Genomic DNA, 288,358 nt, shown 5'->3' with positions numbered 1-288,358 from the left:
ATGGAGCATAGGGCCTCAGTAAAAACACGTCACTCTCCACAGTATCTTGCTAGTTTTTTAATGGCTTCCCAGGTCCTTTGCGGAGCTCTACTCTCGCCTCTGACTATGTTGTGTTTTGGCTATGGTTTCTTAACCATATTTGTTTCCATGGACATGTTGTTAGCCTATCGCACAACCCCTATGTCCCTGGGGAGGGGGATGCACCTTTTGTCTGGCCTCTTTCCTAACAGACCTGTCCGGCTTGGTAGTACCTGCCAGGAGTGATGAGCTCCCTCCGGTACAGCTCTGAGGGTCATTGAGGTACGCAAGCTGTCACATCTCGGCAAGGCATGTGCATCAGGTGACGGAGGGCCGGCCTTAGGCATAAGCAAACTAGGCAGCCGCCTATAGGCGGATTGGTGGGAAGCGTGGTCGAGAGGCCAAGTGCGCTTGGGCTTGGCTTGGCTACCTAGAAGGGAGCTGGAGGTTCGACACCCGACTCGGGCAGAGTTGTGTTTACTGAGGCAGCACGGAAAACCAACTCCTAGATACCCCTGCCCCCCCCCCCCCCCCACTGGTCCACAAATGAAATTGGACCAAAAGCGCTCTGAGCATGAAAGTATAAAAGCTACTATAATAATCAAATAATAATAATAATTGATGGGGGTCTCGCAAAGGACCAAAAAAAAAATCTTTAGAGAAAAAAACAGACAAAAAATGGATCAACTTTCAAACATAGTAAAGTTCTATTCATCAATGTCTGCCAGATTGGCTGTAGGTTTTTACCCTGACTAAAGTTTTATTAACGAAAGTATTTAGATTTACTCGTAAGACTACCAATGTTAGAAAAGGTTTAGCTGAAAATGTCGAGACGCTATTTCGAGTCAGGTGCATCTTAATGAAAACAAAAAGCGGATGGCTTTGGAAGAAGTGGTCAACGAATCGGCTAAAGTGGCAGGAAAAAAGTGAAGACCACGGTTACGGAATATGCAGGGTTAATTCAAGCGATGCAGAGGAGAATCAACATATCGGTTTATCAACGATCTAGGCATATGGTCATCTTAAATTAGCGATATCTAGGCTTATGGTCATCAGAAATTAGCGATATCTAGGCTTATGGTCATCTGAAATTAGCGATATCTAGATTTATGGTCATCTGAAATTAGCGATATCTAGGCCTATGGTCATCTGAAATTAGCGATATCTAGGCTTATGGTCATCTGAAATTAGCGATATCTAGGCTTATGGTCATCTGAAATTAGCGATATCTAGGCTTATGGTCATCTGAAATTAGCGATATCTAGGCTTATGGTCATCTTAAATTAGCGATATCTAGGCTTATGGTCATCTGAAATTAGCGATATCTAGGCTTATGGTCATCTGAAATTAGCGATATCTAGGCTTATGGTCATCTGAAATTAGCGATATCTAGGCTTATGGTCATCTGAAATTAGCGATATCTAGGCTTATGGTCATCTGAAATTAGCGATATCTAGGCTTATGGTCATCTGAAATTAGCGATATCTAGGCTTATGGTCATCTGAAATTAGCGATATCTAGCTTATGTTCATCTGAAATTAGCGATATCTAGGCTTATGGTCATCTGAAATTAGCGATATCTAGGCTTATGGTCATCTGAAATTAGCGATATCTAGGCTTATGGTCATCTGAAATTAGCGATAAAGAATGTGTCGAAAACATAGTGATTGATATCGATACAGATACGGATATGTTGGAATATATTGCAGGATAATATTTTTCATAGTTCATTTTAAATTTTCATTTGGGGACCACAAAATTTTATTTGCCAAGGGCCTCCAGTTACCCACGTCCGGCCCTGGCCCAATAACTCAAAAAGCGTAGGGTCTAAACAAGTCAAAATCCGGTCTTTTCGTAACAAGACAAACGTCGTGAAAAAGAATTGGGTAAGGTCCGACAATCGTTTTTGTTGTCTGCATTAGATTTACACGCTCTTACATTGAGAAAACGTGCACACAACAACACACGTGTGTTAATCTGTTTTAAAAATTCCTGAGCAATCTTTTCGCGACTGTGCGCATGGATGGGTGATTTCTTTGATTGCAGCATTGCATAGTTTAGAGAAGGCGCGAAGTAAATCTAAATATTAAATACAAAGATCAGTGAAGGATGAAGACAGTTCAAATGTAACCCAGTTTTTAACCAACTCGATCTTGCTTGGAAATTAAGTTATATACATGTCGACATGTCATATGTTTCATAGATAAAATGGAACGCTTCCGTAAGCGGTAAATGGGGTGGATCATGCAATGTTCTTAATTTGAGACTTCGCGGTCTACAAAGCAGACGATGTCAAGTTAACTTAAGTTTTTTATGAAGCTGGCGATATAAAGTTTACTTTAACATTTTATGAAGCTGGCAATATAAAGTTTACTTTTAACATTTTATGAAGCTGGCAATATAAAGTTTACTTTTAACATTTTATGAAGCTGGCAATATAAAGTTTACTTTAACATTTTATGAAGCTGGCAATATAAAGTTTACTTTTAACATTTTATGAAGCTGGCAATATAAAGTTTACTTTTAACATTTTATGAAGCTGGCAATATAAAGTTTACTTTAACATTTTATGAAGCTGGCAATATAAAGTTTACTTTAACATTTTATGAAGCTGGCAATATAAAGTTTACTTTTAACATTTTATGAAGCTGGCAATATAAAGTTTACTTTAACATTTTATGAAGCTGGCAATATAAAGTTTACTTTAACATTTTATGAAGCTGGCAATATAAAGTTTACTTTAACATTTTATGAAGCTGGCAATATAAAGTTTACTTTTAACATTTTATGAAGCTGGCAATAATAAGTTTACTTTTAACATTTTATGAAGCTGGCAATATAAAGTTTACTTTAACATTTATGAAGCTGGCAATATAAAGTTTACTTTAACATTTTATGAAGCTGGCAATATAAAGTTTACTTTAACATTTTATGAAGCTGGCAATATAAAGTTTACTTTTAACATTTTATGAAGCTGGCAATATAAAGTTTACTTTAACATTTTATGAAGCTGGCAATATAAAGTTTACTTTAACATTTTATGAAGCTGGCAATATAAAGTTTACTTTAACATTTTATGAAGCTGGCAATATAAAGTTTACTTTTAACATTTTATGAAGCTGGCAATATAAAGTTTACTTTAACATTTGACGAAACAGACGATATAAAGATACTGAAGCTGCTATTAAGTTTACTTTTTATGAAGCAGACTATGTAAAGAGTTGTATGGTGCAAACGTGGCGGAGTAACGTGGCCCTCAAGACACAGACACATAAGCAGCTTTCTCACAATCATAATCCAGCCCCCCCCCCCCATTAAAATCCCTTTGATTGCATAACCACAGGATGGCTTGGAGATACAGATATCAAGTCGACCTTTGGCTATAGCTACATCTTTTGTCTATAACCATTCCATATGGCATACAAACGAAACGAATTGAGCCAAAGCCACTGCTATAAAGACGGCCTTGTTTGAGCTAAACAGAGCAGGGCCGGCGTTAGGCATAGGCAAACCAGGCAGCTGCCTAGGGCCTACGATTGGCGAAAGACTCCCTCGCACAGGAGAAAGAATTGCGAAAACATGGATGAAATCTCAAACATAGCAGAACCCTTTGGCTCTATGTCTACTAGCCTCGTTCTAAGTCTCCACTACGATTCACGGTATATTCACAAGAAGACCATTGTTTTTATCTTTAGGTGAAATGTCTGGGGAGCATGAATTGTTCGTGAAGCACACTTGTGCTATCGGCGCTATATAAATGTAACTTATTTGTTGATTTATGTATGTAGATACAGGAAGGTTTTTAATTCATAGTGTATTTATCGTTCTTAATTTTTTGCTTTTCTATTTCATTTGGGGTCCCTAAACGACTCTTGTATGGCCAACTAAGCGAAGGAAAGCGCTCGCAAGGTGGTTAAAGAAAGCGCTTCAGGGACACCCTCAAAGCTTCTCTGAAGGCGTTCAGCATAGACCCAGGCACCTGGGAGACAGAGGCACGTGACAGAGCTTCATGGCGTCGCGCTGTGAAAACTGGCGCACAGGTTGCTGAGGAAAAAAGAACAACGCTGGTAGAAGAAAAACGCCAGAGAAGAAAAGCAAGGCAAACGACACTAGCTCCAGCTGGAATAACCTGCCCAGTGTGCATAAAACCCCAGTGCAAAGCCCTCAGCCCCCCTGGATGACAATATATATATATATATCATTTGGGGCCACCCTATTCACTTCGACAAGGGCTTCCAATTTTCTAAGGCCGGCCCTGTTAAAATAACAGCCAACGATTTAGAAAAATAAACAGCATAAAAACCCACGAAAAGAAATGCAAATATGGTAAGTATGGTTAGCCTGTGGCTCTGTATCGACCACATCAAGACACAAATTATGATAATCAGTTATTAATGATGCATAAAAAAAACTTTCGTAAAATTGAGCAAAGATGTCATATGATGGTCAATTCGCGACTTCCATTCAGAAAAATGACATTTCAGACTACTTCATCCTCCCTGCCCACATATCACTTCACAAACATCTATATCTATATAGGCCTAGTAACAGCAGAAGTAGCTATTTAACAGTAGCTATTTAAAATATATTAAACGAACAGAGGTTCTAACTAAGGCAAAAGACAGAGAGGAATGGAGAAAGACGGTCGACGAGTCTTGCATGGTGCCCCAACGGTTCAACAGACTAAGGGATAGGTAAAGGTAAAAAACGAACTGAATATTGTCTATTTTCATATAAGAAGGATAACTCTAAATACCAAGTATTTTTGGCGTATCCGGTGTTCAGAGTAAAGGAAGTGTTGATAACTTATGACTTTTTTTTTAAAGTTGTATGACAAGCCCATTGATTTATATAGTATATATAAGTCTATGGACAAGCCTTATTATTATTATTATGATAATTTTGTGCCATTTTTAGCACTGCAGAATCAAGTTTTATAAGCTTTTTCCGTTTGTGCCTTAATTTTTTTTAAAAATTTAGTTGGCAACATTGAAATTTGATTTAGCGTCCTTGACATTGTTTTTTTTTTTTTTTTTTAAATACCCAATACCTTTGAGGTAGTCTAACAAACAGCAACTAAAACTATGATCCTACTTTGAAATATAAACATACTGAACGCAATTCTTATTTCTTTTTTAAGATACACTAAAACTCATTAAATAAGTTTAATCTTTAAGCTAATCTACATCCGGCAGAAGGTTTTGAAATTATTACTTTCAATCTTTGTTGAAAATGTGTTTTGGCTACGTGTAGCTTTTTTAAAAAAATATATTTGTAAAAAATAGCATAGATTGCGACACTAACTCAATTTTTGTGTATGCCTAAATCGATTTATTCCTAAAATGTTGAAATTACCTGGCATACTTAGTCTTGTTCTTTAAATTTTATATAAAGCAGGCCTAATTGTCTACATTCTAATGTTGAAATCTGTATTGTTAACAATTGTATTGCTTGTACCGCGAATTATTTGTAAGAAAAATGTTAACGACAATCCTCTAACGTGTAAACATAACAAGTTTACGACTTACCGAGATCTAGATGAATCCAGTTCAGATCTGGCATCTCTTCCCGATACATGCAAGCCATTATCCTGGCTAATTTCATTGATTGGTTGAGACAAAGTTCCCATTTTATCTCCCTTTGCGTGTCAAATTTAATATTTTTTCGAATGCCTCTACAAAACTACTTCTAGTTGACACGTCCGAATGATGAAAACAACGTCTCTTTTTATAGTGTACATTTTTTTGGGAAGCCACCCGCTTCTCTTTGGCTGTTATTATTATTATTATTTCTAGTCGTCATTTCCTCCTCACTATCAGCGCGCGCGGACAACGCGCCAGTCGACATTTTACTGGCTATTGACAAATCGTTAAAAGCGCTTGCATTTGATGAATTTATCTAGGTCAGGTTAGCAGTAGGCCTACATTCAGAGCCGGCGTAAGTAAGAGTGGTTTCAGCAGTGGCGTAGCGGCCATTTTCTTTTCTTTTTTTTTTTTAGGGGGCTGGAAATCAATAATAATAATAAAAAGCATTGCTTTATCTAAAAACTCTCCGCATTTGTGACGGAGCCCAACGATGGCTGCCTGGTCGTGTGGTATGCGCCCTGGACTGTCATCTCGATAGTCTCGGGTTCAAATCGTCCTGTGGGAGGTTTGGTGTTGTTGCCGGTCACTGACTTGTAGCACCAAACTGCTGGTAGACAACTATACCGCTGTAGGCGTAATATCTCTTAACTAATGAAACTTCAAATAACTTGATTATAACTTCCTTGTGAACAATACTAATTATAACTTTTGTTATATAGACAAAATACAAGTTGATAATGCTTAAGACTTAATTATCTTATTTTTTTAAAGTAACGTCTGCAATATATAAGATATGAGATATAATAAATGTACTAGACTTAAGTAATAATATTTTTTAACAAAATCTAACTGACTACAATAACACAACCTTTCAGTCTCACGTTCTAGAGTCTAACAATCAAGGAAGAATGCAGTACTTCACTTGACTACGCTGACCCAGTAGAGACCTACATAATTTTTACCTATAACATGAGCATTTGTCAAACAGACTAGGTTTTTTTTTTGTGTTGTTTCTTTTAGTTTGAAGAAAAAAATTAAAAGAAAGATTTAAAGTACATTAAATGCACCGCATACCACATTATTTCAACCATTATTTCAATTTGTTATTTCAAACAAAGGTACGGGTAATGAGGTATTAATAATGCGAATGTTAAGGAGGACAAAGAAAGAAATCGATCCATCTTCTAGAATACTTGTAAGCAGTCTCGCGTTGTCTGCTGATTTGAAGTTGTAAGACACTTGAAAAGAGTACGCAAACTAAATAAACATCAAACACACACAAAAACCAGTCAACCATCATTCATTTTGAGTGTGCTGCATACACTGCATTGTTATTGATAGATATATCTGTGAGGATTTATTTGATAATCAGCGAATTGTGTAATAGAAGCTTGTTGTATTAGATTGCTTCCCTTTGTGAAACAGAAGACACCAATTAGCGAATATGGACTACATGCATAATTCTGACAAACATTGTTTAATTTCTATAAGCAAAATTATGTTTGCATAATAAACCAAGAAATAAACATGAACTTTTATACATAAGAATAATAAAAAAAATATTTGGATTATTGCATAATATACATTCTCTAGTATATATGTTTATATTCAGTGTAATCGCAAAAATAGGAATCCTTGGACCTTAGGCCTCTTTTTCTTTGCCTCTTTAGTTTTTTATTTTTTTATTTGTAAGTTCTCATAATTCACAAGTATTAAATCATAAACAATTGAAAAGTGATTAACCTAAAAATATAATAATAGTAATAGAAATATTATTTAATAGCAAAGACATACTACCTAACTATTGAAACCAACAGAGACAGAAAAATGATACAAGGATCCTCTACCCCAGAACAATAGCGCAAATTCTGAGGTTTCCTATTTAAAAAAAAAATCGCATAAATTCAGTGATGCCCAAGCTAGTTCGAGCTGCTGGCTAATTTGATTTCCGACACTCGTGTCGCGGGCCACGTGAACGAAAAGGTACAAAAACCAATTGAAATGGAGCTGAAACTATTTGGTTAGAAACCCGTGAATCCAGTACTACATTAATCAAAAGAATATATTGAAATTTAACTTTTTTTTTCATGCGTCAGAAAATGGCTGCTTTTCTCTACTTAAAATATGAGCTACACTGTATGTAGCTTTACAACTGACTCATTTTCTTGTCTATTTTTGCTAAACATTCCCATCAATCCTCCAATCTCTAGGCGTAGTTTAAAAATCTTTTATTCGCGGCTCTAACCAAGAATGCCGTCATATTTGTTTTATAATGCCCGTCTATATATTGTTCTTTTTTTAACAGCCACACTTAAATTAATTTGAATCAATCATGTGATTAATTAATAGATCTAGACTATCAATAATAAATGTATACGATTGGAAATATTTGTATTCATTAATTTTGTTTAGCACAACTCTCGCGCTTATAGCATGCTCAGTGCGCTATATCGTCCTCTTATAAATGACAGACGTTACTTCCACAGAGAAGATAATTGTCATGGTGGGTGTGTCACTGGCTTAACTAGGGGATGATTTAAATTCACCGGGTTACCCACCTCTGCAGGCTAAGCAAATTTTAAAGGACTAAACTAACGCAACAAGTATGTGTTACTAAACTAACTTTGAACATCAAACAAATGGTCAGAGCTCGTTAACAATTGAACATTTAATACGAAACATGGATTGGATGATGATTATTAAAAGGGAGCAATAATGTGTGCCAGATTTTTGGACTAGACAGACGAAAGACTTAATATTAGCTTTGTAAAAAGGAGAGAAAAGTCGATTTGAACATTTCTCTTTAAACACCCTTTAAGCTTCACCTTAACACTGACCCATAATCTTCAAATACAAAATAAAAATTTAATAAAATACTCAGAAAGACACAAGGATAAAGACACATTTCTCATCCCATATGCTAGGACAAATTTGTACAAATACTCCTTCTTCCCTAGTGCTATTAGAGCATGGAATGGGTTGCCTGAGCTAGCCAGGAAAACCAGAATTTAAGTCATTGGTTAATATACATGACTGAATGCATAACGCGTAGGACGTAATCATCTTCGTTTTTAAAGTAACGTCTGTATTATATAAGATAAGAAGATAACCTATCCCTTAGTCTGTTGGACAGTTGAGCACCACACATGATCCGTTGACCGTATTTCTCCATTCCTCTGACTTTCACCTTTAGTAGAGTTTTTGTCAATGATAGGCTCGTGCATTTTTAGATGTTGTCTTACCATCACTTTCTCTTTCTGCCTTTTTCTTCATTTCTGGCACTGTCGTCTGCATAAAGATCTTTGCAACCTCCTAGGACCTCGCGATTTGGCCATACAGTTTAAGTTTGAGTTTTCTTACTGTGGTCAGCAGGTCATCCTGGGGTCCGATTGCCCATGTGATCTTATTTCAAATTTCCTCATTTGTGATGCTGTCTTTGTAGGTTATTCTTAGGATCTTTCTATAGCATATCGATTTTATGGCTAGGATCTTTCTCCAAGATTCGCAAGCATACAAGAATGTGGCCAAGGAGCGCATCACTTGATTATAGTGTCGAGGGCTATGCCTCTATGTTTCCAGGGTGCTTTGAGCTTCGCATGACGCAAGTGCTGTTTTGGACTTTGCAATTCTAGCCAGTAGTTCAGGCTTAGTTCCATCGTCTAACACGATAGCTGTTGAACCGAATAGAGTATTACCCCTGTCGCTCTTTATTATCTAATCTTATGAAATACAGACGTTACTTCAAAAAAGAAGATGATTACGTCCTGCATCTAGTCATGCATGACGTCCTGCATCTAGTCATGCATTACGCCCTGCATTTAGTCATGCATTACGCCCTGCATCTAGTCATGCACTACGACTACGTCCTGCATTTAGTCATGCATTACGTCCTGCATTTAGTCATGCATTACGTCCTGCATCTAGTCATGCACTACGTCCTGCATCACGTCCTGCATTTAGTCATGCACTACGATTACGTCCTGCATCTAGTCATGCACCACGTCCTGCATTTAGTCATGCATTACGTCATGCATTTAGTCATGCATTACGTCATGCATCTAGTCATGCACTACGACTATGTCCTGCATCTTGTCATGCACTGCGTCCTGCATCTAGTCATGCACCACGTCCTGCATTTAGTCATGCATTACGTCATGCATTTAGTCATGCCTTACGTCATGCATCTAGTCATGCACTACGACTACGTCCTGCATCTTGTCATGCACTACGTCCTGCATCTAGTCATGCATTACGTCATGCATTACGTCCTGCATCTAGTCATGCATTACGTCCTGCATTTAGTCATGCATGACATCCTGCATCTGGTCATGCATGTTAACCACTGGACTGTATGACACAATTGGTAACTTTTTTGAAAAAAAATGTTGCCATCTATTTGAGATTAAAAGTTTGATTTAGTAACATTTTAAATATTTTATAGAACAATGTAAGTTGAGAGTTTAGCTGCATATACCGCACAGTTTTATTTTTGCCTTTTTATACTTTTGCTCAGTTTCACTAAAAATCAAATACAAGAATAAAGTTCATCAAATTTCTTTAAACAAAATTGATTGTCGTATTACAGTAAACTATTTTTTAATGCAATTAATCCCAGACCTGGAGATCTACGGGGGCAGACGATGTATAGCTCCTCTGTTTTTATGGCTGACTATTTAAGGAGCGCGTGATTTTAAAGTTTGGTGGATTGAAAAAAAACGAAGATCACATTCCTAGACTCACCAGGTCTTGAACTTGAGACCTATCGGTTCAGAAGTCAAGCGTTTTACCACTAAGCCACTACGTCTCCCAAAAACATAATTTGCAGGTTTCAAATCATGGTTAATTATCATTTTTCATAAGACATTGGCCCCAAATCACCCCAATAGAAAGAAAACTATATGGAGAGCTCCCTGATTTGGAAACCACTGCGCAGTTCATCTCATGTATTGGTCTAGTCATCTGAACACTCCAACATAACAATGAGAACGATGAATGGAGAAGAAGAATAAGACATTCCAGTGGAATGAGCAGCTGATATTGATCTACTGTAATGGCTAATTGATTGCTTTCTGTTTTAAGTCGTTATTTCGTTGTTGGCCCATACATTTTTAAAATTGGTTTTCAAACAAAACACATTTCTGATGTCATCTTTCTTTGTGTGATCTTATTGACTATTGCCAGTTGTTCCTCTTGAAGATGTCCATTACGGCTAATTATTTCGAGCTCTTGTTAATTGCTGATGGTTCAAGTATGTCGCCGGTATTTGAATGTTCGGCTAAGGGCTTGATTTTACAAGCCTGGCCATTGTTTCGGTGCTTAGTTTTGTATCTCTTGAGCAAGCCTGTCCCCGGTATTTGAATGTTCAGCTTAGGGCTTGAGTTTTAAGAGTGGCCATTGTTTCGGTGCTTAGTTTTGTATTTCTTGAGCAAGCCTATCCGGCAGCTCACTCTATGTGGCCAACTCTAAAATATCAGGCCTAATATAATAACACCTTCTCGTAGCAGATGGATCGGGGATGAAGTGCATAAGGATCTCTTTGATTGTGATTCTTGAGTAACAATCAGCATTAATCATTCAGTGGGCACTTACCATTCTCGTGGTGTTCTTTACCAATGTCAAGGTGAGCGTCACGCTTCCGTGTACTCAAGTTCACGGTCCGTTGCCCGAACCGACCATTTCCCGCCCAACAAATCAATAGATCTAATGAGTAAAAGATATACACTCTTAGAGTCAGTGTTGCAGGTACTCAGCCGATGAAAACACAACGTTTTGATGGAACAGACTCTGCAAAACACTTGAGGACACATCAAAGAACGAATTTCTTCTTCTCCTTCGTTCTCGTTTTGCATGTCGGAAGGTTCAGACCAGCAATCTTATATCTGAGATCAGGCAGTTTTTCGTATAGTTTTTGTTCTATAGTAGAGTTTTGGGGCCAGAGTCTTGTTCGGGCTTCTTGATATAGTATGCAGCTTTGAAGGACATGGTCAGCATTCTCTGGTGATGCTCCACAAGGACAGGTTTCGCTCGTCCCGACTTTAAGCTTCCAGAACATATGCTGTCTCATTCTGTTGTGTCCGGTTCTGAGTCGAAAAATTATAGGCTGGTCATGTCGAGATAACTTATAGCTTTTTTTTTTAAATTGAGATGTGAGCTGGTCCAATTGTCATTTATTCTACACTCTATTATTTTCATCATTCCTTCTGGGTAGAGAGGGATTTTCATTTGTTTGTTCATTCTTCCATCTTTGGCCAGTATGTCTGCTTTTTCATTGCCTTCTAATTCAATGTCTGCTGGAATCTATTGAAGAACATTTACCTTGCTGTTGATGTTAAGGTTTACAAGGGCTGTCCTGAGTTGCTCTTTATAGGAAGTATCCGAGTTTTTCAGGCTTTGAAGGACTGTTTTGGCATCGGTCAGTAAGACAATTTGGCTGTTTGGTGTACATGGGTAGTTTATTAGTGTGGTAGCTGCTAGTTCCAGGGCATGCCTTTCTGCTCTATGGCTGTCTGAGAGATCAAATGACAAATGAGTCGCAACGTTATTCTGGCTACTTCCTTTCATTCTTTTTAGTGACCTAAAGGGTCTAACCTACAATTCCTCTGACCGTAAATGATTAAACATTAAAGTCAAGCTAGATACATTCATTTCTTAAGCTTATTACTAGAAGTTTGCGTGTCCAGAGAAACAGCTGATATGACCAGCTAAGGCCCGCATTCTCTTAGAACTAGGCGAACTCAAAGAGACTTGCAGTCCAGGAATGTTTTCTCTAGGAATTAGTTAAACCTGACTTGAAGTACATGCCTGGTTTCTTTGGGAACTATTATATGCAATAGGCCTATCTCAGTTTGCCTAACTTGATAAAGACTATCGATAACAGTTTTAAGATTATCTGATCGATAATCTCATTAATGTTTGTAAAATGTTGTTTTACATTTTTCGGGTGTTCCTTCAGAGTTGAAGTGGCTGGATTCAAAGGCATCCTAAAAATTCAGATGGTCAAAATCACATTCTTCCCAAGATTGTTTGTAAAATGTTTTACATGTTTCGGATGTTCCTTCAGAGTTGAAGATAGTTTACTTCCTAGTCCAAACCTCCCGCAAGACGAAGGGGGGGGGGGTCAGCGGGCAGGGTTTGAACCCGGGACCATCGATAAATCCGGACGACAGTCCAGCGCGCAAACCGCACGACCATAGCTACAGGTATTAATTGGAATTAAATAGAACATAATGCATATTATCTATACGCGAGTAAAAAATAGACCAATGTTTCTAAGTTAGGTTGTTATCAAAGACCTATGAAAATAGACTTATAATCTATATTATATATATAATGAAAATAGACTTATAAGCTATATTATATATATATATGGCTCCTTTTGTCTCGAAAGGCAATGGATGCGCCCAAGTGAGTCACTGGTTTTGGCTTAATCTTGAGACGGGGCAGAATCTGGTGTGGCTAATCAAGCCGATTCTAGAATGGCAGACTTTGCCACAATTCGTACATTTGTAGGCCTCTGATTTAGGGCTAGCAGACAGGGCAGCTTTCTTTTTTTCCCTCTTGATTAAAGCCGCTTCATTTCTTTTGTTCTCAGCAAGGGTTGTCCCAGCACGCACAGTCTGTCTCCATGCACTCCGGTCTTTGGCTATGTTTTCCCACATACTTTCACTAATGCCTGAGGCTCTCATGTCTCGCTTGCAGACATCTCTATATGTTAGTCTTGGGCGGCCCTTGGGTCTGACTCCTTCCACAAGCTCAGCATATAAGATATCTTTCGGGATTCTACCATCTGGCATGCGGGTGACATGTCCGAGCCAGCGTAATCTCCTTTGTGTCAGGAGAGCATACATGCTGTTCATATTGGCCAGTCTCAAAACTTCCTGATTGGAGACATGGTCCCTCCAAGAGATGCCCATTATGCGTCTCAGGCAGCGCAAGTGGAAACTATTCAATCTGTGCTCTTGGTACATGTATGTTGACCAGCTTTCACTGCCATAAAGGAGAGTGCTCACAACACAGGCGTTGTAGACTAGGATTTTGGTCGCTGTGGTCAATTTACCAATTTAGAGCTTAGTTTAAAACGACAAGTAGGCTGGAAACTTGCACCAAGCAACAAAAGAAGAAAAATTAAACTGAAAAAGAAAATCCCTGTCATGCGACTGGCCACTTGGAATGTCAGGACAATGTGTCCTGGTCTCACTGATGATCTAAGGCAGATCGACGATGCAAGGAAGACGGCAGTTATAAACAACGAGCTAAAAAGGCTACATATTGACATTGCAGCCCTGCAAGAAACCCGACTGGCCGAAAACGGCATGCTCCGCGAGACTGACTACACTTTCTTTTGGAAAGGGAAAGCACAGGATGAGACTCGAATACATGGTGTGGGCTTTGCTGTCAAGAACAGTCTTCTTCCCATGATAGTCCCTCCAGTTGGTGGCTCGGAACGGCTACTAAGCATAAGTATGATGACAGCATCTGGAAAAGTCACTCTAATTAGTGCCTATGCCCCCACACTATGCTCGCCTCAGGAGGACAAAGACAAGTTCTATGAAGACCTCAAAGAAGCCATTGCAAACATTCCTCAAAAAGAACATATGATCCTTCTAGGTGACTTCAATGCCAGAGTAGGATCAGATCACACTACCTGGCCAGACTGTCTTGGGCTTTTTGGAATCGGAAAGATGAATGAGAACGGACAAAGACTGCTTGAATTCTGCACATACCATAAGCTCTGCATTACCAACACATACTTCAGAACAAAACCACAGCACTGTGTCTCATGGAGGCACCCTAGGTCTGGGCACTGGCACCAGCTGGATATGATACTGACACGAAAAAAGGACATTGGAAATATACTGCTGACACGTAGCTACCAAAGCGCGGATTGTGATACTGATCATACTTTAGTGTCATGCCGGACAAGACTGCTGCCAACTAAGATCCACACTTCACAGGGAAAAAGAAAATCACGCCTGAATACTACTAGCACAAAAAATCCTGATCTTTGCACAGAATTTGAGAACAAATTAGAGGAAGCTTTTAAAAACTTCTCTGTGACTGAGGTAGAAAAAAGCTGGACGTTTATGCGTGATACAATCTACCAAACATCATCACTGGTCTTTGGAAACAAAACCAAGAAAAGCGAAGACTGGTTTGAAGCTAGTCTACCAGAAATGGAAACTGCCACTACGAACAAGAGAGCAGCCATGCTAATCTACAAGAAGGATCCCACCCCAAGCAACTTAAAAAGGCTCAGAGCTGCACGTAACAATGCCCAAAGAGTAGCGAGACAATGTGCTAACAAATACTGGCAGGAGCTATGCGAAGATATTCAATCTTGTGCCGACTGTGGTAACATAAGAGGACTATATGAGGGCATGAGAAAAGCCTTTGGACCTCACACCAGCAAGTGTGCTCCGCTCAAGTCAAAAGATGGCTCAATCATCAGCGATCGTGCGCTGCAAATGGAACGATGGGTAGAACACTATGCAGAACTCTACCAGATTGAAAACGCCATCTCACCAAATGCTGTTTCCAACTTCCCATCACTTCCAGTTTTGACGGAATTAGACGAAACGCCCTCAGTAAAGGAGCTGAGCATTGCCATTGACATGCTTGCACATGGGAAAACACCCGGAGGAGATGGCATTCCTGCTGAAGTAATTCAGGCTGGAAAACATGCCCTAATCAAACCACTCCATGAACTGCTAAGCTTGTGCTGGGAACAAGGAATGGTCCCCCAGGAATTGAAAGACTCCAACATTGTTACAATTTATAAAAATAAAGGCGACCGCTCTGATTGTAACAATTACAGAGGCATCTCACTGCTTAGCATAGTCGGAAAGGCTTTTGCTAGAGTGTTACTAAAGCGATTACAGATCCTGGCAGATCGTGTTTATCCAGAGTCGCAGTGTGGCTTTAGGGCAGGAAGATCTACAACAGATATGATTTTCTCTCTGCGGCAGCTACAGGAGAAGAGCAGAGAACAAAAGCAGCCCCTCTTCATAGCTTTTATTGATTTGACCAAGGCCTTTGACCTTGTTAGCAGAAGCGGTCTGTTTGCTGTACTAGAGAGAATCGGCTGTCCAAATAAGTTAAGAAAACTAGTGTCAGCTTTTCACGAAAATATGCAGGGCACCGTTCAGTTTGAAAGTTCTTCCTCCAGGCCATTCTCCATTAAGAGCGGTGTAAAACAAGGATGTGTACTGGCCCCTACACTATTTGGCATCTTCTTCTCAGTCGTACTATCCAGTGCTTTTAAATCCCTGGAAGACGGAATATACATCCATAGCAGATCCGATGGAAGGCTCTTTAACCTGGCACGTCTTAAAGCCAAAACGAAAAGGCGTCGTATCTTGATAAGGGAGCTGCTGTTTGCCGATGACGCGGCACTCGTATCTCACTCACAAGGAGGTCTACAGAAGCTAGTGAACGCCTTAGCAGCTGCTTGTCAAGAGTTTAGCCTTACTATAAGTCTCTCCAAGACCGAAATCCTGGCACAAGACGTTGCAGAAATACCTATAATACAAATTGGGAACCACACCCTTTCAGTGGTGCAGGAATTTACCTACTTGGGTTCAACGATTGTCAGTAACCTAGACTTAGACATCGAGCTGACAAAAAGGATAGGAAAAGCTACCACAGCATTGGCAAAACTCTCCAAGCGCGTCTGGGAAAATGGTAAATTGACCACAGCGACCAAAATCCTATATTATATATAGACTTATATATGTATATTTTTCACTTATCTATCTAAAAATCGCGCATTTTTGTTTCACTTAGGAACGAGAAGCTGAAGAATTAGGCCTAACAGCGATGTTGAGACGTCAGACATATTATTACATAATTTCCAAGGAAGCCGTATAGACGTAGGCCCTATAGGCTTTGCCTCAGTTATCACAGTCGTGGATATGGAGGGGGGGGGGGGAACGCCGGGTTGAAAGATAGACAGTGCTTTTTTTTTTAATGATCCTTGTTTATGTATTTGTCACGAGTCGAGTCTGTGACCTATTTCGACCAGTTTCTAGAAGCGAGTTCAAACCAGTGCAAGTGTCCAGCATAATACATGTCAGCTTCTAGAAGGTCAAAGTTACTAAAATAATTATCTGAGAAGGTTCCATGATTCTGGAACGTACGATCAAAGAAAGTATAAATTAGGGGAAAGTCAGTTAGACGGGGTCCTCGCATAGTAGTAGTTCTTGTAGAGCGATGGTCCTCGCTTAGTCCTCGATTAGTAATGGTTATAAGTTTTGTGATATTAGCGGGTCCATTAATTAAAGTTTTATTAGTTGAAGTTGAAGTTATACTATGTGAAGTTTCATGTATCTTTAAGTTTTATTTAAGAAGTATGAAGCCAAGTTGTTATTAAATTGAGAAGTTAATTTTATGTGAAAGTTGAAGAAGTATTATTAAAGAAGTTTCAAGAAAATACAGAGAGAGGTTTCTTTCTTCATTTCATATGAATTCATCAACTTATTAATACAATCCTCGGCCTGTTCATCACAGTATTCTAGTGAATGGTGAAAGCAAATAGTGTCTGCTACAAATCATTGGGAGAAACGTTTATTACGGTATAGATTACATGTTCAGCCATGTATTTCTTTAATTAGTACTTTCCCAACAAGCGCAGACAACACATTCTCAAGAAATGACAAAGTTCGACCTTATCTGTACTCTTCAGAGTTAAGGACCCTGGCCTCCTGTATTGATTTTATTGAATGTCCTATTCTTGCCTCTATTCGATTTTAACTTGGGATTAAAATAATTCAATCTTGACCTCCCCTTCCTGATCTCTCCCCCCCCCCCACTTTCACTAATTTTTAAAATCTTTCGCTACTCGCCGCCCACGCCAAGAAACCCCACCGTCTATGAGCGCGAGCAGGTTCGTGATCGCTTTAATGTAAGATGTAATTAGAAGCCATTACACACCATCGTTCGACTTTAGACCTAACGAGCGGCTGTTCTTTTCTTTTACCAGGTTCTCTCGGCATCGCTTTGGACAATTCTGGAAACAGGTCCATTAGAACTTCTAAAAATAGATCAGATGTTTGCAAGTGAAGGTGTTTTTTTTTATTCTTTTGTTTTGTTTCGCAGACGACAACAAATCGATTAAAGATCATGAGTCCAGTTTTTTGCCTTTTCTTTTTTTTTTTCCTTTCCGCCCCTTTCCACACATTATTTGTTTCATTCATCCAATCATTCAATTTCGGTTGTACTTTTGAAGTTAGCTAATGTTGGTCTGTAAGTGTAACGTGTTCGTTTGGTGTTATGGAGTGTGTGTTCGGGTTTCTGGTGTAATCATGAGTAAAAGTATTGGGGAATATTTGTTTCCGTTAGCATATTTAGCTCAATAGATTCTGAATGTAATCAAGAGGAAGTCTGTCGTGATTATAAAAAGAGTAGTGAATGTTGAAAGTTGAAAAGAACATGCAGAGGACGAGCGACAGAAAGACGTGTACTTTTAGAGCAGCGATTCTCAATCTCTTTACGTCGGCGACTCCCTTTTACGACTTTTCGCTATGTGGCGACCACTCAACCGTTGAAATCCTAAGCTTAAGTAACTGTGCTTTTCATAATGTTATAACACAGTTCACTTTATGTAAATATTCGATATGCTTTGCCAAATTTTAGGTTTTGTCGCGAAACAATTGTCATTATAGTCGCGAAAGATATTTCTCATTATCATTAAATTATAAATAAATAAAATTGCATTATTTACTATTCTATTTCTTGTTCACCGTTTTTATGTTGCATACTTATGTGACTATTTAAAAAAAGAAAAGAAAAATGCGACGCTAACAGAATGACACTCTTTATATTGTTAATGGTCTTTTTTTTTTGTCTTTTTTTTTTTTCCATTGATGCACTGATTATATCTATTTGCTCCTTCACCAAAGAGGGCTTAATATAAAATGCTACATTAGGGTACTGATAGTGGTTAATACCTATTTTAACATAAAAATAAATTAGGAAATGGAAGTCAAATTTGAGTTTTGATTACTTGCATAAACATGACTAATGAATCGCAACAAAATTCACAATATCAAATTTTTTAGCCAGCCATGAGTTGATTTATAAATAATTGCTTTTTTTTTAATGTAACAATAGGCTACAATCAAGAGCTTTCAACTGCTATGTTGTTCCGGTGTATGCTTGGATGGCGCTGCAGAAAAAAAACAACATTCGATGGATTCTATCTATAAGTGACCTCATTTTAAGAATCTGTCATTGAATATCTAAAAATAGCAGACGGCAGCCTAACCGAATGCTAAATCTGGCTAAATGTCAAGCAGTGTATTGAAGAGTAACATTAAAGGGGGGAAACTTTTCTTTTTTTTTTTTTAAGCCATAACAGAAGCGACCACCAAAATCAATTCCATAGAAAGTATTTGATCTTTAAAGAGAATTCCATTATTTCGTTTACAATGATTGTGCGTTAAAAATAAAATATTGAATTCCAGATTTGTTCAACTAATAGTGACTAGTTCATGTTGGGTTGTCTTTCTTGATCGTCTGCCATGATGTTGGGACTGTCGCCATGATGACTACCTGGCCCCCGCGCTCCGTCATTTAGGTACTGCCCAATAAGTCGTTCAAACAAGCTTCGATGTTATCTTAACTCTTTCTCTCCGTAATTATTTACCACATTCTGGTGGAATCAACGCTGGTATCGTCAGTTAGGAGAGAAAGAGTTAAATAAAGATGGAACATTGTCCACTAATAGGTCAAACAAAAAATGTGAACATCGACATCCCTTGGGAAACTGATAGAGCGAGAGCAGTCGTCATAAATGGCATGAACACTGACCTGTGGGCAGTGGAGACCAATCGTTGCCACGTCAATGATCTGTACAACAGCGAGCTATTGGTTAAAACTGCCCACAGGTTTTGACGTAGCAGGTCAGTGTTCAGGCCTTAGGTAACGATTGGTCTTGGATAGAATCAAGCAATAATCAAGATTACTCCATTCCTCGTCCCATATGCTAGGACAAATGTGTACAAATACACCTTCTTCCCTAGTGCTATTAGAGCATGGAATGGGTTGCCTGAGCTAGCCAGGAAAACCAGTGACTTGGCAGAATTTAAGTCATTGGTTAATATGCATGACTAAATGCATGACGCGTAGGACGTAATCATCTTCTTTTTTGAAGTAACGTCTGTATTATATAAGATAAGATAAGAAACTGCCACTAGATGGCCGAACTTTATCCCAAACCACAGCCAAAGGGAATCAACTCATCAAACACCAATAGAGCAAGAAAATAAATGACGCCCATTGGGGCTGGATTGGGCGTACAATGCGAAAAACAGCAGAAAATATTGCAAAACAGGCTCTAGACTGGAAAAAACAGGGAAAGGGGGGGGGGAGAAAGGCTGGGGGACTAAATCCAACAGGGAGGAGATTCCTAGACAAGAAGGAAAGAAAGATGGCGTAGTATTGTTGCGGGGTCAAAACGATTTCGAATTCATTGAGAGAAGATTTCATTTTCCGCATTAATAGAGCTTAATCTATTCATTAGCTCCTATGGTCAATCCTTTGCCACTTTGGGTTTACAGAGGAGCTCGGCCATAGCGGCCTGACTCAAGTGTACATACAGAAGGTGGCATTTATCTACGGGTCAATTAGCCCTAAGACTACCTCTTCACTACCAAAAAAAAAAAGAATACCGACTCTGCAATCTTATACTGGAAAAGTTATATAGATGCAGTACTGGCCCGCTCTTCTAATAACAATGGTCACGCGTTCTAATTATAGAACGGCGTGTTGCGGGTCTAAATGCTGAGTTGCAGGTATGCACCAAATACCGCTATTGTGAAGCAATTTATTCTTTCTTTGTTATTGAGGAGGGGGGAGTATATGGGATGTTGTTTTTTTTTTCTAATGGGCTGAAGATAAACAGTAAATAAAGGAATACAATATATATGTCAGTGTGGAAATAGTGTCTGATAAAAAACTATGCCCACTCTTGTGCATTGGGAGATTGTTAACAATACAGCAGTGTAACCATAGTAACCGTGAACTATAATGAATGCTAATAACAACAGCAAACTGTAGCCTAGTCTATAGATCTATGCCTGTGGCATGTATAAAGTATAAATTATGATTGACAGCAATGGAGCAACGGGGCTTAATATGTCTATATAGATTTTGTTTAATAGCAATTAAGGTTTATAGAGTTGTATAGATTATGTTTAACAGCAGTGCGGTCTAATTCTAATATGTATATTTAATCATTGGCAGCAATAATACCACTGTGGTCTAATCTATATTTACAGGGCCGGCCTTAGGGCACTACAACCTATGCCGCCGCAGAGGGCCCCGCACTTTCATAGGCCCCGCGCTAACTCTAGTTGTAAATTATTAAATTAAACCATTTTAACTTAACAGGGTTTCCGCTACCTCCTGATATAGGCCTATATATATATATATGCTAAGACTAAGTGATCTTTTTAAGAAACTGTCCACCTATCACAGATCTCTAGGTGAGGATAGAATTTTAGATCCAGAAAGTATTGAAGAGTTGTCTGCTAGATCCCAGCTGTTTCTCGGCCTACCCAGCTCGTCTCTTTGTTCCATGACACTATAAGGGTAGCCCATTGTTGGCTGTTATTGTGACGTGTGGGTGAAGCAGCCGGCGTCCTTCTAGTAATTCTCTCCAGATCAGCAACATTTCGAGCAACAATAAGTCTATCATAATATTTTCCATTTTGTGTCGGCTTTCACGAGAAAAAAACAGCTCAGTTGTTAGAATCTACTGACGTTAGCAAGACAGTTGCACGCATTCAAACAATCAACAAACAATGCAGGTCAGTGAGGTGATACTAGGCGTGTTCAACGTCTTTGTAGTGGTCCAACAAACACGCACTAGCCTGTATATTTTTTTAAAATGATAACGAAGCAAAAACAAAACAAAACAATAGACCAAAAATTGTTCATATAGGCTATTTATCAGTTAAAAATGGAATTTAAAAAAAAATGTTTATTTAGCAAATGTTCACGTTTTTGAGTAAATGGATACAGGGCCAACATGGAAAAGTCTGTGCGTGTGAATGAATTCAATACAGTGGTTCTTAACATCTCTGGAGTTGGGACACCATTAAAAAAATAATAATTTGCAAAACAATCTACGACTAGATAAACAAATAAATATGTGTAGGACTTAGGACGCAATTTTCTTTTTTTTTTTTTTTTGCTGGAAAACTCTTCTCCATAATGGAAAGCTGACACACTTGCCAATTTGGGGGAGAACGAATACACATCGAAAATCCCACTCTGTCTGGAAGAATTGAAGAAATGATAAGCAATGGACAAGCTGTCATCCATGTTACAAGCAGACGACGCCTATTACAAGCTATCCCGACACGATCAACGTATAATGTTTCGCCTCAGAACCGGACAAAATAGAATGAGACAACATATGTACCGGAAGCGGAAAATTGGGACTAGTAAAAAAATTGCCTGTTTGGAGTATCTCCAGAGAATGCCGAAATGTCCTTATAAACTTCAAATTCCATTAAGAGGCCCGAACAAGACATTGGCCCCAAAACACCCACAGAAACTATATGGAAAGCTGACTGGTTTGGAAATCACTGCGCAGTTTATCTCAGATATTGGTCTACTCATCTGAACCCACGAACAAAATAATGAGAACGAAGAAGAAAATTGAACTTGTGTAGAGCATGGAATGGGTTGCCTGAGCTAGCCAGAAAACCAATGACTTGGCAGAATTTAGGTCATTGGTTAACATGCATTGCTAGATGCATCATGCATGACGCGTAGGACGTAATAATCTTCTTTTTTATGTAACGTCTGTTTTTTTATAAAATAAGAGGTCTATAAGATAAGAATTAAAGAAGGCTGGTGAAAGTCGGCTTATCACATGGTCCCTCCTCTTATCTTATAAGTTACAGAAGCTCATTCACAAGATAAGATAATAATATCCTACGAGTTTCGATGTGTTAATACCTAGTCATTCATGTTAATTACAGACTTAAAACGAGGCCAAGTCTGAAACGTAGTGAGCATAACTGGCACCACTGAACGACACTTTATTTGCTTCCCCCCCCCCCCACACACACTTTTTCCCCCCAGAAACAATCCAGCCAAAGGCCTATGTTTGTAAACATCTTTTTGCTTCTACAATGTTTTACAAGTTTCTGATGTTCCTTCAGAGTTGAAGATAATCTACATCCTAGCCCGAAACTCCCGCAGCAACATCGCAGCGGTTAGGCTGTGAGACGACAGAAACGCGCGCATACCGCACGACCTCGCAGCCATCAATAGAATGAATATTAGTTTGTTTTTAATATAATAATAATAACAATATAAAAATGACAATGGAATGTATTATCTAACTTAAAATATCTACAGTATGGACAGAACCTAACTTCATACCTATAGTATGGACAGAACCTAAATTCATATCTACAGTATGGACAGTACCTAACTTCATATCTACAGTATGGACAGTATCTAACTTCATATCTACACTATGGACAGAACGTAACTTCATATCTACAGTATGGACAGTATCTAACTTCATATCTACACTATGGACAGAACCTAATTTCATATCTACACTATGGACAGAACCTAACTTCATATCTACACTACGGACAGAACCTAACTTCATACCTACAGTATGGACAGAACCTAATTCATATCTACAGTATGGACAGTACCTAACTTCATATCTACAGTATGGACAGAACCTAACTTCATATCTACAAAACTCTTTAGTTTTTGGCACAAAAAAAGAACTTGTGTGACTGTCCTATTTTGGTCAATTAGTCTACGTTAATTTCTTGTGTTCTGATGTCTATCATCATTCTGGTTCCCTTTTATCAGTTTTGCTGAGCCAGAAATGTATCCACGGTGAAAAATATCTAATTCAGAGGTTCTCAATCTGTGGGTCGAGACCCCTTTAGCGGTCGCTTAAGACCATAGAAAATATGGATTTTTTTTTCTCAATTCTAACATGTAAAGTTTGATAAGTAAAATGCTTTTTCCGTTGGATGGAAGATACTATTTTATTATTTCGAGGATAGATGTTGCACACGGCTGAATCAGAATTGATTTCAAACATTTTAATTGTTACAGCAAAAATATTAGTTCATTCAAATTAATGCATAACGTATCGTTACGCCCGGTCGTGTTGTATGCGCGCTCTAATATCAGTCTCTAATATCAGTATCATTGTCACTAATATAGTAAGATATTAGTGAAGATAAAGATCCGCCAGTTGGAAAATGACATTTGGTATTATTAAATCTGATAAACGCATTAAACTGTAATAAGTGAACTAAACTGTGTACGTTTAAAAAAAAGGTTGATGCGTTCATTAATAAATTCGAATTTTAATACGTAAACTTTGTTTAGAAATGCATAACGCATTGGACAACTCCTAATGGTAGCAGGGGAGGAAAGCATGGGCCTCCCATAGTGCTCTGGTAAGGCTTTGCAAAGGGCTCACATTTTTTTTAAGAGAAGAAATAGCGAAATTTGCTCTCAATGTTATTGTTGGAGTACACTAGTGTCGCAGCTAGTTAGTTTTGTAGTAAAATCTTCACAATCAAATAGCGTCGCTTTCTTCAATATGCGATGACGCCATTTGTGTTATTTTAATTTGTGCAGTATTTTTTTTTCACTCGGCACTTTGTCGAGATTCTGATGTGACGTCATTTTTTTCTTCTTGTACGTTTGGTGCATTCACGCCATCTTGCGCTACGGAGGCAACTGTATCTTTTGAGGTCCTGAATTTTCCATGTGCTTTACGATACTGGACAGCCTTAGCATTTGTCTTGGATATATTCTTAGAGGACTATTTGACCCTTGTTTAGGGTGAGTTTTATTTCACATTGTAGTTATTTTATTAGGGATTCATTCGTATTTGTAATTGTATAGTAGATTAGACGTTAGAATCTCTGTTATTTGTTTTCTATAGAGTTTCAGTGTTGGCGTTACATTGTGAGTTCTGGTACTACTCTGAACATTGTTAACTTCATCGTTGGAGATCATTCTTCTTGGTTGAAAGATCCTGGAATTATCCTGAACGTTGTTATAGAAAGTTGAACTGAACCTCTTACAGACTGGAGTTAGGAAATTGAAATATTGTTGGCGTCAATGTTATTCGACAACATACTATAAGGTGGCTTTTTTGGTTTTTAAATACTATTTAAGTATTAAATTGGACTGAACTTATGAATTATTAACTTCATGTTATGTCCTATGTATTTGTATGTACTTTTCATTCACATTAGTCATTTTGTCATGTCATTGTACAAATATCATTGAATTAAATTTATAGTTTAATTGTAGATCATCAGACACATCGTTTATTAATTTATGTACAACTGGCTGTGTATGGTGTTGTCTGTTAGGCTAAACTTTGGGACTGATAGAGTTATCAAGTAAAAAGAGATTATAATTAATTTTAACACACACGCGCATTGCAATCAAAATTACATTTTTAATATCTAGACAACTTAATACTTATTAATTCAAAAATCAAAGTTCTGACAACTAGATTTTTAATAATTTGTGTAATTTTAGTTTTTTCGCCAAGAGCCTACAATCATCTAAGGCCGGCCCTAAAGTGACACTTCTGTTGTCTCCCCGCAGCTCTCGAAAGACATGCTCTACTGTTTCCACCGCCTCCCCCATTAGTTTAAGCAGGAATTGACCCCCCCCCCCTGTATGTCATTCCTAACAAAGTTCTTATAACTGAATCTATGGATGTAACTGTAACGTCATTTTGATAGCAAACATCCGAGCTTTGCCATCATGGATACTTAGTACTTTAGAGGAATGGTTATGCATAAACATGTTAGCGATTTTAAGATGAGTTTTTCTTTAGCGATCCCCTAGAAACAACTACGACAGCACGTGGACGGACGGAAGTTTCTTCGTTTTTTGAAAACTACAAAATATCTTTGAAAACCATTAGCGGTGTCTGCGCAGATGGTGCTCCAAGCATGTTAATATGTTGGTCTGGATTGCAACATTTGGTACAGAATGAGTCACCAAAAATCATCGGAACTCAGTGTGTGTGATTCATCATCTAATGAAGACAAAGCTACCAAAATTACAAAAAGCAACAACAAAAAAAGTCATTGCAAAGATCAAATACAATTTTCTTCGAGTTTCAAAACATACAACCTTTCCAAATGAAACTTTAAAGTGACAACCAGAATTGGTGGAAGATAATATTTACATGTTGCCAATGTTCAAACCTTTTACCAGACAGACAGACAGAGTTGATATAAGCTTTTTAAAAGAAAAGTTCCACACACACACACACACGACAACTTAATATGAAGATGACAAAAATATCTTGATCCCAACAAATATCAACTTTTCTGATCTTTATCAAAGAATGAATGAAACAAACAAAAAAATATTTTATGATAATTAGACATTCTTCATATTCAAGAAAACAAAAACTAGACACACTTCATTCAAGAAAACAATCAAATAGCAGACAGACCTCATATCATCTGCAGACATTACAAATTTATTGTCAAAAAAATAAAACAAAAACTTTGAGCTTACAAGTAACAGAGAAAACATGCTGTACATCATGTTATGAAATTGTTGTCTATCATGTTATCAATTTGTTTATCATGTTATGTTTTATTATCGATTTTGTTATGTGTTATCTATTACGTTATGAATTTATTTTTTATCTTGTTATGTTTTGTTGTCCATCATGGTATGCCTTGATGTCTATCATGCTTTGACTTTGTCGTTTATCATGTTATGTTTAGTTGTTTATCATTTTTTTTATTTATTGAAGCAACAGTTCAATTATTCCATTATAACCAACAGCTTGCAACTTTACTTTAGACCTATATATGGACAATCAAATATAAACTGTAGATGCATTGTAGTCCAAAGAAATAAATTGATGGACATTATAAAGCAAACAAAAGAATATATAATAGATTATGATCCCATGTACACATCATAGATAGCAGCTTTCAGTCCAAGCACAGAAACTCTATCTCTCACTATATCCCTATCTCAACTTATCAAATTATAGCAAATGATATTGTAGGTAAGATTATTAGAAACCAACAAATTTTCATTTCTAATATAGAAATAGTTACAAATCAAAAAGCTTAGCATCCTTACTTGGACATAAAGTGTTTTTTTTTTGGTAAAAATCAAGGTGTTTTTTTCTCTTAGCCTTGAAAAACTCAAATTGATGTTGTATGATAGTAATACATTTAAACTGCATCATTTATCCATACAAAACCAGCTTTTAGAAACAAGCAATCTGAAATTAACATTGTACAAATAACAGACACCCCATTCATGTGTGCACAAAAACATCCTCTGCTACAACGTATACCAATATCAACTTTGACCTTTGCCTGCTGTAATAATTTCTTTGGCTGCTACTCTTGATACTAAAGTATCTAATAGACTAAATGTAGACAACTCATCATCTGTTAGTCTGTAGGTCTGAAATGTAAAAATGTTGAAATTTTAACTTTTATTTTATTTTTAATAAAACTCAAGCGAGGAAGGCAAACAAAAAGGGACAAAACCAAGAAAATTAATGTGGGAAACATCTTCTGCCTTGTAACTTTTACAATTGGTGGGAGAAAAGATTGATGTTTACCAAAAGGATAGGATTCCTTGCATTTCCTTATGAAACCCAGTGGCCTTTTAAAAAAAGATAATGCCTGGTTATGTGGTATTTGCTCTGAACTGTCATCTTGCTGGCCCTAGATTTAAGTCCTGATTGATGCCATATACTGCCTTCTTGCAGAGGGTTTGGGATAGGTCTTATAATCTTCATTTCTGAATGCATGTCAAAAATTTATAAGCAAAACTTATAAGTCAAAACCATAGCTACAAGTCCAACTTACAAGTAAAAGTCATTGCTACAAGTCCACAGTGGCTGAGTGGTTAAGAGCTTGGCTTTCTAATCTGGAGTCCTGGGTCTGACTCTCTGTGAAGACTGGGATTTTGAATTTTGGGATTTTAAGGGTGCCCTGAGTCCACCCAACTGTAGTGGGTACCTGACTTTAGTTGGGGAAAGTTGGTCAATGTGCTGGCCACATGACACCCTGCTCGTTAACCATTGGCCAAAGAAACAGTTGACCTTAACTTCATCTAACCTACCTTCATATACGCAAAGACTGAAAGGGAACTTTACTTTTTTAACAAGTCAACCTCATCTATATTTTTATTGATTTGAGATAAAGGGGAAGAATAAAGTTATTATTTACCTTAGCTATTAGTTTTTTATCAGATAAAGTTGACGTCAGGTCGAGTGAATCAGGTTCTCTGCCTAAAATGTTTGTGACCTTCTTGAGAGTTCTATCTTCTGCATCATTAACAATGGCAACGAAAACACTTGTTTCTCCATCAGCTGCTCCGAAGGATCGGAAAGATTCTGAAATCTTTTGAAACATTGAGTGAAAAGTAATCAGAAAGAGTAATTGTGATTTAAAAAAAAAGAGAAAAATTCACTTTCACTTTTTTTTAAGTTAAAAAAATGTTTAGTTAGTTTAGAAACATTGTGTTCTGATAGTGAAGGTGTAGTAGGTGAATTGTATTGAAGGATAGTAATCTCAATTATCTTACAGTCTTCAGTCAGACAAAGAAACTTACATTTTTACTTGGTGACAAGCAGTAGAGTATTTCCGAGTGAACATTTTTGGTCATCATAGACTTAGTATGGTACAGGTGGATTGCTTTATTTGCTGCAACCAAAACTTGAAAAGAATCTACAATCTGAAAAAAAAAACAACATTCTACTCATCAAATAAACAAAATAATATAAAGTATTGATAATAATACAATAATAAATTAGACATTTTAAGTATTTTTTGTTAACTACTTAGTATTTAGCTTACATTTTACATTTACATTTTACATTTATTATTAGAATCAAGTTCCTCTACATTTAGCCTGGTCTAAACATTTTTACTTAAAATCATGTTTCAACACATTTAACTTGTTTTGAACATTTTTAGTTAGAATCAAGTTCCTCTATATTTAACTTGGTCTGAACAAACCTTGAAAGTGCAATAGGCTGCTATTTCAAATTTTAAATTAATATGTTTCATCACTATGCTTCAATTAGTCATTGATTCGGATGTAGCCAGAGATTAAACATGTTAGACATGTGACTGACTAGAATTTCTTCTAATTAGAATGGATAGGTCCACCTAGTGGTCATCTATTTGGTAAGCAATGCAGGTAAAGAGACAAGTTTTCAATATTTCCAGCACAAATATCAGAAGCTATTAGGCATAAATTATCAACAAATACATATAAAATAATAATTTCCCATACTTAATAAAGCTTCCCTTTGGTTTTTACTAAATAGCAACTAGTTTTAAAAATGGAGTATTCTCATGCAAAAATTCGAGCATATATATTTCATTCTAAAAACAAAAATGTTTGCTTTCAAAAATAAAAAGTACCTGATGAACCAATACAGAAAGTATAAAAATTAGATTTTCATTTTGTTTTTTTTTCTAGGTTTTGAGACTGTCATAACACACAAAACAAATAGCACATTATACTTTTTTGAAGGCCAATAAAAAAAATGTCGACCTCAACACTCTTTATAAATCATCGCAACCTTTAAATAATTCTCTTAAAAAGAAATCATTTATAAATAAATCAAGGCATTAAATACATTGTGTTAAGGCCTCCATTATGCATAATGTAGCCTACTTTATTTTAATTTAGAATGAACCCTCCTAACCCCAAACTTTAATCACTTTTTTCTTAAATTTTAAAAATAAATGCACGAAACAAGAAAAATCCCCTAATTTTTTTCTCTCCCCTCTACGTTGCTCTAAGATTCGTACTACATCTAGTGGGCTTTCTGGTATTTTATATCACTATAATAACTAGTCTAGAGCTAACAGATTTTAGCCTTTTAACTTTTAGTTTTAGGAAAAAAAATTAGGAGCACAACCAACCCTGAGTGACTCAGTGAGTATGAGTGACTCCAGAGAAGACACTAATTTAGATTCTAGATCTATATCGTTTAAATAATATTATACCATAGCAGTCTTAAGCAGGGCAGCTTCTACAGTTCCTTCCATAACGCATTTTCTCAGATTTTTACACGATTCTACATTAGCAAATAGAGCTAGTGTTACAGAAGTATCAGGGTAAAGCATATGAGTTACTTTTTGGTAGGCCGCCATAGTGTTTACATGAGGATGATTCATTTAGTAACATAAAATAGAGTTCTACTGCGATTTATAAATCCAAATAATCAATAGCTAGATCTATATACTAATAATTCTAGACTTAAATGGCATTTTAGTGAAATATCAAAAAATTTATAATGACATTTCAAAGTATTTTTAAATTTTTAGATTCAATATCATAAATTAGAAATAAAAGTATTTTAATAGTTACTCCCTTCGTTAGTATCATTGTCTTTGTTCAATATGGTCAGCATTTATATGGTACAAGTTTAGATTACTTTTTCTTGCTCTGCCCCCCCCCCCCCTTTTTTTCTTTCTTTTCGAAATAATAATAATTTGAAATTAATTGTGAATTTGTGATTTTAAAAAAAAAGGTAATAAGTCTGTATATTTATAAAATATTTTTAAAAGGTATTAATATAAATTATTTTTTTCATGTATATTTATGTGTAAGAAAAACTATTTAGGCCTATAATTCCGTTAGTAGACCTTTTTTATGCTCGCAATTTCGAACTGTTTTTTTTTTTTCATTTGATTATTACTCATGGAAATAACTTCAATTCTGATATTACTCATCATCAATTACAGCTTATTCTAATCTTTTTTTTATAATTAAAGATTAAGTTTTTGAAACAGAAACAGATGATCTTTACATCATCTGCACTATAGATTGCATGGTCTGAATGGGGAAACTTAATTCAAAAATAGAAGCTCCACATAATTTCCGTAAAACTGAAGATCAGTCTTCCATTAGCTTTATAAATTATACCAGGTAGAGTTCATGGTCTTTTGTGTAGCTTGAAATCAAGGCCAGTAAATCTTGCATCTTTTTACAAAGCTTATATCAACTCTGCCTGTCTGTCTGGTAAAAAGTGTGTACACATTATTATTATTCTCAACTCAAGTTAAAACTTCACACAATTATTCAATGGCATCGACAAGACATGAATCAATAAAAAAAAAAGTAGCCAATTAGTCAATTAATTACTGATAATCAATTATCTTGTTTGATACCTACAAGGGAAACTAATTCTTCAGTATTGGCAGATTAGGCTAAATTTGTTGGGTTTAGTCCCCTTAAATAATTGTTTACGCCATTTCTCCCTTTCGCATGCTCCGCATTCTCCGATCAAGTTGATACAATTATTTATTGTACCTAACAAAACAAGAATCAATAAAAAAAAACAACAATTAGTCAATTAATTATTTGTCATTATTTTGTTTGATATTAAATAAGGGAAGAAGCTTGTATATTATTTATATAGTTTTATGTGTAGAGTTCTTCCCCTTTAGATAAGCTTTTTTATTTTTTAGGTATTTTTAAAATTTATTTTGCTTGTTACATTGGTATTGATAATGTCTTAAACATCTCATATGTGATCATGTTGATTCACTTGGTTTCTTATTCTTTGAGATGGGGTTCTCAAAAGATGGATCTTTTTCCTTTGCAAATAAAAGTAGAATAAACTAGTTCTAAAGACTTAAAAAAAAACACTTAAAATTTTGATCTATTACATGAATTTGTTCCTCAATTTATTCTAACATTGTGCTAAAAATAAAAAATAAATTAAAAAACTGGCTAAAATTTAAAATCAAAGGAAAACATCCATAGAAGTGAAAATAGAAAATGTCTACCGAGAGCACAGTCGGTATTATTTGTTTCAATTTTGTGCTACAAGTTTTTCTAGGTTTTAATTAATTCTTCATTCTAAGAGGTTTTAATTTTTGTTTTACCATTTATATTAGTGAACTGGTGAGTTTAGCTTCTGGGTTGGGTTTGAGTTTTAGTTAAATAGACAAAACATTTAGTCTGGTTCCTGTCAACAGGTCACACAACATTCAACATCTTGGCAGCGAAAATTCAAAGAATTAACACAAGTTTTGTCTTCTTTGCTCACGTTTTATTAGTGTCTATCTTTGACATCAACAATCATTACATCATTAACATCATACAAACAATCATTACATCATTAACATCATACAAACAACCATTACATCATTAACATCATACAAACAATTATTACATCATTAACATCATACAAACAACCATTACATCATTAACACCACACAAACAATTATTACATCATTAGCACCATACAAACAATTATTACATCATTAACATCATACAAACAATCATTACATCATTAACATCATACAAACAATTATTACATCATTAACACCACACAAACAATCATTACATCATTAACACCACATAAACAATCATTACATCATTAACACCACACAAACAATCATTACATCATTAACACCACACAAACAATTATTACATCATTAACATTATACAAACAATCATTACATCATTAACACCACAGAAACAATTATTACATCATTAACACCATACAAACAATCATTACATCATTAACACCATACAAATTATACAATTTAATTAATTAATAAAAAAAAACATGAAGCAATCACATCTTAAAATATATACAACAATTAGTAAAATCTGCATGTGCAAATATTGTAAAAAAAAATTTAAAGCAGAACATAAAGAGCTTCTTACAAACAGGTAACAATCTAATTGTAACTAATAACACAAAGTGTATCTACCCGTTGATCATTTTGGTTATTGTGGGGACTAGAAACATGAGAAGCACATAAATGTCAATGTCAAAAAGAGATGGATGTATATTGTCATAGAATATATACATAAGAGTAAGAGTAACGTAGGTGGTATTTTGGTATTTTGGCACATCGGCACAATTTAGGCCATGTCATGCCCATAATCCCTCAAGGGTTATTCTCCCTTCATATCACAAGAGCTAAATTTTATACAGTTAAGTCATTAAAAACAAGGTCTATTCAATGTTAAGATAGTAAAAATTTATTAATTTAATAAAAATCTGTTTTAAATAGTTTATGTTCACAATTTCTTTGCCCTATTGCAAATCAAACCTTCGATGACAACCCCACCTCCCGGACAAAGCCCATTACCTTCCCAGGGTCGACATTATCAAACAGTGTTTTTAAGTTATGTTCTCTAAAATATTTCCCCCAAATATCCTGGTATCTGAGGCAACGTAGGAAGCTTATTTTAAAGCAGAACATAAAGAGCTTCTTACAAACAGGTATCATTATCAGAATGTAATGGTAACTAATAACACATTCATCTACCCATTGATCATTTTCCCAGGGTCGACCTTGTTTATATGGGTCGACATTATCAAACAGTGTTTTTTATATAGGTCGACATTATGAAACAGTGTTTTTTATATGGGTCGACATTATGAAACAGTGTTTTTTTTATATGGGTCGACCTTATGAAACAGTGTTTTTTATATGGGTCGGCATTATCAAACAGTGTTTTTACATGCATCTACCCACTGATCATTTTCCCAGGGTCGACATTATCAAATAGTGTTTTTAAGTTGTGTGCTCTAAAGTATTTCCCCCTAATAACCTGGTAAATTAGAAAGTTAATTGAGGTTCAACTAGTTAGAGACATTCTTGTCATTGTATTATGATACGGGTGGGTGATCCTGAGATGCAAACAAGAACAATAGAACGGTTCTGTGTACTACTGAAGAATTTATCTGTTTACTATTGTCCCTTTTGTTAATTGAACAGGTGCATATGCAAATGTTCAGGCAAATCAAAAATGTATTTAAAGGCTTGATTTTGCTATATTTAGTTAGTGTTAGAATTTAAAGAGTGAGAAGATTTAGAATAGTTTTTGTAATTAACCAACATCAACAATTCAAGAACTCACATCATAACAGTTAAATTATTTTGTGGGGAAAAGTGATGATGCATTAAAAGAATTATTTAGCATGTGATTATAATCCTTAGAGATAGCTATCAACCATTATTCATCAAATCCAAGTTTACATCCATCATATGATGGATTCAACCTTTATTTCTAGCTATTTAACTAGACAATCTGTATCTTGTGTTGATTATCATGAACGAATAATAACAAGATTCTGGATATAAATTATAAGACATGAAATCAGCTGTTTAATCAAACGCCATCTTGGTTGACAACAACAGTTACAAGGGATGTTACTCCCAAACACCGATTGGTGCAACCTATATAAAACACACATCAACATCCTTCCCTTTCTATAGCTAACAAAATACATATCAGAAATATTTGCAATTAAAATAACAAACATTAATAACTCATCTTATTTTATAAATATTATAACAACTAAAAATAAAAATAAATTTCAATTGAGAGTGTGACACATATAGAATAAATATTTCAACATGCATATTAATATTGTCATAAAAATTCTTAGTACATATCATAATCCCTATGCCACACAGGTCTATTTGTTTCTCGAGTTTATGTGGAGAGATTTAGTTAGAACTTGGAGCTTGTGGAGAGAGTTAGTTGAAATGTGGAGAGATTTAGTTAGAACTTGGAGCTTTTGGAGAGAGTTAGAGAGGCTCGGGGTTATTCAGTTACGGTAGATATACTATAGTGAAGTTTTCATTGAAGATGGCAGAAGGTCTACTTAAACCACCAACAGAGTTAAATGTGACTGAAGGTAATGTCAGTGAAAACTTTCGTCAATGAAGAAAACAAGTAGAACTGTTTCTGTTAGCAATAGGAGCTGAAGAAAAACCTAAAATCAGACAAAAAGCAATAATACTACATTGTGCTGGACCTCAGGCCCAAGAGATTTGTGAGCAGTTGCAGTATGATGAGAATGAAGACGTAAATGACCCGCAAATATTACTAAAGAAATTACACGACTATTGCAACCCCAGAAAAAATGAAGTTCTGGAAAGTTTCAGATTTTGGAACATGGAAAAGGTGTCATCTTGTGACGTGTTCATTAAGCAGCTTAGAGCTCAGGCTGAAAAATGTAATTTCAAGGAAAAAGATAGAATGATTAGAGACAAAATCGTATTCTCCGTGGAGAAAAAACTGCAGGAGAGATTATTGAATCACGATGGTCTCACATTGAAGAAGTGTTTAGATATATGCCAAAAATATGAGCAAACTGCAAAAGGATTGGCAGAGATAAATAAGGAAACTTTTGTGAAGATAGATAAGATAGAACAAAAGAAAACTGACAAAACAAACATCTTGTATTTTAATTTGCTAATGTGGCAAATACGAAAACCTTTTTACTAAAGAGATTTGCCATTTCAGTTCAAGTTCAGCAGGTTCATACTTGTGTAGCCCCCGAACTGTCTTACAGTACTGGTAAGTCTGAAAGAGATAAAGCCCCCCCGTGTTAACTAGAAACGCTAAACTAAACCCAATAGCTCCTATTTCCGGTTCAAAAAACCCCCTTCAAAGTCCTAAGCAAGGAGTGATAACTCCGTATTTAAAAAATCCTAAAAAATATGTATTTTGCAAAAAATAATCAAATTGAAGATCTAATACAAATAAACAAACAAATAACTTTAAAAAATAGAACTATATGTCTAGTTTTAAAAAATATATACGTTTAATACCACTAGAATATAAAAAACTTCAAAAATAGTCATTTCCCCACGTGGGGGGCTTATACACTGGGGCTATGGGCCTGTTCGTTTGAAAAATTATTTAAAAAATAAAAACCTTTCCGATTTCATTAAAAATAGAATTGGTAATCTCCAAAATGATTTGTAATCACGCTTGCAACGAGACTAGAAGAAATCTTGTTTTTTAAAAGTTTAAATCAAGTATATTGAATAGGGGGTTTTAGAAACGTTCAACGGTTTAGGACAAAAACGGGAAAATGTTTCCAACTGCAGAAGGAGCTAATGGGTTAATAACCATAAACAAAGCCAACACTATAATGAGTGAATTTATTTACACACTTTGTTAACACACATGGCACATAACATTCCAATATTCACTCCCTTGGTCAAGGGGAATCATTCAAAATACTCATATAAACAATGTCAACACTCTGGACAAAAAAAAAAAGACTGTCAATATATACATTACATTCTACTTATAGTTTGAACATTCTGTTTACTTTAAACATCACACCAGACATATCCATTCACAAAATAGATCTGCTATTTAAGTTTAAGCACAGGTTGTGTAGACTTGTATATAGAATAAAGCCAAACAAGTTCTGCAGAAAAATGGGGATACAAAACCAAACAAAACCGAGTCTTTACCTTTCCATTGTAGTGAACTTTCAGTCATTAACCCAAAACTGAATCATTTTAAAATCTGAAATAGAATCTAGACTAGCTTTGCTTTCATCACAGAAAAAAAATAATTGTGAAAAGGATTTTCCCCTCTAATTATTATTTATAAGCTAACCAAAACTCCATCGGATTATCTGACTTACTAGATCTAGAAAATGTGGCTGGATTATCAGCCAAGTTATCTTTATTCAATAAATTTATTGTCTGCTACTACTGAGTTACCTATTCAATATTTTAAAGTTTATTGTTCTATTTAAGATACCAGATGCACACACAAGAACCCAAAGTGACATCCGGTAAATTGAGTAGTAATAGAGATGTTACAATGTGTCACAAAACACAGTACAGTAGGTGTGTGGGGAGACTAGAGACACAAGAGGACGTATGTGTCAATGTCTGAATGATGTTTGTTGATACAATACGGGTGGATGACTGTGCAATGTGAGGCAATAAAAGTGACTACGTGATGTGTTTGACCAGATACAAGTAAAAAAAGTATGGGTGGAGAAGAAAACATATTTCAGGCCTGATTTTTTTAATGTTAGAACTTGGAGCTTGTGGAGAGAGTTAGTTGGAATGTGGGGAGCTTATAGAACAAATAATAAAAAGTTTGTAGAAGTTGGAGTTGTACAGAGAATAGAGTTGAAGTTGTCAAGTTTTTGTATAATGAATATATATTGAAACTGCTACAACGTTCACTAGTCCTTGTGTAGAATCATAAACAGTTAAAAAGAACTTGCATCATAACAGTGTGTCTTATTACTAATTAGTCCATAAATCATAAGACAGAGACACAAAAAGCCCTTTGCAGAAATTTAAGAACAAATTTTTTTTCTGAATAACAGTGTTAAAAAAAATAAAAAATTCAAAGTATAGTTTTAACATTTATTCTATTTGAAACATTATACCAGACATCTTGATTTACAAAACAAGCTGATACAAGTTCAAGCACAGCATAAATTTATGTGTCCATATTATGGTCAAACAATATCTTTCAGCTTAAGTCACAGAAATAATAAAAATGGCGAAAAAAGGATTTTTTCCTCTTGCTAAAATTCCTTGACTGTATCTAAACACATCAGGCTGAGTATTTACTGGTAAAGTTTTAACTATGTATGAGTTTCATATCGAGAGACTTTTGGTGTTTACATGTCAAAGACTGTGTAAAAGATCTTATTAAAAGAAATACCAGGAAAGAAATCGTTGAGTTCTTACCATGCTGAGGATTGCTACTCTGATCTAACTGTTTAAGAAGATCAGTTTCTGGAAGAAAAAACAACATATTTTATGACGATGTTCTTAAATTTCCTCAAATCACCATTTGTAGTTTAAATTTCAAGTCAAAGTAAAAAAAAAACTTTGAAAAATCAGCAAAAGAAATGGAGAAGATGGTCAAGCATATTCACTTATCAAAAAACTAAGGCAGTCAAGCATATTTGAAAAACTAAGGCAGATAAGCATATTTAAAAAAAAAAACCTAATAAATCTGAGTAAATCTGGAATTTTTAAGTGAAGAATTGGCAGAAAGCACATCAATTATCCCCAGTTAATATGAATTTGGTTCATGTCTAAAAGTAGCAATCAAATGCTAAGCTTTATTTGTTTTTTTTGCCAATTGAAAATAATTCAATGAATTTGAGAGTGGTCTTAAATTTCCTGAAATGACAATTTGTGCTTTAAACATCTGGACCCAATCAAAGAACTTTAAAAAAATATGCAAAAAATAAAAGCTATGGAGATAACAGTGAAGCATTTTCACTGAACAGATTAATAAAAAGCTAAGGCAGTTTTAAAGCAGTTTTTTTTGTTCCCATTTAAAGCAAAAACATCAGGCACGTTTTTTTTCTGGTATAGTTTTAATTATGCAGAAGTTTAAAGTTGAGACACCAATTTGCATCCCTGATGAATGGTGAAGAACTCTAAGCTACTACATAACAATCTCTGACATTACTAGACTTTTCCACTTTATACGTACTAAGACCCAACCCTTTTGCGTGAAGACGTCTACAAAGCTGTTAATCAATGCAAAACTATTGACTTGCCATCTGCTGGTCAGTAGCCCAAGTGAGACCACCCTGTAAAACCTTAGTTACTATAGAGACGGCAAACTTGAAACATAAAGATAATTTCACATGTGGCGAGGGAGGCCAAACCTCGATGACGGTGTTAGACCAAACCCAACAGGACGTCCAATGACCAATACCAGTACATGGCAAGCCCTTCAATGCAAAAAAAACCTACCCTAATTGGTATATGGAACGTAAGAACCCTGAACCAATGTGGTAAACTGGCCCAACTTTTAAAAGAGTTTGACACCTACCTCTGGACTAAGCATTCACTACAGAGTTGACACTATACACATATTTGAATATCATTTAATATTTGTTGACACTATACACATATTTAAATCCTACTTAGTATTGATAACTATATCAATCAACAATGTTTAACTGCGACAAAGTTTTGGAGTTAGTAAAAGAAATGAGTCTCACATGTGATAGAAAGACTCAATTTATACAAATGGAATTAGAAAAAGCTGAACAAAAAGAGAAAGAGAACGAGATGAACAAGCTGCATCAAAAGGAGATGAAAGAAATAGAGAAAGAAATGAAGGCACAAGAAGACAAAATTGAATGCGCTAGACTTGAAGCTGCAAAAGTCAATCCCAACATACTCCTACCACAGACACAGCAAGCCAAGCCTTACATATCGAAATGCCACAAATTCATCGAGAAAAATGAAACTTTGGAAAACTTGATTGTATTTGATCTGTGAAAGCTATTTGAGCATTTAATGGATGTTGTTTCTATCCTGCCAACAGTACTAGAATTTGTCCAGAGCTGTGATCCTCTGAGTGGAAGGAGAATGTGCTCCATAATATCTACCAGTACAGTGCTGATAGCTGGAAGTTCATGAATATTATGTTGTCCTTGATTTGATGATTCTAAAAAAATACAATTTCTGAAGACTTGAGCATTATTTCTATAATTTAAAATCTTTTCAGGAAATTCTGGGATAATATAGCAGTAGACATTGTAGAACCAGTAAGGAAAAGTAGCAAAGGTAATAGATATATACTAGGAATTATTGATATATCCACTAGATGTGTCGAAGCATATCCATTGAAGGAAATCAAAGCAGAGGATATCTGCACTACTATCAGGACTCTGTTTCTCAAGTTTGGCTTTCCAAACAAGCTACTATCTGATATGCCTCTAACTTTACAATACACTTGAACAAAGCGTTCGCAAATATGACAAATATACACCTTGTACACAGCACAGCTTACAATGCCCAAGCAAACGGTGTAATAGAACGCTGGAACAAAACGATAAAAGAGACAATCTACAAGTAAGAAAAGGATTCTATGGACAGCTGGGACCAGACGCTAAGTTACATGTTCTTCGCTTATAATACCAGCCCACATGAAACAACACAGTTCTCACCATACAAACTCGTTTTTGGGAGGAAACCAAAAAGCAGACAACATGCTGGAACTAGAGAACTATGAGGGTTACCACCCTTGGATTACAGATACAAAACAACAGCTATGACAGGCAATACGCATTTCTCAAGATAACATTGAAAACAATCTGGAGAGGCACAGGGTCATCAAGAATAGAAATAGAAAACTAAGGGAGTTATTATTGGAGATCAAGTTTATGTAAAAATTGAAGATAAATTTAGCAGGAATAAAAATGAAAGTAAATGACAAAACAGGCAACAAAGTATTTAAGATAGACAAAACGGAAAAGAATGTTCTCTAAACATTGATGAATTACAAAAATTTGAAACTAAAGAAATACAATCATATAATGTGGCCGAAGTAAAAGTATTAGAAACAGACAACCTAGAGTCACATATTTCATGTGAGTACAATACAGTCAACACTATTACTATTAGATCTGAATATAATAGCTCCATGAAAGGTGAGAGAAATAGAATGCAGGACATAAAAACTAAGCATGCTGACATAATAACGGAAAAAAACCAAGCTGTACAGACATCATAAAACACAGACGAGAACTAAATAAAGATTTACAAGTGAGAAGTTAAGCCTACAATGTACCTTAGGGTTATGAGGATTTAGTTTGAGAAGAAATGAGAGAACTAATTAAAGAGGGTAGAAGAGAAAGATGTGAGAGTAGTCCTTATGTTCCATAAATGGTGATAGTTAACACAAAAAAAGACAAAGGAGTTTGAATGTGCTGTGGCTAAAGGGAAGTAAATGACTGCACAATAGTTGATGCTGAACCATTACCCAACACAGACAGTATTCTCAACATGCACAGTAAGGCCTCCATATTCACTATGGACCTGAATAGAGGTTTCTGGCAGATCAAATGGACTAATCTTCTAGAAAGTACACTGCTTTTAAATGCGCTCTGCCAGGACTGGAAGGAGTTTACATCTGGAATGACAAGCCATTTGGTTTAGTGCTAAAAATTTTCTTTGGAAATAACAACTCAAAAGCATGTTGGGAAGGATTTAAGAAAATAAAAGGGCTGCGCCACGAAACGAGAACAACTTTCAGTGGATCATGAGGAGAAATTGGCCAATGAACAAAATGATTTTTATTCTTGTTTCGACAAAGGAGATTTACAAAAGAAATTTTCAACATTCTGACCTATGGCAAACAAAAAACCCTACATCAACTTTGTAACCGAAGATGAGGTGACCTTATTATTTAGAAGAGTAAACGTAATCAAAGCTTCTGGGCCAGATAAAATTAGTGGCAAGCTGAAAAAGCTATGTGCGGAACAAATCTTGTTTATCTTCTCTCACATATTAAACCACTTGTTGCAAATGTGCGTGATTCCACACATCTGGAAAACTTCAGAGAATTTACCAGTACCAAAGAAACCAAAAAATAGATAGCTTAAATGATTTTAAGAAATATTTTCAAGAATCAATATTGTATATTGCTGTGAGTGTATTCCGAAGTTGGACTATTGTTCAATTGCGTACTACGCCTTTATGGTTGGACGACTTGCCAAGTTGTTTATTTTATTCAATAAACTCTTTCTCTGCTAACAAGCTCATCGCTCAGTGTATCTTAATACTTGTGATAATTGTTGACACGCATGCTCTACACAAGACCACGACGCTCACATTATCAGAACCCAAAGCTACATTGAAAAGAGAGAGTGTTTATTATTAGCATAAAGCCATTACAGTGCGGTAGACCTACTTTTGTCATGCTTTATAATTGTCTTGTGCTCATGCTTTTATTTATTTATTATTGTTGAGCAATAAAATTTGATATGTAATGTATTATATATTTGTCACTTTGAATTTCTTGAGAAAAAAGAAAAAAAAGGCATCCAAAATTAGACTGCTGGACGCTCAATCTTTTTACAACCACTGTGACATAATGGGGAGTTAATTATTTTTGAGCTATTGTAAAGACTAGATTGATTCCCCTTATGAAGTTTATATAAGGGCATGTAGACCGTGTTTAGTTGCCACTTGCTCCTGAGTTACCAGCTTGACCACTGGACCTGTGTTGTAAATTGTATTTTTTCTGTTAGTGGTCGTGTGTCTTGGGGTACTTGGGAGAAGTGCTCTGGAGATCTTTGGGCTAAGTATATCTTTAGTCATTGTAGTATTTTATATAATGTATTAATTAGTAGATATAGCCTCAAATGATTTCCAGGCAGTATGTTTAATCCTGATGTTCTGCATCCTGGGGTACTCCCAAATGTGACATTTTTATAGCCTTGTCTCTGAGGGATTCAACCTGTATTGAATCATCAGATAGGCTTTACCGAACAGATGTCTATAGGTGAGATTCTATGAAGCTTGTAGGCTCATAGGCTTCCCTGAAGCTTATAGTATAGCATGACCCTTTTGTTTTTTTTGGCTAAAAGTGGCTGTGTCAGCCTGAAGCCTGTAACCCCAGAGTGGCCAAAAGTGGTTGTGTACTGACCTGAGGCCTGTGACCTTCAGTTGGCTGTGTAAGCCTGAAGCCTGTAACCCCAGAGTGGCCAAAAGTGGTCGTGTACTGACCTGAGGCCTGTGACCTTCAGTTGGCTGTGTAAGCCTGAAGCCTGTAACCCCAGAGTGGCCAAAAGTGGTCGTGTACTGACCTGAGGCCTGTGACCTTCATTTTTCTACACTGATGTGTGATTACCAGACTATGACAATAGTGTATATATTATATGACTAGGGCGGTGTGCCATACTTTTTTTGGAAAGTGTAACTTTTATTTTGTTTTGAGAAGGACGGTGAGTTGATGGCCATTTATTTACATAGTTGTAACATATGACTAGGGCGGTGTGCCATACTTTTTTTGGAAAGTGTAACTTTTATTTTGTTTTGAGAAGGCCGGTGAGTTGATGGCCATTTATTTACATAGTTGTAACATATGACTAGGGCGGTGTGCCATACTTTTTTTGGAAAGTGTAACTTTTATTTTGTTTTGAGAAGGCCGGTGAGTTGATGGCCATTTATTTACATAGTTGTAACATATGACTCGGGCCGTTTGCCATACCATTTTTGACTGTAACTTTTGTTTATTTTCTGATAAGGCCGGTGAGTTAATGGCCTTTTATTTAAACATTTATTTGACTTTATTTTACTCATGTATAAACTTTGTATATATGTTTACTGTCGTGTGCGCGTGAAGTTTTCTTTGCATTTAATATTGGTGTTTTAGCGTATAGAAAGTAGTTTCTTTTAAGTGCGTTTTGTTGTCTAGAATATTTTGTGTGTGTGTGTGTGTTTACGTCACCCTTAGTTCCCGCAAGAGAGAGAGAGAGAGCTTCTTTTGTGAGCTAGGTAGCTAGTTTTGTTGGTTCTCCTTGTAAGGGGTGTTAGGCTTTGGGCTATGGGAAAGTGTGTCATCTTTCCGCTCTTGGAGTTGTGGAGTAACTATCGGTGTTGAGGTGTAGGGAGTTGAGGTTCTGTTGGGCGCCGAGATGGATTGTGAGCGTGAAGGTGTGTTACGGAAACTTGTTGGTGTGATACTAGACTAATTATTAATCAAATGCTAACTTCAATGATATTGATGCATATGTGAATATGTTTGAAAATTACAATTAAGTATAATTAAATATTGTTCCTGTTGACAACTGTTGTTATTCACTAAATGTTCAGTTGAATAACTGTTATTCAATGTTTGTATTTTACATGCTATTACCTTTAGGTTCTTGTGTTACTCTGTTCAGGCTGGGGATACGGGACCATCATATCATGCCCTACCTAAGCGACAAAACCCACCTGACAGAAATGGGGGCTCGTCCAAACAATATGTAAATGTCAACTTTGTGACCTCTGTGTCCTTGATTTGACCGTTGGGGCCAACATAAGATATATAACATATGTGTAATGTTTATGTATTAAATAAAATTAAATACATTTAAGCCGTTTGAGCGGTCTGATGCTTTATGTACAGCACACGATAGATTAGTTGGGCATCCCTTGTATTTTGCCTAATGTGAGTAGTTCCCATTTGTTTTAGTAAACTTAGAGTGTGTAGTTACTCTTTGAAACTATTGTAATCTGTTTTTTTATTTTATTGCCACCAACGCCTGAATCCTCTGACTCTGAGCGGCAACGTGTGAGAAAACAGAGAGAAAAAATTTATAACCGTAACATTTATGTGTCACAGATAGGCCTAAACTTGCAGTAACCTAGTTAAATTCTGTGAAAGCATTTAAGTGATGTCATAAACTACCTGATGAATCATTATGGCAAGTGTTATCTAGTAGACAAAAGAATGGATGGATTCAGTAACACCAGCAGTGAAGATCATTTGGAAATAACCAGTATTATAACATGTTATGGCAGGAAATATTAATTTGTAAATTTTAAGAGAGAAACATCAATTAAAGAAAATGTGTACATGAGATTCAGCTTTTAAATTTTTTTGAAGGTATAGTTAGCTTCTCCAGTAAAGATGAAATCACCTAAGACTTGCGTCTGTCACACATTTTGTTCTATAAGCTTCTTTAGTAGCCCTTTCAGCCATGACTTTCCGCCACTCACAAAATTCAGAGAACAGACAGTAACTACACTTCCAGCAGTCTTCAACCTCTACCCCTGCGGTACCTCTTTTGGCCAGCCACCATTCAATGTGTCTACTGTATTGCTCAGCTAATGACTGAAAGTCCAAACAGAAGTCTACAACAGAGATGACCTGTTTTGTTTCTTGATGGATATATTCCACTTTGGCAAAATGTACAGGAGGCATTGCTTGAACCTGAAATTGAAAAATTACATCAACTTTGAATTTCAGAACCAACTAGGTGCAACTTTATATGTATCCAATTGTGAAGTATTCAATCTAGCAGATTGTTTTCGTAGAGTTCAAAGACAAAGCTTATATTAAGTACTAGCTGGACATTACCTGCAGCCTGCGGGTCTAAGTTTGTGTTTACTAACCTAGTGGATTGGATTTAGACGTATGTTAAACTTAGCTAATGATCCTTTCAAGTTTTTTTCTCTTTCGCTACGAAAATAAAATTAGGCTTGCGAAAATGGGTTTACCGGAAGCCGATACATTCATATCTATTAAAAACGAAAAGAGCGATAGCTTTGTTAAATGAATGGGATTATAAAGTGAACAATTAAACAAAATAATTTGTAGTACGCGATTCATGAATGAATATAGATATAGGCCTATCTCAACTCGGCTTCGCAGCTTTAGTAAAAATGCTTTAGAAAACCAAATTTGAATGTTTATTTGATCAAAATATGAAATAATTGGACTATAATTAGTATGTTCATGTGTTAAAGTATAAAACTATCTGTGCGAAGAGAAGTTTTATCATCTTAGATTTGAATTAGAGTTTTAGATCTAGGGATGGGATTACAAAGTAAACAATTAAACGAATTAATTTTTAGTACCGGTACGCGATTCGGTATTGTCTAATGAAAGAATGTTCGCCAGGAAATCTGTAGTCACAGATATCAGGAACTAATTTATGTAAAAAATGCTTTTGAAACACAAAATTGAAGGTTAATTTTATTATATAATGAAATCAATGGATCTTCTTTTGTATTTTCATGTGTCAAAGTAAAAAACTATCTGCGCAAAGTGTATTTCTTAAAAATAGATCTAGGTCTAAATCCTTTCAATCTTTTCTCATGTCAACATTGTTAACCATGGCCTAGATCCATAAATACTATAGTTTTAATAGAGTCTGACAACTTTTGTTTTTTGAGGGTCTTAAGTTTGTTTTAGGGCTACAATACATATACTATGGTCTAAGTTAGTACCCAAGGAACATTCCTGCCTAGTTTTATCAAGATTGGTCAAGCGGTTTTGTTGTCTATAAGTCACATACATACATACACCTTACTTTCTACTTTATAGTATAGATAATTGTATGGATTAGTTTGGATCAGTCATGTAATTATATGTATCATTGGGACCATAATAAATCTGTGCGATTAGAATTATTTTTACCAATAGCTTTTGGCTTTCTCAATGCGCTATGATCCTATCACTTGTTTGGACCAACTGTGAAAGGAGAAGTGAAGAAGGGGGTATTTTGACAAATGTTTACATGATTGTTTTTTAAAAATGCATTAAAAAAATGTTCACTCAGGGCTCAAGAGTTCTCAGGGGAACTAATTCAACTTATGCCAATACATCTGTCAAGTACAATTTCTTTCCCTTGTTCAAGGACTAACAAAATAATTAATTACCAATAGTTAATTAACTAATTGGTAAATTTTGTTTATAGATTTTTGTGTTGACAGATAAAAGAAATAATTGGGCAAAATTCAGCTCGATCCAGTGTGAGAGAAATAATGTGTACAAACTTTTTACCAGACAGACAGACGGAGTGAGTTTATAAAATATAAATATTTTGTAAAAAAACAGATTCTATATTCTAGGTTACATAAGACAAGATAAGCTTAATAATATCTTTGCTAACCTGAGTTAATACTGCATCAATTAAGGCCCCAAGAGTATGAATCTTATTAGCTGAGTTGATTCTTGATTGGGTAATGTGTTTCATAACACTCTTACTGAACTGTGCATTGATGTTGAGCTGCAGTTTGGCAGCCATCAATTCTTTAGAAAATCTCCCCTCAACAAGGTCATTGAAGAGCTGAGCATATAGAGACACCTTCAGAAATAACAATAAGTGAAGAATATAAATATGTATTTTTACATTGGGAAACAATAACCAATATTCAGTAGGACATTTTGAAACATGTAGAATTATTAAATACCATTAAATATTTCATTGTGAAGGTAGCTGAACTGCAAAAATATGTGGTAGCTATAAATGTTTTAACCAATTAGTCAACATTCTATTTACAATTTATTAATAATAGAAATAAAATTCACATTTTAGACTTAATGAGGGTGTCGTGTAACCAGCACAACAGCTAGCTACCTTTACTTTCCCCGAATAATATTATGTAGTTGACAGAACTCAAACGGACATTCTAAGTATACCTAAATTCTAAATAAACAAATGGACTTATAAAATAATGAAGTTAAACTAAATAAGTGACATGGAATATATTATGAAAGGTAAAAACATATATAGCATAAAATTCTACCCGTACCTGATATTTGTCTTTTCTAATCTGACCCTGTTTCGGAGGAAATGAATTTCTTCTCGTCTTTAGTTCAGTTATAATGACAGTATATTCATTTAGATTATATTGTAATTCATCAATTATGCCGTAAACAAAGACATCCTTGTCAAACGGCACACCAAACACTGGAATCTCCCTAGCAAGTCTGTTGCCATTGTAAAATGATTGTACAGCAAATTGAAGATTGAGAAATTTCACACCCCAGTCATCTTCTTTGGTTTCAATGTTCACCTGTATTGGGACCTGAATCTCCAATTCTAGTAATAGAAAAAGAAAATAACAATTAGAGTACAACTCCCAATATTTGCCCTTTCTGCAGAACAAAACAAAATGTAATATATCAACATTTTTTAATGTTATTTTTTAGTAAGTTAGCCCAAATTTTATTCAATACTATTAAGTTACCAGTAACAAAAAATAGAAATACATTTTATTTTAGTTGTCAACAATTAAACGGATGTTTTTGACTTTGATTTTTATAGAAAAAAATACAAATTTGCATGTAACATTGATCGAGCTAACTAACCATTGTATTATGACACCCCAGACAGTTTGTGTCACTCAATCCCTTTCTTTCTGTATATAAATTCACTATATTACATTTTAATGATTTGTAAACTTTTTTTTTCTCTATTCCTCACTAAAGAACGTATGATTTTGATTCAAATTTAAAAAGGCAGTAGGTGATTTTTTTTTAGATTAAAGTAGTAATTAAAAATTTTTTTAAAAGTGATTTTCAGAGAGCAATGACTCCAGAACATAACAAATGTAATTGAAAAGTCTCCATCAATGTGATCTGACTGACAAGTAAACAGTAAAGAATGCCCAAGACAGTTCTTTATATACTGGTAATAAATAGGTTTATTCTTAACAAGAGCAAATCACTGCAGTATCATATTCACCTCCACTTCATTATCCACTGCCCTTAAAACTGTAGCCTCAACAGTTTCTGTCCAATACACAGCTAACTGGCGTATAGAATATCATCCTAAAAAATTAGCCTCTTTACAGTGTAACAGCCTCATTTGACTTATTGATTTAACTTAAAATTAAAAGACTATTATGTTATTAGATTGAAATCACAAGATCTAGACAATATATCCGAGATACATTATATAAAAAGAAAATATCAATTCATTATACTGCAGCACCCCCGCCCCCATTTCACTATAAAGAAACTGAACAAACTTAAATGATCTAGCTTCAAATGTGGCTCTATAAATTTTAGAAGGTGTAAACTATTGTCTTGTGTGAGACGGAGATGTGTGAGATGTGGTGGGCTGCAAGACTTGGGTGTTAGGGGCGGTAAGGCAAAGGTAAGTTGAGAATGACATTCAACTCAGTGCAAATGAGACGGGGAGAGGGAAAGTGGGGGGGGGGGGGGGGGGGGGAACCAGCTCTTGAGCAGGTAAAGAGGGAAGGGAAAGGACAAAATTTTGTGGATGAATGGTGGGGTGGGGCCTGGTATAAAATTGAATCTGCTCATAAAACCACATTGATTTTACATAAATAATGTTCTTTTGTAAGGGCTACTGTCTTTTTTTTTTCTTTCTACATGCGTACTGAATAATGGGAGGAAAGAAAAAAAAAGTAGGCTACATGCACACATTTTTTCCTAGGCCTTTTAAATTTTTTTTTTAAATATGGTTCTCAGACTTTTCTAACCAGAACAAAATATTTCTCAGTAATGCGAAAGCTGTCATTAAAGCTGGTGTAGATAACTTTCACACGATGCCATTTTTATTTATTTGCAAGAAATAAGGAAAACTATATTTTTTTTTAAATGATTGGAAGGAACTTTGAGGAGTCAATTCAAATTTGAGGAGAAATCTCTGCAATTTGTAGAAGAATTTAGGCAGTCTATTTTTTTTTAAAGAGATTTGAGGAGTGTTATAAACTCAAAAATCAATTAATTAATGAATTAATAATAGATATGAATCTTACATTTTTGGGTGACAATGCTTAAAATGTGTGGTATGAGTAAGTAAGCAATTAGCGATACCTCTTTGAAAGTGAATGTCTGATCCCTTTTTTTTAACAAGCTTTTGTTCAGGGGTTTCTTCAATGTCTACTACCATTCCTGGTGGAGCTCTAATTAAATATATTCCTGGATCCAGACTGTACACCAGCTGTTGTTCACACCTGGTACCCAAATGGAATAGAGATGTTTAACTTCAATCATTACACAGTCGAACCTTGTTAAAAAATTATTTTTTTTTGTATTGGAAATCACTTCTTAGTTTTTCATAATTTTCCGCTATATTAAACATCAAATAAATTGTGGCACCGTAAAAATCCAGAAATTCAAAATCCTAGTCTTCACTGGGACTAGAACATGAGGCCCCTCAGTTTGGAAGCTTTATCATATGACTTGAAGTAATTAGTTATTAAATAATATTTCAAATAATTTCTTTAAACAATTCTTTGTTACCCTTTAAGGTGTAGACAACTTCAATTAATATATATATAAATATGAAAAAGGTTGACATAAAAAAAAAATCTTTAAATAAAAAAACAAACTTGATTACCATTGTTGCTTGACCAAGTCTGATACTGTGAGATATTCAGGCCTGAAGCATATTTGTGGTGTTCCTTTAGTTCTGATAATGCTATCACATTCCAGTCTTTGTGCTGCACTTATATTTTCACAATTAACACAGTTCTCTGTCAAATAATATACTAGGAAAATAAAATGACTAAAAGAAAATCTTTCAAATCAATTCACATTAACATTGAAGTTGTGCTGATTTCCTCTTTTCACATGACCTAAGCACTTGTCATTCAATTCTTCAAATAGTTTTCTGTGCCTTATACTTTAAATAAATTGCTGCTGCAGTAAATTGTGATACTGTTGCATTCCTTTGGCATTAGTTGTTAGATCTAGATTGGTAGAGTTTGGATTGCAAGCTTATATCAGATTGTTTTTATTTAATGATTTGATTGCCAGGGGAACAATTATTGTGTCTGTTTGTCTTTGCTATCAGTGTCTTGTATCTAATTTGTGATGGTAAAAATCACAAAATCCTGATCCAAAGGGTGATTTTTTATTTCTAGAATCTTTTTAGCTTTTTTATGGATGTTTGTCTCAAACAGCTACCCAAATGGGGTTTGTTTGTGTCAATGAGTTTACCAGCAGCATTTAAGATTCTATGAAGTTTATTTTTATTTTTAATGTTAAGATTGCCATACCAGGCAGTGATATTAATTTTAGGCGATGTTTTGCCCTACATTTTTTCAAGAATTCTCTTCCTCTACTTAGTAAATACAAACAAGACATTAAAAGATATATAGATCTATATACACACAAAATGCATGTCAGGCACAATTTGACTCTAGCACATTTAGATGGGATAACTTTAAAATCCCCTTTAACAATCCGAGCATTCAGTAATAGATTAATACTTTAACTGGTCTATTGTGTCAACATCTATCTCAAACAATTATAAAGAAGTTGTTGACTTTTTCGTACACAGGTTCCTTTTATCTCCTCCGTGCTCACTAAGAAAGGTTTATGACAGATTCGCAACCTGACGACCCCCATTCATGAAAAAAACGCAAGCTCAATCAAACCTTTGTATTTTATTTTCTGTATTTCCCCAAAAGTCTGCAGTCTATATAGGAAGCATTTAATAAACAAATCACAAAAATTTCATATTTTCAAAGAATTTTTTTTTTGTTTCCTAAGTCTACTTATTTTTAATATGTCTTGCGCAATTTCCACTTCCTTTTAGACTCTGTCTAAATAAAAAAACAAAACCAATCCTAATAGCATTACTAAGATCTAGAGCTTTTTCTTTATTTTTTGATAGAAAGAGAAAAAAGGAGAGTAAGGAATAATACTTTGTAACACTGTAAAAAAAAACAACTAGATTCTAAATCCTTTATTCAAAAGCGGTTAAATAAACAATTACAATAAATCATACCAAAATGACATTTCTTTTTATTTAGAGAGACAAAATACCAAGATTAATGTACAAAGGGGAACAGGAATGTGTACAAAGGACATCGTAGGACAAACTTTTTGTTGTTGGCGAGGGAAGGAGGAAGTGGATAAGTAATTGTGCTGCTAAAATTAACGGTCCCAAAATATGACAGCGTGCATGTGTCAGGGGCGTATTTGAAGTGCATCTTTTCAAATTAAGTCAAAAGTCTATGTCACACTATGTGGGAGAAATTACGATGCACAAGACACAAGTAAGTCAGGTAAAAAAAAAATGGGGGTTACGGAGAGCAAAAGAAAGAGACAATCACAAAGGAAAGAGAGAGCAAGCCGTGAAATTTCATTGTTGATTCTAACAGATTTTAAACAGATACACTTATGCATGGGCTAACAAGAGTCTTTAAGTTAGGTTGATTGTTAAAAACTTTAAAAAGCGGTGTTTCGGCCATCTAAACAATAATTTATTAATTATATAATTATTATTACTGTATTATAAATTATGTATAGCCATAGGTGAGGTCGCCATAGCCGCTATAGCCCTAGCCCTAACTATAGGCCAGGATAGCCGATAGTCGCATAGGTGACAATAGGCTCAATTAGTCTACATTTACATACCAAGAACATCAATATTGGCTAATTCTTGATCGTCATCATTCCAAAAATCATTGAGCACATTCATAGTGATACTCAACTCAATGCACTAACAGTACTGACACTGCAGGGGTAGCTCTAGATCTAGAGCTAGAATGCTAGATCTAGCCATATCGCAGGCGAAGAAATCAAATTGACCGCTGTTTGATGCCAGGTAAGTTAGACTAGTTAGAGACTTTTTTCTGCCTACTTTTGTTATTCTACATAGTCTCTGTCAAAGAAAAAATAATTAAAAAAAAAATAAACTGTAAACAAAGCTAAAAGTAAACGTAATTTACATTTTAGAAGGTCTACACTAGAATCTATTCTAGATGTAGATCTAGATCTCAAATGCTTCTCCGGTTAGTTTTTTTTTTTTTTTTATAAAGAAGAATTAAAAAAATAAATAAATAATGAATTATTTTGCATTTGGATCTAGATCTAGATGAAATCATGAATGGAAGCTTATTAACCAATTATATAGATCTAGAAATCTAGATTATAGATATAATGATCTAGTCCAATTTATTTATTGTTTGTTCGTTGTTTTTTATACGAGTTATTTTAATGCAAGTTTGGCCAGATTGCCTTTTATTGAAAGCGATTACCGCCCCTTAGCATTTGCTTAGTTACGTTTGATTACTATGCTGAAAAAGACGACATCCTGCTTAAAACTACGTCCAAACACATTTAGATTCTTGATATTTGTAAGTTCTTTCAGAATTATAAATCTAGATAATATTTTTCAAAAGTAGATCCAAATCTATACAAATGGCCGAAATGCATTTGGTTGAATAGTGCACTTTATATATATATATATATATATAACTAATCGTAAACTATAAAACTATGCGTCTAAAAATAATCTAATAATAATAGATAGATCTAGATCTAGTACTATAATTATAATATACTTAAATTAAATATACTATTTTTACTAGTAAATAGGATTTTACTATTCAAAAATAATAATATTCATTAGTCTTATGTATTTAAAAAGAGAAAAAGTTGTGTTAATATTTTGATGTCTAGTCAACATCATTATACTATACTAATGTTTTCAAACAAAATCTAGAATGAAAGTTTTAGAAAATGACAAAATGGTAAAAAGATAATTAATTTTAATTAGATACTGTGCTGAATCTACTATAAGGCTAAGACTAAGGCACATTTTGAAGGAATAAACTGCTTTATGTTTATTGCAAGAGGCTCCATATCTCAAATAGCTTAGCGTCTTATCAAGTCTAAATCCAGTCCTGATTAGAAAGTTACATAGAGAATTTAGGTTTAGATGCTTAAAAACACAGTAAGTTCTATAAGCATTGAGGAAAGTAGTTGGCAGCAGATGGCCTCTGAAAGAGACAGCTGGAGAACTCTCATGGAGGCCGTGGGACAGAGTAGAAAAGAAAAGCCCTTGTAGAGGACAGGCGCAGAAGACTTAAATAGACCCCCACCCTGCCGAACAACAGCTTTGTCTGCATCATATGTGGGAAAATATGCAGGTCACAACTGGGTTTGCGTGCCCAATTTAGACAGTGTACTCATCCTTAATCTTCATAATCAATGCCATTGTAATTCATTCAGATCTATTATTTATGATACATGTTTGTTTGGAGATTGTGATTGAAAAGATATGATTGTGATTGGTAAAATATGGTTATTACCAACAACGACTCTACCAAGCACATTGAAATGGTTTTGCTGGTAAAGTTGAATGGGAGGAGTCGCTAATTAATTTAAGAGGATACAAATGAAAATAAAAATTAAGACTATGAAAGATGAAAGTGTGTCTTAACACTAGGAGGCGTGGTAGCTGAGCGGTAAAGCGCTTGGCTTCTGAACATAGGTCCTGGGTTTGAATCCTGGTGAAGATTGGGATTTTTAATTTCAGGAACATTAAGGTTCTAAGTCAACCCAGCTCCAATGGGTACCTGACATTAGTTGGGGAAAAGTAAAGGTGGTTTATCATTGTGTTGGCTACATGAACACCCTCGTTAACCATGGGCCTCAGAAACATATGACCGTTACATCATCTGCCCTATAGATCACAAGCTCTGAATGGGGAACTTTACTTAACACCACAAAACAATCTTTAACTTTCTTAGTGTCAGAATAACATAGAGGTGACAATAGGTATCTGATTAAAAGTGTGTTTCGTCAAAAAGTATTTAGAATTTGTTTTACTCTGATCTTAGAAGTACTTACAACAATGTCATGTAATATGTTCCTTTCAGTTTTAATAATTATGAACAGATTAGTAAAACATCTGTTGGTTTATTTAACTAGCAACTCACAAAAGGCAGACATTTATCTCATCACTATGAGGGCTTTAACAAAACAAAAAGAAAACATTAAGTTTTGTTGCCTCTGAGGTGTCTGCAAATATTGCTTTAAATGATGAACTTTTAAGAACATGGGTTACCAAATGTGGTGTATATCACTTAATCTAATTAACTAACATTGGCAACGCATAAACTCTGCTGACTAAACTAACATAAATTTTTGATAGTTATTTACAAAGTTTATATCAACTCACTCTGTCTGTCTGTATGGTAAAAAGTATGTGCACGTTATTTCTCCCACACCCAATCTGATATTAAGCTGAAATTCTGCACAATCATTTCTTTTACCTGACAACATAATAATCAATAACCAATTAGTTAATAAACAAACAAAAATAATTAACCAATTAGTTAACTTTTGGTAATTAATTATTTTGTTTGTATCTTAAACAAGGGAAAGAATTTGTATTTGACAGATGTGGTGGTATAAGTTGAATTAGACCCCTTGAAGATTTTTTTTTGCTTTTTTTTTTTTTCCACCAAGAGACTCCTTTTCCAACTGGTCCAGACAAGTCATAGGATCATAGCCTATTCAGAAAGCTAAAAGCTTAACAAAAACAATTGGTAAAAATATTTATAATTGCACAGATTTATTATGTCTATGTCAACTATGCATATCATTATAAGACTGATCCAAACTCATTGATACAATTACACTTAATATAAGCTTTTTTTTTTTTTAAACTATTTTTTATTCTTGTTCCATTGCATTCAAACTTAGTTATTTGTTATTTTTCATTTCAGAGTGACAGTAAAATGCATCAGTGATAGCAACGGAAATAAAAATATGATTTAAAAAAACATTACAGAGTTTGGTAACTGAGGAATGGCTGAATCTAAAGTTAAAAAGTCTAGAAAGAAAAAGAAAACCAAAAAGAGTTCCGACAAAAGAGATCCTACACTTAAAGTTAGTAGTGATGAAGATAGATTGGAAGTAGAAGGCATACAAGCATTGGAAACACTAGTTCAAGGTAATAAAGTTTTTGAATTCAGTCATGAAGTAAAACTTTCAATCTATAAATTGATTGGTGCTATTTTGTAAATGAAGCCTATAGTTTGATGATGGAACTATATTCTGTTCTCTTTTGTATTTTGAAAAAAAAAAAAAAAGGCTTTTGGTTTCTTGTCTTGATTTTAAAATATTCAACTGCAGGATAAAAAAAAAGAATAATAATTTTAATGCATCAAAGCAAATTTAAATAATCTAATATTTACCTCCCCACTAGTCAAGCTTAATTCACTTTTTTTTTTTTTTGTAGACAAGAAAAACATTGAGATTATTATTATTATTGATTTTTTGAAATGTATAAACATACCAGTCATGTAATCATTTTAACATTCAAGAAATATTCTATTGAAAAATCCAGCCCACATGACCCATGAATGGTGTATTTGTGTCACATACGTTAGGATTCCAATCCAAAACTATAATAAGAAAGGTCAAGGAATTTCAATTCATTGCACTAATGGGTCAAAGGTTGCATTTCTTTTCTGCTGCCTCACTATACTGTAAATCCTTATCAGACATAAATAAAAGTTATGCAGTTACATAAATACCAAAATGGGCTTTATAAGTCAGATTTTTTCAAAATTACAATAATATAAATATTAAACATTATATAAAATATTTATACTCTTAGGTGATGGAACTCTATTTCACAAGAACCTAACAAAGCTGCCTAATATACAAGCCAATCAAAATTCTCTATTTTATCATACCAAGGCTGACCCTGCAGAGAATTCACCAGAGATTCTATTGACAGATACTAAAACATCTTTCCATCAAGCAACACAAAAGTCTGCGTTGCCTAATGCAAAAAAAAAGCCTAAAATAAATAATGGGAAACATTTAAACAGCAAAACATCTCAGGGTAGCAAAGAAAAAACTGCGAAAGCTTCAGTTGAGAAACCAGAATTGGCTGACTTTTTACCCATTCAGAGCTTCAGCACCCTTAATTTGAGCACCAGATCATTAGAGAGCCTTAGATGGGATAACATACTAGAAGATACTGAGGAAGAAAAGGAAAGAATAAGACTATATAAACTAAACAGGAGGAAACGTTATCTGGCAGCTGCACAAGCCAAAGGTTTGGCCTGGGCTACAAATTATGCAATGAACTCCTCTTTTCAGCTTTCAGAGGATACAATTTTAGAAAAAATCTGGCCAGCACAAAACACAATCTCAGATTTCAGCCCTATGAGAAATTTGCAATCATCCCATGGACATAACATGTTGTCCGGCTTGATTGAATGTTGATTACTAAAATGTATGTAATCGTGACTTGATTCAGTGATATTTTATTGTATAATTCATTATTGTTAAAGATTATACATATATATATATAGTTTTATGTAAACCAAAGAAATGCATGTCAAATCAAACCTGTGATGTACATACACTGATAACAACTTTTTTTTTTAACTGATGAAATACACTTTGTAAACTTCAACAAATAATTAGATTTTTAAATTATAAATTGGTTACAATACTGGTTTTGATTTTAAAAATTTTTGTAAATATTTTTTCTATATTAAAAAATACTTTCAATCTATGCAAATTTCCTAAAACAGATTTTCATGTTTTGCTAATGTATTTCATTTATTAAGTAGGAATCCTTTGGAAATGTACATATAGCCTACTAAAGGCATATACAAATTTTGTTGCTTTTTTTGCTATATCCTTAAATAGTTTATTCTCTTTAAAATCTCCATGCAAGTATGGAAAGGGAAAAAAATGTACCATGCAAAATTTGAAAAAATGTGTTTGAACATAATTATTTGAACATATTTAGACACTGTGTCTGCTGACTTACCAGTAGTAACATTGGCCTTCCACTTCTAAAGGAAGCTTAATTCAAATTATCTTATAATAGTGTTTCCCAAACTTATTCTTAGCGGAATATCCTGAGCATTTAGCAGAACATTTCACTTATTTTTTTAGAGAGATTAATTCACGTTGTGGCCTTCTAGTTAATAATTCCAGTAGTTCTTGTAACACTTATTCAGACCTAGCGGAACACAGTTTGGGAAACACTGTTCTAACGGAATACCATACATTGTCAATATACCCACAGATCTCATCTTGCCAGTTTGTTTGTTTTTTCTTCTACATTATTTGTGAATAAGTATTATTTGTGGTTCCATTTGCTCCCAGGGTGTACATGACATATAAAGAAGGTTAAAAATAACTATGGCATCAGTATTGTTTTTATGTGTTCTCCTTTTCTCTCCAAGTTTGGAGATATATAAAAATACATTATTTATTAAGTTTACTTTTTATTTCGCTGTCGTAAAAATATATCACGTGAGAAGCAAATGTTTTTTAATTTTTATTTGTTTACTCTTGACAGGCACAGCGTCATAAGCAGATGTAGCAGTCAGTCTGTAACAAGGTGACAAAATGTTATTAAGGCCCTTATTGTTCTTCTTGCTTTCCCTCCATCATTTTATCTTTTTTTTTTTTTGGCCTACCTCTTGCCTGACATCCTGGCTATTACATCTGCTATCATGACTAATTGACTCATGGTTGATAATCTCACTCAGTACCAAACCAGATTATTTTATTTTTAACTTGGCTGCAAAAATTTTTTTCTTAAGCTTATGAGGAAATTGGTGAATTCTGATAACACAAACTCTATTTGTAATCTTGTTTTTTAAGCTTATTAGGGAATTTAGAGTAAGAGCTGTATAGTAGGACTTTATTCCCAATATAAGGCTGCTACTGCAAGTCAAGTCATCTAATGAAGAAATCAAAACAGTATAATCTGAAATTATACAAACAGGGTAATACAGCTATCACTGGATTCAGAACCCCACACTTTTATGCATAAGATGTCTCTTTTATATTGAATTTTAATTTTTCTACACACCTTTGGAGAAACTTGTATGTATTTTTTAAATGTTCTGCAGTTATATTATTGAATTGTATAAAATAAGTTTTCATTTTCTTTACAAGCTTAAATATATAAAGACTAGGAAAGCAAGTCTAAATAAATGCTTGTAAAAATGTAAATTTATACTCTTTATGAATTCTGCGACCCTTCTTGTTCTTTGAGCCAAAAAAAAAAAGCCTAATTTTTATTATTTTTTATTTGGTTTTCATCCTTATTAGTATTATTACAATTGCTTCAAATGGTAGGCAGTTACTACTGTTTCTTAATTTTCTAGATGCATTAGTACCGGGCATTCAGAAAACATTTCAAAACTAATGTTCTATTTTTCACCTTGCCTTATTCGTCACCACCAATATCTGTTAAGGGGTAATCTTTCAAAGCCATAGGACTTCAAAATTTAGTTATGCTATTTTTGTTCTAGTAGAAAGCAATTTCATTGTTTGAATTACGACTATCTCTTAGTGCTTTTCATTGTTTTGAAATATTTGCATATCAGTAAAAAAAAAAAATATACAGATGTCCTGGATGTTTTACAAGGAATAATTACAAAAGAATTAGCCTATTGGTCAAGCTAATGGGTTGATTTAATTATTTCACATTACAAATGCATTATATTACAATAATGGTAATGTCTTCAATTCCAAAGATTAAGGATGAGTGCAGTATTTCACATGACTATGCAAACCCAGTTTTGACCTGCATATTTTTCTGCAACTCTTGCAGACATAACAATTGTCCAACAGCTGTCTATTTTAGTTTACTTTGGTCTCCTGTGCTGTTTTCAATAAGGAATTTTCTTTGGGTCTCAATTAAAAGAAAAACAATTTCTTGAAAAATAATGAGTTAAAGTTAATTCATTATTTGCATGTAATCATTTATAGTTTTAATTTTAATGTTGCAATAAAGTTGAGTGATTAGCTTTGTTTCTTTTCATTTTATTAGATGAAAACTATTTTATTAGACTTTGCTAGTTTTAGAGTTAACTTACATTAGAAATAATAAATTGTGTTTGTAAATGAATGAAATTAATAAATAAAGAGTGACTAAATATGCTATTTGTTGTGGTTTTACTTCAAATTATGCAAAAACAACCCATCTTTTTTGTAAATCAAAATTTGTAAATCAAAATTAGACACCAACAAAACAAATTTTACTACATAAATAAAAAGTTGAATATTTTTATGACTCATATCTGTCATTCATAACAAACTAGAAAAACTTAGACCAAGTTTTAGCAACTTTTCTTTCAAATGTATTCTTTTTAAAACTGTAATAAAGTTAGAATCAGACATTAAAAATAAAGTGGATGCAATACAAATGTAAGTGAAATTGGAAATGAAATCTCAACTACAAAACTATACACCTGCTTTCAGGGAATATACCGTACAATGTTTTCAGGCTAATATAATATAAAGAGATTGAGCGGTGAATTAAGTGACTCTTCACCCTTGGTTAGAACGTTCTTTCGCTGACCTACATATTTACTAAAATTGTTCTACAAGGACATTCTAAAGTTTCGGTTTGGCCCACATTTTGATCATGGCTCTACACATACACAGCTTGACCTAACTTAATCAATACGATTAAGTAGAGGTAGCCGCTGTCGAGCACGAGAAACACTATTCCTCTCTTAATATAAAAGAATGTGTAATGAGTGTGCTGTTAATTAAGTCTAGATCAGTAAAGTAAACTATATGGAGAATGCCTGATCTGGAAATCACTGTTCGGTTCATCTCAGATACAGGGTTACTTATCTCGACCCTTCATGAAAATAAGAACAAAGAAAATGACCAGTAAAGTCAACATTTTCTTTTTAAAGCAAGACAAAAATAAATAAAAAAGATATTTTTGTAACCATGGAAAACAAAAAAATTTATTACAAAGTTTACAAATATTTCTAATTACAGTCAAATAATTCTACTCTGTGTTCATGATTGAAACTATTTGGCCTCTTGTGCTAACAAATCTCTAGCTATTTGGAAGGCAGCAATAAGTGAACTAAGCTGAATCTTTTCACTTGTTCCAGATGCAAGACGGTATCTGCACAAATTAAGAAAATAAAATGCCTTTAAATATAAAGCCCAAAAAAATGTAGTTCTATTATGCCACAAAAATTAACAAAATAAAATTAAAAGATAATATATACACAGAAAAGAATACTTACTCAATATCTGCCATTTTTTCTAGCAAGTGCATCCTGACGTGTAATGGCAAATCAACTATGCAAAATAAAAACAAAAATTTAAAAAAACATCATTTTTAAATTCATGTTTAGAAATTAGATAATGACAAAATGTGAACTAGCTTAGTAAAATTGTAAAGTCTTACTTCTGTGAACATAACTGTGCACTTCTGTCAGAACATCTTCTAGTGCTAAACCTTTTTGGGTTTTTAAAATCATAATATCTTTAGCAATATCAAGGCTAAATATATATATTTATAAAAGTTTGACAAATTTTATAGAAAAATTTAATTTAATGAAACATTATAATTATTATAACTTTTAAATATGTCCAGGTTATTTAAGAAAGAATGGCCTCTAAATATCCAGACCTGAGCTGCTAGCTAGATAGCCCTCATCACAGAAGCACTACGAAAACTTAGATTATCAAATAAATAGCCCTCAGTATAAAGTTTACATTAGTGTGCCTGTAAAGACTAGTTTTAAATGTTTCAGCTGAAAGATAAGATTTTTTTTGTTTAAATAAATAGTAATAGGCATCACCTTTAAAATTTTTCAAATACAAATAGCATATTTTGATTATTATGCTAAAAATCAGTTAAGAATGTAATTTTCTTTCTAAAAATCAGGGAATGAGAACAAAGCTCCACATCGAGGCCGCACTCACAGCAATACGCTGTGAAGGCCTAATTATGTGTTCTACAAGAAGATAGATGCACTTCGACACTTGCATAGCTGGTGTACAATGGCTGAATGGCTTTGACTCTTTACTTGAAGAGTTTTAACAGTGAAAAACTGAGTAAGATACAGCATTTATGGGGTTCAACTTTACCAAATACTGCATTGCTTTTACCCCCAAGAGTTCAACAGGAATTCATTTAGGCACCAGAAGGAAACTTAGAATTAGGTTAGGTTTCCAGTGACACAAGGCAGCATGTTCAAGTCAAAACAGTCTTGTCTCTTTTAATAAGAAATTCTGGTTAGGTGACCTTTGTCCTACTCACTATCTACATATATAGCAAAATTATAAGAACTATGTAAATTAAAAGACTGTTTCATAAATAAAGAAAGAGACTTCAAAACGAGTTTTGTGGAAATTCCAGAACAAAAGTTTCAAAAGTGACTAACTAGCAAAAAAAAAGCTACCCTACACTAATCACATTCTCAGGAATAAATACATGTACATTTTCATTTCTCCAAGGATACTTTGATATGCAGTAGTAAAATTTTCATTCAGCACCCAGTTGACTATGTTCTCAATGTCCTTTCGAAGGGGGTGCCCAACACAGATGTAGACATTATCCTCCGTTACTTCATCAAAGGCCATTGAAGTACTTTGCAAAATGTTTAGAGCCCTTCGCATGTCCCCATTGGCTAATGTCACCAATGCTTTCATTCCAGACTGCGATACATTGACACTAAATAGGTAAATAAAAAAAAATGGCTTAGAAAGATAACCTTGGCATACATTTTAATAAGTCATTCTAACATTGCATTTTTTTATAATTACTTTAAAAATACTTTACATTAATAATATAAAACTATTCTACAACTTTTAATGGAACAAAGTAAAAAAAATTTTAAGTTATTTTTTTATATTAATTTTTGTCAATTTTAGAATCGCCCTAAAAAGTTTTTAAAAAATCAATACATTTACATTCTAGCTTCATCTAAAGTCAACTATTGTTGTAAGGTATAAATACAATTTTCAATAAAGAAAAAAAAAGTATTTTTGAAGTCATTATTTTAAAAAAAGTAAATTCAGTACTATTTTGATGTAATATGTTTAAACAAGAAGCGAACTGAAATGGAAAAAAGATGCATCTACTATTTATCTATTTCTTTTGGTAAAGAGCTACTGCTGAAATGGGAAATAACTGTGAACAGAAATATAATAATAAGAGACAAGAATTGAAACAAAAGACTTCCAAGACTCAAGGCCTTCAACAGCAACAAAAACAGCAAAGAAGTAAAACACAGAGTTAGCTTATTGTTAAAACATTTCTTTCCAATGTTGTTTTTGGCTATAAAGAAGAAAATAAATTACCATAAGCTGGTAAAAAAGAGAACAGGAAATCAGAGGAGGCAGGATGTATGCCTGGGATGGATGGATGGAGTGAGCAGGTCCAAAAAAAAAAAAAGGAAGGGTGTATCCAGTTCAGTTTGTGTGTTAATTAATAATCAAATATCACTTGTATATTTCTAGAATGCTGTATGTATGTTGTTGTTGTTTTTTTTGTTATTATTTGTGCTATGAAAATTAGTGGGTTTTTTTTATTGTATTAAAAAACAACATAATATAGAGTTGCATTAAAATTGAATTCCCTTATATTTATTAAAGCACTCTTAAAAACGTGTTATAGACTTTTCTTCCAACAGGTTTAAAAAAAAACTTTAAATATTTGTATCAAATGGTAATAAAAGTTCTTATTAAAAAAAATGTACCATTGCAGCATGCAAATGATTTAGTTTTTTCAAAATACAGGTAGAAAAAAAAAAGAAAGAAAGAAAAAAAGAAAGAAAAAAGAAAGAAAAAAAGAAAGAAAAAAAGAAAGAAAAAAAGAAAGAAAGAAAAAAAGAAAGAAAGAAAGAAAGAAAGAAAAAAAGAAAAAAAGAAAGAAAAAAAGAAGAAAGAAAGAAAAAAAAGAAAGAAAGAAAGAAAGAAAAAAAGAAAGAAAGAAAGAAAAAAAGAAAGAAAAAAAAAAGAAAGAAAGAAAAAAGAAAGAAAAAAAGAAAGAAAAAAAAAAGAAAGAAAGAAAAAAGAAAGAAAAAAAGAAAGAAGAAAAAAAAAGAAAGAAAGAAGAAAAAAAAAAAGAAAGAAAAAAAGAAAGATAGAAAAAAAAAGAAAGAATTACTTTTCTTGTGAAATGACATATTCAAGACGGGGAACCATCTGTTCTTGTTTGAGTGGTCCAAAACGAAATCTTGTACACCGAGATTGTAGAGCAGGAATGATTTTTGATAAATAATTGCAGATAATACAGAATCTTGTGTTCTCTGTAAACTTCTCTATTACTGTTGAATGGTTAACACAATAACATTGTTTTTATTTCCTTTTCAAGTCAATAATGGTCACTTTAAGAAACACTACTAAAAAGGCTAAAAAATGTAAATATTACCTCTTCGAAGGGCATTTTGAGCATCTTTAGTCATTGCATCGGCTTCATCAAGTATAACTAGTTTGAATCCTTTTCTAAGTTGTGAAACCAACAAAACAAGTTAATAATACTATTCTAAACAGGAAATTAAATAAGGTGATTTGTAAACTGAAAAATATTAGGACAAACCTACAAGGTAGAAAAAAAAATGAACTTTACTCTTTTCTATGACTTATGGTTTTACAAGACAAGTAGAATAACTTAAAACTTTATTTTGGCCCAGAAACGAAACAAAAATGAAGACATTGTTTTGGATATCAGTTACCAAATATTTTGTCATAGCCAATGTCCCCTTAACCCTCCAAGAGTTGAATGATTCTAGTCACAATAAAAAAAAAATTAAAAAAAAGTAGTAACCTTAGTGTAAAATGTCTATTCTGGAGTAATTCAGGTTATGGAAATAGTTCAAAAGCATTCAATTAATTTGCAAGTTTTTTTTTATAGACGTGTTTTAAAATTGCATCTCATGCACGGATCTGATCCTTTCTCACTCACTTGACGTAAGGAAAGTATGTGCTTTATTTTTAATAACATCAAAGAACTCATGTATTGTAAAAAAAAAAATCCCTTACTTAAAAATGGTTCTTGTGCTAGCAAAACTGAGAATCTGGCCACGTACAATGCCAATACCACGATCGTCTGATGCATTGAGCTGAAAAATATTTAAATGCCAGTATTATAAAAATAAGTCTTTGTTAATAATGTAAGTAATTAAGTTCTGGATGTGTTTTTTTTAAGCTTTAAGCATCAATAAGACAAGTACATTTTGTTCTTATCTAATAACTTTAATATTTTTGAGTTAAAACTTTTTTTTTAAAGGACAATTTGTATAATCCATTTTTTCTATATATTTGCTAACCTCTAAGACCATTGAGTTGAACTCTTTAGGTGAGTAAATCTGTTTGGCAACTGCTAAAATAGTGCTAGTTTTGCCAGTGCCTGGTGGTCCATAAAATAATAGATGTGGGAGTCGTTCTTCTGATACAAACTTGCTGACTAAAAAAAATCAATATGATATTAAAAATCAAAGCATTTTTTAAATTAGTTTGTTATTATATTTCTAATTATATATATAATGAACAAGCTAATATTATAAAGACTGTATCTACTGCACTTACTAGTAGAAATAATGTCTTTGTGTGAGATCAGGTCATCCAATTGCTTGGGCCTGTATTTTTCAACCCTGTAGAATCACACAACAAAGTTGCTCAATTGAGAGTTTAAGTAAAAAAAATATAAGCTGAGCAAATAATGATAGTAAATTAATAAATATCTATTTGACAACAAGCAAGCAACATCAATTTCAAAAACATAATTTTATCAGTTTATGTAGAAATTTACTAAAAATTCATGTAATTATAGCTATCCAAGACTTTTCATATTGTTTAGTTCAAAACTTCTGGTTTTCCCTCATACCTAATAGATGATAGATCATGTAGATCTAATCTACTTATTGGGACATAAAATCTAAAAACAATAAACCTAGAACATTCTAGATTATATAGATCTATAACTATAATAATATGAGTTATATTTATAGAAATTTCTTTTAATAAACCCTTTAGAATGCTTTGATTTTTTGATAGTTTCATCAACCAGGGGATTCCATGACACTGATGACAGTTTTTCATTTATTAAAACACCTAGTAAAGGTATTTTGCATAAAATTTTTAGTGTTACTGGTTGACCATGAATAAGATAAGTGGAATTAATTTGTTTTAGTTTTTTTTTTGTTACTGTTAATAAGTGACATTTTTCTGGGTGGAAAGACATGCTCCAAATTGATTCCCATTTCTGTAATTCATCCCAAGCCAAACAGAGGATGCATTTTCTAACTCTAGAGTCTAGTAACTTTATTTCTTTACTAAACTGTCTAAACTTAAACTCTAATTCTAAACTCAACTTTAGTCTAAAGTCTAAAGTAAAAGTGACAGTCTAAACTACTAAAGTTTAACTTTAAATAACAAGCCTACCAAGGAAGATTGGGGGACTGTGTGGTATCCTTGCTCATTGTTATTAAACAATCAGCTGTATTTGATCTAGATCTATCTATAATTTTTTTTTTATCGAAAGATGGATCTACAAAATCTTCCAAGTTCAGGATCTATCCTGAGACTTCAATCTCAATGTTGACAAACTTTCCCGGGAATAATATTGATAATTTGTGCCTTTTCAGGATCGGAGTAAATGTCTATTCAGGAAAAAAACGTCTTCATACCCAGACTACTAGGTTAGGCAGTCATCATCTATCCCACATAACAATAATTTAAGTCATTACCGAGCGCTCATTTTAATTAAATATGAGTGAAAGGGAAAAAACAACAATTAATAAGTAATGTTTCATATTATACACGAGGAGTGCAAACTCAAACACAATACTGGAACAGAGCACAGAATTAAAGGGGAAAGTTTCGTTGTTGAGACTAAATATGAATGAGAGATTGGCCCTTTACAAAACAATCAATCAGATAATCATTCAAAGGCCAGATTCACATTTAACTATATCTTCATAACTATCAGCTCATTAAGCACATATGCATATTAACAATGTAATAATAATAGCATTAATAAATCTCCGTATTCTGTGGTATCAAGTCATTATAATAGTCAAACTAACAATACAACTGTATCGGAACAGTTGACGGAGATATCTATAGGGTTATAAGTTGTTAATAGTTTATATTTCATAGTTTCATAAGAAAAGGTTTCTACTAGTTTCGGTTAGCCATTAATTTATTTTAAAATATAAATCTACTGAAATTCAAACAAAATTATCTAAATTACCGTTATTGTATAAATTACGGACGCGTTCCTTCACAAGAGAAAATTAAGTAGGCCTGCGTCATTTAATTATCCATGTGCCCGTGTCAATCTAATATTTTTAGAGACTTGTAGGCCTAATATCATATGTCCTGGAGTTGAGTCGAAGACTCTTGGAACTGCACGTTTTTAATAAGACCAGTAGGCCTACGGAAGCTTAAATTGCTATAGGCCTATCTGCCAGTTCTATATATAGTTTTCTGTCTGGGATAAAAATCCTAACAGATAGATCTATAGGCTAAAATTTTTACATTCCTTTAAACTATGTATGGCTCATATCCAAAGTCTGTCAGGTTAGAGGCGAGGTCAAAGGCTGAGCAAACAAGGAGATTAAACTTCTTCTCTCTATTACATCAGCGGGTGTTTTTCCGCTATCAATTTAACCACTCGAGGAACGGTGAGTGGATATATAGTGACATGTTTGTTCTTTCTTCCATTCCTGCCAGTGCAATGAACTAGGTCCTTAGAAACACTAATAGGGGTTCTGTTTTGCTTCCCTATTGCCATAATCGTCTTCTTTAACGACTGTTTCCATCTGAGACTGAGAAGCATTGCCCGAGATTTAAAATCGTTCCGACCAAAGCAAATACCTAGCATATCATTTCATGAGATAATCCATTGTCGTTTATATCTATATAGACTTAGTATAGACTAGTCCCTAAATTTAACATTAATATTTCTTATCTTATATAATACAGACGTTACTTCAAAAAAGAAGATGATTACGTCCTACAGTTCGTTTGCTTAAAATCCTTCGGCTCTATTTCGGGCCTGTTCTAGTTTTTTTTTTCTTGAACAAGCCAATTCATTAGACTCTAGATTATGGCGCGTTATATTATCATTGTATTCTGTGACATTCTACGTCTCGTCGAGAGACGATCTTTTTTTCATTGCTAATTCTTGAGTGACTAAAAAGAGCTTAGGCCAACCCTTGATGCAAATAGTATATGCAATCATAGACATAGTTATTATTATTTGTATTTATTTTTCATTTGCAATGACATAAACCCAGATCCACGCTTGCTTCAATATTTCGCGCTATATCTTATATTATCTTATATTATACAATAAAAAAGATGATTAGGCCTACGTCCTACGCGCGTCATGCATTTAGTCATGCTATAGGCCTATATAATTATTTTTTTTTTTTACATTTTTTACATGTTCAAATTAGCCTAAACATTTTAAAAAAAAAGATTAAATCGATTGCACAAATCCTAAAAAAAAAATGATCATGAAAATGCTTTCCTTATTAATATAGTCCCCCCCCCCAAACCACTGGCGGATCCAAGGGGGGGGGCGGTAGGGGCGATCGCCCCCCCCACCCACTCGGCCACGACCCCCCCCCCCCCCCGAAGGGGGGGGCGGACGAATTATAGTATAGAAGTCACACAATTTGTATACGAATTTATTACTTATGTTAATAATATATACTAAATATTTATATTTCAAACTATTTTTAGATTATTCCCCCCCCTCTAGTATATATATATATATATATATATATGCTGTACGCACGTTTATGTATAGGGTTAGGGTTTACAGGGCGTTAGGGTTAGGGTTTGGAAAAAAATCGCCCCCCCCCACTCCAAAGTTCTGGATCCGCTAGTGCCCCCCCCCCCACACACACCTTTATTTTTAGGCTACAATTAATAGTCAGTAGTTGAAAAGTGTATTAGGCCTATAAATAGGCCTATTTAAGAAAATAAAACTGCTTGCATAGTTAAATTTAAAAATTAAACAGTTTGGTTTTTGAAAACAAAAAGTAGCCGTTACATCCATTAGCGGATCCAGAACTTTGGAAAAAGGGGGGGGGCGATTTTTTTCCAAACCCTAGCCCTAACGCCCAGTAAACCCTAACCCTAAACATGAGCGAGAGTACTAGCTCCGTCATGACCATCTCCTTTGTTTTTGTATGAAATAGTACTAGACATCGAAGATTGCGCCCTGCTAGCTCACAATGAACATGACTTCCAGAACGCGGTAAACGAATTTGCATACGCTGCCGCCTCTTTCAGTCTATAAACCTCGGGAAAACAGAAGTAATGTTTCAGAAGTCGCCCAATAAAACATACTCAGCCCCAAGGATCACCGTAAACGGACAGCCCCTTAATGTGGTAGACCACTTCACATATCTAGGTAGTATAGTGTCAAATGACACCTCACTTTCAAGGGAAGTTGATAACAGTCCGGGCAAGGCCAGTAGCGCTTTTGAACGCCTTCAGGCGAGAGTTTGGCGGAACAGATCGCTCGAGCCGCCTGCCTACAAAATTCTGTGTCTACCAGGCGGTGGTTCTCTCAACCCTTCTGTATGGACACTATAATAAGGACATGGACACTATACAGGAAACATCTAAGTCTTCTTGAGCGCTTCCACCAAAGATGCTTGCGTTCCATTATGGACATTATACGGTGACAAGACCGCACTACAAAAAGCGATGTCCTTTCGAACGCCGGTATGGACAGTATAGAAGGACTGCTTTTGGTCCGACAATTACGCTGGGTAGGGCACGTATCCCGTACGGGAGACGAACATAGGCCAAAGGCAGTCTTTTTTTTTTTGTGAGCTAAAAGGTGGTCGACGAAACAGAGGCGCCCCACGGAAACGCTTCAAAGACTAGCTTAGGCGTCAACTTTCCTTGGCTGACATAGAAGAGAGCACCTGGTTGCATGCGGCCTCAGAACGAGACAGCTGGAGGTCACTCACTTCTTATCTTATATAATACAGAGGTTACTTCAAAAAAGAAGATGATTACGTCCTACGCGTCATGCATTTAGTCATGCATATTAACCAATGACTTAAATTCTGCCAAGTCACTGGTTTTCCTGGCTATCTCAGGCAACCCATTCCATGCTCTAATAGCACTAGGGAAGAAAGAGTATTTATACAAATTTGTCCTAGCATATGGGACGAGGAATGTGCCACTCACGAAGGCCGCAGGATACACATTTGAGACCAAAAGAAAATCTGCTGCCGAGGACAAACGCAGACGGCGAAAAGATAATCTAAATCGACCACCTATCGCCCCTATCACCTGGTATATAAACCCTTTTTCAATTTTATATTTACTAATGATAAAATTTGAGATCAGATTCTGTGTGCGACATAATATACAAATGGGTTATAACATCAATGTACCTTATATTATATAGATATTCAACTAATTTTGTTCACAAACTGATTTCTCCATAAAAATAGGACCGCCGCCCCCCACACACACTCAGAGGGCTATAGGCCTATTATATAGAGTGGGGAGGGCAGTAATTGCAATTGCCCCCCCCCCCCCCATTCCTCGCCGAATAGGCAAAGATACCAGAAGTGTAGCGATATAATATAAAAAGTATATTTTAATTCAACTAATTTTGCTCACAAACTTTGATTTCTAAATAAAAGTAGGACCCCCCCCCCACACACACACTCAAAGGGTATATATATTAGCGGCTGCCATTCATGCATTAAATTACGAAATCAGTGTGGCATTCCATTTAAAGACGCTTCTGATTTTTTATTCAATATAGGGCTTCTTTTACAAATAGATCTAGATCTAGAATATAGTTTTCTAGATCTAGAATCTATAGTATAGTTTTCTAGATGTACATTAGGCCTATATTAGCATTATAGTTATAGGCATACAATGAGATATAGAATTTAGACTTTATTCAACTTATTGTCTATAAATGACTTATTGAATAGCCTATATGCGTTTCTTTATCGAGAATGATGAAAACAAATGCAGAACTAAATCTAGATCTTTTATTAAAAATAAAATATATTTTAATGTCGGTGAGTAATGTGTATAATAATTAATATCTAAATTCTAATATAGATTGGATTTATAATCAATATTTAGAATCTTGATCTAGAGACATAATCTAGATCTAAATTTTAAATGATTGAGAATGAAGATCACGCGTGAATGAGAGTTCCAGTGTGTTATCAACATGGCGGAAGACGGGAAGCTAGAATCACTGAATAACATAAACAGACATTATTTGGGCTTCCTTCTTGATTAATGTTTTGAAATTATATTATAAAAAGTAAAGGTATACACGAATGCTTGTAGCTGTAGGCTTCAGACGCCTTGAAAATGTCTTCAGATCCCAATGTAGAGAAGGCTATTCGCGAGGCAACAAATTCTTGCACAACCAACCAATCTATGATAGACTTCACTTCTCAGCATCTGCAAGAACTGAGAACGCAGTGTGCATCTACTGACAAAATAACACAGAAGGAAATCAAAGATGCTGAGGTGAGTGTTTCTCTTTATAATATATACTCTAATACTATATGTTTTGTTTTAAAGCTCTAGATTCTATTGCTAAGATAATATCTTTTATTCTTTAGTCTAACTGACTCTCACTCTAACTTTAACTTAGTCTAAGTCTAACTAACTCTAACTCTAGTCCACTCTAGACTCTAGTAAGTCTAGTACTCTAGTCTAGAAGTTCAGAACTCTAGTCAGTCTAGTCTGAGTCTCTAGATCTAGAATAGACCAGTTCACCAGTTGAATTGCCAATATCACAATAGATATTTTCATATTATAATTATTTAAATTATTATAATATATTTATCATTTTATCTTGTTTTGATTTAAAAACTTAAAAAGATCTTTCCTAGATTTTTAGAATTAGAATCTATTCTAGATCTAGATCTAATTAGACTAGAGTTGTTACTAGATCTATATTTAGATTACTGGAGTCTAGATTTAATCTAGAATCTAATACCCAAGAGTCAAATATTAAGATATCTAGAGTCTAGAGTAGAATACAATCTATTCAATCTAAATAAGATATATAATATATAGTTAATATAGTCAATATAAATTTGGAGATCTAGATCCAGAATCTAGAATAAAATCTAGACAATAAATAGAAGTCTAAATCTAAATTATCTAGTAGAGTACAGATTCTAGACTATATTGCTAGAGGCTAGGGCTTTAGCAGTCAGTAGGCAGTTTAGGAGTCTACATATGACATTTTGTATTTATTTTCTAAAGATTATATTAGGAGCTAGATCTACATATGATATATATAGATTATTATAGATCTAGATCTACTTTAAATGTTAATAGATTAATTGAATATTATTAATACTGCTTTTTCCTCAAAAATACATTTTCTGGTATTAATGAAGAAAACTGAAATCAATCCAGATTGTATAACCTATCTAAAGGTTAGCAGGCTAGAAAAAATGTTCTTTTGGGTTAAAAAAAAAAGTCAAGAAAATTAAATCTGATATAAATAAATTTATAGTGATAAAACTATTTTCATAAAGTAATAACTAGATTTTGTGTGAAGTTTTAATTTTAATTATTTTTTTTATCCACCTAATTTTTCATTCAGTCTACATTTTTCTTTTTTTTTTTCTTTCTCTTTACCAGCCGATGAGCTAGGGTGTGGCTTAAATATTACTGGTCTGGGAAAAATCTGGAAGTTATTTTCACAAAAGTTATTGAAACCCTGAATTTAGTAAAATAAATAGTTAGGCCTAGAAGTGGGGATATCATTGTCCATTGTTATATTAATTATATCCTTACAATATGGCATTGTTTCCTTGTATGCATTAATGTTTAGACAAAAATGAGTTTTCTTGAATTAATATTGATTCATTTACATATTATATAAGGTCATCACCTAGTATGGGGGGGGGGGGGACTTTTTCCATTAATGCCTGTCACAATTCAATCAATAGTATGAGTGAAAACATACACAATTGGCAGCATATGTTCATTAATAAAACAACATTGCCACTTCTTAGGTCTGTAGAAAAATTTGTAGTTTGCTAAATCTGATTTTTTATTATTTTTCCATATTTAGTAGACTGCGAACAAAGACTTGATTTGTTTTGTACATGCGCACATCCAATATCAGTCTATTTACATAGTTCTAATTTTAAACCATCTTGTTTTCTCTAGTCTCTATAGATTGGGGTCAAAATGTCTTGATCTAGTATTTCAGTGCCTTAAACATTCTAGATAGATCTAGAGGATGAGATGTCTGGATCTGGTAGTTATCAAATGTTCAGACTGCTATGAAAAGTAGAGTCTAGATGCCAAGGGCAAGAGAAGAAAGCTGTCATAGTTTTCTCATCTAAATGTACAAACTCTAGTGCCTTGAATACATTTTGTGTGTATGTTTGCAGTAAAGCTCATGTAGAGTAATTAATGTATAACATTATTTCAAGAAAATACTAAATAAAATTAATTTCTACTTAATCTAAAAAGAATTCCTCATCTTTTTATTTAGTTCACCTTGACATGGAGGTACACAAAAATGGGTGAAGACAATGTCTTTACATTTTTTAAAGTATGTTCCCATCACTGATTAGTACTGATTTTTTTTTTTTGTATTCTAATTAACCGTTCCCTGCTTTGTTTCAGAGTAAAATTATTCGGATGGTGGGAACACAGCTGGTGGCTAAAGAAAAGCTGAAACAGTTGAATGTTTCAACAGAAACTTTGAAAGAATATCCTAAGTTGGAATTATGGCTTAAAATTGTTGGAATCCCCAATGATGCTATCAAGGTTTTTTTTTTTTTTTTTCTGTTGTTGTGTGATGAATAAAAATGCAGTTACATTTATTAACTTAATAGATTTTACTAAAAAAAAAATAATCTTTTAATCTTTAATTAATTCTGGAACCTAACTTTTGGATGGAAGATTCTTTGGAATGTCTGTAATTTAAAAGAAAATTAAAAGATAGTGTATTTGTTACAAAATGTTACTCCTGAATTATGTAGATCTGATTTTTCAAAGACGGAATCTATTAGATTCTTTGTTCCAACACAAGGGTAATACAAATCTGAAAAGAATTACTGTCCCTGAATAGAAACTTAAACATTTTAATTAAATAAATTCAACAAGTACAGTAATGTATCTCTTTGCATTGCAATATTCAATCAATAGTTTCACTAAGATTTTGGTAAATCAAGTCAAAGCAGTGAACATACAAACTCTGACACTGTTCTCATCCTTCTTCATATATCTTCAACCACTTCCTTTGAGATATTTCTAGTAGCATCCAATCATCATCATATTACTCCATTAGAGGGCTTGAGAGGCTCAAATCCTCTCTTGCAAAAGCCCTGGACAGAAACCCTGCTGTCTTGCGTAGTGCATAAATGTCGCCATACAGGTCGAGAATTTCGGGTTTCCCAGACCTGTCGATACAGAGATCAGCAAGTCTGGGGCAGTCAAACAGAATATGAGGCACGGTTTCCAATGGAGTTTTCTAAGCCATTTCTTAGTAAAAACTAGATTTTCATCAAATACCAACCACACAAATCCAAACATGCTAGAAAAACACTATTATATGAAAGACTTGTAAAATTACTGTTAGTCTGGTGTGAATGTCTATTTTGGTTTTCTGTAGTATAATGTATTGTTTGGTGTCATGCACAATTTGTAAGACAAATTTCCTAATGGATAATAAAGATTATTATTATTATTACTATTGTGTATTTCCTTATTACTTGCAGGCCATCTTGGATGAAGGTCTTAGTTTCTGTGATCTTATGAATAAATCTGAGTCTGATTTAAGTGAACTCTTGAAAAAGTATGACTGCTCTGAACATGAGATCAAGACCTTGTTGACAGCTTACAGACATTTACAGAAATTTACAGGTAAAACAATTTTTATGAATAGCTTTTATAGCTGGATAGTTATAGAACATACCTTATGAACAGTTTATATTTGAAAAGTGATAGAAATGTACATAGATGTGACTTTATAAACAGCTTATAATTAAATAGTTATAAACAGATGCAGTGGCTTAGCGGTAAAGCATTTGGCTTCCAAACCAGGGTCTCAGGTTCAAATCCTGGTGAAGACTGGGATTTTTTAATTTCGGAATCCTGGGGGGCCTCCCTGAGTCCATTCAGCTTTAATGGGTACCTGACATTAGTTAGGGAAAAGTAAAAGCGGTTGGTTGTTGTGCTGGCCACGACACCCTCGTTAACCGTAGGCCACAGAAACAGATGACCTTTACATCATCTGCCCTATAGACCACAAGGTCTGAAAGGGGAACTTTACTTTACTTTACTAGTTATAAACAGTTTGTAATTAACACAGAAACAGATGACCTTTACATCATCTGCCTTATAGACCACAAGGTCTGAAAGGGGAACTTAACTTTACTAGTTATAAACAGCTTGTAATTGAATAGTATTTAACAGCTTATAATTGAATAGTATTTAACAGCTTATAATTGAATAGTATTTAACAGCTTATAATTGAATAGTGTTACAAATTTACAGGAGAGATTTTGTTAATGAACCACTTATAGTTGAATACTTATTTTAAATTGTTAATATTTCTCATCTTTAAACAACTATTGCTACAGAACTTCTCTCCAAGGGCAAACCAACCACTGACATAGAGTGGCACTTCACTGATCTGGCATATCTGCAAGCAGCGTCTGTGATGGTTACCTCTGCTTCTCGTTCAGCTACTAATAGCCCTGCAGCTGGAAACTCTCCCAAACATCAGCAGCGGACCACTGCTTCTACTCCCTCTACCTACTCTGTGTTTGACCCACATGGTGGAAGAAATGAACATGGGGTAGGCCGAAAGAGGCCCCCGCCTCTTACGGATATGCAACCCCCACGGAGCACCCCCTCCTCTCCCCTCCCCTCTCCTCAGAACTACAGTGCATCGCCGCCTCCTCATCGTTCCAAGTCAGTCAGTAGCAGTAGTCCTGCCGTGAAATACCCCAGCACCCCTCCCCCACAAAAAACTCATTATTTATACCCAGATTCCACGCTATATAATAATCCATTGTCGAAGAGTAAAAGTCATGAATCCCAGCTGGCTAATAAAGTTGTGGACATTGATCCTGTCAAGTAAGAGACACAGTTTCGTTTTTTTTTTTTTTTTAAAAGTTGGTGTAGAATGTATGTAGAGCCTAAGTGAAAAGGCCTAACCTAATAATATTTTGTCATATTAGAGTAATACAAAAGTTGACATGTGTCAGCTTATTTTTCAGTATTACTCCAGGTAACTGATAATGCACATTGGGTCTCTTCTGCTGACACTTGTATCATAACTCTAGAACCACTTGTCTGAAGCCTTACTAGGAGGCTCAAAGAATAGTCCGGATAAAATATTGATATCACACCACCCATATTTGACTGCCTCATTGTTTATGCTTATAACTTCTTTTAAGGGCCAATTAGTTATTTAATACTTAGGGGCATATGATGTAAAGCTCATCTGTTTGTCAACCAGATTGTTAACAAGGGTTTCTACTGGCCAGCACTAAGATCAACCCTCCTTGTTTTCCCCTGCTAGGTACCCTTTAAAGTTGGGTGGACTCAGAGTGAACCTAAAAGCTCAAATACCCAATCTTCACTGAGTTTTGAGTCCACTTAGTTCAGAAGCCAAGAGCTTTACCACTCAGTCACCATGTCCCACAATTTTAGCTCTTTGCGACTATTTTTATTTTATATTTTTCAATATTTCTGCTGTTTGTACACATTATTTTTTCCTCACCCAATCTCAGATTAAGATGAAATTTTGCACAATCATTTCTTTTACCTGACAACACAAGAATAAAAAAAATAAAATTAACCAATTAGTTAATTAACTATTGGTAATTAATTATTTCACTTGGTATCTTGAACAAAGGAAAGAAACTGTACTTGACAGATGTGGTATAAGTTGAATTAGTCCCCTTGAGGAATTTTGAGCCCTGAGTGAAATTTTTTTTTTATTCATTTAAAAAACGATCATGTAAACATTCGCCAAGATACCCTCTTCTTCCCTCCCCCTTTCACAACTGGTCCAGACAAGTGATAGGATCACAGCGCATTTAGAAAGCCAAAAGCTATTGGTGAAAATAATTCTACTCGCACAGATTTATTATGTCTAGGTCTATTCTACATATAATAACATGACTGATTTAAACTAATTGATACAATTACACTTAATATAAGCTTTGTCTTTCAACTCTTTCTCTCCTAATTGATGATACCATTGTTGATTTGAAATTAATGTTTGATTTTATAAACTTTACTTTGTCTTCTATAAAAGATCATGCATTCTCCTTTAATTCTTTACCAAATAAAACATTTTTTGATTACAAACGAAAATGTTATTAAAGCTTTATCTAAAAAGGGTAGTGAAATACTACTAAGCAAAATGAAGAATTCCTTCGGAACGTGGAAAATAATTAGGGAGAGAAAGAGTTTTAAAAAAAGTATTTTGTTATGTTTTTCATATTTCATTTTTTGTCAGTATAATAGACTTTTAGGGCTTCTTAAAAACATGTAGGCCTGACTATTGAAAATTTATTCAAAATATTGAAATATTTATTCATAAATTGACTACGATTTTTCAGGAACAAGAAGAACAAGCCTCATAACATCAAGTTAAGTGGGAGCCATGAAGCATTGTTTAGGAGACGTCTTTCTACAGATGGCTCAGAAGCAGGAAGCTACATGCCGTCAGGTCACACTTCACCCGTCAATTCATCCCCGATCCGCTCCCCACCCTACAAGCATGATCCAAGCTCTGTGATATCCGAAGATCAGACCAAGTACTCCAGTAAGCATGTACTGGTGTAGTGTTTTTTTTTTTTTTTTTTTTTTTTATTGCTGTCTGAGTGAAACAAATAGGGGTCTCCAATTTCTGATTCTATAATTTACACTATTGACTTGTAGTTTAGTCTGAGTCTTAGTGACTTGGTAGAGTGCTTTGGCTACAATTTGAATGTCCCTGGTTTGAGTCCTTCCTAGTATAGACTGAAATTAGCTTGTGTGAATATTTTCACATTGCTGGAAAGGTTACAAGGAAAATGTGAATTCTTGCTTTTATAAAGTGGGGAACATGAGTGCTACTATCTCTTAATTTTTGGGATCAACAGTTGACACCATCTGTTTGTTTTTTATTTATTATATAACAATATCTATTTTTGTTATTATATAACAAAAAGATATCTATAACACTTTTTTTTTTCTTTTTTTTTTTCCCCTTTCTGGATTTATCGTTTTCATATTTTAAATTTTTTTTACTAAACAAAAGTCCATCTTTACATTCTGTTCTCTTGTTTATTCCATCTACACATTCTGTATTCTTGTTTATAGTCCATCTACACATTCTGTTCTCTTGTTTATAGTCCATCTACACATTCTGTTCTCTTGTTTATAGTCCATCTACACATTCTGTTCTCTTGTTTATAGTCCATCTACACATTCTGTTCTCTTGTTTATAGTCCATCTACACATTCTGTAGTCTTGTTTATAGTCCATCTACACATTCTGTTCTCTGGTTTATAGTCCATCTACACATTCTGTTCTCTGGTTCATAGTCCATCTACACATTCTGTACTCTTGTTTATAGTCCATCTACACATTCTGTTCTCTTGTTTATAGTCCATCTACACATTCTGTAAGCTAATATTTAGGTCTTTATAATAAATGTGAACAGGGCATACCCATCTTATCCTGTTGATTTACCAGAGTTGCACCTGATTTTTTTGCTCTGGCTTTATATGTGATCTCTATCATCCTATTATAATAAACTTCAATAGAAATGCAACTTTATTATTTGTTTTGTTTCTGGTAAACTTAGTGAAAAGATACATTGATTGGGCATAATCCTTTTGCTAAGCCTTGTTTATCCAATTTGGTTAACTTCTACACTTGTTATATTTCAAAGTATGCAAGAGAACTTATATTGAGTATTAACAGAATATTGGATTTATTCATAACTTGCCTTTAATTAGCACTCAATGATTCATAACATTCATCTCAATCCAAATAATTTGATATCTGTAAAAACTATTCTTATTATGATTTTAAAAATGTATAGTCTTTCAATACTGAATTTGTTTAAATCATGAAAGTACAATCTTCATAAACACAAAATTACAATTTCTCTATATTATCACAACAAGAACTCTAGGCAAGCTACCTACATAAATATCTCTGTTGTCTGCCTAAAATTAACATGAGTTATGCCCCTTTTTATTATTTCTTGTAATTATATACTATTATATTATGGTAAAAATTAATTAAAAATGTCCCGTTTTCTACCAAAAATTAACTTGAGTGATATCCCCTTTTTAATAACTCCCAATAATGATTTACTATTTTAGTTTTGTCTAAGTGTTGGAAGGGAAGTAACTTTTAGTAATGTTAGCAAAGGTCAGTAACTTGTGATCCCTGCAAGACTGACCTATTGGTCTAATATTAGTCTTATGGTGTTTATTAAATAGCTATCTCATCTATGTAGAAGAGCTCACTACCGAACAAGATTATTTTCTGTTTTGAGGCATTTGATTATGTTTTGTTCTTTCTTAAAGATACTTTGGTTGTTCCCAAGTCACCCAAGACTCCAGCGAAAATCTATCATCAGATTACACACAGGTAAATAACAAACTTCCCAGCTACTGCGTTTACATGAGTTATGTCTGTAAGAACATCTATGCTAGATGGCCATGCAAAGAGCGGTTGAATTTTTTAATACATTTGTCATTGTAGTTACTGTAATGATAAGCTAAAATCTTTAAATACAAGAAACTAAGCAGAAACATACTTAAGTTATTCAAATATATATATGTATAAAGTACATTTTTCTTTTTATAATAATGTTATAGTTCATGTATATATATATTTTCCTTTTACAAATACACAGTGTCATTGCATAAATAGAAACCATATTGAATTTCTTGATCCTTAAACATAGATTGTTGATCTAGCTATTTAAACATTGATTGTTGATCTAGCTATTTAAACATTGATTGTTGATCCAGTTATTTAAACATTGATTGTTGATCCAGTTATTTAAACATTGATTGTTGATCCAGTTATTTGAATATTGAATGTTGACTCAGTTATTATACACCATATTAACATTGGCAAGTAATTGTAAATTTGATTCCATAAAATTATTTTGTAAAGTTAGAATCTGTTTTAAAGAAAAAGCTCTTCCTACACTTTACAATGGTAGAAAGGTGTACTTGTGTATAGATGTGGGTGTGTGCTTCGACTTGATAGTTACCTTTATTAATGCTAAGTTTGTCCATTGCTTGTCAAGGTTTGCAAACACATTTAAGATCACGACTTGTGACTACTGCCACAAGCAGATGATACTGGGCTACAAATGTAGAAGCTGCAAGTAAGGGAGAGCATCTGCCAGATCAAATGACACTTTTTTTTGTTGCCTTGTTTGACTTATTTCCCCTGTCTCCTGGCTTCTTCATCATTTATTTCTCTGTTGCCTGTCACCTCTTTGCCATTAATCCAATACTTAACTAATCTGTTGACAGCATGCCACTGGCTAGACTCAATGTATCCTAGCAATGTTTAGCACACTCTGTAAACCCCAAAAACTCTTTTGTGTTAGCTGCATTACTTTACAGACACTACTTGGTCTATGTAAAAAAACTAATAATGGGGTTAATTTAACTTAGCATTAAGAGCTTTAGTGCTTATTAATGTAGTTCTAATCGTGAAAGTCAAAAGCAACTAGTCTTAATTGAAGTTAGAGCTTATTGTCTGACATCAAAGTGATACATTAGTAAAGAAACACTTGATAGGATATTAAATTCAAAATATATAAGTCAAAGCACACTTAATATCATGCTTCCAATAAAATCCTCTAAATTTCTTATGTATATATTATAGAGAGAGATTTACAAAAGCTTATCTGAAGACAATAAATTAAAAAAGAATGTAATTGTAAAAGTTAATCAGAAATAATTAGCTTTTTAATTTCATTGACCTAGATAAATTGAGCAAAAATTGTCATTCGAGTGGACAACATTTGTTTGTTAGACATAGAGAGCTTTTGTGTTTCAAATATTTCACTAAAACCAACACAGAAGACTTGATGCTAAATATCACATAGCTTAACTGTTGTGGGACAATTTCTCCTTCAAATTGGTGGGAAGACTCGTCAGAAAAAAAAAAAAACTTTTTTTATTTTAAAAATACATCATATTCTATAGCAGAAATAATAATCCAATTTAATAAAGAACAGAAGGATTCAATGATTTATACACTAGCTCCATTATTTCAAAGTTACCTTTTTTGTTAGTAATAGGATGTCATCTTTTCAAAGAGTTGTTTTAATGTTAGCTCCTAGTCCTCCTCTGTGTTTGTGTTCATTGAAACTACCACTGAGTGTTAGTGCTCTGTTGACACTTATACGACGTTTGATGTACTTCTGGTGGTTCATTTTATTATGATGTTGTCAATGGCACTTTCCTTAGAGTCTGTAGTCAAATAAGAATACAATCTCTGTAAGGTTAGACTCCTAGCCAGAGTGTCTAGGATACTGGGACTTGTTGGTCGTTTTTATAGGTTAGGTTTTGCACTAGGTGGAAAAGGGTGGTTGACACCTGTTGGGGAAACAGCTTTTATAATCTTAAAACTCTGCCAAATGCTTTTACATAAGAAAAAAATACTAAGCTGTTTGTAACACTAAGTCTGCTCAGCACAAAATATGTAATGGACCTGCTCAGTACTATATATGTAATGGATCTGTTCAGTACTATATATGTAATGGACCTGCTCAATACTAAATATGTAATGGATCTGTTCAGTACTAAATATGTAATGGATCTGTTCAGTACTAAATATGTAATGGATCTGTTCAGTACTAAATATGTAATGGATCTGCTCAGTACTAAATATGTAATGGATCTGTTCAGTACTAAATATGTAATGGATCTGGTCAGCACTAAATACGTAATGGACCTGCTCAGTACTATATATGTAATGGACCTGCTCAATACTAAATATGTAATGGATCTGCTCAGTACTAAATATGTAATGGACCTGCTCAGTACTAAATATGTAATGGATCTGCTCAGTACTAAATATGTAATGGACCTGCTCAGTACTAAATATGTAATGGATCTGCTCAGTACTAAATATGTAATGGATCTGCTCAGTACTAAATATGTAATGGACCTGCTCAGTACTAAATATGTAATGGATCTGCTCAGTACTAAATATGTAATGGATCTGCTCAGTACTAAATATGTAATGGACCTGCTCAGTACTAAATATGTAATGGATCTGCTCAGTACTAAATATGTAATGGATTTGTTCAGTACTAAATATGTAATGGACCTGCTCAGTACTAAATATGTAATGGACCTGCTCAGTACTAAATATGTAATGGATCTGTTCAGTACTAAATATGTAATGGATCTGTTCAGTACTAAATATGTAATGGACCTGCTCAGTACTAAATATGTAATGGACCTGCTCAGTACTAAATATGTAATGGATCTGTTCAGTACTAAATATGTAATGGATCTGTTCAGTACTAAATATGTAATGGATCTGGTCAGTACTATATATGTAATGGATCTGTTCAGTACTAAATATGTAATGGACCTGCTCAGTACTAAATATGTAATGGACCTGCTCAGTACTAAATATGTAATGGACCTGCTCAGTACTAAATATGTAATGGACCTGCTCAGTACTAAATATGTAATGGATCTGTTCAGTACTAAATATGTAATGGATCTGTTCAGTACTAAATATGTAATGGACCTGCTCAGTACTAAATATGTAATGGACCTGCTCAGTACTAAATATGTAATGGACCTGCTCAGTACTAAATATGTAATGGACCTGCTCAGTACTAAATATGTAATGGATCTGTTCAGTACTAAATATGTAATGGATCTGTTCAGTACTAAATATGTAATGGACCTGCTCAGTACTAAATATGTAATGGACCTGCTCAGTACTAAATATGTAATGGACCTGCTCAGTACTAAATATGTAATGGACCTGCTCAGTACTAAATATGTAATGGACCTGCTCAGTACTAAATATGTAATGGATCTGTTCAGTACTAAATATGTAATGGATCTGTTCAGTACTAAATATGTTATGGACCTGCTCAGTACTAAATATGTAATGGATCTGTTCAGTACTAAATATGTAATGGATCTGTTCAGTACTAAATATGTAATGGATCTGTTCAGTACTAAATATGTAATGGACCTGCTCAGTACTAAATATGTAATGGATCTGTTCAGTACTAAATATGTAATGGATCTGTTCAGTACTAAATATGTAATGGATCTGTTCAGTACTAAATATGTAATGGATCTGCTCAGTACTAAATATGTAATGGATCTGTTCAGTACTAAATATGTAATGGATCTGTTCAGTACTAAATATGTAATGGATCTGTTCAGTACTAAATATGTAATGGATCTGCTCAGTACTAAATATGTAATGGACCTGCTCAGTACTAAATATGTAATGGATCTGTTCAGTACTAAATATGTAATGGATCTGTTCAGTACTAAATATGTAATGGATCTGCTCAGTACTAAATATGTAATGGATCTGTTCAGTACTAAATATGTAATGGATCTGTTCAGTACTAAATATGTAATGGATCTGCTCAGTACTAAATATGTAATGGATCTGTTCAGTACTAAATATGTAATGGATCTGTTCAGTACTAAATATGTAATGGACCTGCTCAGTACTAAATATGTAATAAAACTAAAGGACAAGCAAAAATGGTTTAAGTAAATTCAACAAATTTGTTCTTCTCTGTTGAATTCATGGACGTCTGGACAGCCTGAAAAGTCTGGGTGTACACTGAATAAAGTTGAACCATCAAACCCATTTTATTTCAATCTCTTGTGGAAATTTCTTTAGCCCAAATAGTTCTCAAGCTATTGTGATAATAAATTATGTACTGAATTTGAACAAGTCTGTTCCTCATCTCTCCAGTCTGACAGAATAAAAGTGGTACTCAGTAAAGTGGGATTTTACAATTATCTGAGCAATCATGAAATTCATTTATCTATTATACCAGTATCTTATTTTGTATTTTCAAGATATTGATATAATATAGCTTTAAAAATAGATATGCATTTACCAGTAGACCACTCTTGTTCTTACAGGCTGTACTGAAATCTTTGCATATTTACTCTCTGTGTGTGGTGTAGACAAGAAAATCTATACGATAGCTGGCACGCTTTTATGTTTTCTATTGTATGTCCATAATGTTGTGTCTCCCCCCTTCCATCACAATCACCTCCTTTAACTCATCTCTAGATGTATGTTTGTGATAGCCGTCTGTGATGTCTGTTCTAAGATTGCCATTCGTGGGAAAGCCTGTATAAACTGCAAGTAAGTAGCTCTCACACACTTGCTGTGTGACCTTCAGACATTCTTCTTCAATCAGAGTAATAGTAGAATTATCTTTGTGAGTACATTTAGCTGAAAACATTTTTTAAAAACATATTTCATTAAAATAAAAATTACATTAATTAAGTATGCTAGTATGTTAAATTATTAAATTGTCAACATACTTTTAGATCATTATGTCTGGAAGTGGCATGAACAAAACTTTTTTTTTTTCTTGGCTAATTGTTGAATAATGATAACTTCCTTATGCTGATATAATTATAGACATTATCATATACGTATTTGGATTAAATACTAAATATCTGATTCAATCTTTGAACAAGTCATTTCACTTGAATGTCTGCATTGTCCTGACCTCTTTGTGTTGACTCTTGATGTCATGCCACACTGAATGTGACCATAGAGTCAGTTTTGCTTAGGTTGATGATTTTAACTAACTTGAGTCATTGTGCATTGTGGTTATACCATTTTTTTTTTTGAAACACTATATATATATATAAACATTTAATCAAGGCATTAACTTTCCTATTGCTAGATATATTCTCTTTCTCTTAAACTGCTTGACATTATCAAACTAATTGCTTTGAATGAAATACAAAAGTCAAATCACTATATCATAGTTCCAATAATGGAATGTTGAAAAAAAGTCAAAATAAAGTCTGAATTTCACTAATTAAACAATAGTTGTGTAAATTACATTAAAACAATAATTTAATAATGTTTTATTATTCTAATCATAGTTACCTTAAGTACATATAGTTATTATGGTACTCAATGGTATATGATCTTGCAAAATAGTTACTTAAAAGTGATGTATTCATGCCCTGTTCCAAAAGTAGTTTACATTTTTGGAAATCTCCGTAGGAAAAAGTTCCACAAAGATTGTGCCCAGAGGGCTCCTGCTACCTGTGGTCTGTCTGACGCTGCTGTTGATGCACTGCTGGACTGGCAAGGTTTGTGTTGAATGTCCAAAGCTTCTTTAGATCTGTTGGTGGCTAGATAGGACTTAATCCCTTGCGTGTGGAAAGAATGGAGTCTTTTGGTAACACAGTCTTTGAGTGTAGAGTCGTGGATTTTAATAATTAATAATGAATTTCAAAATGTTTGGAAAGTATTGAAAAAAATGACTACATATCTTTAGTTTAATAGTCAAATTTTTTGGTAAATTAAATGTACATTATTTTTTTCCTAATTTTTTACATGTATATATCTACAATATAAAGCACAAAGTAAGGCGTGTGTATGTATGTATGCTCGGAATAAAAATCAAAATCTTTTGACCAATCTTGATAAAACTTGACGTTAATGTTCCCTAGATCATGGTGAAGACCATAGTGTATGTTTAATATCTTTACCACTACCGGAGGGCCCTAAAAATAGACAAAAAGTAAATAATTATATCTCTATTAAAGTACGAAACTTTTTAACAAATGGGGTAAACCTGTTTTCACAGTATTTTATATTCTAATATGAATATGTTGGCCAAACGGGTAAACCATTTTCAAACTGTACTTTTATTTTTGTGGCAAAATTTTAAAATGTGAATGGAACATTCTCTAATTAGACTTAAATACAATCCAGTAGATCAGTAATACCCAAACTAAGTCTCATAAACTGCGGGTCATATCCGCTAGTATATATATATATATATATATATATATATATATATATATATATATATATATATATATATATATATAAAACACCAATCAAAACTAAATATCACATTTTACTGAACTTTGTTGAAAATATTTTATGCAGTAAAAAAAAGTTCCATTACTAAGTTACATCTTTAGAAAATAAAAATCAACCCTTTAATATATCTGTGCATTATTTGATCAGGTTCCATAGTTTCATCATAAGTATAGATATCATAGAGAAAGTGAAGATATTGTTATGATACTTAACATTTTCATTGACAAATTTTGTATTCTTTTGCCAATGCAGACTCTCCAATGTCTCATCGCAATTTGTACAAGCCTAGTTTATATTCTAACCACTTGGCTGACTATGACACCCTGAAACCAGTGGCTTCAATGCCCAGCATACCTGGTGGGCCTCTGCCTGATTCTGGCTCCAACACGTCTTCATGTAACTCCTCGTCACCCTCATCCCCTGCCAACCACCAGACATCATCAGACACCATCACCTCGCCCTCCCCTGTCCCATCCTATAACCCTGTGCAGTTTAGTTTCCCAGGTAAGTCCTATTCACATTATTGACTTTCGTTTGTTGTCTGAGTGGTATTGAGAACATTTCTCAAGTCTGCATACAGATTAATCTCAAATACATTGAAGATATTCTTTGAGCTCTTAAATAATAATAATAGTAATAATAATCTTTATTGTCCATATGGACATTTGTCTTACAATTTGTGCATTACACCAAACAAAAAAACATTATAACTATAAGAAACCAAAGTGTACATTCACACCAGACTCACTCATAATTTACATGGGACAAAGTTTATACCAGATTGTTCTTATTTAATGATTTGATTGCCAGGGGAACAAAAGAGTGTTTGTGTCTGTTTGTCTTTGCTATCAGTGTCTTGTATCTCTTTTGTGATGGTAAAATCACAAAATCCTGACACAAAGGGTGATTCTTTATTTCGAAGATCTTGTTAGCTTTTTTATAGATGTTTGTATCAAACAACTGCCCAAATGGGGTTTGTTTTTTGCCAATGATTTTACCAGCTTTACTTAAAGACGATCTTCTGAGTTCTGTTGAAAAGAATGAGATAGATCTGTAAAAAAAAATGTTTATTCACTTAACCAGTTTTTGTCTGATCTTTCTACAAGTTTGGGGGCACTGTGGCTGAGTGGTTAAGTGCTTGGCTTCTGAACCTGTTGTCCTGGCTTTGAATGTCAGTGAAGAAGAATTTTGGATTTTTAGGGCGCCCCTGGGTCCACCCAACTAAAAATTGTTGGTTGTTGTGCTCGCCACATGACATGCTTGTTAACCGTTGAATAAGAAACAGATGACTATAACATCATCTGCCCAATAGATCGCAAGGTCTGAAAGGGGAAAAAAACTTCTACAAGTTGATTGTTTCATTTTGTTATTAATTGTAAGTATGTGGGACATAAGCTACAAAGAGTAATAGAAATTTAGTTTCTCGAGAAAACATTTTCATTCAATAAATTCTTGACCTTTTCTATTCACTTCAAATATTCTCTAAAGCAATAAATTTGTGTTCTAACTCTTCAATACACTTTAAAATGAATGTGCTTATTTTGTTTCTTCATGTTAGATGTAGCCTCGACATTACCAGCAGACTTTGGTCAGACAGTCAGCACAGACTCCCCTGAGAGGTAAGCTGGGCATTTAGAATCTGTTCATTTGTTGTTGTTTTTTTTAAACTTAAATACTACCCATCTTTGACCTAAGATTTCCTTCCTTAATATCTGAAACTTACAGGTCAAGTTGTTTTTTCTTAATAATTATATTCTTTAAAATCTTTCTTACACATTTTTCAGACATTAGGGTTATTGTTCTGTCAAAACTTATAAAATTATCCCGAAATCCTCTTAGTTGCTTAATTGAAAAAACAATGGGTAAAAATACTTATAAAATGAAATTTCTTTCAAAAAGATTAAACAATGCTTTTTAACCAAAAGCAAAATTAATATTGCTGACCTTTCTGTTCAGAATTCCTCAACTTAAGAAATGTAATCTGGCTAGAGAAGAAAAAAAAAAGAAGTCAGTAATGACTAGTTTATCATAATTTAATATTTACATTTATTTAGAGTAACACTATTGGTAAAGCACTATAAACACTATATAAAACACTATAAACACTATTTGTAAAACACTATAAATTTTTGTTACTCCATGACAAGAAAAAGAAATGTATAGTAGCAGTGACTGAGTGGTTAAACAATTGGCTTCCAAACCTAGGATCCTGGGTTTGAATCTCAGTGAAGACTGGGATTTTGAATTTTGGGATTTTTAGGGCAGCCTAAGTCCTCCCAACTCTAATGGGTACCTGACTTAAGTTGGGGAAAGTAAAGGTTGGTCATTGTGCTGGCCACATACATTACACCCTGCTCGTTAACCGTTGGCCATAGAAACAGATTATTATTATAGCTTTTATATAGCGCTACTTTCATGCTTATAGCATGCTCAGAGCGCTTTTGGTCCAATCTCATTTGTGGACCGGTGGGGGGGGGGAGGGGGTATCTAGGAGTTGGTTTTCCGTGCTGCCTTTAGGCGCTCAGTAAACACAACTCTGCCCGAGTCGGGTGTCGAACCTCGAGCCCCCTCTAGGTAGCCAAGCCAAGCCAAGTTCAAGCGCACTTGGCCTCTCAACCTTATCATCTGCCTCATAGATAGCAAGGTCTGAGAGGGAACTTTTTTTTTAAGACAAAAGAAAAAAGAAATGTATAGTAGCAGTAATATATAAAACTTTAAGCCATAGCTGTTCAAGTATGGAACAGGTAGCACTTTAAACCAGTCAGGAAAGCAATTGATTTATTAGTATCTAAATTGAGATTGATTTAGTAGTATCTAAATCTCTAAGCAATTGATTTTAGTAGTATCTAAATCTCTAAGTGATTGATTTTAGTATCTAAATCTCTAAGCGATTGATTTAGTAGTATCTAAATCTCTTAGCAATTGATTTAGTAGTATCTAAATCTCTTAGCAATTGATTTAGTAGCATCTAAATCTATAAGTGACTGATTTAGAATTATATAAATCTCTCTGTGATTGACTTAGTAGTATCTAAATCTCTAAGCATACTAGACGCTACTTAAGGAGCATGATTAACACATGAATAAATGGAGGTATAATAATGTTGCTTGAAGGAGCACTGTAATTTAAAGAATGTATTATTAGGTAGAAAATGAACTAACCTCATTTTGTCTGTTGTCCACAGAGATGTTGTGAGTAGCAATACCTCCAATGATAGTGATAAAACTTTAATAGATGTAAGTACCAGGTGTCAGTACATTTGTAAGTGCTCATGCTGAATGAATAGCATAAGTAAACCATCTTTCTTTATTATGTCTACGTTACAGAGTAATGCTTCAGAACGTACTCTGCCGGACAGAGTGGATTCTGTAGACAGCCAGGATGAAAATTTCAGTTGGAACCGCCAGAATAGTGTAAGTTTGAAATAGTGTATGTTTTAATACTTTGATGTTTAAGTTATTGTTTTTTTATTCATATTCTTTTTACCCAATAAAAAAAAAAAGCAATTTAGGTTTTATTGAAGTTTTATTGATTTGGATTCTTGGTTTATAAATTTAGCTGGCAGCCACAATGAAAGAATGGGATATCCCATACGAAGACCTGAAAATAGGTGATAGGATTGGTGAAGGCAGACTTGGAACTGTATTTAGGTGGGTTGTTGTTGTTTTTTTCAGTACTCATTTACAACTTATCATATCCTGTATGCTAACCTATCCTTACAATGTTTATTATCATATCCTGTATGCTAACCTATCTTTACAATGTTTATTATCATATCCTGTATGCTAACCTATCCTTACAATGTTTATTATCATATCCTGTATGCTAACATATCCTTACAATGTTTATGATCATATCCTGTATGCTAACCTATCCTTACAATGATTATTATCATATCCTGTATGCTAACTTATCCTTACAATGTTTATGATCATATCCTGTATGCTAACCTATCTTTACAATGTTTATTATCATATCCTGTATGCTAACATATCCTTACAATGTTTATTGTCATATCCTGTATGCTAACCTATCCTTACAATGTTTATTATCATATTCTGTATGCTAACATATCCTAACAGTGAAGATGTAAAAGTTTTTTTTTTTACTTCTGTGTTAGAAGTAGTTTATTCTTTGGTCAGTTATTATCTGAATCAATGTAGTGTTTTGTTCCTTAAAGTATTTTAACTATTGTAAGCTTGTAAAAAATAATATTTGAAAAACAAAACATTGAGAATCACAAAAAACATCACATATTTATCATGCAACTATAGTTCATTTCATAGATTTGCAATAAGATAAGCTCATTGGATCATGATTTGACATGTATTAAAGCATGAGCTTTGAGCCCAAAGAATAGTGCAGTATTTATTTCCCATCATCACTCTAACCCTTTAGAAAACTGCATATTTTGTCATATTGTGCTAGTGATTTTACATTTCTTCACTGCCAACTGAAACATTTTAAATATTGTTCACAGAGGTCTGTGGCATGGGGATGTAGCAATAAAGGTGTTGGACACTGGGAGCAGTACAGACAATGAAGCTCAGTTGGCGGCTTTCAGACTAGAGGTTTGTTCTTTTCATGCTGTAGTGATTGTCATTTTATCTTTTTTGGTTTCATCATGAGTATTGTCATGCTATTATTGAATGGCCTAGCACTAAATGGAACCAGTCTCTTGGTCCCACTGAATCTTATAAAAACAAAACAAAAAATCCTGTTACTTAGGGGTCAACTATTTGCTTGTTTGGACCGAAAAGTTCCATTGAAAGGAAATTGATAGAAAGTCTAAATGTTGATGAGCATGCTAGTAGATATAGCTATAATAGAGTGTTCACCATCAACAAAAACTTTAACTCTTTTGTCAGAATAAAACATACATTTTTGCTTTGCTTTCTCTCCGTAATTACTTACCACATTCTGGTGGAATCAACGTTGGTAATGTCAGTTAGGAGAGAAAGAGTTAAAACTTTAAGCACTATTTCTCCAAGCTTAAATGTTCATATAGTACGTACACTTATCTCTCAACAGTTGGCTGTTTTAAGAAAGACCCGCCATGAAAATTTAGTATTATTTATGGGTGCCTGCATGAAGCCACCCAAATTAGCCATTGTCACCAGGTATGTTACAGAATCATTTTGTTTGTTTTGTTTGTTAAGTTTTTATTTGATGGTGTTGACATGGCATTTGATATGACATTTGGTATGACATTTGGCATCTTGCTTTCAGCTTTTGTAAAGGTGAGACCTTGTATACCATGCTCCACTTGAACAAGAGCATATTTAAGATCAGTAAAGCTATCATCATAGCCTCACAGATTGCACAGGTTCGTAGAAGACTCTCTTGTTGTTTTTTTTTGCTTTTATGGTAGCAAGTCACAGAAGTGGAGGTGCGGTGGCTGAGCTGTAAGCGCTGGGTCCCGGGTTCAAAACCTGGTGAAGACTGGGATTTTTTTAATGTTGGGATCTTCAGGCACCCCTGAGTCCACCCAGCTCTAATGGGTACCTGACATTATTTGGGAAAAGTAAAGGTGGTTTGTTGTTGAGCTGACATGACACCCTTGTTAACAGAAACAGATGACATTTACATCACCTGTCCCATAGATCTCAAAAGTCTGAAAGGGAGTGGACAGAAAAATATAGAAGTGCAGATCTTAGAGACCGTGGAGAGTGGCATGTTTTTGTCGAGGCCCTATGTTCCATGAGGAACTCAAAGGAGTGATGATGATGATAATTGTATAGTGCACAGTAAAGTATTTGTTATACTTAGGATAATTATATCCTCATCATCATCATCTTTCATTTGCGTTCCTCATGGAAAACAGTAAAAACATGCCACTCTCCTCGGGTCTCTTGCTAGTTTTTTAATGGCTTCCCAGCTCTTTCCTGTCCTCTCTGCTTCGTCTAGTACACTGCGCTGCCACATTCTTTTTGGCCATCCTCTATGTCTTGTGGCCTGGGGGTTCCACTCTAATGCCTGCCTAGCTCTGTTGTTGGTATCTTTTTTAAGGGTGTGACCAAGCCATCTCCATTTCCTCTCTAAGATCTGCACCTCTATATTTCTCTGTCCACCCATCTCCCACTGTTTGGTGTTCTGTATTTACTATAATTACATCCCAGTATTCATATATATATTATGCAGTAAATTAATTCAATTTAGTATAATTAAATAATTTATCAGTAAAGTAATTAATTAACTAATGACCACTCATGATTATTTCAGGGCATGAGTTACCTGCATGCAAGGAGCATCATTCACAAAGATTTAAGGACAAAAAATATTTTCATGGATTGTGGGAAAGTTGTCATCACTGACTTTGGGTTATTTCATGTGACTAAACTATGTCGGGGTTCAAAGTGAGTGTTAATTGTACATCATTAGTTCTCTAAGCTGAACACAGTGGCCCCCTCCCCTCCAAAGATAACTATTGGCTTAACAATACTGGTAATGTCTTCAATTTCGAAGATTAAGGATGAGTACAGTGTTTCACATGGCTATGCTTACCCAGCTGCGACCTGCCTATGATGCAGACAAAACTGGCTTAGTGTTATGATTAAAGCTTTGTTAGTTTAACTTATAGGATACTGGCATAGTGTTATGAGGGTCATTGGATCAAACTCAATTTAGAACTGTAAAAAAGAAATATCAGTTTGTAAATTTTTTTTTGGTTCTATAACATTCACTTGGAACTGTAAGTTAGTTAGTATGTTGATGTGATAGTAAATTGATTGAAGTCTTTAGGAACATTTTAATAATCATTAAAGGTAATTCTAGAATGAAGAGATGTGTTTACTATTAAGGTTTTATAACTAGGTTCAGTTAAATGTTTTCTAAGATTTGAGCCTAGGCTTACAGAGGTGACCACAATTTGACCATTGACAACTTTGCAGTGAAGAGAAATGTGTGAGTCACTTGATGGCATTACAGGATTGAGTGGTCAAAACTTTGACCTACCAGAATTTCAAAATAAGACAAATGGCTAAATCTGGTTACTATCTGCAAATACTTGAAACTGCACACGTTTATTTAAAAAACTGGGGACTTTAGATATCCTATGAGATGGGATATTGAAATTGAGTATTTAAATGTTCCTTTTGGTGGCGGTATGCAACTTATATCATTTTTATAATATTTGTTACGATCATAATCTTTCTGGTGCTCTCTGTTTATTGCATAGCATTTATCTCTTCTTTTGCTTCCAGGAAAGATAACTGGCTAAGTGTCCCAAAAGGTTGGTTGTGCTACTTGGCCCCTGAGTTAATACGATCTCTCCGAGCTATGCAGCAGTCCCAGTCTGACTTGCCTTTTACAAAGATGTCAGACCTCTACGCTTTTGGGTAATTTATTCATCTCTTGTAATCTCAACTGGTATTCTGTGTGATTACAGTATCCTGTCACTTCTATGTCTCAACTGACTTTTCCATTCTCCTCATAGATTTTATTTTGAGATTCCATCATCTCTGTTTCAGGACTGTATGGTTTGAATTGCTATGCAATGATTGGCCCTTTCGTAGTCAACCTTGTGAGACTGTGATTTGGCAAGTGGGCAAGGGTATTAAGCAATCCCTCAGTTCTGTAACAGCCCCTAGAGAAGTCAAGGTAAACCCCAAAGTTTGTTACATTTGCCTTTCATCTTTTATATTATATATATTATAGCTTTTATATAGCGCTACTTTCATGCTTATAGCATGCTCAGAGCGCTTTTGGTCCGATCTCATTTGTGGACCAGTTGGGAGGGGGGTATCTAGGAGTTGGTTTTCTGTGCTGCCTTTAGGCGCTCAGTAAACACAACTCTGCGCGAGTCGGGTGTCGAACCTCAAGCCCCCTTCTAGGAAGCCAAGCCAAGTTCAAGCGCACTTGACCTCTCGACCACGGTTCCATCTTTTACACATTTCTGAATTTTAATGTGGTACAATGTTATTATAATTTTTAAAATTTATATTTTTACTAGTTAATGGCTTGTCATGGCGATTTCCCAACTTGGTATTATTTTTTTTTTCTTCTTTCTCTCTTGCCAGGAAATTCTCATGTCTTGCTGGACTTTCCGAGCAGAAGACAGGCCTGACTTTGCCCAGATAACTAAAGCTTTAGGACGCATCCCTCAGACACGGCTCATCAGAAGCCCTTCACATCCTTGTCAACTTAGTCGATCGACAGATGCCTTGGTCTACTCGTGACCATTACATCAAAATGTGTTAATTAGTAATCTGCAGTTAATTAGTAAGAGCCAGCTGAATCTGCAGTTAATTAGTAAGAGCCGCCTGAATCTGCAGCTTGCAATGAGTAAATTTGTTGTATAATAATTCAAGTGTGTACATCCTGTCTTTGATCAGAGTGCACAAGGATAAGAGGCTGAGATCTCCGATGAACAGTTTTGTGAAGCTAGCTAGTGACTTCTGTTTCCAGGATACAGACACTGGAGCACACAGAATGTGATGTTAGGATTTAGAATATTAACAGATTGGACTCTACTACTGTTTTTACAGCAAAAGGAAGTTAACCAAAAAAAAATATTCAGACGGATATCGGACAGTTTTCCATTCAAAACTGTTCACTTTGATCTTGTAATAGAAAGTGTTTTCTTTGAAATGAACATTGTGTTTTTCCCTTAAATGTACTTAGCTTATTGTTGTGCTAAACCTCCAATCGATATATATTATAGATATATTCTACATATTTATGGTTCTCCTGGTGACCTACACGCAGTGTGCAAGGCACCAGATACTGTGATAGTCGGTCCTATAGCATGTAGAAGTCCCCATTCAGTGTGCTTCTCCCTCCCCGAGCTCATTCCTCATTTGCCTCCCTTATTGCCTCCCTTTACTCCGCATATGGAACACATCGCAGTTCTGAATGATCCGAACAGTCTCTGATAGCTGCCAGACGTAGAGGTCACAGACTTAAGAGAAAACAAAACATCTTGTTGGACATGTTTAATTCATATAAGGTTCAGATGGCGTTTTTCTTTCAATGATGATTGCATTCTTCTTGTGATTATTGAAAACTTTTAAATTCTAAAAATTTTAAATTGTGTTTTTTTTTTGTTTTTTTTTTTTATCATTGACATTCTTGTGTTATGTTTTTAACCATCATTCGTTGGAACATCAGACATTAGATTCTGTCATTAGTTTTTTTTGTGCATTGTGCAAGAGTATAATAGAGTTAGGCAAACCCATTGGACTTTCACAAGATTTTGTTTTATATTATAAATATATATATAGTCTAGGTGTTTGTGGGATCTAAGTGTGTTTGTTTGGATAGAATTTCAAGTTTTATTTGCATGTCTCCTAAGGTTGTATGTCCCATGCCTTCATGGACTTCAGCATTTGTTCTATGTGCCTCTGTCACAATAGATAATTGAACAAAGCAGTAGAATGTCCATTTTTCTTTCTATTTAGTTTTTTGTATCTGATAAAAAACAAGTTTTTTTTTTCTATTTCTTTGTATCTGTTAAAACCAAGTTTTCTTTCTATCTTGTTCTTTGTATCTGATAAAAACCAGTTTTCTTTCTATCTGGTTCTTTGAATGTTAAAAAAAAATTCTTTCTATCTAGTTCTTTGTATCTGATAAAAAACAGTTTTCTTTCTATCTGGTTCTTTGAATGTTAAAAAAAATTCTTTCTATCTAGTTCTTTGTATCTGATAAAAACCAGTTTTCTTTCTATCTGGTTCTTTGAATGTTAAAAAAAATTCTTTCTATCTAGTTCTTTGTATCTGATAAAAACCAAGTTTTCTTCTAATGGGATTTCAGAAAGTAGGAAAATGTGAGCTTGCTGCCTCCAGAAATTCAAGTTTGTCTCCAGACACTACAGTCCTTAAATGGGCAAACAAATTCATTATGCTCACCACTTGCTATTAAGGTGATATGAGATTGTGGACTTCTGGTAATGCCTAAGAAATCTTTCATCACCAACTCCATCCTATTTGTCCCCGAGAAGTTGTTTTACTCTGCTGTTGTATAGAATGCACAAACTCTCATTTGAAATAGTCCATCACCAAATTATGCATATTTTGCCTGGCACAACCTTTCAAAGCAGTTACAAAAAGCCCAGACTCCCTTTACAGTGTTGACCAGATTGACATGCAGGTAGCATTCCTTATGAGGGAGCTACTCCAACAGAGAGATGCCTGTTGTTTTGTTTTGCACATTGTTTTGTATTTTCTTAAAAAAAAAAAAAAGAGGAACACCTCCATTCATGAAGGATGTTTTTGTCTATAATTAGCATTTTTAAGTGTACCACTACTAATTCTTTTTTTGACCTGACTAATTTAGACAGGTTTTTCTATGCACCTGAAAGAGCTAAAAGTCCATTGATTAGAAAACAAAAATGTTTTTGTGCTTCCATTAAGAAGGATAGATATTCTGAAAAGTTGTCATTGCAATGCATTGCAAACTGGGCTGCACATGAAACTTGTGTGTTATAGACCAAATTCTGTCAACACCTAACTAGCTACTCTTTTTTTTTTCTGATATGAGGGAGTTGCTTTTTGTGCATAATGTTCCTCCTTCTTTTTGAGCTTTTCAGCCCTTCCTCTACTGTAAAGGGGAGATCCTTGTAAACATGCCTCTTCCCTCTACTGTAAAGGGGAGATCCTTGTAAACATGCCTCTTCCCTCTACTGTAAAGGGGAGATCCTTGTAAACATGCCTCTTCCCTCTACTGTAAAGGGGAGATCCTTGTAAACATGCCTCTTCCCTCTACTGTAAAGGGGAGATCCTTGTAAACATGCCTCTTCCCTCAACTGTAAAGGGGAGATCCTTGAAAACATGCCTCTTCCCTCTACTGTAAAGGGGAGATCCTTGTAAACTTGCTCCTTTCTTCTACTCCTAAGGGAAATCCTTGCACACGTTGCCCATGAGTTAAACAAATTATTTATTAACCCTTTCAAGCCTTCTCCAACTTGAATGATTGTGTGTCAGTGTTGTCTGCATATATACTTTTCCTAAGCAGCCTTGGTTGTTGTACAAGACAGTAATCTTTGGATTGTTTTGCGTCACAGTTGAAACTCATAACCTTTACTTGCATAATCAGTTTGTCTTTGAAATTCATTCATTTGAAAAATTATTTTTTTTTTTCTTTAAAACAAAAGAAATTGTTGACTTTATTTCCTGTTGGTCAGCTTCTTTGTCAAGCTTTCTTGTGCCTGGATGGACCTTGTCCATAGCGCATCTGTGACTTCCACAAAAGCTGTGCATCTTAGCTGATATGTGTTCAACTGATTTGTGTGTAAATGTTTAGCTGGGCTTGCAGACTAATTGACAGAGGGACCTGGGTGCTTGCCATGGGATAAAAGATGTTTTCAAGTCAGTGAACTTAGTAGCATTATTTTATTCCTTGATTCCTTATGCATTTGTTGAATACAAAGTAGTTTTAGTGTTAAATAATGAGCTTTTTTCCCTTTGTGTAAATGGGCTTATTCCCACTGTCCCTTTGCTGTTCTGTATCATTGGGGCATACATGAAAAAAAAAATTCTTATGAATTTCACAATGCAGTTTAAAATTGTGCTTATCATTGCAAATATAAATTGTATATTTTCAGACAAACTTTGTTTGTTTGTTTTAGTACTTGATCTATTCATTCAAGTCAAATGTTGACCAAATTTGGTTGTAGTTCTGACCAGATACCTTGAAGGTGACATGTCAGTCATGATTGCTAGGTAATGAGCCACCTGGAAACTTGTAACTAATTGACTCATCTCAGAATAATTCAAATCACCATGCTGTATAAAACTTGTGTTCATTAGGTGGATGATTGCAAGGACTCAATAGACTGCTCGACCTGTTGTGAATGTGTATGGACATGCTGTATGTCAACCTGATTTTATTGTCCTTTAGGCTTATCTCTCTTAATGTTCTACAGCTGTGTTGGAAGTGTGCTACATCTTGTATTGTGCTGTACAGCTGTGTTGGAAATGTGCTACATCATGTCTTGTGTTATAAAGCTGTGTTGGAAGTGTGCTACATCATGTCTTGTGTGTACAGCTCTATTGGAAGTGTGCTACATCATGTCTTGTGTGTACAGCTCTATTGGAAGTGTGCTACATCATGTCTTGTGTGTACAGCTCTATTGGAAGTGTGCTACATCATGTCTTGCGTGTACAGCTCTATTGGAAGTGTGCTACATCATGTCTTGTGTGTACAGCTCTATTGGAAGTGTGCCACATCTTGTGTTGGAAGTGTGCTACATCATGTCTTGTGTGTACAGCTCTATTGGAAGTGTGCTACATCATGTCTTGTGTGTACAGCTCTATTGGAAGTGTGCCACATCTTGTGTTGGAAGTGTGCTACATCATGTCTTGTGTGTACAGCTCTATTGGAAGTGTGCCACATCTTGTGTTGGAAGTGTGCTACATCATGTCTTGTGTGTACAGCTCTATTGGAAGTGTGCCACATCTTGTCTTGGAAATGTGCTACATCATGTCTTGTGTGTACAGCTCTATTGGAAGTGTGCTACATCATGTCTTGTGTGTACAGCTCTATTGGAAGTGTGCTACATCGTGTCTTGTGTGTACAGCTCTATTGGAAGTGTGCTACATCATGTCTTGTGTGTACAGCTCTATTGGAAGTGTGCTACATCATGTCTTGTGTGTACAGCTCTATTAGAAGTGTGCTACATCATGTCTTGTGTGTACAGCTCTATTGGAAGTGTGCTACATCATGTCTTGTGTTGGAAGTGTGCTGCATCATGTCTTGTGCTGTAAAGCTGTGTTGGAAGTGTGCTACATCATGTCTTGTGTGTGCAGCTCTATTGGAAGTGTGCTACATCATGTCTTGTGTGTGCAGCTCTATTGGAAGTGTGCTACATCATGTCTTGTGCTGTAAAGCTGTGTTGGAAGTGTGCTACATCATGTCCTATGCTGTACAGCTGTGTTGGAAGTGTGCTACATCATGTCTTGTGTGTACAGCTCTATTGGAAGTGTGCTACATCATGTCTTGTGTGTACAGCTCTATTGGAAGTGTGCTACATCATGTCTTGTGTGTGCAGCTCTATTGGAAGTGTGCTACATCATGTCTTGTGCTGTAAAGCTGTGTTGGAAGTGTGCTACATCATGTCTTGTGTTTTCTTTAATTGTACAAATCTAAAGATGGTTGTAGCACAAGAGTCGAGAAATTATTTAAAAACAATTAAACTTGCATAAAATAATGGTGTACCCTGTTGTTGTTGTTTTTTGTCTGAGTCGGGCAAGTCTAAACTAAACTGAAACCTATTAATGTAACAGAATGAACCACTCAGGTATGTCTAAACCAGATGCCCAAAATACAGCCTGCGGGCCATGGTTCTATCCAGGCCGCCAAAAAGTCAGCAGAAAGTGTAGAAAATCCCTCTTTTATAAAAACAAAAATTGAAAAATGCATCTTTTTCTACATTAGGGCCCTCACTATTAACCATTAACATTTGTGTTTCTGAAATGGGACTGTAGAATCTTCCAGGAAAAGGGAACGGATCTTTACTTTTTTGTGGAACATGCTACTAAGCCAACATATTTGATTTGTAAAGAAAGAGTAGCTGTTTAAAAAACAAAACATAAATAATGGCATGAAACCCATCTGATGGCATTCTTAATTTGAGCCGCAAATAAAAGATTGTTAAACTACACTTAGAGATTGGATATTGATGAGAATTTTTACCAAAAAGAGGCAAGAAAATGAGTCGGTGGTAAAGCTAACTACAATGTGGCTCACATTTGAAGTAGAGAAATGAAGCCACTTTCTGACGAGTAAAAAAAAAAAGGATTAACTTCGTCTCATTAATTAATGTAAGTTTCTAATGAAATAGTTTCTGGTCAATACCATTTTATTTTTGTACCTTTTCGATCATGTGGCCTGCGACATGAGTGTTGGAAATTAAAATGGCCCGCAGGTAGAATTAGGGTGGGCATCACTTGTCTAAACTAAACTGAAACAACGTATGTAAATTGGCACTACTGAAATATGTCGACAGTGTCCTTCAGGATTTTTTTTAAAGTTCTATTTACACACTATCTAAACTTTCTAGCACAATAAATGGAAGAAATATAGATATATTTCAGAATATTTATACCATTCATGAATAGGGTCCTTTGAGCTACAGAGACAATGGTTCATTCTGAGATAGAGCCTAATGATAGTTTCCAGCAGTACATTTCAAACTACTAAACATAATCAACAAACAACACTGATTTTGCTAAGGTAAAAATGTATTATAAAATATACATATATATTTCAAATTTACAGCAAAATTTAATTTCAAGATATAAAAAATGGTTCAAAATAGTATGCAGATAAAACAATGTGTGACCTAAGAGTCTTTGTGCGTTTTGATAAGTAATGTTAGCTATCCTTCTCTTCTTGAAACTACAATATGTTGAGGTGAAAGTCAGAAGTGTACTTCACTTATACCTTCATTTACTGGCTATAAATAAACATTTTAATTTTCTATAGTTTTTTATTGTGAAGTATTGCTTTTAAAGGTCTAGCTAGTTGGCCTCCTTCAGTCGTAAAACGACTTCCTCATGTGGCTGTGGAGCCCTATTTTGGAGAGACACTCCCGTCCACAAATATCGCAGGTTAAGGTGGCTTTTGCTTTGGTGGTAGAGGAGCTAGCCATTTTTCGTATTGTACTTTTTTTTTCCTGAGCTGAGACGCATGTTCTTTCACTGTCCATAGGTTTCTTGGTTACTGTCTCTCTCCATCTGGTGCTGTCTTCCCAATGATCAGTATTGATGTTCACTGATTTGAGGTCCCGTTTTATTACATCTATGTAATGGAGGTGGGGGCGACCAGTTTTTCTTGAGCCAGACGCAAGTTGTCTGTAGAGGATGACTTTCGGGATGCGATTGTCCTTCATCCAGTGAACATGTCCAAGCCGGCGCAAGCGGCGTTGTCTGAGGGCTGTAAAGATGCTGGGAATACCTGTTCGCGCAAGGATCTCAGTATTGCACACTTTTTCTTTCCATGTGATTTTCAAGATCCTACGGAGACCACTCAGCCTCACTTCTGCCAAAGAGTTATGGCCCTCAAATGTCCATTCAAAAAAGGACAAGATACGGTAGACAAAAGTTGCAAAGTAACAATCTCAACAGTGTGTCAAGAAACTAATGCAAGATGATACAATTCAATTTAAGTTTAAGACTAACTTAACAATAACCAGCAATACGATTTTTCAAATATTTCACAATAGAAACAATCATTAAGAAATTTACTAATTACACAAGCTGCTGTAATATTTGAATCATTGATTACAAAATAAAAACTGTTTTATGCTTTATCAGAGAAAGAAAGGCTAGTTTATAAGGTCAGTAACCAAAGATATGAAGCTGGCCATGCTTACTTGGCCTTACAGAATCAAAACATTTTCACAAAGCAACACCATTCAACTCAAGCAGACTAGCTTCAAAGTAACAGGTACAATATTTTCTTAGAAAAAACACAGTGACAGCCAAATATACATCATATTTACTTTGTTCATTAATTTTATGCCATATCTTGAATTAGGCAGGGGGAGATTTACTGTGCATCCAAGTAGGAACTTTAGATCAAGTTTAACTAGTAAAGAATTAGGACCACTAAATAATCATCAAGGGCTAATTGTGTGTCTGCATTTTATATTGTAAGTATTTGCATAAATAATAAGGCTTGTCTTCGAGTCCGAAGATTAGTAAGGAATGCAGTATTTCCCGTGGCTGGGCAGCCCCAGCTGTGACTTACATATTTTGCCACACCCAGGGCAAGCTTAACCATTGACCGCAGGTGGTCGATTTAGATTTTCTTTTTGCCGTCTGCGTCTGTCCTTGGCAGCGGATTTTCTTTTGTTATTTGCATAAATATATTTACTGTTATAGCAGTAATGCTGAGATAGATAATTGTAGTCTGGCAAATTTGAATTTGTTTGGACCAATAAATGATCTTATCTTAAAATAAAAAAACAACATTTAATTATGGTAGATAATGCTTTGAATGGCAAGTGTTTTAAATAACTACAAGCAAGGCCAGGAATAAGTCTGCTTACAAAACAAGAGAAACAAGAGAAAATACAATGTCACAAATTCTCAACCCTACACACCTAATCTTAGTTTTACCTACCAGTATACACTTTCATTAATGTAATAATATGTACTGGCATTAAAAGTGTATCTAAAAAAAAAAATTATTTTTTTATGATTTAGACTGAAAAAAAAAAAATGCCATAAGATAAGATAAGGAGATAAAACTTTGGAATGACTAGGAAACTTCATGTCTGTCCTAGACTGTTTTTAAAATGTGAAGAAAAATGATCAAAGGTGCAGAGTTTGTTTTCATGTTTAATGTCAATGTTTTCTTGTACAAATATTTGTTCAGTCCAATGGTTTTGGAAAAGATCACAGGACTATAAGTAAAAATACAAATATTTACAAGTAACAACAAAACATTATTTCATTCAGTGAAACAACGTTCTGTTCATTCAAGAATACTTGACAGTGTCCAATAAATAAAAAAAAGAAGTAATTTCTCTTTTGAAACCTTACTGTTTCTCAAGCAAGAAAGTAGTTCACCTTTGTCTGTGTTTAATGGTCTAAAAAAAGTGTTGAATGGCAAGCATAATGACTTAATATCCTTTTAAGTCTTCCAACAAATTAGAGCTTCATCTTGTTGCACTAATCCTGAATACAAATTTACAACTTCTCAACGCGAAGCCTTTTTATAGTTGTAGATAACATTGACCACTTCCCAAACCAAGAGACTCTATATACCCCTATATATACATATAAAGTTTACAACCAAAATGCTGATTTCTTAAACAATAAATTATCACATAATTTCTTTTAAGAAGTCTACTTTGAAAGACCCTTAAATTACTGATATCTTGTTCTAGGACAGAGACTCCATTTCGTCGTCACACATACTTTAGTAAAAAAAAAACATTAACAGGTTTTGATTATAACATGCATCACTCTACAGTTCCGTCTGAAGAGTGATAGCTTGAGTGCTGTTGCTTAAATTCTGCTCGGCTGAGGACATGTTGGAGTTTTCTTCTTCTTGGGACTGTTGTCGCCGCTGAAAGTCTGCCTCCGTGAATGCCCCTAAACCTCTGTGTGTAACGAATGGGTTTGGATCAGGGGTTCTAATAGGCCCTGCCATACGGGAGGAGGAAGTCATAGCCTTGAGTTTCATTCTCTCTTGAATCTTCTGCCTGTCAATTTCCGCCTGCTTCAGCTTTTCTGCTGCATCCTAAATGAAATATGGAATGTCACATGTTACTAAACATAAAGTTTCCAAATAATATCTTTTCTAAATGTGTAAATATATGACTGAATGCATCAGTTACAGTAATTAGAATAATAGTGATTAATTAACTTGTGAGATATCACATTACAAATGTATAATACTTTTAGATTCTGAAAACATGTATGTATAACTAAAACCATTGTCTTAATAAATATAAGTGGTAAAATAATAGCATGTTTTTAATTTAATTATATAATTGTTGAAATCATTTGATTTTTTTTTTGAAAGGAGACAACATTTTTCTAACAGATTTAATAATTGTTAATTAGTTAATAGTTCATTAATTGAGTGACACTTATTTTTAAAGTGCTGGATTGCATTTGATCTATGTTTTCTATATATCAGTCAGATAATTAAATACATAATGTTTGATGCTTCAACTAACATTCTGTAAACTCTTACAAATTGACCATTTAAACATAAACAAATTCTAAAGCTAATGTACAGAGTAATTCCTATCTCAAGAGACATACTCATATTATTGAACAAGCATAAATAAAAATTGTGATCAATGAACAAGGCATGCTTGGCATGCTTAGATTCAGTTCTGCAAGTCTTGCAAGTAGGTCAACTAGTACAAATACAGAATTACATTCTATAGGACACAATTATTCTTTTTGAAAAGTGCAGAGGTGATTGCGTCGACAAGTAAAACATTTTGTACACAGTAATTATTCAAGCCATAATGATATAATTAGTCAAACTAATAAAAGTTGTAAGATTTTAAGAAGAATGATCAATAGTACTGGAACCAGCCACCCATGTAGCAGGGCACTGTATGGATGTGTTTATATTATTAAGATGTAGTATAGATATTTATATAGTTAGATCAAATAGATAATTATTAAATTTTCCAAAAAAAAAATGTATTATTTATTACTAGAAGAAACACAATTTATAAAGTTAATGTCAGAAATGCACATGCAAAACAAACAGTGACATGTAGTCCTATTCAAAACTGATGTTTTTCAACTTAATACTAGGACCAAAGTAAGTTTTTTAAAAATATGTATATGTCATAAGAAAAGAAACAAAAATAGGAAAGTGACATTTTTTTTTTGGGGGGGGGGGGGGGGGGGGGTGTCAAATAAAATAAAAATACAAAGAATGAGTAGAAATGGCAAGGGAAAGATTAGCTATAAAATTGGTAGTAGAAAAATATGTTGTTCTGTTTAAATTATTAAAAAAAAGGGAGAAAACTGTGACAATTAACAAGCGTTGAGAGACAAACACAAAGTTCCATTTAAATAATCTCATTCAGAAGGTCAAACATTTTTTTTATCCAGCACAATATACATCATACAAATTATAGAAACAATTTGTCAAGATCTATACTTATTCTTCTTTACCCTGTAGAAAATGTGTTGTTTTTTTTTCAGTAATTTTTTGTTTAATTAATAAGGTTTTTCAAATCTTGCTGCTTAGACAATAGCTGTTCAAGCAGAGACTGTTCAGAAAACAGCTGTTTAAATAGTCTAAGTGAAATCTAGGTATGAAATATTGTGCTGGGTAAAATGAACAACTTAGAAGGAACGAAAAAGCGTTATGCAAGGATCTGTTTAAATGACAACCTTTCCATCTCAAGCACTTTCAACTTGGCGTTGGCCTCCTGGAGAAAGTTGAGAATAAAAAAATAAAGGAAAAGAAATTTTATTAGCCTGTGACACAAATACCAGAAGAGTGCCAGCTATGTGATATGAGATACCTGCAAAGTACCAGCTATGTGATGTGAGATGCCAGCAGAATGACAGCAATGTGATGTGAGACACCAGCAGAATGCCAGCTATGTCATGTTAGATACCAGCAGAGTGCCAGTTATGTGATGTGAAACAGAAGCAGAGTGCCAGCTATATGATGAAAGGCACCAGAAAAGTACTAGTTATGTGATGTGAGATACCAATAGAGTGCCAGGTATGTGATGGAAACAGAGGTATCAGCAGTGTGACAAGTAGATCAGCCATACATGCCACATTGGGCTTATTCTGACATGTGAACCACCAACTGCTGGAGATGAGAGGTGAGCTGAAGGAAACACATTAAGATCAGTCAATTAATAATCTAGCTTGTTCTAGATATCCTACAAGCTATTATTTTCAAAAGCTAAGAAGACTATTTGGCATGTTTTTCTTTCAACTTTGCCTAACATGGAATTCCACTGATTTTTTTTTTTTTTTTTTTTTTTTTTACATTGATAAATACTTCTATCATTAAAGAAATCATGTGACAAATATATCAGCTGCTTAAATTAAAAAAGAACCATTAACAAATAACAAAAGTTCTTAAAGCAAGCTGACTTTATGATCAAGGGACATTAGTTTCTTTATCTGACACTTTATCACTCATCAGATATAAAAGTGCTTTTAAAGAGACTATATTAAATTTAAAACAATTAACTTCATCTTTATGATAAAAATATTGTAATATGTTGGGAGATTGTAAATACTTGTAGAAAAAAACAACTTTTTTTTAGTCTGCTAGCTTATATTTTAGACTACCATTGACATTTCTTTTAACATTATAAACTAGCATGAGAATAAGAAGGCACATATTTTATTGTAGTAGCATATTTGATTGTAATCACTGTAAAAATATTTTTGTTTACTGCACTATCATCACCATGTGTCATCTTCAGAATACAACCTCTAGCATTGTCAGAATAAAAACTTCTAAATTATTAAAATCAAATTTCTGAGTTGTAAGAATACAGCATTCAAACTCAAAAGAATAAGTGAGGTGAAAAGTAGTTTTGTTTTACAGAAATACTATTAAAAACCTGACTTTTCAAATTCATAAGATACAAATGTACTTTCTAATAAGAAAATTATTACTACCGCAGCACAAAAAGTCAGGGGGTGGGATGAGAAGATAAAACCTTAATGTTGCGTTTACAACTAATCAATTTAAAAAAAAAACATGGACTAGATATTTATTTGTACTTATAGATGTTGAAAATAAATTTCTAGAATGATTTTCTTTTTTCCTGAAGTTAAGAACACATGGTAATGTTTCTAATTTAAGAATGAAAGACATTTGTATCTTCTGGAAACTGGTTGAAGAAAAATGTAAACTGAGTTGTAATACACAATGTATTTGTGATCAAAGTGATAAAAGAAGATTATTTTATGCTGGTAAAGTGTTGCAGAAAAAAAAAGGATTTAATAAACATTTCTTAGAAATAAAAATATGACAATAAAATAAAATATAGTTTTTGTGCATACAAAATGTGTGGAATAGCTTAAAAAAATAAAAAGTAATAAGAAATAGAAGATTTCTTTTCTTCAAAGAATGTGAATATTACGTGATAAAGCAAGTTGGTTAAACTTGTATACACTTACCCTCAGCTGTTGATCAGCCATCTCTCTTTCACGAGTTAAGGCTTCCAGCTGTTCCTTAGCAAGTCTTAACGCTTCCTCTTTCAGCCTGTGAGCAGCCTCCAGCTCCTGTCTAGTTAACTGCTCTTCCATTAGCTTTTTGTTCTGCTCTGCTTGCAGACGCTCAAGCTCTTCACGTTTGGCATACTCTTCCTCAAGGATTCTATAAAAGTTTAAAATAAGACTATATAGTCAAAAAAAAAATGTAAACAAGTTTTTTTACAACTGAAAAAAAGACATTTGAGATATCCCCCCAAAAAAATAATGTTATCTAATAATATAATTTTTTTAATTTTTTTTCGATTTCATATAAATGAATGAGAAGAATTATTTTAAGAATTCAATAAATATATTGTAATGTTTCTCATTATCCAGGCTCTCTGCAAACTGCACCACACGACACAACCAATTCAACTAACTTGACAACTCAAGGCTCCAAAGAAACGTAACACTTTAATGTCCATTAAATCACTGCCAATTCTGTACAATTGGCAACAATGTAACACTGACAGTACAAAAACTTAGCCACAACTCTGTAACACTGTATCAGACTCCACTGAGTCTCCACCTCTTCCTGGACTTGTTCTCAATTCTCTGTTCCGGACTGACTTCACACTGTGCACACACACCACCCCTATCCCCACCACCACCAGAGTTATAACAATATTTATTTTTTTATTTTGATTTTTACATTTTAAAACACACTGTAGTTTAATCCACATAGATCAGGAAAAAGTTAAGAGACAATATTAATAGCCATGAAATAAATTTTTCATAAAAAAAAAAAAAGGGCGATTTTCCTTAATTTTTTCGATGCTCTTTTTTTTATGCACTATATGATGCCAGGAGAGTTCTTATTTAACTTACATTTTTTTCAAACCAAATTTTGAGTTGTAGTTATCAGAATATATTTGATTTTGGGATATGAGTTGCTAAAGAGTTTTACTACACTAGCAGATGTGACTACAATCAGGAAAGCAATGACAATAATAACATATTGATGAGAAATACATCTTTAATTTATGTAGGTCTATAATTGTAATCATAATCGACACAACTTTCTTTTTCACTAAAAATTAAGAGATGACACTAAAGTATAATCATAAATAAGCTTACTTTAGTTAGAAATATTTTTAGAGTTATCTAACCTGGCTTGTAAATTTCTCACAATTTCTTCATCTTTCTTTAATGCTCTCTCCATTTCAACCATTGCCTCAAGAGCTGCTTTGGCTTCCTCCAACTCTTTCAACCTCCTCCTTTCCTCTTCTAACTGAGCTTCCTCTTCTCGAAGTCTGGCCTCCACCAGGGCTCTTTGCTCTCTCTCAGCTTCCAGTTCCTCTTTACTCTGCTGCATCAGGGCTTCCCTTTCAGCTTGGAGCCGTGCTTCTGTGTCAGCGCATCTGGACAGGAATACATTTATGATCATTGCTACATTTCAAAACATTAGCACAGGAAAAAACAAAAACATCTTTTTACATCAATGTTCTGTAAAATGAAAACATCGGCATTAGCAAATACAGTAAAGCTTTTAAAAGTTATTCCTAACTCCTTCTTGATTCTTTTGTGTGTGGGTGGGTGTGGGGTTGTTGGGAGGATTAACTCTTTCTCTCCAAATTAACGATACCATCATTGATTTGATTATTAAATTACTAATTAATTTCTGGTTTTATGAACTTTGTGTTATATAAAAAAAAAGCATGCATTCTCCTATAAGTCTATACCAAAACTAACATTTTCTGATTACAAACAAAAAAGTTTAATCATAACAGGGTAGAATGTACAGATGTCAAAAATGAAGAATTCTGTCAGAACATGGAAAAATAATTATGGAGATAAAAAGTTAATGATGACTTATGCCATTGTCACATCTATGGTAATGAATCTTTAGCCACAACCAAGCTTTGCATTGGACATTGATTATTTCTAGAAGTTCGTAGCAAGGGAGGCTATTCCCAATATTAGAAAGTGGAGATGGATGGGTCACACCCTTAGAAAAGATACCAACAACAGAGCTAGACAGGCCTTAGAGTGGAACCCCCTAGGGCACATGATACAGAGGAAGACCAAAAAGAATATGGCGAAACAATTTACTAGATGAAGCCGAGAGGACAGATAAGAGCTGGGAAGTCATTAAAAAAACTAGCAAGCAACAGTGGAGAGTGGCGTGTTTTTACTGAGGCCCTATGTTCCATGAGGAAGGCAAATGAAAGAGGATGAGGTTATTCCATATGCTTCCTTTGTGCTATTAGAGCATGGAAGGGCTTGCCTGAATCATCCAGGAAAAGCAACAAGTTAGCAGAGTTTAAGTCACTGATTAACATGGATGATAAGATTGACACATGGATAAGTGTAGGACATATTATAATTATCTTCCCATTTGAGATGGAATTGTTCTTACCTTATAAAATGTATTTGTTCTTATCTTATAAAATGTATTTGTTTCCCTCTGCCTTTTTCTTTTGGAATGTTTTGTTCAAGTTTTGTTCAGTACATTTCATAATCATTTCTTAATCCTAGCTCACAACTCTTGCAAGATGGCAATGGATCACAGAATGCAGGGTTTAAGCTCAGGACTACCGGTACCCCCATTACAACAATTATGCTAAATAGCCAAAAAACCATCAATTAAGAGTAAGAATCTCTTCTCATTTTTTGTAATATTCTTTACAATTTTTTTCTATTATCAGCAGGACATACATATCATAAAATCCATCAAACTAGAGCTATTCACAAACTATTTCTGAGATACCAAACACAGCAATGAGTTTAATGATTTATTGTTTTCCCTATTCTTTTCTTAGAATTGTCTCCTAAAGTAAAACAAGACCACCATATGTTCCTAGTGGCTAGGAAGTTAATGTAATCACCTCTGACGCTCGGCATCTATTTCTTTTTTCTTTTCATCCAAGAGCTCATTGGTCTCCCTCCTTCTTCTTTCTTCTTCTTCTGCTCTCTTCTGTCTCTCCAAGGCGAGTAACCTTTCACGTTCTAGTATTTCTTCTTGTGCAAGCTGCCTTTGCTAATCAAATGATAAAAACAACAAGCAATTCTTATTAAAAAAGACTTTCCTACACATGCAAATTCACTTTTATTCCAAAATTTGAATTTAAACATTTCAGGTTATTTTATTATGATATTAAAAGTAAATTAGTTGCAGAGTAATTTTTTTTTTACCTTAAAAGTAACTATGTTAATTGTTAATAACTATTTGAACTTTTTGTTATTGTGAATGACAAGAGTTAAACAGAAAGGCTTCAACAGAGTTATTAAAACATAAACTCTTCTTATCTAATTGTTTTTAATTGTTGTTTTTGTAACTTCCTGCCATACACTAAATAGTAATGTCATTACTATTAGACCGGAGGCGCAGTGGCTGAGCGGTAAAGTGCTTGGCTTCCGAACCGGGGACCGGGGTTCGAATCCTGGTGAAAACTGGGATTTTTAATTTCGGGATCTTCAGGCGCCTCTGAGTCCACCCAGCTCTAATGGGTACCTGACATTAGTTAGGGAAAAGTAAAGGCGGTTGGTGGTTGTGCTGGCCACATGACACCCTAGTTAACCCTATGCCACAGAAACAGATGACCTTTACATCATCTGCCCACAAGGTCTGTGAGGGGAACTTTACTTACTTTATTACTATTAGACCAAAAAGAAGTAAATAAACATTACAGATAATTGTAAAAATTAATGATATTAAATGGTATCATAAATTCATTTGACATGTTATTGATTTACCAACATGTTTATTATGTAGGAAAAAATAAAAAGAAATTTATTATTTTGACATGTCATTGATTCTTTTGACATATAATGCTTTTAAAATACTCTTTTATTTAAACCTTCCTCTTGACATAAACAAAAGTTTTATTGGTCCTTTATGCATTTGTCTTCTTCTACTTTATGATCAAGTAAGCCGAATTAAAAAATGTTACATGATTTATAACTTTTCATAAAAATTAAGAATGATTACATGAATTTGAATGAAAAAAGTTTCAAAATAGTTTCTAGGTAAACCATAAGTTGGTGTTTTTTTTTTGTTCAAAAACACTTTCCATAGCAAAAGCATACGTTGGGTTTTTGTTCATTTAAATATGGGTTTACCCTTCTCTCCTCTTCCAACTGTCTTTCCCGCTCTAGAAGTTTTTCTCTTTCAGCACAACGGTTCAATTCTTCTTCTGCTGTTCTTCTTCTTCTCTCTTCCCTTTCTTTCTTTCGTTCTTTGAGTGCTGCCAGCTGCAAGCTGTCTTTAGATGGACCAGTACCAATGTGTGAGACAACAATTTTAATATCTGCAGAAAACACAAGTATGACAGACATTGTCTCACTTTAAAGATATGTGTCTGCAGTAAACACAAGTAATATTGAGGGAAATAATCTCACTATATACATATGTGTTAGCAGTAAAAACAAGTAATAGTGACTGACATAATCTCACTATATGGATATGTGTCTGCAGTGTGGGTGCCTGGTCGTGCGGTTTGCGCGCTGGACTGTCATTCGGATTTATCGGCAGTTGAGGGTTCAAACCCTGCCCGCTCCCATCCCCCGTTGTCCTGCAGGAGGTTTGGACTAGGAAGTAAACTATCTTCAACTCTGAAGGAACATCCGAAACATGTAAAACATTTTGCAAACATATTTTAGCCCTCTGTACTGCAATGATGTTAGGAATTAAAAACATAAAGTTGTCTCTTGTTATAATTACTAAGACTAAGACTAAGACTGCTTTATTGATCCTTTTGTTGTGATTACATGGACTCTTTTCTCATATAAAGACAACACAACAGAAAAATACACATAAATACAACAGACAACATAAAGAGTTCACTCAGCGACTACACACAGGTAACCTGGTTAATTTGAGTCATCCCCCTAGTTAAACTTGACTTTAACAAAGTTCTGCTTTGCTTTAACAAATGTTTTGTTAATGGTTTTAGGTTTAGCTTTACTTAAAATAATAATGTCTTGATAAACTTAAATTTAGCAAAAAAAAATAAATAAAATAAATGTTTGATAGAAATTCCAATGAATCACTGAATCTATACTTTGATCAAATCAGTTTGTAATTAGTACTGGGTTTTATGATGACAGGACATGTTGATTTATTGTTTCAAAGCTAGGAATGGCTAAAAATCTACCTGCCATCCATTCGTTTTTAGATTTTAAATCAGGAGCTGACAACTCATAGTGTTTTCCAGGGGTATGGAGTTTAAACCGATGATGCCTTCCTCCAGGCTTGTCAGGAAAACTCTGGAAAAAATCAAAATAAAAAACAATTTCTTTTATTTTCTTTTAGTTTTGATAATTAGGAAGGCAAACTAACAAGCAAAGTAAGACCTATATAAACACAAGCTTAAATGCTAATTGAGAGAACAAACAAATGATACAACAAAGTTAATGTTGATATATTATTTTGATATATTATTGTGATATAATATTATGCTATATTATTTTGATATATTATTTTGATATATTATTTTGATATATTATTACGCTATATTACTGTGATATATTATTTTGATATATTATTTTGATATATTATTTTGATATATTATTACGCTATATTAGTGTGATATATTATTTTGATATATTATTACGCTATATTATTTTGATATATTATTTTGATATATTATTACACTATATTACTGTGATATATTATTGTGATATATTATTTTGATATCCGAAACATGGAAAACATTTTACATTTTAGAGTCAACCTCAAGGAAAAATCAATGGGTCTGTCAACTAAGGTTGTTGGTTGGCCTCATTCAGTCGTAGAATGAGTATGGTTCATGAACTAAGGTATTTCCTCTAAAAGTCCTGAGGCCAAACCTAATGATCAGCATTTCCGTGGATCACATAGAATGGTCAAGAGGGGAACAATGATGCTTGAGCACCTCATGATCCCTATATCCAAGGACCAAGATTGTATTCTGGAAAGAAAACTCTGGTGCAGCAGGCCATCCCAGCAATTAATCCGAGCATGTTAGTATACGTGTGTATATATATATGTATTGTAATAGGTTTGTGTTGTATTGTAGTTGTAAATGTCTGTCTGTCACAAAAAAAAAAATGAACTAAGTCCAGACTGTTGAAAAGCTTGAAAGAAGTTTAATACATAAAGGCCACAGTAGAGAATCTGTCATTAATAAGTTGCTGTCACCTTGAAGTCCAAACACCAACTGAATAAAATTTACATCAACAAGCCAAACCCCACAATCTGTCATGTTCAAAGTCTGTTAACTATGGTGCGTCTCCATGCTAAGTGCCTAACAATATATATCAATAAATTTACATTTTAATTAAATTCTACTGGTTGTAAACATTTCTTGATATATAATACTTTAAAAACTATAAATATATGGATTTATATGAATGGTATGATGGTTAAGTACCTGAGTGAAACAAGCTTGGCATAAAGCTATTGAGCCTTTAAGATCTTTCTCTTCTGCATTTGTGTAATACTTAAGCTCTGAAGAGTTAAGAACAAACCATCTTTCTTTCCAGGCTGTCACTTTGTTGCCAAATTTGACCATGTAGCCCTGAAAGTGTGTAACACCAAAAAAATAAATAGCTGAATAGTTCTGTTTCAACATGATTCGATCAAAATGAGCAATATTTTTTGTTCTTCTCCTAACCACTTACATAGGTCCCATCGGAAATAAAGAGGTTAAAAACAGGATTAATACAGCAAATGGACCCCACATTGAGCTGATAACCACTATAAAAAAATGCAAACTTAACTTAATGGCCACACCACAAGGTCCTCAGGGCTCAAAAAGACCTTCCTTCAGGGAACAGTACCAGGAAAATGAAGAAAAGATAGAAAAAGAAAGTGATGGGAAGACAATATAAAAGGATGGCAAACTTGTCAGTGAATGAAATTCTATCCAAGGCAAAAGACAGAGAGGAATGGAGAAAGACGGTCAACAGATCTTATGTGGTTTCCCAATGATTTAACAGACTAAAGGATAGGTGAAGGTGAACCACTTTTGAGAATTCATTTTTTGCTACAGTTTTTTTAATCAATATGTTTTGTAAACCAAAAATATCCAGAATGATAGACAATTAGAAAGAAAAGTTTATATAAGCAATAATAAAATTTAGATAATAATAAAAAAAAAGTTGCTTTAGTGGAAATGAAAGAACTTTTTTGGGGGGGTTAGTCAGATTAGTGCAAATTTACACACACCTCTTCCTATCTCCTAATTCTTCTGATTAAGTCTAACTATTTCCCAAGCTGGTTGTGATATACTTGGGATTGTAAAAAGCAAGTTTCTAGATTTAAATAATGACCTATGTTATAAGTGGCTTGGCAAAAATTTATAGATAAAGGATGTAATACAAGTAAGGTTGTTGTTTTTTTGACGAAAAAAATTGTCAAGCAAAAAACTTGAATAGTGAATGTGTTGTGTTTTATTTTTATGCTTATCTTCAGTTACAGAACTTGCTTAACAGAAGAAGCTTATTACGTCTTATGCTCATCTATGCCAATCTAGTTATGTATGTTTTGAAACTCTACTACGTCATTGGTTTTCCTGGCTTAGGCTTGGACCTAACCTAACATACATGCACACATTATTTCCGAATTTCACAAGAGAATAAAAAAGATTGGCTGAATATGTTTTAAATAACATCAAGAACCAAAAAAACAATTGATGTGTACCGCTACATATTTTTTATTTATTTTTGTAAATTTTTTAAGATGTTCCTTGGATTTGAAGATGATTATATCCTAACCAAACCTTCCATAGAACAACAGGGAATGGTGGTGGGAAGATTTCTGACCTGGAACCATTTAGACCATCAAATGACAGTCCACAGTCCATACCACATGACCAGGCAGCCAAGAATAAGCCAACAAATCTGGACAGTTGATATGATGATATAAAAAATGCAAACATTATCTTCCTAAAAAAAAAAGCCACAATATTTTTTACCTTGCGTACAATGTCATACATAATTTGGTTGTATACTTCTGAGATTCCATGGCTGATTACACGGGTGTCGTTGTCTTTAGTGATTTTTTTCACAATGACTTTGACAAAGTCAGAAAAGTCAATCAGAAATGACTGAAGAAGAATGTCTGTGGAGCCTCTCCTCTGGTTGGGATTTACTTTAGGCAGTGGTAGACCCACAGTCTGACAAATTTCTGAGGCAATGCGTTCTGCCTCTTCAATATCAGTGAGAAGAGGAAACAAAAGACTTTTATCTTCAGCCCTTTCAACTAAAAAGTTGAAAATCTGGAAAAAAAAAGTTTTTCACAATTTAAATAATTAAAAATTCTTTTTAAAAATTTTAGAAGCTAAAAGAATATCAGCATTTTTCAAGTGTAACAAAATCACTTCTTTTATTTATATTATTCTATTTATGTATCAATAAACATATTTAACAATGAAGCCAATTTTAGCTTACAATAGATTAATTGTAGTATTGTAATATACTAAATGTTAGTTTATTTATTACAATAGATTAATTGGCTGCCTGGTCATGTGGTTTGCATGCTGGACTGTAGTTCAGACTTATCAATGGTCCCGTGTTTAAACCCTGCCTGCAGATTTGCTGATAATTACATCCTAGCCCAAATGTCCTGCAGGAGGATGGTGGGGAATGGCGGCAGGCAGGGCTCAAACCCGGGACCATGGTGACTATCAAACGACAGTCCAGAGTGCACACTACATTATCATGTTTAAAGATCCAAATATCATTTGTAGAAAAATCAAGAATGCTGTTATGACGCAAGCCAAGCCAGACTTGTTTTATTAGATGTAATAGACATATATATTTTTGAGTTAATACCTGTTACTATGATAGGCTTACCTTCCAAAGCTTGAAACAGTCACCACTGCAGAAAATTCTGGGAGGCTGCTTACTTCCTATAATATTTGTATAATCCCCATCCACATTTTTTTCCCCATTTACAGCCACATGATTTTCTCCATTCTCCAATGTATCATCTAAAATTCGCTGCCGGTACACATTCTCACACAGCATCCAACACAGATTGTCTATCTCAGAAATAAGGCCGACAAGCTTAGCTCCGGAATGTTTATCAAGGCCAACCAGCAAGTTTTTGTTCAAAACATCAATGAATTGATCGAAGTCAATATTGTCCTTTGGAACTTTGTCCCAAATGGTTTCAGCTTGCTCCACACTCAGCAAGTGGCCCAAATTATTGGTCAGTACCTGCAGATGTTAAGTTTTCACAGTAAAAAATGTTTTTTTTTTTTGTTTCAATAATTGTCTAAGACTTTTTATAGTTTTGTTCAATTCTTTAATTTATAAGTCTTCAAGCATCATGCACTGAAAGATCTTATAGAAAAACTTAACAATTTATTCACAGCAATATATATATATTTCATATTTTTTTTACTTAAGGAATTCTCTGAATTATTAAATTTGATATATATTATAGTTTTAATTTTAAAAAAGTTAAGAAAAATTCATGTTTACTAGAATTATGTTTTGTCTGTTGAAGTAATAGTAAGTTAAGTAATCATTTCAGACCATGTGATCTATATGTCAGATAATGAAAAGCTAATCTGTTTCAATGACTAATGGTTAACAAGCGTGACATGTGGCCAGCATAATGGCTAATTGCTTTTAATTTCCCCACCATATGTAAGGTACCCAATTCGAGTTGGGTGCACTCAAGGGCATCCTAAAATTTGAACCTGAGACCTATCAGTCCATAAGCCAGGCCCTTTACAACTCAACCGCCATGCCTCTGAAGAAATAGTAATGTTAACAAACTTAAACTTGGCACTTTTTATTTTACATAATTTTAAACATTCTTTTTTAATCTTTCAGTGTTTTAGCTAATTCAACATTAGGTGCATCGTTTTTATAAACTATAGGAGTTTTTATTTTCTTATGTTTCAAAGGACATTTACATGATATTTATATGCTACACAAGACATTCACAATGTTACATATGATATTCATTATGTTACATATGAAATTCACTGTATAATTCAAGACATTCACAATTAGAAAGGAAACAATTACCCTGAGCTTTGTCTTCGGGACCTGAGCTGTTCGTATTTTTTTCAAGTGTGACGTTGTGTCCAGAACATCAAAGGCATGCCACAAACTTTTTTTCACTTCTTCCCACTCCATCTTCTAGAATGAAAACAAGAAAACAAGTATAACTATTTGACCTATAACAATAATAACTACCATTTATTTTCAATGCATTGGAGATACTCGATAGTTTGACTTTTTAAAGTCACGTTCGTACACCACGGTCATGCGGTTTGCACGCTGGACTGTCGTTCAGATTTATCGATGGTCCAGGGTTCAAACCCTGCCTTCTCCCATCCCCCGTCGTCCTGCAGGAGGTTTGGACTAGTAAGTAAACTATCTTCAACTCTGAAGGAACATCCGAAACATGTAAAAACATTTTACAAACAAACGACAGCATGCTAAGTGTGCCCATCCTCCAGGCATTAGTATACATCAGTGTTTCCCAAACTGTGTTTAGCGGAACACTAGGCCTGAAAAGGTGTTCCACAAACTACTGAAATAATTAACTAGTAGGCCATCACAAGTATTACTCTCTCTAATAATAAATAAGCAAAGTTTTCTGATAAATACTCAGAATGTGCGATGTGTTCCTTTAAGGAGAAAAATTGGGAAACACTGGTGTATTATACATCAATAAGACAAGTGGGGATGGGGTTAACTGGGACAAGTGTCCAATTTCCCTTTTTAAACTTCAATTGAACAAACTCAGCACAAATTAAAATCACAAATGTTTAGATCCAGATTTAAAACTGAAACAGAACTAAAGGATTGGTTTGATTGCTGTTCTAAATTGAGGGCGTAAAAGTGTAAGAAAAATGATTTCTTTTCATCTCATCTGTTACCAACGTCAGCCATAACATGGAAGCCTAAAAGAGAAAAGTAAAAACAAGGCTGCCCACATATAACATAACATTGCACCTTCTTAGAAGACCTAAAATCCACGTGGAGGTCATCCATGACCTATCTCTATGGAGAGAGAGCTTGCCGTCCTAGTGCTGGGAGGGCCTAAGTAGTCTAGTATGATGCTACAAATATTTACATGATTTCAGTATCAGTAATATTACCCTCACTAAATATTTATATATATTTCACTTTAAATAAGTAAACACCCACTCTGATATGCAAATATCTTATTGGAAATAAAATGCAAAGTAAAGAAGTTAATTTCCCCTTTAAGTGGCATATGATGTAAAGCTATTGGTTCCTATAGCTAAAAATTAACATTAACAATTACCAACCAACTTTACCCTTAAAGTTAAGGGGCAATGTGGCTAGGGGAAAGCACTTGGACTGTGTACAGAAGAGTCTTGGGTTTGAATCTTGGGAAGAATGTGACTTTGACCATCTGAATTTTTAGGATGCCTTTGAATCCAGCCACTTCTAATGGATACCTAACATATGTTGGAGAAGTAAGATTGGTTGGTCATTGTGCTGCCCACAACAAAAAGACCAGCTTTATAACTTCTGCTTCCAATAGATCACAAGGTCTGAAAGGGATACCTTTATTTTTGCCCTAAGAGTAAGGTCGTCCCTAATTAAATCCAAGCACTTCACCACTACTGCCCATCCTTTCAAATGTAGTTAGGTGTTAAATGTTTGTAGAGGGAAGAGCAATAGTTCTTTTGGATTGAGAGGGTACATGTGTTCACTTTTAATGTATAGAAACGTTTATGCATTTTTGTCAAATAGTCTTAAATCAAGTTTATGTCCTTATGTTTGAAACAATTAGGCCTATTTTATTTTGTGATTTTTGGTTTCGTTAGGGTTAGCCGAAAATATGCTTTTCTTTAAACCAATGACTTTAATTCTGTCAACTTCTGCAAGTCTGCATTTCTACAGCCTTTTTATTTTAAGGGTGTTGCAATTACCAGTCTACAGCGAAACTGCATAGAAGCACTTTAAAAAAAAATAAATACATGATTATAATAGCCCGTCCTCGATTAGCCTCCCCACTACTTAATACCCCTCCATTTCACTGTATACAAACAATGACATCGCTGATACCCCTCCATCTCACTGTATGCAAACAATGACATCGCTGATACCCCTCCACTGTATACAAACAATGACATCGCTGATACCCCTCCATCTCACTGTATACAAACAATGACATCGCTGATACCCCTCCATCTCACTGTATACAAACAATGACATCGCTGATACCCCTCCACTGTATGCAAACAATGACATCGCTGATACCCCTCCACTGTATGCAAAAATGACATCGCTGATACCCCTCCACTGTATACAAACAATGACATCGCTGATACCCCTCCACTGTATACAAACAATGACATCGCTGATACCCCTCCACTGTATACAAACAATGACATCGCTGATACCCCTCCACTGTATGCAAACAATGACATCGCTGATACCCCTCCACTGTATACAAACAATGACATCGCTGATACCCCTCCACTGTATACAAACAATGACATCGCTGATACCCCTCCATCTCACTGTATATAAACAATGACATCGCTGATACCCCTCCACTGTATACAAACAATGACATCGCTGATACCCCTCCACTGTATACAAACAATGACATCGCTGATACCCCTCCACTGTATACAAACAATGACATCGCTGATACCCCTCCACTGTATACAAACAATGACATCGCTGATACCCCTCCACTGTATACAAACAATGACATCGCTGATACCCCTCCACTGTATACAAACAATGACATCGCTGATACCCCTCCACTGTATACAAACAATGACATCGCTGATACCCCTCCACTGTATACAAACAATGACATCGCTGATACCCCTCCACTGTATACAAACAATGACATCGCTGATACCCCTCCACTGTATACAAACAATGACATCGCTGATACCCCTCCACTGTATACAAACAATGACATCGCTGATACCCCTCCACTGTATACAAACAATGACATCGCTGATACCCCTCCACTGTATACAAACAATGACATCGCTGATACCCCTCCACTGTATACAAACAATGACATCGCTGATACCCCTCCACTGTATACAAACAATGACATCGCTGATACCCCTCCACTGTATACAAACAATGACATCGCTGATACCCTCCATCTCACTGTATACAAACAATGACATCGCTGATACCCTCCATCTCACTGTATACAAACAATGACATCGCTGATACCCCTCCATCTCACTGTATACAAACAATGACATCGCTGTTCTCCAGACATCACGCAGACGAGGAGATGAGCAAGAAAACAAAAAGAGTGTTCACATAATTTTAACCAAATTTAATTATAAAAATAATGCTGCGAATATATACAATCATGCGGGTTAAGGGCGAGTGCAGTACTTGACGTGACAGCATGCACAGATCTACAAGGACACACACGCATGAATAAGTGCAGCACTTAAGATTTAGATCAACCTCTCGATATCACTATTGTCAGTAAAATAGTGATGTCAGGAAGGCAGGAGCAGAACTCATTGAAACTTATAAACAACTAGACTAGTCGATTCCGGTGATTTTAAACTGGCTACCTTTTACAAATTCAAATTTCTACACCCGTAGATTTGTTCCTAGGCCATACATTGTTTCGTTTTGCCGGACTCCCGGTTCTTTTTTTTCTTTTGCACTTCCAATAAAACAGCCAGCCTAAAATCCATTTTCAGCCCGTGAGTTTTAGGATTGAAACGGCCTGTTTTCTTTCTCTGCTTCTCTCTCAACTCTCCCCCTTTTTTCTTGTACACCCTTGACTTGAATCGCAATGACCATTTTATAACTCCCACACAAACAAACTTTTATTCTACTATCTCCCACGTAACAAAAAAAAATTGTCCACACACTAACTCTGACTTTTCTTTGGGCTTCCCAGTGGACCTCATTCACCGATCGTAAACAAACAACATTTGGGTGGTCTCAAGGGCGCCCTAAAAATGCCGAAATTCAAAACCCCAGATTTGAGAACACAGGACCCCAGTTTCGGAAGCCAAGCGCTTAACCACTCAGCCACCGCGAGCATGACGTTGTTATGCTGGTATTATATTTCCGCGTTTGTTTTCCATATACCCAGCGCATATAGCTGCAGAGACACACTAGTGTATTTCTTCTCTTCTCTATATAAAATATATAAATGTAGGCTATATGTAAATCAACTGTATGTCTTTGTTGGTACATCGTTAGGTGACCCAAAAATAGCGCCACAATAATAGCGCGACATTCCCCGACAAAATAGCGCGGACTTGTATATGTTTATATGAGTAGCCGGATTTTAGTCAGTGAAGATCCTGAACAGCATTTTTTGTTGAGCTCTCAATCTTCTTCAATAGTAATAGGTCTAAGAGTAGGCTATGCCATTATTTGCAGAGAAAGAGAGTACTTTACAATTTCATCTCCCTTTTCGCCAATGTTTAAAATGCATAACTTGCTTAAAGAAATATGTCTTTGAAATGTGGTGACCCCGTTCGCGCTGTTTTGTCGGCGCTATTTTGTCGGCGCTATTTTGTCGGCCCCATTTTGTCGGCGCTATTTTGTCGGCGCTATTTTGTCGGGGAACCATACCGTTAGACTAAGTTGTTCGTCCTGCATGTATATTACAGTTTGAATAACACAAAGTATGGCCATACGCACAAAGGATATCTACGCGCACAAGCCAGTAATAGTCTACTCATATACCAACCCACTGTCACGCAACACCATAATACTGTCGTGACACCAACAATTTTTTTTTGTTTTGTTTTTCTTTTACACCATGTGGTGAATTTGTTATTTTAAAATTAGTTTTCATATAAATCTAGGTACAGTTGTTCTTATTATCTTATTCTACAGAATTTACATTTTATATTGCAGTTATTTTCTCCCTATATATAAACACGCAGACACAACAATGTTCTCGATGGGGAAAAAATGAAAATATCAATTTGGTTTTATTACTTAACTCTTTCTCTCCGTAATTATTTACCATATTATGGTGGAATCAACGCTGGTATCGTCAGTTAGGAGAGAAAGAGTTAAACTTTTTAATGTCTCCACAAAAAACGAGCTATGCACCAATGAATCATTGATTAATTTATAAACTATGTACAAACACATTCTCGTAGCGATTTCCTATTTTTTAGATACAGTGGAAAAAAAATCAATTTAGTGTTTTTTAAAACATTTGTATTTATGATTTATATAGTGACTGCGACTTATATCAAAACCGTTTCATAGCAAAAACTTAAAAAGAATGGCCAGTCAAAATAAAAATTCTATCGAAGGCAAAAGATGGAGAGGAATGGAGAAAGACCCTCGACAGATCGTATGTAGTGCCCCAACGGTTCATCAGGCTAAGAGATAGGTGAAGGTGAAAGAAGAGTCAAAAGGAACATGTATACAAAATTTCAAGCGAATCCGTTCGGCGGTTATACAGATCTTTTGATAGATTAGTCAGCTAGTCAGTGTTTTTTTTTTTAACTACGCCTATTACAGTGTGAGTCTAGTGTTACCAGATACATTAACACTCAAAGGAAGGCAAAAAACGAGGGCAACTACTTATAAAGGAGGACACAAACACACACAAATGCAAAAGTAAACCTTCTATTCGTAGAGACATGTAAATACATTAAAAGGCTGTAAAACTACTCTATTAAGTATCCTATTTCCCAGGCAGTGTCTTTTCACCATTCACGCCAACATGACCTACGTGTGGAGCTCCATGCACGACAAGTTCTTCAGACTGGACTTTGAAAATGTCTTTCATTCAAGAGTTTCCTTCTTTTTGTCCACTCCACCTTGATCGATGAACTGAGGGAATATTGGCACGACATGGCCTAAATTGTGCCGATGTGCCAAAAACCCAAAATATCAAATTGATCGATGAACTGAGGGAATATTGGCACGACATGGCCTAAATTGTGCCGATGTGCTAAAAACCCAAAATATCAAATTGATCGATGAACTGAGGGAATATTGGCACGACATGGCCTAAATTGTGCCGATGTGCCAAAAACCCAAAATATCAAATTGATCGATGAACTGAGGGAATATTGGCACGACATGGCCTAAATTGTGCCGATGTGCCAAAAACTCAAAATATCAAATTGATCGATGAACTGAGGGAGTATTGGCACGACATGGCCTAAATTGTGCCGATGTTCCTAAAACCCAAAATATCAATGACTGAAGGAATATTGGCACGACATGGCCTAAATTGTGCCGATGTGCCAAAAACTCAAAATATCAATGACTGAGGGAATATTGGCACGACATGGCCTAAATTGTGCCGATGTGACAAACAAAACAAAATATCAATGACTGAGGGAGTATTGGCACGACTTGGCCTAAATTGTGCCGATGTGCCAAAAACTCAAAATATCAATGACTGAGGGAATATTGGCACGACATGGCCTAAATTGTGCCGATGTGCCAAAAACTCAAAATATCAATGACTGAGGGAATATTGGCACGACATGGCCTAAATTGTGCCGATGTGCCAAAAACCCAAAATATCAAATTGATCGATGAACTGAGGGAATATTGGCACGACATGGCCTAAATTGTGCCGATGTGCCAAAAACTCAAAATATCAAATTGATCGATGAACTGAGGGAGTATTGGCACGACATGGCCTAAATTGTGCCGATGTTCCTAAAACCCAAAATATCAATGACTGAAGGAATATTGGCACGACATGGCCTAAATTGTGCCGATGTGCCAAAAACTCAAAATATCAATGACTGAGGGAATATTGGCACGACATGGCCTAAATTGTGCCGATGTGACAAACAAAACAAAATATCAATGACTGAGGGAGTATTGGCACGACTTGGCCTAAATTGTGCCGATGTGCCAAAAACTCAAAATATCAATGACTGAGGGAATATTGGCACGACATGGCCTAAATTGTGCCGATGTGCCAAAAACTCAAAATATCAATGACTGAGGGAATATTGGCACGACATGGCCTAAATTGTGCCGATGTGCCTAAAACCCAAAATATCAATGACTGAAGGAATATTGGCACGACATGGCCTAAATTGTGCCGATGTGCCAAAAACTCAAAATATCAATGACTGAGGGAATATTGGCACGACATGGCCTAAATTGTGCCGATGTGACAAAAAAAAACAAAATATCAATGACTGAGGGAGTATTGGCACGACTTGGCCTAAATTGTGCCGATGTGCCTAAAACCCAAAATATCAAATTGATCGATGAAAACGCCAGTGAACGTTAACACTGATGCAAGGAAAGCAAAAGGAGAAAATTGCCTTCTTTCTGCTATTTATTGACGAATTTTTGGTATTGAAACCAGAAGTAACGTCTGTATTTTATGAGATAAGATATAAAGTGTTGATTAACGTGAAAAATAATAACAAAACTCTAGGTATAAACAATAAGACACCAAATCAGCTGTCTAGTCTTACGCCATCTTGGTTGACAACAACAGTTACAAGGGATGTTACTCCCAAACACCGAGTGGTGCACACATCAACAAAAAGATTGAACCCAATTAATAGATAATATGTAATTACAGTAAACAACAAACGAAAGCCTGACATTAAGATAGCTTATAGTAGGCGTCCTTTTTCTTGTAATTGGGATGTGAGCTGGTCCGATTGTCATTTATTCTACACTCATTTTCAATCACTTTCATGATTTTTTCTGGGTAGAGAGGAATTTTCATTTGTTTGTTCATTCTTCTATCTTGGCCAGTATGTCTGAAACGTCCTTCCTGCGGAGTTAAAGACTTCCTGGTGGGTTGGAAGGGCAATTTTCCTGGGACAACCACAGAGCGACACAGGTCTGTGACTTTGTTGCAGAGGCGACACCAGTATTCTGTGGACAGTGAACTGAAGACCAAAACAAGCGTTTACATTGGCGTGTCCTACCATTTACTGTTTTCATTAGAGATAATATCCGTCATCTAACCTTACTCTATCGTTGAGCAGTCTTCCTTATAGTTATTACAATATGATCTAACATATGTGCAGGGGCGTCGTACCTACGACTTTTCTATACTTTGGGGGGCCCGTGGGGGCACCTGCATTTCGCTTAATATTTAATTTTTTAATGAAAAAACACTCATAAGGGGGACCCCTCAAGTGAGGGCCTGGGGGTATTATCAAATTCCCCCCCCCCACAGCTACGCCACTGGATATGTGACTATTTGATGCACTAAATTCAAAAGACTTGTAAAGAATTGTAGGGATACATCTTGAATTGGATGAAGGTACTTATGTACGAAAAATAACTGTAACACATTTGATGGAGACATTGAATCTTTTCGCACAATGTAAATTGCAATGGAACTCTTGTGTAATGCAGCCCTAGAAAGCAATAAAGCTGACAATGTTACTTTTATAGAGTGTGTGTGTGTGTTTCTATGGTAACGGTGAGAAACAGTTAGCAATTGGTTTATAGACTTATATACTATGTCTAGACTGGAAAACCAGTGAATTGACAGAATATAAGTCATTGGTTAATATGCATGACTAAATGCATGACGCGTAGGACGTAATCATCTTCTTTTTTGAAGTAACGTCTGTATTATATAAGATAAGATAAGACTGGACATGGAGACTTTTTATCACTACAAAAAATGTCGTGAAATTTTTTTTAGAAAGTTGGATCAAGGCGTTGTTTTGTAAAATAGTTAAAAGAAGTAAAGTTGTTTTTTTTTTCAACCATTACCTATGTAACATATAATTTAATTTTTAGATCTAGATAGATCTAGTAATTGAACATCAAAAATATCTCATAATTATTATTTTATAATTTTAGATACATAATCTAGAAAGATCTAGGTAATCAATCTATTTAAATGTACATAAGATGATTTAAATCAACATGAATTATTTCCATTTAGGATTTTTGAAACATCTCAATGGAAACAAACAGGAAATCTTATCTTATCTTATCTTATGGCTTTGTTTCATATCTTGGTGTGAATATCCGAGAAATGATTTTGCATTATTTCTAAACTTTGAAAATTAAAGATCATTTCTTTTCTAAGACAGAAAAGATTGATTGGGGCGACTCCCCCCTAGAGCCTGAAAAAAAAAGAGTTTACGTACATAAAAATCTATATATAGATTGGTCTGTGAATCGATCAGTCGCGGATAAGAATTTATTTCCGGTTTCCAGTCTAGATATAATATACAAGTCTATGGATTGGGTGTATAATGACACTATAGCAAGACGAGTAAAGTAATCGGGTATTTCCGCAGTGACGCGACACATCATTTAAAAAGTGAGAACGGAAATGGAAAGAATTAACGGACGAACCACGACGAAGGTTGCTTGGAGTAAAGAGACGACGTAGACAGTGCCCTTATTTTATAATAAACTGGGGTTCAAGTTAACATCTGGATTTCTTCAATCTATATTTTTACTTTGTTCTGTTCGAGGTTGTTTCTGAATTAAAGAACTCGCGTATAACATCTACACTCCACTACAATATCTATCAACCAACCACATCAATGCATCAAGTGATCGGATCAACCATCAACAGTTGGTAGCTATGCAGTGTGAATGATGCAAGATAAGCGGAACTGTCGTAAGATATCTTGGGTTCGCGAAACGACCAGAGAATGACAGAGTGTAAAGACGTGTTGTATTAATAATAATAATAATAATCATCATTATTGTCCGTGTGGAAATTTGTCTAACAATTTGTGCATTAGGCCTACACCAAACAAAAAAACATTATAACTAAAGAAACCATTCACACCAGACTCACTCATAATTTACATGTGACAAAGTTTATATCAGATTGTTCTTATTTAATGATTTGATTGCCAGGGGAACAAAAGAGTGTTTGTGTCTGTTTGTCTTTGCCATCGGTGTCTTGTATCTCTTTTGTGATGGTAAAATCACAAAATCCTGACACAAAGGGTTTTATTGTTATACTGGTATTTGTTTAAAATAGAATTTTATTTTATTTCATATCAAGTTAAATTCCTCTATATTGTAATAAAAGTTATATTTAGATTTGTTCATAAAAAAAAGTTATTCAAGTTATTCCAAGTTTTATAAATTAAAATGTAATACGCCTAAAACGGTTTAGTTGTCTACCAGCAGTTTGGTGCTACAAGTCAACGGCCGTCGACAACAGTTAACCCTACATAGAAAATATTTGCCCACCTCTGCGGTACACCCAAGTGTAAAACATAAGTTCTATAACTCGAAAGTGAATCATATATTTCTTGTATGGTTTTCAGTTGGAAAGGCAGTCATCGTTCTATGAAACAGAAACAATTATAGCTACAGACTCGGGCTATAAGTAATCTCAAAGCAAGACGTATTAGTTAAGTCTTCTTATGTTTCAAAAAATAGCGCCAGAGTCTATCTACATAACAATGGTAGCTTTTAATCACAGTAAGGTGTAGTACGCTGTGGTAAGTGGCGCATGCAATTTTGCCACAGTGTGTGTGTGTTAAATACTTGGGTACGAAAAATTCTTAGGAAAATCTATGGTGCTATACAAGATGAATCAGAGTGGAGGACACGCACTAACCATGAGATATAGATAGTGACAGAAATAAAAAAAAGAACAGACTATGTTGAGCAGGTCACCTTAAAAGAATGTCAGAGAACAGAGGAGCGAAAATTGTATACAGGCAAAAAAAAAAAAAAAAAAAAAGGCAGACCCCCGAATAAGATGGATTGATGTACAACAGCTTGCGGTTATGGCGTGGAGACGAAAGGTCCAAGAGAGATCTGAAAGGAGGGATGTGTTGAAGCAGGCCAGAGCCTTCCATGGGCTGTATCGCCACTGGGATGGATGGATTGGGGGGGGGGGGGGGCAGCACAAGAAAATATTTGTTCTAAGTCCATTCTTCCGACATCTACAAACCTACGCTGATAATAGATTAAGATAATGCAGGTCAACCTTAGGTCTAGTCACCCCATTAGCTTGCACTAGATTTACCCCCCTCATAAAACGTTGATCATATCTCTCTCTCTCTCTCTACTTCCCATGCACATTGTAAGATTTTATAAGGTTTACCATGGACTATGTGTTTACAAGTTACAAGCAAATAAATATTCATGTTGCCAGATTTCCCAAACATTTGGAGCCAAAATAAAAAGTTATTTTTATAACTATTGTCACTTCGCTATTTTTTTTTTTTTTTTAGAAAAATAAATCACTGACGTAAAAGCTCGTCTGCACAGTAGGCCTACCAGGTGACGCTTAACATAGCAGGAGACATAGCAGGAGACCTCTTAACACGCTACGAGACAAAGTAATAGACCAAAGTAAGAAAACAAGACATGTTCTTAATGTGCGTGATTTAGCCTTGACACAGGGCACGGCCTTATAACTGTATATTCTTTGATAGATCTACTTGTCGTCTGCCTTACGTTACATTTCCGCCCTAACAATGCACACAGTTTGATCTATTCTTATCGCTACAATGTGGAAGATTCACGTCGCGCTGTGCTTCAAAACAAAACATCGAGGCTAAGTCACCATTGCCTCCTTCTGTAGCCAGCAATTTTAAATATGCCAGATCTATATAGTCTATGACCTACATAATTGAACATTGTATTAATAAGGAAGAACACGCCCCTAGAGTTTAAACTTTGTAGATCTATGCAAATATTTAAAATCTGCTTTATAGTATAGATAGTATTCATTGAATGAACAAAGACAATTTTACTTGAAAACAAATGACAGGTCGAGCCTAGCTATCAACCAAAAACAATAAGTCACGTGATAGCTTACTAATTATGGACTGGGAATTCGACGATGGACACAGAAACAAAGGACAAGGTAATGAAAGAAAACAATAAAGTAGACAACAAAGAGAGTTTGTGTTAAATAAACTCATAGGCGTCCCCTGCGGATCTCTCATGGACCTACTCACCCATTATGTCTAACACAAAGATTAGACCTACACCAAAAATCGCGTTGACAACAAAAAATATGCACCACCATTCATTAACATATTTTGTTAGAGAAGAAATGAGGATCCTAGTCGACATACTTAAGGGGAGGTATCCCTAGAGAAAATCGAGTTTTGGGTCTAGAATATCGATTTTTAACTAATAACATAATTAAGTAGATCAATCATTTTTCATTACATTACAATCATTTTAATTGCTTAAATCTGTTTCTAAAACATGGTTTTTTAATGTTTTTGTAAGGGTTATGAGACAAAATCTTAATAAAATTTATACTTTAAACTCATTTTTCTCAAAATGTTAGTTTTTGCACATGTCATTATACCTTACTAGGAATTTCTCCTAAACTACTTGATAGATTTTGATGAAATTTGAAACACTTCTTAAGGACATCATTTACTTTACTCGTACAATGAGTTTTTTTCAATATTTTATTTACTTTTTTTTAAAAAAGTAATTTTAATTAATATTTATCCTGTTTTTAAGGTCTAAAAGATACTAAAAATTCAAAAATTTGTAAAAAATTTAACATACTTATATCTTTAATTCTGACGTTGTATCAATTTAGAGGATCCTTTTTTCTTATCTTTTAATTCAATTTCATCTATTTCTGATCAATAGTTTTTACAAAATTCTGAGTTTTAATTTGTATACAATAAACAAGATGGCCGCCGTTACCATGGCAACCATCATTCAAAAAAACTTTTTTTTAGTATTATTTATTTTAGAATATCATTATATATAACCATAACAAATTTCGAAGGCCTAGCTTAAGAAATAACAAAAATAAGATTTTCAGGGATACCTCCCCTTAATTTTAGCATACATATATATATATATATATATATATATATATATATATATATATATATATATATATATATATATATGTTTCATTGATAAATCATTACGTAGTACGTATATATATACGTAATGATTTATCAATGAAACTTTCTCTGACATCTTTCAGCTACAAAACTATGATGTATTTTTTTAATCCTCTCTCCGACTATCATACAATCAAATCGGTTTTATTATTTTATCCTCAAGGATGAGAAATTTAAAAAAATCGCAAAAATAAATACACACACTTCAGACAAAACTAAAAGTATCTTAGCTATATGAAATATATCTGAATATGTTCAATCTAGATGTTTGTAAAATGTTTTACATGTTTCGGATGTTCCTTCAGAGTTGAAGATAGTTTACTTCCTAGTCCAAACCTCCCGCAGGACGACGGGGGATGGGAGCGGGCAGGGTTTGAACCCTCGACGGTCGATAAATCCGAACGACAGTCCAGCGCGCAAACCGCTCGACCAGGCAGCCATCAGATTTATAATACTACTTCTTATACTAGCCTACTAATACCGGTCAATAAAAAATATGGAGATGACGGTGGATGCGGTTCGAACTGGGATCATCGAGAAGACGGTCCGATCACTCCGATGAGCATACACACACTATATAGATATAAGATATAACTAGATGGGTAGCCTGACAGATCAGATAGATAGATTAAGTTATATATATATATATAGATAGATAGATAGACCAGACAGATAGATAGATAGCTAGATAGATAGACACAGACAGACAGATTGATAAATATAAAGAAACTCCGGAGTACGCCATATATGGGTTTCTTGACAGTCCCAAGCCCGGAAAAAAGGACAATAGTTCGAGGGAGAGATGTGATTGCAGCTCTTGACTCCACTGGGGTTGCACAGAAATAAACTCAAATTAATATAACTAAAAAGATATTTTTTTTAAAGTGGATTACCTTTTTGAAAAAGAAATCGATAAAATCAATCCACAAGCAAACACAATTTAAACTCTAACACATGTAATGTAGATTTAGATCTGTCTAGGTCTACCTATGGAAGTTTGGCTACACAACACCAATGATAAAAAAACAAGTTAGATATCTATAGATCTAAATGTTGTCCAGAAAACGATTTTTAAAAAAAGATTTCAAAAGGATCAAGCCTCAAGCTAATATTTTAAAAAATCGAACACCCCCGTTTTATGTACATCTATATACTTAAGATCTAGATCTTTATATCTCTACATCTAGATTTTATATAGAATGATAATCTAATTCTACACATCAACAATAATCTCGTCTGCTAAATCCAACACAAAATACACGGAAGGGGAGAGAATCACTTTATCAAGCCGTTCCCTAGCTTGCACAATACACAAAAGCAGCACATTATCTCTAAGGTTGGCCAACAACACAGCACGCACAGAGATGTTACTTAACCCAAATCGCCATGACAAAGTGCTCCACTGTTACAAGTCCGACAAATGTCCTGTTGTGCTGGGGCGGGAAATAGGCGAACAATTTCGAATATATGCCTACATGGAGAGAGCTCGTTAAAAACAACAACACTACATTATCTCCCTTTTACAACTTCTGTGCCTAGCCAAAAACAGTATTTCTTTTTTTCATTGTGTTGTTCTTGCGTTAAGCCCCTCCCCCGTTCTACGTCACAAGCACCCCCCCCCCCCCAAAGCTTTACTTATTTCGCGCGGAATGTCCACACACTTCATCGTCGTCTGCTGATTGAGCAGGCTAGAGTTATGGGCTTTGATAGGCTTTGAAAGGTCAGCGAATGACGCATTGGTTAAAGCCAAGCGATGTGCAGGTGATACATGTCTCCAACTATCAAGAGACTTTTGTTCTAAGATAACTGACCACTCAAATGTAGGTCAAGAGGGCGGGTCCCGAACATTAACTGCTGTTACACATTGGTCGTTTCACTCAATTTAGTAATCAAGCGTATTTTAGTCGCAGTAACAAAATTGTTTCCTAACTCAAAATCCACACATTTTATTTTATCTATTTTAATTGCTGGTCAGAATTTCGACAGAATGACTAAAAAAGGAAGATATCGTTTTGTAGATTATTATATTTATAGGTAACTAGATTTAAATATTTTATGAGCTTGTCTTAAATCTTGATTTATAGATATAGGGCCGGCTTTAGGCCTCTGCAACCTATGCGGCCGCAGTGGGCCGCGCACTTTCATAGGCCCCTAGCTAATTGTAGGTGTAAATTATTGAATTAAACCATCATAACTTATATATAATAACAGGGTTTCCGCGGCCTCCTAATTTTCCAGGGCCTCCTGAAAAAATTTTAAAATTTACGAAAAAGTCCCGAAATCGCCTGAAATTATTAAAATCTCCTGAAAACTCATAAAAAATCTGAAAAATATAATACATATCGAATGCGAGATTTAAAAAAATGCTTTGTCAGCTTTTATTTAATCAAAATTTATTGCCCGTATAAGACATTGGCCCCAAATCACCCCAATAGAAAGAAAACTATATGGAGAGCTCCCTGATTTGGAAACCACTTCGCAGTTCATCTCATGTATTGGTCTAGCCATATGAACACTCCAACATAACAATGAGAACGATGAAGAAGAATGAAGAAGAAATTGCAAAGACGAATGTATTTTCTAGTAAAAAATCTTAATTTTGACATTATAACCGCAATTGTTAGGGCCGGCCCTGTATAGGTAAGTGCCAAGAAGTTAGTGAGGGTGGAGCCATAAAAAGGTTATCCAGCTATTTAAACTGCACAAGCGTGCACACACAAACTAGAACGAGCCTACCGAAAAAAAAAAATTCATGTGACCTTTAAACTCACGCGATAAAAAGCACGCGGCACGTGAATAATTCTAAGCACAACCATTGTCTAGGAGTTAGAGATTATGACCTGAAGCCATAATCACATTGTCACCAGTGTTAGGAGTCTCTAGAAGACAGTTCGCTGTCGATGCGGTGCCAGACTGGATGCAGAAACAAAAAGTAGGTAACTGCCAGGCAAATAATTAAATGCGGCCTGCATTTACCTCGACTTGTTAATGTCAGAGGTCATAACAATGAAATACATTTTTTTAAAAATACACAGCAGGCTAACGCAGCAATAGGCCAATATCGAGGTCATAGGCATAAATATGTCTTTTATCGAGACCTTATTGAGTATTTATCAATGCCCATGATAAAGTAGGCCTTCAATTATTTTTTTTTAAACCTAACATTAACTGCTTTAGTTTCTAATAAATTTACTAGATTTTTGTTTACTGATGTTATTACTAGGCAACTATGTTTTGTAAAATGTTTTACATGTTTCGGATGTTCCTTCAGAGTTGAAGATAGTTTACTTCCTAGTCCAAACCTCCCGCAGGACTACGGGGGATGGGAGCTGGCAGGGTTTGAACCCTCGACCGTCGATAAATCCGAACGACAGTCCAGCGCGCAAACCGCACGACCAGGCAGCCATCCATGTAGTCTAGCTAAGTGGTGTTTAATATTTTCCCGCCTTGGGTCAATATAAATTTCCGATATTTGTATTGTAAGACGCACGAGGGAAACAAATGCTACTGTCCAAATGGACTGAGATTCTGCGACTATACTATGTGCTGTGTGCACCGCGTCAAAGGCAGGATTTGACACGCAGGCCGTAGTTTGTACATCACTGATCCAGACCTGATAATATTATACTTTATACTTGCGTTCATGCTGTTTATTTTATCTATACATTAAAAATGCCAGATTTTTTTACAATTTTAAAGTAAAGAAATTAGTAGGCCTATTATCCATTTGTATTTTTCTACGTTATTTTGTTTGGTTGTTAATTTATTAATTTATTCTACTAACACTAAGTGTTCATATTCTTTTTTAAAAGTCATGTAAGAACTAAATAAACGATTATGCAATTAATTATTTTGAGAGTTTTTTCCAGGTTTGGTCTCTCAGTAAAAAAAAAAAATCACATGCGAAGTTAGATGCCCGAAGATGTTAGGCGGGTCTCACACAAAGACACAAGACATGACGATACATGAGAGTGGCTGGCACTATGGCTGTTAATAGCCATTTTCAATGTTTTAATCGCTTGCCAAGAATGTCTACTAAGCAACATTGCATGTTACCTATATTCTAGGTTAAGTGGAAAAACAAAAAAAAACAAAAAAAAGATGGATATAAGGCCTGAACGTAATAGATCTAATACTATCAAATGATCTCACACCTAACGACAGACCATCTGCTGCAACTCTCCGCGACACATCTCTTTTAAATCGGAAGTGACATCAAATTTACATCTCATCTTGCGCCAGACGAGTGAACCAAACCGGAACTACTGGCCCGAATTGCAGTCCAAAGCAGCACCTGCAAAACTCAAAACTCTATGGAAAGACAAAGGCAAAGTCACACTGATGCGCTCCCTGGCCATGGCCACATCATTATATGCTTGCGAGTCTTGGACGCTGACTGCAGAGCAAGAGAGGAAGAACCTCGCAATGGAATGGAGATGCTACAGTAGGATCCCAAGTATCACATTTGAAGACCGCATTAAAAAAAACGGAGAAATTAGAGACAGGGTTATTACAGCAATTGGACCCCTCGATGACCTGCTAACAATTGTAAACAAAAACGCAAACTTAAACTCTACGGCCATACTACAAGGTCTTCGGGGCTCGCAAAGACCTTCCTTCAGGGAACAGTACCAGAAAAAGAAGAGGCAGACAGAAAGTGATGGGAAGAGAACTTATAAAAGAATGGACGGGCCTGGCATTGAAAAAAGATTCTCTTCCCGTCAAAAGACAGGGAATGGAGAAGTACGGTTGACAAATCTTGTGTGGTGCCCCAACGGACAAACAGACTAAGAGATAGGTGAAGACGAAAGCTATATGCTTTTAATAAAAGTCTCTATTTTTTTTTTTGCAAGCTTAAGTCAAGTGTGTACCAGAAATCATATGTGAGTACTATTTGTGATTTTCGGATATAAAGAGGGTTTAACTTATACTTATAGCAGTACAGACCGGCTTCATCCATTGATTTGTTCCCATTCTTTATATTATTACTATGTACGTAACAGACCAGTGTTGAGGCTTACTATAACAAATTAATTGGTCTCTGTTGTAATCCTAACTTCCCTTGCAATAAAGGTGCAGCCCTATCACCGGCATTATAACAAATTGAATATAGCCTTCCCCTTTCATTAATGTTGGTGTCAGCGGTGAAGACTCTGTCACAGATGGTAATCTAATACACTTTCTCGTTAGTGATTAATTAGCAGCTGACGTTCTGTCAATGCAGGTCACCAAGTCTGCTGTCTTCCCTTTCTAACCACTGGGGATTTTCATTATTAAATTTTTATTTTATTTTATTTTAAGATACAGATTACATTTAAAGACATCCGTTTTAAGCAATAATATTATAAAATGCTGCACAAGAGAAAAAAAAAAGAAGAGAAAGTGATTTGGGCTAATATGGTGGCGATATAATCAGACCTAAAGAAATACGTAAGAAAAGGAAAATTTGGTGAGATTTTCAAACTAAATGGACAATCAAAACATTGAAAGATCAATGGTGCCAATTAAATACTAACAATTAGTTGGGCCTATTGCTATAAAGGGGAGGTGCGGTGACTAAGCGGTAAAGCACTTGGCTTCTGAACCGGGGGGTCCCGGGTTCGAATCCTGGGATTTTTTAATTATGGGATCTCTAGGCGACTCTGAGTCCACCCAGCTCTAATGGGTACCTGACATTAGTTGAGGAAAAGTTGTGCTGGCCACATAATAGGGAAACTTTACCTTTACTTTACCTTTACTTTACTTAAACTTTACTTTAACTTAACTTTACTGCTATAAAGGGGAGAGCTTAGAAATATAATTCTGTAGTGCTAAAAAGTGGCCATAAAGACATAATTTTACGCTGTACATAGCTTTACATGACTTCTGTATTGTGTACACCAGATGTACCAAAAAGTGAACTATTTATATTTGCGTGCATTTATGAAATTCCCCATGCCGTCTCATTTTCTTTACAAAAAAAAAAAAAGGTGTATGAATGTTTATTTTTATTTTTTTTTAAGTTTCAGCAAATTGAATTTACTAATAAACGTACCTTAACCCTTTAGACGCGTGTGGTCATTTAGCCTCTACACACTAGAATTGTAATTCCATTTTGTATGAACTCATTGTAAAAAAGCTCAGCACTTTAAGGGTTAAACCCTATATTCAATGAAAAAAAAAACACAGTTAAATTAATACCATGGTTTGATTATCAATGGCAAGAGAGCCGTACCGTAAGGTCAGAATTTCCCTCCGCGTCACTTCCGTTGTGCCAAATCGTAAACAATTTCAGCAGAGTCCATTTTCTTTGTGCGTTCATTTACGGAGATAGACAAGAAAAACTGATCTAGATATTCTGAATCATTGGGTGTAGATTAGTCCCACCAGAGAAAGAGTATATCCTACAACTAAAGATTTAGATCTATAATGATAGTTTTCAAAGCTAATGGCTGAGTTTTGGGAAGAGCTCTCTGTTGTTGAGAGGGAAAAAAAAAATAAACAGCGCCAACATCCGGGACAAAGTGACTTAGCAAGAGAAGTATTTTTGACTGTCCAAAGTTAACGCGCACTCTAAACTCTAAACAGATCTTATTTCTTGATTTCCCGCGTGACATCTATATTTTGTAAATAGGCTTACCACAAGAAGGACCGGTATGGATTTTCATGCCATTTTAAGACTGTTGTTTATTAAAGCACATTAGTCATCAAATGGGGCAGCACTTTCACTAGGTTCCTATAATTAATTGCAATAATTTGCATCAGAAGTATGGCCTAAAACATTTTGGCATAAAACCACTCGCATGCTGATGGAAGAATCCCAAAAGACATCCTATACGCTGAGCTTGCAGATGGAGTCAGACCCAGGGGCCGCCCAAGACTAACCAACAGTGATGTCTGCAAGCGAGACATGAGAACCACTGGCATCGACCAAAGTATGTGCAAAAGCTGCATCAGTCAAGAGAAAGAAAAAGAAAGCTGCCCTGTCGGCAAATAGATGCACGAACTGTGGCAAACTCTGCCGCTCCAGAATTGGCTTGATCAGTCACTCCAGATCCTGCCCCATCTCAAGACGTAACCAAAGCCAGTGACTCGTCTGGGCGCATCCATTGTCTTCCAAGACAGAAGGAGCCATATTATTATAAAACTACCCTCATGTAAAGGGCACATGAAAAGGACAATTGAAAATACAAGGAAAAGAATCGCTTTTTAATTTGACATTAATGCGTTGTGATATTTATCATGTATCTAAATAAATGCGAATCGTTCCAATATAATGAAATTTAAAATGCGAATGTTTAGTTTCATGTACCAATTCGTATATCTCAAAGTAAAACCCTTGCCGAGGTAAAGAAAAAATACCCTGAAAGACCCCTGGGGACAACGGCTTTATCTACATTAGATATGACAAATTATGCAGGTCGCGAAATAATAGGCTGGGTTTACGTAGTCGTGTAAAAAAAAAAAAACTGCAGTCATCCGTGATCATGTCCATTATCATTTGAAGTAGAAATTTGTACAACAACAAAAAAATTATATTGTTTCTTTGAAATATGGTGAAGATTCGCATTACTAGATCTACAAGAGACACACACAAACACACACACACACATAAGTCTTTTCTCCCTCTCTCTCTCTCTCCGTTTCATTTTTGTATCAAGGAATAGATCACGCAATCAGTAACAAAGTAATGTATTTAGCAAGAAGTAACTTTATCAGCCTTAATCGATAGTCTTCATATATTTAATTAAGTTTTATCTTTGAACCAAATAGTTTCTAAGTACCCACGGCGTTATCAGCGCGCCTTCTTTATCACACTCTTAGGTATCATACGATCAATCTGGTAAATATTGAGCAGCGAGTCTCAAGTCTGTATTTTGTGTCTAAGGAAACATATGTCATAAGTCTGCTTGACTGCTGATTTTTTTGTTTTTTTTTGTTTTATACATCTTAGAAGTTCATCCGGAATAAAGATTAGTACGGTATGTCCAAGACCAAATCTACTGCATGGCTGACAACGGGAAAGATTCGAACTCAGAACCAACATTTCGACAGTCCGAAGAACATAACACACTATAAGGCGGACACCTTAGGTGCGTTGTATTTGTCACGTGGTATGATTAACCGATTGAACGTGTTTGTGTTGCGAATCATTGAAAACATGGCTGTGGCAGTTTTGTCCCAGAGAACTACTGTAATAGGTAGAGAACTACTGTAATAGGCAGAAAACCGCCGTGATAGGTAGAAAACCACAGTGAAGGGGCCTATAAAAAAAAACCTATGAAAGAAAGAACTAGTTCAACATACAGGAAGCAAATGTTCGTGATGGCAGAAAGCGATCAGCAGTTGAGGCCCTTAATATTTATTTAATAAATGGAGGTTCTTCGATAGGTGTTGCCAACTTCAGAAAAAAGAAAGAGAAACCTAAAAATCAACGTAATTAGCAAATGGTTTAAGATGGAATAGAGAAATGGCATCCGATATAATTAATAAAGGCGACCTTAGGGAACCCAGGCCCCGCGGCTACGAGGGGCCCTGCAACAAAGAGAATCTTTTGCCACCGTCAGCCCATCGTACAAATAAATATTCAAGGCCCTGATATAACACTCGCCAGGGGCCCCACACACTGCTTAGGCCGCTTCTGATTAATGATAGCTAAGACTGGGGTTTTTAATTTCGAGATCCTTGGACGCCTCTGAGTCCACCAGCTCTAATGGGTTCCTGACATTAGTTGGGGAAAAGTAAAGGCGGCTGGTCGTTGTGCTGGCCACATAACACCCTCGTTAACCGTAGGCCAATGAATCAGATGACCTTTACATCATCTGCCATATAGACCACAAGGTCTGAAAGGGGAAAAAAAAGGTAACGGATAGAAGATAAAAAAAAATCTAACATTGTTTTGTAAAATGTTTGTTTTGTAAAATGTTTTATTACATTCATTAGTTATCCGACATTTTAGATTTAAGTAGACCCCTGACCTACATAGAATCTACCAAGAATGACATGCCACTGTTCCAATAGACGTTTTTACCGGTACAGCTAAATGTTTATGGGTACACAGGACATGAAGAGAGGAAGTATAATTCCTGGTTTGTAAAGAATGTTATGAGTCACAGAGTCACTCAGTGTTTTCTGCAAATAGGTAATAGGTAGACGAATATAAAAATACGTGTCAGGGGATTAGAGACTCTTTAGGATAAAAACTAAGAAGCAAAAATGTAGAAAGGTACTTTAAAAAAAAGGCTAGAACAAGAGAATATTTATAGCCATATATAGGGCCTATCAATACTGTAAGATTTATTTTCCATCATCAGTATCCCATTAAGTTAATTAAATAACAACTAATTTAACAATTCATTACCGAATTTTTTTTGGCTGATTCCTATTTGGTTAAGAACAATGAATAATTGTGCAAAGTTTCAACTCCAATCCGAGAATGGGAAGTGGGAGAAATAACGTGTGTACAAAACAGTTGTACTAGACAGAAAGACAGAGTGAGTTGATCTCTAAGCTTTGTCAAAAGACCGCATAACAAACGAATAGATTAGAGACATGATTAGTACAGTGTTAGGACCCCACGGTAACTTGCTAACTACGCGAACTAAAATTCTACAGCAATATCACAAGGTCCTCATTGCTCGCAAAAACCTTCCTTCAGGGAACAGTGCCAGGAAAATAAGAAGAGGCAGACAGAGAAAGCGATGGGAAGACAGCAAAGAATGGACGGGCCTGCCATTTAAAGAAATTCTATCCAAATCTGACCTTTCGTCGTACAGACCTGTGACGTGGCAATGAGTTATTGGTCCCCACTGCCCGCAGGTTGCGACGTTGCAGGCCTTCTATGACGATTGGCCTCGGTTGGAGTTAGAAAAACTTCAAATGAAGGAGAGCTTCTCGGCGGATCTACGAATTTCCTTTTTGCAATCGGTAAATAGCTCTGTATACATTCATAAATCCTAGACACCCTAAAATAAAGCAGATTCTTCTGATCGTTTTATTATAGATAGATAGTCATTCACTATTGAGACAATTTTAAATGACATCCAATTAGAGATTTTCCATGAAAACATCTTAACATGCCTATAACATAGGTACCCAACCAGCAGGAACAATATCGTTTTATTATAGATAGATAGTCATTCACTATTGAGACAATTTTAAATGACATCCAATTAGAGATTTTCCATGAAAACATCTTAACTAGCCTATAACATAGGTACCCAACCAACAGAAACAATATACAGCCAACCTCTACAATATCTCGCATATGCAGATGACATTGTCTTATTTGGTAAAGACACATCTGACATTGCTAAAGCTTTCACACAACTGGAAGAAGCATCTCGACCAGCAGGACTTGAAATAAATGATAAAACTAAGTATCATCGACATCACAGTGTACAGGTTAAAGAATAAATAAGAGTTATCACATGTACATATTTACACTTGTACACCTGCTGGCTGATACAAACTCAAGGCTTATATCGAACTTATCAAGTTCATTATATAAGGTTCAGAGGATTGAAGACAAGTGCAGTATTTCACGTGACCATAAAGACCCAGTTGCGACCTGCATATTTTGCAGCATCTAATGCAGGCAGAGCTATTGTCCACGATGGGGTGTACGCTTTCTTTTCCTCATCTGCGCTTTTCTTCGGGTCTCAATTGTGTGTCCCGCCACCTTGATGACAGCTTTCCGAGGCCATCTTCTGCCCGCTTGTCTCTTTCAGAGGCCATGTTTTGCCCGCTTGTCTCTTTCAGGGGCCATCTTCTGTCCCCTTATCTCTTTCAGAGGCCATCTTCTGTCCGCTTGTCTCTTTCAGAGGCCATCTTCTACACGGCTGTCTCTTTCAGAGGCCATCTACTTCCCGGCTGTCTGTTGATCAGATACTATACTCTCTATACTGTCCACACCAGCCTCTAGCAGAACATAGTTATCTAGGAGGTAGTCTTGCCAGCGAACGCCTAATATGGAGCGAATAATGTGCTATGACTATGTGGTAGCGACGGTAAAAGAGCGGTCAGGGGAAATTGTTTAAGAACAGACAACATTGGGGGGGGGGGGGAGATGTATATTGAGAGCTCTACTGGGGATGGGGGAGAGATCAGATTTTATTTATTTTATTCCTGTACATGTTCCTTTATCTTCAATGCACCAGAAACGGAAGAAGAAACAGCGAATAAACAAAAAAGATTTATTCAGAATAATGCAGACCTTTTTTGTTCTTGTGTTAACGAGTTTAAAATAGTGCTACACCTAGATTTTGCTAATAACCAGAACGACGGATATATCTATGCAATACACATATAAGGTAACTGGAAGTTTTCCTATGACTAATAAATATAACTACAAAGTTATTCAGCCCACCTACACCGACCCTTAACGTACTAATTGTTTTAATAAGGGGGAAAATAACAATCACTTTTGCTGTAACCGAAAATACAACTGGCAATGTCGTGATAGTAACACAACAGGACGTTTGTTTATAAGCCCTACTGTGAAAGTAAATAAAGTTGTAGATAAGCTCGTGCGAAACACAGACCAGCACGTTGGACTGAAAATAGTCTTCCTGGTAAAAGTATAATAAATTCATTCTCTCTCTCTCTCTGCCTCTCACTCCCTCCTTCTCTTCGCCGTATTCAGCCCGCAAGTTAAAATCACAACATAGCGTAAACAAGGGTCTACCCAAGTCGACTGTATAAATACTACGTTCTATAACTCTCGACATCGCCGATGTCTTCACGAAAGTTGGTGGAGTTATACTTCCTTGTTGACCAATCGGGAATAACTTGCACGGGCGTTGCTAAAAAAGACCTTGTGATCTATGGGCCCGGGCAGATGATGTAAAAGTCAACTGTTTCTATGCAACACCTTCGATATAGGTCACGGAGCTCACGTTCTATGGCCTACGGTTAACGAGGGTGTCATGTGGCCAGCACAACGACCAACCGCCTTTACCTTTCCCCCAACTAATGTCAGGTACCCATCAGCTTGCTACCCTGCCTCATAGTGGCGCCCGGGTGGAAACGGTCGTGAGAGGGGACGACTAGGCCAAAATGGGTAGCACAACAAGGCTCCCGCGGGAGTGCCTAAGAGAGTATGAGAGTATTCTCATTGCAATGTGCGGGGATGTCAAACAGCTCCCGCAGCGATCTGTCAACGTCCAGTCGCCGTCCCTCGAGGAACCGTTTCAAAAATGGCGTGTCCCGCACGGTTATCCTGGTATAGTATATGAATACGACGGGGGCCCCAGTGGTGCGGCCTTCGACCACGTATCTAGTCCACGAGCTCGGAGTGTCCGTGTCCACTAGAAGTGAACACAAAACAAACTCACCCCTCGTCGTACAGGGTGGGGGAAAGGGGGAATCCGCCGCAAATTTCATGCTGGTGAAAGGGAGCTTTGTTCGCTTTTGCTGGCCTTAGTGTTCCAAGTGCGACGCACAACACTACTAGACAATTTCAGATGGTACCCATCAGAGCTGGGTGGACTCAGAGGCGCCCCTAAAGATCCCGAAATCATAAATCTCAGTCCTCAGCAGGATTCGAACCCGTACCCGGGACCCCCGGTTCGGAAGACAAGCGCTTAACAATTCAACCACCTCGCCTGCCAGGGCATTGCACGCCAGGGAAAAGTAACGGTTGCCAGTGTACGCCATTCATGTTTCCTAACTTCTTCTCTCTGTAAATATTTTCCTGGTTCCGATAGAATTATTCCTTTCGCTCATTTGTATTTCACTATCCTGTTAGGATTAAACTTTAATCTTTTTTGTTTGTTACCAGAATATGTTATATTTGGCATCGAATTGTAGGGGAATGCGTACTCCTGTTACACATCACAAACTGAAGTTTATAGCTCCAAAAATCAATTTAGTTTAATGGGGTCAAATCAACGTTGGCATCGTCGATTAGGAGAGAAAGAGTTAGCATCTTCAACGTTGTTTTTTTCCAAGGGCCATTTTTTTGTGGTTAAAAAATATTTATAAGTTAAAAAAAAAAAAAGAGAAAGGGGAAAGTATTAAATAAATTTATAGATTTACAAAATCTGAGACATAGTGCAAGTCTTCAGTACTTCTAATATATAGTGGCTCCTTTTGTCTCGAAAGGCAATGGATGCGCCCAAATGAGTCACTGGTTTTGGCTTAATCTTGAGACGGGGCAGAATCTGGTGTGGCTAATATACAAACTGTGTAACAAGTAGACATGTACAAGTCATTTGTCTACATTGGTAATGGTGGGGGAGAGGACATAAGAGAGTTATTAGTTACGTAGCGATGTTCAGTTTACACATTTTCCTGCAGTTTGGGTGTTGATTATCATGAACGAATAATAACAAGACTCTGGATATGAAATCAGCTGTTTAATCTAACGCCATCTTGGTTGACAACAACAGTTACAAGGGATGTTACTCCCAAACACCGAGTGGTGCAGCCGATATAAAACACACATCAACATTGGGGACAAAACATGTTGAAGACTGAATACAATACAAATGTTAGGCGCAGCAGTCAAAAATGAAAATATGTAGGCCTACTATAATTATAGCTTTCAAGGCTGCATAATTTACAGAAAAATTATTTCTTAAAAATAGAAATAACGAGGAAAACAAAATTGTTTTAGATAGGAATGAACATGATCACGACGTTTTCTAACACAATAGAATTCAGCGGTTCTCAACCTTTTATGCTAGGCGACCCCTTTTTACAACTTCCGCGACCCCCACCCACCCACACTTACACAGCAATAGGAGAATTGACAAAAGCAATCCATTTATCGATGGTCTTAGGCGACCCCTGGCAAATCGTCAGTCGACCCCCAAGGGGGTCGCGAAGGTTGAGAACCTCTGCAATAGATCATCTACATGGGAAGTTTGGTACTCAGCGCAAGTAGTCCCCACTTGGCTAGATCCGGGAAAAAATGACTTTGTAGGGTACTTTTCAGTGAGAGTGTTACATTATGAATAAGTAAGCAGCAATTTGTTGAAAAAATTATATTATATAAGCAGTGATGCTCAAAATACGGCCCGCGGGCCAGATCCTGCCCGCGGCGTGGTCCCATCCGGCCCGCCGAAACGTCGGCACAAAGTGAAGAAAATCCCCCCTCCAAAAAAAAAAAGGTTGAAAAATGTATCTTCACCTACTTTAGGGCTCTCATATTTTTCTGAATGAATTGGTACCATGACCTTTAACATTTGTGCGTTTATAAACAGGGACTCTGAATGTAGAATCTACCAGGAAATGTTGGCGGATCTTTACTTTTTCTGAACATGACACTAAGCCAACATCTTTGTTTTATAAAGAAAGTGTGACTGTTTAAAAAAAAACAACAACATATACATCGACATTATAAAATAAATATGGCGACATCCTTGGCTTGAACTACGATTAAAAGATTGATTAACTACAAATAGAGATTGGAGGATTGATGGGAATGTTTCCCAAAAAGAAACAAGAAAATGTATCGGTTTTAAAGGTACCCACACTGTTGCTACCATTTTAAGAAGAGAAATGAAGCTATTTTCTGACGCTTAAAAAATTGTAATCGTCAAATATCACATGAATGTTTTACTAAATCTAGGGGGTTCTGGTAAAATAGTTTTAGAACAGTTCATTTAATTTTGTAACTTTTGTGGTCATGTGGCCCGCGAGACGAGTGTTGGAAAATTAAATGGCCCGCAGGTCGAATTGGGTTGGGCATCACTGATATAAGTAATAACTTCTCATCTTATCTTGTATAACGCGTACAGACGTTACTTCAACACACTGGACGGTCGATGACTTACAGCCCAAACTGCTGTAGGCGTTTTGTTGGAAACATTTCAGAGTGTAAAAAAAAAAAAATTTACAATAAAATATCTAGCCCTAGGAGGCGTGGTGGCTGAGCGGTAAAGCGCTTGGCTTCCGAACCGGGGACAGGGGTTCGAAACCTGGTGAAGACTGGGATTTTTAATTTCGGGATCTTCGGGCGCCTCTGAGTCCACCCAGCTCTAATGGGTACCTGAAATAAGTTGGGGAAAAGTAAAGGTGCTGGCCACATGACACCCTTGTTAACCGTAGGCCACAGAAACAGATGACCTTTACATCATCAGCCCTATAGACTACAAGGTCTGAAAGGGGAGCTTTACTTTACTTTTTATCTAGCCCTAAGACACGGAGAATAAATAAATAGTTAATAAATAAAATATTAAAAGACAACACCAAAAATTTAATTGAGAACTACATTGGATATTTAAGATGTATAGACGCAGATTAAGGGAGTACACATTCTTATATGCAGGCGAATCTTGGACGCTGAATGCAGAGCTAGAGAGGAGGATCCTAGCAATGCAATTGAGATGCTACAGAAAGATCCTAGGTATACAAAGACCGTATTACAAACGAAGAGATTGGAAACAGGATTAAGACAACGCTTAATGACGACCTGCTAACTACTGTAAAAAAAAAACGCAAACTAAAACTCTAGGGCAATATTACAATGTTCTCAGGACTCGCTAAAGACCTTCCTTCAGGGAACAGAACCACGAAAAGAAGAAGCAGACAGAGAAAGCGATGGGAAGACAACATAAAGGAATGGGTGGGCCTGCCATTGAAAGAGGTTGTATCCAAGGCAAAAGACACAGAGGAGTGGAGATGGTCAACAGATCTTGTGTAGTGCCCCAACTTTCCAACAAACTAAGCCAGTGTTTCCCAGACTCTGTTCCGAGGAAACCTAGTGTTTCGCGAGGCCTCAATAGTTGTTCCATGAACTACTGAAATGATTAACTAGTAGGTCACCACGTGAATTAACTCTTTCTCTCCGTAATTATTTACCACATTCTGGAAGAATCAACGCTGGTATCGTCAGTTAGGAGAGAAAGAGTTAATCTCTCTATAAAAAAAAATAAGCAAAGTGTTCCGCTAAATACTCAGAATGTGCGAAGTGTTCCGGGAAACAATAGCTAAGGGATATGTGAAGAAGAAACAGATTTTAATGGGGTAACTAATAAAGAGGAACATAGTGCCCCGGAAGTTGTTCTTTCTCTTTCACTTAATAACCAACTGTGTTGCTTAATTAAATTGTTTTAAAGTTCACTGAAATTTGACGTGCAGTAGCTTCCCTTGCCCTTCTGATTAGAACGTCAGGCTGCGTGAATCAAGGGGATTTGGGTTATGACAGAAGAAAGTCACCCACTTGACAGCCATCAAACTCTTGACACTAATGACACACTAATGAATTACCTGCACAGGACAAAGTGTTGGTGAGAAAGTGACGAGGAGTATTACACACTTGATAAGACGAAAGTAATCGAGCAATTCAAGCAATCACTTTGGGTTAGAGATTCTAATGAATAAATGATTAGCAAATGTTAACGTTCCAAACCATAGAGTAAAGACCTATATATATTTATATTTATAATATAAAGCAGAAAGTAAGAGGTATGTATATATGTATATTCCAAATAGAAATCAAAACCGTTTGACCAATCTTGATGAAACTTGGCATAAATGTTCCTTGGGAACTAACTGGAACCGTGACGTATGTAGGCCCTATAGTTATTCCAAAACAAACTTAAGACCCTTAAAAAAAAGTTGCCCAACTCTATGAAAGTATTGACATTTAGAACTAAAAGAGCACGAAAGAAACATTTAGAATTGGGAGTCTTTACCCGATACAAAATAAGTAAATATATTTCCTCAACAAATTATTCAAACGAGCGAGGCTCGGTCACCTGGTACTAAATACACACACGCACACACACACATATATATTTATATATATATATAATGTCTGGAACAGACGTGGTATCACCACAAACACAAAGCTAGGGGTCTATAGAGCCGTCATCCTCCCTACATTGCTCTATGCCTCAGAAACATGGACAGTGTACAGAAAACATGCAAAAAAACTGAACCACTTCCACATGACATGTCTGAGAAAAATGGCAAATGGCAAGACAAAATACCAGATACTGAAGTCCTTCGAAGAGCGTGTCTGCAAAGCATCCATATACAACCCTGATGCAGTCTCAGCTGCGATGGGCAGGTCACGTCTGCAGAATGGAAGACCACCGCATCCCTTAACGACTCTTGTATGGCCAACTAAGCGAAGGAAAGCGCTCGCAAGGTGGTTAAAGAAAGCGCTTCAGGGACACCCTCAAAGCTTCTCTGAAGGCGTTCAGCATAGACCCAGGCACCTGGGAGACAGAGGCACATGACAGAGCATCATGGCGTCGCGCTGTGAAAACTGGCGCACAGGTTGCTGAGGAAAAGAGAACAAGGCTGGCAGAAGAAAAACGCCAGAGAAGAAAAGCAAGGCCAATGACACTAGCTCCAGCTGGAATAACCTGCCCAGTGTGCAGCCGAACATTCCGAACCAGCCACACGAGGAGGCATAAAACCCCAGTGCAAAGCCCTCAGCCCCCTGGATGACAAAGTGGTCATCATCGAACCACGATGGACGAACTATATATATATATATATATATATATATATATATATATATATATATATATATATATATATATATATATATATATATATATATATATATATATATATATATATATACACACACACACACAAACAAGAATAGCTCGCTTAAGAGTGTAAGATTCTTTTAACAAACCTTATTATCAACTCTCTAATAAAATGTTTGTACGAGTTATTTCTCCCACACCCAATCTCGGATCAAGCTAAAATTTTTCACAATTATTATTAATAGATATGGCTTATATGTGGGTTTTGGTGCTTTTAGAAGATGATTGTACACGTTTTTTTTTCTCCACACCCATTCTCGCATCAAGTTGAAACATTTCACAATTATTTATGTACCTAACAAAACATGAATCAATGAAAAATTGTAGTCAATTAATTATTGATAATTAATTATTTTGTTTGATATCGAAAAAGGGAAATATCTTATACATTATTAAGATATAAATATGGAGCTGTTCCTTTTATATCATGCTTTCTTTTATCTGCGCTCTTTCTTCTAAAAGAAATAGTTTCCAGTATACGCCAAGAGAATGAATATCTGAAGCTCAGAATGCTGAAAAAAAAAAAAAAAGCTTGGCGCCGGAGAGCACGAAGGTCATTTTTTTTTAAATCTCAGGTGGCGTCACAAGTAAAAGACCACGCAGAGACCAATCATATTATAGATTGGTCTCGATTACACCCAGTGCCGTATTTAGACTTGAAAAGGCCCTTAAGCTATGTGAGATTTGGTGCCCTTTTAGGTCCAGATTCCAGATATATGCCAGTGCTAAATATTCCTTGAAGGCCCTACGCTATTTGTTGCCTATAGGGCCTACAGTTAAATCCGGCCCTGTTTTTAACCAATGTCTCACTTGGTATAAAAAAAAGTTTGCTAACAACAACTGAATTATGTGACTATAAGAAAGCTAAGCTCGAAAGACAGATCTTATTTAAATGAAATATTTAAGATCATAAACAAAACCACCAAACATAATTAAAACACAATTATGGTTTGTTGAGAAGTATAGGCCTAATTAACAACAATAACAACAACAACAACAAAATATATGTAACAAATGAAACACAAAACTGATTTTTTTTTAAAGTCCTACAATTTCCAATGTCTCCCCCCCCCTTTTCCCAATGATGCGCTAACACTACTAACACTAGACGTTGTTGTTTATTTTAATTTATCCCCAATTCTAAGGGTTAAAGGTAGCTCAATAAAAGTTGGTATTTAGAGGCTTCTGACATTTGTCATGGGTCAAGGACATAACCACAGAGGTAAAGTCTGTTATGATAATATGTAACTTTTTTTATTTTCGTAGAAACTTGTTCTGTTGTCAAGAAATAGAAATGAAAAAAAAAACAAACAAAACCAGCAATTTCACAATCTAATAGGCCGACATTTATTCATTCATCTTGTGAGTAAAGCGATTGGCTTCTGAATTGGGGGTCCTGGGTTCAAATCTCGTTGAAGACTGGGATTTTGACTTTTGTGATATTTAGGGTCTCTCTGAGTCTAACCAGCTTTAATGTGTACCTGACATTAGTTGGATAAAAAGTAAAGGCGGTTGGTCGTTGTGCTGGTCACAAGACACCCTCGTTAACCGTTGGTCACAGAAACAGAGGATCATTAATATCTACCCTATAGATCGCAATGTCTGAAAGTGGAACTTTTTTTTTTTTTACTTTGTTATCAATTAAAACACGTAGCACTTCATATATCTACGAGCCCGGTATGTATGTATGTATCCAATAAACCTGAATACACATTAAGTCATGATGCAGGGGCGTAGCTAGGAATTTTCCATCGTTTGGGGTCCGGGGGGGGGGGCTTGACCTCTTTGGGAACCTCTGCATTTTGCGTAATATTTAATTTTTAATGTAAAAAAACACTCATTTGGGCCCGAGGGGATTTTTAAAGTCTCCCCACCTTAGCTACGCCACTGCACTGTTGCCCAAAAGACTTCCACAAGCCCTTATTACCGGATAGATGTTTTTTGGTATAAAGGCCCCCAACGCAGCCAGCAAACAATTGCATTTTACAAAATGACTGAAATTTTTAACTTAGAAAATATTTCAACTTACATTTGATCTGCTAGTCCGTAATGAAGAGCGGTTTTTTAAAAAATAAAACTCAACTTATATACGGATGAATAGACTGTTTGCGTATAGTTCTAAGTTACACAGGCCTACCACAAATTAAGCTGTTATTATTTGAGATAATTACAATAACACGTAATGTAGGGCCTAGTATGTCTATCACAAATGCAAGAGGAGAGTCGAATCTGTTTCTAGCGGAAACTATGAAATCGCTATCCAAAAAATCTAATGATAGTTTGGATACGTAAACTATATATATATATCGAAACTCAGTTGTTGTCTATTTTTCTACATTTAAATCTAGTCTAGAACTCTGGACATAGTTCCATTTTTTTGCCGAAGTCAAGCTAGATTAACATCTTTTATTTCAAAATGTAGATCTAGGATATATATAGGCCTAGGACTAATTTCATACAGTTAAATAAAATATAGGCCTTCATATAGGCCGATAAGAACACGTCTGGTAGCGAATTTTTTTTTTTTGGTTTATATATCAAGACTAAGCCTAGGCCTGTGCTACGAATAATAATCAGGGTCGAAATAACTAGAGAAGGCTTACCCTGTCTTGCCTTAAGTAAATGTAGATAACATTTTACTATTTATTATGCAACACATAAAATTTAACACACACACACACCAAATGAGATTAGGCCATAGCAGGCTCTAATTTACTTCCTGGTTTCTCAGATGTGTCTCAAGAACACGGTGTCACGATGTCTTGTTTTTTTGTTGTTTTTTTTTTAATAAAAACATGTTTTCAAGTAATTCAACAGTAGCAGGCCTAGTGCGCCCCCCTTGGTAGAATATGCTACTGTTATCGGCATCCTTTTTTTTTCGGGGGGGGGGGGGGGGGGGGAGGATGCTGAGGATTCTAGGCCTATCTAGATCTTATATTTGTTTGTTTTTAAACTAATAGGCCTATAACATTCATGTCAATCATTTGAGACCCCCCAAAAAAGCCCTTGTTGACGACAGGCGCAGAAGACGAAATGAAAACATAGACGACCCCTTTCGGCGGACAACAGCTTTGTCTGAATCATTTGTAGAAAAATATTCAGGTCGCATGAGGTGCATAACATGGTGTGAAACACTGCACTTATCCTTATAATCTTCGGTATTGAATAACTAATTAATGTTGGCGCATTTTTGGACACTGTACTGCCCAAGTAGGTAAACTGACCATTCACATTGATTTCTGGACATGGGTTAAATGAGTTCCGTTTGGGGACTTCAGCGGCATATATTAATTTTTTTAGGTTGATGGACAGACCAATATTAAACGAGGCAGCAGCCTCTGCAAAAACATCAAAAATTCTAATAAGAACTTATGGTTAAATGTGTAATGATCCCAAATTTATCTATCCCATTTTTTTAAATTTTTTTTTGTAAAAAAAAAAATTAACTAAAAGTAATATGTAAATGTTAGAAAGACTATATACCCATTTGCTTCTTGACTATATATACCCACGTTACAGTAGTTCAGAGGTCACATGCATATGTGACACGATAATACTGTCTCATAAATCTACATGGTGTTGTGTTTTTTTTTTTTATGCCTGGCCTATCCCTATCCAGACTGGACCCCGCGCAGTCCATTTCGCATAGGGCCCCGCAATTGCTAGGGCCGGCCCTGACTGTCACTGTGTTAGTGTGTAGTGTGTGCTTCTGTGTGTGACTGTCTGTATTGATTTCTTAAAATTTGTAAACAAAGATGGCGGAAATTCTGACAAATGCTGTGAGTGTGTCTGGTCCGTTGTTTTCGTGATTCAAAAAATGAAATTTAGAGGAAAAATTGTGGATATAGTTTGCATACAACAGTTTACCAGTAAGTTGACTGTTTAAAAAAAAAAGAAAGTGTAAATTATTTTGATTTGGAGTCTTTCTTTCTAGATGTAGATCTAGAATCTCTCTCGAGTGACTCGAGTCAAAGTCAGTCAAGAGTTTAACTAGTTTAAGAAAAGTAGAAATAAATAAAAATGAAATAAAGATTTGACTAGATCTAGATTATTCTAAATCTAGATTCTAAAACTCTAGATCTAGTAATCTAGTATTACTATTCTAGATTTAGATTTATATGGACTTAATAGATCTAATATAGAGTATGATCTATCTAGAATTTCTAGACTAGTATTCTAGACTCTAGCTAGAAAGTAGAAATCTAGATTCTAGACTTTCTAGAGTCTAGATACTAGATAGATCTAGTAGACTCTAGTAGATTATTATTATTATACTAATATTATAATTATAAGTATCTATAATCGTAGTATAGAGTTAGTGGTACTAGTACTATTAGTTGTAAGTGTAGTGGTCTGTAGCAGTTGTAATAAGTTTAAATAAGGAAGGTGGAACTAGTGAAAGGTGTAAACTAGATTTCTAGTAGGCCTACACTGTAGTCTGTAGACCCTTACAGTTACTAGTATAATTACCAGTAATGAGTAATTCTAGAACTAAGACTAAGAATAGATCTACTAGATCATCTAGTGTATAGTGATCTATGATACAATTCTTTGGCTTAATTATAAGTAATCTAGACTCTAGATCTAAATTCATTCTATTCTATGAACTATGATGGAGAGTATGACTAGATATCTAGATCTAAGTCTTAGTAATAGTAGCCTACTCTTAGTCGACTTACAGAGTTTATAGAAAAATTAATAAAAATATACTCATATTGTAAATAATTATTATAATTAAATAGATTTAAATAGATCTAGTTCTAGAGATGTCTGTAGTCTAGTCCTAGATATATATTAGCCACATTTTAACATTTAGACTAGATCTAGATCTAATCTAATAGATTCTAGATCTAGATCAATTTTATAAAAAATATAACTTACAATTCAAAGAAAATATAAAATTTAATTAAAAATTAAAAGAAAACCAGATGTATATTTATTTTAATCAAATTATATCCATATCTCTGACAAGTACTCAGGACTAGCTTAAATAATTAGACAAGTCTTGGGTGATAGTGAGTAGCAACAAGATATTAATACAATAGATAGGAAATATTTAAAAGAAATATTTAAAAGTAAATACCTGTGATTTATCTTGCATATATAGATTTTACATCTGAGGCTTAACAGAGTACACTATATATTATTTAAACTCTGATATCTTTGACACTGTATCTAAGCATGCAATTCTTTTTGTTCACAGATATAGTTGGCACTATATCTAAACTTGTGAAAACATGCATCATGCGGATAACAGAGGACAAAGTGTTTTTCATTTTGTCTGAAAGAATCGGTGATGGCGGTGCACAGATGTGGTGTGAGTTGGATCAGGTCAGCCTTTCTTTTAAATCTACACTTGAGATATTTATTTAGTGGTGTTGTTGACATCACTGAAAACTTGGGATGGGTATTCTTTTTAAGAATGTACATACAGTGAGTTGTTTCCCTTTTTTTTTGTTGTTGTTGTTGTTACTTGACAACACATTTTTCTCTTCCTGAAACATGTCGGCTTTTAGAGGTTAATTTTAAATTTTATACATATACATATATATTTATATATATTGTGATGATCACACTTGCCGGGGATTATTATTTATATTATCAAACTTCTTAATTCAAATGAAATGAAGAAAGAAACATCTCTGTATTATCTCCAAAACTTCTTTAATAATACTTCTCCAACTTTCTTATACAAATAACTTCTCAATTCAAATCTTAAAGATACACAAAACTTCACTTATAATACTTCAACTACTGTCACTTCAATTAAGGTAACTTCAACTCATATCACTTCAACAAATATCACTTCAACTAATAAAACTCTAATTAATGGACCGCTAATATCACAAAACCTATAACTCAATCAAACCATTACTAAGCGAGGACCCCGTCTAACTGACTTTCCCCTAATTTATACCTTTCTTAATCGTACATTCCAGAATCATGGAAACTTCTCCCCTAATTATTTTAGTAACTTTGACCTTCTAGAAGCTGACGTGTGCTTTTTTTTTTCCCTTAACTTCTTTCTTTGATTGGATGCCTAAAATTAACTTGTTTACAATGGACAGCACTGGCTTGACCTCTAGCTTCTAGAAACTGGTTGAAATAGGTCACAGACTCGACTCGTGACATATATATATATAATATATATATATATATATATTACTACTAAGTTCCTGCTACATTATAGAAGATTAGCACAATCTCACTTTCTATGAATTCAGGGATAGTTGGGAAGTCTTTGTTTTGAAAAGTTGGTTTACCTGTACGTTTAGGGCACATGTGTTTTAGGCTTGTCTCTTCGCTTTACTGTTGGCGTTCCTCTTTCCTTTTAATCTGAAACAACAAAATGAATAGCTCTTCAGTATGAGTGTTTATCATGGGTTCGTTTTTCCTACTCATTGATATTGATTTCACATTCCTTGAGGGAAAGCTTGCCAGCTTCCTTGGTGGGAAGCGGGGTCGAGAGGCCAAGTGCGCTTGAACTTGGCTTGTCATGGCTACCTAGAAGTGGGCTCGAGGTTCGACACCCGACTTGGGCAGAGTTGTGTTTACTGAGCGCGGAAAACCAACTCCTAGATACCCTCTTTACCCCCCCCCCCCTTCCCACACTGGTCCACAAATGAGATTGGACCAAAGCGCTCTGAGCATGCTGTAAGCATGAAAGTAGCGCTATATAAAAGCTATAATATATATCTTGATATCTCTTTAAAATATCTTACAATGCATAGATTTCCATAAAATAGTCCTGTAGGATATTGGCATACATTACATATATATATTATAGATTATAAACACTATAGATATTTGGAGCTGGTGGCTGAGTGGTTAAGTGTTTGGCTCCCAAACCTGGGATCCTGGGTTCCAAACATGGTGAAGACTATTTTGAATTTCGGGATTTTCAGGGCACCCGTGAGATCACTCAACTCTAATGGGTACCTGACTTTAGTTGGAAAAGTTAAGGCAGTTGGTCTATGTGCTGGCCACATGACAACCTGATCATTAACCATTGGCCAAAGAAACTGATGACCTTAACATCATCTGCCCTATAGATTGGAAGTTATGTAAGGGGAGCTTTACTTTTTTTTGTACTAAAACCTAAAAATGATTAAGAAATATTTAGTAAAAATAAATTACTTGATATCTGTTGTTATTACAAATAATTAGAATATTCTTATCAAAATGCAGAGTCATTTTTTTGATGAGTATGCCATGGATGGAGTGTCAGCAGAAGCCAATGAAATTTACTTGGAGGTGATGCCAGATCTGATGCTTAAAGCTTTGAAAACTGCTCACTCGGCCAAATGGATTAAATTAAAACTCACGAAAAAGAACACACCATGTCTTACGATGGAAATTGATTTGGTAGGTAGTTAAATGTATACTAACAGTTGTTGACCCTGTTTGTTTCTTGGTAACTTGTTTCATCCCTTTTGTTTTGTGTGGTGCAGCCAACAGGTGGGCCCCACCAGAGGCAAGTGGTCCATGATATTCCTGTCAATGTGGTCCCAAGAAAACACTGGCCAGATTACACAGAACCAGAGATGCCAAAATTTGATGTAAGTTTTTTTTATCCTTTTTGTTTGGCCAACAGAATAAACTATTATACATTAATTCCCATATTATAAGTACATCTAATTAAAAGATTTTAAAAATAAAAACGGGACCTCAAAACAGTGAACATAGATAATGACCGTTGGGAAGACATAGCCCTAGACCGCACTAGATGGAGAGAGACAGTGACCAAGAAAACTATGGACATGTGAAGAAACATGAGCCTCAGCTCTGGAAAAGAAAGTTTGCCATATGAAAAATGGCCAGCTCCTCAACCACCAAAATGAAAGCCACTTTAACCTGCGATAGTTGTGGACGGGAGTGTCTCTCCGAAATAGGGCTCCATAGTCGCATGAAAAAGTGTTCGCTGGTGGAGGCCAACAAGAATTAAAATATTTGTTTCATTTATTTATATGAAAGTGGTGGCTGAGTGGTGAAGTCTTTTGGCTTTTGAATTTCAGTGAAGATTGGGATTTTAAATTTTGGGATTTTTTAGGACTCCCCTGAGTTCGCCGAACCTTACAGTTAGTTAGTCATTGTGCTGGCCCTTATGAACTGTTGAACATAGAAACAAATGACCTTCACATCACCTGCCCAATCAATTGCAAGATCTGAAAGGGTACTTTCACTTTTATGACTTATCTCTTGCTTTCTATTAGACATAACTCTGTGTCAGGTAGTTGCACCCTTTCAGACCTTTCGAATTATTTGACATTGACCTTATGTTTAGTTAATATCATTTTCTTTCGAAGGTCAGCATTACTATGCCGCAACTCAAACTGATGAAAAATGTCATCGACAAGATGAAAAATCTAAGCAACTATCTTGTAAGTTACATTCTTTGCATTCAATTTTAAGTTAAGCTGCTAAATTGATTGCATTCAATTTTAGGTTTAGCTGCTAAATTGTTCACATTTAATTTTAAATATAGCTGCTAAATTGTTTTAATTTGATTTTAAGTTTAGCTGCTAAATTGTTTTAATTTGATTTTAAGTTTAGCTGCTAAATTGTTTTACTTGATGATCATTAAATCAGCCCATGTAGTATCAGTAGAAGTGCTTGCTCAGTTAATGTCCATACACTATATGACAGTTATATTCTATTTGTTTCAACAACAGTCTCTGTCTGCTAACAGAAGTGGAGAGATGAAACTGTCAGTTGAAACAGACATGGTGGCAGTTAGCACACACTTTCAGAACCTCTTGAACCCAACATGGGGTAGGTTGGATCATCTTATAGCTTTCTTAGAATGATTTTTTTTTTAAACTCTTATATTCAGCTCACCACACAGGCTTGGGTACAGATGTCCTTAAATTTTGATGGACAAAGTAATCCATAAACTTTTTTCTGATTCACATATTTTCATTCCATTTGTAAACATTGTCCATCACAATACCTTAAACACTTTTACACTTTTTACCATCTTCTCATTTATTCCTGACTACCATACAAAGTTAAAAATATATATTCACACACCCTTTCACCATGACAGGTTTCATTCACTTTGTGATCAACCTGTTAGATACAATTTTTTTTTTACTGCCCAAAGCTATTACTGTAGTCTTTCCCCAAACTAAACCATAGTCTGACCATTATTTTGTTAGAATGAACATAGAGACATGATGGAATCTGCCTCTTTCTCTGGCAAAGTTGTGTGTCTGTTGACCTTTGACAATATAAGTCAAAATATTAAAACAATACTTGTCATTGAGTTTAAAGAGGAATGATGTAGTTCAACTGGTTATAATGACCCAGCTGTAACCCACATATGTTCTCATTCAAATACTTTTGCCTTCTTTTATATTGGGTTCTTGACTGTATGTTTTGTAGTCCCTATCACTAGCTACGACTGAAATTTAATGATCAATGGTAATAATTTACAATACCTTGACAGAAGTAGGTGTAGTCACATCCTCTGTAGAACAGATCATTGTCCACCTAGCATCTATGTCATCCCCACCACTTCCTACAAACTACCTTATCAGTACCTCACCACCCCAACAGTACCTCACCACTTTCCTATCTCAAAACCCAACCACAGCCTTCAGCTTCATTGGGTTGGCTGAATTCACTGGGGTCTATTGGTATTGGATATTAGTTTGTGAAGTGTCTTTGGTTTCTAATGGGGACCCATGATTCCCTCCCTTATACTAAGCTTTAGAACACACTTTATTTGTCACACAGAAAGTATTGGGCTACTTGAATATGATTGAATTTCAAAATTAACAACTTGCTTTGACAGGGAATCAGGATGGCTGTCAAATATTGCAGTCCTCACAAGGTCAAGAAGAATTTGCTACAGCCAGAATTGACATCAGAAAATTTGCCCAGTTTCTTAATGGGCAACAGGTCAATCCAAAGAGAGTCATATGCAGTATGTCCACTTTTTGTTTTTCATTTTTCTTTGCTAAACTTTTCAACTATGAGTAGTTGTAGGAAACTCTACAAACTCTCTACATATCTCAAGACTTACATTGCAATGAGCTGCCAACAAAAGTTCTCAGGTGCAACCTTCTTGTTAGAATCATTGTAGTCAAAGTCAATGTTTGCAAGACTTGTGGGTTATCTTTCAGGTGATATGCTGTCTCTATCATATACAAGTAGATATCCTTCAGAGACGCTGGAGATGGATAGGTCACACCCTTCGCAAGCCTGCATCCAACATAACAAAGCAAGCCTTAACCTGGAACCGCCAAGGAAAGAGGAAGAGGGGGCAGCCCAGGAATACCTGGCCCCGTGATTTGGAAGCAGATAGACAAGATATGGGGACAGTTGGAGAGACTCGCCCAGAACCGAGATGCCTGGAGGAAGCTGGTTGGTGTCCTGTTGCCCAGAAGTGACCACAGGCAGAGACGATGAGATGATGATCATATACAAGACATCACGTGGACGCACTGCACACTTTGCTTAGGCAGAAATGAAATTAAAATCAGGCTTACAAGGCAGAAATCAATCAGACATCAATTTTTCTATAGGCACTGCTGAGTAGCAAGATTGATAGGTTTTTTTATTTGTGAAGGTCAATGTAGCCAGGTCAGTATGTCTTTGGACAACTCAATTGTAATTTATATAGAGAGTTTAGACTAGCTAAGTATATAATCTTAGACTTGATTACATAGAGAGTTTAGACTAGCTAAGTATACAATCTTAGACTTGATTATTGGTAAAATGTTTTATGCTTCTTATGTTCCTTCAGAGTTGATAATTTACTTGTTGGGGGATGGGAGCAAGCAGGGTTTGAACCCGGATCCATCGATAAGTCTGAACGACAGTCCAGCGCACAAACCGCATGACCAGGCAGCCATTTTAGCCCTATTATAATTGTGCAGAAAAGGACAGGAGGCAAGGAGTCAATGCAAATAGTTGAGAAAAATTCACTTGCAAGACACAATTTGATGTTTTTTTTACCCAATATTGTTCTAAGGAAAACGTTCTGTTGTCCTTTGATATTTTGTTTTCTTCACCAGATATTGTTCATCATAGGATGGTCCACTTCTTTCTGATGCATGAAGATTTATCACTGCAATATTTCCTGCCAGTGATCTCAAGGTGACATATAACCTCTGAACATGGTTCAGAGTTCAAGTGTCAACAAGCTGTATTCATTGTGTATATAGATTTCACTATTTCAGTTCTTGATTGATTAAAACAAATGGTAAACAACATAGTCTTTGAAATGAGTTGTATTTATTGGTTTCAAATAAATTATTATAAATATTTAAGAAATGTTAGTAATTATTTTGTATTGAATTATATTATTGATAAAGCTTTTCTATTAAGTCTGAAAATTAATGAGGAGTACATTATTTCACATAGCTACGCAGTTCCAGCTGCAACCTACATATGTTTCCACATTCAGTGCAGACTAGATCCAGAAATTTAGTTAAAGACTACTGTCTGTTGTTATGCCTGGATCTGTATCACCAAAGTAGAACTCGTAGTATACATGTCTTAACCAGGAATATTTTTGAGGGGGGGGGGGTATATCATGAATTAGTTATTAAGAGTAGAATAATCTTTCTTACAAAAAGTTATCTGCTTCGTAACGGAGGAAATGTTTTTGTTTTTTTTGTTACTTGTTTAAAGTATTAATGTATATGATTTTAATAGATCACATAAAATAATTAGGGATAGAAACCTTTCATTTCTTCAATAAGAAAAATTACAGAAACTTCAAGGATATAAATGTCAATATTTTGAACCAAAGTTAACTTTGTAGAGGGCAATCAATTTGAAGTTTTCTAAGAATTTAAATTGTTAATTTGAATCAGTTTTTATAAAGATAAAGTTAATTTGACTCAGTATCTTAAAGATAAGTTTCTATGACTCAATCTCAATCTGTTAAGTCAAAGTAAATATAGTAACAGAACACCAGCAACAAGAAATTAGTCTGAGTACACATGTCAATCTTTAGTACACATGTCAATCTTTGAAACAATGTGTCTGACTACACAAGTAAATCTTTGAAACAATGTGACTTGTAAGCTTGTCTGGTTACACATCTCAATCAATCTTTAAAACAATATGGATTGTAAGCTTGTCTGGAGAAGTAAAGTTTATGACTTTGTAGGAGCATATGACTGAGTGTGGTGGCAGAGTGGAAAATGCTTAATTTCTAAACTAAGGGTCACAAATTAAAATCCCTGTGAAGACAGATTTTGAACTTCAGGATTTCTAGAACATAATTTTGTTCACAGCAGCTCTAATGGGGAGACTGACAGTAATTGAAGCAAGTAAAATCAGTTGCTCATTGTACACAACATCTTTATGAACTTAATTATGGCTTTTATATAGCGCAACTTTCATGCTTATAGCATGCTCAGAGCGCTTTGGTCCAATCTCAGTTGTGAACCAGTGGGGGGTATCTGGGAGAAAGTTTTCTGTGCTGCCTTAGACGCTCAGTAAACACAACTATGCTCGAGTCGGGTATTGAACCTCGTGCCCCCTTCATAGGTAGCCAAGACAAACCAAGTTCAAGCGTACTTAGCCTCTCGACCACGCTTCCCACACTATCCATCATAGAAACATGATCTTTAACATCTGGCCTATAGACTAAGCCTGAAAGAGGAACTTTACTTCTTAATTATTACTTTTCTATGAAACTGAGCTTAGAATAAATTGTGTACATAGCTACTTCAAACAATCACTATATCTAGGTCATTCATACTAAACTAATCACAGAAGGATTGGGGCACTGAATACAAATGACCTTGAGTATGTTTATTGTGTAACACTAGTAACTGATTTAAAGAATTCAACACTGAATGTTAAGAAAGAATGTTTTTTAAATATTCGGATATCATATTCAACTCGTACATGACAAGTCTTCAAAAGCTGGGTTTTTTTTTTGCATAATAGACACCCCCAAAAGATTATCATATGTCCTTTGTACACTCAATTTCTAGGACATGCAGTTAATGTCTTGAAAAATAAATGCAAAGACTTTTTGTGTGTAAACAGTATATCAGAGAAGTGCTACTTAGATCATTTGGGACTGCCAGAAGTTAAGGTTTTGAAAACATTAGGCCTCAAGAATTAAAGGTTTTGTAAACATTAGGCCTCAAGAATTAAAGGTTTTGTAAATGTTAGGCCTCAAGAAGTAAATGTTTTGAAAACATTAGGCCTTAAGAAGTAAATGTTTTGAAAACATTAGGCCTTAAGAAGTAAAGGTTTTGAAAACATTTGGCCTCAAGAAGTAAAGGTTTTGTAAACATTAGGCCTCAAGAATTAAAGGTTTTGTAAATGTTAGGTCTTAAGAAGAAAAGGTTTTGAAAACATTAGGCCTCAAGAAGTAAAGGTTTTGAAAACATTAGGCCTCAAGAAGTAAAGGTTTTGAAAACATTAGGTCTTAAAAAGTAAAGGTTTTGAAAACATTAGGCCTCAAGAAGTAAAGGTTTTGAAAACATTAGGCCTTAAGAAGTAAAGGTTTTGAAAACATTAGGCCTTAAGAAGTAAAGGTTTTGAAAACATTAGGCCTCAAGAAGTAAAGGTTTTGAAAATATTAGGCCTCAAGAAGTAAAGGTTTTGAAAACATTAGGCCTCAAATTAAAGGTTTTGAAAACATTAGGCCTCAAGAATTAAAGGTTTTGAAAACATTAGGCCTCGAATTAAAGGTTTTGAAAACATTAGGCCTCAAGAATTAAAGGTTTTGAAAACATTAGGCCACAAGAATTAAAGGTTTTGAAAACATTAGGCCTCAAGAATTAAAGGTTTTGAAAACATTTGGTCTCCAGAATTAAAGGTTTTGAAAACGTTTGGTCTCCAGAAGTGAAGGATTTTGAAAACTGGATTGAAATAAAAAAATTTTTTTAAATGAATTGACAAAGCAAAACATTTTTCTCTCTCACGTCATTGAGCTGTAACCATTGCACTACTTTGTCCATTTAAAAAAAAAGAAAAAAAGGGACTTATCGCTCATCAATAAATTTTATTATTAAATGTTTGTTAAAAGTACATACAATGTCATCTTAAAAATAAACTCTACTGTAGATAAGAAGGGAGGAAAAAGACAACCAAATTAAACAAAAATAAATGCACATTTTATAACCAGAAAATTCTTAAATAGAGTCAATCTGGCAAGTCATATAATATTGCTTACTCGTGTACCAACATACTCTCAACTGCAACCATTTTGTTTTCTACTAGAAAGTAAACAATAAATATAATGCAGATTTATGACTTCTGCAATTATTACTTCCCTTTAAATTGGAAAATCCTTTTTTTTTTCAAATCTGTTTTATGAGCACACACAACGCATTTAAGTTCTGTGTATAAGACATTGATTTCCTGCAGTGTTTAAAAAAAGTAATTAAACCAGAGAAGGGATTTCTTGACCTGATAAGACAATGAGTTCAAATAGATTTTAAAAAAACAACACTCAAACATTTTGAAGGAATTTCCTTCAGATCTTTTCAAGCCACAGATCCCAGGTCTAGGTTTCATTTCACATAGTTCTGTACTTATTCTTGACAAGACAAAAAATGCATTATATAAAAAAGTGCATACAAGAAATATGAATAATTTTCAATGCATTATTCAATAAAGTATTTCTGACATATAGAAATGAAAATAAGTGAACAAAAAATAAAATAAAAATCACAAGAGTTAGCTTTAAAATCTACCAAGAAAGACACAAATCTGGAGAAAAAAAACAACACAAAATATTCATATACGAAGGGAATCATCTGAATCAATCATGAGTGATTCATTCAATAATGTTAAATTGATCACATAAAAGTAACAAAAATACCACTACGGTGTCAAACCACTTGTGCTCAGCAAAAGATTACAAAACAAAATATACCAAACTATGTCAACATAATCTCATTCTTGATAAATTAACCAAGACCAATCTTTTCAGACTCAAAAATGCTTAGTCACAAAAATATTCTTTCAGTATTACATTAGATGAGGTCATGGCAGTTGCTTCGGCATAAAACAACTAAAGTTTGCACAATGATTCACTATTAAATGATTTCCATAAATAGAGTTTTAACTTCAACTCGAGAGTCATATGCTCAAACATGTCCATGCCTTGCAACTGACATATTAAATTTATCGCAACTCACAGTGAGTATAATTAGATGAACCATTAGAATCGGTGGTGAATTGTTTTGATTAAACAAACAGGAAGTCCTACAATTTATTAGCTAATCTAAGTCACTGCATTTTAGTCACTCTTTGTTTTTATACAATTCCATGCAAATTCTTCATTGGTTCATAAGACAAGCAAAATACACAAAATCCCTTTAAAAAAAAAACAAAGCTTATAAAACTATATCTACCATCCTTAAAACTATATCTACCAATGTACAAGTTATTTCCCATATTTGATATGAAATAAAATTATTAACCAATAATTAATTGACTGATTGAGTATTTTTGTTTATTGATTCATGTTTTGTTAGGTACAAGAAATGATTGTATAAAGTATCAACTTGATCAGAGAATATATGAGGGAGAAATAGCGTTAACAATTACTTAAGAGGACTAAACCCAACAAGTTTAGCCATATTTACAAATACTGAAGTATTAGTTTCTCTTATTGCTATTAAACAAAATAATTAAATCAATAGTAATAAATTGTCTAATCAGTTACTTTTTAAAAATTGATTAATGTCTATGTCAATGACTAATTTTACGAAGTTTCAACTTGATCAGAGAATAGGTGTGGGGGAAATAATGTGAACATACTTTTTACCAGACAGACAGAGTGCGTTGATATAGGCTTTGTATAAAGCAAAAAACTGGATTGATGGACACAGAACTCAAAAACAGTTAATTATTAATTGACTATTAATTTATAACTTTTCTTTCTAGTCTGATTTCTTTTGTCGACCTGGGAGGGAGGGGAAATGGGGTATCAGAGAGAAGGTTTCCGTGCTGCCTCAGCGCTCAACAATCAGAACGCTGCTTGAGTCGGGATTTGAACCTGAGCCCCACTGTTAAGTAGCAAACAGTTTTTACCACTCAGCCACACATCCCATTTTCATTATTTGGCTTATAATAGTTTTAACAAGAAATAGACACTCGAAAACTCTGCTTACCGAGCTGTCAGCTATCATTCCATTCTTTAACTAGTAGCCAATGTTTGACAGAAATAAAAACTACAGTTACAAAAATATGCATTAATTGTAAGTCCCATATACTAGTAGCCAATGTTTGACAGAAATAAAAATTACAGTTACAAAAATATGCATTAATTGTAAGTCCCATATACTAGTAGCCAATGTTTGACAGAAATAAAAACTACAGTTACAAAAATATGCATTAATTGTAAGTCCATAAACTAGTAGCGAATGTTTGACAAATAAATACTACAGTTACAAAAATATGCATTAATTGTATGTCCCATATATGCATCAGTCCAATGCATTAGCTAACCTATGCTTTCATTACTAGTGCACTTAATGAACTTTGATCTCATATTCCAAATCATTTCATAACCAATGACTGACCTGAGGTGTGAACATCTTTCAGTGAAATGCAAATAATGGTTAGCCGCCATAATCTAGTAAACAAGTAAAAAAATTACCAGGTATGAAATATTTCTTCGTAATTTGAAAGAAATACACAACAATCATGTTAACATATCGCCATAATTCAAGCACGTCAAACACACACACACACACAAATGTAAACCAGGCAAAACTCATATAATTTGGACAAATATGTTTTCAAACAAATTACATTTTTAACACTTATACTTATTGAAAAAACAAAAAAACTGCGATAAAAGTAAAAGTAAAAAAAATATATGACATCAAGTCATTTTATAAACTCTTGTAACTCTTCTATGTTCAAAATCTTATAAAAACTGACCAAGGCGTCTACTAAATATACTCACTTTTATTACAAGATAATCACTTTAAAAAATCTGTTAATAAAAGTTGTATTGAAAACATTGTTTGCAAGATAATCAAAAGTATCAAGACCAACAGAGGGTTTACTATGAACACAATGAAAGACTACCATGAAACAATATATATATATATATATATATATATATATATATATATATATATATATATATATATATATATATATATATATATATATATATATTTATTTATTTATATATATATATATATCAGTGACTTTGTAATGTTAAATATAAATGTGTAAATAGTCTCCAAAGTGCCTGTACAAAAACTTGGATGAGCATTAATGTGCCAAAGTTTACCAAGGAAATTGTGCAAATAGACTTTGGTCAAGGGGAAACAATGCAATTAATATAATACTGGCATTTTATTTGTCACAAAAACATGTCAAACAAATGTAAAGAAGAAGAGTAACAATCTTAGTGTCTAGGCATAATTCTTCTAATATACATTTAATATAATTCTAAAAAAAATTTCAAAAATAAGGATAAATAGTAAAAACTCTTCATCATTCTTTCAATATTTTCTAGCACATATTCTCTGGTGTTCAGGAGTCAGTATTATTGTTTTGTACCACATTTTATTATGATTGCAGGTATTGTCCAATAAACCAGTGATAAGTGTTTGTAGTTGTTCAGCCCACACAAAGTGTTGTAGTGTTGTATGGACACCAAAGTTAATGAGGTGGCAGCAGAAGTGAAACAAATGTGAGAGTTATTGCCCATAGCATATTAAGAGATATCTAACCATTATCTGTGCACTAGGAAATCTGGAAATATTACATATTTATCCCAAAAGGGAGAGAACACTAAAATAGAGATAGAAGAGACAGAGTTGTCACCACTTAAATACTAAAAATTAGCATAGCTCAAGTCTCATGCTGGAATTGAGGGTAACTAATATAGGCCAAAATTTTAGAAAATGGAAAAAAAAAACATGTTGAAATTTATGCAAAATCAGAAAACCAAAAGTGAGAAATACTTCAGCATTGTGATGGCAGAGGCATTAGAGATCTGCAATTAATTCACATATGAAAAAAAGTGGAGGATACTTGCGGCCTAGACATATTAATGTGAAAACTAATGGACATTTTTGGGAATCTCCACACATTATAAAACTTTCATAAAAGCATTTAGGGTTCAGGCACGGGAATTAATTTCAAAGAGCAAGACAGGATGTTTGGTGACAAAATTGTCTTTTTCTCCGAGACTAAGGTCCTAAAAAACACTTAGATGTGCAGAGCTAACACTCAAAAGGAAAAAAAAAATATATGCAAAGCTGTAGCGAAGTCAACAAACAGCTTTAAAGAAATGCATTCAGAGCATCATAGCCACATTAGCAAATTGTTAGTGCAGAACAAAACGGAGGAGCTTGAATAATGACGATTTTTGGGTGCCAATACACTTCCAACAAATTTGCATGTACAAATTGACACTAGACCAGCAACAAGTTAGTTGTAGTAGAAATAGAGGAATTCTGGAAGTGCACAAGACATTAGAACCAAAGCCAGAGTGGCTTGACACAATGAATGCACTAAAATTTAAAAAAAGAGACAAAATGCTAAATTTTCAGTGAATTGTCAATTGGCTGACATTCCAGCTAGACTTATGAGCTGATGTTAATATCATTTGCAAAAAATTTGTTTAAAGATGACAAGCTGTGGAGACCTCGCTAACATAAGAAAACTTTGGTCTGCTAGAGTAACTACAAACATTTAGCCACAGGTTTATTGTTTACTATCAGAACTGGACCTAAACAAAAGGGGTCATATCCTTCAAATTTGCAAGAAAATACATACAAAACAATAAGGTACAATACATGTTATTAACAAAGGGTTTATGAAACAGTTGAATTGATTTATTTTAAGGTAAATATGATATCAATCTACAGTTTAAAGTAGCTACAAGAATCAGAAAAAAAAAAACTCAGCCTGTAAAACCCATAAACCCAGGTCTATATGATATAGAAAAATAATTTTTCTCATTCTATATATTCTATTTTAAAAAGATGTGTATGAATAGTTTAGTATACCTAAATATTATAGTGACATTCTTCCAAGCAGAAACATTTTTTTTTTAGTTTGGCATAAGTGTTTGAATATCAATTCTATTTGCAAAAAAAAAAAAAAAAAAAAAAAAAAAAAAAAAAAAAAAAAGCATTTACATAAAATGTAGTGAATACTGTGAATAAATAAATAATTTTTCATTGACCAAGTCGTATATTAACAACATCAAGAGTGCGAAAAAAACACTATTAGATAAGATTTTCTCATGACCAACAACCAACTTTTAAATAGCTAAATAAAAAGAGAAATGGGCGGGGGGGGGGGGGGGGGGGGAGAATGTCAAAAGAAAATTAAAATTATCTCTTTTTTTTTTTTTAACCACAAGATAAACAGTTTGATTTTTATTTATTAAAAAAAAAAAATATAAAGATTCTTTAATAACAAGTGTGTTGACAACTAGATGTATATTAACTGTATAAGAACTAGGCCAATGTTTGCACATTTTATAAAACATATTTATAAATCAACTGTTTCTCAAGAAAAACACATTTTGTTCTCACTAAATCAGTTACAAATAAAATCACATGTTTTAAACCGCCAATCACTTCATACTTACTACATAGACAAGTTTTTTTTGTTGTTTTTTTACCATCAACTGAAAACATTTGTTCCACGCATTAAAGTTTTGATGTTTTGGGGGGCATCATTTTCTCTGTCACACACATCTCCATTTTGAAGTCCTTTAATCTTGCATTACGCTTCCTAAAGCAAAAATAGACAGTAACATGAAGTGTTAAAGTGTAAGGATCTTCAGAGTATTTCAGAGATATAGAGAGTCACAAACACAAATATAAAAAAAAACTTAGACCTTCACAAACAGTTGCCTATATTGGGAATTATTTGGCTTAAATAGATATCGACTGTCAACTTGTGGGAGAGTGCCAAGCCAAAACCCACTGCCCAGGATATTAAAAAGTGAAAGTGGAGATGGAAAGGACACCCCTGTGAAAACCTGCTATCAATGTTGCAAGGCAGGCACTAGATTGGAATCCACAAGGATAGACCTAGAGGAAAGTGGGCAGGTGCAAGCAAACCTGGAAGAGGTCTGTCATCAGTGAAGCTGAGGGTACTGGAATGACATGGGAGCTGCTCAGAACTTAGTTTGGTGGAGAGTTGAAATTGCAGCCTTATGCTCCCTGGAAGGTACACAGGAATAAGTCAATGAAAATGGGGAAACCAAAGATTTATCACAAATATCACTAGCTATTACGTGGCTAGATTTTAAAAAATATTAATTGAGCAATACAAAGAGCTTGATTCATTCTTGACCACAATCTCATTTCATGATTTGATGTTTCATCCTTTTAAATTTAACAACACAATAACATAAAATACTTGCAGAGATATACTTAAGTTTTTTTCTTTCCATTAGGACTTAAACAGAAAGATTTAAAAACTCCTTTATCCCACTTTCATTCAGAGTGTTACAAGGTCATCTGTCGTCATCGAGAAGTACATAGTAGTCTAATTCATAAAGTGTTGGTTGTGTGTATGCGTTTCATGTGTGAATGTTGTTTGTATGTTCACTATATTGATATTTTTACAGTAGTTACGCTGAGGTGGTCACTGGTAGTCAAACAGAATTTCCATTTGATTGGACCAATTAAAATTATCTTATCTTAATGAGACAAACTGTCAAATGTGTACCTTTTAAAGATGTGCCAGGCTGTCAGAATGATGACACACATGAAGAACAAAAGTGTACACACAATCCCAGCATAGGCCCCATGAGACAATCCAAAGATAGTATTATCTTCTAGATCATAATGCAGCCCACCAACTGTAACATACAACAGAAACAAACCTCAGCTAATAGCATGCTTAGATAACAAATTCCTCTTTACCCATAATGCATTTGATACAGCAATGACTAAAGTCTCCTTTTCATACATATATTTCTGTGGCCCAGGGTCAACGAGGGTGTCATGTGGCCAGCACAATGACCAGCCGCTTTTACTTTTCCCAGACTAATGTCAGGTACCCATTAGAGCTGGGTGTACTCAGAGGCACCCTTAAGACCCCAAAATTAAAAGTCCCAGTCTTCACCAGGAACTGTGGTTTGGAAGCCAACCACTTTACCACTTAGCAACCACTGCAAAATGTTTTTGTTATTATGTTATAAAGGATTAAATATTCAACTTTTAAGTAGAACTTTATTTTTTTTTAATGTTTTTCTAATAAATATCAAAATCTCTCAAAGTTATTGCAACATGCTATTAGAGATAAGCACATCACTACTGTAACTATGTTATCAAAAGCCAATAGCAGACAGGTGGTCAGTCATTGTACTGGACATACAACCAATTACTAACCAGTAAACCAATGAAGTGGGTGAACTCTACCCCTACTGCCCTCTGACCTTACAAGATTATTTGAAGTGTACATGATGTCATCACTTAACATTGTCAAGGACATGTGATTTCAATTGCATAGCTGTTAAGTGTAAGATAACTCTAAACTCTTAAGCAGAGTTAACTGTCCTTACTTTTTGTTAGATAAATTTGAAGAGTAAAAATTTCCTACAGCACTAATACAGCTATTTAAATTTGTTATTCATATTGTTTTGTATGCATTTATGCTTATTTGAAAAACTTGTTTTATAACTAATAAAGAAACAGTAACATTTAAAATATACAATTTGGATGTAGTTATATAGGCATGACACAGACCAATGTACTTCAGTTAGTCTTAGTTATTTTAGCCTGTCATAGACAAAGGTAATTTAGTTAGTCAGGCCTATCATAGACCAATGTACTTAAGCTAGTCAGGCTTGTCATAGACCAATGTACTTAAGTTAGTCAGCCCTGTAATAGACCAATGTACTTAAGTTAGTCAGACCTATCAATTATCCAAAGGTTATTCTTCAGCTATGTTGTGTTTCTTTTTTTTGTTTGTTAAATAAAGATAATATTATCATATATTTCTTTTTCAAGAATTGTTATTGTGCAATATAATAAGATAAATAATATAGTAAGATAGATATTAGCATTCTATGTTACCTAATTAAATATGCTAATACAATATTTAAACAAATATACTAATGAAATATTCTATTAAATAATAAATTTAAAAAATTTGGCATATACTATATAAATGTAATGCAAAGAAAATAGGCATATTGTATTACCAAGCTTATATCAGCTCAGTTTATATAGTCTGGTCAAAATCTTTTACAAATTATTTCCACTTCCCATTCTCTGATCATGATGAAATTTTGCACAATTATTCATTGTTAATGACAACATATACATCAATAGAAAAAACAAACTATCCAATTAGTTAATCAATTAGTTGTAATTAATTAATATTGTTTTATCTGAACTAATGGGTGATAAGTCTTACAATAATAAGAGATATGGCAGGGACTGAACAGCGCTCTCTCTCTCTCCAAAGTGCACCACGACAAACAAAACAGTCAGCAAATACCAACCGGTGGCAGGGGACCCGTGACAGTAACCACGCCACTTCACTCAATATAAGCCAGATTTTTAAAAAGTATTTTTTTTTTACATTTAACTTGTTAAGAGTTCTAATCTCTCACGCCAGGTGAGACTTAACTGGTGCAATTTCAAGCTTGCTACTTGTCAATATTAAAAGACGATGCCTTTGAACTGATGAAATTATTCAGCATTCAAAAGTATTGTTTTTAATATTCAAAGATACATGTAAAGATCAACATGTTCTACATGGGCACAATGGCACACTGTACTACAAGAAGTGATTGTCTAAAGTACATTATACATATACAAAACAGTATATACCATATAATAGTGCTTCTATTCATCTAACATGGGCCTCCAGCAGAACATTATTATTTGTAATGTTGTCTTGCCACTGTATGCCCATTATGAAGTGAAGACACCTTTGATGGAAGCGTTCAATGAGCCTTTTGAGGCCTTCAATAGAGCACCCAGGTCTCAGCCATACAAAAGTGTGGTGAGAACCACTGCTTTATAAACATTGATTTTCGGTGTAGGAGAATAGACCTATTCTGCTATACTCTCTGTTGGAGGTGGCCAAAAGCGCTGTTGGCCTTAAAGAGATGGCTTTCTATTTTGGGACAGTGACTAATTACATTTATTTGTGTTGCTGGGTTGATTTCATTTGGGGACTTCTGAAGTATGACCTCTATTTTTTTTAAAAGGTTGAGGGACACACATTTGAGGCAGCAGCCACTGCGAACTTGTCCCCCATGAAGGACAACCACATGCCAAAGGCTATTTTCTTTGGCGAGCCTAAAGGAGGCGAGCCTAAAGGAGGCGAGCCTAAAGGAGGACAGTATAACAGAACTGCCCGCCATAACAGCTATAAAGATCTTGCTACTTTGCCCTCACTGGCATAGAAAGAAGTAGTTGGCAGCAGATGGGCCCTGAAAGAGGAAGTTGGAGAGCAGGTAGCAATTGGGTTTGCATAGTCATGTGAAACACAACACTCATCCTTAATCTTCAGAATCGAAGACAGTGCCGTTACATACCATATAAACATCAACACATGCATTTCACTATAGAATGGAATATTAGCCTATGTAATGAAAGTTAATATAATCCTAAAGATACTGTAAAGAACAGCAGTTCCTTATTTTTTCTTGAAGCCATTTGTTACAATTTTATTATAGCCTTATGGTTCTAAGCCATTTGAAATTTTAAATAATGATTTCTACAACTATTCAAATAAGTGCACACCGATTTTTCTTACAATTTTATTCAAATTATAGAACATAAACCATTTTAAGTCAAACCATGCGTAGCAGTTAGTGATTGTTTATTTTGGACTGCATGGCTTTGTCTTCACTACTTTCCATTCAGCTTTTATTCAGAAACATTACAGAACATAAAATAAAGTCACGAGACAAAAAGCTTTCATAATTAAAGATAATGACACACATAGGGCGAATTCGTTAAAAATCTAAATCATCTATTAACACAACAAGAAACAAAATAATAAATCATGCAACGACCTAGCTTTAACTAGATCCCATCATTAGACTATCTCTAAAATGATATATTTATGTTTAACTGTATGGAAAATGTTATTATTAAGTAACATGAAAGGAAATTGATAAAACTAATTATATTTCTCTTCACATATTTAGGTCATTAAATGAGCCCAGCCTACTGCTTAATAGATATATAACTATCCCCCTAACACAAAAAACAACAACATAAGTGTATAAGAAATAAGATAATGGTATTACACAAATATAAAAAGTATCGAGGATTTCACCACAGTAAGTGCCAACAAACAGTCAGTCAAGACTACACAATATCAATCTTTACCACTTTTAGAGTTATCACTGTCAGATATTTTAGTTTCCAAACTAGAGCAATCTGTTGTCACCTCTGGTAAAAGAATCCAGTCCGCCAAGGCAGAAGTCAATCAATAAAAAGTTAAAATAAAATTTGAATGAAAAACAAAAGGATAAAGCAAAGATATACCACTTCAGAAGAAGATAAGATAAGATACATTCTTCACTGATCAAGAAATTGTTTTTTTCCTACCAAGCTGTAAAAAAAAAAAGTCTTCAAAAAAACCTAACCTACTTCAATTTAAAAACAAATGAAATAAAAGGAACCAATTTTCCTGCAACCAAAATATTACAAAAGAATAATTTGATCAGTCTCCCACAACATATTGAGAACTCTATTCATTTAGTATCAATGAGAGCTAAACCTAAAACAATAGATTGTATTCACGGTATATTCCTGCACCCAAGTCAACTCAACATAAAAAATAATTACTTAATAATAATAATAATTAAGTTGTATATTTTATTGTTTTGATAAGAATTATGTCTATTTTTTATAAATTAAAATTTTTGACTACAACTGTATGATTCTCAACTAACTTGATGTACTGCTTCCCATTATCAGCACACAGCAGACGTGAAAGATAACTTGAATGAATTATTCCATAAAATTGTACAAAGTATATTTGTCTTTTATTAGGAATTTTATCATCAGAATTACAAGCAGGTTAAAAAGCAGTTAATTTCAAACAAAATATCATTGTTCAAGTCCAGTTAAATATTAACCCAACTGCGCCTATTGTGGTAGGATGTTTTGTTTCTGTTCATGGCTAATGCAGCTTTTTAAAGTTTCCTTAAGGAAAAGGTCATCCTGTCTCACTGTGAACAAGGGCATTGTGATATCTGTAGCGAGATTGATTTTTACAAAAATCTTTAAATAAAAGTGCTGATACTACAATGTATAAATGCTACCTGGGAAATAAATTATCAAATTAATTATACAATAAATTAGAAGCTTGTTTTTATTTTTAAAGTTTTAAAAGTATATATTTTTTTCAACTAGACAAATTTTTCTATTTTTTGAAAGTTGTTTATAGATTATTTTTTGTATAATTTTTTTTTATGATGGACATTACCATACGGCAACTATCTCTCTTTGTTATGCAATAAAGAGTATTTTTCAAACTGGAAATAGGCGCAAATGGGTTAAGCTATGCACTAACAAGACTATATTAGTAAGCACTGCTAAATCTAGCTGTGCATGTCCTAGTAATATCTCAACCCCGTGCTACTTGCCCCAGTTAAAAATGTAAACTTCATGGACAAAAAGTAGTCAAACAAAATTACCAGATACATTTCTTTCTATTTCTGATTGAATTGTAGTTACCTCCTCTTGTTGGTCGTCTGATAGTTAGCATTTTAAAATAGAACAAAGAGAGCAAACATTTGAACAATTATATAAGCACAGTGTAGATCTACATCGAAGTCATTTCAAAGAGGATTTTATTTCCCCACATGTATGTAACTGAAAGGCACAATACACAGAGGAAGATCAAGAGAAAAACCAAGAAGCAAAATATAAAAAAAAAATCCCTTTTTGAAAAAAACAAAAACAAAGCTTATCTAAAGGGGAAGAACTCCACCCTTAAATACATGTATCAATAAAGTACATGTTATTTCCCTTATTTAATATCAAACAAAATAATTAATTACCAAAAATTAATTGACTAATTGGTTAATTTTTTTTCTGTTTTAATCATATTTTGGTAGGTACATTAAATAATTGTTTAAAGTATCACCCTGATTCGAGAAATAACATTAACAATTATTTAAGGGGACTAAACCCAATAATTTTAGCCATATCTGTGATCTCAAAGGATTAGTTTCCCTTGTGGGTATCAAACAAAATATTTTTTTTTAACAGTAACAATTTTTTTTTTATTAGACGTTTTAGACTTTCAGGGTTGACTTTTGTTAAAAATGTAATGATTATGAGAAATGAACACAACATGCTGTTTAAAACACCAAGATAACCTTTCGTTCAATTGGTTAACAAAAATGTTTGATCCAAATTTTTAATAGTTACCTAGTTAGATGAATCTACAATATGTTAGTTCTGATTGTTGGTACCATATTAATGAAAACGTGAAACCAGCTTTGCTCTTATCACGTAAGTAACAGTTATTAAGAGTTAAAAATTTCAAATAATACACTTCTTAGGAACATGCTTAAAAACACATCAAAGATCAAGCATTTAATTCAATTTATTAAAAAAATAGGTCATGATGCTTACTGTTTTCTCGAATACAGGTCACATTGTTAATGGGGTCCAAGACAAAGCCCGGACAACATTCTTCAACAACAATATACTCTGCGATTGTCCGATTATGTTCAACTGGACATTCAACCAATCTGCAATGATCACACAAGAGAAATGTCTATAGTTCTAAAAGTTTAATAGTTTGTTCATTGTAATAAATGATCATCCTGCACCAAGCTGCAATCATCAGTTTTTAAAACCCTAGAATACTCTAAGATTGTACAATACAGATCTACTACTATCAATCACTTTCTAGAATGGCCCAGATAGTGCTGATTTACCATTAGCCAATTAGCTTTTAAAACAACTGAACTTGCAGACATTTTTCTGACCCTGAACATGTTTATGGTCACTGCCTTTCCTATCGTCATGATATGTCATGATAGGCAGGGGCCATTTTCCAAAGGCTGCCTATTTGGACAAGCCAAGCTATAGGACTTGAGCCAAAAATCTACATATCTAACACAATTGTAATCCCAATAGTGACATATGCTCGCAAGACACGGAAGTCATCTGCCAAAATCGATAGAAGACTAAATGTGGCTCAGCAAAAATGGCTAAGACATATTTTAGAACTCATTTACAGAGATAGGTTAATAAACAAAGAAATCATATTCCAAACTGGGACTCAAGCACTTTATGTTGTTGAGGTTGTGACCTAGCATAAGGTTTGCGGGACATGTCCTTCGACAGAATGAACTATGCATACCAAGAGTTGCAATGACATGGAGACCAATACAAGGAAAGCACAAACAGACGTCTTCAAATAACTTGGAGCCACACTTTTATGGAGGACCTCAGAGCAGTGGACAAAAGGTGGGGAGAGGCTTCAGACTTTGCCAACGACATTATGGAGACAGCTTGCCACCCTATGCAATGAACGAAGTGGAAGGAACTAAGTCTACATAAGAACATTCTTAGGATGATTTTCATTACCTGTTAAGGAGGAAGTACTGCTGAAGACCTGCCATATCGTCAGAAAATTTCTCATTTAACACTCTTAAGTGGGCTACCTTGAATTTTTTTAATTTAATGAATCTCGATCCTGGCATGACCAAAGAATTTTAAAGATATTTAAAGAAGAAATTGCCTTCACTGCCAAAAATAAATTTAAATTTAACCCTTTACTCAATAATAAAATTGTGTAAGGTCTTAAATGTATGTGCTATTGTCTTTCTAATCCTTCATATGAGTGTGTTGCGTAGGGATGTAAATAGCTCGAGCTGAGTTTAAAGAGCAAGACTAAACAGCTTGAAAACCCCTCATAAGATCGGGTCAACAAGCACTAAGCATTCCATAGTAGCAAGGAATGGACTACAAAAATCAATTAAAAATAACATACTCATAGTATGTACACATTAGACTTGAAAACCATCCACATCTGGCTTTATAGGACTGTGTACACTGAGTCATAACCAGCTCTGTTTGGACATGCTGTCTTTTAACAAGTCTTGTACACATTCTGCCACTGTTTGGGATAGCAAAAAAACAACAGAAGATAAAACAAAGCCAAATTCTGCTGCCTTATTAACCCCAAACCCCCTTCATCCTTTTCGTTACTACAAAACATGTCACATTATGTCTGTTCTCCATTCTGTTTCCCAGAATCCAATCTTGAAAAGCAAATTTTGAAGGATAAAAAAAAACATTGTCAGGTGAGCTTGATTCGCAAGCTAAATGTTCGACTCAGTTGAAAATAAGATTATGAAAGGCTGTTAAGGTGAGATTGTTAAATTGTTATTTACGTCATGAAAAAGTTGGCTGCCTGGTTGTGCACCAGACTGTTGTTCAGACTTCTCGATGGTCACGAGTTCATACATACCCTGCCCGCTGCCATCCCCCATCATCCTGCGGGAGGTTTGGACTAGGAAGTAAATTATCTTCACCACTGAAGGAACATCCGAAATATGAAAAACATTTTTACAAATGTGTTTGAGCATTATCCCATTGTTACTTAAAGAAAACTATTTTAACTTTAACTTTTTTGTTCTTATTCATTTTTTAATTAGTTTCAATCACTCATTTTTTTTTATATTTTTATTAACACTATCTGATAAAATAAAGTATCATCAATTAGATATGGTAAGATAGACTATGAAGTTTTACAAATTCTGAGAATGGTGATGTGTGTCAGTATATTCATACTTAATATCATTAATTACACCCCTGGGTGTCAGTTGTCACTATAGTATTTAGTTTCTATGTCCTGACAATGTGTACATGGTAAAAAGGTTTGAATATATCCATGCTATTCTGCAATGCTTGTCATTTTTGACTTGTCTGTTGCTGTAAATGTTATTAAAATGACCAGTTCTATAGGGCCCAAACATTGTACCAGTTATACCAAGGATTGTTTTTCTTTTAATCTGTTTAACATTTATATAATAGTCAAGTCAAGGAGTAGTAAAATTGATAAATTATCCACCAAATTAAATTGTAGCAAAAAAGATTGTACCTAAGCATGCCAAAGTAGCGTCAGGTGTGGTGGCTGAGTGGTAAAGCACTTGGCTTCTGACCAGGGGTTCAGTGTTTGAATCCTGGTAAAGAGTGGGATTTTTTATTTTGGGATCTTTGGGCACCTCTGAGTTCACCCTGCTCTAATGGGTACCTGACATTAGTTGGGGGAAAAGTAAAGGCGGTTGTCGTTGTTCTAGCCACAACACCCTCGTTGACAGTAGGCCACAGAAACAGATGACCTTTACATCATCTGCCCTACAGACCACAAGGTCTGAAAGGGGAACTTTTTTTTGTATGCCAAAGTAGCAAGGAAATGTGTTAAACAAAAAATAAATGTATAACAATAATAGTAGCATGTTATATTCTCTCTAAGTAATAGTAATATAAACTTGCCTTGTAAACTGAAGTATACATGTTACAATCAGCAACTCTATAAGTAATGATGGCACAAACATTTTCAACAAACAAAAAAGTAAAATGATGTTCTTGTGAGGGTTTAGAGTTTTCAAGTAAATTTCAATGCCATTGCCATTGGCTGAAGAAAAAATATTGAGCACAAGATACAATTGAGTTGAAATATTTTTCACAGGTAAATACTAAAACTTTTCAAAGTTTTTCTGTTTACTTAAGAAATTAAATAATTTATCAAATGAAAAACAGATTTGAAAGATGTAATTTCTAGACTTGATCAAGAATTTTCATTCTAATATTTATAAATCATCATTGTAATAATTATAAATCATGTAGATGCGAAAATACTTAATATTAAATATAGATCTATATTCAATATAGATCTACTTTATATGTATAATATTATTAAATATAATATATATATTATAATATAGATCTAGTTACCCCGAATCTAGTTAAGTCTACTACTCATACTAGAGTCTAGTTACTCTAGTACTACTATAGATACAAAATATAGTAAATAGTACTAGATTTAACTAGATCTAGACTAGATCTACTCTAGTTACGACTAGTCTAGTAATAGTATCGTATCGTTAGACTAGTATCAATCATCTAGTCTAGAACTTGTTTAGTAGAACTCTAGATAATAACTTAATAAGATTCATAACATTTATTATTTATTGATGATTTACTACGTCACATTTATTCACACTGGTAACTCAAGTAACTGTTAGATTTCTAGATCTAAATCTAGTATTTGCTATCGGAATTTTCCTTGGGGGTCAAAGGTTAAGCTTCAAGTCATTTACGTTGTTCATTTGTATCAGCTTCCTGCCCCTTTAGTGGTTAGTTAGTCCAAGTACACTTCAGCTTCAGACAACAACACTCACTTTTTTACTTTGTTGTGTTTCTCTCGATAGGACACACCCCGGATACAGATGTTAGTTTTATTCTTTCGCAATTTTGTGATTATTATACTATTTAAAAAAACGAATTCTGTCCACTTTGACATATTCTTCCCTCACTTATATAATAAGGTTAGTTTTCAGTTAGAAGATTGAGGAATGCAGTATTTGCCGTGGCTACGCAGACCCAGATGCGAACTACGTATTTTTGCCACAGCCAGCGCTGACATAATTATTTTCCGCCGGTGGCGATTTAGATTTTCTTTTCGTCTGTCCTCAGCTGTGGATTGTCTTTTGGCCTCAAATGTAGGCTATATCCCTCGGCCTTTCTAAGTGATCTCCAGTTGTCTCATTCCGAAGCCTCAGTTAAAACAAGTTGGCGCTTAAGTTGGTCTTTAAAGCGTTTCCGTGAGGGATTTCTGTTACCTCGACCAACTTTCAGCTCACCAAAAAAGACTACTGCTTTTGGCATACGTTCGTACCCCTTACGGGATACGTGCCCTGCCGAGCGTAAATGTCGGACCGAAAGTCCCTCTATACTGTTCGTACCAGCGTTCGCAAGGACATCGCTGTTTGTTGTGCGGTATTGCCACCGTATGTCCATGATGGAACGCAAGCATCTTTGGTGAAAGTGTTCAAGAAGTCTTAGTTATGGAATATGTTTGTGAAATGTTTTACATGTTTCGGATGTTCCTTCAGGACGACGGGGGGTGGGAGCGGGCAGGGTTTCAACCCGTTACCATCAATAAGTCTGAACGACAGTCCAGCGCGCAAACCGCACGACCAGGCAGCCATCCGAGTTGCTTTTGTATAGTACCATATAGAAGGGGTTGAGGTAGAAACTGATTTGTATAGGCAGGTGGAGCGATTTATTCTGCCAAACTCGCCTGGAAGCGTCCACTACTGGCCAGACGGTCATCAACTTCCATTGAAAGCGATGCGTCATTCGACACTATATACTTCTCAAATATAGGAAGTGGTCCACCACGCAATAGGGGGTGTCCATTTACGGCGATCTTTGGGGCTGCGTAGGTTATATTGGGTGACTTCTGGAGCATAACTTCTGTTTTTCCGAGGTTTAATACCCACTTAAAAATTTTATTAGTTTTAACAAGTTAAAAAACAAACTCGCTTACATTAAGACAGATTGCATAGATTATTTTGAATCATTACTCGAAATGTAATCATATTGAACTAGATCTACTTGCAATACAATGTAAGGCTGTCGTCCCCCCAAAAAAAGGATCAAATGTTTGGATTATCAGTGGACCTGACCTTTGTGGGTGCGATCCCAGAGCACTATTAGAATTTGTCAAATCAGTGTATGTAGGCTATTTTGTCACCATATTGGTAATTTCGGTTGACCTTTATTTTAAATGGAACGTGTTTAGAAAGGCAGTTACGCTCCTGGACACGTGACTTTTAACGCGTCTGCTATCTTGCATGTTGACTAGAGTCCCATTCGCGCTTAGTCTGTTTAACCGTTGGGGCACCACACATGAACTGTCGACCGTTTTTCTCCATTCCTTTATGTCTTTTACCTTGACTAGAATCTCTTTCAATGTCTTTGTACACCTGATAAACCAAAAAAGCTTACTATTTATTTCTTGTAAAAGAAACCTGACCTTTGCATCGTCTGCCCAATAGATCGCGATGTCTGAAAGGGGTACTTTATATAACACTTACCTATACAAATACAATTTTCAGTACAAAAATATCAATAGGCCTACTTTATTTCTAACTCGATCCATCCATGCTAAAAAATTTATACCAAGTCTAATTGTATTAGTTAGTTTGGATCAGTCATGTAGTTACATTTGTAATAGGATCTAAACCAACAAGAAATATTTTTGTTATCAATTGTTTTTGCTTAGCGCTTTTTCATGCTTTTAGCTTTCTCAATACTCTATGATCCCTTCACTTCTATGGAGCAGTTGGGAACATTTGAGGGGAGGGGAGAGGAGGGGTGAAGAAAGAAAGACACATCTGGGTGAATTTAACCGTAATAGCTTTTTAAAAGCATTTTATTTTTTTAAAAAAAGGGGGGGAACGACCTGAATTTTTTTTTACCATGGCTCAAGTTGACATACGAGCCACTCAGCTAGTGAGATGCTTATGAAAATAGAAGATTGTAAACAAACTTTCCTTACAAAAATATAATTTCCAATTGTTAATAAACTAATTGGTCAATTTAAAAAATATATATATTCTTGTGTTGTCATGTAAAAGAAATAATTGTGCAGAACTTCATCTTGATCCGAGATTGGGTGGTACAAACTTTCTACCGGAAAGACAGAGTGAGTTGATATAAGCTTTGCAAAAATTAGGCGCACCTATTTGTTTCTTAATGCTGTGAAACAAATATTAAATACATTTTGGACTAAGAAATTAGATACTGTGTTTTGTAGCTTCCTTCATCTATCCCTTAGTCTGTTGGACCGTTGGAGCACCTGTCGACCATTTTTTCTCAATTCCTCTCTGTCTTTCCGCTTAGGATAAAATCTCTTTTAATGGCAGGTCATTATGGGGTCCAATCACTGTAATAGTCCTGTCTATAAGCTCTTTAAGCCATTTTTAAGTTCTTAGGAAATGAGATTTTCCTCATCTGTAAGAAAGAGGTTGGATATGTTTTTAAATATCTTTATACAACTACCATGCTGAACTAACGTTAAGTCTGTAAAATATAGTAGGGAAACATATTGGTTCAGATCATAATGGCTCAATAAGTTTTCTTTGACAAAGTCAGCAATGTGTTCAGTGACAAAATCAGCAATGTGTTCAGTGACAAAGTCAGCCACGTGTTCAGTGACCAAGTCAGCCATGTGTTCAGAGACAAAGTCAGCCATGTGTTCAGTGACAAAGTCAGCACTGTGTTCAGTGACAAAGTCAGCAATGTGTTCAGTGACACAAAGTCAGCACTGTGTTCAGTGACAAAGTCAGCCATGTGTTCAGTGACAAAGTCAGCAATGTGTTCAGTGACAAAGTCAGCAATGTGTTCAGTGACACAAAGTCAGCAATGTGTTCAGTGACAAAGTCAGCAATGTGTTCAGTGACAAATTCAGCCATGTGCTCAGTGACAAAGTCAATGCACCTCTTACAATTGAGCATCTTTTATTTCAATACAAATATAATCAACAACACTTCTATTGTATTCAAATTGATTGGCTGAATACAAGCTACAGAGATTTGATAATCAAGATCACAAAAAATGAAAATTTAATCATTTCAAACAAATACTTCACTGCTTGTAGAATAAAAAAAAACATTCCATGTGGACACATTCTTTAAACAATAACTTGAAATGGAGACCTCTTGATCATTTGTCATTTGTCAAGGCAGCAAGAAAGACAAAGCATTGTGATACAAAAAAAAAATTTCTAATACATCAATGATTTTTATTAAAGAGGGGGGAAGAAATGATAACATAAAAACTTCTTTAAACGTCAAAAATAGTTTGAACAGACAAAAAAGTGGCAGAGGAAATATTAAACCTCTATCCTGATTTTTACACCTCAGCAAACAGAAGAGGGAAATGTTAGTTTCTAGCTACATTGGTAGGGTTCCAATTCCATCTAGATCTACCTTAGAGTTGTGCTAGACTAGATGTACCTATTACCTATAACACCTATGACTACAGGTCTTTTTGTTCAGATAACAAGCTTCCTTGGTGAAAGACTATCCCTCATCTTTGCCAACTACTTAACTCTAATAACAAGACTAATCAAATGTCAAGTAATTAAGTACTACAAACATAAAAACATCAATTAGTAGCAATACAATGAAAGCAATCTTGTAAACAAAAATATAAAAAATTCTTTAAAAAAAAAACACAAAGCTTATCTAAAAAGGAAGAACTCCGCCCTTTTAAACTATATCAATAATGTACATTTCCCTTATTCGATATCAAACAAAATAATTAATTAGCAATAATTAAATGACTAATTGGGTATTTGTTTTATTGATTCATGTTTTGTTAGGTACAATAAATAATTGTTTAGAGTATCAACAAGATAGGAGAATGCACGAGGGACAAATAGCGTTAACAATTATTAAAGAGGAATAAACCCCAAAATTTAGCCTTACTGAATAATTAGTTTCCCTTGCTGGTATCAAACAAAATAATTAGTTACCAGTAATTAACTGACTAATTGGTTACTTTTTTTTTATTGATTCATATCTTGTCTATGCCAATGAATAATTGTCCGAAGTTTCAACTTGACCCGAAAAAGAGTGTGGGAGAAATAACGTGTACACACCGTTTACCAGACAGACAGACAGAGTGAGTTAATATAAGCTTAGTAAAAATGTATGGAAATAACAACCTAAATAGACAGCCCTATTGGACTGACTTGTTGATGCAATGGTCCTATTCACACATCCCACTAAGTTGTTGTGCCTTCGACACTCAATAACTACAAAAACAAAATCTTGTTGAACTTAATCACCAACGGTTGTAATTAAAAAGTTTTTTAAAAAAAGGAATTTGATCACCAATACGTTTAGTTTGTTGGTGAATAAAACATGATTTGATTCTATTCATGAACATTGGCAAGGAACACAATGAAAATAACAAAACACATCCGCTTGATGTGAACATCTACAAAATCTATAAAGTATGAACACTTTGGCTTTCTGTACACATCAATTTAAGCACGATGGCTCGCAATGGATACATGGAACACGTGGCCAGCTCTTAGCTGCTGAACTGAAGTTCCAATCCTGTTCCAGACTAGGGATTTTCAATATGAGAATTAACTGGCGCACCTGATCATAGCTTGAAAACATCTCATCCCTCCTTAAACACAATTGTTGTTGGACACAAGTGCAACAAGCCTGCTTGCGACTGAAGCATGGGGGGCACATTTAAAAAAAAAACTTTTTAAAAAGTATTAAAAAAAATACTGATAATAAAAAAACCAACCTACAATAATTATTAATATTACAGTACAACTCTCAACATTAAACAAAAATGACATGCTAATAGAAAGAAAGAATAAAAAAATGAAACTTTACACTTCGAAGTCAATGACTAAGGAAGTAAATGAAACAACTACATCTTAATAGTCCTAAATATCTTACAGGCCTAGCACAAATAATTCAGTAGTTACAGAGAGGCGGGCACTCAATGCAGAATTAGATGTGACTCAGGATGTGGCCTGGCCAAGCAAATGCTAAAGACACAGTGATTATGTTTCTATACCAGATTAAAACTTATAAATGTTTTCTGAATACATAAAAATTAATATATTTTAGATATTATTGCACTAAGTCTATTGTTTGCTTTAATAAACAAAATATGCTTCAAATACTGAACCTTTATAAAATAATACCAAACCGTATTATAAACTTGTGACTACTAACAAAGTTTAAGACTTATTAAAAAGGGGTGGTAAGTTCAGCCGACCTGAACTTGCTTCCATATTTTTCTGACCATTCTAAGAATTACACAACTCTAACTGGGAAATGATCTTTGGTAATCATTAGAATTTGGAGAGAAAAATAATAATTTCAGAACAAAAACTTAAACCTAATGTCTGTTTGAGAAGCAAAACAAAAAAAGAATGGTTAGCACTGAACTATGTACATTTAAAAGCTATGAGGCACTACAAAACTCACTAAGCCATCAGGACATCTGACAAGAAGTTATACAAGAATGATATACAAGCTTATCAACAATATACACTCTGGATACAAAATGAACTTCCAAATAAAAAGATAATATAGATGAACAGAAAATAAATACAAAGATAATATAGATGAACAGAAAATAAATACAAAGCTAATATAGATGAACAGAAAATGATAGGCAGATGTTTAGATATAATTACATTTCCTATCACAGATAAAAGTTAATGTCATGTTTAAGGCCTAAATACATTTTATTATGCCCTGACCTACGTCTCTGTCTTACACTAGATACTATAGAGTGACCTAATAGAGGGCAGGAGAGCAGCAGGTCTTCTACTCCTATGCTACTCTGATGTATGTAATAGTGACATGAAGCTATTTAAGATTAACACCAACAGAGAAAGAAGCAGAGCTAGGCCAATATGAAGGACAAACCTAAAGGACAGGGTCCTATCTTGCACTGAAAAAGCTGCAGCTTGGTTATTACTAATACCTAGCCTGTGACCATGGATGTGTATCAAGGATTGGCCTCTTTAGTCACATGAAAAATTGCAAAGGGACATTCATCTCTCAAGACGTAAAATGCCACAGAAGTCTCAGGACAAAATACATGTTGAACATACAGTACATCAAACACAAAATAAATGCTCATGTTTGGATAGACATAAAAATCTCTAAGGGTGTTTGCACATCAATTGTGTGATTCTTTCTAATAGTCTGTGAAATTATTTAAAATATTACACACATTTTTTCTATAAAGACCTTTTGAATAAGAAACTAACCACAGGGCTTACAAAATCTATGCTTGCAATAAGGGAAAATGAAAGTTGCAGAGTAAAAACATGAAGAGAAAAAATGAAACAAAACAAAAACTTAGGCATGAACAAAGGCAGATATGGCTATAACTAAACATTGCAAAGCTAAACAAAAACATTACTAGAACACACTGTAGGTCTAAATGGACACACTGTAGGTCTAAATGGACACACTGTAGCCCTAAATGGACAAAGTCACAGAGGCAGCCTTAGAGGGTGGGGAGTGGAGCAACTGGCCTGTGCCTGAGGGGGCCCCGCGATTACAGATTTCTATTATTATCTAGTTTGTTGATTTTTCATGCAAAATGTTTCTGAATCATTAGTTATGATGATTATCAATATTAGAAGGCTGGGAATAAAATCTTACATGCAGAACAATGTAGTCAGACGGCCAACAGTACAACACCTACTTAAGGTACTATGTTTTGTAACAACAATAAGGCCTACAGCATTGAAGATGGATAAGCCTGTTAGCATGATGTGGTACGGTAAGTATAGTCAACACTTTCGGCTCACTGACCAGTGTATGACACTCGTCCCAACCTCACGTACTATTAAGGCTGCCTCTGGACGACACATACTATCTAATAAAATCAATGCCAAGCATAGAGATAATTTGTCACATTTCAGATAACATTTTGTAGATTTTCTTATGTCCAGATTTTTTAAAAACTTGCAACTAGAAAGAAGAACAAGTTACAATAAATCTTTTTCTGCAAACAAGTCATCATGCTATATACACAAGGATTGATGCCGGTACATTAACAAAAATCTGTAGAACTTGAAACATTTGAAGCTGGAGTTGGTCTACTTTGTGATAATGACTCATGAAAACACAAAATTCAAGTGCTCTATATTTTGGATCATTAATGTGAATAGGATGTCATCGCGTTGCACAGAGAGAAATAGAAATACCAGAGAAAAAGATGGAATGCTGTTCCGAAGGCATCCTAACAAAAACACAATGAGAGAAAAAAAAAAAATGAGCGGATGTTTTGTTGCCAACTAAAAGTGAACCCAAAACAGCAAGATGAATACTGAATCAGGTTGGATTACTGTAGTAACATCTAAAAGACAACTTGGACTCACACCCTTCACACTTGTACTATAAGTCTATGAAAATGCTCTGTGACTTATTATTAACAGAGAGTCCCAATATAACCAAAAGTAGCTGCACCATTTTAATGTCGCATTTTATAATTAGAAACACTTCTCAATTAGGTAATTTAATGAAGTAATGCAGGTAACAATGCTTTCATTTGAAATCAAACTAGAACTTTAAGATAACATTACAAAGCTGCATTGTCTGAATCAGTTCAGAGAAAAACACTTTGATTACTTGCAATCAAATGTCGGACTACAAGAGCAATGTTCCAAAAGACTGTGCAGGGGATAGTTTCATAAACGTAGGTGAACACTAATTACTTTTCACTGGACATTGATTACCATTCAGACACTTATCACTCATGGGAGACAGCCACGTGCTGAAGACAATCTTCTTTGGCCAGCTTAAAGGAGGACCGTGTAAAAGATGTGCACCCATGTAAGCGCTGAAAAAGATCAACTCGATCACCATTTTGCCCTCACTGGCATAGAGGAAAGTAGATGGCATCAGATGGCCTCTGAAAGGTTGCGATACACATATTTGAGATCCAAAGAAAAGCCTTTATTGAAGACAGGCACAGAAGATGAAAATAAAACTTTTATATAGATGGCCACCAGATAACGGCTTTGTTTGCAATAGATGCAGACATATATTCAAGTCACAACTGGGTCTGCATAGTCATGTGAAACACTGCACTCCTCCTTAATCTTCAGAATTAAAGACATTGCCATTGCACAAAAAATGTGTCTTAGGCATCAATCCCCCCACCCCGATGAGTCAAGGGTATTAAGGAAGTTTACATAACCATATGAAGACAACCATGGCATGTAGTTAAGATGAATAATGCTTACATAAGCCAGATCAACTAAAACTATGGCATATAGATAGTATATTTAAACAGTAGATCATTAATCTTCTAACAGTATGGAGTAAACAATACGTCTCAAATAAGCTTTGTGACCAGCTATTCTAAACAAGCTCTCAGGTCCTAAAGCCAAACATTATTTACAAAACAACTGAGGAAGGCCAACCTTAACAAAACTTTTGAAACCCATTTTTTTTTAGTTGACAAACATTGCATAATCAGTCTTCTTAGACCATTTTCACAAGTGGGTCACCTGCTTCCAACATGCATTTAGGCTGGCCAAAACGTGCATTCAACTTGATGAGAATGAAAAGTGAGCAAAGAAATTTAAATACTTGAGTCGGAATACATCAACAAGGAGGAAAACATTAAAACCCAAACCTTATCAATTAGAAGAAACACAAAAAAAAAAACCCAAACAAAATTAAAAAAAAATAAAACAAAAAGTTTATCTTCATTCTACGTTGTACTGTCTCTAGTTTTTGTTTGTTTTAGGATTGCTGCAACAATAAACTATAAAAATCTCCTTTGTTTTAGGATTGCTGAATTAATAATCTATAAAAAAACCTCCTTCTCTCTTTGATTATAGGTATCATCTTAGTTGTTAAAATGGTTGCAAGAAAAATACATAAATTTGTAAGAAAGAAACAATGCTTTTCAAAATTTGACACTAATAAAGCAAAATAGCTATTTAAAAAAAAAAGCTAGTAAGAAAGAAAAAAAAACCTTATACATTATTAATTACTGAAAGAACCCAGACAGTTAAGATACCATATAAAGATTTTAAAATTATAATACAAATAAACAGCACAGCTTAGCAAGTAACATTTTTAATTAGGTAAGAAAACCAAAACTGCACAATAATCAACGCAGTTTACAAACTACACATTCTTTTTTACACTGTGTTTTTGTTTTCAACGTGACTTCAACCAGTTTAAGTAAACAAGTGTTTTCTAAAAAGTTTCTTCAAGCTTTTAACAGTTTTAACAGACCAATTAATTTTTTTCTTTTATCCATAGTGATAATTTATGTTTCTTTTAATTGAGACAAAATTACAGGGTTATAATTAATTCTAATACCAAAATATTTTAATATACAGTCTACCCAATATTGAAAAAAAAATGTTTCTCAAGACTTGAAAACTAATCACAAAACAAAGAAATGTAATTATTATTAAGGCCTCACAGGAACTCTCAAACTAAATTTGAAATCAAAAACTTAATTCATTGTGTGTTGAGGACTTACAGTTGAACATTCTGGAAAACAAAGCCTGGATAAATTGTTCATAAATCTTCCAATGAGACAGATATTTCTAAGATCATCAAAAAAATCAGGAGGTGCGGTAGCTTATTGGTAAGGCAATCCTGGGTTTGAATCAAGGTGAAGACTTGGATTTTTAATTTCTGGATCTTTAGTGTAAACTCTGAATCCCTGCAGCTCTAATGGGTACCTGACCTTAGTCGGAGGAAAAGTAAAGGCGGTTGGTCATTGTGATGACCACATGACACCCTTGTTAACCATGGGCCACAGAAATATGACCATTACAACATCTGCCCTAAAGTTCACAAGGTTTGAAAGGGGAACTTTACATTTTTTTACATAAAAAAAAAAAAATTTTAAAATTTTTACAATTATGTTTTGAACATATACAAAAAAATATCAAACTCCAAACCAAATAGACTTTCTAGTTAACATTTCCAGAGTTATTCTATACATAGGATTGTGTTATCATAGAAAACAAAAGGATTTCATCAAATATTTTAATAATTTAAACGAAAGAATTTGAGAGACGCTTTCATGTAATTAACAAAAAATAGATTATCTCCAAGTAATAGTACACTTCAGTTAGGAATAGATTGATGTCCCTTAATCCAGCACAAAATGGATCACATTCACATTATCCACAGCCAGGTAGAAAGATTACATTTTATGCAGCCGATTGTTCCAAGTATCATGACCTAAATACCCGGACCACTCTCACAATGTACTGTCTACATATTGGGCAGTCAGCCAGACGTTTCCCACACTGGGTGCAGGTGACCATGTGACCACACTCCAGAAGAATACAGTCCACAAGGGCATCCATACAAATGTGACACAGGCTATCATCGGCCTGCGGCTTACTCGCGTCAGCGGCAGATTTGAAAGAGGAATTTTCGTTCATGGCGGCTGTGTCTGCAGAGGGATTCTCCGATGAGCACGACTGAGATACTTCAGGAGATTGCAACGGTAAATCCTTAGCATCCTGTTGCTCAGGCTGAGACACTGTCCCATAATAAGCTGAAAATGAAAAACAAAAAATGTTATTGAATTTAATTGTGAAAAGGGGAAATGGGCAATAGATACTGTTATAAACTTGGTGGTGGCACAGAGAGGGGTAGTGGTGTGTGTGTGTAGTCAGCCGACGCAAATCGCCCCAGGCCAGCGCTAGACGAGCGGTCAACCCTGACGAGCTACGATGGTCAGCCGAGTCGAGTGTCAACAGGACAGTTCGGGAAAGATGGCCGTCGTGAACAAGAGCTCAGGAGCGTCACGAGAGTTGTAGTCATCTGACCACCTAGAAACGTCGAGCGGCGTTCTGTCCGGTTCGAGAAGGCTAGTAAGGACCCTATATAAGAGCGGAGGCGACGCAGTCAAGACGGTTCAGAAAGCGGGTTTACGACAGGAGTTCAGAACACGGTCGACTACAGCACAGTTCAACGGTGTGGTCCTGTACGGAGCATTACGACGGTTCAGTGCGGAGTACTGTCAAGTACAGTTGAGACGAACTGCGTCTTGATCTTGGTCTGTGATCGAGTCCGACACAACGAGCCCAAGTGTGTGAAGTCAGTCCCGAACTGTTGAACCCAGTGCAAGCCCGGAATGAGACGGAGAGACCAGTGCAAGACTTGATACGGCGGAACGGTGTTATCGGAGAGATATTTGTTATCGCAGAGCTATTTGTACTGTTCTACGTGCTGCTAAAATATACAGTATTGGCTGCTATTTATGGACATTAAACCTTTACGTTATTTTGGAGCCCTGACTTGTCAAGTTCTTTAAGTTGGTGGTGTATGGTGCAGTTTGCAGAGAGCCTGGATAGTGAGATACGTAACAATACATTATGTTTTTATCATGAAGATTTTATGAAAGAAATAAACTAAACCACATACATTCAGATCATAAGTTAATACAAATGCATACACTGATTATACGCTAAATTTGAATTTCAAGCTGTGTAGCTTATTTTGCTTTAACTCAATAATGTAACCATTCCTAATTCTTCTACCTTAGAGAGGTTCTCAAATTGTGGTACGCAGAAAGAAGAAAATTGTATAAAATAACTTCTTCGCTAAATGCCAGTTTATCCAATCAGAGAATCTGAAGAATAATCATCTCGCCACGCACTACTGTTTAAGTCTATTATGTACTACGACAACTATTCTATGATAAGCTAAACCAAAATTGTGAGGACATTTTCCACTTGGATACTCCTGACTGGGTATTGAGCCCTTTAACTCAGATCCCAATCACAGATGAATCCATACCACTACAGGAGCATGTTATTGAAACAAGGAACTTCAACCTATGTCTGATAAAAAAAAAAAAAAAAGTAAATTTCCCCTTTCAGACCTTGTGGTCTATAGGGCAGATGATGTAAAGGTCATCTGTTTCTGTGGCCTACGGTTTACGAGGGTGTCATGTGGCCAGCACAACGACCAACCGCCTTTACTTTTCCCCAACTAACGTTAGGTACCCATTAGAGCTGGGTGGACTCAGAGGTGCCCGAAGATCCTGAAGTTAAAAATCCCAGTCTTCACCAGGATTTGAACCCCGGTTTGGTAGCCAAGCGCTTTACCGCTCAGCCACCGCACCTCCTAATGTCTGATAATGGGATACTAAATATTCTGGTTTCAAAAACAGATTTAAATTTTATATCCAGCATTATGGGTACAGAAGTTGTTGACTGCTTTCGCTTCTTCTTATTTGGTAAAATGTGGATTTATTGCAGTAATGAACCTCATCCCAAATAAAAGAAACCGACTAGAAATTTATGCTCGTTGACGTTTCCTGTTTCTAATTATAAACATTCTGCCAGACATAAATACACTCATAAAACCTAATCAACGTCACCCAAGTCATTAATTTTTCAAATATTATTTTAAACAAAAGCTATAATCTCAATAAACACTCCTTCAATAAAATGTTTATTGGTGTTTTTTTTTAAACATTTGTAACCTTTGTACTCTATACTATCCATTTATGTACTTTTATGTACTGTGGACAAGTTTTGAAAAAAAAAGGTTTGAGAACCTCTATTCTACCTGACCATTCTTTACAAGTTCTTACCTAGTTCATCTTCCTTGTGTAGTCTTTCAGCTGAAACACAGACAAGAAATATATTACTTGTTTCAGCAAATTAATGTCATTGTAGTATACACAACAAAAGATGTAGCATATCTCAGTATATAAGACTAGATGTAGCATATTTCAGTATATAAGACTAGGTGTAGCATATCTCAGAATATAATACTAGCTGTAGCATATCTCAGAATATAAGACTAGCTGTAGCATATCTCAGTATATAAGAGCAATTATGTTTGAGGGGTTGAGTAGAAAGGGTTTGTCATGTAATAATCTCACATTGTTAAACTTTCTCTAGAAGAATTGCTTCAACAGAATTTTTTTTATCGTGATATGTTTATTCATTTACAATGCCATAATATATAAGACAACTTATTTATGGATTTTGAAATTTTCAAAACTTAGCTTGTAATGCGATTAAGACCTTACAATCTATAGGGCAGACGATGTTAAGTTTTGTTTCTTTGGCCAACGGTTAATAAGCAGGGTGTCATGTGGCTAGCACAATGACAAACTGCCGTTTCTTTCCTCAACTTAAGTCGGGTACTCATTAGAGTTGGGTGGACTCAGGGGCGCCCTAAAAATTCAGAAATTCAAAATCCCAGTCTTCACTGAGATTCAAACCTAGGAACCCAGTTTTGAAGCGAAGTGCTTCACCACTCAACCAACATGCCCCTATAATGTGATTACTGGGTAAAAAATTGTTACAAATGTAAAATTTAAAAAAAAAAAAAGGTTGAATTGATTCTAATGGTTGTGGCAAGATTTTTAAGTTTTTATTAGCCTGATTGTCACTCCATAAACTCTTGAAAAAAAAAATTTTCACAAATATTAAAGAAAAGGTTGAATTGATTCTAATGGTTGTGGCAAGATTTTAAAGTTGGCAAACCTTTGGTTTTATTGGCCTGATGGTCATTCCATAATCTCTTCACTCTCTCAATCAGCTCTGGCTTCTCACAGCAGCCGCGATAGTCCACAAAGTTGTTGACTAGGAGCTCTTTAAGCTGTCGAATGGACAAGTCCTCAATGTCTGACAGTGTATTTAAGTCATTTAGATGCATTCGTCGTATGGCAGCCGCTGGGGGTTCCTGTTTCCAAAATGTCAAAGGAGAAACATATCATGAATAAATGAATTTAGACTATTTGATCCTAGGTATAACTAAGAGTTAAAGCATTTTCAAATGAGTTTTAAAAAAATCTAATTTTACTAAAGTTTCATATAAAAAAAAAGAGTAAAATTTTTTTTTTCTAAAAGGGGACCTATCAATTGGTATGTGGGACCGTTGGGGCACCATGCAAGATTTGTTGAATGTCTTTCTCCATTCCTCTGTCTTTTGCCTTAAATACAACCTCTTTCAATGGCAGGCCCATCAATTCTTTTATGTTGTCTTCCCATCGCTTTCTCTGTCTGCCTCTTCTTCTTTTTCCTGGTACTGCTCCTTATTGGATTAGTCCAGTGAGATGTTTTGTATTTGTTATGTCTAACATTGGCAAAACTTGTATTAAATTTGAGTGGGTTGCATTTACTAGAATGTACTGCCATGATGACACTTTTTTTGTTAGCTTGATTTGACATTTCCGCATTCAGCAAGAAACATTTATCTACTGTCCAATATTCTGCAATAACGAAGAATCAATAATAGCGGAGTGATTCTGTTGGAACTATGATCCTGATGCCGTCCTTGTAGAAAGAGTGTCACATATCTTGCACAAGTGTCCCTGATTCAGAGAGTTAAGGGGGGAAGTATCTGGAGGGTCACTAGATCTGCAGGAGGAACTACACGGAGTGCCAGAGCAGTAAGGGAGGAGTGGTCCTTTCTGCTCTGAAACAAACTGGAGTTCATTACAAAGCTTATTTCAACTCTGTCTGTCACAGGAATAAGTCAAGTTAGGTCAGGACATATTTATCTTCTATAAAGAAGGAACGTCTGTAATTGATAAGATATGGAGTTAATTAGGATAACCAACCAGTTGGTAAGCATTTATTTAGCCCCTCCCTCCCACATAAGCGACTTTCCTATCAACTAACCTCTTGCTGAGAAGCCTCGTCAGGTCTGCCTAACACCTCTCTGATCCTCTCCACAGACTCCCTTAAGAGCTCCTCCAGTCTTTCTGCGGTAATTTCAAAAACACCGTCTGAAAGTCTTTCTCTTGGCTCAACAGGTGGGGGCACTGATGATGAGTCTGAGACAGATGAATCCGCTGGAGCCGGTTCAGTCTGTGTTGATGGGCCCTCACCTCCATTGATTGTGGGCTCATTACTATGGTTGACATTGTGAACATGAGCCTGGGTGTCGAGACAGAGATTCACAAGTCAGTTTCAGAAAAAGATTCTTCTTTAAATCATAAATTATGTTTTAAAAATGGTGAGTATAAAAATAAAAGCTTAATTTTTTTTTTCATTGACTATAAATACTATCTGTTATGTCAGATGGATTTCCTAGCAAAAAGTGGAACCTTAGATAGAGAGACATTTCTTTAAATCTGACTGTCTGGTTGTGTGGTATGCACTTTGGACTGTCCTAACCAGGTCCACTGTCATATCCTGCTGCGCTAAAGGAACAACCGAAACGTGAATAAAATCCAGCTGTATAAACAAGTGTGTACTGACAGTGATATTAAACCAGTGCATCTATTACCCTTAACTTTCCAACTACTCTAAGTCATTATCTGAGTTCAAATGTTGGCCTTCCTATTCATTGGAAAGGACTGTGGATATTAAGCATCATTCTATTGCATTAATTCAGGTAAAACAGGATACAGTCAAATCCTACATAACACTGCTTGAACAATGTCAGGTAAAACAGGATACAGTCAAATCCTACATAACACTGCTTGAACAATGTCAGGTAAAACAGGATACAGTCAAATCCTACATAACACTGCTTGAACAATGTCAGGTAAAACAGGATACAGTCAAATCCTACATAACACTGCTTGAGCAACGCACAGTGTAGGACGTAATCATCTTCTTTTTTGAAGTAACGCCTTAATTATATAATTAACACTGCCACGTGGATCAACTAACACTGCCACGCCCACCAACTAACACTGCCACGCCCATCAACTAACACTGCCACGCCCACCAACTAACACTGCCACGCCCATCAACTACTAACACTGCCACGCCCATCAACTAACACTGCCATGCCCACCAACTAACACTGCCACGCCCATCAACTAACACTGCTAGGCCCATCAACTAACACTGCCACGCCCATCAACAAACACTGCCACGCCCATCAACTACTAACACTGCCACGCCCACCAACTAACACTATCACGCCCATCAACTAACACAACTAACACTGCCACGCCCATCAACTAACACCGCCATGCCCATCAACTAACACTGCCACGCCCCTTCCACCAACTAACACTGCCATGCCCCCCCCACAACTAACACCACCACACCCCCAAACTCCCCCTACTTACTGCCATTCTCTTGACTAGGTTTTGGTGCTCCTCCTGATCTTGCAGTGACAACCTCGGCTGTGTACAGAACTGGGTCAGCACCAGCTCTATTAAATCATGCTTCTCTCTGCAGTCTTTGGTGGAAATGTTGCGGGCGTTGAGAAAGCAAGTCATGTCTTTTACCTTCCAGCTTTGGAGGTCGTCCCGTGAAAAGTGGCCAGACATGAGGAGCTTACACTTGTTGCACTGCCGGCCAAGAATGGAATTGGAAGGCGGCTTTGGTAAGCAGTTGGAGCAAAAATGTCTACGGCACTCTTGGCAAAATTTCTAGAGGTAAAAATGATCAAAAATATTTATCAAATTCAAATATTTAAATAAGAAATAGTTGTGCAAAATATTTCAACTAATTTCAAAATAGCGTCCAATGATAATACAAATACCATTTTATGTCCCATGTTTGCTTTAGTGCTACTCTAGGGCTTTAGTGCTACTCTAGGGCTTTAGTGCTACTCTAGGGCTTTTGAGTTCAATTTTAATATAATGTGCACAGCCCCCTGACCTTGGTTAATGTGTCCTCAAAAAGTGTTCAAGTATGAAAATCTATATGATATAGTTTCAAAATGTTAAAAATGAAATCAAACTTAAGTTTTATTGAGCTCATGAACAAGTGTTTCTTTTATCCCTGGTGGCATTAGAGCACGGAAGGAGTCAACTGAATCAGTCAGGACCAGCTATGACTAAGCAGATTATAAGTATCTCATTAACATGCAAGACTAGAAAAACCCAAAAAGTGGCACCATTTTAGTTTATAGGAAACAGAACAATTACATTTTTTTTTAAACTTTATTATATTTTTATTATACAGTTGTTTTTTTTTCAAATAATTCAAGAGCTTAAAGGATAACTTACAATGATTTATTAACTTCCAATTACATTAGTTTGAGAATCATTGACAAAAAATGTATATAACTACGGTCTGAGTGATTTTTTTTAATGAAGAGGTCAAATCCTATGACCCCAGATATAGCTCAAGGTTTGGATTGTGATTGAACTGTACCTATGGGGGGTAGAAGATGATTTCCACCTGCCAGTCAAGAGCATTATGGGTGGAGTGCTTCCCATTGTTTACAGTGGACTTTTGTTGCCACCCTCTATGTACTATTTGACCAGTGAGGCACTAGGAATTAACGATGCTTGATGCTAACTTGATGAACATACATTTAATTAACTCTTTTTCTCCTAATCGACGATACCATCGTTGATTTGACCTAATTGAAGTAAATTAATATTAAATTTTTTAAACTTGACTTTGAATTATATAAAAAAGAGAATGCACTTCCTTTTACCTCTACACCAAAATACAACATTTTCTGATTACAAACAACAAAGCTATTGAAGCCCAGTCATAACAGGGTAGTGAAATAGTAATGCGCAAAATAAAGAATTCCTTTAAAATGTGGAAAAATAATTACGGAGAGAAAGAGTTAATAACACATGAGCTTGACCAAAGATATTTATTCTTTATTCTGATATAACATATTACTATAAGTTTGTTCTGAACATGGAGATATAATTTTATTCTCGTTATCTTATTAATACAAGCCCGTTACATAAACATAAATCTAATTAATAACACATGAGCTTGACCACAGAAATGTATTCTTTTATTCTGAGCCACTCTACAACATAACTTCAACATTTATGTAGCAGACACGACTTGAACAACTTTCTCTAACGGAACAGAAGTGGGTAAAAGTAAAGTTCCCCTTTCATATCTTGAGATCTATAGGGCAGATGATACTAAGGTCATCTGTTTCTGTAGCCCACGGTTAACGAGCAGGGTGTCATGTGGCCTGCACAACGACCAACCATCTTTACTTTCCTGACTCAAGTCAGGTACCCATTAGAGTTGAGTGGACTCAGGGGTGCCCTAAAAATCCTGAAATTCAAAATCCCAGTCTCAACCGAGATTCAAACCCAGGACCCCAGGTTCAAAAGCCAAGTGCTTAGCCACTCAGCCACAGCTAAGTAGGTACAGACTTAGTATTCCTCTATTCCTCCAGTAATCCTATCTACCACAGATCCCAGCTGCCCTAAGCATTGATTTCATGCTCGCCCCAGTCTCTACTGTAAGGGCAAATAGTACCCCCCTCGTACAGATAAATGACTTCTACTATATAGAATGTTTCTAATAACTAGCAACGGCAGCAACACCTGTAAACATTGATAGCATTTTTTATTTTTGAAAATGGTTAAAGTAATACAGCCAGGATGTCTGCCAAAACATTCATGTAAGTGACATCTGATTTTTTTAAATTTTTCCTGCTAAATTTGATTTGAAAGGAATTCAAATATTAGTCACTATCTGATCCAAATTCATTTTTTTTTATTCACATAAGGATAATTAGAAGTATGTATTTAATAGAAAAAAAAAGTCATCCTAAAAGGGAATCCCAAACTAGGAGCTACAAAGTGCTTACAAACTAGGAGCTACAAAGTGCTTACAAACTAGGAGCTACAAAGTGCTTACAAACTAGGAGCTACAAAATGCTTACAAACTAGGAGCTACAAAGTGCTTACAAACTAGGAGCTACAAAGTGCTTACAAACTAGGAGCTACAAAGTGCTTACAAACTAGGAGCTACAAAGTGCTTACAAACTAGGAGCTACAAAGTGCTTACAAACTAGGAGCTACAAAGTGCTTACAAACTAGGAGCTACAAAGTGCTTACAAACTAGGAGATACAAAGTGCTTACAAACTAGGAGCTACAAAGTGCTTACAAACCAGGAGCTACAAAATGCTTACAAACCAGGAGCTACAAAGTGCTTACAAACTAGGAGCTACAAAGTGCTTACTTTTCTCTTGAAGATAGAGAAGTTGACAGAGCACATCTCACAAGACATCTTCATTTGTGACTTTGTGGCTAGGATGGACTGGGAGCTGAACTGTGATGTCTGTTCCTTCTGAGTGGAGCTGCTAGTCTCTGAGTCTCTAGTGTGCCCACTAATAGCTCCTGCCCCCATCAGAGCGTGAAGCCAGCACAAAGACTTGAGATGAATGACATACTTGCTGGTCTAATTATCTAAGGCAGAAAAACAAAAAAACCCAAGTTTATTTTTCCAATATTTATGTCCAGTATTTGTCAGTCAACATTATAAAATCACATGTTGTCATAAAATTGAAAACACAGAGTGACCTTTACCTTTACCTATCCCTTAGTCTGTTGGACCGTTGGGGCACCAGGCAAGATTTGTCGACCGTCTTTCTCCATTTCTCCCTCTTCCTCGCCCCGCTTAGAACCTCTCTCAACAGCAGGCCCGTCCACCCCCGTCTGCCGTCCTCCCACCGCCCCCCCCCCCCCCCGTTTTCTCCTCTTCTTTTCCCTGGCACTGTCCCCCGAAGGAAGGTCCCTGCGAGCCCCGTAGATCTTGTAATGTGGCCAAAGGTTTTAAGCTTTCGTCTTTTTACAATAGTTAGCAGGTCATCATGGGCCCCGATCGCTACAGTAACTCTGTCTCTGATTTCTTGGTTTGTGATGCGGTCTTTGAATATGATACCTAGGATCCTTCTGTAACATCTCAATTCCATTGCTAGGATCCTCCTCTCAAGCTCTGCATAAAATCACATGTTGTCATAAAATTGAAAACACGGAGTGAACACGAGGAATAATAAAAAAAAAAGCCATGGGTTCAGAAGACATAATTTCTGGGAATTACAAAGTGTGCTGTTTTATAATTCCGTAACTTCTGTTTACAGCTTATCTCAGCGTTTTTCAGGTAAAACAGGATACAGTCAAATCATACACTTTTTAAGGATTTTCTTCTGTGTTGGATTTATGTTTATTTGTATCTTCAGATTTGTGTTTATTTGTATCCTTTCATGTTTGCAATTTGTAACTATTTCCTAGCTTCATCTTGTATTATAGTTCCTTTTTATGGGAACAGGGAACATCTGTAAATTATTCCCTTTAGGGCTTTTCAAAATGGGAGGGGGGGAGGAGGAAATGGTCAAATGTTTGGCTTGCAGATAGAATGAAGAATTAGGGAAAAGAAAGAGAATAACACATGAAGAGATCCTGAAGTCAAAGTTTTTATTCAAGCTGGTCTCTTGATTCAATGATCTAATTAATCACTTACATACTGGAATATTAAGTTCCAATTTCTTCGCAAGGGCCTGCATTTTTTAAAATACATTTTGATTGAAAATCCATTTTTTTCATGTAAGAAAAAGTTTTTAAAATGTGCGTCTAATCTTAGTTACCATAAGCAATAACAAAATCATTGTTAACCCCTTAATATTTAGTCTCTGTCTTTCAAGGTTATGTAAAAGGGACGGACAAATAAAAAACACAAGATAAACCAATCAAATGAACCAAAGATAAACCAATCAAATGAACCAAAGATAAACCAATCAAATGAACCAAAGATAAACCAATCAAATGAACCAAAGATAAACCAATCTAATGAACCAAAGATAAAGCAATTCAAACAAACAAAAAATAAGTGTCCTGCCTTTTAAAAGCAAAGTAGTCAAAACATTTTGAAAAGCCCTAAAGGGAATAAATTACAGATGTTCCCTGTTCCCACAAAAAAGAACTATAATACAAGATGAAGCTAGGAAATAGTTACAAATTGCAAACATGTAAAGGATACAAATAAACACAAATCTTAAGATACAAATAAACACAAATCCAACAAGAAAAAAATCCTTAAAAGTGTTTGTTCATTCAAAAAAAAATCACAAACCACGCTCAACAATCATCCCTATTCCCAACTATTACAAATTACAAACAACAGCACTTACCACAATCAATAATTAACAATGTTGTCAATCAATTCATATCAAAAACCTTCAAACAACAAAAAATCAACAATTATTTTATCACTATTTACAATCAATAACCAGTGCTTTTCACTGTCAACAGCTATCACAAGTCTCGTCAAGAACTATTACCGATTGCAATCAGTGAATGAAAAAAAACCTATAAACAATCAACAAGTATCACAAACCACAATCAATAATCATTACTATCAACTCATATCACAAATCAGCTGCAAATATGTCTGAGACTGGAAAGGAAACGGCATCATTGAGTGTTGTAATAAGCTCTTTGGAAAGAAACAAAATGCCCATGATAATCCACTTTTTATCCACTTAGTCTAGAAGTGAGGGTGAAATGCCACATGGCAAACTCTGTCATTATGCCTGTCTCATTGATTTGTGTGTTCCTCTGCTTTCCCCGCCCCCCCCCCCTTCCTCAATGCTATGCAAGTCATGCAAGACTTTGCAGAGAGCAATCAAATAGCTGGCATTTTAAAACAGCACTAGATCTATGTTGAACAGCAGACTTTTGTTTGTTAAAGTGCAGAGCGAAGAGAGAGAGCAGAAAAAATTTAAAGACAGCAACTTAACCCTAAATTAACACAGTAATTTCCAAACAAGGTCTTTCTTTTGTATCTATTTAAAACTATGTATTAAAATATTTGGAGAAATAAATATTAAAAAATCAAAGGGTTTTGTTCTTCAAAAAAATCATCATAAATTGCATTCATTTTCATTTCTATTCAGTGCTGTTTTTCTCATGTTTAGACCTCAAAAACTAAAAGTGCTAAGAAAAAATCAATTTTCACCACAGCCTTGTTGTGCTGGTAATAGAAATAGATGCTACAGCTACTGTTAGCCTCATGGATGCCAACTCCTTTTGTTATTAAGAAAAATAAAACAAAAATACAAAAAAAAAAAAACCTTTTAAAAACGTCTTAAGTCTTATATATATACATCGTGTATGAAGTATTCAGATCAGAAAAGGGAAACAAAGTATATATTTATATATGATATATGTATAATTTTTGGTATTTGTTAAATAAATGTCATGAAAAGTGTGCACTTTTTTTTTTTAACTAAGTATGTGTGTATGTATGACATAATAAGAGATCTCAATATGTTTACATTAAAAAAAACAACAACAGTAAGCTTAAAATAGAACTAGAAATAGCCAAGGGAGTTAAAAGTAAGCAGTGATCTTTTCAGTTGAAGAGACAGAGTAGCTGCTTGTTTAGTAAACAAAAAAAAGAATGTACACTTGACACTTTCTTATACAACAGGGGTTTATTCTCAAGGGAACAGAATGTCACATTGACCCTAAGGAACCAAGTTCCTGTATCTGCAAACCTTAACATCACTTCCATAACACTGTCATTTCCATATCACTGTCACTTCCAAAACATTCCATAACACTGTCACTTCTATAACACTGTCACTTCTATAACACTGTCACTTCTATAGCACTATCACTTCTATAACACTGTCACTTCTATAGCACTGCCACATCTATAACACTGTCACTTCTATAACACTGTCACTTCTATAACACTATCACTTCTATAACACTGTCATTTCTATAACACTGTCACTTCTATAACACTGTCACTTCTATAACACTGCCATTCCATAGCACAGTCATTTCCATAACACTGTTACTTCCATACCACTGCCACTTATACCAACACTGTCACTTCCATAGCACAGTCACTTCCATCAGAGTGTTACTTCCATACAACACTGTCACTTCATTGGTTACTGTAAGCAGCAATTTGTCTACAAACTTACCATATAAAATGGTTAAATTACTCATTTCCAATGGAAATCTGATCACCATTTTTTGCGTGGTCGAGAGGCTAAGTACGCTTGAACTTGGGCTTGGCTACCTATGAAGGGGGCTCGAGGTTCGACGCCCGACTCAAGCAGAGTTGTGTTAACTGAAAGCCTAGAGGCAGAAAGGAAAAACATTCTCCCAGATACCCCCTCCCCACACCGGTCCACAAATGAGATTGGACCATAGCGCTCTGAGCATGCTATAAGCATGAAAGTAGCGCTATATAAAAGCTATAATTTTATTAATTTTTTTTTAATCATGACAACTTGTCAATGTCAAAGTCAATTTGGCCAGTGTTCACCTTGCTCACAATGAAGACTAACATGATGTCATTCAATCATAGGTAATAGTAATGCAAACAACTCAGAAAATTGTTAAATGACATGACAGATGTGTCTAAGAAGATTGACAAACTCTGGTCCTCAGGGAGACTATAGAAAAGAAAGAGGAGGACACCTCAGGGAGACTATAGAAAAGAAAGAGGAGGACACCTCAGGGAGACTATAGAAAAGAAAGAGGAGGACACCTCAGGGAGACTATAGAAAAGAAAGAGGAGGACACCTCAGGGAGGCTATAGAAAAGAAAGAGGAGGACACCTCAGGGAGGCTATAGAAAAGAAAGAGGAGGACACCTCAGGGAGACTATAGAAAAGAAAGAGGAGGACACCTCAGGGAGACTATAGAGAAGAAAGAGGAGGACACCTCAGGGAGACTATAGAAAAGAAAGAGGAAGACACCTCAGGGAGGCTATAGAAAAGAAAGAGGAGGACACCTCAGGGAGGCTATAGAAAAGAAAGAGGAGGACACCTCAGGGAGGCTATAGAAAAGAAAGAGGAGGACACCTCAGGGAGGCTATAGAAAAGAAAGAGGAGGACACCTCAGGGAGACTATAGAAAAGAAAGAGGACACCTCAGGGAGGCTATAGAAAAGAAAGAGGAGGACACCTCAGGGAGGCTATAGAAAAGAAAGAGGAGGACACCTCAGGGAGGCTATAGAAAAGAAAGAGGAGGACACCTCAGGGAGGCTATAGAAAAGAAAGAGGAGGACACCTCAGGGAGGCTATAGAAAAGAAAGAGGAGGACACCTCAGGGAGGCTATAGAAAAGAAAGAGGAGGACACCTCAGGGAGGCTATAGAAAAGAAAGAGGAGGACACCTCAGGGAGGCTATAGAAAAGAAAGAGGAGGACACCTCAGGGAGGCTATAGAAAAGAAAGAGGAGGACACCTCAGGGAGGCTATAGAAAAGAAAGAGGAGGACACCTCAGGAAGACTACAGAAAAGAAAGAGGAGGACACCTCAGTCAGACTGTAGAAAAGAAAGAGGACAGAGTCAAGGTTTATTGTAGTTCATATCACTGGCTTGAATTATTATCAAATCTATTGCATTGGAATTGATAGTAATTCAAACACATAACTGAGCTTGTTGAATTTATTTTAAAAGTGTTTGAATTTCAATTTGTACATTATCTTGTGTACTTCACTGATTAAAGGGTCGTGTTACATTTATTTGGGAACATTCCAAGTGGGAGTGAATAAGTAGGTGAGTTAGATAGGGCTTTGGCTAATAAAAATGTAACTCTATAATAGTTATTTTGTCTAACATTACTTAAAAAAACACTTACACCACATCACCAATAAAAAAAATGAGCAATATATTTGCTCTCATATATTAAAACCTGTGGTTCTCAACTTTGGGTTGCATTAAACTCATTTTAGAAGGAAAAAGAAAAGCATTTAAAAATACCTTTTTAAAAACAAAGCTTATATTAAGTGTAATTGTATCAAATTGTCTGGCCGAGTCATGTAACTATATATGTATAGACCTAAACATGATAAATCTGTGCCTTAGAAATTTTTACCAATTGATTTTGTTTAGCTTTAAGCTTTCTCAATGCGATATGATAAGATCACTTGTCAGGCCCAGTTGTGAAAGGGGGAGGGAAGAAAGGGTATCTTTTAAATAAAAAGCTATCATGTCATTGTCCCATTGATAAAATTATTTCAAATATATATATATTTTTTAAAAGGCAACAGGATTCATTCCAATAAAATGATAAAATTAAAATGATTGTTAACCTTAGCACACCACTACTAAAAGTATAGTAAGTACCCCTTTCAGACCTTGTGGTCTATAGGTCAGATGATGTAAAGGTCATCTGTTTCTGTGGCCTACGGTTAAGAAGGATGTCATGTGGCCAGCACAACAGCCAACCGCCTTTACTTTCCCCAAACTAAGGTCAGGTACCCATTAGAGCATGGTAGACTCGGAGGCACACAAGGACCTCGAAATTAAAAATCCCAGTCTTCACCAGGATCCGAACCCGGGACCACCAGTTCGGAAGCCAAGCAATTTACCACTCAGCCAACGCGCCTCCAGCACACCACTACTACAGTATTATAGTATTAAAATTATTTCCTCAAATTATCACTGTGACTCATTTACTATCAGATTATTAGAGCCTAACTATGAAAACCAATGATACAGGGTTCAAATCTATACTTATCATGAACAATAGGATCAACACTTGTGGATGTAAAAGGACCTAATAAAACAATGTTTTATAAAAGAACATCAAATAATTTCAAGATTTAACAAGTACTCTTTCATTCTATATCTATCACTATAAATACTGAAATGTTGAGTTTCAAGATTTAACAAGTACTCTTTCATTCTATATCTACCACTATAAATACTGAAACGTTGAGTTTCAAGATTTAACAACTTGTACTCTTTCATTATATATCTTATCTTATATAATACAGACGTTACTTCAAAACAAAAGATGATTACCTCCTACGCGTCATGCATTTAGTCATGCATATTAACCAATGACTTAAATTCTGCCAAGTCACTGGTTTTCCTGGCTAGCTCAGGCAACCCATTCCATGATCTAATAGCACTAGGGAAGAAGGAGTATTAGTACAAATTTGTCCTAGCATATGGGACAAGGAATGTGCCTTTATCTTTGTGTCTTTCAGAGTATTTTATTAAATTTTGTTTTTGTATTTGAAGATTATGGTTCAGTGTTTTATGTATGATTGCTACTTTACTTTTGAGCCTTCTGTCCTGAAGGCTTTCTAAATTTAGTGATTTTACTAAAGGTGTTACTCTAGTCAAATGTGAATATTCGTTTGTTATGAATCTCACTGCTCTATTTTGTGTCTGTTCCAGTTTCTTAATGTTTTCTTGAGTTGAGGGGTCCCAAACGGAGGATGCATATTCTATTATTGGCCTAACCAAGGTTAAGTAACATTTTAGTTTTATGTTCTTATTTGATTTATAGAAATTTCTTTTAATAAATCCTAATGCTTTGTTTGATTTTTTTGTAGTTTCATCAATATGTGGATTCCATGATAGTTTTTCATTTATTATAACACCTAGGTATTTTGCGTTTTTAGTCTGTGATACTGGTTTGCCATGAATAAGATAAGTGGAATTAATTTGTTTTAGTTTTTTTGTTACTCTTAACAACTGACATTTTTCTGGGTGGAAAGACATGCTCCAATTTGATTCCCATTTCTGTAATTCATCTAATTCTCTTTGTAAAATATCTGTGTCTTGTGTTGTTTTTATTGTTCTATATATTATGCAATCGTCTGCAAATAATCTGACTTTTGTTCCTGAACTAATGCAATTTGGTAAATCATTTATGTAAATTAAAAATAGTAGTGGACCCAAGACTGTACCTTGAGGTACACCTGAGTTTACTGTTATGGGTGTTGATTTAGAGCCATTTATTATTACAGTTTGTTCTCTCCCTATCAGAAAGTCTTTAATCCACTGATGCAGTGGACCATTAATGCCGAAATATTTTAATTTTTTAAGCAAACTATGGTGGTGAACTTTGTCAAAAGCCTTAGAAAAATCTAGTAAGATAGCATCTATTTGTTCACTATTATCTAAACCTTTTGAAAAATCATCAATTAGTCCTATTAGTTGTGTTTCACATGATCTATATTTCCTAAAGCCATGTTGGTATGGGGTGAGGACATTATGTTTGTCTAAGTGGTTTATGATGTTGCTACATATTATGTGTTCTAGGATTTTACATGTGATGCTGGTAAGTGATACTGCCATTACTGGTCTGTAGTTTCCTGGGTCAGATTTTTCTCCTTTTTTAAATAGGGGGGTGGCATTAGCTTCTTTCCAGTCCTTTGGTACTCTGCCCTGGTTAAGCGATGCCTGAAAGAGTATTTTGAACACTGGGACTAGCTCATTGCTTAGCTCTTTGAGTAATCTAGCTGGAATACCATCAGGTCCAGAAGCTTTATATAAATTTGGTTTGGTGTTGGCTAATATTTAATATAGCTATCACTATGACTATAAATACTAAAGTCTAAACTAATAGTAGATCTAATATAATATATATAGATCTAGTATTATTTATTAAAACATTTTGTATAATTTTAATATAAAATAAATCTACTAAAACTAAAAAGTGTCTAAAGTGACTTAAGTACTCTAAAGTCTAAAGTAAAATTACTAAAATTAGTAATCTTAAAATGACTTAAATGGTCTTAAATCTAGAGTAACTTACATCTATCGAACACCTTCGTTTTAAGGTACTTATCGAACACCCCATTGTATTTTTAAAATTCTCCTTTATTTCGATGATTATGACGAAACTAGTCCATTCCTATTGTGCATCGTCCATTTCTTTATAGTTTACTTATATTTAGTTTCATTTTCACCCGAGGATAATTTTTTTACTTATATTCAAAGTGCATTGGTAATATTGGTATAAAAATTTCACTTTTTTTGACCTCTTGGGAAGAGTGAAGTGAGTCTCGGGTTAAGGGTATTTTTTAATGCCAATGATGTTCAGCTCAACAAAACCTATATAATACGCTTCTAATTAGGCTGAGAAATATTTGCAATACTTGCAACAATTTTCTTTAAAGTGTCCTTTGCTACCTAAACATGAAAATTGAGGTTTAAAAAGGGGGTGTTCGATAATAGCAGTTTTTATATAAGCAATCTCCGCTTCGTAAGATATCGAACGCCATTTTAATGTTAAAAATAAACATCAAAGGGATATAACCCAAAGAACACAAAATATTTAAATTATATATTTTTTAATTGTTATTTTTAAAAATAATGTAATGCAAAGTACATATATAAATTACCCATGTGTTACAATTTGTATCAGCTATTTGTGGTTTACCATAAATGTGCTATATTTTTCTAAGTAAATAGATTTACATCAATATGCACTAATTGTACCCATTTTAAAAGCTTGATTTTATGACACATATAGTTTGATGCTATTATCATCATTGTGCTACCATAGGTCTAAGAAATATAGAATATAACACAAAAAAAAAAAAAAAAAAAAAAACAGGAACAATGAATTTAGAATATATCCAGTTGTGTTGTATTTTTTTAGATGCCCCATTCTATTAACTTCTGAATTATGTTTTATAAACCAATACCTAGCGCATGTGCTTGATGTGAAGAGATATTAATAAAACGAAAGGGCTAAGGGGGGGGTATAGAATATAGATATGGTATTTTGAAATAAAAATGTCTTTGGTAGGTAAAAAAAGGGGGGGGGGGGGGAGAGAAACAGTCAAGACACTGTATCAAGAGATCATCAATAATTGATCGACCATTAAAATGTGACGTCAGCCTCAAATACATAGTCAGTTGTGCTTCTTGATCTAGACGTGTGGCGCAGGGTCTAAAAAAATTATATATAAAGTACCATATACCATAAAGTATGATAAAGCTCATAATGCGCTACAAAGACACTCCTTTGAAACATCACAAATACTCAAAATAATAACAATAACACATTTAACCACTCTCTTATTCTGCCTACACCCCCTTACCCGCGCTTTCTTCTTACGCAATTCCACTCTCCAACATTCACACTTTTTCAGTGCAAAGTAACAACGTAAATTTCAAGACTCAATCCAAACGCAGACACCAGACTAACACACAACAAAAATGGTCAGTGACAGCCCAACACACAGGTGTAAACCAGGCCACCAACGCAGCCCCAAAACATTGTTCAAGTTGTAGTAAGAACAATGTTGAGGGGAAAGGGGGAGGAGCCATCATTCGAGTACCTAAGGTCAAGCCGCTAATTAGGTCACAAACACTAGGCGTGATAGATATATAGATATGTTGTTTGTGTGTGTGTGACAAATACTAAGCGTGCTCTAAAATACGGTGTTTTTTTTTTGGTCAACCAAGTGGTTTAGGGAGGGCGGATCTATCTACATCTATAGGTAACACAGCTCGCAATCTACCATAGCTTTTCAGCACCCCCCCCCCTTCCCCGCCCAGATCGAAAAATATCTAGCACTGACTTTTGGGCTGTTACATACACTGAGCGTGCTAGATCGGCGGCTAGTTACGTCAGGCCGCGTACCGTATGTTTTGTTATTAGGTCAACCAAGTAAACTGTTGTGTCCTGCAATGACTTGGGGAGGATTATCTATTGGCTACCAAAGCTTATTAGGCTCTTCCTCAAATAGATAATATCTGGATTTAATTTATTAATGGCCTTATGTCTCAAAATAGCTTAGACCTAAATAAGTACTACGGTAATGCGTTACTGGGCTTAGCACCGTCAGTTTCTAAGCAGAGCTGATCAGTGATAGATTATAGATTCCTTCGATGTGGACCATGTGAAAATGACTAAAATCTGTCTGTCTTGACATGGCGTAAAAAGAAAATGATATAAATTTAAAAAATATAGATTATAACACTTTTGAAACACCATACTTTTCACAAAATTTAAAGATTATAACACTTTAAAAACACCATACTTCTCATGTGTTCGATAAGTTCTTAATATGTTCGATAAGATAAGATAAAGGTAAAAAAAAGTGTTCGATAATTTAAGCTTTTGAAATCATCAACCTGACTCACTTTAACATCAAATATAAGTTTAACTTTGAGTAGTAATAGAATAAAACATGTCTACTTTTTAAGAAAAATGGATGAGGAGTTCATAGATATAATTATAATCAGTTTTTTTCTAGGTCTAATTTTTACGGAGATACACAAATTCAAATATAAAAAATGTCGGCGAATGAGCTTAACTTGTTCGATAAACGTAAGTTACTGTAGTTATCTAAATAATCTTATTTAAATCTACTTACTAAACTTACTTAAATAGAATAGTCTACTTCTTGTTATGAAATCAATTGTAAATAATATAAATATGATTGTTGACACAAGAACAGAGCTAGTCTAGATCTCGACTCTAAGATACAGATTTCTACGAAATCACTTAGATCTAGTTCCTATGACTATGTGAGTGTGTTTTGTCTATGACAAATCACAAAATAACAATAAGTTCATTGTATCAATAAGTTATTTCTGGATAATATAATGTCGTCAACGAAACAGGAATTAAATAGATTATGCAGATCTTTTAAACAAAAAGAGCTCCTCAAAATCTTTATGTGTTTAAAAAAAACAAAAAACATTGAACGTTTGGGTACTGAGTACAAAATCCTAAGGTCAAAAGTGTATTAAAATCTAGATCTAGATATCTAGATCTATTTTGGCCTTTTACAACGAGACTTAGATATCTAGACTTGGATTTATAAGAGTTCAAATTTATTTCAATTATTTTCAAAAAGGATACATTTTTCACACGGACCTATATATACTATTATATAGGTCTGTGATTGTTCTTCTAAGGGGGATAAATAAACAAAAAATTAAAAGAACAAAGTAAAGATAACTTTAACAGAAAATGGCAGACAAAAACAAAAAAACGTAAAGTATTTACTAATTTAGATCTAGATCTCCAGATCTAATGATCTATATCTTAATAAACTTAATAGATCTGTTTGTTTTTTTTACATCTAAATCTAGTTTTATATTTTAATGCATGTTTTTTGTGAAAGGATACTCGACTGTGACTGTATACAGTGTATATTATAATATACTTTAACTTTAATAAGGTTATAAGGGGATAGTATCATGTATAGTCAGAGTATAGTCATAGACGACATAGATCTAGATACTGATAGTATTATTTAAAGTATTAATAATTATAGTCACTAAATTACAGTAAATTATTATAAATAATTATTATAAAAATAATTTAATTTAATAATGATTTTAATCTAGACTAGAATTTAGATCAATTTAATTTAAATTTTATTAATAAATTAATTAATTGTATTAATTAATTAATTATATAAATTAATTATTATATATATTATATATGATATCAAAATTCAATTATCATGTCAATCATGAATATGATATGATTATTCATTATTGATAATCAATGATAATATTATTATAATCATTAATAATATTTTTTTATATATAATATAGTAGATTATGATGAGTCTAGATTCCAGATCTATAATATTAAATATTACTATTAATAATTATAAAATGATATTCATGATAATGATTAATGATATACTGATTAATTATACTGATGTCACGGATGTAACTGATACTGTGACTGTGATTGATGATAGTACTGATAGTGATACTGATGACTGATGATCATTATTATTATGATTATGATGACATTGATTTTGATTTACAAGTATCATTTGTTGATGATCTACTGTAGACTCTACTAAAAAAGTAATTTTATAAGATTTAAGATTTGTTATTGTTAATATACATTACAACAATTCATCACAACAATTCGGTTATTCCGTTGTACTAATGTGAAGTATTTAACTGTTTACACTCGTGCATAATGTTCTAGAACTGTGTTGGAACTAGCTTAGTATTTTTTACAGTCAGTCAACATCGACCTGTTATTACAATTGTTTATTTTCAAACATCCAAATAATGTAAAAGAGTTCAGCATCAAGTTTTTAAAGAGTTGAAATACAGCTTCTGGCACCCATAAAACTTCCGAAGAAGAACTGACAAGAACTTCTCTTTCAGGTTATAATTTGCTTGGGAGTATTTACTCTGGAACTGAATATATATACTTCTGTACTAAATGGTCAAGTGAGGGTATTGAAGACTGGTTTAAATATCTTAACGTCCTAAAATGTGCATTTCAAATTCAACAAGTCTTGTACTTTTCAACCATTTGACTAGAAATAGTTTCACCTTTCAACAAAGGAAAATGATTAAACCTGTTTTCACTTGCTTGCCTGGAGAAATGGAAAAGTTTTGTTGGAAAAAATGTACATATACATTTCATGTGCAAGCAACCCATTACAATTCTTATGATGAAAAAGAAGTAGTCAGTCTTCACCTTTCATTAGAAATATTAGTAACAAAGTCACAGTAAATGTCCCTCAAGGAACAAAACCATTTCTTCCTTGAGGTCCCATTTTCTTCTCAATACCTTGCCCGTGCTAACCTAGCGGACACTGTGGTACCAAACATCAGAATCTTTTGTTTCCACGTCTTCAAGTATTTCTGAACTGCCTGTGGTTAAGACCCCTAGCTCTGATAAGTTTGATCACTGACACTAATATACTAATAATATGTTTGATATTCAATGCAGCTGTGTGCAAACTTTCCCGTGTAGAGTTTATAGTTAGGAAATTGTTCTTTAATTTATAAAAAAAAAAAACTGTTTTACTCAGTCAAAGCACGGGCTCCATCAGTTGTTAAACTTGCTATCTTGTTTCAAGCCAACCCAACTCTTTCAACGCAGTTCTTCATAGCATTGAATAAGTACTGGCCTGAGTTTGTGTTTTTGACTAAATGTTTAAAAATATTGCCAATAAGCATAATCTTTATTAGCTTTAAACTTCTTTTAGAATGACATGCAGAGAAATGTTTCTTTAGCCTCTTCATCATAAGTAATAAGAAGATATTTAAAATGATTTGATTGATTTTTTTGATTTTTTTAAATGTTGAATCTGTGGCACACATTTATTGTGAAGGTGTCTGCAGGCCGTATAAAACACTATGGCTGGCCGCATGTGGCCCACAGGCCATAATTTACTCACCCCTGGTCTAGCTCTATTACTCTATACTATTCAAGTCAGAACTTCATGGAGGGCAGAACCTGGATGCTGATCTCAAAAAAAGGCCTTCACAATTTTTCTAAAAATTTAACAGTTGATGTATATTGCATTGGCCACATGGAGAAAACTAGTTTGACTTATCATTTTTCAAATAAAAATGAAAAAATTTAAATTTGGCTGTAGTCACTAGAGATCTAGATCCAATAACGGTTTTGAAAGAAAGAACCACAGTGTTCTTGAAATTACTATTGCTTTCGCTTTTGCTTAACCAGGATTCTTTCTGTTGGAGAAAAAGGGATGGGCAGGGTAAAAAAAATGTTCCAGTGACTGAGTGTTTTTAATCTAACATTCGTTAATTTTTAAGAGAAAAACAGGTAGCAACAAAAAGTTTAAAACTATTTTTAGAAAAACTACATACAAATCTAGATCTACCTGATTTTTTGTTAAAAAAAACAACAACTTTTTTACTTATTTCAGTCTGCATTTGCTCGTAGCAGAAAGTTCAAGTGATATAACTCTATATACCTGAGTGTGATTAAACTGTCAAAAATATTTTCAAAATGTGTTTGCTGCAATGGTCAAATATATTTCAAATGATAATTATAATAATAATTAGTAAAATTAGAATTTTCTTAATGTTACTATAAAGGGAGGTGGTGGTATTGAGTTTTGTTACAATTAGTTACAGGGGAGGGGGTAAAAAAAAGGTGATTTTCGGCATTATGTTTTATCTGAACATTCATATATATTCTAATACATGACATACATTACTGATTAATATCTGTATTCTGTATTATTGGAAGATCTTATTCACTTTTGTTACCAACTTGGGGTTTTAAGAGTCTAGAACTAGTTAATAAGTTAGTTACGGTACTGTAATTGTTATTAAGTGAAATAGATCTTATTCACTGTTGTTACCAACTTAGGGTTTTAAGAGTCTAGAAATATTTAATAAGTTACTGTAATTGTTATTAAGTGTATTGTCATTGTAACATGTTAATTAGTTACTTTAAAAATTATGCTCACAAGGAAGGCTTTGCTCTTCATACTTGGGATGAAATGTCCTCTCTGTCAATCTAGTTCCAAAATTGTAGTGCTGTCAAGTCCATAGTTATGGCATCACAACTCAAAATGTGTCAGTCATCATTGTTGTGGGAAAGGAAGTGGATATAAAAATTTAAGTGTACTGCCTATATAACATTCTACAAAGAGAATTAGATGAATTACAGAAACGGTAATCAAATTGGAGCAATTAAGAGAAACAAAAAATGTAAAACAAATTGCAATGAAACAATATCATCTTTTCCCTTGATGGAAACTAAATGAACAAATATTATAACAGTAATATAATGGCTTAATAAACAATAGTTATAATTAGGAAGATTGGACACACTTTTATTCAAATGTTCTTCACTAAAAAAATAACAACAAAATACAACATAATTCAAATCAGTATAACATTTCTGAAAAAAACATACACACTGTATTTTGTTTGTTTACATTTTTATTTTGTTTGTTTAAACATCATGTTTTCTAATGTAATTTAAAATGTCTATGTCTAATATTGATATGACTGATGGTGACCATTTCTGAAAGAAGGATTAACCAGAAAAAAGTATTAACTCTATGATCTCCAAAATTATTTTCCACTTTTTTGACAGAATTGTTCATTTTTCACAATTGTACATTCTACCCTGTTATTATTAAACTTGAATAACATTTTTCTTTGTAATCATAAAATGTTACTTTTGGTATAGAATTATAGGAGAATACATGCCCTTTTTATATAATAATAATAATAATTATTATTATAGCTATTATATAGCGCTACTTTCATGTTTATAGCATGCTCAGAGCGCTATGGTCCAATCTCATTTGTGGACCTGTGGGGGTAAGGGGTATCTAACACAAAGTAAAGTTTATAAAACCAAAAATTAAATTAATCTAATGGGGTCAATCAATGATTGTGTCTTTAATTAGGAAACAAAGAGTTAAAATGACTAGTTAAAGAACTATACATTTTTAGACAGGTTGAAGAAATTTGAATAAAGGCTTTGTCAGATGTATTCTTTTCAGTAGAGCGCTTCACTTCTCTGTACAATACATGTTTTGATTCCATTGAAAGCAACACAAAAAAAAATTGTAATACTAAAAATGTAGATATTATAGGAATGAAATTGCGTCAATGCTGCTGAGGTCCACTAATGAGTAATTTTTTGTCTATTTGTTTAGGTACGGTCTTATCATTCCAAAAAAAACTGGTCAAGTCGCTCAAAAATCTAAGCAGTCAAGTTTCACAAATGTATTTGGAAATGAAAGCGATGAGGTATTTGATTTTTTTCAACTCAATACGCCTTTTCATCATGAAGTATTTTATTCCTTCATTTCTCTTTGAGTCTGTTGGGGCACCATGTGTGATCTGTGGACCATTTTTTTCCATTCCTCTATTTTGCCTTGAATAGAATCTCTTTCAATGACTTGCCTTTTTATTTGTTAATCTTGCCTTCCCTTTTCATCTTTTTTCTGGTACTGTTCCCTGAAGGAAGGTCTCAGGACCTGTGATAGGGCCATAAAATTTTAGTTTGCATTATTTATCAGTGATCAGCAGTCATTTAAACTATTATTACTTCTTATAATATTATAATATAATATATATATATATTATATATAATATTATTATAATATTATAACTTTTAAAAACTCAAAGTGGCTAAGTATTTTCTTTAAGGTATTAAAAACTCATACAATAGTTTCTTTTATCTCAAGCTCAATTAAAATACTTGTCTTTTTTTATTTTTTTGAATGTGTCTTTATTAGACACTTACTGTGAAGGGTTATATTTGAATCTTTTAGGGATGGTGTAAATATTTTAGCACCAGAGAGGGATAATAGTTCTAATGACTAATTGATGTTTGTTGGTAAAAGTTAAAAGCCATTGCTTTGAACTAGTTATTTCATACCGTCGCTACCCAATAAACACAGTAACATGCGAATGTTACATTATCTTTCTCATAAATTTTTGTTTCCTCAAAGGAAACAGGATTTGTAAAAGTAAATGTTGGGCTGTAACATCCTAAAATTAGTTAATATTTCAATTAAATCCAACATTTTTCTGTTAGTGATTTTTACCTGGCATTTTTTTTTACCAGGAAGATGACACTAAACAGACTGTCACCTCAGCTAAAAAAAATTCAGGCTATACAGGGCCTAGCACAGTCAAAAGACAGGTAATTATTGTTCTATTGTTTTCATTAAAAAACTTCAGGGTAATTTCTGTATTTACATTACAAACTTAACTGTAATATCTGCATTCAAACCTTAAGATTTGTTACCCCAGACTCAGATGGACATTGATAAGGCATTGCAAGAGGATCCCACGGTGTATGAATACGATTCTATCTATGATGACTTACAGGCTACCAAACCACAAGTTGGAGCTAAAGAAAAAAGTAGTGCTGAAAAAAAGGTAGAGCTGAATAAAACAATAAAAAAATCTGTTGAAAATGAAATTTCTGGATGTAACTTAGTTCATTGACATTAATCTTTTCAAAATGTTTTAATTCATTCAGGTGTTGTTTTTTTATATATAAACTTCAATGTTTAATGACTTCTACAGCCCAGGTATATATCTGGTCTTCTGATGGCGGCGGAGGCTAAGAAGAAAGAAGAGGAAAGAAGAAAAGAAAGACAGGTTGGTACTAGGAGAACTTCAAACTATAGTTGTAATCCTACTCAAAGGGAAATTCAGATGGTTTTGACAATTTTTGATATAATATGTGTTTTGATTTACAGATAATGAATGTATAATTCTTTTTTTTTAGTTCGCAATAATAACTTAGTAATTGATGTTTTTCTGGTGTAATTTTCCTGCACATCCAAAACGATCAGATTTTCACCGGGTTTCTATGTGACGTCATACTAATCTATTAATTCAATCTATTGACTTATTGTATAACGGGAGATGATACAGTAAAGTTTACATTCTCATAAAAGAAATATATCTTCGTCTATGCAGTTAAAAAAAAAAATGCTTGTTGAAATTAGATTTACACGCATGACTAACTACAGCAGTTTGTATTTTCTCGCATGACCACTCAACACACACAAACACTATCGCTTGGTTGTCTTGTCATGACTGACTACACGTAGTCTAGACTAGCCTTATTTTGACCAGTTTGTTAGAATCAGTCAGACACACGATCTATATTTACTTTTTAGGACAGGGAGGGGCTTAGATGAAAATGTTACTTTTTTCCTCGAGTTGGTTATCCTAATACTTTTAGATCTATCTATACATGTATATATATATATATATAACTGTAAAGTAGCTCTGGACTAGGCCGTTACTAAGCCTTACAGCTACTGTAAGAATGAAGCGACACCATTTGTTAAATTTAGTTTCTCTTTCAGTATTATCGAGGGAAGTAATGTTTGACTGAGCTAAAAACAAAATCTCAAAGAACCCTGTTTGTTTTTTTTTAGATGTCAAGAATTTACTGACTAATTTATTAAATATAAATGTTTCTAAGCATTTAAATACAAAATGGTAAAATGTTTACCATTACAACTTTTGAAGCAGAATTTAAATATGTCAATAACTCAAATTGGAAAAACCATCGGAGTTTCCTTTAAATATATGTAAGTTTGCTGTCTTGAAATCTCGGTATGAAAAGTAGGTCATTAATTAAACAAATTTTAAAAAAAATTAATGTACAGAAAAAGATATTTTTTTTAAAGCTGCTAATTGCAAACTAAATAAATTAACTAACAAGATTTCTCTTTATTCAGGTTTTTACTGAAATAGATTTTTGAAAGCTGCTATTTGTAAACTAAGTAAGAGTAATCACTTAAATCAACATTTTCATTGCAAAGTGACTAAGTCACCTATATATATGTAAATATAAGTAAGAGGTCTTCTCTTGATTCAGGTTCAGAAGGAACGAGAAGCAGAAGGGGAAATGTTTGCAGATAAAGAAAAGTTTGTCACGTCTGCTTACAAGCAAAAAATGTTGGAAATGGCAGAGGCTGAAGAAAAGGAGAAACGTGAAGCTGCTATGGAGAGTAAGGAACTCCTACTGTATTTATTTTTCATTCACTCATTTGGAGCTAAACAACAGCTGCACTACATTATTTATTTCTCATTTACTCATTAGGAGCTAAACAACTGCACTACTTTATTTATTTTTCATTCACTCATTTGGAGCTAAACATCTGCACTAGTTTATTTATTTTTCATTCACTCATTTGGAGTTAACTGCACTACATTATTTAGACTTTATATTCATTCACTAAATCCTAGATTAGGTGTAAAGCTTCTTGTTAGGCCCTAGTTTTGAACCTGAGGGATACCGCTGTAATCCTACAATATACAGCCACCATCCATTAGAATGTGGCCACTAGAGGATGGGACCCCATGAGGAATGGCGTGGCGTGGCAGAGCCTTTATTACATCCTCACCATGTGCAATGCTGTGGGAGCCCACTAGAGAAGATGTTCCTTGTTAGACTTTCTGTCTCCTTCAGCGGACATTACCACTTAGGACTAACACCACTAAATAAAACAGCCACTTTCGCTCTCATCATCCAACACTATTATTATTATATTATTATAGCTTTTATTATTATTATTATAGCTTTTATATAGCGCTACTTTCATACTTATAGCATGCTCAGAGCGCTTTTGGTCCAATCTCATTTGTGGACGAGTGGGGGGAGGGGGTATCTAGGAGTTGGTTTTCTGTGCTGCCTTTAGGCGCTCAGTAAACATAACTCTGCCCGAGTCAGGTGTCGAACCTTGAGCCCCCTTCTAGGTAGCCAAGCCAAGTTCAAGCGCACTTAGCCTCTCCACCACGCTTCCCACAAAATAAATGATAGAAATGGAAACAAGGTTTGAGTGCTGAGGCAAGTCCCAAAAACCAGCAGAGTCTGGGAGCACGTGATCCAGCCTGACCTAGCCTCCCCTTGGTGTAGGCTACCCAGACCTGAAGCTGTACTAGCACATTTACTTACTTAATCCTGTGCACTCCCATGGGAGCATAGAGGCATAGGGCCGCAACCACCCCTCTCCACCGAACTCAGTTCTGAGCAGCTTTCTTCATTTGCTCCCATGTCATTCCAGTACCCTCAGCTTCACTGATGACTGACCTCTTCCAGGTTTGCTTGGGTCTGCCCACTTTCCTCTTTCCTTGTGGGTTTCAGTCAAGTGCCTGCCTTGCAACATTGGTAGCTGGTTTTCACAGGGTGTGTCCTATCCAGCTCCATTTTCGTTTTGTGATGTCTTGGGCTATGGGCTTTTGTCTAATTCTCTCCCACAAATCGATAGTAGTAGTACTAGCACATTGCCTTAATATATTCAGTTGTATTGCTGAACAATCTCTTGCCTCTAAAGCATTGCTGCTCATCTAGTTGCTTTAATTTGAGAACTCAGCAGAGATTCAAAAGGCCTCATGCAGTGTTTTGTTCAATCATTTCTAGTTTCTTTTCCTTCATGTTTCCTCCATGTTTAGTTGAATCAAAAGTGTAATAATGGGATTGTGCATTATTCTTATAATGCATTTCAAAAAGTCAGGCATTAATTTCAAAACTATTCTTTACAGTTGTTTGAGAGAGTTTACCACAATTAATGATATGCCCTTTGTATGGACTGTATTCTCTTCATCTACTATATTAATATAGAATTCAATGTAAGGTGTATGTATGTAAGTATATGCCACATTGAAATCAAAACCGTTTCACCAATCTTGATAAGAATTAGCACAAATGTTCCTTAGATCATGGCAGAGACTGTGGTGCTGGTTTAATGTCCCTCCCACAATCTCTGGTTTCTGAAATAAAAAAAAAATGTATATATCTAAATACATCTCCATTAAAGAACAAAACTCTGGTAAGCCCATTTTCACAGAATGTTGTATTCGATATCAAAACGTCAGCTAAATCTGTCAACCCACTTTTCACACTCCACTTTTACTTTCGGGCCAAAAGTTTTGAAGGAAACATTTGTATGTTTGACATAGATCAAAATCCAATGCGCTAGATCAGTAATACCCTAAGGCCCAAGGGCTGCATGCCATATCTGGCTAGTTCCAAATAAAATAAAAACTAACAGAAAATATGTTTCTCTAGATATGTTAGACGTCACAAAACAGAAGGACATAAGTGGCTTTTACAGATACCTCTATAGAACCACCACTGGAACTGAGGCTGTAGAAATAAACAAAGAAAACCTAGTAAAGCAAGAACCGTAAGTTTTGACTTTTTTATTACCATTTGTGAAATAGTAAGCTTTTTTTTTAATTACCATAAACGTAGTTTAGTAGATTAATGTATCATATTTTTTTGGCTTTAGACATGTATTATCTTTTCAAAATAATAGAAAATATTTTTGTGTTCTTTCTGTTCTTAACTTCATCATTTTTACTTTATTTTAAAACCTTTATTTATAGGATTGATGACTCATTAGTTCCACTGCAGTCTAAATCTAATACCACAGAGCTTTCTGATTCAGAAAGGTATGATTATATATATAAATATACCGCTAAGAACTTAAGCACTTGTCAAAAGAGTTTAATAAATGTATTTGTGATGTTTTCTGTTTTAATAGCAATGAGGGTTCTGATAAAAGTCCATCAGATGCAAAGACAAAGGTAGAATTCTCCAAACCTAACAGACCACAACAGGGAGGTCGATTCCGCCAACACCGATCAAATTCTAGTTCTCCAGAAACAGACAGAAGATCGTCTAAAAGGTCAGCTCCCACCCCCCCTCAAAATTCAGATGTTAACAACCATGAAAGAGAAAGTAGCTCCCATCACAGTCAGAGAAGAAGCAGGTCACGGTCATCCTCTAGGTCACCAGCAAGGAGCTATCAGAAATCAAGTTTTCAAAGTTCAGAAAATTTAAAAAGAAAATCACGAGAACAATCCAGGTCACGGTCAAGGGACCGAGCCCAGAACAAGAAATCTAGTGATAAACATAACTCTAGGAAAAGCAGAAGACACAGCTCTCCATATTCAGATAAGAGTAATGCCAAATCCTCGCCACCAACTGATGACCCAAAAGACGACTCCCTATTATTACCCAATGACAAAGAAAACAAAACTGAAAACAACACAGATGTGAAGGTGCAGTTAGATTCTGGCAAACCCAAGAAGCTGGGAATGGAGAAAAAGCCGATAGATCCTAGAGATAAAAAGTATCCTCATCACAACACACCTAAAGACATTGCTGAAGCCAGAAAGCGCTACTTACAAAGAAAAATTGCTAGAGAAATGGCAGGATAGATTTCTAATACATGTTGTCCTGTCTCACTTGCCTGTATATAAATACTAGTTTTGTAAACAATGTTATAAATTGTTTATGAAATAAATATTGACTGTTATGTTAAAATGAAAACAATTTTTTAAAATGTTTATTAGAATGTAAAACAAAGTTTGACCTAGTCTTTTTGTATGTATTAACCTCACTGACTAATAACTATCTAACTTTATGTTTGATGATGTAATAGTCACTTGTTTAAATGGGCTATCAGGCGTACAGTGTTCCATTCCTTGTATATACTTTGACAAATGTCCTGAGGCTTTGGGTAGTATGTAACAAGGGTCAAAAACTGCCTATAAAAAAAAAAATCCCCTTTTTAGACCTTGTGGTCAATAGGGCAGATGATGCCATCTATTTCTGTGGCCTACAGTGAATGAGGGTGTCATGTGGCCAGCACAATGACCAGCCCCTTTTATTTTTGCCCAACAAATGTAAGGTACCCATTAGAGCTGGGTGAACTCAGAGGTGTCCAAAGATCGTGAAATTAAAATTAAAATGCACTGACTACTTTACACAGCTACATTTGAACAAACATAGACTTCATAAAACCTATTGCATATTGGATATGTATCAAACAAAACTATAAGACAAAAGTTCTGTCTTAAAGACTAGATAATGTTGTATTAAAATTTAAATAAAAAAAACAAGGTTACAAAGACAATTAGTGTTGAAACTCAAAACCTCATTATCAGCCCTGAAGTTGTCCACTCTGTAATAGTAGGCTAGTAGACATTAACAAACACTTTCTTATCTTTTTAATTGTTGCTTTATTCATGTTAGATCATCCCTATATATAGGCCTAAAAGGAATTTAATTATCCCCCTATCTGTAAATTAGCACATTCTTTTGACATGTCAGCAATGTGGGTTACTGGGTTACAATAACGAGACGGCCCTGAAAAAACAATAGCCTATATCAGTGATGCCCAACATAATTCGACCTGCGGGCCATTTTAATTTCCAACTCTCGTTTCGCGGGCCACATGACCGAAAAGTTACATTAACTAAATGATATTGTTCTGAAACTATTTTACCAAAACCACTTTGATGTAGTGCTACATTCATCATTTCATGTGATATTTGATGATTATATTTGTTTACGCGTCAGAAAATAACTTCGTTTGTCTACTTAAATTGCTAGCAAAAGTGTAGGTCTCTTTTTGGTTAATATTCACATCGATCCTCAAATCTCTAGTTGTAGTGAAACAATCTTTTATTCGTGGTTGAAACCCATAATGCCGCCATAATTATTTTATAATGCCGCTATATATGTTGTTTTAAACAGCCACACTTTCTTTATAAAACAAAGATGTAGGCTTATTATCATGTTCCGCAAACTAGTAAAGATCCGCCCACTGGTCCTGCTAGATTCTACATTCAGAGTCTTTGTTCATAAACGCACAAACGTTAAAGGTCATGGTATCAATACATCAAAGAAAATATGAGAGTCCTAAGTAGGTAAAGATACATTTTTCAACCTTTTTTTTTTTTTTGGGAGGGAACGTTTCGGCGGGCCGGATATAACAACGTCGCGGGCTGGATTTAGCCCGCGGGCCGTATTTTGGGCATCACTGGCCTATATTGACAGAAAAGGCACTTAGCAGTCAAAATGCGGCTTCACAGTTTTGTACTGTCGTAAATCCCTTTGCCACTACAACATTAGAAGGAAAAAAAAAAGATAGATAGCAGTACTACAAGAAAACATCATATTTATATTTTTTTTTCTCCTTTATCTCTCTTTCTATTTTCTTTCTCTATTTTCCTCTATCTCTTTATCTCTCTTTTAATTTCTTTTTCTCTCGTTCTCTCTTTGTTGACATTATGTTTCTGTATCTTATCTTATCTTATATAATACAGACGTTACTTCAAAAAAGAAGATGATTACGTCCTACGCGTCATGCATTCAGTCATGCATATTAACCAATGACTTAAATTCTGCCAAGTCGCTGGTTTTCCTGGCTAGCCCATTCCATGCTCTAATAGCACTTGTTGTTAGAATATAGAGTTATTCCATTGGTATGAAAGCTCATATACTGTTGTGTGTAACCTGTATAATGTGAGGAGGCGCGGTGGCTGAGCGGTAAAGCGCTTGGCTTCCGTACCGGGGGTCCCGGGTTCGAATCCTGGGATTTTTATTTCGGGATCTTTGGGCGCCTCTGAGTCCACCCAGCTTTAATGGGAACCTGACCACATGACACCCTCGTTAACCGTAGGCCAAAGAAACAGGTGATCTTTACATCATCTGCCCTACAGACCACAAGGTCTCAAAGGGGAACTTTACTACTGTATAATGTGAGTGTGTGTTAATAAAAACTTTGATGCATCCATCGTCTAGTGTTGAGCTCAGTGTTTCTTAGTGTAATGTTAAGCTTGTAAGTGTATTATTTAAGGTATAATGTGAGTGCGTGTTAATAAAAACTTTGATGCATCCATCGTCTAGTGTTGAGCTCAGTGTTTCTTAGTGTAATGTTAAGCTTGTAAGTGTATTATTTAAGGTATAATGTGAGTGTGTGTTAAAAACTTTGATGCATCCATCGTCTAGTGTTGAGCTCAGTGTTTCTTAGTGTAATGTTAAGCTTGTAAGTGTATTATTTAAGGTATAATGTGAGTGTGTGTGAATAAAAACTTTGATGCATCCATCGTCTAGTGTTGAGCTCAGTGTTTCTTAGTGTAATATTTGTGACGAACAGACCGAGCATTGCATTAATAAGTTGATGAATTCATATGAAGTGAACAAATAAACATCTCTCTGTATTTTCTTAAAACTTCTTTAATAATACTTCTTCAACTTTCACTTAAAATGACTTCTCAATTCAATAACAACTTAACTTGATACTTCATAGATAAAACTTGAAGATACATGAAACTTCACTTAGTATAACTTCAACTTATAATATTACTTCAACTAATAAAACTTTAATTAAATGGACCCGCTAATATCACTAAACTTGAATAAACCTTTACTAAGAGAGGACCATCGCTCTACAACAGTGGTTCCCAAACTTTTTTGTCTCATAGACCCCTTGCCATGTTTTCCATTCTTCGGTAGACCCCCTGCATTTTTTGGAAAATTCTTCAACTTCATTTGGGTTTTTCTCACTTATTTCTAGGCCATTCATTGATGAAATTCACATTAAAATGAAGCAAAATAAGATTTAATATACATTATATGAATTGACTAAAAAAAAAACAACAAAAAAACGCCTATTGCAGTATTTCCCAAAGTTCGATTATTATTTTCAACAACTATTCTATTTTTTAAAGGGGGGGGGAGAGAGAAAGGGGTACTTAGATTTAAGAAAATTATTGAAGGGGTACGCATATTTGGTATATGTTGAAAGTTTGTGTAACATTTCAACATTAGGGTTTAATTTAGTTAGATTTAATATCATAACTTCTCGATTAGATGATGTTGGTTTTAAATTAGGAAATTTCATCCAATCTATTGTATGCTTCATTCCTCACAAGAAACTTTGAGATAATGCCTTCGCTTTGATCAAATTTAGGTAATCACCTTGTAGCGTAAGTTACCCTCATTAAATTTATGAAATAAGTCTGTTAAAATTGGATTTTTAGCACCCAAGAACTCAGAAATAAATATTGTCAAACATAAGCCTTTCGACAACTATCATACTTCATTGTGATGGAGCAATTGATCAAAGTTTCAGGCAATGAGCAGTTCTTTGTGGATTTCTTAATTCATAACAAAAAGAAAACATGATAATAACAACACAATATTATCGGGCAAGGTTAACTAGTCTAGCTTTTTTTTTTAGAAGTATGTCTTTTGCAAGTAATTACATAAGAACCTTCCAGTGTCCTAACTCCTCTTACCATTACACCTTTGAACTGTATTGTTGTTTAGAGAAATGTTTTTATTATGATATCAGGTGTGTATGGCTTTTAATAGTTCAGTTTTCTGGAGTTTGATATAGGCCTAAGAAAAAATATCGTAAGACACTCACAAACCTCTTTTCTTTTAGGATGTTAAATCAAACATTTTGTTCTACTGTTCTAAACTAAAAGTGTTGGAAAGTATTTCAAATCTCAATCTATTTTATCATGTTGTCATTGTCTCAAATGGTGTTCCAGGTTAGATAGTTTCATTGTAACTTAGCTTAAAACTTTGTTACAGAAAAAGCATATATGAAATGACTTGTTCGACAAGGACGAATACAGACAAAATGTCTAGTAACCAACACTTTCATTTCTACAGTTCTTTTTAACTAGGCCATGTACAATGTTACTTTCATGTAGAAAAAATTACAATGTTTAAAATAAGATGTCAAAATTAAAAAAAAAAAAATCATTACACTAACAGTGTTACAATTGAAAAGATTAACTAAGGTTAAATCATTAATGGGAAATGAAATATAAAGTCTCGATATGCTTAAATGAGATCCACTCTCGTAGACCCCCATTCACAGGTCATGGACCCCCAATTTATTTTTTCACTTCCGTAGACCCCTTGGAAGTCCTCGTAGACCCCTGGGGGTCTATATAGACCACTTTGGGAATCACTGCTCTACAAGAACTACTATACTATGCGAGGACCCCGTCTAACTGACTTTCCCCTAATTTATACCTTTCTTAATCGTACATTCCAGAATCATGGAAGCTTCTCCCCTAATTATTTTAGTAGCTTTGACCTTCTAGAAGCTGACGTGTGCTATTTTTTTCCCTTAACCTCTTTCTTTGATTGGATGCCTAAAATTAACTTGTTTACGCTGGACACTTGCACTGGTTTGAACTCGCTTCAAGAAACTGGTCGAAATAGGTCACAGACTCGACTGGTGACAATATTAAGCTTGTAAGTGTATTATTTAAGCTAAAACTCTCTCTCTTTCTCCCTCCTCGTCTGTTATACTTTGGTGCTAGTAGCCTCCTTTTGGTTTCTACAATCAAAATTTTAATTTAAAAAAAATAGATTGCATTACTAAACGAACAAATAATCAATTTAATTGAACCGTTTCATAATTTTACTTTTTTTTTCTTGCCACAAAGCACAATGCTACAAAGGCAGTCAATTTAAATAAAACTTCAACATACACATGATCAAGATTAAAATATATGAGTAACAAATAAGTAATAATGAACTCGGTCATTTAAATTAAAATTATACACAATAATAATGAACAACAATATCACAACTATCAGATCACGCGGCGCGATTCACCTTTTGAATGTTTATCTAGAAACAAATTCCAATCCAAGCCATCAACATAGCAACACACAACAGGAGAATAATGACTTCAGTAATTTAACTCTTTTTCTCCTAATTGACGATACCATCCGTTGATTTGAACATTAATTTAAATTAATGTTTGACTTTATAAACTTTACATTGTCTTATATAAAATGAGCATTAAGTCCCCTTTAATTCTAGACCAAAATAAAACATTTTCTGATAACACAAGTTATTGAAGCTTAAACATAACAGGGGAGTGAAATACTACTGAGAAAAAAAAAAGAAATCCGTCGAAACATGGAAAATAATTTCGGAGGGAAAGAGTTAATAAAGGAAACGTGGGGGCTGAGTGATGAAGCGCTTGGCTTCCGAACCGGAGTCCCGGGTTCAAATCCTGGTGAAGACTTGGAATTTTACTTTCTGGATTTTCAGGGCGCCTCTGAGTCCACCAAGCACTTGTTTGGGGAAAAATGAAGGCGGTTGGTCGTAGTGCTGGCCACATGACACTCTCGTTAATCGTGGGCCGTAGAAACAGATGACCTTTACATTATCTGCCCCATAGATCACAAGGTCTGAAAGGGGAACTTTACTTTTTAACTTAATGAAGTTATATATTAAAATAACAATAAAATAGTAGGATTTAGCTTCTGAAAAAAAAAAGGCAGAGAATTTTTTTTTTAAAAAGTAGCCTATTTTTTACAGATTTAGAATTCAACAGTTCAGCAAATTTTTCAACATTGGGCCTGGAATAATGTTTTTGACTAATCTTAGTCTGTGTAATTTAAAATGCTCACACACCAGCAGACAATGAAAGCATATCTTCATTAATTCGTCCTCTACGAAGGCCTAGTGCTACTGGAAAGTTAATGTCAGCCTACTACTTCTAATTCTTAAGATATGTAAAGCACCATTAAACGGTAGTTTATTTTAAAAGGGTGGGCTGTCTTCAGAGACGACTTTAGCAATGGATTAGGCCCTGATCGAGTGTCTTTAGGGGCACGAATAGTTGTTTGATGGGCTGAAGATGAAGCTTAATTAAATATAACACTAAAGAACACTGTACGCTGAATACATCAGACTCTTTCATAACACACTCTCTATAACACAGGTTACACACATCACCGTATGAACCAGAGGATGTCTATGGTGTGAACTTTCTTACCAAGGGGAATAACTCTAAATGCAAACACACATAAATACAATGTCATCTTTCTCTCTCTCTCGGGCATGCTATCCTGCCTCATAGTGGCGCCCGGGTGGAAACGATCGTAGGAGGAAACGATTAGGCTCAAGGGTAGCAAAACAAGACTCCTGTGGGGGTGCCTAAGGGAGTGCGAGAGCATCCTCATCGCACTGTGCGGAGTTGTAAAAAAGCTCACACAACCTTGTCACAATCCAGGCGCTGTTCCTCAAGGGGCCGTTACATAAATGGCGTGCCCCGCACGGTTAGCCTGGTATAGAAAAGGAAAATGGCGAGGGTCTTAATGTACGCGGTCTCTTGCCACGAGTCTGACCCACCCACACTGTTCTCATTCAGGCGGGTGAGAGGGAGCTCTTGTTCACTTTTGCTGGCCTAGAGTTCCAAGAGCCGAAGGCTCAACTCTACCTGACAGTTTAAGAAGAAGAATCTCTCTCTCTCCCTCCCTCTCGTCGTTTGGTATGCTCTGATTCTAGTATCCTCCCTTTGTTTCTACAAATGTTTATTTAAAAACATAATTGAAAGATTGCATTGCGACACTTCCAAATCATCAGAGGCGGTGAGTGTCATAAGGGACACGAATATTTGTACGATGGGTGGAAGGTGACGAAAGATTCTTTTTGAGGTGGGGCTCCAATTTCTTTCTTTCTTTCTGTCTCGTTTTTTTTTTTTTTCTCTCGATGTAAAGTTTTACCGAACACTGAACTCAATAAGCGACAGCGCTGAGACGCCAATACTAGACGCTGGGTACATCTGTGACCTCCGTGACCGTGACTTCGTGTCGAAGGCGCCGGTACATCAGACTCTTTAATAACACTCTCACATAACACAGGATATACACACAATAGCAGTTAACCAAGGGGAATAACTCTACATACAAACAAATACACAGAAACAAAATGTCAACATCTCTCTCTTTTTTGTTTTCCTCGCTTATCTCTCTCGTCGCCTGGTATGCTTTGATGCTAGCATCCTCCCAGGGCCGTCCCTTACAATGGCGGGCCCTATGCGAAACGGATTGCGCGGGGCCCAGTCTGGGTAGGGATAAGAATAGGCCTAATGTCAAGAGTTCACGGGTCAGCCATCTTTCTCTTTCTCGACGTTGTCATCACCTGGTAAGCTTTTTAGGTCCATTTGTCATTTAGTTATTGTTATTGAAAAGATAAGATAAGATTATTTAAGATTTTAGATTCGAAAAAATATTTATCTTATCTTATATAATACAGACGTTACTTCAAAAAAGAAGAAGATGATTACGTCCTACGCGTCATGCATTTAGTCATGCATATTAACCAATGGCCTAAACTCCGCCAAGTCAATGGCTTTCCTGGCTAGCTCAGGCAACCCATTCCATGCTCTAATAGCACTAGGGAAGAAGGAGTATTTGTACAAATTTGTCCTAGCATATTTGAGCCACTTTCTCTTTTCCTTTCTCGTTCCCACTGTCTCTCTTTCTTCATCTCTCTCTTTCCCACTCTCTCTCTCGCTCTTTCCCACTCTCTTTCTCCATCTCTCTCTTTCTTACTCTCTTTCCCACTCTCTTTCTCTATCTCTCTCGTTCTCTATCTCTCTCTTTCTCCATCTCTCTCTCTCTTTTTTTTTCTTTCTCTCTCTTTTTCTCTCTTTCTCTATCTCCCTCTCTTTCTCTCTCTTTTTCTCTCTTTCTCCATCTCCCTCTCTTTCTCTCTCTTTCCCACTCTCACTCTTTCTCTCTCTCTCTCTTTCTCCATCTCTCTCTTTCCCACTCTCTCTCTTTCTCTCTCTCTCTCGTCGTTGTCTTGACCTGGTATACTTTTCGCGACATTTGCCAGGTGAGCCGTTTGTCGGTAAACTCCTTGTCCGGTGAACTAATAATGGTTATGTCATTGAATCTTCTTCAAAGTTAACATTAGTCAATTAGTTGACGGGCAGGTGTGACCCTGGAGCTCCAGATACGTTGCACAGACCCCCCACAAGCTACAGACCACGGGGAACATCTTCCTATTCTAGTTATGTCACAGTCACAAAGGACCGCCGCTTCAGCCACGTGTCTCTGATGACGGCCCCCTTTGTGGAACGGCGTGTCGGACTTTTTGGACTGGGACTGGGGGGGGGGGAGTGTCAGGTGTACCTCATTCTTAACCTGGAGAGTAAAAAAAAACAACATGTAAAAAAAACATTTTAAAAACAAAAAAAGATAAAAGAACAGAAGTGAGGTTCGCTACCCGCTATTAGCCTATCTGCTTCCACTGACATTTCTACCGAGGGGGGGAATTAACTCGATGTTATTGAACCAGCTGTCTGTGCACCTTTTGTCGTGGCGCCTTTATTGACCTCCCTTGGTTTGTTAGCCCGTTGGGGCACCACTCATGATCGGTCAAACGTCTTCCTCCATTCCTCTCTGTCCTTCGCTTTGAATGAAAAACAGGCCCGCCCATGTTTTTAATGTTGTTTTCTAATCGCTTTCTCTGGTACTGTTCCTTGAAGGAAGGACTTTTCAAGCACTGAGGACAATTAGGTATTGTCATATTTTTTAATTTTTTTTTTTTCAGTCTGCCCATGTTGACATTATTTTGACGAGAAACTCGTGCGCTAATGGACACACACGATGGCTGTGTAGAAGCACTTCTGGGCTGTATAAACACGTTTGCGGGGTTGACTGCAGACGCTCGGTACTAGATGGACACGCGAAAGGACTTAATTTTTTTTTTTAAAGTAACGTGGGTAATATATAAGATTGGAAGATATGGGTATCCAAAATCTTACAAAAATAGATAGCGAAGAGTGTGCTAAGCTATTGACCTAGATTTAGATCTAGAATCTAGACTTGGAAAAAGGGGGGGGGGGTTATTACACATGATCTAATTGTTATGAAAATAGGATACATGATAGAAATAGATTTACTTTTCTTTTTTTTATCACCGGGGAATATAGATCTAGATCTATTTAATTTTTTTTTTACATTTTTACAATGTTCAAGTACCGGTATCGTAATATTATTGGGTTGGAAAGATTTCATGTCTCTTGCAACGCAACATTACGTATGCAAAGAGATTAATAACCTTGACCTTGTGCTAGTGCTAGTAGGGAAAAGAATAAGGTCAACTCTTGTTACCTGTCAAGTCTGAGTGTCAAGTTTTAGTGACGTCGCTGGAGGGCGGAGGTCACGGTGGGAGGAGGTAGAACACCCAACCCAGGGAGAAGTATATAGTAAATGTCTTAAAATGGTTTTAAAAAAAATAATAATAATAGGCACCCAATTTATATATGTGTACCAATCAATGATTGTAAGTAATTAGACTATTATGTAATGTACCGATCCATGATTGTAGAATGTAGGTGGTGTTGTCAATCAGTTATAGTAGGCAATAAACTATTAGTTTTGTTTGATAAAAAAAGGCCAAGATTTGATCTGGAATAGTTTATTTTGGGAAAGGGGTGATAGGCTAAGACTATTAACTTATTGCACGGAAGACCAGTCATAGAGATCCCTCTGATTGCGAGTCGTTGTGGTCTACTACATTACATTACGATGAAAGTTTTGCACTGAGCCGACTACTGCTCTGATCGCGAAGGACTCGCTCGGGAAAGACAAGCTTTAGGAACTCTACGTGACTTACCCTTCCTCCTCCCGCCATGCCCCATGTCAGCGCTACCAAAAAAAAAAAATCTAAAGCAGACGAGATTACGTCATAGACAGTCGAAATGGTAGACTGGCAGACGTTTGTGGCGCGGGATGAAATGTAAGACTAAGACTGAACTGTTGGAACTGGACATTACGTAACAGTATAGACGTCTGTTGGTCGACACGGGGACGGTGCGCTGTGTACGCGGCACGGCCCGGTTCTAGCCCATTCAACCAACATGGCTGTCTACCGCTGGGAGTCCTCAGACAGGACACGGGATGGGGAAACCCTGGTCCAGGCCTGGTTGTTGGATAAAAGCCTTTCTAACAACCAACGGGATAATGGCGCCCACGTAGGCGCCGATTCCATACTGGACTTCACTGAAGGTTGCTCGACACCGGGGAAGGTGGGTGGGTGCGCTATGAGCTACCCCCCCCCGCTCCATTTTGTTTTATTTGCTCTAAAAACTCCAAGGGGGATTAGTACCTGTGTGGTAAAGCACTTTCTTGGACACGAGCCTTCATGCCATCATGAAATAGTCTCACCATGGTTATGAATTTTCGTGGACAGCCATACTTTGACATAAGCTTCCATTATATTATTTTCCCATTATAACATGTTATTGAGAAACGATGTTTAGACCTGACCTTGAACTCTCTGAGATCCAGCTAGGCGCCCGCAATCTCGGGGACTTAAGCCAGTCGTGCAGACCGACCTCCGTCTCTATTTCGTAGGAGCAGACCCGCATCCTCTTTTTTTCCCCCACACACAAATGAAGAGATGGGGCGAGTATGGATGAGTAGGCCTATAGCAACAGTGGGCTTCATTAACAGCACATCAATCTCTGGTCAGATGTGTTGTGGCAGCAAGCAGTGAGAAAAGGTTACATCATACGAGATCACCAGCTGCTTGCTTCAAGTAACTTCATACATACCCATCCGTTTGCCTTTGATTCCGAAGATTATGTGACTGAGGATGAACGCCGCATTTAACGTGGCCAAGCAGGCCACTATAGAACTACAGATGTTACTTCAAAAGAAAATATAATTACGGCCTGTGAGAATCTAGTTATGCTAGTTAATCAATCATTTAGTATCTGACAAGTCATTTGTTTTCCTGGCTGATTCAGGCAATCCATTCCATGCTCCAATAGCACTAGGGAAGAAGGGGCCTTTGTACAAGTTGGTCCTAGATAGAACGAGGAATGTGCTTTAACCTTGGTTCTATTCTTTTGTTTTCAGATAAGATCATTTGTATTGGTCCAATAAAATTGAAATTGTTTCACTAGCAATTCTCCTGAAATTGTAAAGTAGGCTATACGAAAAAGTCATGAAAATCTCCTGAAATTATTAAAATCTTCTGAAAACTGATGAAAATCTCCTTATTATAGAAACAGACATAATTTGTGGGTGTCATACAATATGGAAAACGCCAATCCAACTAGTAATAAAAAAAAAAAAGGCATGGCCGCTTTCATTTAAAGAAAATGTAATAATAAGGCGACTTTTAACCAAAACAAGAAGTTCAAATTCTTAATTTACCTTAATAGTCACTGGCATACAATAGATCTAAATCTATCTCGACCATCAAAAAAAAAAAAAAAGCTATATTTTGCTTGTCGATATTAGATCTAAATCTTAAAGGCAGATCGGAATGTTTATCGGCTTCTGTGTCGCTGTAGATGGCTCGTAAAATTAATTTGCCAGTGATTTTATATTTAGTAAAGTATGAATAAAATGACGAATTTATTTTCTAATAAAAAATCTTAATTTTCACTTATTATCCTTGTCACAACCCAAAATAGGCCCCGCGCAATCCGTTTCGCATACCATAGGGCCCCGCAATCTGTAGGACCGGCCCTGCTCTAGGGCTACTAAAACTTTGATTTAACTTCAATTTTGTACTGTTTATATTTCTCTCATTTGGATGGCGAGTTTGCAGACCACCCACTGGTTTTGTAGTTTGTGTGTGTGTGTGTGTCTTGAGGGGTCACGGGTCAGCGTAATTTAAACGATCTATTGTTTCATAGCAACTAAACGACTATACGTCAAAGTGTGTACATTCCCCCCTCCCCTTTTTGCATAGGTTTTAGATGAAGGTCAAGTTTTGGCACAAGCCAGCCCATTGGTCACCGGCGATCAAATGTGAACAGAACTCACGGTGTGTCTCTAGGATTCAAACGCAACGCTCCTGTTATCTATCTCGCTATGTGACGATGAGTATGTCCCATGCAGTGTCATCCCGTGCTATCTTCGGTCAGTTTGTTTGTATTGTCTTCTAAGATCTTTTTCTAGATCTAATTACCATGTATCTTATCATTTTCTTATCTAGTCAATATTTATTTGCTTTGGCAATAAATCTAGATATATTAATTATTATATATGTGTATAGATAGATTTCAGATAGATCTATTCTAGTCTAGATCTAACTTAGTTAGTAACCAACATTATTTTTTGTGCCAAAGATTCAAAGATTATATTTATAGACATGATAGATCTAGATCTAGCTAGTGACATTCTAGTCTAGAATCTAGATAGATATTAGATTAGAATTGATCAGAGAGATCTAGATCTAAATCTAGGTCTACACATCTGTGTCATCTCTATCGTCATTATCGAATAAAGATCTAGATCTATCTATCATATGTAGACCTAGATCTAGATCCAGATCTACACTTCACCTCTACAGATGCGCTGGTTACTTTATCACGTTATTAATATTATAATAATAAACATTTTGTTATTTTGAACTAAGTCACTGTCTAAGGTCTAAGTCTTAGACTTTAGTAGTAAAGCCAGTAAATCAATGGTCTCTTCTAGATCTAGCTTATATAAATATAATACTAAAATTGTAGAATAATCTGTATTATATTTATAGATCTAGATCTATCATTATCAATCATCAAGACTCTTATCTCTAGACCTAGATAATAGTAGACTAGATAGAATAGATTCTAGATCTAGATAGATTCTAGAAATAGATCTAGCTGTCGGCCCAAATTATGAAAAACTTATCAAAAATGTAATCCTTTGAAGGCTTTGTTACTGTTTAATCAGCTTTTGTGCTTAAACCAGCTCAGAGATTATGCACAACTTTAAAATATTTTTTTAAAACCTTTTAAGGCTCATTGGCTTGTAGATCTAGATTAGATCTTACAACATTCTAGATCTAAATGATTAATGTGCCTTTGTATTAAAGATGGTGTCACTCAACCATAGTCTTTGTATTAAAGATGGTGTCACTCATCCATAACCTTCATATTAAAGGTGGTGTCACTCATCCATAGCCTTTTCATTAAAGGTGATGTCACTCAATCATAGCTTTTTTATTAAAGATGGTGTCACTCATCCATAGCCTTTGTATTAAAGATGGTGTCACTCATCCATAGCCTTTTCATTAAAGGTGGTGTCACTCATCCATAGCCTTTTCATTAAAGGTGGTGTCACTCATCCATAGCCTTTGTATTAAAGATGGTGTCACTCAACCATAGTCTTTGTATTAAAGATGATGTCACTCATCCATAACCTTCATATTAAAGATGGTGTCACTCATCCATAACCTTCATATTAAAGGTGGTGTCACTCATCCATAACCTTCATATTAAAGGTGGTGTCACTCATCCATAACCTTCATATTAAAGGTGGTGTCACTCATCCATAGCCTTTGTATTAAAGATGGTGTCACTCAACCATAGTCTTTGTATTAAAGATGATGTCACTCATCCATAACCTTCATATTAAAGGTGGTGTCACTCATCCATAACCTTCATATTAAAGGTGGTGTCACTCATCCATAACCTTCATATTAAAGGTGGTGTCACTCATCCATAACCTTCATATTAAAGGTGGTGTCACTCATCCATAACCTTCATATTAAAGGTGGTGTCACTCAACCATAGCCTTTGTATTAAAGGTGGTGTCACTCAACCATAGCCTTCATATTAAAGGTGGTGTCACTCATCCATAGCCTTCATATTAAAGGTGGTGTCACTCATCCATAACCTTCATATTAAAGATGGTGTCACTCATCCATAACCTTCATATTAAAGGTGGTGTCACTCATCCATAACCTTCATATTAAAGATGGTGTCACTCATCCATAACCTTCATATTAAAGATGGTGTCACTCATCCATAACCTTCATATTAAAGATGGTGTCACTCATCCATAACCTTCATATTAAAGATGGTGTCACTCATCCATAACCTTCATATTAAAGATGGTGTCACTCATCCATAACCTTCATATTAAAGATGGTGTCACTCATCCATAACCTTCATATTAAAGGTGGTGTCACTCATCCATAACCTTCATATTAAAGGTGGTGTCACTCATCCATAACCTTCATATTAAAGATGGTGTCACTCATCCATAACCTTCATATTAAAGATGGTGTCACTCATCCATAACCTTCATATTAAAGATGGTGTCACTCATCCATAACCTTCATATTAAAGATGGTGTCACTCATCCATAACCTTCATATTAAAGATGGTGTCACTCATCCATAACCTTCATATTAAAGATGGTGTCACTCATCCATAACCTTCATATTAAAGGTGGTGTCACTCATCCATAACCTTCATATTAAAGGTGGTGTCACTCATCCATAGCCTTCATATTAAAGATGGTGTCACTCATCCATAACCTTCATATTAAAGATGGTGTCACTCATCCATAACCTTCATATTAAAGATGGTGTCACTCATCCATAACCTTCATATTAAAGATGGTGTCACTCATCCATAACCTTCATATTAAAGGTGGTGTCACTCATCCATAACCTTCATATTAAAGATGGTGTCACTCATCCATAACCTTCATATTAAAGATGGTGTCACTCATCCATAACCTTCATATTAAAGGTGGTGTCACTCATCTATAGCCTTTGTATTAAAGATGGTGTCACTCATCCATAACCTTCATATTAAAGGTGGTGTCACTCATCCATAGCCTTTTCATTAAAGGTGATGTCACTCCATCATAGCCTTTGTATTAAAGATGGTGTCACTCATCCATAGCCTTTTCATTAAAGGTGATGTCACTCCATCATAGCCTTTGTATTAAAGATGGTGTCACTCATCCGTAACCTTCATATTAAAAATGATGTCACTCATCCATAGCCTTCATATTAAAGATGGTGTCACTTATCCATAGCCTTTGTATTAAAGATTGTGTTTTTCATCCATAGCCTTTTTTTAAAGGTGGTGTCACTCAACCATAGCCTTTGTATTAAAAATGATGTCACTCAACCATAGCCTTTGTATTAAAGATGTCACTCATCCATAACCTTCATATTAAATATGGTGCCTTGTTATTTTAGAAATTTAACTTATATCTAGTGCTTAAAAAAATGTAACAACCAATTATATTTTAAACAGAAGTGTTGTAATAAATAATTTTTTTTACCTTGCAGATTTTTTTTTAGATCAAAGTGCAGATCTCTTCTTTATAATATAAATGGGAACATCATACAGATTGCTAGAAATTATTACCTTTGAGAAACAGACAAGAAATAAAATTGGTGTATCAAGGATGCCAGCATTCTTTAAGGCAAGTAGTCATTCACAAAGCTAGAATTTCACTATTTTGAATTTAATGTCATTGTGTCATAAAATGTTCTTTCTAAGCAAGGGCAAACTATGAAACCACTGATCCAGCAAAGCAAGTGTCTTTATAAGTTTCATTCTTTTTGTTTGTTTGTTGCTTTATCTTTTGTGTTATTGCATGCAAATTGAGCATGTTTTTAATTAAAATTATTTTAATAATAATTATGTTAGATAATTACTCCTTTTGCTTCATATAGTTTTTATAGATCTAGTTTTTTAAAAAAGGTTTTAATAGTTAAATTGAAATTTTATCTTCAAAAAGACTTAAACTCAACAACTCTGATTTCTTAGACAAATGTTTTATTTGTATTCATTATCATAATTAAATTTTGGAACATTTTCAGATCAGTGTCTAGTTATCAGATGATTAGAACCATCACTTGTGAGGAACTGGTTAGAAGTTAAAACATGTGTAAAGTGCTAAGCGGCAGTTTTATTTAAGGCAAGTAATCTATTCAATATAATTTAGGCACTTTAAATTTAGTTTCCTTGTTTCTTTTGATGTATGCTAATTAAGAACAGGAAATAAGCTGTGGAACTACTGATCTAGCAAGGCATGTATTTTTTTTTTTTATGTTTTAGTTTTGTTCTTTTTGTTTTTTTTTTGTTTTTGCATGCAATTTGAAAATATATTTTCAATGTTTATATAACAATTAAACATTTTCTGATTTCATAGAACATTTTGTAATTAAAAATATATGCATAACAATGGTTGACTTCATTATGCTTGATGTGCTAGATAGATTTAGGAGGATTATAGTATGAAGTTTAACAGCATCTCAAAATAATGAAATAACACCTTTTTTTTTTGTTAGCGGCCAAAGCTTCAAAATCACATTAAACATGTTCAGAACAAGATTGTGTACAGCCTTGTGAGTGAAGTGAAGGAGGATAGTCAACAGATCATGTGTGTTGCCCCAACAGTCCAACAGACTAAGGAACAGGTGAGGGTGTTGTGATGGAAAGTAGTCAAGATTAAATGATCATTTCTTTTTTCTAAGACAGGTATTTCCTCAAATGCTATGATTTTTATAATTTAGACTTAAGTTTCTTTTGATGCTTGCTTAGTAAAGAATAGGCAGGCAATTGGTATATATAGATATAGAGCAGCACAGTAAGTAAGCTTTCAATTGTATAGTTTTTTTATTTCTTGTATTAGTATTATTACTGCATGCTAATTAAACCCGTTTTCAATATTAACATAACTCTAGTTATACTTTTGTTATCATAGTTTTTGGTAACTATTTTAAATATATGCATATCAGTGAAGCCTCATTATGATTCATGTATCACTCATTGAGATAGGTAAACTCAGGTTTAGCCTTACTAATTTGATAATAAAGTCAGTATCTTCAAAATAAACTCTTTCTCTTTTCAGCCATAACATTCTATCCACATTCTAACCTCATATTTTATAACATTTTCAGTTCCAAATGCAGTTTACAGCCGAGTGATCTAGAAATAGAGCACAAATACTGATTGTGAGAACTATGACTAAGAGAAATCTTAGAAAAAATGCACATGTAATCAGAATTGTAGCAAGCTTGTACCAAATTTTTCTTAAGGCAAGTGGTCCTTTCCAATGTTACATTTAACTAATTTAATTTAATTCATTTCTTTTCATGTATGTTAAATAAGAACCAGTTTCTTACTACAGACCTATCAAAGCAAGTATATGTTTTTCTTTGTATTTGTATATTTTAATAGCATTTTTTTTTCTTTTTTTTTTATTGCATGCTAATTGAAAATGTTTTAAATATTTTTCCTAACAATTTAAGAATACATGTTTTCTGTTATCTCTTAGCCTTATGGTGATTAGTTCAATTGTATGATACAACTTGTTTTCTTCACTTTAACATTTAGAGAGCTAGATCTATTGGGGATTATCCCATTAGGAAGTTTAGACAAAAAAATCCCAGAATCTTCTCTAATCTTCACGTTAACATTTAGAGAGCTAGATCAATTGGGGATTATCCCATTAGGAAGTTTAGACAAAAAAAAATCCCAGAATCTTCTCTAAGACTTGTATTTGATTTATCGGCCTGTACACATTTTATATTACAACTTTCAGGTTGCTGATTGTAGCTTAGTTCTCCTGAGATGTAAGTGATGAAAAAAACTACAAGTTTTGGGGAACAGCAAGCAAGCATATCCAAACGTTTTAAAGTCAAGCCTATTCCATTCCTGTGGTTCTCTAGCCATCAAGAATTCAAGACCTGTTTCAACATACTTTTCCCATTCATCTGTTTATTGAGCTTATAAGGCAAGTAGTTCATCTCAATGATTTACCTTTTTCTTTTAATATAATGTCATTGTCAATTTTTTAATGTATACTAAAGCAACAGGCAAATTATGAATATTCTAATTTTTAAATGTTTATTTGAATTCTATCTTTTGTGTTAGTGCTTGCATTGGTGAATATCAATGTTAACATAATTTATTTTTTTTTTATAGAGAACCTCAGCATTAGTGCTTTTCATTAAGCTTTTTCATCATGGATATTCTTGGGCTCAATATTAGATAACATTTTGAATAGTCTTGTCCTCTTGGCTTTTGGTAATTGCTTTGAAATTTTTTACATTAAAAAATAATCATTTCCGTCATTTAGCATTTAGAGTTAGGTACATATAGTCATGATTATTGTAACAAGTTAAATAAAATTATATTATCACATTTTTCAGATTAAGGTGTTGAATAGATCTTATTCAAGAAATGGAGTGCCATACAGATTTGTAAACCATCTCTGAGTAGTAAATATGAAGAGCAGAACTAGTATACTTAAAACAAGGCAACACATGTTAGTAGAATCCTTGCTTTTTTTTCTGATTCTACTATCTATTCTACTATTCTACTTGTATATTTTATGTAATTTATTTCAATATATATAATTGTATATTTATTTTTTACTTTTTTCCCTTTTTTTTTTTCCAAGGTCAAGGCAAATTTATTCTCAATAGAACATCCTACTTGAAGCACAAATATTTCAAAACTATAAAACAACAGATATTGCCTTACAAGTATAGTGGATTATTAGATGCCATTTATTTTTTTAAATGCTCAGCTACTTGATATCAGGTTGAATTTAAATGATAATAATTGCCTCTTAATGTGTAATTATAAAATTATTTATTTAGCTTGTAGTTGTTTTTTTTAATCAGTTCAAGATGTTGAGTATTGATAACTAATCAACTACTAGCCTGGGAGATAAAAGCCAAAGCTGTAAACAGACAGGTCAGGTAAATATATGAATGAAGAAATTGAAACTAGAAGTCTAATTATAAGGCAAGTATTTTTCCTTCATATCTTATTGAACATAGTCAAACCATGTAATACTTATAGGCTTAACTATTGTTTCCATAGAAACAATGCTTTTTTAAATATCATGAGAAGTTTCCATATTTCATCAACTTAAGAAGCACACATTCTCTGCTGCCAACAGTACCAATTAGTCATCCAAGCAACAAATATTCCTTGGTAATCTGCTATCAGGTGACAGTTTTCTCTTTGGCATTTTTATGAATTAAAGCTTTCAAGGCCAAAGTAAGACTTATTTTTTTCTTTTCTTTAACTGCTAATTCTAAAATAATTTATCATTGCATGTTAAAAATAACTTTTTATACATTTTTCTGTGTTTTGGTCAAGCTTCAGGTTTGCTTAGCATATTCCTGTACTAGATATCAACAAATGTTTGATGGTCTGTCTGGTTCATCTCTTAACACTATGAAGATGGCTACACTGTGAGAACAAAGTTTTAATTTCATTCAAAACACACATTTTACAAAAACAATTATGGAAGGCACATTAAATATATTATTTTATCATTATTATGTAACAATGTTATTTTAATTTCATGACAAAGTGTATTTTAAGAGATATTCCAATTCAGTATTATATGTTTCCATATTTCAGAAGCTTAACAAGCAAACATTCTGTTGCCAACAGTACCAATTTGTCATCCTATCCAAGCAACTACTATTCCTTGGTAATCTGCTATCAGATGATTACAGTTTTCTCTTTGGCATTTGTATGAATTAAAGCTTTCAAAGCCAAAGTAAGACATTTTTTTTCTTCAACAGTTAATTCTGAAACAATTTATTCAAATTTTTGAACATTATTCTGAACTATTTTCTGTGTTTTGGTCAAGCCTTAGATTTGGTTAGCATAACCCTGAACTGCATATCAACAAATGTCTAATGGTCTGTCTGGTTCATTTCTCAACACTATGAAGATGGCTACACAGTGAGTACAAAGTTTTATTTTCATTCACCACACAAATTTTACAAAAGAAGAAAATAATAAAAGCTATAGGTATTTATCTTGTTAGACAACTATCTATCTTATTTGATGCATTACTTAGCCTTGGACAATGCATCATCATAACTAATATAATATTAAAAGGCATTTATTAATTTACAAAATTTAGGTCAATCAAATAAGATTATGTAATCACAAACTGTTTTCAGGGTATCAGCTATCAGCAGTGCACCCCTATGATATACAAGTCTTCATTGCCAACTCACTCTGCCAAATAGTGTGTACACCTTTCTTGCATTGGTAGTGACCCACTTTACTGTACTTCAATGTCAGGAGTCTGGATATGTCAGGCAACGGATATCAATTTTGTGTCCAAGGTTACTTAGGTAATTCTCTAAGAACAATAGGTGAGTTCAATTCTAGTGTACCAATCAAATATCTTAAAGCCAAGTAAAAAAAAACAAACTTAATTTTAAAGGCATATAAAAATCTGTTAAAAAAAACATAAAATGTTAGTTTTAGGGTATTAGTTTTAGAGTACTCGTTTTAGACCAAGTGATCATGGGTCAGATAGTGTCAAGCTCAACTGTTTCTTTGGCCAATGGTTAATGATGGGTTGTTAGGCCAGCAAATTTTCAAACGTTGCTCTAGTTTTAGGTTTATAAGCTACATGTTTTCTTCTAAAGTTAACAAATTAGGACCAAAATGTGAACTTTTTTTTAAGGTGATGTAATTGCAATCACACAAGAGCTGCTTCACATTTACTTTAAGAATGTTTGAATAGTGCATACATTTTTATAATAACTTACCTTCTGATTTGTAAGGTTGATATTTTATTTTATATATAAAATAAATATAAATAAATGCACTTGGGCAAGGGCTATTACTGTTTCCTTTTTTTTTTTTAGACTATTGACATTTTTCTTTAAATTTGTAAATTTGCTTCAACTTTCAAGGTTTTTTTTTAAAGACAGACTATGTGTTACTGATCTTCAGGTTAGTGGGTCAATCATTGTCCACTGATGCTCCACTGATGCCTTGGTTCTCCACTGATGCCTTGGTTCTCCACTGATGCCTTGGTTCTCCACTGATGCCTTGGTTCTCCACTGACGCCTTGGTTCTCCACTGATGCCTTGGTTCTCCACTGATGCCTTGGTTCTCCACTGATGCCTTGGTTCTCCACTGATGCCTTGGTTCTCCACTGATGCCTTGGTTCTCCACTGATGCCTTGGTTCTCCACTGATGCCTTGGTTCTACACTGATGCCTTGGTTCTCCACTGATGCCTTGGTTCTCCACTGATGCCTTGGTTCTCCACTGTTGCCTTTATAGCCATAAAGTTTATCTAGTGATCTACATATCAAGGTAATAAATATTTTTTACACTATAACCCAAGAGCTCCTGCGTTAGGATGCAATGGTTGTTACACTAGGCGCGTAATTCTGTTGTATTTTTTTTAGGACCCTAGCAATAGTTTCTTAAACTTTCAGACAATAAGAGCTAGTTTAGAACCAAAACACAAAACAAAAGTCAGATCTATATAGTCTTTTTTTTTTTTTTTCTAAAAATATTTTAAACAAAAGGCTAGATAGGGTAGCTTATGAAATTACTTGTGAAATTAGGTATTTTTAAAACGTGTACTTGTACTAAAGATATTTGAAGAATTTTAAAACTAGCTATATTTTTCTATTATACTTATTTATTTATTTGTTTGTATTAGATTTACATTTTTTTTTATTAATAATTATTTTTAAAAAAATTTAGTTACCTCCTTTTGTCTAATAGGATAGCATTTCAAAATCTAAAAAAATTAGAGCTGTTGAGTTAAAACACAAATTAATGAACTCACATTAAGCTGCATTACTTCCTAGAAATTTAAATTAAGCAAGCAATTAGCTCCATTCTTTGTGGCACATTTATATATATATATAAAACCAAATGAAAAGTTGAAAGTGATTTTCTTATTTAAAAAAAATGCCCTTCAATCCCTAGCAAAGAAAGTTCCACTTTCAGCCCTTGCGATCTATAGGTCATCTGTTTTTGTGGCCCACAGTTAACGAGGGTGTCATGTGGCTAGCACAACAACCAACCGCTTTTACTTTCCCCAACTAATGTCAGGTACCCTTTAGAGCTGGGTAGACTCAGAGGTGCCAAAAGGTCCCAAAATTTAAAATATCAGGATTCAAACCTGGGACTTCAACTTCGGAAGCTAAGTGTGTTACCAGCTCAGCCACTATACCTCCTATCAAAGAGAGATACATAAAAAAAATTGACTTTAAAATACCATGAAGTCTCATAAACCTTTCTATTTTTCCATCACACAGTGACATAGTGTCACTATTATTTGAAAACAAAATGACCATCACTAAAAAACACATTGTCTTTAAACATTGTCTGAGACAGGAAAAGCTCTTCTTGAATGAAAAGTTTAGAAACTGCCACATATTAAAATGCACTAATTTTATCAATACTGCATTATATGGTAATGCGTTTAAATGTGATATATTTGTTAAACAGTGCGTTTTTCTTAACTCACTTATAGACTAAATGGTCAATTAAACATGAGGTCAAGGAAAAAGGATGAACATTTCAAGGCTACAGAAGGAACATTAAACGTCTCTCTCTCTGTGAAAAGATTCTACCGATCTACAAATGATCAACATGTTTTATCTTAAGTTCATCTGCCATTTCTTCAAATGGAGCCATAGTCAGAATAAGGTAAGAAATATTCTTATACTTCACATTCTTATACTTCACAGCATTTATTTTTTGTAAAGTGATGATCCTGCATTAGTTGTATGTTGTTTGTGCATGTTACTTTAAATATCCTGCATTAGTTGTATGTTGTATGTGCATGATACTTTAAATATCCTGCATTAGTTGTATGTTGTATATGTATGCATGGTTCCTGTATTTGTTTTGTATATTATGATGTCAGTAATTACTTCACAAACACATAACAACTTCACACACAACTTGTAAGTTCACCTGTCTAGTTAAAGAAATTTGTATTGTATTTGTTTTAGTAGTGTCTAGTTATGAAAGTAAACTGAATTTTCATTTGTTAAACTTAGTGATATACCATTTTAATTTCAGTTAAAATATGTGGATGTTCCTATTAAATTTTTCAGAAAAACTGAATTGCTCTGAAATAATTCCAACTGTATAAATGTAAATATATTTCAACAAATAATGGAATTGGATTCTTTGTCATTTGGATTAATTCAATAGTAATGTATTCTAAATATGGAATTCAAACACAAAAATGAAAAGTTGTGAATCACCATCAACTTTCACTTTGCCACTTGGAGATTGGGATGATTCAAGTTACTGGAGATTGGGATGATTCAAGTTACTATTGTAGCAACTATGTGTTAATGTGCATGGTCTTAACACCCCAGTACTTAATTGGACAAAAAAAAAAGGATCTACAATTCACAGTGATATGATGTACTATTGCATAAACAAGTTGACTTGACTTCATGTAGATCTTTAACTAAATAAACTGTTTCAATTCTTCAGTGTGTGATAGTGTGAAAAAAAACATTTATGGTTTCTTGTGATTATGTGCAATATAATGACATATTAAGTTGACTTGAATACTCTTAAAATGTTTCATTTCTAAGGTGTGGAAAAATGTGCATTATATTTTCATGTTTGGAGTTAATGTGAAAACAGAAATCTACTATTCCATGTGATATGATATACAATTGCATGCAAAAAATCCTAACCCTAACCCATTCAATGAACAATCAGTATGAACGTTTCCACCAAAGGAAATGTTGCCGCTCATGATGCATCTATTTATTTGGCTCCAGATATTCAACTGATGCACATTCGCAAAACAAATGTAAAAAAAAAAGATTTAATCCATTACATGTATATAATTGTGCAGGAACATTTGGGATTGTTATTTGTATCACACTCATCTCTCATTCATTGAGACTCTACACTTAATCTGGTGATCTAAATGTATTTGCAATTCACAGTGAAATCATTCTTTGAGTGCTTAAAAAAGAAATTCATACGGATGTATAACTGTGTTAGACGTCTTCATTTATATTCCAATTGAACGTTTGTAACAATAAATATAACAAAAAATGTGTGATAATTAGCAGGTCTTTGACCTCTGCACTTAATGTGGTGATCAAAATGTGTTTGCAATTCCCAATGAAATCATTCTTTGAGTGCTTAAAAAAGAAATTCATACGGATGTATAACTGTGTTAGAGGTCTTCATTTATATTCCGACTGAACGTTTGTAACAATAATTAAGTCACACTCAAGGAACATATGAACGTGTCCATCAAAGGAAATATCGCCGCTCGTGATGCAACGCACACTAATCAACATTTGCACTTGCAGACCAACTAAATAGTTGTGGAGAAAACACATTTAATTGATGACATTACTATGTTTAGCTTAGGACTTTTCAAAAGTGAAGACTGGACTCTTTAGTCATCTTCGTGTTTATAGGAATGATTAATGGAGGACTTTTAAAAGCGAAGACTGGACTCCTTAGCCATCTTCGTGTTCATAGGAATGATTAATGGAGGAATTTTAAAAATGAAGACTGGGTTCTTTAGCCATCTTCGTGTTCATAGGAATGATTAATGGAGGAATTTTAAAAGTGAAGACTGGGCTCTTTAGCCATCTTCATGTTTAAAGGATGTAGTTGAGGATTTTTGTTTCAAAGAAGATCGGTCTCCATGACCATCTTCGTACTTATAGGAAAGGATATTGTATTATTTTTTGAAAAATTGAGGATTTTTAGCTGAGGACTAGATGTAGTAATATAGTCATCAATTGAATTGTTGATCCAAGACGAAATTGTTGGTTATGTCTGTGCATTTGTAGACAACCCAACAGTGCACATCCTTTTTCTTGTTTTGCTTTTTTTCACGTGCTACAATGCCTTGGACAAAGCATCATCATAACTTGGAATGTTAAGAGGCATTCAAAAAAAATCATAGAAGAATGAGTATGTAAAATAACCGGCTAGTTCAGTTGAATAATAGTTGGGACATAATTAGTTGAGTGCAAGCTTTGACGCTGATTCAACTCACTCAACATTAGTTGAGTGCGAAGTTTGTGAGGCTGATTCAACCCTCAAACCGGATGCTTGTAGACCACCTTCAATAGCTTGAACACGACGTCATCACAAATATTGTTACAGTCAGTTCATCAAAATGAAGCTGTAGGTCAACAAGCTCAAAACAGGAGTCAGTGAAAAAAGCAAGCCTGAAACTTTTTATTGGGCTCCAACTATTCAACTGATGCACGTTTGAAGAGTTAAAAAAAAAAGGATGAAAATATAAGCCATCAGATATATGATGATTGTGCAGGAACAGTTGGGATTGTCGTTTGTATCACGCTCATCTCTACCCTATCCATTGAGACACTTTGAAGTGATGTAACCAGTGAGGTTTTGTAACAACTTTATTGAATTGTAATGAGGATATCTACAAACATTTGTGTACAAATGTGTGATAATTAGCAGGTCTTTGACCTCTGCACTTAATGTGGTGATCAAAATGTATTTGCAATTCCCAGTGAAATCATTCTTTGTCTTTGAGTGCTTAAAAAAGAAATTCATACTGATGTATAACTGTGTTAGACGTCTTCATTTATATTCCGATTGAACGTTTGTAACAATAAATATAACAACAAATGTGTGATAATTAGCAGCTCTTTGACCTCTGCACTTAATGTGGTGATCAAAATGTATTTGCAATTCCCAGTGAAATCATTCTTTGAGTGCTTAAAAAAGAAATTCATACGGATGTATAACTGTGTTAGACATCTTCATTTATATTCCAATTGAACGTTTGTAACAATAATTAAGTCACACTCAAGGAACATATGAACGTGTCCATCAAAGGAAATATCGCCGCTCGTGATGCAACGCACACTAATCAACATTTGCACTTGCAGACCAACTAAATAGTTGCGGAGAAAACACATTTAATTGATGACTTTACTATGTTTAGCTTAGGACTTTTCAAAAGCGAAGACTGGACTCTTTAGCCATCTTCGTGTTTATAGGAATGATTAATGGAGGAATTTTAAAAGCGAAGCCTGGACTCCTTAGCCATCTTCGTGTTTATAGGAATGATTAATGGAGGAATTTTAAAAGCGAAGACTGGACTCCTTAGCCATCTTCGTGTTCATAGGAATGATTAACGTAGGAATTTTAAAAGTGAAGACTGGGCTCTTTAGCCATCTTCATGTTAAAAGGATGTAGTTGAGGACTTTTTCAAAGAAGATCGGTCTCGGTGGCCATCTTTGTACTTATAGGAAAGGATATTGTATTATGTTTTAAACATGAGGATTTTTAGCTGAGGACTAGATGTATTAATAGTCATCAATTGAATTGTTGATCCAAGACAAAATAGTTGGTTATGTCTGTGTGCATTTGTAGACAACCCAGCAGTGCACATCCTTTTTCTTGTTTTGCTTTTTTCACGTGCTACAATGCCTTGGACAAAGCATCATCATAACTTGGAATGTTTAAAGGCATTATAAAAATATCATAGAAAAATGAGTTTGTGAAATAACCGGTTATTTCAGTTCAGTTGAATAATAGTTGGGACATAATTAGTTGAGTGCAAGCTTTGAGGCTGATTCAACTCACTCGACATTAGTTGAGTGCGAAGTTTGTGAGGCTGATTCAGCCCTCAAACCGGATGCTTGTAGACCACCTTCAATAGCTTGAACACGACGTCATCACAAATATTGTTACAGTCAGTTCATCAAAATGAAGTTGTCGGTCGACAAGCTCAAAACAGGAGTCAGCCGAAAATGCAAGCCTGAAACTTTTTATTGGGCTCCAGCTATTCAACTGATGCACGTTTGCAAAACAAATGTTAAAAAAAAAAGGATGAAAATAGAAGCCATCAGATGTATATGATTGTGCAGGAACAGTTGGGATTTGTGTCGTTTGTATCACGCTCATCTCTCATCCACTGAGACATTGTGAAGCGATGTAACCAGTGATGTTTCGAAACATCTCTATTTAATTGTGATGAGGATATCTACAAACGTTTGTGTACAAATATGTGATAATTCGCAGATTTTTCATCTCTGCACTTAATGTGGTGATCAAAATGTATTTGCGATTCCCAGTGAAATCATTCTTTGAGTGCTTAAAAAAGAAATTCATAAGGATGTATAACTGTGTTAGACGTCTTCATTTATATTCCGATGGAAGGTTTGTAACAATAATTAAGTCACACTCAAGGAACATAAGAACCTGTCCATCAAAGGAAATATCGCCGCTCTTTATGCAACGCACACTAATCAACATTTGTACTTGCAGACCAACTAAATAGTTGCGGAGAAAACACATTTAATTGATGACTTTACTATGTTTAGCTTAGGACTTTTCAAAAGCGAAGACTGGACTCTTTAGCCATCTTCGTGTTCATAGGAAGGATTAATGGAGGAATTTTAAAAGCGAAGACTGGGCTCTTTAGCCATCTTCATGTTAAAAGGATGTAGTTGAGGACTTTTTCAAAGAAGATCGGTCTCGGTGGCCATCTTTGTACTTATAGGAAAGGATATTGTATTATGTTTTAAACATGAGGATTTTTAGCTGAGGACTAGATGTATTAATAGTCATCAATTGAATTGTTGATCCAAGACAAAATAGTTGGTTATGTCTGTGTGCATTTGTAGACAACCCAGCAGTGCACATCCTTTTTCTTGTTTTGCTTTTTTCACGTGCTACAATGCCTTGGACAAAGCATCATCATAACTTGGAATGTTTAAAGGCATTATAAAAATATCATAGAAAAATGAGTTTGTGAAATAACCGGTTATTTCAGTTCAGTTGAATAATAGTTGGGACATAATTAGTTGAGTGCAAGCTTTGAGGCTGATTCAACTCACTCGACATTAGTTGAGTGCGAAGTTTGTGAGGCTGATTCAGCCCTCAAACCGGATGCTTGTAGACCACCTTCAATAGCTTGAACACGACGTCATCACAAATATTGTTACAGTCAGTTCATCAAAATGAAGTTGTCGGTCGACAAGCTCAAAACAGGAGTCAGCCGAAAATGCAAGCCTGAAACTTTTTATTGGGCTCCAGCTATTCAACTGATGCACGTTTGCAAAACAAATGTTAAAAAAAAGGATGAAAATAGAAGCCATCAGATGTATATGATTGTGCAGGAACAGTTGGGATTTGTGTCGTTTGTATCACGCTCATCTCTCATCCACTGAGACATTGTGAAGCGATGTAACCAGTGATGTTTCGAAACATCTCTATTTAATTTTGATGAGGATATCTACAAACGTTTGTGTACAAATATGTGATAATTCGCAGATTTTTCATCTCTGCACTTAATGTGGTGATCAAAATGTATTTGCGATTCCCAGTGAAATCATTCTTTGAGTGCTTAAAAAAGAAATTCATAAGGATGTATAACTGTGTTAGACGTCTTCATTTATATTGCGATGGAAGGTTTGTAACAATAATTAAGTCACACTCAAGGAACATAAGAACCTGTCCATCAAAGGAAATATCGCCGCTCGTGATGCAACGCACACTAATCAACATTTGTACTTGCAGACCAACTAAATAGTTGCGGAGAAAACACATTTAATTGATGACTTTACTATGTTTAGCTTAGGACTTTTCAAAAGCGAAGACTGGACTCTTTAGCCATCTTCGTGTTCATAGGAAGGATTAATGGAGGACTTTTAAAATCGAAGACTGGACTCCTTAGCCATCTTCGTGTTTATAGGAATGATTAATGGAGGAATTTTAAAAGCGAAGACTGGACTCCTTAGCCATCTTCGTGTTCATAGGAATGATTAACGTAGGAATTTTAAAAGTGAAGACTGGGCTCTTTAGCCATCTTCATGTTAAAAGGATGTAGTTGAGGACTTTTTCAAAGAAGATCGGTCTCGGTGGCCATCTTTGTACTTATAGGAAAGGATATTGTATTATGTTTTAAACATGAGGATTTTTAGCTGAGGACTAGATGTATTAATAGTCATCAATTGAATTGTTGATCCAAGACAAAATAGTTGGTTATGTCTGTGTGCATTTGTAGACAACCCAGCAGTGCACATCCTTTTTCTTGTTTTGCTTTTTTCACGTGCTACAATGCCTTGGACAAAGCATCATCATAACTTGGAATGTTTAAAGGCATTATAAAAATATCATAGAAAAATGAGTTTGTGAAATAACCGGTTATTTCAGTTCAGTTGAATAATAGTTGGGACATAATTAGTTGAGTGCAAGCTTTGAGGCTGATTCAACTCACTCGACATTAGTTGAGTGCGAAGTTTGTGAGGCTGATTCAGCCCTCAAACCGGATGCTTGTAGACCACCTTCAATAGCTTGAACACGACGTCATCACAAATATTGTTACAGTCAGTTCATCAAAATGAAGTTGTCGGTCGACAAGCTCAAAACAGGAGTCAGCCGAAAATGCAAGCCTGAAACTTTTTATTGGGCTCCAGCTATTCAACTGATGCACGTTTGCAAAACAAATGTTAAAAAAAAAAGGATGAAAATAGAAGCCATCAGATGTATATGATTGTGCAGGAACAGTTGGGATTTGTGTCGTTTGTATCACGCTCATCTCTCATCCACTGAGACATTGTGAAGCGATGTAACCAGTGATGTTTCGAAACATCTCTATTTAATTGTGATGAGGATATCTACAAACGTTTGTGTACAAATATGTGATAATTCGCAGATTTTTCATCTCTGCACTTAATGTGGTGATCAAAATGTATTTGCGATTCCCAGTGAAATCATTCTTTGAGTGCTTAAAAAAGAAATTCATAAGGATGTATAACTGTGTTAGACGTCTTCATTTATATTCCGATGGAAGGTTTGTAACAATAATTAAGTCACACTCAAGGAACATAAGAACCTGTCCATCAAAGGAAATATCGCCGCTCTTTATGCAACGCACACTAATCAACATTTGTACTTGCAGACCAACTAAATAGTTGCGGAGAAAACACATTTAATTGATGACTTTACTATGTTTAGCTTAGGACTTTTCAAAAGCGAAGACTGGACTCTTTAGCCATCTTCGTGTTCATAGGAAGGATTAATGGAGGAATTTTAAAAGCGAAGACTGGGCTCTTTAGCCATCTTCATGTTAAAAGGATGTAGTTGAGGACTTTTTCAAAGAAGATCGGTCTCGGTGGCCATCTTTGTACTTATAGGAAAGGATATTGTATTATGTTTTAAACATGAGGATTTTTAGCTGAGGACTAGATGTATTAATAGTCATCAATTGAATTGTTGATCCAAGACAAAATAGTTGGTTATGTCTGTGTGCATTTGTAGACAACCCAGCAGTGCACATCCTTTTTCTTGTTTTGCTTTTTTCACGTGCTACAATGCCTTGGACAAAGCATCATCATAACTTGGAATGTTTAAAGGCATTATAAAAATATCATAGAAAAATGAGTTTGTGAAATAACCGGTTATTTCAGTTCAGTTGAATAATAGTTGGGACATAATTAGTTGAGTGCAAGCTTTGAGGCTGATTCAACTCACTCGACATTAGTTGAGTGCGAAGTTTGTGAGGCTGATTCAGCCCTCAAACCGGATGCTTGTAGACCACCTTCAATAGCTTGAACACGACGTCATCACAAATATTGTTACAGTCAGTTCATCAAAATGAAGTTGTCGGTCGACAAGCTCAAAACAGGAGTCAGCCGAAAATGCAAGCCTGAAACTTTTTATTGGGCTCCAGCTATTCAACTGATGCACGTTTGCAAAACAAATGTTAAAAAAAAGGATGAAAATAGAAGCCATCAGATGTATATGATTGTTCAGGAACAGTTGGGATTTGTGTCGTTTGTATCACGCTCATCTCTCATCCACTGAGACATTGTGAAGCGATGTAACCAGTGATGTTTCGAAACATCTCTATTTAATTGTGATGAGGATATCTACAAACGTTTGTGTACAAATATGTGATAATTCGCAGATTTTTCATCTCTGCACTTAATGTGGTGATCAAAATGTATTTGCGATTCCCAGTGAAATCATTCTTTGAGTGCTTAAAAAAGAAATTCATAAGGATGTATAACTGTGTTAGACGTCTTCATTTATATTCCGATGGAAGGTTTGTAACAATAATTAAGTCACACTCAAGGAACATAAGAACCTGTCCATCAAAGGAAATATCGCCGCTCTTTATGCAACGCACACTAATCAACATTTGTACTTGCAGACCAACTAAATAGTTGCGGAGAAAACACATTTAATTGATGACTTTACTATGTTTAGCTTAGGACTTTTCAAAAGCGAAGACTGGACTCTTTAGCCATCTTCGTGTTCATAGGAAGGATTAATGGAGGAATTTTAAAAGCGAAGACTGGGCTCTTTAGCCATCTTCATGTTAAAAGGATGTAGTTGAGGACTTTTTCAAAGAAGATCGGTCTCGGTGGCCATCTTTGTACTTATAGGAAAGGATATTGTATTATGTTTTAAACATGAGGATTTTTAGCTGAGGACTAGATGTATTAATAGTCATCAATTGAATTGTTGATCCAAGACAAAATAGTTGGTTATGTCTGTGTGCATTTGTAGACAACCCAGCAGTGCACATCCTTTTTCTTGTTTTGCTTTTTTCACGTGCTACAATGCCTTGGACAAAGCATCATCATAACTTGGAATGTTTAAAGGCATTATAAAAATATCATAGAAGAATGAGTTTGTGAAATAACCGGTAATTTCAGTTCAGTTGAATAATAGTTGGGACATAATTAGTTGAGTGCAAGCTTTGAGGCTGATTCAACTCACTCGACATTAGTTGAGTGCGAAGTTTGTGAGGCTGATTCAGCCCTCAAACCGGATGCTTGTAGACCACCTTCAATAGCTTGAACACGACGTCATCACAAATATTGTTACAGTCAGTTCATCAAAATGAAGTTGTCGGTCGACAAGCTCAAAACAGGAGTCAGCCGAAAATGCAAGCCTGAAACTTTTTATTGGGCTCCAGCTATTCAACTGATGCACGTTTGCAAAACAAATGTTAAAAAAAAGGATGAAAATAGAAGCCATCAGATGTATATGATTGTGCAGGAACAGTTGGGATTTGTGTCGTTTGTATCACGCTCATCTCTCATCCACTGAGACATTGTGAAGCGATGTAACCAGTGATGTTTCGAAACATCTCTATTTAATTGTGATGAGGATATCTACAAACGTTTGTGTACAAATATGTGATAATTCGCAGATTTTTCATCTCTGCACTTAATGTGGTGATCAAAATGTATTTGCGATTCCCAGTGAAATCATTCTTTGAGTGCTTAAAAAAGAAATTCATAAGAATGTATAACTGTGTTAGACGTCTTCATTTATATTGCGATGGAAGGTTTGTAACAATAATTAAGTCACACTCAAGGAACATAAGAACCTGTCCATCAAAGGAAATATCGCCGCTCATGATGCAACGCACACTAATCAACATTTGTACTTGCAGACCAACTAAATAGTTGCGGAGAAAACACATTTAATTGATGACTTTACTATGTTTAGCTTAGGACTTTTCAAAAGCGAAGACTGGACTCTTTAGCCATCTTCGTGTTCATAGGAAGGATTAATGGAGGACTTTTAAAATCGAAGACTGGACTCCTTAGCCATCTTCGTGTTTATAGGAATGATTAATGGAGGAATTTTAAAAGCGAAGACTGGACTCCTTAGCCATCTTCGTGTTTATAGGAATGATTAACGTAGGAATTTTAAAAGTGAAGACTGGGCTCTTTAGCCATCTTCATGTTAAAAGGATGTAGTTGAGGACTTTTTTAAAGAAGATCGGTCTCGGTGGCCATCTTTGTACTTATAGGAAAGGATATTGTATTATGTTTTAAACATGAGGATTTTTAGCTGAGGACTAGATGTATTAATAGTCATCAATTGAATTGTTGATCCAAGACAAAATAGTTGGTTATGTCTGTGTGCATTTGTAGACAACCCAGCAGTGCACATCCTTTTTCTTGTTTTGCTTTTTTCACGTGCTACAATGCCTTGGACAAAGCATCATCATAACTTGGAATGTTTAAAGGCATTATAAAAATATCATAGAAGAATGAGTTTGTGAAATAACCGGTTATTTCAGTTCAGTTGAATAATAGTTGGGACATAATTAGTTGAGTGCAAGCTTTGAGGCTGATTCAACTCACTCGACATTAGTTGAGTGCGAAGTTTGTGAGGCTGATTCAGCCCTCAAACCGGATGCTTGTAGACCACCTTCAATAGCTTGAACACGACGTCATCACAAATATTGTTACAGTCAGTTCATCAAAATGAAGTTGTCGGTCGACAAGCTCAAAACAGGAGTCAGCCGAAAATGCAAGCCTGAAACTTTTTATTGGGCTCCAGCTATTCAACTGATGCACGTTTGCAAAACAAATGTTAAAAAAAAAAGGATGAAAATAGAAGCCATCAGATGTATATGATTGTGCAGGAACAGTTGGGATTTGTGTCGTTTGTATCACGCTCATCTCTCATCCACTGAGACATTGTGAAGCGATGTAACCAGTGATGTTTCGAAACATCTCTATTTAATTGTGATGAGGATATCTACAAACGTTTGTGTACAAATATGTGATAATTCGCAGATTTTTCATCTCTGCACTTAATGTGGTGATCAAAATGTATTTGCGATTCCCAGTGAAATCATTCTTTGAGTGCTTAAAAAAGAAATTCATAAGGATGTATAACTGTGTTAGACGTCTTCATTTATATTGCGATGGAAGGTTTGTAACAATAATTAAGTCACACTCAAGGAACATAAGAACCTGTCCATCAAAGGAAATATCGCCGCTCGTGATGCAACGCACACTAATCAACATTTGTACTTGCAGACCAACTAAATAGTTGCGGAGAAAACACATTTAATTGATGACTTTACTATGTTTAGCTTAGGACTTTTCAAAAGCGAAGACTGGACTCTTTAGCCATCTTCGTGTTCATAGGAAGGATTAATGGAGGAATTTTAAAAGCGAAGACTGGGCTCTTTAGCCATCTTCATGTTAAAAGGATGTAGTTGAGGACTTTTTCAAAGAAGATCGGTCTCGGTGGCCATCTTTGTACTTATAGGAAAGGATATTGTATTATGTTTTAAACATGAGGATTTTTAGCTGAGGACTAGATGTATTAATAGTCATCAATTGAATTGTTGATCCAAGACAAAATAGTTGGTTATGTCTGTGTGCATTTGTAGACAACCCAGCAGTGCACATCCTTTTTCTTGTTTTGCTTTTTTCACGTGCTACAATGCCTTGGACAAAGCATCATCATAACTTGGAATGTTTAAAGGCATTATAAAAATATCATAGAAGAATGAGTTTGTGAAATAACCGGTTATTTCAGTTCAGTTGAATAATAGTTGGGACATAATTAGTTGAGTGCAAGCTTTGAGGCTGATTCAACTCACTCGACATTAGTTGAGTGCGAAGTTTGTGAGGCTGATTCAGCCCTCAAACCGGATGCTTGTAGACCACCTTCAATAGCTTGAACACGACGTCATCACAAATATTGTTACAGTCAGTTCATCAAAATGAAGTTGTCGGTCGACAAGCTCAAAACAGGAGTCAGCCGAAAATGCAAGCCTGAAACTTTTTATTGGGCTCCAGCTATTCAACTGATGCACGTTTGCAAAACAAATGTTAAAAAAAAAAAGGATGAAAATAGAAGCCATCAGATGTATATGATTGTGCAGGAACAGTTGGGATTTGTGTCGTTTGTATCACGCTCATCTCTCATCCACTGAGACATTGTGAAGCGATGTAACCAGTGATGTTTCGAAACATCTCTATTTAATTTTGATGAGGATATCTACAAACGTTTGTGTACAAATATGTGATAATTCGCAGATTTTTCATCTCTGCACTTAATGTGGTGATCAAAATGTATTTGCGATTCCCAGTGAAATCATTCTTTGAGTGCTTAAAAAAGAAATTCATAAGGATGTATAACTGTGTTAGACGTCTTCATTTATATTGCGATGGAAGGTTTGTAACAATAATTAAGTCACACTCAAGGAACATAAGAACCTGTCCATCAAAGGAAATATCGCCGCTCGTGATGCAACGCACACTAATCAACATTTGTACTTGCAGACCAACTAAATAGTTGCGGAGAAAACACATTTAATTGATGACTTTACTATGTTTAGCTTAGGACTTTTCAAAAGCGAAGACTGGACTCTTTAGCCATCTTCGTGTTCATAGGAAGGATTAATGGAGGACTTTTAAAATCGAAGACTGGACTCCTTAGCCATCTTCGTGTTTATAGGAATGATTAATGGAGGAATTTTAAAAGCGAAGACTGGACTCCTTAGCCATCTTCGTGTTCATAGGAATGATTAACGTAGGAATTTTAAAAGTGAAGACTGGGCTCTTTAGCCATCTTCATGTTAAAAGGATGTAGTTGAGGACTTTTTCAAAGAAGATCGGTCTCGGTGGCCATCTTTGTACTTATAGGAAAGGATATTGTATTATGTTTTAAACATGAGGATTTTTAGCTGAGGACTAGATGTATTAATAGTCATCAATTGAATTGTTGATCCAAGACAAAATAGTTGGTTATGTCTGTGTGCATTTGTAGACAACCCAGCAGTGCACATCCTTTTTCTTGTTTTGCTTTTTTCACGTGCTACAATGCCTTGGACAAAGCATCATCATAACTTGGAATGTTTAAAGGCATTATAAAAATATCATAGAAAAATGAGTTTGTGAAATAACCGGTTATTTCAGTTCAGTTGAATAATAGTTGGGACATAATTAGTTGAGTGCAAGCTTTGAGGCTGATTCAACTCACTCGACATTAGTTGAGTGCGAAGTTTGTGAGGCTGATTCAGCCCTCAAACCGGATGCTTGTAGACCACCTTCAATAGCTTGAACACGACGTCATCACAAATATTGTTACAGTCAGTTCATCAAAATGAAGTTGTCGGTCGACAAGCTCAAAACAGGAGTCAGCCGAAAATGCAAGCCTGAAACTTTTTATTGGGCTCCAGCTATTCAACTATGCACGTTTGCAAAACAAATGTTAAAAAAAAAAGGATGAAAATAGAAGCCATCAGATGTATATGATTGTGCAGGAACAGTTGGGATTTGTGTCGTTTGTATCACGCTCATCTCTCATCCACTGAGACATTGTGAAGCGATGTAACCAGTGATGTTTCGAAACATCTCTATTTAATTGTGATGAGGATATCTACAAACGTTTGTGTACAAATATGTGATAATTCGCAGATTTTTCATCTCTGCACTTAATGTGGTGATCAAAATGTATTTGCGATTCCCAGTGAAATCATTCTTTGAGTGCTTAAAAAAGAAATTCATAAGGATGTATAACTGTGTTAGACGTCTTCATTTATATTGCGATGGAAGGTTTGTAACAATAATTAAGTCACACTCAAGGAACATAAGAACCTGTCCATCAAAGGAAATATCGCCGCTCGTGATGCAACGCACACTAATCAACATTTGTACTTGCAGACCAACTAAATAGTTGCGGAGAAAACACATTTAATTGATGACTTTACTATGTTTAGCTTAGGACTTTTCAAAAGCGAAGACTGGACTCTTTAGCCATCTTCGTGTTCATAGGAAGGATTAATGGAGGACTTTTAAAATCGAAGACTGGACTCCTTAGCCATCTTCGTGTTTATAGGAATGATTAATGGAGGAATTTTAAAAGCGAAGACTGGACTCCTTAGCCATCTTCGTGTTCATAGGAATGATTAACGTAGGAATTTTAAAAGTGAAGACTGGGCTCTTTAGCCATCTTCATGTTAAAAGGATGTAGTTGAGGACTTTTTCAAAGAAGATCGGTCTCGGTGGCCATCTTTGTACTTATAGGAAAGGATATTGTATTATGTTTTAAACATGAGGATTTTTAGCTGAGGACTAGATGTATTAATAGTCATCAATTGAATTGTTGATCCAAGACAAAATAGTTGGTTATGTCTGTGTGCATTTGTAGACAACCCAGCAGTGCACATCCTTTTTCTTGTTTTGCTTTTTTCACGTGCTACAATGCCTTGGACAAAGCATCATCATAACTTGGAATGTTTAAAGGCATTATAAAAATATCATAGAAAAATGAGTTTGTGAAATAACCGGTTATTTCAGTTCAGTTGAATAATAGTTGGGACATAATTAGTTGAGTGCAAGCTTTGAGGCTGATTCAACTCACTCGACATTAGTTGAGTGCGAAGTTTGTGAGGCTGATTCAGCCCTCAAACCGGATGCTTGTAGACCACCTTCAATAGCTTGAACACGACGTCATCACAAATATTGTTACAGTCAGTTCATCAAAATGAAGTTGTCGGTCGACAAGCTCAAAACAGGAGTCAGCCGAAAATGCAAGCCTGAAACTTTTTATTGGGCTCCAGCTATTCAACTGATGCACGTTTGCAAAACAAATGTTAAAAAAAAAAGGATGAAAATAGAAGCCATCAGATGTATATGATTGTGCAGGAACAGTTGGGATTTGTGTCGTTTGTATCACGCTCATCTCTCATCCACTGAGACATTGTGAAGCGATGTAACCAGTGATGTTTCGAAACATCTCTATTTAATTGTGATGAGGATATCTACAAACGTTTGTGTACAAATATGTGATAATTCGCAGATTTTTCATCTCTGCACTTAATGTGGTGATCAAAATGTATTTGCGATTCCCAGTGAAATCATTCTTTGAGTGCTTAAAAAAGAAATTCATAAGGATGTATAACTGTGTTAGACGTCTTCATTTATATTGCGATGGAAGGTTTGTAACAATAATTAAGTCACACTCAAGGAACATAAGAACCTGTCCATCAAAGGAAATATCGCCGCTCGTGATGCAACGCACACTAATCAACATTTGTACTTGCAGACCAACTAAATAGTTGCGGAGAAAACACATTTAATTGATGACTTTACTATGTTTAGCTTAGGACTTTTCAAAAGCGAAGACTGGACTCTTTAGCCATCTTCGTGTTCATAGGAAGGATTAATGGAGGACTTTTAAAATCGAAGACTGGACTCCTTAGCCATCTTCGTGTTTATAGGAATGATTAATGGAGGAATTTTAAAAGCGAAGACTGGACTCCTTAGCCATCTTCGTGTTCATAGGAATGATTAACGTAGGAATTTTAAAAGTGAAGACTGGGCTCTTTAGCCATCTTCATGTTAAAAGGATGTAGTTGAGGACTTTTTCAAAGAAGATCGGTCTCGGTGGCCATCTTTGTACTTATAGGAAAGGATATTGTATTATGTTTTAAACATGAGGATTTTTAGCTGAGGACTAGATGTATTAATAGTCATCAATTGAATTGTTGATCCAAGACAAAATAGTTGGTTATGTCTGTGTGCATTTGTAGACAACCCAGCAGTGCACATCCTTTTTCTTGTTTTGCTTTTTTCACGTGCTACAATGCCTTGGACAAAGCATCATCATAACTTGGAATGTTTAAAGGCATTATAAAAATATCATAGAAGAATGAGTTTGTGAAATAACCGGTTATTTCAGTTCAGTTGAATAATAGTTGGGACATAATTAGTTGAGTGCAAGCTTTGAGGCTGATTCAACTCACTCGACATTAGTTGAGTGCGAAGTTTGTGAGGCTGATTCAGCCCTCAAACCGGATGCTTGTAGACCACCTTCAATAGCTTGAACACGACGTCATCACAAATATTGTTACAGTCAGTTCATCAAAATGAAGTTGTCGGTCGACAAGCTCAAAACAGGAGTCAGCCGAAAATGCAAGCCTGAAACTTTTTATTGGGCTCCAGCTATTCAACTGATGCACGTTTGCAAAACAAATGTTAAAAAAAAAAGGATGAAAATAGAAGCCATCAGATGTATATGATTGTGCAGGAACAGTTGGGATTTGTGTCGTTTGTATCACGCTCATCTCTCATCCACTGAGACATTGTGAAGCGATGTAACCAGTGATGTTTCGAAACATCTCTATTTAATTTTGATGAGGATATCTACAAACGTTTGTGTACAAATATGTGATAATTCGCAGATTTTTCATCTCTGCACTTAATGTGGTGATCAAAATGTATTTGCGATTCCCAGTGAAATCATTCTTTGAGTGCTTAAAAAAGAAATTCATAAGGATGTATAACTGTGTTAGACGTCTTCATTTATATTGCGATGGAAGGTTTGTAACAATAATTAAGTCACACTCAAGGAACATAAGAACCTGTCCATCAAAGGAAATATCGCCGCTCGTGATGCAACGCACACTAATCAACATTTGTACTTGCAGACCAACTAAATAGTTGCGGAGAAAACACATTTAATTGATGACTTTACTATGTTTAGCTTAGGACTTTTCAAAAGCGAAGACTGGACTCTTTAGCCATCTTCGTGTTCATAGGAAGGATTAATGGAGGACTTTTAAAATCGAAGACTGGACTCCTTAGCCATCTTCGTGTTTATAGGAATGATTAATGGAGGAATTTTAAAAGCGAAGACTGGACTCCTTAGCCATCTTCGTGTTCATAGGAATGATTAACGTAGGAATTTTAAAAGTGAAGACTGGGCTCTTTAGCCATCTTCATGTTAAAAGGATGTAGTTGAGGACTTTTTCAAAGAAGATCGGTCTCGGTGGCCATCTTTGTACTTATAGGAAAGGATATTGTATTATGTTTTAAACATGAGGATTTTTAGCTGAGGACTAGATGTATTAATAGTCATCAATTGAATTGTTGATCCAAGACAAAATAGTTGGTTATGTCTGTGTGCATTTGTAGACAACCCAGCAGTGCACATCCTTTTTCTTGTTTTGCTTTTTTCACGTGCTACAATGCCTTGGACAAAGCATCATCATAACTTGGAATGTTTAAAGGCATTATAAAAATATCATAGAAAAATGAGTTTGTGAAATAACCGGTTATTTCAGTTCAGTTGAATAATAGTTGGGACATAATTAGTTGAGTGCAAGCTTTGAGGCTGATTCAACTCACTCGACATTAGTTGAGTGCGAAGTTTGTGAGGCTGATTCAGCCCTCAAACCGGATGCTTGTAGACCACCTTCAATAGCTTGAACACGACGTCATCACAAATATTGTTACAGTCAGTTCATCAAAATGAAGTTGTCGGTCGACAAGCTCAAAACAGGAGTCAGCCGAAAATGCAAGCCTGAAACTTTTTATTGGGCTCCAGCTATTCAACTGATGCACGTTTGCAAAACAAATGTTAAAAAAAAAAGGATGAAAATAGAAGCCATCAGATGTATATGATTGTGCAGGAACAGTTGGGATTTGTGTCGTTTGTATCACGCTCATCTCTCATCCACTGAGACATTGTGAAGCGATGTAACCAGTGATGTTTCGAAACATCTCTATTTAATTGTGATGAGGATATCTACAAACGTTTGTGTACAAATATGTGATAATTCGCAGATTTTTCATCTCTGCACTTAATGTGGTGATCAAAATGTATTTGCGATTCCCAGTGAAATCATTCTTTGAGTGCTTAAAAAAGAAATTCATAAGGATGTATAACTGTGTTAGACGTCTTCATTTATATTCCGATGGAAGGTTTGTAACAATAATTAAGTCACACTCAAGGAACATAAGAACCTGTCCATCAAAGGAAATATCGCCGCTCTTTATGCAACGCACACTAATCAACATTTGTACTTGCAGACCAACTAAATAGTTGCGGAGAAAACACATTTAATTGATGACTTTACTATGTTTAGCTTAGGACTTTTCAAAAGCGAAGACTGGACTCTTTAGCCATCTTCGTGTTCATAGGAAGGATTAATGGAGGAATTTTAAAAGCGAAGACTGGGCTCTTTAGCCATCTTCATGTTAAAAGGATGTAGTTGAGGACTTTTTCAAAGAAGATCGGTCTCGGTGGCCATCTTTGTACTTATAGGAAAGGATATTGTATTATGTTTTAAACATGAGGATTTTTAGCTGAGGACTAGATGTATTAATAGTCATCAATTGAATTGTTGATCCAAGACAAAATAGTTGGTTATGTCTGTGTGCATTTGTAGACAACCCAGCAGTGCACATCCTTTTTCTTGTTTTGCTTTTTTCACGTGCTACAATGCCTTGGACAAAGCATCATCATAACTTGGAATGTTTAAAGGCATTATAAAAATATCATAGAAAAATGAGTTTGTGAAATAACCGGTTATTTCAGTTCAGTTGAATAATAGTTGGGACATAATTAGTTGAGTGCAAGCTTTGAGGCTGATTCAACTCACTCGACATTAGTTGAGTGCGAAGTTTGTGAGGCTGATTCAGCCCTCAAACCGGATGCTTGTAGACCACCTTCAATAGCTTGAACACGACGTCATCACAAATATTGTTACAGTCAGTTCATCAAAATGAAGTTGTCGGTCGACAAGCTCAAAACAGGAGTCAGCCGAAAATGCAAGCCTGAAACTTTTTATTGGGCTCCAGCTATTCAACTGATGCACGTTTGCAAAACAAATGTTAAAAAAAAAAGGATGAAAATAGAAGCCATCAGATGTATATGATTGTGCAGGAACAGTTGGGATTTGTGTCGTTTGTATCACGCTCATCTCTCATCCACTGAGACATTGTGAAGCGATGTAACCAGTGATGTTTCGAAACATCTCTATTTAATTGTGATGAGGATATCTACAAACGTTTGTGTACAAATATGTGATAATTCGCAGATTTTTCATCTCTGCACTTAATGTGGTGATCAAAATGTATTTGCGATTCCCAGTGAAATCATTCTTTGAGTGCTTAAAAAAGAAATTCATAAGGATGTATAACTGTGTTAGACGTCTTCATTTATATTCCGATGGAAGGTTTGTAACAATAATTAAGTCACACTCAAGGAACATAAGAACCTGTCCATCAAAGGAAATATCGCCGCTCTTTATGCAACGCACACTAATCAACATTTGTACTTGCAGACCAACTAAATAGTTGCGGAGAAAACACATTTAATTGATGACTTTACTATGTTTAGCTTAGGACTTTTCAAAAGCGAAGACTGGACTCTTTAGCCATCTTCGTGTTCATAGGAAGGATTAATGGAGGAATTTTAAAAGCGAAGACTGGGCTCTTTAGCCATCTTCATGTTAAAAGGATGTAGTTGAGGACTTTTTCAAAGAAGATCGGTCTCGGTGGCCATCTTTGTACTTATAGGAAAGGATATTGTATTATGTTTTAAACATGAGGATTTTTAGCTGAGGACTAGATGTATTAATAGTCATCAATTGAATTGTTGATCCAAGACAAAATAGTTGGTTATGTCTGTGTGCATTTGTAGACAACCCAGCAGTGCACATCCTTTTTCTTGTTTTGCTTTTTTCACGTGCTACAATGCCTTGGACAAAGCATCATCATAACTTTGAATGTTTAAAGGCATTATAAAAATATCATAGAAAAATGAGTTTGTGAAATAACCGGTTATTTCAGTTCAGTTGAATAATAGTTGGGACATAATTAGTTGAGTGCAAGCTTTGAGGCTGATTCAACTCACTCGACATTAGTTGAGTGCGAAGTTTGTGAGGCTGATTCAGCCCTCAAACCGGATGCTTGTAGACCACCTTCAATAGCTTGAACACGACGTCATCACAAATATTGTTACAGTCAGTTCATCAAAATGAAGTTGTCGGTCGACAAGCTCAAAACAGGAGTCAGCCGAAAATGCAAGCCTGAAACTTTTTATTGGGCTCCAGCTATTCAACTGATGCACGTTTGCAAAACAAATGTTAAAAAAAAGGATGAAAATAGAAGCCATCAGATGTATATGATTGTGCAGGAACAGTTGGGATTTGTGTCGTTTGTATCACGCTCATCTCTCATCCACTGAGACATTGTGAAGCGATGTAACCAGTGATGTTTCGAAACATCTCTATTTAATTTTGATGAGGATATCTACAAACGTTTGTGTACAAATATGTGATAATTCGCAGATTTTTCATCTCTGCACTTAATGTGGTGATCAAAATGTATTTGCGATTCCCAGTGAAATCATTCTTTGAGTGCTTAAAAAAGAAATTCATAAGGATGTATAACTGTGTTAGACGTCTTCATTTATATTCCGATGGAAGGTTTGTAACAATAATTAAGTCACACTCAAGGAACATAAGAACCTGTCCATCAAAGGAAATATCGCCGCTCTTTATGCAACGCACACTAATCAACATTTGTACTTGCAGACCAACTAAATAGTTGCGGAGAAAACACATTTAATTGATGACTTTACTATGTTTAGCTTAGGACTTTTCAAAAGCGAAGACTGGACTCTTTAGCCATCTTCGTGTTCATAGGAAGGATTAATGGAGGAATTTTAAAAGCGAAGACTGGGCTCTTTAGCCATCTTCATGTTAAAAGGATGTAGTTGAGGACTTTTTCAAAGAAGATCGGTCTCGGTGGCCATCTTTGTACTTATAGGAAAGGATATTGTATTATGTTTTAAACATGAGGATTTTTAGCTGAGGACTAGATGTATTAATAGTCATCAATTGAATTGTTGATCCAAGACAAAATAGTTGGTTATGTCTGTGTGCATTTGTAGACAACCCAGCAGTGCACATCCTTTTTCTTGTTTTGCTTTTTTCACGTGCTACAATGCCTTGGACAAAGCATCATCATAACTTGGAATGTTTAAAGGCATTATAAAAATATCATAGAAAAATGAGTTTGTGAAATAACCGGTTATTTCAGTTCAGTTGAATAATAGTTGGGACATAATTAGTTGAGTGCAAGCTTTGAGGCTGATTCAACTCACTCGACATTAGTTGAGTGCGAAGTTTGTGAGGCTGATTCAGCCCTCAAACCGGATGCTTGTAGACCACCTTCAATAGCTTGAACACGACGTCATCACAAATATTGTTACAGTCAGTTCATCAAAATGAAGTTGTCGGTCGACAAGCTCAAAACAGGAGTCAGCCGAAAATGCAAGCCTGAAACTTTTTATTGGGCTCCAGCTATTCAACTGATGCACGTTTGCAAAACAAATGTTAAAAAAAAAAAGGATGAAAATAGAAGCCATCAGATGTATATGATTGTGCAGGAACAGTTGGGATTTGTGTCGTTTGTATCACGCTCATCTCTCATCCACTGAGACATTGTGAAGCGATGTAACCAGTGATGTTTCGAAACATCTCTATTTAATTGTGATGAGGATATCTACAAACGTTTGTGTACAAATATGTGATAATTCGCAGATTTTTCATCTCTGCACTTAATGTGGTGATCAAAATGTATTTGCGATTCCCAGTGAAATCATTCTTTGAGTGCTTAAAAAAGAAATTCATAAGGATGTATAACTGTGTTAGACGTCTTCATTTATATTCCGATGGAAGGTTTGTAACAATAATTAAGTCACACTCAAGGAACATAAGAACCTGTCCATCAAAGGAAATATCGCCGCTCTTTATGCAACGCACACTAATCAACATTTGTACTTGCAGACCAACTAAATAGTTGCGGAGAAAACACATTTAATTGATGACTTTACTATGTTTAGCTTAGGACTTTTCAAAAGCGAAGACTGGACTCTTTAGCCATCTTCGTGTTCATAGGAAGGATTAATGGAGGAATTTTAAAAGCGAAGACTGGGCTCTTTAGCCATCTTCATGTTAAAAGGATGTAGTTGAGGACTTTTTCAAAGAAGATCGGTCTCGGTGGCCATCTTTGTACTTATAGGAAAGGATATTGTATTATGTTTTAAACATGAGGATTTTTAGCTGAGGACTAGATGTATTAATAGTCATCAATTGAATTGTTGATCCAAGACAAAATAGTTGGTTATGTCTGTGTGCATTTGTAGACAACCCAGCAGTGCACATCCTTTTTCTTGTTTTGCTTTTTTCACGTGCTACAATGCCTTGGACAAAGCATCATCATAACTTGGAATGTTTAAAGGCATTATAAAAATATCATAGAAAAATGAGTTTGTGAAATAACCGGTTATTTCAGTTCAGTTGAATAATAGTTGGGACATAATTAGTTGAGTGCAAGCTTTGAGGCTGATTCAACTCACTCGACATTAGTTGAGTGCGAAGTTTGTGAGGCTGATTCAGCCCTCAAACCGGATGCTTGTAGACCACCTTCAATAGCTTGAACACGACGTCATCACAAATATTGTTACAGTCAGTTCATCAAAATGAAGTTGTCGGTCGACAAGCTCAAAACAGGAGTCAGCCGAAAATGCAAGCCTGAAACTTTTTATTGGGCTCCAGCTATTCAACTGATGCACGTTTGCAAAACAAATGTTAAAAAAAAAAGGATGAAAATAGAAGCCATCAGATGTATATGATTGTGCAGGAACAGTTGGGATTTGTGTCGTTTGTATCACGCTCATCTCTCATCCACTGAGACATTGTGAAGCGATGTAACCAGTGATGTTTCGAAACATCTCTATTTAATTGTGATGAGGATATCTACAAACGTTTGTGTACAAATATGTGATAATTCGCAGATTTTTCATCTCTGCACTTAATGTGGTGATCAAAATGTATTTGCGATTCCCAGTGAAATCATTCTTTGAGTGCTTAAAAAAGAAATTCATAAGGATGTATAACTGTGTTAGACGTCTTCATTTATATTCCGATGGAAGGTTTGTAACAATAATTAAGTCACACTCAAGGAACATAAGAACCTGTCCATCAAAGGAAATATCGCCGCTCTTTATGCAACGCACACTAATCAACATTTGTACTTGCAGACCAACTAAATAGTTGCGGAGAAAACACATTTAATTGATGACTTTACTATGTTTAGCTTAGGACTTTTCAAAAGCGAAGACTGGACTCTTTAGCCATCTTCGTGTTCATAGGAAGGATTAATGGAGGAATTTTAAAAGCGAAGACTGGGCTCTTTAGCCATCTTCATGTTAAAAGGATGTAGTTGAGGACTTTTTCAAAGAAGATCGGTCTCGGTGGCCATCTTTGTACTTATAGGAAAGGATATTGTATTATGTTTTAAACATGAGGATTTTTAGCTGAGGACTAGATGTATTAATAGTCATCAATTGAATTGTTGATCCAAGACAAAATAGTTGGTTATGTCTGTGTGCATTTGTAGACAACCCAGCAGTGCACATCCTTTTTCTTGTTTTGCTTTTTTCACGTGCTACAATGCCTTGGACAAAGCATCATCATAACTTGGAATGTTTAAAGGCATTATAAAAATATCATAGAAAAATGAGTTTGTGAAATAACCGGTTATTTCAGTTCAGTTGAATAATAGTTGGGACATAATTAGTTGAGTGCAAGCTTTGAGGCTGATTCAACTCACTCGACATTAGTTGAGTGCGAAGTTTGTGAGGCTGATTCAGCCCTCAAACCGGATGCTTGTAGACCACCTTCAATAGCTTGAACACGACGTCATCACAAATATTGTTACAGTCAGTTCATCAAAATGAAGTTGTCGGTCGACAAGCTCAAAACAGGAGTCAGCCGAAAATGCAAGCCTGAAACTTTTTATTGGGCTCCAGCTATTCAACTGATGCACGTTTGCAAAACAAATGTTAAAAAAAAGGATGAAAATAGAAGCCATCAGATGTATATGATTGTGCAGGAACAGTTGGGATTTGTGTCGTTTGTATCACGCTCATCTCTCATCCACTGAGACATTGTGAAGCGATGTAACCAGTGATGTTTCGAAACATCTCTATTTAATTTTGATGAGGATATCTACAAACGTTTGTGTACAAATATGTGATAATTCGCAGATTTTTCATCTCTGCACTTAATGTGGTGATCAAAATGTATTTGCGATTCCCAGTGAAATCATTCTTTGAGTGCTTAAAAAAGAAATTCATAAGGATGTATAACTGTGTTAGACGTCTTCATTTATATTCCGATGGAAGGTTTGTAACAATAATTAAGTCACACTCAAGGAACATAAGAACCTGTCCATCAAAGGAAATATCGCCGCTCTTTATGCAACGCACACTAATCAACATTTGTACTTGCAGACCAACTAAATAGTTGCGGAGAAAACACATTTAATTGATGACTTTACTATGTTTAGCTTAGGACTTTTCAAAAGCGAAGACTGGACTCTTTAGCCATCTTCGTGTTCATAGGAAGGATTAATGGAGGAATTTTAAAAGCGAAGACTGGGCTCTTTAGCCATCTTCATGTTAAAAGGATGTAGTTGAGGACTTTTTCAAAGAAGATCGGTCTCGGTGGCCATCTTTGTACTTATAGGAAAGGATATTGTATTATGTTTTAAACATGAGGATTTTTAGCTGAGGACTAGATGTATTAATAGTCATCAATTGAATTGTTGATCCAAGACAAAATAGTTGGTTATGTCTGTGTGCATTTGTAGACAACCCAGCAGTGCACATCCTTTTTCTTGTTTTGCTTTTTTCACGTGCTACAATGCCTTGGACAAAGCATCATCATAACTTGGAATGTTTAAAGGCATTATAAAAATATCATAGAAAAATGAGTTTGTGAAATAACCGGTTATTTCAGTTCAGTTGAATAATAGTTGGGACATAATTAGTTGAGTGCAAGCTTTGAGGCTGATTCAACTCACTCGACATTAGTTGAGTGCGAAGTTTGTGAGGCTGATTCAGCCCTCAAACCGGATGCTTGTAGACCACCTTCAATAGCTTGAACACGACGTCATCACAAATATTGTTACAGTCAGTTCATCAAAATGAAGTTGTCGGTCGACAAGCTCAAAACAGGAGTCAGCCGAAAATGCAAGCCTGAAACTTTTTATTGGGCTCCAGCTATTCAACTGATGCACGTTTGCAAAACAAATGTTAAAAAAAAAAAGGATGAAAATAGAAGCCATCAGATGTATATGATTGTGCAGGAACAGTTGGGATTTGTGTCGTTTGTATCACGCTCATCTCTCATCCACTGAGACATTGTGAAGCGATGTAACCAGTGATGTTTCGAAACATCTCTATTTAATTGTGATGAGGATATCTACAAACGTTTGTGTACAAATATGTGATAATTCGCAGATTTTTCATCTCTGCACTTAATGTGGTGATCAAAATGTATTTGCGATTCCCAGTGAAATCATTCTTTGAGTGCTTAAAAAAGAAATTCATAAGGATGTATAACTGTGTTAGACGTCTTCATTTATATTCCGATGGAAGGTTTGTAACAATAATTAAGTCACACTCAAGGAACATAAGAACCTGTCCATCAAAGGAAATATCGCCGCTCTTTATGCAACGCACACTAATCAACATTTGTACTTGCAGACCAACTAAATAGTTGCGGAGAAAACACATTTAATTGATGACTTTACTATGTTTAGCTTAGGACTTTTCAAAAGCGAAGACTGGACTCTTTAGCCATCTTCGTGTTCATAGGAAGGATTAATGGAGGAATTTTAAAAGCGAAGACTGGGCTCTTTAGCCATCTTCATGTTAAAAGGATGTAGTTGAGGACTTTTTCAAAGAAGATCGGTCTCGGTGGCCATCTTTGTACTTATAGGAAAGGATATTGTATTATGTTTTAAACATGAGGATTTTTAGCTGAGGACTAGATGTATTAATAGTCATCAATTGAATTGTTGATCCAAGACAAAATAGTTGGTTATGTCTGTGTGCATTTGTAGACAACCCAGCAGTGCACATCCTTTTTCTTGTTTTGCTTTTTTCACGTGCTACAATGCCTTGGACAAAGCATCATCATAACTTGGAATGTTTAAAGGCATTATAAAAATATCATAGAAGAATGAGTTTGTGAAATAACCGGTTATTTCAGTTCAGTTGAATAATAGTTGGGACATAATTAGTTGAGTGCAAGCTTTGAGGCTGATTCAACTCACTCGACATTAGTTGAGTGCGAAGTTTGTGAGGCTGATTCAGCCCTCAAACCGGATGCTTGTAGACCACCTTCAATAGCTTGAACACGACGTCATCACAAATATTGTTACAGTCAGTTCATCAAAATGAAGTTGTCGGTCGACAAGCTCAAAACAGGAGTCAGCCGAAAATGCAAGCCTGAAACTTTTTATTGGGCTCCAGCTATTCAACTGATGCACGTTTGCAAAACAAATGTTAAAAAAAAAAGGATGAAAATAGAAGCCATCAGATGTATATGATTGTGCAGGAACAGTTGGGATTTGTGTCGTTTGTATCACGCTCATCTCTCATCCACTGAGACATTGTGAAGCGATGTAACCAGTGATGTTTCGAAACATCTCTATTTAATTTTGATGAGGATATCTACAAACGTTTGTGTACAAATATGTGATAATTCGCAGATTTTTCATCTCTGCACTTAATGTGGTGATCAAAATGTATTTGCGATTCCCAGTGAAATCATTCTTTGAGTGCTTAAAAAAGAAATTCATAAGGATGTATAACTGTGTTAGACGTCTTCATTTATATTGCGATGGAAGGTTTGTAACAATAATTAAGTCACACTCAAGGAACATAAGAACCTGTCCATCAAAGGAAATATCGCCGCTCGTGATGCAACGCACACTAATCAACATTTGTACTTGCAGACCAACTAAATAGTTGCGGAGAAAACACATTTAATTGATGACTTTACTATGTTTAGCTTAGGACTTTTCAAAAGCGAAGACTGGACTCTTTAGCCATCTTCGTGTTCATAGGAAGGATTAATGGAGGACTTTTAAAATCGAAGACTGGACTCCTTAGCCATCTTCGTGTTTATAGGAATGATTAATGGAGGAATTTTAAAAGCGAAGACTGGACTCCTTAGCCATCTTCGTGTTCATAGGAATGATTAACGTAGGAATTTTAAAAGTGAAGACTGGGCTCTTTAGCCATCTTCATGTTAAAAGGATGTAGTTGAGGACTTTTTCAAAGAAGATCGGTCTCGGTGGCCATCTTTGTACTTATAGGAAAGGATATTGTATTATGTTTTAAACATGAGGATTTTTAGCTGAGGACTAGATGTATTAATAGTCATCAATTGAATTGTTGATCCAAGACAAAATAGTTGGTTATGTCTGTGTGCATTTGTAGACAACCCAGCAGTGCACATCCTTTTTCTTGTTTTGCTTTTTTCACGTGCTACAATGCCTTGGACAAAGCATCATCATAACTTGGAATGTTTAAAGGCATTATAAAAATATCATAGAAAAATGAGTTTGTGAAATAACCGGTTATTTCAGTTCAGTTGAATAATAGTTGGGACATAATTAGTTGAGTGCAAGCTTTGAGGCTGATTCAACTCACTCGACATTAGTTGAGTGCGAAGTTTGTGAGGCTGATTCAGCCCTCAAACCGGATGCTTGTAGACCACCTTCAATAGCTTGAACACGACGTCATCACAAATATTGTTACAGTCAGTTCATCAAAATGAAGTTGTCGGTCGACAAGCTCAAAACAGGAGTCAGCCGAAAATGCAAGCCTGAAACTTTTTATTGGGCTCCAGCTATTCAACTGATGCACGTTTGCAAAACAAATGTTAAAAAAAAGGATGAAAATAGAAGCCATCAGATGTATATGATTGTGCAGGAACAGTTGGGATTTGTGTCGTTTGTATCACGCTCATCTCTCATCCACTGAGACATTGTGAAGCGATGTAACCAGTGATGTTTCGAAACATCTCTATTTAATTGTGATGAGGATATCTACAAACGTTTGTGTACAAATATGTGATAATTCGCAGATTTTTCATCTCTGCACTTAATGTGGTGATCAAAATGTATTTGCGATTCCCAGTGAAATCATTCTTTGAGTGCTTAAAAAAGAAATTCATAAGAATGTATAACTGTGTTAGACGTCTTCATTTATATTGCGATGGAAGGTTTGTAACAATAATTAAGTCACACTCAAGGAACATAAGAACCTGTCCATCAAAGGAAATATCGCCGCTCATGATGCAACGCACACTAATCAACATTTGTACTTGCAGACCAACTAAATAGTTGCGGAGAAAACACATTTAATTGATGACTTTACTATGTTTAGCTTAGGACTTTTCAAAAGCGAAGACTGGACTCTTTAGCCATCTTCGTGTTCATAGGAAGGATTAATGGAGGACTTTTAAAATCGAAGACTGGACTCCTTAGCCATCTTCGTGTTTATAGGAATGATTAATGGAGGAATTTTAAAAGCGAAGACTGGACTCCTTAGCCATCTTCGTGTTTATAGGAATGATTAACGTAGGAATTTTAAAAGTGAAGACTGGGCTCTTTAGCCATCTTCATGTTAAAAGGATGTAGTTGAGGACTTTTTTAAAGAAGATCGGTCTCGGTGGCCATCTTTGTACTTATAGGAAAGGATATTGTATTATGTTTTAAACATGAGGATTTTTAGCTGAGGACTAGATGTATTAATAGTCATCAATTGAATTGTTGATCCAAGACAAAATAGTTGGTTATGTCTGTGTGCATTTGTAGACAACCCAGCAGTGCACATCCTTTTTCTTGTTTTGCTTTTTTCACGTGCTACAATGCCTTGGACAAAGCATCATCATAACTTGGAATGTTTAAAGGCATTATAAAAATATCATAGAAGAATGAGTTTGTGAAATAACCGGTAATTTCAGTTCAGTTGAATAATAGTTGGGACATAATTAGTTGAGTGCAAGCTTTGAGGCTGATTCAACTCACTCGACATTAGTTGAGTGCGAAGTTTGTGAGGCTGATTCAGCCCTCAAACCGGATGCTTGTAGACCACCTTCAATAGCTTGAACACGACGTCATCACAAATATTGTTACAGTCAGTTCATCAAAATGAAGTTGTCGGTCGACAAGCTCAAAACAGGAGTCAGCCGAAAATGCAAGCCTGAAACTTTTTATTGGGCTCCAGCTATTCAACTGATGCACGTTTGCAAAACAAATGTTAAAAAAAAAAGGATGAAAATCGAAGCCATCAGATGTATATGATTGTGCAGGAACAGTTGGGATTTGTGTCGTTTGTATCACGCTCATCTCTCATCCACTGAGACATTGTGAAGCGATGTAACCAGTGATGTTTCGAAACATCTCTATTTAATTGTGATGAGGATATCTACAAACGTTTGTGTACAAATATGTGATAATTCGCAGATTTTTCATCTCTGCACTTAATGTGGTGATCAAAATGTATTTGCGATTCCCAGTGAAATCATTCTTTGAGTGCTTAAAAAAGAAATTCATAAGGATGTATAACTGTGTTAGACGTCTTCATTTATATTGCGATGGAAGGTTTGAAACAATAATTAAGTCACACTCAAGGAACATAAGAACCTGTCCATCAAAGGAAATATCGCCGCTCGTGATGCAACGCACACTAATCAACATTTGTACTTGCAGACCAACTAAATAGTTGCGGAGAAAACACATTTAATTGATGACTTTACTATGTTTAGCTTAGGACTTTTCAAAAGCGAAGACTGGACTCTTTAGCCATCTTCGTGTTCATAGGAAGGATTAATGGAGGACTTTTAAAATCGAAGACTGGACTCCTTAGCCATCTTCGTGTTTATAGGAATGATTAATGGAGGAATTTTAAAAGCGAAGACTGGACTCCTTAGCCATCTTCGTGTTCATAGGAATGATTAACGTAGGAATTTTAAAAGTGAAGACTGGGCTCTTTAGCCATCTTCATGTTAAAAGGATGTAGTTGAGGACTTTTTCAAAGAAGATCGGTCTCGGTGGCCATCTTTGTACTTATAGGAAAGGATATTGTATTATGTTTTAAACATGAGGATTTTTAGCTGAGGACTAGATGTATTAATAGTCATCAATTGAATTGTTGATCCAAGACAAAATAGTTGGTTATGTCTGTGTGCATTTGTAGACAACCCAGCAGTGCACATCCTTTTTCTTGTTTTGCTTTTTTCACGTGCTACAATGCCTTGGACAAAGCATCATCATAACTTGGAATGTTTAAAGGCATTATAAAAATATCATAGAAGAATGAGTTTGTGAAATAACCGGTTATTTCAGTTCAGTTGAATAATAGTTGGGACATAATTAGTTGAGTGCAAGCTTTGAGGCTGATTCAACTCACTCGACATTAGTTGAGTGCGAAGTTTGTGAGGCTGATTCAGCCCTCAAACCGGATGCTTGTGGACCACCTTAAATAGCTTGAACACGACGTCATCACAAATATTGTTACAGTCAGTTCATCAAAATGAAGTTGTCGGTCGACAAGCTCAAAACAGGAGTCAGCCGAAAATGCAAGCCTGAAACTTTTATTGGGCTCCAGCTATTCAACTGATGCACGTTTGCAAAACAAATGTTAAAAAAAAAAGGATGAAAATAGAAACCATCAGATGTATATGATTGTGCAGGAACAGTTGGGATTTGTGTCGTTTGTATCACGCTCATCTCTCATCCGCTGAGACATTGTAAAGCGATGTAACCAGTGATGTTTCGAAACATCTCTATTTAATTGTGATGAGGATATCTACAAACGTTTGTGTACAAATATGTGATAATTCGCAGATTTTTCATCTCTGCACTTAATGTGGTGATCAAAATGTATTTGCGATTCCCAGTGAAATCATTCTTTGAGTGCTTAAAAAAGAAATTCATAAGAATGTATAACTGTGTTAGACGTCTTCATTTATATTGCGATGGAAGGTTTGTAACAATAATTAAGTCACACTCAAGGAACATAAGAACCTGTCCATCAAAGGAAATATCGCCGCTCGTGATGCAACGCACACTAATCAACATTTGTACTTGCAGACCAACTAAATAGTTGCGGAGAAAACACATTTAATTGATGACTTTACTATGTTTAGCTTAGGACTTTTCAAAAGCGAAGACTGGACTCTTTAGCCATCTTCGTGTTCATAGGAAGGATTAATGGAGGACTTTTAAAATCGAAGACTGGACTCCTTAGCCATCTTCGTGTTTATAGGAATGATTAATGGAGGAATTTTAAAAGCGAAGACTGGACTCCTTAGCCATCTTCGTGTTTATAGGAATGATTAACGTAGGAATTTTAAAAGTAAAGACTGGGCTCTTTAGCCATCTTCATGTTAAAAGGATGTAGTTGAGGACTTTTTTAAAGAAGATCGGTCTCGGTGGCCATCTTTGTACTTATAGGAAAGGATATTGTATTATGTTTTAAACATGAGGATTTTTAGCTGAGGACTAGATGTATTAATAGTCATCAATTGAATTGTTGATCCAAGACAAAATAGTTGGTTATGTCTGTGTGCATTTGTAGACAACCCAGCAGTGCACATCCTTTTTCTTGTTTTGCTTTTTTCACGTGCTACAATGTCTTGGACAAAGCATCATCATAACTTGGAATGTTTAAAGGCATTATAAAAATATCATAGAAGAATGAGTTTGTGAAATAACCGGTTATTTCAGTTCAGTTGAATAATAGTTGGGACATAATTAGTTGAGTGCAAGCTTTGAGGCTGATTCAACTCACTCGACATTAGTTGAGTGCGAAGTTTGTGAGGCTGATTCAGCCCTCAAACCGGATGCTTGTAGACCACCTTCAATAGCTTGAACACGACGTCATCACAAATATTGTTACAGTCAGTTCATCAAAATGAAGTTGTCGGTCGACAAGCTCAAAACAGGAGTCAGCCGAAAATGCAAGCCTGAAACTTTTTATTGGGCTCCAGCTATTCAACTGATGCACGTTTGCAAAACAAATGTTAAAAAAAAGGATGAAAATCGAAGCCATCAGATGTATATGATTGTGCAGGAACAGTTGGGATTTGTGTCGTTTGTATCACGCTCATCTCTCATCCACTGAGACATTGTGAAGCGATGTAACCAGTGATGTTTCGAAACATCTCTATTTAATTGTGATGAGGATATCTACAAACGTTTGTGTACAAATATGTGATAATTCGCAGATTTTTCATCTCTGCACTTAATGTGGTGATCAAAATGTATTTGCGATTCCCAGTGAAATCATTCTTTGAGTGCTTAAAAAAGAAATTCATAAGGATGTATAACTGTGTTAGACGTCTTCATTTATATTGCGATGGAAGGTTTGTAACAATAATTAAGTCACACTCAAGGAACATAAGAACCTGTCCATCAAAGGAAATATCGCCGCTCGTGATGCAACGCACACTAATCAACATTTGTACTTGCAGACCAACTAAATAGTTGCGGAGAAAACACATTTAATTGATGACTTTACTATGTTTAGCTTAGGACTTTTCAAAAGCGAAGACTGGACTCTTTAGCCATCTTCGTGTTCATAGGAAGGATTAATGGAGGACTTTTAAAATCGAAGACTGGACTCCTTAGCCATCTTCGTGTTTATAGGAATGATTAATGGAGGAATTTTAAAAGCGAAGACTGGACTCCTTAGCCATCTTCGTGTTCATAGGAATGATTAACGTAGGAATTTTAAAAGTGAAGACTGGGCTCTTTAGCCATCTTCATGTTAAAAGGATGTAGTTGAGGACTTTTTCAAAGAAGATCGGTCTCGGTGGCCATCTTTGTACTTATAGGAAAGGATATTGTATTATGTTTTAAACATGAGGATTTTTAGCTGAGGACTAGATGTATTAATAGTCATCAATTGAATTGTTGATCCAAGACAAAATAGTTGGTTATGTCTGTGTGCATTTGTAGACAACCCAGCAGTGCACATCCTTTTTCTTGTTTTGCTTTTTTCACGTGCTACAATGCCTTGGACAAAGCATCATCATAACTTGGAATGTTTAAAGGCATTATAAAAATATCATAGAAGAATGAGTTTGTGAAATAACCGGTTATTTCAGTTCAGTTGAATAATAGTTGGGACATAATTAGTTGAGTGCAAGCTTTGAGGCTGATTCAACCTCTCTAACATCAGTTGAAGGCTATTCAACTGACGCACGTTTGCAAAACAAATTTTAAAAAAAGGATGAAAATATAAGCCTTCAGATGTATATGATTGTGCAAGATTGTGGCTGTTGAGTCCTAGTGTTGGGCTGCACACTAGGCAGGTTATTCCTTACTGAGCTTGAGTCAATGCCATCAATGAGTTAAGTGGAATTAATTTGTTTTAGCTTTTTTTGTTACTCTTAATAACTGACATTTTTCTGAGTGGAAAGACATGCTCCAATGTGATTCCCATTTTTGAAATTCATATATTTTTATTTGAAACATTTCTGTATCTTGAGTTGTTTTTATTGTTCTATATATTATGCTATTGTCTGCAAATAATCTTTCTCTAGTTCCTGAACAAATGCAAATTTGGTTAATTATTTATATAAATTCAAAATAGTACTAAACCTAAGTCTGAACCACATTATCATCCACTTGAATGTTGATCATATAATTGATTTTTTTCTGTATTTTTTATAATTATAAAGTTCCATTCCAGATCTTTTCATTTTTCCAGTTATGCTACCACACAAAAACTTCATCTTCTTTCAGCCTTATCAAGTTGCAGTGTTAACTTTTTATGTTCCTTTGTCTTCTTAATTGCTTATCTGAATTAGCTCTTGCTACTTTATAAGTAAAATAACTGTTTTCTCTTACTGTATTTACAAATTCAAATTCATTCTTTAATAAGCCTCCAATTAACTTTTAGAAAAATATTGTTAATGAACTCTTTGGGTTGCATCCAATTATCAATTCAAATGGAGAGTAGCCAGGAGTAGTTCTATCATCAATTCAGTAGTAATCAATGTCTTTGTAAGTGACCTCTGGTGTTCTCACTCTGAAGCCGCATGCAACCACATGCTCTCTTCTGTGTCTAATGTATAACGGGACTTCTTTTGGTCTGACAGTTATTCTGGGCAGGGCACGTATTTTCATATGGGTGATGAACGTATGCCCAAAGCAGTCTTTTTTGGTGAGCTGAAAGATGAACATGGTAACAGTGAATATTTCCAATAATCAGGGGACAAACATTTTTCATCACTATAGCTGTGATTCTTTCTGTTATCCATGGGCAGTCAATAAATGCTATTGGACATGATACCTTGTTGTTTTGCCAGCATAATTTTCTTACTTTTACCCATCATAAGTTCTTAGTTTTATCTGTCATATTTTCTTAGTTTTACCTGTCATATTTTCTTACTTTTACCTATCATGTTTTCTTAGTTTTACATGTCATAAGTGCTTAGTTTTACCTGTCAAATTTTCTTAGTTTTATCTGTCATATTTTCTTTGTTTTACATGTCATATTTTCTTTGTTTTACATGTCAAATTTTCTTAGTTTAACCTGTCATATTTTCTTAGTTTAACCTGTCATATTTTCTTAGTTTAACCTGTCATATTTTCTTAGTTTTACCTGTCATAAGTTCTTACTTTACCTGTCATATTTTCATAGTATTACCTGTCATATTTTCTTAGTTTTACTGTCATATTATCTTAGTAAAGCCTGTCATATTTTCTTAGTTATACCTGTCATAGTATCTTGTGTAACATGTTTATCATTTGTAATGACTGTGGTATATTTTACTAGTACACCATTAACATATGCTGGAAAAAAATTCCAGTTTTACTTCAATATTATATACTGTAGCTTGAGCTTCATTTGTATTAACATTATTACTTTGTTACCTATTCTGATTTCCAATTCCTTATCTATTTCTTGGTACATTATATTCTTGGAGAATTAGATTCTTGTCTTTGATGTTGATAATAAATTTCTCTTTGGTGATCTAGATTCCAATAATATTGTTTTTAACAGGATGCATTTCTTTCTTTGTTCTTCTATAAATGAGTTAATAACACTCAAAGTCTTGCCACTTAGTTTACAGATGAATATATTAATTAGAACAAGTATCTTCATTGTAATTGCAAGTTTTACAGATAGTCTGAAAATAACTTCATCAGTTTCTTTAAGGTCCCTCATTTTTCGCCTATAAATATTCTCTTTATGTTCACGCTTGGTAGTTTCTGATTTGTCACCCTTGTTTCAACTTGCAGCTTTTATTTTTCAGTTTTTTTTTGTTTGAACTTCTGATTCTTTGTCTGGTTTTGATTCCTTTTAATTTCTTTCAGCATTTCTAGTTGCATTTCTCTCTTCTCTTTGTGCTCTCGCCAACTCTTTCTATATCAGCTTTCTTTTCTTTCCTTTTCATTTATTTCAAAACATCTTTCTTTTCTTCATCTTTAAGACCAAACAAGTCAGGAACTTTCTTTAGTTCAATATATCCAGCCATGTATTTATTAATACTTATCAAATGTACCAATGCATTCTGTACTCTTTTTTAGATAATTATGACATCTAATATCTTTTATAGTTTACAATCACTGACAATATTATCAAGCCATACTATTGTGATTAACATAATACACTCAATTGTCAATAATCTAATAATCAATGTCATAATCAATTATTAAGTTTTTGCAATATATTATTTTTTCATATAATTGTTCTAACAAGGAGAAAACAAAATAATTAAAATATTATAATATAAAAAAAATGTAACAAAATGTATACCAAAATGTTACAATTATATAAATGAGGATATGATGATGACTGAGTGTCCTTGCGCTGAAAACTTTGATTAAATTGTGGAGGATTCGAGCAACACATTGACCTCACTCTCTTACCCTAAAGCACATCCTGTTCCAAAAGCAAGATTTGGTCTATATATGAAAACAAACAAGCACACCAGGAAAAAGACAAACAGAGAAACTTTTCAAGAAATACTACATATACTTACAAATATCAATAACACTGACTTAAAGACCCCAAGAAATTGTGCACAATATTTCAAGAAATACTACATATACTTACAAATATAAATAACACTGACTTAAAGACCCCAAGAAATTGTGCACAATATTTCAAGAAATACTACATATACTTACAAATATCAATAACACTGACTTAAAGACCCCAAGAAATTGTGCACAATATTTCAAGAAATACTACATATACTTACAAATATAAATAACAATGACTTAAAGACCCCAAGAAATTGTGCACAATATTTCAAGAAATACTACATATACTTACAAATATCAATAACAATGACTTAAAGACCCCAAGAAATAGTTCACAATATTTCAAGAAATACTACAAATACTTACAAATATCAATAACAATGACTTAAAGACCCCAAGAAATTGTGCACAATATTTCAAGAAATACTACATATACTTACAAATATCAATAACAATGACTTAAAGACCCCAAGAAATTGTGCACAATATTTCAAGAAATACTACATATACTTACAAATATCAATAACAATGACTTAAAGACCCCAAGAAATAGTGCACAATATTTCAAGAAATACTACAAATACTTACAAATATCAATAACAATGACTTAAAGACCCCAAGAAATTGTGCTCAATATTTCAAGAAATACTACATATACTTACAAATATCAATAACAATGACTTAAAGACCCCAAGAAATTGTGTACAATATTAATACAATGTAAACATTAAACAAAACAATAGTCTAAACACAAAAATCTACTAGTGTGAAATCTGCGACCTCTAAAACCATAATTTCTGATCATATACATATTACACATTGAAAAAAAGACAAAATTTAACAAGGACACAATATCAATAATATCAAATTTGACAAGAACAATACTGTCACCAGCTTTCTAAATATAGAACATTAAAAAATTAAAAGTGAAAATCAAAATTATCAGTAATATATTTCAATACTGATTATCTTCCTGTAATGTCATTCACTACTAACACTGATAGAGCTCATCATTTTGAAGAGTGCTTCTTAATCTTTTCACTGTCCAACTTCAATAGAATACTTTGTACTGCACATAATTACTATTACTTGAGATATATAATAAATATACATCAGCACAAATTTACTGCCTGTGTCCAAATTTACAATTACTGTCCAACTTCAATACAATATATATACATGTACTGAACAAAATTACTGACTATTATTTGATGAGATATATAATATACATTGGCACAAATTGACTGCCTGTGTTACAAATGTACAATTACTGTCCAATTTCAATACAATATATATACATGTACTGAACAAAATTACTGACTATTATTTGATGAGATATATAATATACATTGGCACAAATTGACTGCCTGTGTCCAAATTTACAATTACTGTCCAATTTCAATACAATATATATACATGTACTGAACAAAATTACTGACTATTATTTGATGAGATATATAATATACATTGGCACAAATTGACTGTCTTCTTCAGTCAAAATTCACAATTACTGTCCAACTTCAATACAATATATATACATGTACTGAACAAAATTACTGACTATTATTTGATGAGATATATAATATACATTGGCACAAATTGACTGCCTGTGTCCAAATTTACAATTACTGTCCAACTTTAATACAATATATATACATGTACTGAACAAAATTACTGACTATTATTTGATGAGATATATAATATACATTGGCACAAATTGACTGCCTGTGTCCAAATTTACAATTACTGTCCAACTTTAATACAATATATATACATGTACTGAACAAAATTACTGACTATTTATTTGATGAGATATATAATATACATTGGCACAAATTGACTGCATGTGTCCAAATTCACAATTACTGTCCAACTTTAATACAATATATATACATGTACTGAACAAAATTACTGACTATTATTTGATGAGATATATAATATACATTGGCACAAATTTACTGTCTTCTTCAGTCAAAATTCACAATTACTGTCCAACTTCAATACAATATATATATACTTGTACTGCACAAAATTATTGACTTTACTTTATGAGAGATATAATATATATTGACACAAATTTAATATTATCTTGTCTGAAAATGTACAATTACAGTTTTTATAGTTACAATTCTCTAACCTCTGGACAGAATAATATGGCTATATCAAAAACTTGATAACTTGGGCTTCAAGACACTTTAATGAGTGTAATCAATAATAAATAAATAAGCAAATAAAAACTTAACAATTGGCAGCAGTGAATGTCTGAATATCACATTTTTACACAATTTTTACTTTTCTCGCCTTAACTCGACTGGTCCTCTACTGTATCAGCCTGGTTTGACCCAAGGGTGTTGAAAAACACCATATCACCATTAATCTACATGGGGATTGTTTACATCATGTGTCAGTTGATTTAAAATAGGCTGCACTACCCAGCATCACAGTTCAGTTACATTATTAGTTTGAGTATACCTCTATCATACCAAGTGTTATTCCAGGACGTGGGGCTGTCTACGAAGATTTGAATTGTGAAATTGTGAACATACAATATTTACAAAAGATGTTTACTAAATGAAGAATTGTTTACTCCCTGGCTACTAGTTGAACTGTGAATAGACCTTACTTTTAATGATTTCACTACATGCAATTTAACTCTTGTGATATAAAGGGAGAGTAATCTTTGAAAGATTACGGGCACGACACGGCCTAAATTGTGCTGATGTGCCAAACTCAAACTCAACCCCAAGTGTTGTTCACATCATGTGTGTCCTATCAGCTGTTGGAGCCCCACAAGTGTCCTAATAACTGTTTAGGTTCCTTAAATGTCCTTTTAACTGTTCGGGCACCTCAAGTGTCCTATCATTTAGTAAGGCACTTTTTCTCTCCAACCAACTGCTGTGGCACCTCAAGTGTCCTATCATTTAGTAAGGCACCTTTTCTCTCCTACAAACTGTTGTGGCACCTCAAGTGTCCTATCATTTAGTAAGGCACCTTTTCTCTCCTACAAACTGTTGTGGCACCTCAAGTGTCCTATCATTTTAGTAAGGCACTTTTTCTCTCCTACAAACTGTTGTGGCACCTCAAGTGTCCTGACATTTAGTAAGGCACCTTTTCTCTCCTACAAACTGTTGTGGCACCTCTAGTGTCCTCTCTCCTACAAACTGTTGTGGCACCTCAAGTGTCCTATCATTTTAGTAAGGCACCTTTTCTCTCCTACAAACTGTTGTGGCACCTCAAGTGTCCTGACATTTAGTAAGGCACCTTTTCTCTCCTACAAACTGTTGTGGCACCTCAAGTGTCCTGACATTTAGTAAGGCACTTTTTCTCTCCTACAAACTGTTGTGGCACCTCTAGTGTCCTATCATTTAGTAAGACACCTTTTCTCTCCTACAAACTGTTGTGGCACTTCAAGTGTCCTATCATTTTAGTAAGGCGCCTTTTCTCTCCTACAAACTGTTGTGGCACTTCAAGTGTCCTATCATTTTAGTAAGGCACCTTTTCTCTCCTACAAACTGTTGTGGCACCTCAAGTGTCCTATCATTTTAGTAAGGCACTTTTTCTCTCCTACAAACTGTTGTGGCACCTCAAGTGTCCTATCATTTTAGTAAGGCACCTTTTCTCTCCTATAAACTGTTGTGGCACCTCAAGTGTCCTGACATTTAGTAAGGCACCTTTTCTCTCCTACAATCTGTTGTGGCACCTCTAGTGTCCTCTCTCCTACAAACTGTTGTGGCACCTCAAGTGTCCTATCATTTTAGTAATGCACCTTTTCTCTCCTATAAACTGTTGTGGCACCTCAAGTGTCCTGACATTTAGTAAGGCACCTTTTCTCTCCTACAAACTGTTGTGGCACCTCTAGTGTCCTATCATTTAGTAAGACACCTTTTCTCTCCTACAAACTGTTGTGGCACCTCAAGTGTCCTATCATTTTAGTAAGGCACCTTTTCTCTCCTACAAATTGTTGTGGCACCTCAAGTGTCCTATCATTTTAGTAACGCACTTTTTCTCTCCTACAAACTGTTGTGGCACCTCAAATGTCCTGACATTTAGTAAGGCACCTTTTCTCTCCTATAAACTGTTGTGGCACCTCTAGTGTCCTATCATTTAGTAAGACACCTTTTCTCTCCTACAAACTGTTGTGGCACCTCAAGTGTCCTATCATTTTAGTAAGGCACTTTTTCTCTCCTACAAACTGTTGTGGCACCTCAAGTGTCCTATCATTTTAGTAAGGCACTTTTTCTCTCCTACAAACTGTTGTGGCACCTCAAGTGTCCTGACATTTAGTAAGGCACCTTTTCTCTCCAACCAACTGTTGGGGCACCTCAAGTGTCCTATCATTTAGTAAGGCACCTTTTCTCTCCTACAAACTGTTGTGGCACATCATATCCAGTCACCTGTGTGAACACCTCAGGTGTCCTATCAATTTTTGGGGCTGCAACTATTAGGCTTCATATCACTTTTAGGATACATCAAATGTTGTAACTCTATCTCTATGTATATTTATTTATTTATTAGTTTTAATAACCATTATTCTTATATAATCCATAGAATTTTTAGAAAATGTGAAGTCCTGCTATAGCTCCCAGAACCACTTTTTTTTTCAGTTTCATTAACAGTATACTTGAAATGTTTAATCTCACTTCTTTTTATTGAATGTTAGTTTTGTTTTGTTTACAGATATTAAGCTACAAAATTAGATTCCAATTTTTTAGGGTTCTTGTCAATAGTAAAGATTAGGAAAATGGTGATTGCAAAGTCTTACATATGAACAAAAAGAATGCTAAAGATTGTTCTCTTGGGGCTTGATTCAGTGAAAGAATGTTGGACTAGCAGAAGTGTTATGGAGTGTGTGTGTGTTTCTATGGTGACAGTGGGAAGAGGTTAGCGATTGGTTGTGAATGATGCATAATATGTGGCATTGTTGTCATTTTGTCTTAGTTAAGACAGAAGACTCCAGAACGTGAAACCAAAAGGTTGTGTTATTTTAGTGAGTTAGATTTTGTTATGAAATGTTATTACTGAAGTCTACTACAGTTATTTCATTTGATCACAAGTTGATTTTGTCTGTTATAAATTTTACATTTAGTTTTGTTCACAAGGAAGTTATTCAAGTTATTTGAAGTTTCATTAGTTAAGATATACTACGCCTACAGCAGTTTAGTTGTCTACCAGCAGTTTGGTGCTACAAGTCAATGACTGTCAACACCAAGAAGACTAAATTAAATAAAGCTATGTCTATTTCTACATCATTTTGTTGCTACTAACTTCTAACCTGGTGTTACTAACAACTAACGTGAAATGGGAGAAGTAAATTATTATCTAATTCATACTCAACTCTTCAAATTCCATATAATTGTAGATAACTGACATGAAATAAAACATTAACGAAATGTGTATTATTTTTGTAACTTTTCCTCCACTTTGCAATTTTTTTCCTCCTAGATTTTCATCATTTTTTCCTAAAGTCTTTTCAGTTGTAAATTATTTTGTGCAACAAGTTACCAGAAAAACGTCAAGCAAGAGAGGTCACTACACTAAGACTGGATTGTTTTCTCAAAAGAATGGATAGCTGCCTGGTCATGTGGTATGTGCCCTGGACTATTGTGGGGTCATCTTGATGCTCATATCTTGCCTGATGCCATTTATTCTGCTGGATGTTTGGTCAAGGAAGAAGATTCTCTTCAGCTCTCAAGAAACATTCAAAACATGTCAAACATTTGACTAGAATATCAAGCAAGTGCAGTGTACATGTAAGTAATGTTGAAACATTATCTGATCTCATTTATGCATTCTTGAGGACAATCTGCAGCTACTAAACCAGTTACATCAGATCTGGACAAAGTGGTTGCCTCCTCTTCATTAAGGCTAGAACAGAAAGATTTTATAACTCTTTTACTCCACTTTCTGTCAGTGTGTTTCATGGTCATTTGTCACATCACTAAGAAACTTAGTTCATTAAGCACTGGCTGTGTAAGACAGTGTGTTTGTATGTTGTTCCTGTTTGCATCTATATTGTCATTGCTATAGTGGTAACTCTGAGGATAATTGTAATCAAACTGAATTTTCATTTTTTTGGATCTTATCTCGTGGAAATTTTAAATTGATAATCTGCTCCTTGCTTACTTTTTGATGTTTAAGTACATTCTAAAAGAAATGCAATACATAAGGATAGAAATAGAAGAGCAAACAATATAGAGATTGGCTGAGGCAATATAAAGAAAGTGAGATCAAATAAAAGAAAATATAAAAAGAATCAACCTACAGATTTTGAAACAATCTAGACAGTCTCTGCAGCTATTTGGAAACAATCTAAAAAGTCTCTGTAGCTATTTGGAAAGATTGATATTGCCAACTAAACAAAACAAATTAGTTTGGACTACAAGCAAAAGAACTTAGAAAGTTGTGATTTTATTTATCTAGAAATGCACAAACTTTAAAGCAGAATTTTCACTCTAAATATTAAAGCTTTCCATATTCTGTAGACCAGATACACTAAATAGCTAGTTATATTTTTTTGGCATAATTGAAAATCTCCAATAAATTCCCTAGACTTTAAAGGCTTAATAAACATTACATATTTTTTTCACTTGATTTGGGTAGTTATTCTTTGCTGCTGTAGTAGATGTCTTGGGTGTATTTTTTTTTCTTTAAAGTTTATTCATAAAATACTAAATTAAAACATAAAGTCAAAGCTGCATCATCATAATAGTTTTATTTAACATGAAAAGAAAAGCAATAGAATTTTCTTTTTTTTTCCTTTTCAAGGCAAAAGTTTTTCTTATTTATTTTCTTATTCTTATTTAGACCAACATGATGAAAAGGTAGACAACATGAAGATGTGGACCAACATGAAGATGTGGACCAACATGAAGATGTGGACCAACATGAAGATGTGGACCAACATGAAGATGTAGACCAACATGATAAAGATGTAGACCAACATGATGTTGTAGTCAAGCATGATGAAGATGGACCGACATGAAGAAGAAATGTAAACCAAACTATTGATCAAGAATAGGGAATAAAATGGTAAGCAATGCTGTGTATATCTCTTAATGTAGTTTTGTGTTTCACTGACTATGAAAATGTTTTGATCAATTTTTGTTCTCTTTACAGTGAACATCTTGAGAAGTAATACAATTCCTAGAGGCAAAACACAGACACAGTAGATACATTAGAGATTGTTTTCTTTTCTACCATCATTTAGAGCCTTCCTTGTGCTCTCAGGGAACCTGCCATTATGTTTTTACATACCTAGTACATTTCCCTAATGCTACTTCAAAACCAGGCCTTCTCAGGACAATCTTAGTGACCAAGCTGCAGTAGGAAACAAGAATTCTCCCAACCTCAGGTTGAGTACCCATCTACTAGAGTGGCGACACATACTTCTACACCCACAGTTATACATTCTGAACCCTGTAACTCAACCTCACAACATGGTTTCATTACTAGAAGTTGTCCTGAAGTTAGGAAAACTAACAGATACAATGAATAGAACAATCATTTCTAATACAGGTACAACTAGTCAAGTGATGTACTTTATAAGAACTAATTAGTTGGAATTACCATAATTGACTTGTATCTTGTTCTATATTTAGGTATATCTTGACAATCAGTCCAGTCATTTGTTCATTTTTTTTTTAAATATACCTTTTTTTCCCCCTCAATCTTCTTGTTTCAGTGAAATGTTTTTATATTTTTTGTTTTCGGAGGAGGAAAGTTCTATGGTATAGTACCATTATTATTATTGTATTAAGCAAACTTGTATATGTATGTTTATTCATGAATATTAATGAAGAACATCACTTCTGGGTCATCTACCGAAAATATTGTAAACACTATACATGTCTTCAGTTAACTTTAGATATTCTATAGAGTCATAACACCAAAGCCTTGCTACATATTGCTTAATTCAATTTATTATCCCCCCTGCTTTTGTGTGCTATCATATTAATGTTCATTAGTGTCACATCCCCGCACAATTTGTTCTATGCTCTTATAGTGTAAATAGTGACTTAACATTATTTAGTTCTACTAAAATATTATTATATTATTATATTTAAAATAAAACTGTTAACATTTACTATGCTGTTATTAATATGAAAGCTTTGCTGTGTTGCTATAAATGCAGTTTTGAGGTTTAGGCTAAGGGCATCATAGATGAGAAATGTAGTTACACTCCCCTTAACAGTTCAAAATAAAATGTTCCATAAATAAAGAGTCTATTAATATTTACTTTTTGGTATTGACAGACTTCATTAAAGCATTGAGCTCATCCCCTTAATCTATTTAAAACTTTCAAATAGGCCTACATATTCACTTTGTCTTATCTAATGGTGATCATGGGGTATCCACTTTGTCATCTCCATAGTCTCTGGTATAAACAATCACTGTCCTATTGGAGGTTAGGGCTAGGATGTAATCTCTATTTCTGATGGAACACATGTAAAACCAACAGTAGACCTAGACTTTATTAACAGGTCATGCAAACATTTTTTCTTATCTGGCTCTCCCAGAGCTATTTTTATGTATTTTTATTTTTACTACTTTTGTAGGCTAGTGCTAAGCTGTATACTTGTACTTCCCCCTATTATTATATGGGTTAGTGCAATGCTGTTTCCTGTACTGTTGACCAGTGGTCTGTATGTCAGTTTTAGTTATTGTGTACCTGGGACTGCCTGTTAGTTTCAGAATTATTTTTCTTTTTTTAATTTTACTATATGTAAATCTATTATTTAATTTTTTAGCAATATATGTTACATTATTTTTCTAATTGGAACAACTGTCAAAATATTTGACAATATGTTTTTAAAAATATGGCCAAGCCCCGCCCTATGATGTCATAATGGCCACTTCTAATGTTTATGTACTAGATCTTGTCCTTATGTTTTTTTTAAGCTGCAGTGTTTTGTAACTGCTGCTTTAGTCATTGAAATTAAAGTCTGATTTTTTAAATTTCTTCTCTATGTTTCTTGATTTCTTTTAATTCGCTAGATTTGTTTAGTTGAGTTGTCTGGTTGCTTAGGTGACTCTTGGCCACAGACTGAGGTGCACAGATACAACCCACCCAGTAGCGTTACCTTCTGGCAATTGTAACTTCTTGTTAGCCCAGGCTAGACATGACTTGGGCCCCCGCCACGTTAACATAATACTAATATTCTCTTAAATCATTCTAGACAGCATTGAGACCAGGGTTTGAAGACTAGGATTTTTAATATTAGGGCTATTAGGCACCTTTAGGTTTCACCAGCTCTAATGGGTTCCTGACATTTGTAAAGGGAGTTGGTCATTGTGCTGGCCATCTGACACACCCATTGACCATGGGACACAGAAACAGATGAGCTTTATATCATCTGCCCTACAGATTGCAAAGTTCGGAAAGGGAAGTTACACTTGAGTATATTTTTAAAAATTCGCTCTACATTAAAAAAGCTTCCTTTTTTGTTTGTCTCACGCTTCATCTTTGAAATGATTTAATATTGAGGTCAAATTAGATTAGTTGACTAAGAGTTTGTATTATAGATGATAATCACTGACTAAATCTTAATAGCTCTGCCTGTCATATCTTTTTAGTAATTTTCCATTTCATCGCTGATTAAAATTCTTCATGTTCATTGAAGTAATTGCTGTGCATTTCAAGGTGTATTGAGGCCATCACAATGACCTGCTGCAGTTACTTCCCTTTACTATTAACTTTCCAATACATTAATAGTTATCTCAAAATATGAATTCCGTAACATGTATATGCACACCTAACCTCGATGATACGTATATAAATGTAAAAAGACTTGTATACATATTATTTATCCAAGAAGTTGTTTAGTTACTTTTAAGTTAGAGTTATGTCCTTTTGAAACAGTTATGATACCAATTTGTTTAGCCAAATATTGTGCTAAAAATTCTCTTTACTACAAATTCAATAGACCTGATACCCAAAGGGATTCAAAGATAAAGATTCTTCATGTTGCAGTTTTTCATTGATATATTTATTTTATAAGCAGCTTATTATTGTATTAGAACAAAGTTAAGATTTATGTTTTTCTTTTTGTGAAGCTGCAGTCGCATAGCCCTACAATATAGTTCATCATATCAATTCTAGAACAAGCTTTTTAAAAAATTATTTAAACATGTGTTAAGCTAATTAGACCTGGTTCCATAAGGTTGGAATTGTTAGTAGTGATATGGATATAAGCACCCTACTACCAGTACATACATAGATGAAATCAGAAGCTAGCAACTCTGAGACAGTGCTACTCCCTTGCAGAGCCTGCGATCTCAAAATGTATTGGCATTTGCCATTCCTTCCAATAGCTGCATGGAGAGGGGGGAACTGCTGAGTCGTGGAAAACATTCCAACCATAGCTGATGCCTGCATTCTACTTATCTTATAATCATGAATATCTTTAATTATCTTAGTCATTGAGGCTTGGACAGGACATGCAATACTTAGATAATTGTCAGTAACATAATATTAGGCTATATAAATATCCAGTCTATGTAAACCTTGGTACAGCAGGCATATCCAAACACAAGTGAGTAGCCTTCTTCTGTAAGGTACTTCTGTAGTTAAGGAAGATCTCATATTTGTAAACAGGCCAACATTTTAGGCTCCTTAGCTGACAAATCTTTGGAAATTCTAGAAGAAAAAAAAATCAGGGTTTAATATAAATATCATCATCTCTTGAAATTCTTTTTGCAGAAGCTAAGAAAGAGACATCTCATATAAGATAAAATAGATCTCAAACAAGATAGGATAGATCTAAAACAAGATAGTATAGATCTCAAACAAGATCAAATAGATCACAAAAATATAAGATAAAATAGATCTCAAACAAGATAGGATAGATCTAAAACAAAATAGTATAGATCTCAAACAAGATCAAATAGATCACAAAAATATAAGATAGATCACAAGTTAAATCAGAAAGATCTTAAATAAGAAAAAAAAAAGATCTTAAACATGATCAGATAGATCTCAAGCAAGATAAGATAATCATGAAACGTGACATCAAACATAAAAGCAGCTTCTTGAGAAGGTGAAGAAACTGTAGTAATATATAGATAAGCCACATGGAGGACTCGAACTTCGGACCTCAGAACCATCCCCAACGCATAGCAGTGACCAGATGCAAGTCTTCTTCTTCGTTCTCATTTTATAGATGAGGTTGCGTGTCAATGTGGTATGCGCCAGGAGGCCCATTGACTCTGACTTCAGCCTGCTTATCTTTTTGGGTATGCACCCAAAGCCTTTGATCATCCAAGTTCATTTGCAAGGCAGCAGGTGTTTAGTTTCGGAGTTTTCTCTCCCAGATGAACCCCCTATCAAACGAGCTTATACTCGCTTTTTGCAATACTTTCCCTAGATTTCTGAGATGTTTTTAGTAAATATTCTAACCACTGGAATACTCCACCTCATCCTCAATGACTGCAAACCAGTTGGTCCGCAGCTGTTTATTAGGTATTCACAGCTAACTCTTATATCTAAGGGTCCTTTCCCTATCCGCCACCTGGGGACGCGCTTAGTAGAAGGTGGTAGCTCCTCCCAAGCAGATGCAAGTCAAACTCTTTCTTGACTAACCCCGTCAAGGAGTGGCGGAAGGCCAGCTTAGAAACCAGAACTGTTGAGATGACAGTCCAGAGCGTACACCACAAGCAGCAATTCCTGACACATTTTTTTTTTTAAATAAAGAAAAACATTCAGCATGCGTAATTAATGACAATAATGATTTTCAAGGTATTTCAAATGTTTACAAGGTCAAAATTTTGGATCACTAAAGAAGAGACTATTAAATAGACTAAAACTGTAATAATGACAAATGTCTTTTCTTCTGAAGATTAAGGATGAGAGGAGTGTTTCAGTTACTAGAGACAAACACATCTGGACAGAATTATACAGATATATAGAACACTAGCTTCAAATCACATAATTTGCGTATCAGGATAATGACTGTTAATTATGATCTAGGTTCACAGTCAGCAATAAACAAACAACAACCATTAGTGTCATGGCGGAGAATGATACTTTATTATATTGAACGCGTGCACCTTTGCGCACCATATCAACATCCCCTTTTCTTTAAAAAAAAATATAAAAAAAATAAAACATTTCGGGGAGTATCATAGAAAAAAAATAAAACAACAACAACATAAACAACTAAACGTAACATACATGTATACGCTTCAATCAATATGAAACATATCACATTTAAAAATCAACATTCAATAGTTCATTAAGACACATAGTCATTGAATCTTGTCGGTTTCTTCAACTGATCCCTTGGTCGCAGGGAATGATGAGTTGATGAGTGGCGAACGTGTTGATCCTGAGTTCTATTGTCCTGTATGTTGTTATCAGTATCGGGAAATATATCTTCTTCTGTTTCTCTGTTCGGGTTAATATGCACTGTTTCTTTGGTACACTGCACCATTGTCACCTCGAATAATGTAAGCTCTCTGATTGACTTGAGACTGGATTCTTCCACGTCTCCATGTAGGGTCATTAGGAGATTGGAAATAGACCATCTGTCCAGTTTTCAGCTGACTTAAATTTCTTGACCTCTTATCATAAGATGTTTTTACACTCATCTGACGTTTTTCTTTCCTTCTCATAATGTTCTCTTGACATGTAGAAATCTTAATGTTACTCCTTTTGTTTGGTATCAGTGTTCGAGTCATCCGACCAAAAAACATCTGAACTGGGCTTAGATTTGTGTCTTGCCTTGGAGTATTTCTAAATTCCAGAAGAGCTTCATAAGCATCTGACTTTGATTCTCTAGATTTCTTCATTATGTTCTTCAAAATTTTAACTGCTGACTCAGCTTTTCCATTGGATTGATGGTGTCCTGGAGAAGATTTCAAATGAGTCACTCCCCATTCCATCATAAATTTGGAAAAATATTCCGATGTGAACTGAGGTCCGCTATCAGATATACAAACTTTGGGCACCCCATATCTTGCAAATAAAACTTTCAGTTTCTTTATAATTGCGTGTGTTGTTGTCAACTGCATGTTTTCTACCTCTATGAAATTTGAATAATAGTCCACTATGGCTAGATATTGTTGGTCACACATTTGAAATAAATCAATTCCAATCTTGTCCCACGGATTAGAACCTATTTCGTGATGTATTAATTCTTCTCTCTGGTTTGCTGGTTTATTTTTCTGACAAATGTAGCATGAATTGGCTATTTCCTGTATTCGAGCTGATAATCCAGGCCAGAAAACTGTTTCTTTTGCTCTTCTTTTCATTGAGTCTACTCCCAGATGTGCTGCATGGAGTTTTTCTTCTATTTCCTTGCGAAGTGATATCGGTATGATTATTTGTTCTCCTTTCAACAGGAGTCCGTCTTCGTATGTTAACATGTCTCTTAGTGAAAAATATTGTTTGAGTTCAGGTAAACTATTATGTTTGTCTGGCCATCCATTTAGGATATACTGAATAAGTGTTTGCATTGTTCTATCTTTCTCTGTCTCGATTC

The 288,358-nt window shown here is 35.0% G+C and overlaps 11 protein-coding genes and 2 long non-coding RNA genes across 34 annotated transcripts in view; 6 read left to right on the top strand and 7 right to left on the bottom strand.

Annotated features, from left to right (window-relative positions):
• LOC106077587 (deoxyhypusine synthase-like) overlaps positions 1–5,832 on the bottom strand; it is a 29,822-nt gene extending 23,990 nt beyond the window's left edge. The window contains exon 1 of the mRNA XM_056007214.1: positions 5,547–5,832. Coding sequence (XP_055863189.1) covers positions 5,547–5,647 — 101 coding nt within the window. The 5' untranslated portion in view covers positions 5,648–5,832. The remainder of the gene's footprint in view (positions 1–5,546) is intronic.
• An 18,274-nt stretch (positions 5,833–24,106) lies between these two features.
• On the top strand, positions 24,107–24,792 carry LOC129922178 (uncharacterized). The gene is made up of 2 exons (XR_008774159.1): positions 24,107–24,443; positions 24,547–24,792. It is a non-coding gene; the product is annotated as an uncharacterized LOC129922178 (long non-coding RNA).
• A 922-nt stretch (positions 24,793–25,714) lies between these two features.
• LOC106064114 (EKC/KEOPS complex subunit TPRKB-like) lies at positions 25,715–29,786 on the bottom strand. The gene is made up of 4 exons (XM_056007148.1): positions 29,636–29,786; positions 28,227–28,349; positions 27,842–28,015; positions 25,715–27,068 (listed from the first exon to the last, which is right to left on the bottom strand). Exons 1-4 carry the CDS (start codon positions 29,780–29,782, stop codon positions 26,961–26,963), a joined length of 552 nt encoding a protein of 183 aa, XP_055863123.1. The 5' UTR covers positions 29,783–29,786; the 3' UTR covers positions 25,715–26,960.
• A 2,719-nt stretch (positions 29,787–32,505) lies between these two features.
• Positions 32,506–51,272, bottom strand: LOC129922143 (exonuclease V-like). Of its 2 annotated transcripts, XM_056006854.1 has the most exons (7): positions 51,030–51,272; positions 49,003–49,138; positions 48,477–48,616; positions 46,442–46,731; positions 45,799–45,993; positions 43,964–44,114; positions 32,506–34,973 (listed from the first exon to the last, which is right to left on the bottom strand). In XM_056006854.1, exons 1-7 carry the CDS (start codon positions 51,091–51,093, stop codon positions 34,957–34,959), a joined length of 993 nt encoding a protein of 330 aa, XP_055862829.1. In that variant the 5' UTR covers positions 51,094–51,272; the 3' UTR covers positions 32,506–34,956. The 2 variants fall into 2 exon arrangements, with proteins under 2 accessions (XP_055862829.1, XP_055862828.1); XM_056006853.1 differs by having other exon boundaries at positions 32,506–44,114; positions 51,030–51,271.
• Positions 51,273–51,657: 385 nt separating this feature from the next.
• Positions 51,658–58,329, top strand: LOC106057942 (uncharacterized). Its single transcript, XM_013215293.2, has 3 exons — positions 51,658–51,751; positions 54,131–54,357; positions 55,027–58,329. Exons 2-3 carry the CDS (start codon positions 54,213–54,215, stop codon positions 55,641–55,643), a joined length of 762 nt encoding a protein of 253 aa, XP_013070747.2. The 5' UTR covers positions 51,658–51,751; positions 54,131–54,212; the 3' UTR covers positions 55,644–58,329.
• A 795-nt stretch (positions 58,330–59,124) lies between these two features.
• On the bottom strand, positions 59,125–64,797 carry LOC106057943 (replication factor C subunit 5-like). The gene is made up of 10 exons (XM_013215294.2): positions 64,593–64,797; positions 63,738–63,802; positions 63,479–63,615; positions 63,192–63,271; positions 62,581–62,654; positions 62,317–62,476; positions 60,668–60,879; positions 59,608–59,685; positions 59,444–59,498; positions 59,125–59,319 (listed from the first exon to the last, which is right to left on the bottom strand). Exons 1-10 carry the CDS (start codon positions 64,628–64,630, stop codon positions 59,220–59,222), a joined length of 999 nt encoding a protein of 332 aa, XP_013070748.2. The 5' UTR covers positions 64,631–64,797; the 3' UTR covers positions 59,125–59,219.
• A 4,558-nt stretch (positions 64,798–69,355) lies between these two features.
• Positions 69,356–97,414, top strand: LOC106057941 (kinase suppressor of Ras 2-like). Of its 2 annotated transcripts, none has more exons than XM_056006069.1 (20): positions 69,356–69,689; positions 71,820–71,963; positions 72,917–73,061; positions 73,781–74,279; positions 75,776–75,981; positions 77,741–77,804; positions 82,482–82,556; positions 83,439–83,527; positions 84,522–84,773; positions 85,828–85,888; positions 87,454–87,505; positions 87,596–87,682; positions 87,828–87,919; positions 88,750–88,840; positions 89,301–89,389; positions 89,499–89,595; positions 90,492–90,625; positions 91,472–91,606; positions 91,739–91,868; positions 92,288–97,414. In XM_056006069.1, the coding sequence occupies exons 1-20, from the start codon at positions 69,528–69,530 to the stop codon at positions 92,444–92,446; spliced, it is 2,763 nt and encodes a 920-aa protein (XP_055862044.1). In that variant the 5' UTR covers positions 69,356–69,527; the 3' UTR covers positions 92,447–97,414. The 2 variants fall into 2 exon arrangements, with proteins under 2 accessions (XP_055862044.1, XP_055862043.1); XM_056006068.1 differs by lacking the exon at positions 82,482–82,556 and adding an exon at positions 78,475–78,555.
• A 1,014-nt stretch (positions 97,415–98,428) lies between these two features.
• On the bottom strand, positions 98,429–147,882 carry LOC106072165 (switch-associated protein 70-like). Of its 10 annotated transcripts, none has more exons than XM_056005502.1 (12): positions 129,027–129,198; positions 128,544–128,651; positions 114,890–115,003; positions 113,702–114,067; positions 112,822–113,124; positions 111,277–111,423; positions 110,020–110,131; positions 108,986–109,173; positions 107,752–107,903; positions 106,033–106,284; positions 104,849–105,047; positions 98,429–101,456 (listed from the first exon to the last, which is right to left on the bottom strand). In XM_056005502.1, the coding sequence occupies exons 3-12, from the start codon at positions 114,998–115,000 to the stop codon at positions 101,181–101,183; spliced, it is 2,106 nt and encodes a 701-aa protein (XP_055861477.1). In that variant the 5' UTR covers positions 115,001–115,003; positions 128,544–128,651; positions 129,027–129,198; the 3' UTR covers positions 98,429–101,180. The 10 variants fall into 10 exon arrangements, with proteins under 10 accessions (XP_055861477.1, XP_055861478.1, XP_055861480.1 ...); XM_056005506.1 differs by lacking the exons at positions 128,544–128,651; positions 129,027–129,198 and adding exons at positions 103,085–103,122; positions 133,865–133,966 and having other exon boundaries at positions 101,292–101,456; XM_056005503.1 differs by lacking the exons at positions 128,544–128,651; positions 129,027–129,198 and adding an exon at positions 147,746–147,882.
• LOC106073368 (checkpoint protein HUS1-like) lies at positions 141,516–156,366 on the top strand. Of its 2 annotated transcripts, none has more exons than XM_056005508.1 (8): positions 141,516–141,591; positions 150,346–150,473; positions 152,331–152,507; positions 152,594–152,701; positions 153,449–153,523; positions 153,815–153,914; positions 154,939–155,070; positions 156,164–156,366. In XM_056005508.1, exons 2-8 carry the CDS (start codon positions 150,387–150,389, stop codon positions 156,247–156,249), a joined length of 765 nt encoding a protein of 254 aa, XP_055861483.1. In that variant the 5' UTR covers positions 141,516–141,591; positions 150,346–150,386; the 3' UTR covers positions 156,250–156,366. The 2 variants fall into 2 exon arrangements, with proteins under 2 accessions (XP_055861483.1, XP_055861482.1); XM_056005507.1 differs by lacking the exon at positions 141,516–141,591 and adding an exon at positions 148,790–149,011.
• Positions 156,367–159,103: 2,737 nt separating this feature from the next.
• LOC106071020 (uncharacterized) lies at positions 159,104–175,496 on the bottom strand. 5 transcript variants are annotated; one of them, XM_056006211.1, is made up of 8 exons: positions 175,384–175,496; positions 174,557–174,698; positions 173,049–173,174; positions 171,680–171,798; positions 170,734–170,790; positions 169,418–169,480; positions 165,789–165,921; positions 159,104–164,843 (listed from the first exon to the last, which is right to left on the bottom strand). In XM_056006211.1, the coding sequence occupies exons 2-8, from the start codon at positions 174,616–174,618 to the stop codon at positions 164,759–164,761; spliced, it is 645 nt and encodes a 214-aa protein (XP_055862186.1). In that variant the 5' UTR covers positions 174,619–174,698; positions 175,384–175,496; the 3' UTR covers positions 159,104–164,758. The 5 variants fall into 5 exon arrangements, with proteins under 5 accessions (XP_055862186.1, XP_055862188.1, XP_055862185.1 ...); XM_056006213.1 differs by having other exon boundaries at positions 175,267–175,384; XM_056006210.1 differs by lacking the exon at positions 175,384–175,496 and adding an exon at positions 175,019–175,251.
• A 3,077-nt stretch (positions 175,497–178,573) lies between these two features.
• On the bottom strand, positions 178,574–205,772 carry LOC106052327 (E3 ubiquitin-protein ligase RNF34-like). 2 transcript variants are annotated; one of them, XR_008774010.1, is made up of 8 exons: positions 205,425–205,772; positions 194,506–194,732; positions 191,672–191,977; positions 190,266–190,523; positions 189,126–189,324; positions 188,222–188,251; positions 184,460–186,172; positions 178,574–184,415 (listed from the first exon to the last, which is right to left on the bottom strand). XR_008774010.1 is itself a non-coding variant. In XM_056005918.1 (7 exons), the coding sequence occupies exons 2-7, from the start codon at positions 194,671–194,673 to the stop codon at positions 185,844–185,846; spliced, it is 1,290 nt and encodes a 429-aa protein (XP_055861893.1). In that variant the 5' UTR covers positions 194,674–194,732; positions 205,425–205,772; the 3' UTR covers positions 178,574–185,843. The 2 variants fall into 2 exon arrangements, 1 of the variants encoding a protein (XP_055861893.1); XM_056005918.1 differs by having other exon boundaries at positions 178,574–186,172.
• An 84-nt stretch (positions 205,773–205,856) lies between these two features.
• On the top strand, positions 205,857–219,283 carry LOC106051295 (nuclear speckle splicing regulatory protein 1-like). Its single transcript, XM_056005917.1, has 9 exons — positions 205,857–206,040; positions 210,462–210,555; positions 211,379–211,456; positions 211,567–211,695; positions 211,846–211,920; positions 213,158–213,290; positions 215,351–215,468; positions 215,671–215,736; positions 215,829–219,283. The coding sequence occupies exons 1-9, from the start codon at positions 206,018–206,020 to the stop codon at positions 216,505–216,507; spliced, it is 1,395 nt and encodes a 464-aa protein (XP_055861892.1). The 5' UTR covers positions 205,857–206,017; the 3' UTR covers positions 216,508–219,283.
• A 15,311-nt stretch (positions 219,284–234,594) lies between these two features.
• LOC106052950 (uncharacterized) lies at positions 234,595–283,838 on the top strand. 5 transcript variants are annotated; one of them, XR_008774100.1, is made up of 13 exons: positions 234,595–234,698; positions 234,824–234,939; positions 235,075–235,159; positions 235,301–235,682; positions 235,785–235,879; positions 236,052–236,193; positions 236,287–236,381; positions 236,606–236,803; positions 237,393–237,759; positions 238,937–239,112; positions 280,346–280,630; positions 281,685–281,909; positions 281,997–283,838. It is a non-coding gene; the product is annotated as an uncharacterized LOC106052950 (long non-coding RNA). The 5 variants fall into 5 exon arrangements; XR_008774101.1 differs by having other exon boundaries at positions 235,075–235,682; positions 235,791–235,879; XR_008774103.1 differs by having other exon boundaries at positions 235,075–235,682; positions 280,379–280,630.
• The last annotated feature ends 4,520 nt before the right edge of the window (positions 283,839–288,358 follow it).

This window comes from Biomphalaria glabrata, chromosome 12 (assembly GCF_947242115.1).
Source record: "Biomphalaria glabrata chromosome 12, xgBioGlab47.1, whole genome shotgun sequence".
NCBI classification, from domain to species: domain Eukaryota; kingdom Metazoa; phylum Mollusca; class Gastropoda; family Planorbidae; genus Biomphalaria; species Biomphalaria glabrata.
Note: the sequence above shows the minus strand (reverse complement) of the source record. Positions and strands in the feature narration are given on the sequence as shown.

Excerpts from the sequence above, each read along its gene's own strand:
- LOC106071020 (XM_056006211.1), bottom strand. The coding sequence starts at position 174,618 with ATGTTTGTGCCATCATTACTTATAGAGTTGCTGATTGTAACATGTATA. Across the intron at positions 171,799-173,048 it reads CTAATGTGTACATACTATGA|ATTGGTTGAATGTCCAGTTG; the intron begins GTATGTTATTTT and ends TGATCATTGCAG. Across the intron at positions 170,791-171,679 it reads GACCTGTATTCGAGAAAACA|ACGACCAACAAGAGGAGGTA; the intron begins GTAAGCATCATG and ends GCTAACTATCAG.
- LOC106064114 (XM_056007148.1), bottom strand. The coding sequence starts at position 29,782 with ATGGCGGCCTACCAAAAAGTAACTCATATGCTTTACCCTGATACTTCT. Across the intron at positions 28,016-28,226 it reads GCTTGTCACCAAGTAAAAAT|ATTTCAGAATCTTTCCGATC; the intron begins GTAAGTTTCTTT and ends ATGTTTCAAAAG. Across the intron at positions 27,069-27,841 it reads ATAAAAAACTAATAGCTAAG|ACCTACAGACTAACAGATGA; the intron begins GTAAATAATAAC and ends TTTACATTTCAG.
- LOC106057943 (XM_013215294.2), bottom strand. The coding sequence starts at position 64,630 with ATGAGCAAGGATACCACACAGTCCCCCAATCTTCCTTG. Across the intron at positions 63,272-63,478 it reads TCAACTCAATGGTCTTAGAG|CTCAATGCATCAGACGATCG; the intron begins GTTAGCAAATAT and ends AATATTTTTCAG. Across the intron at positions 59,320-59,443 it reads GAAAAAATGGCAGATATTGA|ATACCGTCTTGCATCTGGAA; the intron begins GTAAGTATTCTT and ends TAATTTGTGCAG.
- LOC106057941 (XM_056006068.1), top strand. The coding sequence starts at position 69,528 with ATGTCTTCAGATCCCAATGTAGAGAAGGCTATTCGCGAGGCAACAAAT. Across the intron at positions 75,982-77,740 it reads AGATCAGACCAAGTACTCCA|ATACTTTGGTTGTTCCCAAG; the intron begins GTAAGCATGTAC and ends TCTTTCTTAAAG. Across the intron at positions 85,889-87,453 it reads AGCACAGACTCCCCTGAGAG|AGATGTTGTGAGTAGCAATA; the intron begins GTAAGCTGGGCA and ends TGTTGTCCACAG.
- LOC129922143 (XM_056006853.1), bottom strand. The coding sequence starts at position 51,093 with ATGAATGTGCTCAATGATTTTTGGAATGATGACGATCAAGAATTAGCC. Across the intron at positions 49,139-51,029 it reads AGCCAATATTGATGTTCTTG|AGAACTGTGTTAATTGTGAA; the intron begins GTATGTAAATGT and ends ATTATTTGACAG. Across the intron at positions 48,617-49,002 it reads GACTTGGTCAAGCAACAATG|GTGTGAACAACAGCTGGTGT; the intron begins GTAATCAAGTTT and ends TTTGGGTACCAG.
- LOC106051295 (XM_056005917.1), top strand. The coding sequence starts at position 206,018 with ATGGCAGACAAAAACAAAAAAAC. Across the intron at positions 213,291-215,350 it reads ACGTGAAGCTGCTATGGAGA|ATATGTTAGACGTCACAAAA; the intron begins GTAAGGAACTCC and ends ATGTTTCTCTAG. Across the intron at positions 215,469-215,670 it reads AACCTAGTAAAGCAAGAACC|GATTGATGACTCATTAGTTC; the intron begins GTAAGTTTTGAC and ends CTTTATTTATAG.
- LOC106073368 (XM_056005507.1), top strand. The coding sequence starts at position 148,960 with ATGAAATTTAGAGGAAAAATTGTGGATATAGTTTGCATACAACAGTTT. Across the intron at positions 150,474-152,330 it reads TGTGGTGTGAGTTGGATCAG|AGTCATTTTTTTGATGAGTA; the intron begins GTCAGCCTTTCT and ends ATCAAAATGCAG. Across the intron at positions 153,524-153,814 it reads AAAATCTAAGCAACTATCTT|TCTCTGTCTGCTAACAGAAG; the intron begins GTAAGTTACATT and ends TTTCAACAACAG.
- LOC106072165 (XM_056005496.1), bottom strand. The coding sequence starts at position 133,951 with ATGAACGCACAAAGAAAATGGACTCTGCTGAAATTGTTTACGATTTGG. Across the intron at positions 111,424-112,821 it reads TGTATGACATTGTACGCAAG|GGCTACATGGTCAAATTTGG; the intron begins GTAAAAAATATT and ends ACACACTTTCAG. Across the intron at positions 107,904-108,985 it reads AGTTGGAAGAGGAGAGAAGG|CAAAGGCAGCTTGCACAAGA; the intron begins GTAAACCCATAT and ends TCATTTGATTAG.
- LOC106052327 (XM_056005918.1), bottom strand. The coding sequence starts at position 194,673 with ATGGGGGCAGGAGCTATTAGTGGGCACACTAGAGACTCAGAGACTAGC. Across the intron at positions 191,978-194,505 it reads TCTCTATCTTCAAGAGAAAA|AAATTTTGCCAAGAGTGCCG; the intron begins GTAAGCACTTTG and ends TTTTACCTCTAG. Across the intron at positions 189,325-190,265 it reads ACGAGGCTTCTCAGCAAGAG|GAACCCCCAGCGGCTGCCAT; the intron begins GTTAGTTGATAG and ends TTTTGGAAACAG.
- LOC106057942 (XM_013215293.2), top strand. The coding sequence starts at position 54,213 with ATGGCTGAATCTAAAGTTAAAAAGTCTAGAAAGAAAAAGAAAACCAAA. Across the intron at positions 54,358-55,026 it reads ATTGGAAACACTAGTTCAAG|GTGATGGAACTCTATTTCAC; the intron begins GTAATAAAGTTT and ends TTATACTCTTAG.